This window comes from Haliotis rufescens, unplaced genomic scaffold, assembly GCF_023055435.1.
Source record: "Haliotis rufescens isolate VD_foot unplaced genomic scaffold, xgHalRufe1.0.p SCAF_52, whole genome shotgun sequence".
Taxonomy (NCBI): domain Eukaryota; kingdom Metazoa; phylum Mollusca; class Gastropoda; order Lepetellida; family Haliotidae; genus Haliotis; species Haliotis rufescens.
This window is the reverse complement of record NW_025964246.1, coordinates 766,412-998,856: the sequence shown is the minus strand read 5'-3', so window position 1 is coordinate 998,856 and position 232,445 is coordinate 766,412. Positions and strand designations below refer to the sequence as shown.

The 232,445-nt window shown below is 41.3% G+C and overlaps 5 protein-coding genes across 10 annotated transcripts; 3 read left to right on the top strand and 2 right to left on the bottom strand.

The window, feature by feature from the left end:
• Positions 1-58,432: 58,432 nt before the first annotated feature.
• LOC124144045 (general transcription factor IIF subunit 2-like) lies at positions 58,433-77,524 on the bottom strand. 3 transcript variants are annotated; one of them, XR_007218525.1, is made up of 9 exons: positions 77,393-77,524; positions 72,596-72,675; positions 70,191-70,351; positions 68,374-68,406; positions 67,034-67,115; positions 65,388-65,484; positions 64,052-64,192; positions 62,878-63,094; positions 58,433-62,795 (listed from the first exon to the last, which is right to left on the bottom strand). XR_007218525.1 is itself a non-coding variant. In XM_046513267.2 (8 exons), the coding sequence occupies exons 1-8, from the start codon at positions 77,468-77,470 to the stop codon at positions 62,978-62,980; spliced, it is 789 nt and encodes a 262-aa protein (XP_046369223.1). In that variant the 5' UTR covers positions 77,471-77,524; the 3' UTR covers positions 58,433-62,977. The 3 variants fall into 3 exon arrangements, 1 of the variants encoding a protein (XP_046369223.1); XR_007218524.1 differs by having other exon boundaries at positions 58,434-62,165; positions 62,497-63,094; XM_046513267.2 differs by having other exon boundaries at positions 58,433-63,094.
• Positions 77,525-80,482: 2,958 nt separating this feature from the next.
• Positions 80,483-98,771, top strand: LOC124144044 (replication factor C subunit 4-like). 2 transcript variants are annotated; one of them, XM_048384936.1, is made up of 12 exons: positions 80,483-80,617; positions 82,694-82,845; positions 83,319-83,397; positions 84,260-84,339; positions 85,914-86,033; positions 90,089-90,158; positions 90,741-90,935; positions 91,884-92,009; positions 92,671-92,751; positions 94,491-94,607; positions 96,934-97,090; positions 97,865-98,771. In XM_048384936.1, exons 2-11 carry the CDS (start codon positions 82,727-82,729, stop codon positions 97,027-97,029), a joined length of 1,083 nt encoding a protein of 360 aa, XP_048240893.1. In that variant the 5' UTR covers positions 80,483-80,617; positions 82,694-82,726; the 3' UTR covers positions 97,030-97,090; positions 97,865-98,771. The 2 variants fall into 2 exon arrangements, with proteins under 2 accessions (XP_048240893.1, XP_048240892.1); XM_048384935.1 differs by having other exon boundaries at positions 96,934-97,124; positions 97,571-98,771.
• A 3,733-nt stretch (positions 98,772-102,504) lies between these two features.
• LOC124144043 (zinc finger HIT domain-containing protein 1-like) lies at positions 102,505-116,672 on the top strand. Its single transcript, XM_048384946.1, has 6 exons — positions 102,505-102,577; positions 107,915-108,085; positions 108,907-108,989; positions 112,045-112,133; positions 114,722-114,802; positions 115,671-116,672. The coding sequence occupies exons 1-6, from the start codon at positions 102,553-102,555 to the stop codon at positions 115,690-115,692; spliced, it is 471 nt and encodes a 156-aa protein (XP_048240903.1). The 5' UTR covers positions 102,505-102,552; the 3' UTR covers positions 115,693-116,672.
• A 945-nt stretch (positions 116,673-117,617) lies between these two features.
• Positions 117,618-167,777, bottom strand: LOC124144040 (transcriptional coactivator YAP1-like). 3 transcript variants are annotated; one of them, XM_046513257.2, is made up of 7 exons: positions 167,159-167,777; positions 127,727-127,983; positions 127,003-127,190; positions 125,931-126,114; positions 125,194-125,274; positions 122,589-122,707; positions 117,618-121,168 (listed from the first exon to the last, which is right to left on the bottom strand). In XM_046513257.2, exons 1-7 carry the CDS (start codon positions 167,587-167,589, stop codon positions 121,085-121,087), a joined length of 1,344 nt encoding a protein of 447 aa, XP_046369213.1. In that variant the 5' UTR covers positions 167,590-167,777; the 3' UTR covers positions 117,618-121,084. The 3 variants fall into 3 exon arrangements, with proteins under 3 accessions (XP_046369213.1, XP_046369214.1, XP_046369215.1); XM_046513258.2 differs by having other exon boundaries at positions 127,003-127,187; positions 167,159-167,775; XM_046513259.2 differs by having other exon boundaries at positions 167,171-167,775.
• Positions 167,778-195,123: 27,346 nt separating this feature from the next.
• LOC124144042 (pseudouridine-5'-phosphatase-like) lies at positions 195,124-202,425 on the top strand. The gene is made up of 5 exons (XM_048384947.1): positions 195,124-195,259; positions 197,009-197,134; positions 197,614-197,706; positions 199,533-199,765; positions 200,641-202,425. The coding sequence occupies exons 1-5, from the start codon at positions 195,199-195,201 to the stop codon at positions 200,821-200,823; spliced, it is 696 nt and encodes a 231-aa protein (XP_048240904.1). The 5' UTR covers positions 195,124-195,198; the 3' UTR covers positions 200,824-202,425.
• Positions 202,426-232,445: the final 30,020 nt, after the last annotated feature.

Sequence of the window (232,445 nt, the reverse complement as noted above, 5' to 3'; positions counted from 1 at the left end):
AATGCTGGGATAATAACTCCTTGCCCCAACAACAAAAACAGAATCCATCATGATAACCGGACGAAATCAGAATTCAAAGCATACACAAATAATATCCGGTATCTTCGGGCATGTCTTGTTGAGTTTCAAAGAGCATCATAATGTATAATAAATTTGTTGCAATCAATTATTGCTGAAATATATCTGTTTTGATCAAAATTGAAAGGATGGAAAATCTATAATGAAAAGGGTTTTGTCACTAACGTAAATATTCTCTTTGACCTTATACAAAGAGTATTCTAAGATCATTAAACTCGGCAATCGTTGGTGGATTGCGCCAAGCAACCTTGATACCAAATTTGGTACCTCACGTATAATGCGGTACATAATTTTCGAAACAGATAATTACGTTTTTCATAAGTTATCACTAATTTGTGACATATATACGGACAAAAGTTACCTCAGAGGATAATCTTCTCTGGGGGTTTAAGAGGATTAAAATAATTTCAGCTAACATCAAGCACTGTAATAAAATATTGAAATTATAGCATACCTTCTTAACATTCCAATGAAAAGAATAGTGACTAACTAAGAAACCAAATTATATTTATCTCCGATACTATGTCCTCATCAGTATTCAGTTTGTTACAGTGCTTGATGTGAGCCCAAATTACTTTAATCCTCTTAATCTTTCAGAGGAGGTTATGTTTTCAGGGGATTATTGTACGTATATATTTCGTATCAAGGTTTCTTGGCGCAATCCACCAACGATTGTCGAGTTTAATGATCTTCAAGTACGTTTCAAGGTCAAAGAGAAAATTTACTTTAGTGACAAACATATTTTCAATATAAATTTTCAATTCCTTTCTATTTGGATACAAGCAGATATATTTTCAGCAATAGATTGCAAGAAATTGTAGGTAATTCGTATACTCTTTCAAACTGTACAAGAGTTATCCGAAGATACCGGATGTTATTTGTGTATGCGCGGGATCTGTCAACTCATTTGTTGAATTTGAATTCTTCGTCAAAATAAAATGAATTGTATAAATATGATTAAATTCCCTCGTTTGTTTCAAGAAAAGGATCATGTACTCCTTTTCAACTCGTATAGCGTTTCCACTGCAAATCGACACACTGGCTGACCAGCCTGTGTTTGTACCCTTCGTCATCACTCGTTCAGTCGTGTCGAACTGGTCAACGTACTGTTGAAGCAAATCACGCAAAAAACATCTTGAATAGCCTTATAAGAGTATTGAACAATATATCACAATTAAGTTATTTGTCGAATATACGGTTGTGTAACCTATCATTTTGAACCCGAGGATGGATCTTTCAGTCATTTAAATTTATCGATGTTGACACCACCCTTTAATGACGATTGTACGATAAAGCCTATACCAAGCATCCCTAACTTAACAGTTTTGTACGTTTGTCATCATACACAGTATTTCTCGAATTGTACATGTGAAACGCAAGCTCAACTGACAAAGATCATTTCTAGTCAGTTGGCGTCTTGGACACTATGGTAGTAAGGTTATTACAATTTACGTAAGAATGTATTACATTTTACCGCAAGTAGAGATTATTACAATTCACGTCAATTTTTATTACAATTTGCGTATTACAATTTACGTCAAATATTATTACAACTTACGTTGTTATTACAATTTACGTCAAAATTATTACAATTGGCTGCAAGTATTACAATTTACCTTTTTATTACAATTTACGTCGTAACAGGGCTTACGTCGAATACGGTAGTCGGCTTAAAACTTGAGGATGGTATTCCAGATAACACAGCGCCATACGCTGCCATGATATGTTTATCTGTTTCACGGGTGCCAATGTTTCAATGTTGAAATACAATATTCGTCTTTGTCTCTTGCAAAAAGTGACAAAATGAGTCGAGAGTACTTCAGTTGGTCACGACCCGTGAAGATCCGGGTTAGAACAAGTCTTCAGCAACCCATGCTTGCCGTAAAAGGTGACTATGCTTGTCGTAAGAGGCGACTAACGGGATCGGGGGGTCAGGCTCGCTGACTTGGTTGAAACATGTCATCGTATCCCACTTGTGTGGATCGATGCTCATGATGTCAACCGCTGGATTGTCTGGTCCTGACCCGATTATTTACAGACCGCCGCTATAATATTGCTGAGTGCGGCGTTAGACAACAAACTGTGTAATGTACATGTAATGCATATATGACTAACGTCGTATTTGCGAGCTAGTTCGTATGACGCGAGTGTTGGTGAATATTTGATCTCATCGTGAATATTAATCGTTTTAAATTCAATTCGATATTCTAAAACTGGTGGTATGAAATTGCCCTCCGTTATACGTAAAGGTAATCGGTCATACCTATGATCTGACATCACCTGCTTTTGTTGGAGACTGAAATAGCGAAGACAATTGGAGTGATCTCCCGTTGGCGAGTAATCGTATCCTCATTAACAATATTGATTGTCATGCTGTTCTTTTAAATAAATACTTCAAATTTTAACTATACTCCTAAATTCTTCAAAATGTATTTCAGCAGAAACCAATTTACCAATGAAGCTGAAACTTCACATGCTCAAACCAATGATGGGCGTTGGGTAGCCTTGTGGTTAAAGCGTTCGCTCGTCACGTCAAAGACCCGGGTTCGATTCCCCACATGGGTACAATGTGTGAAGCTCATATCTGGCGTCCGTGATGTTGCTGGAAACCATACTCACTCACTCATACCAACCAATGATGAAAATTAAATGTATTCAAGGGGTTCAAATACGATTATTAAAGTGAAAAAATGTATTAATGACTATTACGCATTTTGAACATTGTTTTGTTTGGTTTGTTGTGGGGTGCATCTCATGTTCCTCGTGTAAGCTGTTATGACTGTGTTCATAAATTCTTTCAGAACTGTAATTGGTCACACTCCTGTAAACCTCTTCTTTGAAATTGCCAGACAGGTGACTGAGATTTGACACACACTGTATGTATCGCATTATGATGGCATCGTATTTTGTTCAAATCTTTTGAATTTAGTCGGATTGTTGTTTAACGCCGCACTCAGCAATATTCCAGCTATATGACGGCGGTCTGTAAATAATCGAGTCTGGACCAGACAATCCAATGATTGACATCATGAGCATCGATCCACGCAATTGGGATGCGATGACATGCATCAACCAAGTCAGCGAGCCTGACCACCCGACCCCGTTAGTCGCCTCTTACAACAAGCATAGTAGCCTCTTAGGACGAGCATAGTCATCTTGAACGGCAGGCTATAACTCACCCGTGTTAGCGGTGTGTGTAAAAGTGTGTGTGTGTGTGTGTGTGTGTGTGTGTGATTATAGTCCGGACTGATGCCAGTTTCAAATTGCTAGCCCACTAAGATACCATGCAGCCGTTTAACAGACACCGTACACAGTTCCGAGCCAACCACACTCTAAAAACAAGTGTTTCTTGTTTAAACACAGAAATAAACACTGAAGCTGCAACACTTTATAGACACGTCCACGTATATGTTTATAAACATACGTGTGTATGTAGATACAGGACCGCTTAAAATTGAATGCATATTAAGACGTTACTAAATAAACTTGATGTGGGTGTTACTTGGTTTAGTTTTGTCTCATTCAGTTTGAAGTTCTTTGAGGTTGACAGACTATTCTTCTTCAGAGTGAGTGAGTGAGTATGGTTTTACGCCGCTTTTAGCAATATTCCAGCAATATCACGGCGGGGGACACCAGAAATGGGCTTCACACATTGTGCCCATGTCGGGAATCGAACCCGGGTCTTCGGCGTGACGAGCGAACGCTTTACCCACTAGGCTACCCGACCGCCCCCATTTTCTTCTTCAGACAAGAGATCGTCATTAGAAATGCTCATTCTAAATCTCTTGACGGGTGTCGTTGAGGAGCAAGAACGGGGAGATCTTGGTGATTTCGATTTTTACTGTAACCTCAGTGAAAATATTATTTGATGAAACGCAATACACATACACTCCTCAAAATAAGAAACGCACAGGTAGTATGTAGTTCATTGAACCTGACTACCCAAAAAATCCGGAATATAAATTGGATATATGTTAACGGAAAATGTTGATGGCCTGGTATTCGACAAATGGTGCGTCAAAACGCAGCCATTGTCGATTTGCAATGTCTTAAACGGCATTGTTTTCACACTTGTTCAAACATGTCATGGGGGAAAGCAGTGAAGCAAAATGCACGTGCAAGTTATGGCATTCGTAACTCGTGGTAGTCCCTGTAAAGAGGCAAGCATAAGCCATTAATTTGTCTTTCAAATTTCAACATTTTTCAAGTCGGAAAATGCGGAGACTCAGCGCTGCCGATCGGAACATCGCCATTGGACGTATCGGGAATGGTTGTCTTCTGTTGCACGCCACTTCAACGTCCAACACAGCACCATTTGCCGCCTTTGTGACCTATACACACAATTCAATTCCACTGCAGACCGTCCGAGAACCGGCCGACCAAGAGTTACCATCCTGCACAGAATCGCTACATTCGACTGTTCCACCTACGTCATCGCAATGCCACAGCTACGGAGACTGCAGGACGCATCCCTGGTTTGAGGAGGATATCGGACCAGACTGTCAGGAACCATCTTCGCGAGGCTGGAATCCGACCGAGAAGACCAGTTATCGTCCCTGTTTTGCAACAGATCCGACGACAGCGACGCTTGCGTTGGTGCCACGCCTTACAGTGTGAAACTGGAGACGAGTGTGGTTCAGCGATGAATCACGATTTCTTCTTCGCCGGCGAGATGGAAGACAACGTGTTTATCGTCGTCGAAGTGAGCGTTTTGCCCCACATTGCGTTTTTCTCAACAATGTCGGTGGCGGGGGCACGGGTGTTGTCACAGTTTAATATGAACATTGATAATTCATTCCCTTAGTGTGATCACCAGGCAGGATAACAACAAGTATCATCTTTTAAAGTCTTTAGGTATGACGCGACATGGGATATGAACCACTGGCAGATGCACTACACCACGAAGGTGGTCCAATATGGGTACCGCATAGCAGAGGCTCAGGTCAACTGCACATTCCATTTACTTTTAAGGAAAGATGTCTACGAACAGTGCACGAGAACCTCCTCGGCAACAGGGGGCCCTGGTGGCCCAGTCGTCTGAGGCACCGCGATTCGCTGTGCAGAGTTGCGTCCCTTGGGCACGCCAGAAACCTATGATTGTGGGTTCGAATCCCGGTTCGCCCCGATTATGTTTCTAGGTTTGTCAGCACCATACCCTTGCTCGTGGGTTTCACCGAAGTGGTAAACGTCTGAGACCTGCATCACTTCGGGCTTCCCCCCCCCCCCACATAAAGCTGACACGCCGCGATATAACTGGAATACTGTTATTAAAAGCGGCGTCAAACCCAACTCACTCACTCACTCACTCACTCACTCACTCCTCGGCAACAGTAAGGAATATATAAATCATGGTAGCCAAAATGAAAGATGAAGTATTGGCGTGGACAGGATAAATCAGGTTCAAATATGAAAATTAAGCAAAAGCTGTGCAATATGTTTTAAGCAAAAATGTAGGCTATTAATGTACTTAAATATCACGTTCTCTTGTCTGAACAGTGTGTGGTGTTCAATGATAAGGATCCGCAAATCTGCAACTGTTTCCACAGATGCAGATATGTTACTGACTAGCATAACAATTTGAAACAGCTTTGCAATTCCAGTTTAGATCCGCTTGGGGAATCTTTGGTCCAAGAATAAAAGGCAAAATGCTAGAAAGGGTCAACATAATGTTGGCTGATGAGGTGTGTTTGAACTTAAAGTCTACAATGAAGTGTTGTTTGTGGATTGGTTCAGGTTTGTTTATTTCCAGAAAACTGTATGGAAAAGATGCTAATTTGTTATTCAACCAATGTAAGCTGAACAAATGCTTTGTTCCCATGCAGTAATGGAGGAAAAGGGCCATCTCATATGGTACAACCCCTTCATGTATCACATGCATTGGATCATGTACCATACAACGAATAATGTCAAAATGCGCCAAGCCCTTAAAGAGCCCTTAAAACCGACACCCCAAGTTTTACTCCAGTACTGGCGAGTGCCTTTCGCTAGCGTTGCGTCAGAGAGAACGTTACATTTACGATCGTTTATGATCGTCATGACTGCGCAAACGAAAATCTGAAATTTTGCATATTTCCTGCATGGCACCTTGTGTGACAAAACATGTTCGACAAGGTTTTGAAGCGAAAGCAACGCCTTCCTTGAAGCCGCCGAACCAGTTTGCACCAAGCGTGTCTGCGGGTACCATTACCAGTGCTCCTTCAATTGTACAATCCTGACCCTGAATTTTCAGCTCAATGCCACCTGAATCCAACCTATTAACGCAATCTAGAAAATTCCGTAGCAGTTTTGTGGTTCCATTCCGCTTTAGATGGATTGTTTTAGCTATGCCCACCAAAAATATTGAAGTTAGTCTTGAACGATATTCTGGAGGTATGTTACCAAGTGTGAAATAAAACACGGTGACTGTGTTTCTTTCCATGAGTGCCAAGGGGATTTGCAATTTCTAAATCGTCAGAATTTAGAATGATTTGCAATGCTTCTGTTTCTGTAAAATATAGGATGGTTTCTCAAATGGCTACCATCGCAGATATCCCTCATAACTGTAGCGTGTGAAACATGACTAGTTTTAAGGAAACGGCGAACTTCTTGAATCTGCAAAAGGCGTTCAACTGATTTGAGGAAAGGTATTATGACACCAAAATCCTAAATTTCTTTGACCCCCCCCCCCCCCCCTTTCTTGACTAATCGTTTCCCTAAATGAACTGTTTCAGGTGTTACTTACTCACATTCACGTTTGTAAAATGAATACCTCTTTTTCAGTGTTCAGGCTGTGTAGTGAGGGAGATACCTCAATTGTGTCAAGCATTTCCTCAGGGGTTTGATTGTCAAGCAATTGCTTTGCTTGACGCTTGAAATCTTTGAGCTGCTGGTGCAGTATCAATTCTGCATTTGATACCACTTTATCAATTGCACTTGTGTTTCGAGGGACAACAAGTATGATGCCGTTAGCATATTAGGGTCATTTTCTTCATTTTCATTTTCCGAATCGGATTCACGGCCAAGGATGTTGTGATTTTGTACACTTATGAGTTCAATAGCCTTATCTACACCTATATCATGCATGTGCTTGCGACTGACATGCGACTTAAAACCAGATTCAGCTTCAAGTACTGAATCCGCAGCTATCAAATTCACATATGACTCGAAATCTCGGATCATTTCGGTGTATGCGGACAGTATGGCTTGTGAACTTATGGAATGTGTTCGTTTGGAATGAACACATGTTGCACGACATAAGAACTCCTTCCATGATTAGAGACAGGGCCAACCAAACGTAAACAGACAGAAGTATACATGTCTAAGAATCATTCAATCCCATTCTTATTTTGAACTTGTGTGCATGTGTTGGTAGTGAAATAGTGAACAAATCGAAATGCTGATTTAAGAATCCTTTACTCCTTACGTTGAATAGCCTACGATGTTACATGGTTTAGATCTATTCTGCAGTATCCCAGTAAAGTGATATGAAAGCCAGTTGAACGCACCTGTTGAATAATAACCATTGGTGTCTTTACATAGCGAATGTCACGCCATGGTGTCGTGATTTGTCTTAACACGAACAAGCGACGAAACCACAGTTTAAGACATAATTAAAGTTTTAAAACTTCTCTGTATCGGAAATATTGTGTGAAGGGAGACATACCCACATGACAGTAGACCTGCCTACACTGAAGACGGAAGGTGAACCTGCAGTTGTTAAGAATATTAAGAATAACAATCTAGGTAGGCCTATATAACAATCTCGGTTCAAACAATACTTGCGTACACTCTGATATTGTATTTTCCACTACTTAATATAATGAAATTTCACTTCAGTTTTGCAATACTACTTACCCAAATTTAAGTTATCTTGTGCAAGAACACTTAGTAAAAAAATGTCGACAACCACTCAGTATAATGACGTCATCTGGTGACGTCATATATTTTACAAAGACTGCTGATAGTATATAAACACTACTGTTATTTTTCTTGTACTTTTTCATCATGAAAAGTATTTACTTAGAAGTTTCAGAGGCAAAACAATTAAATTATCACAAGTATCTAATTTATTTTATTCATTAAATCTGTTCATATTTTTCACATTTACCAAGAGTTCTATTTCCATAATAAACACATCATGGCTTATGCCCCTTGCAATTTGACGTCATTGGTGCCAATGGATAAAGGAATGACGTCATAAGATTGTATTACACCCGTTTCACGTGGAGTGTAATTCTATCTTCTCAAATGCGCAGCCTATTGTTTTGCTCAGTGCCGCGCTGTTCAAAATACAACGCTAAGCACAATTACTCTAAAATTATTTCGTTTTCCAAAATCGCGACTGAGAAGACAACAATGCATGGATAACGAACTGTAAGATTCGCGATGATGACTGGAAGGGTCCGTTGTATGAAATGCAATTCGTTAATTTGTGTTGCGCATATTGACTCTTGCTGGGTTGCTGTCGTGTTCCGCGAGAGATTATACCTGCTGGTTCTGAAACTGATCTGAAGCGGATGGTGTACGATCCTCATATGGAAACGGGTTAAAGGGACAGCACTCTCACGAGGACCCCGCTGACTGTACTGTTTTTGTAATCAAACAAAGCGCTTCATGGTAAAATTGATCACGTGAGGCACTGTCAAATACAACTTCAATCCCCTATATTGAGAGATACATCAATCATAACAAACTAATCCATTTCCCAATGAATTTCCAAAATGATTTTAATGGGTTTTTTAGACATTGAGGAATCCCCCTGAAGTAGTTCTGTATGTCTCCGCTCGATTGACAACGTAATCACGTGACATACTGACGTTCATCGGGAAATGATTGGTTGGTTGGTTTGTTGTTTAACGCCGCACTCAGCAGTATTCAAGCTATGTGACGGAGGTCTGTAAATAATCGAGTCTGGACCAGACAATCCAGTGATTAACATCATGAGCATCGATCCACGCAATTAGGATACGATGACATGCATCAAACCAAGTCAGCGAGCCTGCCAATATGGGTAATAAAATATGATTGGTTTATATCATTTTGACGATTTACGCCAGTTAGTACGCACAAGCGTCCTATTTCATTTCCAAAGTGACATTTTACTTTCCAGAGTTGGACAATGCAGAGGAAAGAGAAGGTAAATTGATACAATTCATTTCTAACATGTTGACATGCATGTACCTAACACATATGCATGCAGCGTGATTTAGCATACATTCCGTGCCATGTCTAAGTTAGAAGACAGGAAATACAAAAGGTTCTTGTGGTAGTAGTTTAGTAGTATAGTAGTATATTTGAATTTTTACAATGGCATGTTTATCTCTGTTGTTTTCCAGTGATCCATTCATATAAATTTAGTACTTGTCTTCAGCAACCCATGCTTGTAGTCAGGCGACTAACGGGATGCATGTCATCGTATCCCATTTGCGAGATCGATGCTCACGATGTCAATCACAGAATTATCTGGTGCAGACAGATGTAAGAAATCGAACTCGGCCATTTCGGCGTGACGTGCCAAAACTTGATTGAGACACTGGGCTACCTTACTGCTATTATGGACATATTTCCTTCACTCATAAAATATTACCGTGCACAGTGGAATCTGTCGAGACAGGACTTTGACTAATCAGCATTTGTAATGCAAGGCGATATACTATAATTCATAATAATACTTCTTTGAATCTTGTTTCTATTTACATTTGTTATCCCCTGTTATGATATTCCTAATACAGGCCTTTGTAAAAATCAGATTCACTTTCAGCCCCACAACAAGTAAGACGTTCATTTCGCCTGGATGTCAAGACAATGACGCAATGAAGTCCTAAGCAGATATCCACTGTACTACACTGTACACATTGAATGTCAAAAGCCCCTTGCATGAATGCGTGATGCGGATGCGACGGGGTAATTCTCTCAAATGTTGGAGGAATTCCAAAGCTTTTTACACATGGGCTCAGTACCCCAGTTAATGGTTCTGCGCTGGCTCTTACGCTTGACGGACTAGCAACGACACCAAATGCATGGTGACAAATGAGATTAATGATCAATATTTGTTTCTTTGTTGTTTAACGCCGCACTCAGCAATATTATAGCTATATGAGACTTGCCGCCAGTCTATGTAACCAAACTGTCCGCTGGGGTCACGCTGACTGGCACTGTCTTGTGGCTCCCGGCACACGGCACATAGGAGCCTTCCCCTACCCCTCTCCAACAGCCCCTTTTGACTAGGACTTGGGTGTACCAAGTTGTTGAGAATATCTCCTTAAAATATAAAGGCTGTACAGAATGATAAGCCTATGGATGTATAGAAATTCTATCCTTATTAGAGAGCAACTTATTATATGAAGCGGCGCATCACAACCAGAACTGAATCATTAGATACCAACTCATCATACGAAGTGGTTCGTCACAACTGGAGCTGAAACATTAGAGACCAACTCATTATATGAAGTGGTGCGTCACAACTGGAGCTAAAACATTAGAGATCAACTCATTATATGAAGTGGCGCGTCACAACTGGAGCTGAAACATTAGAGATCAACTCATTATATGAAGTGGTGCGTCACAACCTGAGCTGAAACATTAGAGACCAACTCATTATATGAAGTGTTGCGTCACAACTGGAGCTGAAATATTGGAGACCAACTCATTATATGAAGTGGTGCGTCACAACTGGAGCTGAAACATTAGAGACCAACTCATTATATGAAGTGGTGCGTCACAACTGGAGCTGAAACATTGGAGACCAACTCATTATATGAAGTGTTGCTCAAAACTGGATCTGAAACATTAGAGACCAACTTATATGAAGTGGCTCGTCACAACTGGACCTGAAACATTAGAGACCAACTCATTATATGAAGTGATGCGTCAGAACTAGAGCTGAAACACTAGAGACCAACTCATTATATGAAGTGGTGCGTCAAAACTGGAGCTGAAACATTAGAGACCAATTAATTATATGAAGCGATGTGTCATAACTGGACCTGAAACAATAGAGACCAACTCTTTATATGAAGTGGTGCTCATAACTGGATCTGAAACATTGGAGGCCAACTAATATGAATTGGCGTGTCACATCTGGAGCTGAAACATTAGAGACCAACTCATTAAAATAGGATTTTGCACGCCTGAACTGGATCTAAAGCATTAAAAGACTAAATCATCGTTACTGGAGGTGGTACATTTCAATATGGACTATAGAGTCTTGATTTAATTTTTTACAGTGATCCTTTGGTAGTGATACGCAAATCGTTATGAACCTCTTCAAAAGTTACCTCCCGGAACGGTTACACACCACAGAGGTCCAGATTTCCAAATCTTTGCACTTACTATTAGGCTAAATTATTGGTCAAACGGTTGGTCTTCATATTAACCTGAAGCTCAGCACTTTTTAATATCTGTCAGTTTTTGTGCTCTAGACGTCAGACTTCCAGACGACCTCAGCTGACACTACAACTGCCTTTCTACGGTAACTGGGGTATCATTGGGTGTGGACAGCACCCGCAACTCATTCTTACACTTCACCATGAATGCGGAAGGTTATACTTTCCCTGCTACTCGGAACATTCGGACTAGCAAAATACACCCCTATATCTACTGACCACATTCTTCACAGGGAAAGTCCAACATAACATGGCTTTCTCAGAATGGAGCCCACGTGACCACGGACAGTTGCAATGTGTAACCCATGTCCAGGCACCTTGGTCGTCTAGGTATAACCTACAATTGTAGAAGAACATATGTACATTCAGTCAAAGTCACTGTGACTATAGAAACTATTTGGAGTTAAGTTGCGCCGAGTTTTAACCATAATATTGAAAAGAATGAGTGTGTCTGGAAAAATAATCTGCTTCGTCTATGTGATGCGTCTCAACTGGATATGAATCTTAAAAATCAACTCATAATAGTAGAAAGTGGTGCATCACAACTGGAGCTACATCACTAGAGACCAACTCATTTTTCATATCTAAAGGTGCTTCACAACTGGAGGTGAAACATTAGAGATCAACTCATTATATGAAGTGGTGCGCCACAAGTGGAGCAGAAACATTGGAGACCAACTCATTATATGAAGTGGTGCGCCACAACTGGAGCTGAAACATTGGAGACCAACTCATTATATGAAGTGCTGCATCACAACTGGAGCTGAAACATTGGAGACCAACTCATTATATGAAGTGGTGCTCACAACCGGAGCTGAAACATTAGAGACCAACTCATTATATGAAGTGGTGCGCCACAACCGGAGCTGAAACATTGGAGACCAACTCATTATGTGAAGTGGTGCGTCACAACCGGAGCTGAAACATTGGAGACCAACTCATTATATGAAGTGGTGCGCCACAAGTGGAGCTGAAACATTGGAGACCAACTCATTATGTGAAGTGGTGCGTCACAACCGGAGCTGAAACATTTGAGACCAACTCATTATATGAAGTGTTGCGTCACAACCGGAGCTGAAACATTGGAGACCAACTCATTATATGAAGTGGTGCGCCACAACCGGAGCTGAAACATTGGAGACCAACTCATTATATGAAGTGGTGCGTCACAACCGGAGCTGAAACATTGGAGACCAACTCATTATATGAAGTGGTGCGCCACAAGTGGAGCTGAAACATTGGAGACCAACTCATTATATGAAGTGGTGCGCCACAAGTGGAGCTGAAACATTGGAGACCAACTCATTATATGAAGTGGTGCGTCACAACTGGAGCTGAAACATTGGAGACCAACTCATTATATGAAGTGGTGCGTCACAACTGGAGCTGAAACATTGGAGACCAACTCATTATATGAAGTGGTGCGCCACAAGTGGAGCTGAAACATTGGAGACCAACTCATTATATGAAGTGGTGCATCACAACTGGAGCTGAAACATCGGAGACCAACTCATTATATGAAGTGGTGCTCACAACCGGAGCTGAAACATTAGAGACCAACTCATTATATGAAGTGGTGCGCCACAAGTGGAGCTGAAACATTGGAGACCAACTCATTATATGAAGTGGTGCGTCACAACTGGAGCTGAAACATTGGAGACCAACTCATTATATGAAGTGGTGCGTCACAAGTGGAGCTGAAACATTGGAGACCAACTCATTATATGAAGTGGTGCGCCACAACTGGAGCTGAAACATTGGAGACCAACTCATTATATGAAGTGGTGCGTCACAAGTGGAGCTGAAACATTGGAGACCAACTCATTATATGAAGTGGTGCGTCACAACTGGAGCTGAAACATTGGAGACCAACTCATTATATGAAGTGGTGCGTCACAAGTGGAGCTGAAACATTGGAGACCAACTCATTATATGAAGTGGTGCATCACAACTGGAGCTGAAACATTGGAGACCAACTCATTATATGAAGTGGTGCGCCACAAGTGGAGCAGAAACATTGGAGACCAACTCATTATGTGAAGTGGTGCGTCAAAACTGGACCTGAAACATTAGAGACCAATTCATTATATGAAGTGGTGCGCCACAACTGGATCTGAAACATTAGAGACCAACTTATATGAAGTGGCTTGTCACAACTGGACCTGAAACATTAGAGACCAATTCATTATATGAAGTGGTGCGCAACAAGTGGAGCAGAAACATTGGAGACCAACTCATTATATGAAGTGGTGCATCACAACTGGAGCTGAAACATTGGAAACCAACTCATTATATGAAGTGTTGCTCATAACTGGATCTGAAACATTAGAGACCAATTATTAAATGAAGTGTTGCTCATAACTGGATCTGAAACATTAGAGACCAACTTATATGAAGTGGCTTCTCACAACTGGAGCTGAAACATTGGAGACCAACTCATTATATGAAGTGGCTTGTCACAACTGGAGCTGAAACATTGGAGACCAACTCATTATATGAAGTGATGCGTCAGAACTAGAGCTGAAACATTAGAGACCAACTCATTATGTGAAGTGGTGCGTCAAAACTGGACCTGAAACATTAGATACCAATTAACTATATGAAGTGGTGCTCATAACTGCATCTGAAACATTGGAGGCCAAATTATATGAATTGGCCTGTCACATCTGGAGCTGAAACATTTGAGACCAACTCATTAAAATAGGATTTTGCACGCCTGAACTGGATCTAAAACATTAAAAGACTAAATCATCGTTACTGGAGGTGGTACATTTCAATATGGACTATAGAGTCTTGATTTAATCTTTTTTTACAGTGATCCTTTGGTAGTGATACGCAAATCGTTATGAACCTCTTCAAAAGTTACCTCCCGGAACGGTTACACACCACAGAGGTCCAGAACTCCAAATCTTTGCACTGACTATTGGGCTAAATTATTGGTCAAACGGTTGGTCTTCATATTAACCTGAAGCTCAGCACTTTTTAATATCTGTCAGTTTTTGTGCTCTAGACGTCAGACTTCCAGACGACCTCAGCTGACACTACAACTGCCTTTCTACGGTAACTGGGGTATCATTGGGTGTGGACAGCACCCGCAACTCATTCTTACACTTCACCATGAATGCGGAAGGTTATACTTTCCCTGCTACTCGGAACATTCGGACTAGCAAAATACACCCCTATATCTACTGACCACATTCTTCACAGGGAAAGTCCAGCATAACATGGCTTTCTCAGAATGGAGCCCACGTGACCACGGACAGTTGCAATGTGTAACCCATGTCCAGGCACCTTGGTCGTCTAGGTATTACCTACAATTGTAGAAGAACATATGTACATTCAGTCAAAGTCACTGTGACTATAGAAACTATTTGGAGTTAAGTTGCGCCGAGTTTTAACCATAATATTGAAAATAATGAGTCTGTCTGGAAAAATAATCTGCTTCGTCTATGTGATGCGTCTCAACTGGATATGAATCTTAAAAATCAACTCATAATAGTAGAAAGTGGTTCATCACAACTGGAGCTACATCACTAGAGACCAACTCATTTTTCATATCTAAAGGTGCTTCACAACTGGAGGTGAAACATTAGAGATCAACTCATTATATAAAGTGGTGCGCCACAACTGGAGCTGAAACATTAGAGATCAACTCATTATATGAAGTGGTGCGCCACAACTGGAGCTGAAACATTAGAGACCAACTCATTATGTGAAGTGGTGCGCCACAAGTGGAGCTGAAACATTGGAGACCAACTCATTATATGAAGTGGTGCGCCACAACTGGATCTGAAACATTAGAGACCAACTCATTATGTGAAGTGGTGCGCCACAAGTGGAGCTGAAACATTGGAGACCAACTCATTATATGAAGTGGTGCATCACAACTGGACCTGAAACATTGGAGACCAACTCATTATATGAAGTGGTGCGTCACAACTGGACCTGAAACACTGGAGACCAACTCATTATATGAAGTGGTGCGCCACAAGTGGAGCTGAAACATTGGAGACCAACTCATTATATGAAGTGGTGCGCCACAACTGGATCTGAAACATTAGAGACCAACTTATATGAAGTGGCTTGTCACAACTGGACCTGAAACATTAGAGACCAACTCATTATGTGAAGTGGTGCGCCACAAGTGGAGCAGAAACATTGGAGACCAACTCATTATATGAAGTGGTGCATCACAACTGGAGCTGAAACATTGGAGACCAACTCATTATATGAAGTGTTGCTCATAACTGGATCTGAAACATTAGAGACCAATTATTATATGAAGTGTTGCTCATAACTGGATCTGAAACATTAGAGACCAACTTATATGAAGTGGCTTGTCACAACTGGACCTGAAACATTGGAGACCAACTCATTATATGAAGTGGCTTGTCACAACTGGAGCTGAAACATTGGAGACCGACTCATTATATGAAGTGTTGCGCCACAACTGGATCTGAAACATTAGAGACCAACTTATATGAAGTGGCTTGTCACAACTGGACCTGAAACATTGGAGACCAACTCATTATATGAAGTGATGCGTCAGAACTAGAGCTGAAACATTAGAGACCAACTCATTATGTGAAGTGGTGCGTCAAAACTGGACCTGAAACATTAGAGACCAATTAACTATATGAAGTGTTGCTCATAACTGGATCTGAAACATTGGAGGCCAACTAATATGAATTGGCCTGTCACATCTGGAGCTGAAACATTTGAGACCAAATCATTAAAATAGGATTTTGCACGCCTGAACTGGATCTAAAACATTAAAAGACTAAATCATCGTTACTGGAGGTGGTACATTTCAATATGGACTATAGAGTCTTGATTTAATCTTTTTTTACAATGATCCTTTGGTAGTGATACGCAAATCGTTATGAACCTCTTCAAAAGTTACCTCCCGGAACGGTTACACACCACAGAGGTCCAGAACTCCAAATCTTTGCACTGACTATTGGGCTAAATTATTGGTCAAACGGTTGGTCTTCATATTAACCTGAAGCTCAGCACTTTTTAATATCTGTCAGTTTTTGTGCTCTAGACGTCAGACTTCCAGACGACCTCAGCTGACACTACAACTGCCTTTCTACGGTAACTGGGGTATCATTGGGTGTGGACAGCACCCGCAACTCATTCTTACACTTCACCATGAATGCGGAAGGTTATACTTTCCCTGCTACTCGGAACATTCGGACTAGCAAAATACACCCCTATATCTACCGACCACATTCTTCACAGGGAAAGTCCAGCATAACATGGCTTTCTCAGAATGGAGCCCACGTGACCACGGACAGTTGCAATGTGTAACCCATGTCCAGGCACCTTGGTCGTCTAGGTATTACCTACAATTGTAGAAGAACATATGTACATTCAGTCAAAGTCACTGTGACTATAGAAACTATTTGGAGTTAAGTTGCGCCGAGTTTTAACCATAATATTGAAAATAATGAGTCTGTCTGGAAAAATAATCTGCTTCGTCTATGTGATGCGTCTCAACTGGATATGAATCTTAAAAATCAACTCATAATAGTAGAAAGTGGTTCATCACAACTGGAGCTACATCACTAGAGACCAACTCATTTTTCATATCTAAAGGTGCTTCACAACTGGAGGTGAAACATTAGAGATCAACTCATTATATAAAGTGGTGCGCCACAACTGGAGCTGAAACATTAGAGATCAACTCATTATATGAAGTGGTGCGCCACAACTGGAGCTGAAACATTAGAGACCAACTCATTATGTGAAGTGGTGCGCCACAAGTGGAGCTGAAACATTGGAGACCAACTCATTATATGAAGTGGTGCGCCACAACTGGATCTGAAACATTAGAGACCAACTCATTATGTGAAGTGGTGCGCCACAAGTGGAGCTGAAACATTGGAGACCAACTCATTATATGAAGTGGTGCATCACAACTGGACCTGAAACATTGGAGACCAACTCATTATATGAAGTGGTGCGTCACAACTGGACCTGAAACACTGGAGACCAACTCATTATATGAAGTGGTGCGCCACAAGTGGAGCTGAAACATTGGAGACCAACTCATTATATGAAGTGGTGCGCCACAACTGGATCTGAAACATTAGAGACCAACTTATATGAAGTGGCTTGTCACAACTGGACCTGAAACATTAGAGACCAACTCATTATGTGAAGTGGTGCGCCACAAGTGGAGCAGAAACATTGGAGACCAACTCATTATATGAAGTGGTGCATCACAACTGGAGCTGAAACATTGGAGACCAACTCATTATATGAAGTGTTGCTCATAACTGGATCTGAAACATTAGAGACCAATTATTATATGAAGTGTTGCTCATAACTGGATCTGAAACATTAGAGACCAACTTATATGAAGTGGCTTGTCACAACTGGACCTGAAACATTGGAGACCAACTCATTATATGAAGTGGCTTGTCACAACTGGAGCTGAAACATTGGAGACCAACTCATTATATGAAGTGTTGCGCCACAACTGGATCTGAAACATTAGAGACCAACTTATATGAAGTGGCTTGTCACAACTGGACCTGAAACATTGGAGACCAACTCATTATATGAAGTGATGCGTCAGAACTAGAGCTGAAACATTAGAGACCAACTCATTATGTGAAGTGGTGCGTCAAAACTGGACCTGAAACATTAGAGACCAATTAACTATATGAAGTGTTGCTCATAACTGGATCTGAAACATTGGAGGCCAACTAATATGAATTGGCCTGTCACATCTGGAGCTGAAACATTTGAGACCAAATCATTAAAATAGGATTTTGCACGCCTGAACTGGATCTAAAACATTAAAAGACTAAATCATCGTTACTGGAGGTGGTACATTTCAATATGGACTATAGAGTCTTGATTTAATCTTTTTTTACAATGATCCTTTGGTAGTGATACGCAAATCGTTATGAACCTCTTCAAAAGTTACCTCCCGGAACGGTTACACACCACAGAGGTCCAGAACTCCAAATCTTTGCACTGACTATTGGGCTAAATTATTGGTCAAACGGTTGGTCTTCATATTAACCTGAAGCTCAGCACTTTTTAATATCTGTCAGTTTTTGTGCTCTAGACGTCAGACTTCCAGACGACCTCAGCTGACACTACAACTGCCTTTCTACGGTAACTGGGGTATCATTGGGTGTGGACAGCACCCGCAACTCATTCTTACACTTCACCATGAATGCGGAAGGTTATACTTTCCCTGCTACTCGGAACATTCGGACTAGCAAAATACACCCCTATATCTACCGACCACATTCTTCACAGGGAAAGTCCAGCATAACATGGCTTTCTCAGAATGGAGCCCACGTGACCACGGACAGTTGCAATGTGTAACCCATGTCCAGGCACCTTGGTCGTCTAGGTATTACCTACAATTGTAGAAGAACATATGTACATTCAGTCAAAGTCACTGTGACTATAGAAACTATTTGGAGTTAATTTGCGCCGAGTTTTAACCATAATATTGAAAATAATGAGTCTGTCTGGAAAAATAATCTGCTTCGTCTATGTGATGCGTCTCAACTGGATATGAATCTTAAAAATCAACTCATAATAGTAGAAAGTGGTTCATCACAACTGGAGCTACATCACTAGAGACCAACTCATTTTTCATATCTAAAGGTGCTTCACAACTGGAGGTGAAACATTAGAGATCAACTCATTATATAAAGTGGTGCGCCACAACTGGAGCTGAAACATTAGAGATCAACTCATTATATGAAGTGGTGCGCCACAACTGGAGCTGAAACATTAGAGACCAACTCATTATGTGAAGTGGTGTGCCACAAGTGGAGCTGAAACATTGGAGACCAACTCATTATATGAAGTGGTGCGCCACAAGTGGAGCTGAAACATTAGAGACCAACTCAATATATGAAGTGGTGCGCCACAACTGGATCTGAAACATTGGAGACCAACTCATTATGTGAAGTGGTGCGCCACAACTGGAGCTGAAACATTGGAGACCAACTCATTATATGAAGTGGTGCGCCACAAGTGGAGCTGAAACATTGGAGACCAACTCATTATATGAAGTGGTGCATCAGAACTGGACCTGAAACATTGGAGACCAACTCATTATATGAAGTGGTGCTTCACAACTGGACCTGAAACATTTGAGACCAACTCATTATATGAAGTGGTGCGCCACAAGTGGAGCTGAAACATTGGAGACCAACTCATTATATGAAGTGGTGCGCCACAACTGGATCTGAAACATTAGAGACCAACTTATATGAAGTGGCTTGTCACAACTGGACCTGAAACATTAGAGACCAACTCATTATGTGAAGTGGTGCGCCACAAGTGGAGCAGAAACATTGGAGACCAACTCATTATATGAAGTGGTGCATCACAACTGGAGCTGAAACATTGGAGACCAACTCATTATATGAAGTGTTGCTCATAACTGGATCTGAAACATTAGAGACCAATTATTATATGAAGTGTTGCTCATAACTGGATCTGAAACATTAGAGACCAACTTATATGAAGTGGCTTGTCACAACTGGACCTGAAACATTGGAGACCAACTCATTATATGAAGTGGCTTGTCACAACTGGAGCTGAAACATTGGAGACCAACTCATTATATGAAGTGTTGCTCATAACTGGATCTGAAACATTAGAGACCAACTTATATGAAGTGGCTTGTCACAACTGCACCTGAAACATTGGAGACCAACTCATTATATGAAGTGATGCGTCAGAACTAGAGCTGAAACATTAGAGACCAACTCATTATGTGAAGTGGTGCGTCAAAACTGGACCTGAAACATTAGAGACCAATTAACTATATGAAGTGGTGCTCATAACTGGGTCTGAAACATTGGTGGCCAACTAATATGAATTGGCCTGTCACATCTGGAGCTGAAACATTTGAGACCAAATCATTAAAATAGGATTTTGCACGCCTGAACTGGATCTAAAACATTAAAAGACTAAATCATCGTTACTGGAGGTGGTACATTTCAATATGGACTATAGAGTCTTGATTTAATCTTTTTTTACAATGATCCTTTGGTAGTGATACGCAAATCGTTATGAACCTCTTCAAAAGTTACCTCCCGGAACGGTTACACACCACAGAGGTCCAGAACTCCAAATCTTTGCACTGACTATTGGGCTAAATTAAGGGTCAAACGGTTGGTCTTCATATTAACCTGAAGCTCAGCACTTTTTAATATCTGTCAGTTTTTGTGCTCCAGACGTCAGACTTCCAGACGACCTCAGCTGACACTACAACTGCCTTTCTACGGTAACTGGGGTATCATTGGGTGTGGACAGCACCCGCAACTCATTCTTACACTTCACCATGAATGCGGAAGGTTATACTTTCCCTGCTACTCGGAACATTCGGACTAGCAAAATACACCCCTATATCTACCGACCACATTCTTCACAGGGAAAGTCCAGCATAACATGGCTTTCTCAGAATGGAGCCCACGTGACCACGGACAGTTGCAATGTGTAACCAATGTCCAGGCACCTTGGTCGTCTAGGTATTACCTACAATTGTAGAAGAACATATGTACATTCAGTCAAAGTCACTGTGACTATAGAAACTATTTGGAGTTAAGTTGCGCCGAGTTTTAACCATAATATTGAAAAGAATGAGTCTGTCTGGAAAAATAATCTGCTTCGTCTATGTGGTGCATCTCAACTGGATATGAATCTTAAAAAATCAGCTCATAATAGTAGAAAGTGGTGCATCACAACTGGGGCTACATCACTAGAGACCAACTCATTTTTCATATCTAAAGGTGCTTCACAACTGGAGCTGAAACATTGGAGACCAACTCATTATATGAAGTGGTGCGCCACAAGTGGAGCTGAAACACTGGAGACCAACTCATTATGTGAAGTGGTGCTTCAAAACTGGACCTGAAACATTAGAGACCAATTCATTATATGAAGTGGTGCGCCACAACTGGATCTGAAACATTAGAGACCAACTTATATGAAGTGGCTTGTCACAACTGGACCTGAAACATTAGAGACCAACTCATTATATGAAGTGTTGCTCATAACTGGATCTGAAACATTAGAGACCAACTTATATGAAGTGGCTTATCAGAACTAGAGCTGAAACATTAGAGACCAACTCATTATATGAAGTGGTGCGTCACAACTGGAGCTGAAACATTGGAGACCAACTCATTATATGAAGTGTTGCTCATAACTGGATATGAAACATTAGAGACCAACTTATATGAAATGGCTTGTCACAACTGCACCTGAAACATTGGAGACCAACTCATTATATGAAGTGATGCGTCAGAACTAGAGCTGAATTATTAGAGACCAACTCATTATGTGAAGTGGTGCGTCAAAACTGGACCTGAAACATTAGAGACCAATTAACTATATGAAGTGGTGCTCATAACTGGACCTGAAACATTGGAGGCCAACTAATATGAATTGGCCTGTCACATCTGGAGCTGAAACATTTGAGACCAACTCATTAAAATAGGATTTTGCACGCCTGAACTGGATCTAAAACATTAAAAGACTAAATCATCGTTACTGGAGGTGGTACATTTCAATATGGACTATAGAGTCTTGATTTAATCTTTTTTTACAATGATCCTTTGGTAGTGATACGCAAATCGTTATGAACCTCTTCAAAAGTTACCTCCCGGAACGGTTACACACCACAGAGGTCCAGAACTCCAAATCTTTGCACTGACTATTGGGCTAAATTATTGGTCAAACGGTTGGTCTTCATATTAACCTGAAGCTCAGCACTTTTTAATATCTGTCAGTTTTTGTGCTCTAGACGTCAGACTTCCAGACGACCTCAGCTGACACTACAACTGCCTTTCTACGGTAACTGGGGTATCATTGGGTGTGGACAGCACCCGCAACTCATTCTTACACTTCACCATGAATGCGGAAGGTTATACTTTCCCTGCTACTCGGAACATTCGGACTAGCAAAATACACCCCTATATCTACTGACCACATTCTTCACAGGGAAAGTCCAGCATAACATGGCTTTCTCAGAATGGAGCCCACGTGACCACGGACAGTTGCAATGTGTAACCCATGTCCAGGCACCTTGGTCGTCTAGGTATTACCTACAATTGTAGAAGAACATATGTACATTCAGTCAAAGTCACTGTGACTATAGAAACTATTTGGAGTTAAGTTGCGCCGAGTTTTAACCATAATATTGAAAAGAATGAGTGTGTCTGGAAAAATAATCTGCTTCGTCTATGTGATGCGTCTCAACTGGATATGAATCTTAAAAAATCAGCTCATAATAGTAGAAAGTGGTGCATCACAACTGGAGCTACATCACTAGAGACCAACTCATTTTTCATATCTAAAGGTGCTTCACAACTGGAGGTGAAACATTAGAGACCAACTCATTATATAAAGTGGTGCTTCACAACTGGAGGTGAAACATTAGAGACCAACTCATTATATAAGGTGTTGCGTCACAACTGGAGCTGAAACATTAGAGACCAACTAATTATATGAAGTGGTGCGCCACAAGTGGAGCTGAAACATTGGAGACCAACTCATTATATGAAGTCGTGCATGAAAACTGGAGCTGAAACATTTGAGACCAACTCATTATTTGAAGTGGTGCGCCACAAGTGGAGCAGAAACATTGGAGACCAACTCATTATATGAAGTGGTGCATCACAACTGGAGCTGAAACATTAGAGATCAACTCATTATATGAAGTGTTGCTTCACAATTGGAGCTGAAACATTGGAGACCAACTCATTATATGAAGTGGTGCATCACAACTGGAGCTGAAACATTGGAGACCAACTCATTATATGAAGTGTTGCTCATAACTGGATCTGAAACATTAGAGACCAACTTATATGAAGTGGCTTGTCACAACTGGACCTGATACATTGGAGACCAACTCATTATATGAAGTGGTGCGCCACAACTGGAGCTGAAACATTGGAGACCAACTCATTATATGAAGTGTTGCTCATAACTGGATCTGAAACATTAGAGACCAACTTATATGAAGTGGCTTGTCACAACTGGACCTGAAACATTGGAGACCAACTCATTATATGAAGTGGCTTGTCACAACTGGAGCTGAAACATTGGAGACCAATTCATTATATGAAGTGTTGCTCATAACTGGATCTGAAACATTAGAGACCAACTTATATGAAGTGGCTTGTCACAACTGCACCTGAAACATTGGAGACCAACTCATTATATGAAGTGATGCGTCAGAACTAGAGCTGTAACATTAGAGACCAACTCATTATGTGAAGTGGTGCGTCAAAACTGGACCTGAAACATTAGAGACCAATTAACTATATGAAGTGGTGCTCATAACTGGGTCTGAAACATTGGTGGCCAACTAATATGAATTGGCCTGTCACATCTGGAGCTGAAACATTTGAGACCAAATCATTAAAATAGGATTTTGCACGCCTGAACTGGATCTAAAACATTAAAAGACTAAATCATCGTTACTGGAGGTGGTACATTTCAATATGGACTATAGAGTCTTGATTTAATCTTTTTTTACAATGATCCTTTGGTAGTGATACGCAAATCGTTATGAACCTCTTCAAAAGTTACCTCCCGGAACGGTTACACACCACAGAGGTCCAGAACTCCAAATCTTTGCACTGACTATTGGGCTAAATTATTGGTCAAACGGTTGGTCTTCATATTAACCTGAAGCTCAGCACTTTTTAATATCTGTCAGTTTTTGTGCTCTAGACGTCAGACTTCCAGACGACCTCAGCTGACACTACAACTGCCTTTCTACGGTAACTGGGGTATCATTGGGTGTGGACAGCACCCGCAACTCATTCTTACACTTCACCATGAATGCGGAAGGTTATACTTTCCCTGCTACTCGGAACATTCGGACTAGCAAAATACACCCCTATATCTACCGACCACATTCTTCACAGGGAAAGTCCAGCATAACATGGCTTTCTCAGAATGGAGCCCACGTGACCACGGACAGTTGCAATGTGTAACCCATGTCCAGGCACCTTGGTCGTCTAGGTATTACCTACAATTGTAGAAGAACATATGTACATTCAGTCAAAGTCACTGTGACTATAGAAACTATTTGGAGTTAAGTTGCGCCGAGTTTTAACCATAATATTGAAAAGAATGAGTCTGTCTGGAAAAATAATCTGCTTCGTCTATGTGGTGCATCTCAACTGGATATGAATCTTAAAAAATCAGCTCATAATAGTAGAAAGTGGTGCATCACAACTGGGGCTACATCACTAGAGACCAACTCATTTTTCATATCTAAAGGTGCTTCACAACTGGAGCTGAAACATTGGAGACCAACTCATTATATGAAGTGGTGCGCCACAAGTGGAGCTGAAACACTGGAGACCAACTCATTATGTGAAGTGGTGCTTCAAAACTGGACCTGAAACATTAGAGACCAATTCATTATATGAAGTGGTGCGCCACAACTGGATCTGAAACATTAGAGACCAACTTATATGAAGTGGCTTGTCACAACTGGACCTGAAACATTAGAGACCAACTCATTATATGAAGTGTTGCTCATAACTGGATCTGAAACATTAGAGACCAACTTATATGAAGTGGCTTATCAGAACTAGAGCTGAAACATTAGAGACCAACTCATTATATGAAGTGGTGCGTCACAACTGGAGCTGAAACATTGGAGACCAACTCATTATATGAAGTGTTGCTCATAACTGGATATGAAACATTAGAGACCAACTTATATGAAATGGCTTGTCACAACTGCACCTGAAACATTGGAGACCAACTCATTATATGAAGTGATGCGTCAGAACTAGAGCTGAATTATTAGAGACCAACTCATTATGTGAAGTGGTGCGTCAAAACTGGACCTGAAACATTAGAGACCAATTAACTATATGAAGTGGTGCTCATAACTGGACCTGAAACATTGGAGGCCAACTAATATGAATTGGCCTGTCACATCTGGAGCTGAAACATTTGAGACCAACTCATTAAAATAGGATTTTGCACGCCTGAACTGGATCTAAAACATTAAAAGACTAAATCATCGTTACTGGAGGTGGTACATTTCAATATGGACTATAGAGTCTTGATTTAATCTTTTTTTACAATGATCCTTTGGTAGTGATACGCAAATCGTTATGAACCTCTTCAAAAGTTACCTCCCGGAACGGTTACACACCACAGAGGTCCAGAACTCCAAATCTTTGCACTGACTATTGGGCTAAATTATTGGTCAAACGGTTGGTCTTCATATTAACCTGAAGCTCAGCACTTTTTAATATCTGTCAGTTTTTGTGCTCTAGACGTCAGACTTCCAGACGACCTCAGCTGACACTACAACTGCCTTTCTACGGTAACTGGGGTATCATTGGGTGTGGACAGCACCCGCAACTCATTCTTACACTTCACCATGAATGCGGAAGGTTATACTTTCCCTGCTACTCGGAACATTCGGACTAGCAAAATACACCCCTATATCTACTGACCACATTCTTCACAGGGAAAGTCCAGCATAACATGGCTTTCTCAGAATGGAGCCCACGTGACCACGGACAGTTGCAATGTGTAACCCATGTCCAGGCACCTTGGTCGTCTAGGTATTACCTACAATTGTAGAAGAACATATGTACATTCAGTCAAAGTCACTGTGACTATAGAAACTATTTGGAGTTAAGTTGCGCCGAGTTTTAACCATAATATTGAAAAGAATGAGTGTGTCTGGAAAAATAATCTGCTTCGTCTATGTGATGCGTCTCAACTGGATATGAATCTTAAAAAATCAGCTCATAATAGTAGAAAGTGGTGCATCACAACTGGAGCTACATCACTAGAGACCAACTCATTTTTCATATCTAAAGGTGCTTCACAACTGGAGGTGAAACATTAGAGACCAACTCATTATATAAAGTGGTGCTTCACAACTGGAGGTGAAACATTAGAGACCAACTCATTATATAAGGTGTTGCGTCACAACTGGAGCTGAAACATTAGAGACCAACTAATTATATGAAGTGGTGCGCCACAAGTGGAGCTGAAACATTGGAGACCAACTCATTATATGAAGTCGTGCATGAAAACTGGAGCTGAAACATTTGAGACCAACTCATTATTTGAAGTGGTGCGCCACAAGTGGAGCAGAAACATTGGAGACCAACTCATTATATGAAGTGGTGCATCACAACTGGAGCTGAAACATTAGAGATCAACTCATTATATGAAGTGTTGCTTCACAATTGGAGCTGAAACATTGGAGACCAACTCATTATATGAAGTGGTGCATCACAACTGGAGCTGAAACATTGGAGACCAACTCATTATATGAAGTGTTGCTCATAACTGGATCTGAAACATTAGAGACCAACTTATATGAAGTGGCTTGTCATAACTGGACCTGATACATTGGAGACCAACTCATTAAAATAGGATTTTGCACGCCTGAACTGGATCTAAAACATTAAAAGACTAAATCATCGTTACTGGAGGTGGTACATTTCAATATGGACTATAGAGTCTTGATTTAATCTTTTTTTACAATGATCCTTTGGTAGTGATACGCAAATCGTTATGAACCTCTTCAAAAGTTACCTCCCGGAACGGTTACACACCACAGAGGTCCAGAACTCCAAATCTTTGCACTGACTATTGGGCTAAATTATTGGTCAAACGGTTGGTCTTCATATTAACCTGAAGCTCAGCACTTTTTAATATCTGTCAGTTTTTGTGCTCTAGACGTCAGACTTCCAGACGACCTCAGCTGACACTACAACTGCCTTTCTACGGTAACTGGGGTATCATTGGGTGTGGACAGCACCCGCAACTCATTCTTACACTTCACCATGAATGCGGAAGGTTATACTTTCCCTGCTACTCGGAACATTCGGACTAGCAAAATACACCCCTATATCTACCGACCACATTCTTCACAGGGAAAGTCCAGCATAACATGGCTTTCTCAGAATGGAGCCCACGTGACCACGGACAGTTGCAATGTGTAACCCATGTCCAGGCACCTTGGTCGTCTAGGTATTACCTACAATTGTAGAAGAACATATGTACATTCAGTCAAAGTCACTGTGACTATAGAAACTATTTGGAGTTAAGTTGCGCCGAGTTTTAACCATAATATTGAAAAGAATGAGTCTGTCTGGAAAAATAATCTGCTTCGTCTATGTGGTGCATCTCAACTGGATATGAATCTTAAAAAATCAGCTCATAATAGTAGAAAGTGGTGCATCACAACTGGGGCTACATCACTAGAGACCAACTCATTTTTCATATCTAAAGGTGCTTCACAACTGGAGCTGAAACATTGGAGACCAACTCATTATATGAAGTGGTGCGCCACAAGTGGAGCTGAAACACTGGAGACCAACTCATTATGTGAAGTGGTGCTTCAAAACTGGACCTGAAACATTAGAGACCAATTCATTATATGAAGTGGTGCGCCACAACTGGATCTGAAACATTAGAGACCAACTTATATGAAGTGGCTTGTCACAACTGGACCTGAAACATTAGAGACCAACTCATTATATGAAGTGTTGCTCATAACTGGATCTGAAACATTAGAGACCAACTTATATGAAGTGGCTTATCAGAACTAGAGCTGAAACATTAGAGACCAACTCATTATATGAAGTGGTGCGTCACAACTGGAGCTGAAACATTGGAGACCAACTCATTATATGAAGTGTTGCTCATAACTGGATATGAAACATTAGAGACCAACTTATATGAAATGGCTTGTCACAACTGCACCTGAAACATTGGAGACCAACTCATTATATGAAGTGATGCGTCAGAACTAGAGCTGAATTATTAGAGACCAACTCATTATGTGAAGTGGTGCGTCAAAACTGGACCTGAAACATTAGAGACCAATTAACTATATGAAGTGGTGCTCATAACTGGACCTGAAACATTGGAGGCCAACTAATATGAATTGGCCTGTCACATCTGGAGCTGAAACATTTGAGACCAACTCATTAAAATAGGATTTTGCACGCCTGAACTGGATCTAAAACATTAAAAGACTAAATCATCGTTACTGGAGGTGGTACATTTCAATATGGACTATAGAGTCTTGATTTAATCTTTTTTTACAATGATCCTTTGGTAGTGATACGCAAATCGTTATGAACCTCTTCAAAAGTTACCTCCCGGAACGGTTACACACCACAGAGGTCCAGAACTCCAAATCTTTGCACTGACTATTGGGCTAAATTATTGGTCAAACGGTTGGTCTTCATATTAACCTGAAGCTCAGCACTTTTTAATATCTGTCAGTTTTTGTGCTCTAGACGTCAGACTTCCAGACGACCTCAGCTGACACTACAACTGCCTTTCTACGGTAACTGGGGTATCATTGGGTGTGGACAGCACCCGCAACTCATTCTTACACTTCACCATGAATGCGGAAGGTTATACTTTCCCTGCTACTCGGAACATTCGGACTAGCAAAATACACCCCTATATCTACTGACCACATTCTTCACAGGGAAAGTCCAGCATAACATGGCTTTCTCAGAATGGAGCCCACGTGACCACGGACAGTTGCAATGTGTAACCCATGTCCAGGCACCTTGGTCGTCTAGGTATTACCTACAATTGTAGAAGAACATATGTACATTCAGTCAAAGTCACTGTGACTATAGAAACTATTTGGAGTTAAGTTGCGCCGAGTTTTAACCATAATATTGAAAAGAATGAGTGTGTCTGGAAAAATAATCTGCTTCGTCTATGTGATGCGTCTCAACTGGATATGAATCTTAAAAAATCAGCTCATAATAGTAGAAAGTGGTGCATCACAACTGGAGCTACATCACTAGAGACCAACTCATTTTTCATATCTAAAGGTGCTTCACAACTGGAGGTGAAACATTAGAGACCAACTCATTATATAAAGTGGTGCTTCACAACTGGAGGTGAAACATTAGAGACCAACTCATTATATAAGGTGTTGCGTCACAACTGGAGCTGAAACATTAGAGACCAACTAATTATATGAAGTGGTGCGCCACAAGTGGAGCTGAAACATTGGAGACCAACTCATTATATGAAGTCGTGCATGAAAACTGGAGCTGAAACATTTGAGACCAACTCATTATTTGAAGTGGTGCGCCACAAGTGGAGCAGAAACATTGGAGACCAACTCATTATATGAAGTGGTGCATCACAACTGGAGCTGAAACATTAGAGATCAACTCATTATATGAAGTGTTGCTTCACAATTGGAGCTGAAACATTGGAGACCAACTCATTATATGAAGTGGTGCATCACAACTGGAGCTGAAACATTGGAGACCAACTCATTATATGAAGTGTTGCTCATAACTGGATCTGAAACATTAGAGACCAACTTATATGAAGTGGCTTGTCATAACTGGACCTGATACATTAGAGACCAACTCATTATATGAAGTGGTGCGTCACAACTGGAGCTGAAACATTGGAGACCAACTCATTATATGAAGTGTTGCTCATAACTGGATCTGAAACATTAGAGACCAACTTATATGAAGTGGCTTGTCACAACTGTACCTGAAACATTGGAGACCAACTCATTATGTGAAGTGGATCGTTAAAACTGGACCTGAAACATTAGAGACCAATTAACTATATGAAGTGGTGCGTCATAACTGGAGCTGAATCAATAGAGACCAATTCTTTATATGAAGTGGTGCTCATAACTGGATCTGAAACATTGGAGGCCAACTAATATGAATTGGCCTGTCACATCTGGAGCTGAAACATTTGAGACCAAATCATTAAAATAGGATTTTGCACGCCTGAACTGGATCTAAAACATTAAAAGACTAAATCATCGTTACTGGAGGTGGTACATTTCAATATGGACTATAGAGTCTTGATTTAATCTTTTTTTACAATGATCCTTTGGTAGTGATACGCAAATCGTTATGAACCTCTTCAAAAGTTACCTCCCGGAACGGTTACACACCACAGAGGTCCAGAACTCCAAATCTTTGCACTGACTATTGGGCTAAATTAAGGGTCAAACGGTTGGTCTTCATATTAACCTGAAGCTCAGCACTTTTTAATATCTGTCAGTTTTTGTGCTCTAGACGTCAGACTTCCAGACGACCTCAGCTGACACTACAACTGCCTTTCTACGGTAACTGGGGTATCATTGGGTGTGGACAGCACCCGCAACTCATTCTTACACTTCACCATGAATGCGGAAGGTTATACTTTCCCTGCTACTCGGAACATTCGGACTAGCAAAATACACCCCTATATCTACTGACCACATTCTTCACAGGGAAAGTCCAGCATAACATGGCTTTCTCAGAATGGAGCCCACGTGACCACGGACAGTTGCAATGTGTAACCCATGTCCAGGCACCTTGGTCGTCTAGGTATAACCTACAATTGTAGAAGAACATATGTACATTCAGTCAAAGTCACTGTGACTATAGAAACTATTTGGAGTTAAGTTGCGCCGAGTTTTAACCATAATATTGAAAAGAATGAGTCTGTCTGGAAAAATAATCTGCTTCGTCTATGTGATGCGTCTCAACTGGATATGAATCTTAAAAAATCAGCTCATAATAGTAGAAAGTGGTGCATCACAACTGGAGCTACATCACTAGAGACCAACTCATTTTTCATATCTAAAGGTGCTTCACAACTGGAGGTGAAACATTAGAGATCAACTCATTATATAAAGTCGTGCGCCACAACTGGAGGTGAAACATTAGAGACCAACTCATTATATGAAGTGTTGCATCACAACTGGAGCTGAAACATTAGAGACCAACTAATTATATGAAGTGGTGCGCCACAAGTGGAGCTGAAACATTGGAGACCAACTCATTATATGAAGTCGTGCATGAAAACTGGAGCTGAAACATTAGAGACCAACTCATTATTTGAAGTGGTGCATGAAAACTGGAGCTGAAACATTGGAGACCAACTCATTATTTGAAGTGGTGCGCCACAAGTGGAGCTGAAACATTGGAGACCAACTCATTATATGAAGTGGTGCATCACAACTGGAGCTGAAACATTGGAGACCAACTCATTATGTGAAGTGGTGCGCCACAAGTGGAGCTGAAACATTGGAGACCAACTCATTATATGAAGTGGTGCATGAAAACTGGAGCTGAAACATTGGAGACCAACTCATTATTTGAAGTGGTGCGCCACAAGTGGAGGTGAAACATTGGAGACCAACTCATTATATGAAGTGGTGCGCCACAAGTGGAGCTGAAACATTGGAGACCAACTCATTATATGAAGTGGTGCATGAAAACTGGAGCTGAAACATTGGAGACCAACTCATTATTTGAAGTGGTGCGCCACAAGTGGAGGTGAAACATTGGAGACCAACTCATTATATGAAGTGGTGCATCACAACTGGAGCTGAAACATTGGAGACCAACTCATTATATGAAGTGGTGCGCCACAAGTGGAGCTGAAACATTGGAGACCAACTCATTATATGAAGTGGTGCATCAAAAATGGAGCTGAAACATTGGAGACCAACTCATTATTTGAAGTGGTGCGCCACAAGTGGAGGTGAAACATTGGAGACCAACTCATTATATGAAGTGGTGCATCACAACTGGAGCTGAAACATTGGAGACCAACTCATTATATGAAGTGGTGCTTCACAACTGGACCTGAAACATTGGAGACCAACTCATTATATGAAGTGGTGCGCCACAAGTGGAGCAGAAACATTGGAGACCAACTCATTATATGAAGTGGTGCATCAAAAATGGAGCTGAAACATTGGAGACCAACTCATTATTTGAAGTGGTGCGCCACAAGTGGAGGTGAAACATTGGAGACCAACTCATTATATGAAGTGTTGCATCACAACTGGAGCTGAAACATTGGAGACCAACTCATTATATGAAGTGGTGCTTCACAACTGGACCTGAAACATTGGAGACCAACTCATTATATGAAGTGGTGCGCCACAAGTGGAGCAGAAACATTGGAGACCAACTCATTATGTGAAGTGGTGCATCACAACTGGAGCTGAAACATTGGAGACCAACTCATTATGTGAAGTGGTGCGCCACAAGTGGAGGTGAAACATTGGAGACCAACTCATTATATGAAGTGGTGCGTCACAACTGGAGCTGAAACATTGGAGACCAACTCATTTTATGAAGTGTTGCTCATAACTGGATCTGAAACATTAGAGACCAATTCATTATATGAAGTGTTGCTCATAACTGGATCTGAAACATTGGAGACCAACTTATATGACGTGGCTTGTCACAACTGCACCTGAAACATTGGAGACCAACTCATTATATGAAGTGATGCGTCAGAACTAGAGCTGAATCAATAGAGACCAACTCTTTATATGAAGTGGTGCTCATAACTGGATCTGAAACATTGGAGGCCAACTAATATGAATTGGCGTGTCACATCTGGAGCTGAAACATTGGAGACCAATTAACTATATGAAGTGGTGCTCATAACTGGATCTGAAACATTGGAGGCCAACTAATATGAATTGGCCTGTCACATCTGGAGCTGAAACATTTGAGACCAAATCATTAAAATAGGATTTTGCACGCCTGAACTGGATCTAAAACATTAAAAGACTAAATCATCGTTACTGGAGGTGGTACATTTCAATATGGACTATAGAGTCTTGATTTAATCTTTTTTTACAATGATCCTTTGGTAGTGATACGCAAATCGTTATGAACCTCTTCAAAAGTTACCTCCCGGAACGGTTACACACCACAGAGGTCCAGAACTCCAAATCTTTGCACTGACTATTGGGCTAAATTATTGGTCAAACGGTTGGTCTTCATATTAACCTGAAGCTCAGCACTTTTTAATATCTGTCAGTTTTTGTGCTCTAGACGTCAGACTTCCAGACGACCTCAGCTGACACTACAACTGCCTTTCTACGGTAACTGGGGTATCATTGGGTGTGGACAGCACCCGCAACTCATTCTTACACTTCACCATGAATGCGGAAGGTTATACTTTCCCTGCTACTCGGAACATTCGGACTAGCAAAATACACCCCTATATCTACTGACCACATTCTTCACAGGGAAAGTCCAGCATAACATGGCTTTCTCAGAATGGAGCCCACGTGACCACGGACAGTTGCAATGTGTAACCCATGTCCAGGCACCTTGGTCGTCTAGGTATTACCTACAATTGTAGAAGAACATATGTACATTCAGTCAAAGTCACTGTGACTATAGAAACTATTTGGAGTTAAGTTGCGCCGAGTTTTAACCATAATATTGAAAAGAATGAGTGTGTCTGGAAAAATAATCTGCTTCGTCTATGTGATGCGTCTCAACTGGATATGAATCTTAAAAAATCAGCTCATAATAGTAGAAAGTGGTGCATCACAACTGGAGCTACATCACTAGAGACCAACTCATTTTTCATATCTAAAGGTGCTTCACAACTGGAGGTGAAACATTAGAGACCAACTCATTATATAAAGTGGTGCTTCACAACTGGAGGTGAAACATTAGAGACCAACTCATTATATAAGGTGTTGCGTCACAACTGGAGCTGAAACATTAGAGACCAACTAATTATATGAAGTGGTGCGCCACAAGTGGAGCTGAAACATTGGAGACCAACTCATTATATGAAGTCGTGCATCACAACTGGAGCTGAAACATTGGAGACCAACTCATTATATGAAGTGTTGCTCATAACTGGATCTGAAACATTAGAGACCAACTTATATGAAGTGGCTTGTCACAACTGGACCTGAAACATTAGAGATCAACTCATTATATGAAGTGGTGCTCCACAAGTGGAGCAGAAACATTGAAGACCAACTCATTATATGAAGTGGTGCATCACAACTGGACCTGAAACGTTGGAGACCAACTCATTATATGAAATGGTGCATCACAACTGGAGCTGAAACATTGGAGACCAATTCATTATATGAAGTGTTGCTCATAACTGGATCTGAAACATTAGAGACCAACTTATATGAAGTGGCTTGTCACAACTGGACCTGAAACATTGGAGACCAACTCATTATATGAAGTGGTGCGTCACAACTGCACCTGAAACATTGGAGACCAACTCATTATATGAAGTGTTGCTCATAACTGGATCTGAAACATTAGAGACCAACTTATATGAAGTGGCTTGTCACAACTGGACCTGAAACATTGGAGACCAACTCATTATGTGAAGTGGTGCGTTAAAACTGGACCTGAAACATTAGAGACCAATTAACTATATGAAGTGGTGCGTCATAACTGGAGCTGAATCAATAGAGACCAACTCTTTATATGAAGTGGTGCTCATAACTGGATCTGAAACATTGGAGGCCAACTAATATGAATTGGCCTGTCACATCTGGAGCTTAAACATTTGAGACCAAATCATTAAAATAGGATTTTGCACGCCTGAACTGGATCTAAAACATTAAAAGACTAAATCATCGTTACTGGAGGTGGTACATTTCAATATGGACTATAGAGTCTTGATTTAATCTTTTTTTACAATGATCCTTTGGTAGTGATACGCAAATCGTTATGAACCTCTTCAAAAGTTACCTCCCGGAACGGTTACACACCACAGAGGTCCAGAACTCCAAATCTTTGCACTGACTATTGGGCTAAATTAAGGGTCAAACGGTTGGTCTTCATATTAACCTGAAGCTCAGCACTTTTTAATATCTGTCAGTTTTTGTGCTCTAGACGTCAGACTTCCAGACGACCTCAGCTGACACTACAACTGCCTTTCTACGGTAACTGGGGTATCATTGGGTGTGGACAGCACCCGCAACTCATTCTTACACTTCACCATGAATGCGGAAGGTTATACTTTCCCTGCTACTCGGAACATTCGGACTAGCAAAATACACCCCTATATCTACTGACCACATTCTTCACAGGGAAAGTCCAGCATAACATGGCTTTCTCAGAATGGAGCCCACGTGACCACGGACAGTTGCAATGTGTAACCCATGTCCAGGCACCTTGGTCGTCTAGGTATAACCTACAATTGTAGAAGAACATATGTACATTCAGTCAAAGTCACTGTGACTATAGAAACTATTTGGAGTTAAGTTGCGCCGAGTTTTAACCATAATATTGAAAAGAATGAGTCTGTCTGGAAAAATAATCTGCTTCGTCTATGTGATGCGTCTCAACTGGATATGAATCTTAAAAAATCAGCTCATAATAGTAGAAAGTGGTGCATCACAACTGGAGCTACATCACTAGAGACCAACTCATTTTTCATATCTAAAGGTGCTTCACAACTGGAGGTGAAACATTAGAGATCAACTCATTATATAAAGTCGTGCGCCACAACTGGAGGTGAAACATTAGAGACCAATTCATTATATGAAGTGTTGCATCACAACTGGAGCTGAAACATTAGAGACCAACTAATTATATGAAGTGGTGCGCCACAAGTGGAGCTGAAACATTGGAGACCAACTCATTATATGAAGTCGTGCATGAAAACTGGAGCTGAAACATTAGAGACCAACTCATTATTTGAAGTGGTGCGCCACAAGTGGAGGTGAAACATTGGAGACCAACTCATTATATGAAGTGGTGCATCACAACTGGAGCTGAAACATTGGAGACGAACTCATTATTTGAAGTGGTGCGCCACAAGTGGAGCTGAAACATTGGAGACCAACTCATTATATGAAGTGGTGCATCACAACTGGAGCTGAAACATTGGAGACCAACTCATTATGTGAAGTGGTGCGCCACAAGTGGAGCTGAAACATTGGAGACCAACTCATTATATGAAGTGGTGCATGAAAACTGGAGCTGAAACATTGGAGACCAACTCATTATTTGAAGTGGTGCGCCACAAGTGGAGGTGAAACATTGGAGACCAACTCATTATATGAAGTGGTGCGCCACAAGTGGAGCTGAAACATTGGAGACCAACTCATTATATGAAGTGGTGCATGAAAACTGGAGCTGAAACATTGGAGACCAACTCATTATTTGAAGTGGTGCGCCACAAGTGGAGGTGAAACATTGGAGACCAACTCATTATATGAAGTGGTGCATCACAACTGGAGCTGAAACATTGGAGACCAACTCATTATATGAAGTGGTGCGCCACAAGTGGAGCTGAAACATTGGAGACCAACTCATTATATGAAGTGGTGCATCAAAAATGGAGCTGAAACATTGGAGACCAACTCATTATTTGAAGTGGTGCGCCACAAGTGGAGGTGAAACATTGGAGACCAACTCATTATATGAAGTGGTGCATCACAACTGGAGCTGAAACATTGGAGACCAACTCATTATATGAAGTGGTGCTTCACAACTGGACCTGAAACATTGGAGACCAACTCATTATATGAAGTGGTGCGCCACAAGTGGAGCAGAAACATTGGAGACCAACTCATTATGTGAAGTGGTGCATAACAACTGGAGCTGAAACATTGGAGACCAACTCATTATGTGAAGTGGTGCGCCACAAGTGGAGGTGAAACATTGGAGACCAACTCATTATATGAAGTGGTGCGTCACAACTGGACCTGAAACATTGGAGACCAACTCATTTTATGAAGTGTTGCTCATAACTGGATCTGAAACATTGGAGACCAACTTATATGACGTGGCTTGTCACAACTGCACCTGAAACATTGGAGACCAACTCATTATATGAAGTGATGCGTCAGAACTAGAGCTTAATCAATAGAGACCAACTCTTTATATGAAGTGGTGCTCATAACTGGATCTGAAACATTGGAGGCCAACTAATATGAATTGGCGTGTCACATCTGGAGCTGAAACATTTGAGACCAATTAACTATATGAAGTGGTGCTCATAACTGGATCTGAAACATTGGAGGCCAACTAAAATGAATTGGCCTGTCACATCTGGAGCTGAAACATTTGAGACCAAATCATTAAAATAGGATTTTGCACGCCTGAACTGGATCTAAAACATTAAAAGACTAAATCATCGTTACTGGAGGTGGTACATTTCAATATGGACTATAGAGTCTTGATTTAATCTTTTTTTACAATGATCCTTTGGTAGTGATACGCAAATCGTTATGAACCTCTTCAAAAGTTACCTCCCGGAACGGTTACACACCACAGAGGTCCAGAACTCCAAATCTTTGCACTGACTATTGGGCTAAATTATTGGTCAAACGGTTGGTCTTCATATTAACCTGAAGCTCAGCACTTTTTAATATCTGTCAGTTTTTGTGCTCTAGACGTCAGACTTCCAGACGACCTCAGCTGACACTACAACTGCCTTTCTACGGTAACTGGGGTATCATTGGGTGTGGACAGCACCCGCAACTCATTCTTACACTTCACCATGAATGCGGAAGGTTATACTTTCCCTGCTACTCGGAACATTCGGACTAGCAAAATACACCCCTATATCTACTGACCACATTCTTCACAGGGAAAGTCCAGCATAACATGGCTTTCTCAGAATGGAGCCCACGTGACCACGGACAGTTGCAATGTGTAACCCATGTCCAGGCACCTTGGTCGTCTAGGTATTACCTACAATTGTAGAAGAACATATGTACATTCAGTCAAAGTCACTGTGACTATAGAAACTATTTGGAGTTAAGTTGCGCCGAGTTTTAACCATAATATTGAAAAGAATGAGTGTGTCTGGAAAAATAATCTGCTTCGTCTATGTGATGCGTCTCAACTGGATATGAATCTTAAAAAATCAGCTCATAATAGTAGAAAGTGGTGCATCACAACTGGAGCTACATCACTAGAGACCAACTCATTTTTCATATCTAAAGGTGCTTCACAACTGGAGGTGAAACATTAGAGATCAACTCATTATATAAAGTGGTGCGCCACAACTGGAGCTGAAACATTAGAGATCAACTCATTATATGAAGTGGTGCGCCACAACTGGAGCTGAAACATTAGAGACCAACTAATTATATGAAGTGGTGCGCCACAAGTGGAGCAGAAACATTGGAGACCAACTCATTATATGAAGTGGTGCTTCACAACTGGACCTGAAACATTGGAGACCAACTCATTATGTGAAGTGGTGCGCCACAAGTGGAGCTGAAACATTGGAGACCAACTCATTATGTGAAGTGGTGCGTCAAAACTGGATCTGAAACATTGGAGACCAACTCATTATGTGAAGTGGTGCGCCACAACTGGACCTGAAACATTGGAGACCAACTCATTATGTGAAGTGGTGCGCCACAAGTGGAGCTGAAACATTGGAGACCAACTCATTATGTGAAGTGGTGCGTCAAAACTGGATCTGAAACATTGGAGACCAACTCATTATATGAAGTGGTGCGCCACAAGTGGAGGTGAAACATTGGAGACCAACTCATTATATGAAGTGGTGCGCCACAAGTGGAGCTGAAACATTGGAGACCAACTCATTATGTGAAGTGGTGCGTCAAAACTGGATCTGAAACATTGGAGACCAACTCATTATATGAAGTGGTGCGCCACAACTGCACCTGAAACATTAGAGACCAACTCATTATGTGAAGTGGTGCGTCAAAACTGGACCTGAAACATTAGAGACCAATTCATTATATGAAGTGGTGCGCCACAACTGGATCTGAAACATTAGAGACCAACTTATATGAAGTGGCTTGTCACAACTGGACCTGAAACATTGGAGACCAACTCATTATATGAAGTGGTGCGCCACAAGTGGAGCAGAAACATTGGAGACCAACTCATTATATGAAGTGGTGCATCACAACTGGAGCTGAAACATTGGAGACCAACTCATTATATGAAGTGTTGCTCATAACTGGATCTGAAACATTAGAGACCAACTTATATGAAGTGGCTTGTCACAACTGGACCTGAAACATTGGAGACCAACTCATTATGTGAAGTGGTGCGTTAAAACTGGACCTGAAACATTAGAGACCAATTAACTATATGAAGTGGTGCGTCATAACTGGAGCTCAATCAATAGAGACCAACTCTTTATATGAAGTGGTGCTCATAACTGGATCTGAAACATTGGAGGCCAACTAATATGAATTGGCCTGTCACATCTGGAGCTGAAACATTTGAGACCAACTCATTAAAATAGGATTTTGCACGCCTGAACTGGATCTAAAACATTAAAAGACTAAATCATCGTTACTGGAGGTGGTACATTTCAATATGGACTATAGAGTCTTGATTTAATCTTTTTTTACAATGATCCTTTGGTAGTGATACGCAAATCGTTATGAACCTCTTCAAAAGTTACCTCCCGGAACGGTTACACACCACAGAGGTCCAGAACTCCAAATCTTTGCACTGACTATTGGGCTAAATTAAGGGTCAAACGGTTGGTCTTCATATTAACCTGAAGCTCAGCACTTTTTAATATCTGTCAGTTTTTGTGCTCCAGACGTCAGACTTCCAGACGACCTCAGCTGACACTACAACTGCCTTTCTACGGTAACTGGGGTATCATTGGGTGTGGACAGCACCCGCAACTCATTCTTACACTTCACCATGAATGCGGAAGGTTATACTTTCCCTGCTACTCGGAACATTCGGACTAGCAAAATACACCCCTATATCTACTGACCACATTCTTCACAGGGAAAGTCCAGCATAACATGGCTTTCTCAGAATGGAGCCCACGTGACCACGGACAGTTGCAATGTGTAACCCATGTCCAGGCACCTTGGTCGTCTAGGTATTACCTACAATTGTAGAAGAACATATGTACATTCAGTCAAAGTCACTGTGACTATAGAAACTATTTGGAGTTAAGTTGCGCCGAGTTTAAACTATAATATTGAAAAGAATGATTCTGTCTGGAAAAAATAATCTGCTTCGTCTATGTGATGCGTCTCAACTGGATATGAATCTTAAAAAATCAGCTCATAATAGTAGGAAGTGTTGCGTCACAACTGGAGCTACATCACTAGAGACAAACTCATTTTTTCATATGTAAAGGTGCTTCACAACTGGAGGTGAAACATTAGAGACCAACTTATTATATGAAGTGGTGCGTCCCAACTGGAGCTGAAACATTGGAGGCAAACTAATATGAAGTGGTGCTCACAACCGGAGCTGAAACATTCTCGACCAGCTCATTATATGAAGTGTTGCGTCGCAACTGGACCTGAAACATTGGAGACCAACTCATTATATGAAGTGGTGCGCCACAACTGGAGCTGAAACATTGGAGACCAACTTATATATAGTGGCGTGTCACAAGTGGAGATGAAACATTTGAAACCAACTCATTATATGAAGTGGTGCACACAACTGGACCTGAAACATTAGAGACCAACTCATTATATGAAGTGGTGCTCACAACTGGATCTGAAACATTGGAGACCAACTGATACGAAGTGGTGCTCATAACTGGAGCGGAAACATTGGAGACCAACTGATACGAAGTGGTGCTCATAACTGGAGCTGAAACATTAGAGACCAACTGATACGAAGTGGTGCTCATAACTGACCTGAAACATTAGAGACCAACTCATTATATGAAGTAGTGCATAGGAACTGGAGATGAAACAAAAGAGAACAACTCATTATATGAAGTGGCTTTTCACAATCAGAGCTGTAACATTTGAGACCAACACATTATATGAAGTGTTTGTTTGTTTGTTTGTGTGTTGTTTGACGCCGCACTCAGCAATATTCAAGCTATATGACGGCGGTTTGTAAATAATAGAGTCTGGACCAGACAATCCAGTGACTGACATCATGAGCATCGATCCACATAATTGGGATACGATCAACCAAGTCAGCGAGCCTGACCACCCGATTCGGTAAGTCGCCTCTTACGACAAGCATAGTCACCTTTTACGGCAAGCATGGGTTGCTGAAATCCTTTGCTACTCCGGATCTTCACGGCTTCTAAAATGATGACAGCAACACCTCTTTTGCATTTGGGTTAACCGCTTATGGATACGATGTGCTGTAAAGTTCGATTTCGATTTGTTTTTCCTTTCATTGAAACTGTGATAACGGGGCTATGATTGGTTTGCTGAAATAGTATTTCCCGTGAGTCATGGTACATGCTGTGATTGTACAAGATAATTGATAATCAATTTTGTATGTAAATACATCATCAAATACACATTATAAATCTCCTCGGAAAATGTAATATATCGTCATAGGACGACTGCTCGTTTTTCAAACATTCTGCTAATCACGACCACTTCCAATTTTGTTTTGATGTAAAAAAAAAACACATCAGATTTTACCGGGATTATATATGGGTACTGGCCAGTCATCGCTGAGGACCAATCATCGCCAGCTCCCCGTTATAGCGCGCACGTGATCGCATCTCATTTTACTTTCGCTCGTTTTCATTAGAAGAGAGAAATATTTACCCGAAAATGATGAATAAAATGGACTCTTGTGAAGAAATAGAAGAAAAAAACACCATAATCACCTTGCTGAAATACGTTTTTAGAAAAGACCCGTGGGCTGTGTCACGTGAGTATTTCATGCGCAAATCAAACAACAGATATGCATTTGCAGTTCTGTCATTTCTTCCCCCAAATACAATACTGAAACCTATTTGGGTACACATGCATTGTACGGGACACCAATCCGCCATGTTTGTTTGATGCTACTAATAAAGTAGGAATTTGGGGAATATTTGTTTTTGTCAGTTTGCAGACGACAAATTGATAATAGCATGTCTTATTCATTTTGATGAAAACCTAATTCTGTGCGATACCCGAGATACTAAAAAATGCAATTTGTATAACTAAAGCGGTGCGCGTGATCACGTGTCACGTGCTGTTAAGACGAGGGCGATAACTTGTACAGTCAGTCGACGGGAAAGTTCCATTTCCACTGTTTTGATTCCTTATCGAAGCGTTATAACAGAAATCAACCGAATCTTACTCCACGGACAGAAATGAGCGCATTTGCTCATAGTTTCACAAAAATAAAAGTTATTGGTACAGTCAACTTTGTACACGGATATGTCAAAAACAACATGAAAAAAATAACTGGTCGGTGACCAGTAAACGTTAACCACTGAAAATACTCAGTGGATGTGTACTGCGACATAAATGTCATACGTCTATCACAGTCAGGGTATGTACTTTCCAATGATATAAATTATATAAATTATTGGGCAGTCAGATTTCAAACAAGAGCGCTTACTTTACTTTACTTGCCACATTCGGGTGCTTCCATATTACGATTAATGTAGAAAAATAGGATGACTAGGCAGTGCATATAGGCCAGTAGAAATATTGAAACACCTAGACATTTTTGATAACAGGCAAATGTTATGTTAAAATGAATCATATACATATTCTGTCACACCATACCAAACCCAAACAAAATCAACCTCTGACAAATATATTTTTAACCATTTTATTTATCGGGACAAATATGGTAGAAAAAGGGGAAAATGATTTCTTCATGGAGGCTTTAATCAGAATGTCTTTAAACACATAAAGGTGATTATTTGCCATATCTGGTAAACAAATACAGATTATGATGATGGAAAATGGAATTGGGACGGCCATATGGCAAGCCGTTTTCACATTTACTACGGAATTGCTGATATCTTCAATTATTTTAAAGATATCAGTATTTTATTTAAAGATATCATTAATATTTTAAGATATCAAAAAATAATTAAAGGTATCTTGAATTCAATTCTGATATCCAAAATACAGTTACTGATATCTTGAAATGTTACTGTGATATCATCGAAATATTTCGTGATATCTCTAAATGTATTTAAGATTACCATCCTACTGTACATAATCATATTAGAAATAAATTCAAGATGTCTTAAATTCAATTCAAGATATCTTGAAATAAGTTATACATATCCAGGAATGAATTACAGACATCATTAATTCGTTTTAGATATCTTCATGTCAATTGTTGATATCTGCACATCATTTGTTTAAGTAGAGTGCGTACCGGTTGATTGAACCGGTGGTAAGCTTGATACAAGTAAGTCTGGATTAATATTTACTGTTGCATCTACACCTGCTCCTAGCGACAGCATACCTGTACTGAGTAGCTCCGAGTTGTTACTTGTTGAAGCTACTAGTGCATTTCCCCCGCTGCCGTTGTCGCTGCCGCTGCCGTTGTGGTGTTCTTGGCTGCAGGCTGCTGTCTAACTAACTTGTGAGCTAACGATGCTTTCCTTTTTGGTGGCATTGCTAGATCTGGTACTGAGCTACTACTAACTACTAGGCCTAACTGTTATGAAAGTATAATCGCGTACAAGATGGCGAAGTGAGTGTTTTTGAAATGACGTAATATATATGGCGTCACTTGAGAAACAAAACGAAGACGATAACAAGCGGAAGAATTTGTTTGACAAGGAGTCGGGTTATCGTTGTGGTTGTTGCGAATCATAAAGTGAAGTGTGTTAAATTATTACAGAGTCACAGAGTGTTTGATTAATATTATGTTTGTAACTTGGTGTGACTAGGTAAAGTTGAATGCGGGTGTGTGTATGGATGGATGGAAGTGAACACATGCTGTACATATATCTAATTGTTTATCTATTCAAAACATTATTTACTTGGTAAAATCAGTCAATTTATGTTGTGTCCAAAAAGCGTCTATTTCCGTTTTACACATCGAGATTTTCCATACTATGAACGAAAATTAGGGGAGATATATATTAATCAAATTACCAGTGTCGTCTTTCTCGGACGTAATCAAAGCCATAAAACCAGCCATGACGTCAAATAGAATGGCATTAATATTTTGGTATTTCATTACATTTGATGAAAAGGCTAGTGCTCCATTAATAATGGTGCAATATTAGTCAAATTACACTTACACAATTAGGAGAATGATGGCCTCTAAGGACTAATTTATAAGTTAGATAGGGCCATCCATTTCGCTATTACTTTCTTTTTTTATGAAATACGATTTCATCATTTCTTGTCGTTATTTTTATACCTAAAGGTGTACAGCATCAATATCGCTATTTGTGTTGAAACAGTTTGGTTTCCTGTGGACAAAACACCACGAAAAAATATTGTCCTTAGTAACAGCTAATTCTCACCAAGTGACCCGAGTTACAGTAAACTAGTGCTAAGGATAGCGGAGTTATGCCCCCTTTTCTTTGTACGTGTGTAACCTCACCGTAGCCTTTTGACCTCAAAGAGAATAATCCGTTTTCGTCAATTACGGCAGGCTATTTTATGTATTGAAAGTATAACGTTAAATCCATTATATATATATTTATGTTCTTCAGAAATTAGGCAGAATTTTGTTCGCTCACGGTTTCAGTAAGGCTGCAAAATATTAAAAAATCGTCGCACAGTACTTTTATCGGTGTACGATAAAAAGCGGCGAAATTTGCATAAATTCTTTTTTTCAAAACCGGTTTAATATTTGCAGTTAACTTTACAACATCAGATAGGAAATTTGATATTCTACTTATCTTCGTAATTTTATAGCCGGAGGTAGATCCAGTGCCGCGTGAACGCAATTCTCGCACAATGTTCACTTTTTAGATCTTAGAAAAATGTGCGGCAGAAAAAGAACTCGGCATTCGGCGGGTTAAACTAGGAGGTGGCGCTTCTCAACTGGAGCTAAAACATAAGCGAACATCACATTATACTAGGAAGTGGCGCATCTTAATTGGATCTAAAATATTAGAGACCAGCCCATTATATGAACTAGTGCCAGCAAGGCCGTAGTATCACTTGTCCCCAACTTGATTCAAATAAAACTGAAAAATGAAAAAAAGGGGATCCAGTTTCTTTTGTTATGTACATATCCAATATATTTCACGAATAAACAAAGGGCACAAATACAATATCCAGCTATTTGTATTTATATGATGCAATTATTTTTTTTTAAACAAACCCTATCTTCTAGTTTTTAGATCCATAATTCTTATACAAATTTGAAAGTGACACTTTATTTCACAAAGGGAGATAATTTAGGAATTGTCAAGTTATGATGTCTCATGGAACACTCCACAAATTAACGTAAACATACATATAATGTAGTCCTTTTCTATCCTTTTAAATTAAGTAGAGCTAATAAACTGATTTGTCTGATTTGATTTGAATCTGGCTGAGGAGCGAAATATCTACATTCCAGAACGTAGTTCGATGACGCTTGGCTTGTCGGAAAGCATTGCTGGGGGTCAATTAATAGTATTTGTCCGGTGACCCTATCCTTTACAATGATATTACTGTTTGAATGGTCTCAAGTATCTATATTTTGTGAATATAAAACGAGGAAATGTACACTTAAATTTTAAAAAGACCAACTTCAATTATTATTTTAAAATCGGTCCATTGAATGCGAAGTGCAAAGATTATTGTGGTGAAAATGTCTATTCTATATTGATCAGTAAATTTCATTCAATAAACATTTTATGCGAAAATATATTGAAAAGTGAATTTTGGACCATGTTCAAAATATGTTATTTCTTTGAGACATTTTAAACCCAAATGAGCATGGGAGCCCATTTTTTACTTGATTTTTCAAATCGACATCCTCGAAAATACGATACGAAAATATGTGCTTAACTTCTTCTCTCAAAATATCAATACATTGCTATATTTAATGGAATACATCTATGTCGTAAATCCTGAGTTATCAATGAGGTCACGGTCATTACAATATAGCCTGTCGACACCTTCCGTTTTAATCCTCCCCAAATTATCGAAAAGATATGTTGTTTCACACTTCTTCAGCATGGACTCGGATAGAAATATATTGTAAGCTATCGACTCCATAGCTATGCGGATCGCTGTCGCGATTAAGAACATTTCAAACGTGATGTCTTCAATGCGGTCTTCGTGTTTTTTTCGAAGTGTCAATTTGAATTACACAGTTTAACAAAATGAAATGTCAATCTTTGAACGTTAAGCAGATTATGTGTTAGAAAAATATCTATGGCAATGTATGCCGCAATCTTAAATGAAGATAACATAATCTTACGACAGGTATGGGCTATCTTAGGTTTATGACAATCTTACGATATTTTAGGGCTACGATAGTTTCGAAAATAGGCTACGATAGCCTACAATTTCCTTACAATAACCTTACGATATTTTAGGGTTACGATCGTTTCGCAAAAAAATCTAGCTAATTATTATAGAAGTAATGCGTCTTTGCTGGAGCTAAAAAAGATACACTCACTTTAATAAAAAAAGGGGGCGCCTCAACTGATACTGACACATTAAAAGACCAATTCATTTCAATAACCATAAAATTGAAAACGATAATGTTTGTATCTGCATCGTCTAAGAGATCTAGATTGATCTCAACTTGAGCTTAAACACTTAAAGTACAACTCATTTTAATAGGAAGTGGCGCGTCTTAAATGGAACTAATACATACAAAGACTAACTCGTTATTGTAGGAAGTCGGATGTCGCAACTAGAGCTAAAACACACGAGACGAACTGATCATGATAGGGTTTCACGCATCTGAGCTGGAGCCAAAACATTAATAGACGCACTCATTATGATTCATTCATTCACATTATTTCATGGTATAACCGGCCGTAGCAAATAAAATCAGCGACAGCAACATCCCGGCAGTAACATCAGGACAACGTCCGACTCGCCAACAGCTTTCAACCTCCACCACCAAAGTCTCCATCTAAAGCATCCGACCCTACCACAATCCAACAAAGTCCTGCCCCCATTCTTCTTCAAATAAATAAAAGCGACAATACCCTTACCACATTCAATAGAAATCTCTGCTAAAAGCAGAGTCGATTGTACGATTCCGACTATGTCATGAGCATGTGTTTATGAATCACTCGAGAATAGTGATGATACCAGGTATTCGCGAAAAGGTGAGCGTATCCTGCACCACCGGTGGCACCCGTCACAAACACAAGTAAAGGCAAGTTAATTGTTCACCTGAAACAACACAGGAACATACCCCATGCAGCCACCATGCCCGCCATCATTGCTGGCGCCAGTCGAGCCCCGACGTTCATTCAGTTGGACCACACTCTATGAAGGTTCACACTTTAATGAACTCACGCAAAGTGAAAGTCCATTCTTAAGTAATCCCTAAAGGTAGTCCTAAGGGCAAGAACTGGAACCTCCCTCAACACATTACTTATATTATCTGACCTATTATCTACCCTCGCCAACTCTAAAACTCTTAAACTTAGCAAGAGGATTAAAACATTAATATAAAATAGCATCTAATTTCAAAATTTCAAAATATATATTCCAAATTGTAAATCTATATGGACATAATTCCCTTCACACTAAAAGTATTACTAAATGGCACATTTGTTTCTAACTTGACCCATTTAGACAAAATAAGTTCAAGAATTCACAGAGCCATTGCAGATCTAAACTCTGCAACTAAACACCACAGTGATCAATGTACAAACTGCAAAACAACCGTTGACCTTGACAACTGATCTTTATATAAAAACTGTTTTTCTTTACTCTTCAGGCCATTTAATGCATCGACAGTATTCTCGGCAATTTCAAATTTCATTATAATATACAGCAAATATTTTAGATTAATCTTTGAACAAAACAAAATTCCAAACAAACCAATTGCCATATATATTGAATCTAAATTCGTTTTTAAAATCTTTGTATGCATGTAGATGGCGGTCAATGGGTGCAGGGGTTTAGCAAAGTCTCACCTTGTAAAGATTTGTTGATACAAATTCCGAAGGAAAAAGTGACACCCAACCTCACCTCTCCCTATTTAGACACTGGTACTAAGTTTGCTGTTGCTTACAGCGGACTAAACAACTACCCTCGTCGGAGTAAGAGTGCTTTATCAACTGAGTTAAAATCGTTTTGATTGCAATTAATAATAAGTTTTATTGATATTAAACCAACAGTTTGCAGGTTTTACAAAGAAAACAGCATGTATTGATGTTACTATACCTTTCATAGGGGAGCTGGACAAGATAGAGCTGCAATGAATGGTTAAAACGGTCATTTCGCAGCAAATACTCTGTATGTGTGCATATGTTGTTGGCCAATGTGTGGAGGCGTTAGACAAAATTCCCCTTGTGAAAATGTATTGAAAAAAATAATTCGGTGTGTGTATATTGTGCACGCGCGGGTTCGAATCCCGACATGGGTGCAATGTGTGAAGCCCATGTCTGGTGGTATCGCCGTGATATTGCTGGAATATTGCTAAGGGCGGCGTAAAAACATACCCATTCATTCATTATCTAAAAAATACTGATAAATGATATACCACTTGTTCGTACGGGTGGAGTTTAGAAATGGTATATTAAAACTGCATAATTGTGTTGAGGAAGCCGTTATGACGGCAACGAAACTGTTTTCTCTTGTTTACATCACTGATGTGTGGAGAAACCATGTTAAAACGTTCGTTCCTGTGACGAAAATCCGGGTCTTGTACCAAAATTGGGTAAAATGTGTGAAACCCATCGTTGGTCTTCCCGTCGTAATGCGGTTGAAATATAATTAAAAAATATAATTGCGTAACTGGTTAAGTTGAAATCACCAACGACATAGGTGTAAGAACATAAAACAGAATTTAGAATCAATGTTTTATGTACATGCTGTATTCTTACATTAAATAATATGCTTCATTCAATGACGCCTTGGGACAATCTCCCCCACCCCCCTCCACACACACGCGCGCGCACGCACACACACACACACACACACACACACAGTGACAGAGAAATGCTTTTACCGGCCTGGTGCCCTTGTGCTGTTTTGTATCGAATATAACATCAAATCATCTGCGAATCGTAACAGCCAGAGCGATTATTCGTTTACATAATTATATGTTCACAACAGATTGTTTAATTACATATTGCTGCACTTACCTTGTCGTTTTGTTCAACGTCCTCTCCAGAGTGAAAACATACGGCAGGGCAGGAAATCAAGCTGAAAAATGTTTCTTCGTGAAAAGTCTTCATAATGCACATGACATACCAAAGTTTTAAACGCAGCGTTCAAAGTAGCGCGTGAACAATATAAACATGAGAAATAGGGGTCTAAGCCCATTGTAGTCTCGATTTTAAATGAATTCTAAACAGCTTGTTGAAATTAATTTAACATGCAACGGTGCATTTGATAAAGTAAGCGTCGTCTGCTTCGATCCATTGAGTCTGGATTCTGCGCAGGAAAAACTCGTGCAACGGAAGTGTTTCCCGATTGGCTAAACTCGTAACCATGACATCACGTGACTATTCTGGTGAACACCTGCATGAAATATACAACACTTCTAACCTGATTTGACATTTGTTCATATAAATAATCTTAACCGACAAAGCCATTGGCAGTGGGGTTTGTCTAGCGAGGTTAAAGCGTTGACTCGTCATACCAATTCACCACATGGGTACACCATGTAGAGCCGATTTTGACATCCCTCTCCATAGTATGGCTTGGATTTTGGTCCAAATTTCGCAAATGATTTTATAATAATAAATGGTAAATTTTAGCGGTATTCATCATAATAGAATGGAGATGTAAAACAGTGGATTGTCGACCGTGAGCTGCCAAGCGCCTTAACATTTTAATGCATTTTAATCATAATGATGATTATGAAAAAAGAATTATGAAAGAATTATTAACAATATGTCTTAAGTAGCACACGAGCAAAAACGTATTACCAGAGGGTCAAAGGAGAGTATACCGAGTTTGTTTGTTTTTGTAATGGAAAATTACTGAAACTGTTGTTAAATTTGATTATGTCTATTTAACCATCAGTTCTTGATAAGTAATCTGTGGCTGAATAATTTTGTGTAAAAATATATTGGTTTGATGAATGAACTAGCAGCCACATGACCCCTAACATGTTTGAAATGTTATTAATTTATGCCGAAAAGAGCAAATATATTGATTTTCAAGATAAGATATCAAAGATCCCTTAGAATGTATATATTTTGTGCCAATTTTAAAGAGACCAAATTGCTGGGTTCATCAGATTCCAGTTCATTTCCAAGTATCCAATGGTTCAGAGTATAATGGGGGGGGGGGGGGGGGAAGTAGCCTTGTGGTGGTTAAAGCGTTTGGTCGTCACGCCGAATGCCTGGGTGCGATTCTCCACATGGGTATAAACCCATGCTTGCCGTAAAAGGTGACTATGCTTGTCGTAAAAAGGCGACTAACTGGATCGGGTGGGCAGGCTTGCTGACTTGGTCGGTGCATGACATCGAACCCAATTGCGTGGATCGATGCTCACGGTGTCAATCACTGGATTGTCTGGTCAACACTCGATTATTTACAGATCGCCGTCATATAGCTGGAATATTGCTGAGTGCGGCGTTAAACAACAAACCAACCAACAAACCAATTGTTTAAATCGATGCTCATGATGTTAATAACTGGGTTGTCCGGTCCAGTTTCGATCATTGACAGACGCTGTCATATAGCTGGAAACCGGGTTAGGTCTTCAGCAACCCATGCTTGTTGTAAAAGGCAACTATGCTTGTCGTAAGAGGTGACTAACGGGATCGGGCGGTCAGGCTCGCTGACTTGGTTGATGTCATCGTATCCCAATTGCGTGGATCGATGATCATGATGTCAATCACTGGATTGTCTGGTCCAGACTCGATAATTTACAGACAGCCGCTATATAGCTGGAACATTGCTGAGTGCGGCCTTAAACAACAAACAATCTTTATCACATACAGGGGCATGGATGGCCCAGTCATCTAAGGCGCAGCAATCAGCTGTACAGAGTTCCTTGGGCATGCCCATATCTGGTGTGATATTGCTGGAATATTACTAATAGCGGCGTAAAACCATACTCACTCACTCCTTTGGCATGCCGGGAACCTATGATCGTAGGTTCGAATCCCGGTTCGCCCCGATTGTGTTTCGATGTTTCTCAGCGCCCAGCTCGTGGGTTTCACCAATGTGGTAAATGTCTGATACCTGCATCACTTCGGGTTTTCATCCCCCACTAAGCTGACACGCCGTGATATGACCGTAATACTGTTCAAGCGGCGTTAAAACCAACTCACTCACTTAACTGACGTATACAATGTTGTCAGTTAGTCGACCTGAATATTGCTGAGTACAGCGTTAAAGAACAAACAAACAACCCACATGGGTATAATGTGTGAAGTCCTATTCTGCTGTCGGGCGCCGTGATATTGCTGGAATATTGCTAAAAGCGGTGTAAAACCGAACTCGCTCAGAAGATATGGCGAAAAGGGTAAACAAACTGGAGTTACGGAAAGGAGCTAGGATAAATAATCAGTTTTATAACGATACATGCAAATATACTGCGCCATGCACAAAGTTCTGTAGCTCACCTGGTTTTTTTCTGGCATATTTTCAAAATAATAAAACTATTTATAAACAATATTACCACGAAAATGCCAAACCTATTAACAGAAGTTTCAATACAACAAAACAACATGCATATTCCAGAGAATCCCATACTGGTATTATAAGCAAAAACTCTGTGGTCATGATGATGCATTAAAAAAAATAAGGAATAAAAAATCTTAATCAAGTAATAGTAAATAACGTCATGTTCTGTATGGTTTACATGGTAACGACGTTTAGAATCGGATCAGAATTCTGGTATCCAAATTTGTAGAGCCACCAGGGTTTTACTTGGGGCAAAATATTGCGCCCGGATCATGTTTCTTGGTTTGTCAGCTCCATGTTCGTGGGTTTCACCAATGTAGAAAACGTCCTGCAACGCCGGCGTGCCAAAGGGACGCTACTTTGCTCAGCGAATTGCGGCGTCTTAGACGACTGGGCTACCCGTGCCCCCTCATGAAATAGAAGAAGAAAATATATATGATGTGAATGATATACAATATATAGCAGCATATGGGAACAGTTTTTAGTTTAACTATAAAGGTGTTACAAGATATTCTGGAAAACTTGAAAAAAATGCACGAGGTGGTGATTTATATCTCCAGCGCTTGCATTTCGGTATACATGTACCTACGCTCACTGACATGCGATCCCGAGAGAGAGAGAGAGAGAGAGAGAGAGAGAGAGAGAGAGAGTGAGGGAGGGAGGATGTGATGTGTGTAAATAACATTAAAACTTTCCTCTTAAAAATAGCAATCTTGGCCACAACTGGTAGTATTTGTAATCTTCTCTAAAAAGAGCAAGAAATAAAGGAAATCAAATTATTCTCTAATTAATATTTCTTAAAACTTTTATGCCACTTCGGGATGGGGATATATTGTATTAATTCGTATAGTGTACATAAAATCTAAGGATGTTTGTGTTATGCTTTTTGCAAGAGTTAATAAAAGTAAGATATATGTCGCAATAAGGAGACACCACATATGCTGCATGTGCTTCAGAACCGAAGCCTTAGAAACTCTCAGGAACGCGGTCACCCATCCAAGGACTCTCCGCGACCGACGTTGCTTAAAGGGAAAGTTCAAACAAAATAAACCTATCTTTTTTTACTAAGAAAGTGTTATCCCAAACGGGACTCAACCCCAAAAAGATCGAGAATTTGTACTTCACAAAGAAAGTGTTTTTCCACATATAAGATTTGTTATTTTTTCTTGTACGTTTTCATGATGAAAATTATTTACCTAGTAGTTTCAGAGGCAAAGCAATACAAATATCACAAGTATCTAATTTATTTTATTCATTATATCGGTTCATATTTTTCACATTTACCGAGAGTTCTATTTCCATGATAAACACACCATGACTTCTGTAGCTGACAAAATATCCAGTCTGTATACAAAATCATGGGACACATATTTCATGTTTGATGCAATTTACACACATATACAATCTTTACAGTACATTGATACATCAAATAAATCAAGTTACCATTTTGGATTTTGTGATAGTGAGATGTAGATGACAAAAATGTTAATGTGTCTATGTTGTATCTTTCAAATATGTAGTTTTGAGCCAAGTCACACCATACACTGATGCCCAGAAAGTACAGGTCCCCAGAAGAGCCTCAGTCCATCAGGGTGTACAGTCGCTGTCCAGGGTACACCAGAAGCATGGCACACTGTGCTTCACAGTAGGAGGTACGAAGTAATATTTTGACAATAAATAATCACACAATGTAAATACTGTATGCAAATAATTTCTGTATTGAACTATTTTGTATATCTATTATATTCTATATTGTAGCAAGATTGTCTTTTGATGTAAAAGTGTAGTGTGGATGACATATGCAAGTATGTGAATGACATAAAAGTATATATCTGATACAATTTGCACACAGTGAACTCATGATATTTGTATCTAGGCACCATGTGAGGCTGAAAGTAAGCAATTTATGTTAGATATATACCATTCGTAAGAGGTCTGTGGAAAAGTATTCAGCTTTCAGATAAAAGATAGATCTAAATAGATTAGATTAATCATGTAAATTCAGTTTGTTATTAATAATTTCGAAATAATAGTCGCAATTACTCTATTATGTTGATAAAAAATGTAATATTAGCAAATGGATGTACACTTAAAAATACGTTTGTGTGTATATTGTATCTCAAACGTGTTTTACAGCAGTGACATAAAATACGCATTTGTGTTAAGGAACAAACACTTCAACATGTCTGTACTAAAGACTTGTAGACCGCCTCCGTGGTCTAGTGGTACAGTGTACGCCCGGAGAGCGTCATACCAAAAGACGTTAAAAGATGGTACTTGTTGTTACCCTGTCTGGCGCTCGGCATTAAGGGGCTAAAACAAGGACTGGTCGGCTTGGAGTCAGTATACTGTGTCGGAGTGGGGTATTCATGTTAAACTGCGGCATGGTATCTCAGTGAGCTAGCACTATAAATCGGCATTTGTCCGGACTAGTACAAGCAGCCACACACACACGTACACGCACATCGCTTTATAAACGCAATAATCTTGGACGCGACGTTAAACCCCATTTCACCTCACCTCACTAAAGACTTGTATATGGTGTGAAACAGATCGAACGGGTGTGTATTTATGAATATGCATGTGTGTTGGCTGCAAGGCAAACTGTGGTGATTATTAAGCACCAGTGATGTAAGATATACACTAGCGTTTAGGAACAAGAACTTCAACATGTCTCTACTAAACGTTTGTTTTCAGAGTGCAGTCCTTGTTTTATGCCGAGCACCAGGCAGGGTTACATACCATCTTTTAACGTTATTTGGTATAACGCGACCGGGGATCAATCTCCGGCCTTCCACTCTCAGGGCAGATGCTATATAATAGACCTGGGAAAAGGTCCTACAAAGAAGGAATGTGCAAGTAGTTTACCATCATTCAAAAACAATACAATTTGGGTTTTCAGTAGATCAAAGCTATGAATTTTCAAACATACTCCTGATAAACTTTATTGAAGTCAACCAAACTGTATATACATGTGGTCATCTGTAAAGTCATGTGTCCTCAGAAAGAAGATCTATAATCACTACCTTTTTAGTAAGTCTTCAGTTCATTCAGTTGATGGCTGTCAGCTTGATGTGGGAGGGAGTGAGTGAGTATGGTTTTAAGCAATATCACGGTGGGAGACACCAGACATGGGCTTCACACATGGGCTTCGGCGTGATGAGCGAACGCTTTAGCCACTAGGCTACCCGACCGCCCCGCTTGATGTGGGAGGAAAGCCCAAAGGGATCAGGCCTTGGAGCTATACCAGTTTGTATTGGTGAAACCCATGAACACAGGTATGGTGCTGACAAACGTAGAAACGTTATCACGGTGATTCTGCCATGCTGACATTTAAACCCAGGATCACAAGTTTCAGCATGCCAAGGGACGCAACCTCTGCACAGCGAATTACAGCACCTCATGACGTTAATGTCCCACCCATGTTAGTTTGTTTGTGTTTATTTCACTCGCTGTGGCATTGACGGTTAAATTCATGTCATGTGTGTGTATGTGTGTGTGTGTGCGTGTGTGTTTTCTTGTACTAGTCCGGTCTAAGGCCGAATTTATAGTGCTAGCCCACTGAGATACCCCACTCAGACACAGTATACTGACTTCGAGCCCACCAGACCTTGTTTTAGCCCCATAATGCCGAGCGCCAGACAGGTCTTTTGGTATTACTTGACCAGGGATCGAACCCGGGATCTTCCGCCGCACCAGGCAGGGTAACAACAAGTACTATCTTTTAACGTCTTTTGGTATTACACGGCCAGAGATCGAACCCTGGATCTTCCGCTGCACCAGGCAGGTAAACAACAAGTACTATCTTTTAACGGCTTTTGGTATTACACGGCCAGAGATCGAACCCTGGATCTTCCGCCGCACCAGGCAGGTAAACAACAAGTACTATCTTTTAACGTCTTTTGGTATTACACAGCCAGGGATCGAACCCTGGATCCGGGCAGATGTTCAACCTCCGGGCAAACGTCTCATGTGTCAGAACGGCATCACAGCCAATGTTATTTTTTCAAAATGAAACTTCATTTCAGAGGTAGATCGTATAAACATCCTCTGAGCATTTGAAAGCAGTATTTTCAGTAACTTCAAGGGAGAAGAGCTTGGTCTGAAGGCTGGATTCCACTCTGCTGTGGCGGCCATTTTGAAATTTTCAAAATGAAAAGTCAACCTGTTGGTCTTGTTCTGTTAACGTTATACTGATATGTGATATCAACTACAAAGGCTCCCGAGATCACTCTATCAATATAAGCAAAAAGTCAAGAAAACACTGTCAATTCAGGACAATGCTTTAATTTACAAAATGAAACTTAAAATTCTCTCCAATGAACCCCAAAGGGTAATTTACATACTCAAAATGAAATGGCACAATCACTTTCACATAAGCATGACGATATATGAACAAAATCTCCCTTGTGTGGAATACAACATACAGGATTGTCTCCACTATAATATGTTCATGTTACAGTTTAACCACACAATGATTATTTTGGCATCATGGCAATGGTTCTTCAGAACATTTGGATGATGTTTTACAGATTCGCTCATCAAATCCTGTGGCAGGAGGGAAAATTAAAAACATTTACAAATATTTTCAGGACTGATGTTATTTCATATCTGTAAGAAGGCAAATGAGTTAGTCTGCCTTTGAGAAGAAGATGATTATATTTTGAAATTTCGCAAATGAACAGTATCAGCAAATATAATTATACTGCACATTTTTAATCCATAAGTCAAAAGGGTAGATACCATTTAAGACAATTATCAATCATTCAGTTTGACAGGGGCAGAATGATCCCCCCTGCCTCAAGAGTGAGCGAATGAGAGTACTACTTTCAGCAATATTCCAGCAATATCACAGCAGGGGACACAAGAAATGGGCTTGACACATTGTACCCACGAGGAGAATCGAACACAGGCCTTGGTGTGACCAGTGAACGCTTTAACCACTTGGCTACCCCACGCCTCTAGTGCCTCATGCTTTGGTCAGGGTGAGTGAGTGATTTGGGTTTAACACCGCTTTTAACATTATTCCAGTTATATCACAACGTGTCAGCTTAATGTGGGAGTAAAGCCCAAAGTGATGCAGGTCTCAGATGTTTACCACTTCGGTGAAACCTATGAGCACGGGTATGGTGCTGACAAACCTAGAAACACAATCGGGGCGAACCAGGATTAGAACCCACAATCATAGGTTTCTGGCATGCCCAAGGGACGCAAGTCTGAACAGACGACTGGGCCACCCGTGGCCCCCTAGGTCAGGGTACAAAATTCCTTGTATCATGGTTAAAATCAGTATGGCACACCAAGAAATAATGTGATATTTTTGGAAAATAAATGTTGTGATGTTTATAAGAAGCAAGTCATAAGTGTTCCCACAGGTTTATGTTGTTTTTGTTGATTAACGCGCACTCAGCAATATTCCAGCTCTATGACGGCGGTCTCTAAATTATCGAGTCTGGACCAGACAATCCAGTGATTGACATCATGAGCATCGGTCCACACAATTGGGATACAATGACATGCATCAACCAAGTCAGCGAGCCTGACTACCTGATCCCGTAAGTCGCTTCTTACGACAAGCACAGTCGCCTTTTAGGGCAAGCTGAAGACCTATTCTGCCCCTGATCTTCATGGGTGTACTTACAAGTAAATCTGACAAGTAGAAATGAACATTTTAACATGCTTGGAATTCCAGAAAATGAAAAGGGTATTATCAATTTCAACTAAAAGAAAAAGGAAAAACTTTTTGTATTTCAAATGCTTCTGATCTAGGTCAGGATGAATGAGTGAGTGAGGGAATTGGATTTAATGCTGCTGTAAACGGTATTCCAGTTATATCACGGTGAGTCAGCTAGTTATGGGATGAAAGCCTGAAAGTATGCAGGTCTCAGAAGTTTTCCACATAATCAAAAGTTCAAACCATGAACATTGGTGCCTGTCACATCCAAGGGATGCAACTCTGCACAGCAATGTTTTTATTTTTGTTGCGTGGCTATTATGAACTCTGTCCCTTCCATGTCCCTAATCACCAATCAGATTCCACCTCTCATATCACTTGCATACGCTTCAAAGAAAATATGGCAACTCATTCTGAGGTGTTGCCATTCAAGATCTTTATTGAAATAAGACAGGTCTTACCACACGAAGTGCAACAAATCACTTGAGCACCTCGATTACAAACAAAAAAAGATTTGAAAAATATCTGTACAGCAGTAACCATACTGTTTATGAACTGCATGTCAATTTTGTCACACGATTTTGACTGGACAATGCATGGACACGTTAGTACAGCCAAAATATGACTCCATAATTCCAGCCTACTTCGGTAAGGATGAAACTATAGTCAGTCAACTCCCTTGCCTCGGGAAGATATAATTGTGTGTATTCATACCCTGATTCTGTGCCCAGAACAAAACAAGTTGGCCTGGCCCAGACTCAATTATGAAAAGGTTTGGAATATTACATATTATCATCCAAAACTGGCTCCCACAGGAGATATCACTTGGGTGAGATCAAGCGATATCTATACTGTAGATATCGCTGCAATGAAATTGCATCACAAGGCTTTGCAGACCATTGTGACATCATTGGTTACCATGACGTCACAATCAAATTACATCACTAATGGCTCTGCTACTGCTGCTGTTAGTAGTGCTTTTTACACTTAAGACACTGCTTATAACTTTCTACAAACTGAAAAAGTTGGAAGAATGATGTTGGATGATAAATAAAATCTCACCCTCGTGTCTTTTGATATCAAATATATCAACACTTGTTGATAAAAGTGGAAAAAATCCTCGGCAAGCCTCAGAGTTTTCCCACTTTTATCAACTGGTGTTGATATATTTGATATGAAAAAACACTTGGGTGAGATTCTCTATTTCTGTAATTGTTCACTTGTCTAATTTTATTACTTTATTTGATTTAAACTATTTGCCATAAAAACATCCTGCGGGTTGAACATGTTGAATTCATATGCTGCAACCACAATGAGATCGAGTTGAGATTCAAACCCACGATCATAGGTTCCTGTCATGTGTAAGGGAGGCAACTCTGCACATTGACCTCAGCACCTAAGATCACTTGGCCACCGAGATCAAAAGGGTAAGCAGTGGTTGACAGTCTGTACAATGATACATGCAACCAACAGTGTCAAAGCAGAAAAAGAACTTATAGCACACACATTGGGCACCTATTCTACCCTTGAATCCCCATTTGGGCAAGCATGGAAAGAATTGGCACCCCCCTAATGTACCCATGGGACAAGCATGGGCGAAGATGGCATCCCTAATGTACCCATGGGACAAGCATGGGCAGAGATGGCAGCCCTAATGTACCCATGGGACAAGCATGGGCAGAGATGGCATCCCCCTAATGTACCCATGGGACAAGCATGGGCAGAGATGGCACTCCCCTAATGTACCCATGGGACAAGCATGGGCAGAGATGGCACTCCCCTAATGTACCCATGGGACAAGCATGGGCAGAGATGGCAGCCCTAATGTAACCATGGGACAAGCATGGGCAGAGATGGCATCCCCCTAATGTACCCATGGGACAAGCATGGGCAGAGATGGCACTCCCCTAATGTACCCATGGGACAAGCATGGGCAGAGATGGCACTCCCCTAATGTACCCATGGGACAAGCATGGGCAGAGATGGCACTCCCCTAATGTACCCATGGGACAAGCATGGGCAGAGATGGCACTCCCCTAATGTACCCATGGGACAAGCATGGGCAGAGATGGCACCCCTTATGTACCCATGGGACAAGCATGGGCAGAGATGACAGCGCTTATGTACCCGTGGGACAAGCATGGGCAGAGATGGCACTCCTAATGTACCCATGGGACAAGCATGGGCAGAGATGGCACTCCTTATGTACCCATGGGACAAGCATGGGCAGAGATGGCACAACCCTAATGTACCCATGGGACAAGCATGGGCAGAGATGACAGCGCTTATGTACCCGTGGGACAAGCATGGGCAGAGATGACAGCGCTTATGTACCCGTGGGACAAGCATGGGCAGAGATGGCACTCCTAATGTACCCATGGGACAAGCATGGGCAGAGATGGCACTCCCCTAATGTACCCATGGGACAAGCATGGGCAGAGATGGCATCCCCCTAATGTACCCATGGGACAAGCATGGGCAGAGATGGCACTCCCCTAATATACCCGTGGGACAAGCATGGGCAGAGATGGCACTCCCCTAATGTACCCATGGGACAAGCATGGGCAGAGATGGCACCCCCCTAGTGTACCCATGGGACAAGCATGGGCAGAGATGGCACTCCCCTAATGTACCCATGGGACAAGCATTGGCAGAGATGGCACCCCCCTAATGTACCCATGGGACAAGCATGGGCAGAGATGGCACTCCCCTAATGTACCCATGGGACAAGCATGGGCAGAGATGGCACTCCCCTAATGTACCCATGGGACAAGCATGGGCAGAGATGGCACTCCCCTAATGTACCCATGGGACAAGCATGGGCAGAGATGGCACTCCCCTAATGTACCCATGGGACAAGCATGGGCAGAGATGGCACTCCCCTAATGTACCCATGGGACAAGCATGGGCAGAGATGGCACTCCCCTAATGTACCCATGGGACAAGCATGGGCAGAGATGGCACTCCCCTAATGTACCCATGGGACAAGCATGGGCAGAGATGGCACTCCCCTAATGTACCCATGGGACAAGCATGGGCAGAGATGGCACTCCTAATGTACCCATGGGACAAGCATGGGCGGAGATGGCACTCCTTATGTACCCATGGGACAAGCATGGGCAGAGATGGCACACCCCTAATGTACCCATGGGACAAGCATGGGCAGAGATGACAGCGCTTATGTACCCGTGGGACAAGCATGGGCAGAGATGACAGCGCTTATGTACCCGTGGGACAAGCATGGGCAGAGATGGCACTCCTAATGTACCCATGGGACAAGCATGGGCAGAGATGGCACTCCCCTAATGTACCCATGGGACAAGCATGGGCAGAGATGGCATCCCCCTAATGTACCCATGGGACAAGCATGGGCAGAGATGGCACTCCCCTAATATACCCGTGGGACAAGCATGGGCAGAGATGGCACTCCCCTAATGTACCCATGGGACAAGCATGGGCAGAGATGGCACCCCCCTAGTGTACCCATGGGACAAGCATGGGCAGAGATGGCACTCCCCTAATGTACCCATGGGACAAGCATTGGCAGAGATGGCACCCCCCTAATGTACCCATGGGACAAGCATGGGCAGAGATGGCACTCCCCTAATGTACCCATGGGACAAGCATGGGCAGAGATGGCACTCCCCTAATGTACCCATGGGACAAGCATGGGCAGAGATGGCACTCCCCTAATGTACCCATGGGACAAGCATGGGCAGAGATGGCACTCCCCTAATGTACCCATGGGACAAGCATGGGCAGAGATGGCACTCCCCTAATGTACCCATGGGACAAGCATGGGCAGAGATGGCACTCCCCTAATGTACCCATGGGACAAGCATGGGCAGAGATGGCACTCCCCTAATGTACCCATGGGACAAGCATGGGCAGAGATGGCACTCCCCTAATGTACCCATGGGACAAGCATGGGCAGAGATGGCACTCCCCTAATGTACCCATGGGACAAGCATGGGCAGAGATGGCACCCCCCTAATGTACCCATGGGACAAGCATGGGCAGAGATGGCAGCCACCTAATGTACCCATGGGACAAGCATGGGCAGAGATGACAGCGCTTATGTACCCGTGGGACAAGCATGGGCAGAGATGGCACTCCTTATGTACCCATGGGACAAGCATGGGCAGAGATGACACTCCTAATGTACCCATGGGACAAGCATGGGCAGAGATGGCAGTCCCCTAATGTACCCTTGGGACAAGCATGGGCAGAGATGGCACTCCTAATGTACCCATGGGACAAGCATGGGCAGAGATGGCACTCCTAATGTACCCATGGGACAAGCATGGGCACAGATGGCAGTCCCCTAATGTACCCATGGGACAAGCATGGGCACAGATGGCACCCCCCTAATGTACCCATGGGCAGAGATGGCACTCCCCTAATGTACCCTTGGGACAAGCATGGGCAGAGATGGCACTCCCCTAATGTACCCATTGGACAAGCATGGGCAGAGATAGCACCCCTTATGTACCCATGGGCAGAGATGGCACTCCTAATGTCCCCATGGGACAAGCATGGGCAGAGATGTCACAGCCCCTAATGTACCCATGGGACAAGCATGGGAGTTGATGGCACCCCTAATGTCCCCATGGGACAAGCATGGGCAGAGATGGCACTCCCCTAATGTACCCTTGGGACAAGCATGGGCAGAGATGGCAGCTACCTAATGTACCCTTGGGACAAGCATGGGCAGAGATGACAGCGCTTATGTACCCGTGGGACAAGCATGCGCAGAGATGGCACCCCTTATGTACCCATGGGCAGAGATGGCACTCCTAATGTACCCATGGGACAAGCATGGGCACAGATGGCACCCCTTATGTACCCATGGGCAGAGGTGGCACTCCTAATGTACCCATGGGACAAGCATGGGCACAGATGGCACCCCCCTAATGTACCCATGGGACAGCCATGGGCAGAGATGGCACTCCCCTAATGTACCCATGGGACAAGCATGGGCAGAGATGGCACTCCCCCAATGTACCCATGGGACAAGCATGGGCAGAGACGACCCCCCCCCCTAATGTACCCATGGGACAAGCATGGGCAGAGATGGCATCCCCCCCTAATGTACCCTTGGGACAAGCATGGGCAGAGATTGCACTCCCCTAATGTACCCATGGGACAAGCATGGGCGGAGATAGCACCCCTAATGTACCCATGGGACAAGCATTGGCAGAGATGGCACTCCTATAATGTACCCATGGGACAAGCATGGGCAGAGATGGCACCCCCCTAATGTACCCATGGGACAAGCATGGGCAGAGATGGCACTCCTAATGTACCCATGGGACAAGCATGGGCAGAGATGGCACTCCCCTAATGTACCCATGGGACAAGCATTGGCAGAGATGGCACTCCCCTAATGTACCCATGGGACAAGCATTGGCAGAGATGGCACCCCCCTAATGTACCCATGGGACAAGCATGGGCAGAGATGGCACCCCTAATGTACCCATGGGACAAGCATGGGCAGAGATGGCACCCCCCTAATGTACCCGTGGGACAAGCATGGGCAGAGATAACACTCCTAATGTACCCATGGGACAAGCATGGGGTCGTGCCTATACCCCCAGGATATCTCCAAGGGTCAGTTACATAAATATGGACGTTGTCCAGCAGCTAGTGCTATGAGGTGTTCTGTTCCTTGTAATGTCGGTACTCTGGTTTCAGCTCCCACATGTTGCGATGCGGCGCCTTCATGTTGTACGTGCAGATCTCCTTCAGGATCTCCTTCAGGTATGGCTGAAACGACACAAGTGGAATTCTTTAGATCTATTCCCCATTCAAAAATGTTGCAAGCTCTTGACGGGAAAGTCAATCGAAAATAATAGGTTGAACAAAGGGAGGTAACTGGGTCTAACAGTGAGTGAGTTGGGTTACAGCTTGATGTGGGAGGAAAGCCCGAAGTGATGCAGGTTCAGAGCAAAGGTATGGTGCAGCCGTGCTGACAAACCTAGTAACAAAATCAGGGCGAACTAGGGCGTGCCAAAGGGATACAATGAGTCAATGTGAGTCAATGTGAAACAGATGAGAGTCAAAGTGAAACAGATGTGAGTAAAAGTGAAACAGATGTAAGTAAAAGTGAAACAGATGTGAGTCAATGTCAAACAGATGTAAGTCAATGTCAAACAGATGTGAGTCAATGTGAGTCCAAGTGAAACAGATGTGAGTCCAAGTGAAACAGATGTGAGTCAAAGTGAAACAGATGTGAGTAAAAGTGAAACAGATGTAAGTAAAAGTGAAACAGATGTAAGTAAAAGTGAAACAGATGTAAGTCAATGTCAAACAGATGTGAGTCAATGTCAAACAGATGTGAGTCAATGTGAGTCAAATTGAAACAGATGTGAGTCAAATTGAAACAGATGTGAGTAAAAGTGAAACAGATGTAAGTCAATGTCAAACAGATGTAAGTCAATGTCAAACAGATGTGAGTCAATGTGAGTCAAATTGAAACAGATGTGAGTCAAATTGAAACAGATGTGAGTCAAAGTGAAACAGATGTGAGTAAAAGTGAAACAGATGTGAGTCAATGTGAGTCAAATTGAAACAGATGTGAGTAAAAGTGAAACAGATGTGAGTAAAAGTGAAACAGATGTGAGTCAATGTCAAACAGATGTGAGTAAATGTGACCACAAATGCAATCTTAGGGTTGTGACACAAAAGATGAACAAAGGGATGTGATCCACAGATGAGACCTACCACTGGTTGGTTGGTGATCTTGACAAGGTCCTTGACGTTGTAGTACTGATGTTTCTCGAATGCATTGAAGAGCATGTCCTGCACCTTCTCACGATCTAACCTTGACCTCTTGCTCTCCTCCTTTTTACGTTTATCGCCATCCTGTAGAAACATGACAGTACGTCACAAACATGCACACAAAGAAGCCTCAAACTACCTCAAACTACATACAGTGACCACCTAACAGACTTAATGTCTGGGTTGTTCTTATTAAATCAAAGATGGCTACCCGGCAGCCATATTGAAATTCCAGTTTTGATACCTTGAACACACTTGAACACACTTGAACCCCTTTACAGTAACAAACATCCACACAAAACTTTAGCTGAATCCATTACTTCGGAGAAGTGAAATTCTGTGGCTTGTTTTGTTTGTTTGTTTGTTGTTTAACGCCACACTCAGCAAAATGACGGTGGTCTGTAAATAATCTAGTCTGTACCAGACAATCCAGTGATTGAAATCATGAGCATCGATCCACACAATTGGGATACGATGACATGCATCAACCAAGTCACCGAGCCTGACCACCCGATCCCTTTAGTCGCTTCTTATGACAAGCATAATCTCCTTTTACGTCAAGCATAGGTTGCTGAAGACCTATTCTACCCCGGATCTTCAAGGGTCGACTTCCGTTAGTGAACACTCATGTCACTACATTATTATTACCCAGAGTGCATCAAATTCCATTCTCAGCCCCCTGGAGAGTATACAAACCAATTGCTGCATGAGGCACTCGAAGATTTACTGGCACACTACCATCTCATCCTACCAGGTACCCTTTCACTGCTGGGTGAACAGAGGCAATGCTGCATATTTCAAACAAAGTCACTTGCCTAAGGAGACACCACATGTGCTTCATGTGTTTCAGTGTGGGGGAGGACCAGAGCCCCAGAAACTCTCGGGAATCAAGCTGCCGAACACGGTCACCCATCCACCTAGTTTGATAGTTTGTTTGTTTGTTTGTTTGTTTGTTGTTTAACGCCGCACTCAGCAATATTCCAGCTATATGACGGTGGTCTGTAAATAATTGAGTCTGGACCAGACAATCCAGTGATTATTATCATGAGCATCGATCCACGCAATTGGGATAGATGACATGCATCAACCAAGTCAGCGAGCCTGACCACCCGATCCTGTTAGTCGCCTTTTACGACAAGCATGGGTTGCTGAAGACCTATTCTACCCCGGAATATTCACGGGTACCCGGGTAGGGTCGGGTAATAGGGGGTCGGTACCCAGGTAGTAAATTTGGACTCATCCCAGCCCTACAGCACAATGTAGACCTAGATTGACCTACCAGGGAAGCGTAGGCACTCCGGGGTTTGTAGGACTGGACCACTCCGCTAAGCTGGATCACCTCCCTCTTGGGTTTGTTCTGGATCTCCCAGTGAAGTCTTCACATGGAACAAGACAGAATGCTTTACTACAGTTGGTTGGTTTGTTGTTTAACGCCACACTCAGCAATATTCAAGCTATATGACGGCGGTCTGTAAATAATCGAGTCTGGACCAAACAATCCAGTGATTGATATCATCAGCATCGATTGCCGACACATGTAAGTGTACTTCTGCATAGCTGTATTTGTTTGTTTGTTGCTTATCGCCACACTCAGCAATATTCCAGCCAAACAACAGCGGTTTGTAAATAATCGAGGCTGGACCAGCAATCCAGTGATTGACAACATGAACATCAACCCATGCAATTGGGATATGATGGTTGGTTGTTGGTTTGTTGTTTAACGCCACACTCAGCAATATTCCAGCTGTACAACGGCAGTCTGTAAATAATCGAATCTGGACCAGACAATCCAGTGATTGACATCATGAGCATCGAAACATGCAGTTGGGACACGATGACATGCATCAACTGAGTCAGCGCGTCTGACCAACCAATCTGTTAGTTGCCTCTAAATACAAGCATTGGTTGCCGAAGACCAAACCTAACCCGGATCTTCACGAGTCTGCATAACAGTAATGGATGGATGAGCTAAAAGTAGGAGATAACCCAGCTGTGTTTTGAAAGTGAAGGTCCAGCTGTAGATGAGTGAGTGAGTGAGTGATAACGGTTTTACGCCGCTTTAAGCAACATTCCAGCAATATCACGGCGGGGGACACCAGAAATGGGCTTCACACATTGTACCCATGTCGGGAATCGAACCCGGGTCTTCGGCGTGACGAGCGAACGCTTTAACCCAGCTTAAGATGAGAAGCTCTTATTTTAATTTGGGGCTGACCATCTCTTCACCCTGAACTCAACATCACCGAACATGCCCTGAACATGGGTGCCAGCAAAAAGTAGTTCCCCGTGACAGTACTACTTACGAATTGCATGAACCCATGCTCCGGCGCAGTGGTGACTCAACATAACACCACTGCCACAGGCTATTACGCATATCATATCGCCCAATTATTCTTTCTTTCGTTCGTTCGTCCATCCGTCCAATCATTCGTTCGTTTCGTGAGGATAGTAGTATAGACAATGACAGTTCGGGACCACATCCACTAGAGCCAGATTTATATACCTATACTGCTACTACTGAGGGAATTTTTTATGTCAAAATGATGACATGATTCAACGATCGCCATGATTTGTATTAAAAGAATCATCAATATTAATTAATAATGGATAAAATTAACTGTAGCCTTCAACATTTTTACTAATGTAAGCATTCGTTTAAATGTGATCCAACGATAGTAAACAATCTATTTTTAATCTCCAACCAGTTCCTTGGTTTTGGCACGGAATAATTGACACGCTTGTTGTCTTCCCTGTTCTATTAACTTTTTTTTCTCGTCTTCGCTAATACCACTGGTCTTACGAGAATTTGATCGAATCTCCTGCTTCATTTCGCTGTATTTGGTGAGTTCTGACAACACTAAACGAAACTCCTCCTCAGATATCTTACAATCAGCCAGTGCTGTTTGTAAGATATCACTCACTCACCTCTTGAGTTTGTTGTAGTTGTCATCAGCGATAGGTCGACACTCTGCTCGCTGGAGCACCTTGCCTTCTACTGCCACCCTCTCTGAAACAGACACCTCAGACTAAACATGGCATACATATGGCGGTGGGGTGGGGACTTTGTTTCCTCATTATTCACAGACAAAACAACACAAAATGTAGTTTTCATCCTACTGAAAACACATAGACATTCAAAAATTGATAAATTTTATTTTAAACTTTGATGACACCAATAAGCAAGTTTATAGTGCTGAGAGGTCAATTAGAAAATCCATCTTCATCTGATTTCCTGGTACATCTAAGGGAAGCAACTCTACACAGCAAACTGAAGTGCCTTACACCCGCATCATCATAAAGTCTGCCACACGTTTCATTTTTATTTGCATTTTTTTAAAAATCAAAAAATCTAAATACTTAAAAACAATGCGATTCATATTGCACACAGTTACTTCCCTTTACATGCGCACTGCTTTACTGAGCATCTCGTGTTATGGTCATGGTGGCAATAGGAGTTTGTATGCTCCCTTATGTAAGGAGGACCTTTCCCAGGTTAATGGTACACAACTGTTTGTTTCATACTTGTTTGAACAAACAAAAAAACAAAAAAACACCGCCCACACTATATTTTCAAAAGTCACTGCCTGAGACCCAAGTGAGCAACTCAGACATTAACAGTTCCTTATAAATACAAGCGTATAGTTGACAAAGTCATCTATATCCCCCGCCCATTTTAACACATTATGGTCCCAAACCAGGTAACTGACCCAACATTTCTCTTAGCCCATGTCAAAATAGCTGCAATGGAAATTCTAAAATAAACATTTCTAAAACTCCTTAATATCAAATGGCACAAGTTCAGTATGTGCTTTACATATAGACATGCAGTGTTTGGCAAGGAAATATTTAACAGTTTATTTGTTATACTCCTTAAGTAAACCAATCCTATATTAAAACTTAAATCCAACTTGTTGTCATGGAAACATAAACAATAAAACTTTATAAAAGTGCTATATATCAAAAGGCACCAGTTCAGTATGTGCCTGGTAGACATGCAAAGTTTTGTAAGAAATTATTAAACGGTTTTTGAGTTACGCTCCGGAAACGAACAAAGTAAGAACGCTATATCCGTTGTTTCGTTATAAACGTGTTCATTATATCCATCAATTTTACATGATAAACTATACAGCAAAAACACAATTCATTATATCCGTCAGTTTGTTATAACTTATAAGTGTGTTCGTTATTAACATAGTTTACTGTCAGGTAAATGTAGGACAAACACAAAACAAGAGGTAAGCTTGTTTCCTTGTAAAGACACATACCTGCAACCTTTTCCTTTGTTGCACCATTTCCATCTGAAACAAGTCAACATAAAGTGATGAAGTAGGTGACTTCATATTTTCATCACATTGGCAACATTTTGGCCATGTAGCCATGGCAACAAGAAAATGGCTAAAATACCTGTCGACTAAGCTACTAACAGTAAGCAAAACTCACAAATACTCACCACAGTGTCAAGGTATTACGCTGCTAAGATATAAACTCACAACTTGAGAAATATTCATTTCATTGCATGTCACTGACACTAAGTGTGATAGCAAAAAGCCGAAAGTGCCACCGACGACCTCCGTGGTCTAGTGGTAGAGCGTTCGCCCGGAGAGCGGATGGTCCGGGGTTCGATCCCCGACCGCGTCATACCAAAAGACATTAAAAGATGGTACTTGTTGTTACCCTGTCTGGCGCTCGGCATTAAGGGGCTAAAGCAAGGACTGGTCGGCTCGGAGTCAGTATACTGTGTCTGAGTGGGGTATTCATGTTAAACTGCGGCATGGTATCTCAGTGGGCTAGCACTATAAATCGGCATCAGTCCGGACTAGTACAAGCAGCCACACAAACACACACACTTACATGCACGTTGCTACATAAGTGCAATAATCTTGGACGCGACGTTAAACCCCATTTCACCTCACCTCACCACCCCCAAAGTGACACCAGTGTTCTCTTTAACAATATTTACCACATTTTTACCGGTAAAATTAGGCTTGGATCGGTAATTCATGTGACTGTCAGTCCCTGTGGACCAGCAAATAAAGTACCTGATAAATCTTTGTTGTTGAATGAAACATCGGCGATATTCATATAAGTAGATTTTTCGAACGAAGGCAGCTTGTCTGTTACCATCAGGGTTTCCCTTGTCTATTTTTAGCGCAAGGAAATAACATTTCACTTTGCTTTGAGGTTAAATATATTTGTAGCGACTTGTCTCAAAATATTTTTAAAAAGAAACAAGAAAATTGTGACTGAACTTTGTGTGAATGATGTGTAGATCTAACGAAGTTACTTCAGAGATGACGTCAAATTAGGGAGGACTGGTCATTTTTAGAGTTGCTAGTCCATCAGTACAGGCAGTTTCAAAAGCCAGCAGAAACACTCAATCTCACTAAAATCAGACCTTAATTCTCGCTACCGCTAAACTAAGATCTGAAGACATCCCATTAGGGGTCACTTCAGAACGACCTTTCATCCGACTAAACAGAGCGTCGCTTACCAGATGATGATAGTGACAGTCAGAATGTGATTTCTAATCATACAACCTTGAAAACTTTAACATGGGGTATTCCGAACAATAGTTGCGGGTTTAACGACTGAATCCATACAATCTAGACCATCTATTAGCCATTCCGGGATGTTTTTTTGCTCAGGTTTCAAATTTGTAATCGAGAATTTGTCAAAATATGTTGCGAAGCGTAGTCGCCAATTTGAAATTAGTGCCGTAAAGCACGAGAAAGCTGCCTTCTGATTGATCATTCCGTTCGTCAGTCAAAGTTTGCGCAAGGTCGGGCTGACGTGACCCGTAATGGGATGTCCTCAGATCTTTGTTTAGCGGTAGCGAGAACTAAGATCTGATTTTAATGAGATTGCAGGAAATCTTCGACACAGACCAAAGACGTTTACTACTTTGGTGTAACCCACAAAAGAGGTGATGTACCTGACATACGATGGGGGATCTTGGGGGTGGAGGTCTTCAGTCTCGTGTCAGTTATATTCACAATCAGCAGATCCTGGCACAGTAAAGGGAGGACAGAGCCTACTGTACCCAAACATGTCTATATTTGAGTTTGTGAAGCTGTAAACCCACCTTTAGCAAATATGGGTGTCTGTGACATGACCACCAGATTCTGAACACCGACGCCAGTGAGAACAAACTTATGGTCTCGTGGCGCCTGTGCTTGTCCAGGTTCGACTTTCATCATTGTTTCGTGGGAGGAGAACATGACATCAGGCTTTAGGCCAGGACTTCTGTAACATCACAATACAAGTGTTTGGAATAGACAAGCCAGTGCTCAGTCCAGGATTGGATTAACAGGAGAACAATAGATTCTTTACATTTTTTATGACCCGGGTTCAATTCCCAACATGGTTACCATGGGTACAATGTGTGAAGCCCATTTCTGGTGTCCCCCGCCATGATATTGCTGGAATATTTCTAAAAGCAGTGTAAAAACATACTCACTCACTCACATTTTGTATCATTTTTTTATGATCTTGTTCAAATTTAGCTTAGTACATCTGCCAATACATAGGTGTGAAATGATCCAGCAAGGTCACTATATGATATTTGTTATGATACATAGGTCGATACTAGGGGTGACTATTGGTCTGGAAATCACTATTGCGATAACTATTGATATTGCAAGCAACTATTGCAATAAATATTGATAGTTTTCAGTGTATTATTTTAGATGAATTTTAGAGCTGAATTAAACCTTGGAACTGAAGTTTCCTTTGAATGTGATAACCATAACAACAAATAAAAAGTAAAGTTTGAGATGTGACTGATTTGGTTTTTTCTTTACCCTAATAATTTAAGAAAAAGAAACTTCCACATTACCATGTGTTAATTACTACCACTCATGATCAAAAGAAAAACAAACAGCACTGCATGTACAATCGAAACTATCGATGTTCCTAACTGAAATCAATACTATTGATCGGAAATTGATTTAACAATTGATTTATTGACTTTAAGTGCTTACCAATAGCAATATTATATATCGATATTTTGATTTATCATGACACCCCTAGTTGATACAACATGAATCGCAGTATGCATATTTACATCAAATCACGTGGAAACTTCTTGCCTATAAATATTTCAGAGCAGGTTCGAAAGGAAAAGCTAGCTGCAGACACATGTTCGAAGCAGCAATAGTGACCTTGAAACGCTAAATACAACACATTTTGTGACATTTAACGGACAAAAATACCGGGAATAATTAATGAGTAACAAATAATTTATTTTCGCAAGTGTATCGTCTTGTATCGATACAGAAAAGAATGTATCATGTATTGTATCATCACATGAAAACTCACAGTGCATCAATGTATCGTTTCACCTCAACCAATAAATGTATTTCATCATGCAATGGTATCTCAAACTTTGCTTGTTTCTGTTCCCTGGTTGTAATAATTTTACAGAATCCATTCTCAATAATCCAGGGTATAATATCTCTAGTCTTAGCATATTCGCCGCCACAGTTTCGTTTAGGAAGTGACGGCAGCATCCCCATCACCCTTCAGGGATTTGTCTCGGATTCCAAACTCAGTGCCACTGGCAAGCAAACTGGGATATTTTTAAAGTTCTTATTATCCTAAATTTCAAGTATTTTCACAAAGAATCTTAATATTGTATTCAGTGAGTGAGAATGGTTTTATGCCGCTTTTAGCAATATTCCAGCAATATCCCGGCGGGGGACACCAGAAATGGGCTTCACACATTGTACCCATGTCAGGAATCGAACCCAGGTCTTTGGCGCGACAAGCGAACGCTTTAACCACTAGGCTACCCGACTACCCCTAATATTGTATTCAATGCAATGATCTTAAACTTCATATTATATATTCATCTATATTGGTCTTGTTTGTCAGTAAAAGAAAAGCCACTTCTACAAAGCCATAACATTAGTTTTAACCATAACAGCAGGACTTGGGAGAAGTTTAATTCTAATCTAATTTGATGCAGATGAATATTGGCCTTTGAACAAGGCTAGACAAATCCCTGCTTTTCTATCTAACACAGCACTGGTTTCTTAAGAATAATTTGATTAGATGACTAGATCTAATTAATTCTAACGGTGTGCTATTCAAATTCAGCCTAAACCGAAGCTATCGTAGCAAATGGGTCCTGGGTAATTATCGCAACAGAACAGAGATAATCATGATGACAGGGGAGATAATCAATATGACAGGGGAGATAATCAATATGACAGGAGAGATAATCAATATGACGGGAGATAATCATGATGACAGGAGAGATAATCAATATGACGGGAAATAATCATGATGACAGGGGAGATAATCGTTCTGACTGTCCAGATCTAATTATGATCAATTACTCAATTATGATGGAACCACAAATTTCTGAGTTACTAAATTCAAAGACTTCACTGACAATACCACAAAAGGTCACCAACATATCGTACAACTACAAGTATGAAGTTCAACAACCAACAAACAAACAAACAAATGAAGTTCACCACTCACTTTGGTCGTGTGATCCGCAGCTTGCCCACCTCACTGCCTCCTTGCGCCTTCTGCCATCTTTCCGACAGATACTTAGGAACCTGAAGAAATCAATTTTGAACATAACACACAATATCTATATTCACATAATTAATAATCAGTAAGTGGAACAACACTGACAGCCTCCATGCAATGTAATCTCACGCCAAGTAGTTCGTAAAGTTAATCACTAGAATGTGTAAAGTATAAAGTGACATAATCAATATTGTTTCACAAGTCTGCCCTCAAATACAAACAAGTATTTGTCACAGAGTGACGAAATATCCCCCGCCATATACACCATAGTACCAAATATGAAGACAATCCAGCGATTAGTTCTTGAGATATTGTGGCAACACCGTTTTCCAACTCCAAAAACAGATTTGCCTGCTGTGACCTTGAAAATGGGGTCAAGGTCACCAAATCTGACAGGTGTATGCGGTGTCTGTATATACACTATAGTTCCAAATATGAAGACAATCCAGCGATTAGTTCTTGAGATATCGCGGCAACACCGTTTTCTAACTCCAAAAGTAGATTTGCCTGCTGTGACCTTGAAAATGGGGTCAAGGTCACCAAAACCGACTGGTGTCTGCGGTGTCTGTATATACACCATAGTTCCAAATATGAAGACAATCGAGAGGTTTAGTTCTTGAGATATCGCGGCAACACCATTTTCCAACTCTAAAAGCAGATTTGCCTGCTGTGACCTTGAAAATGGGATCAAGGTCACCAAAACCGACTGGTGTCTGCCGTGTCTGAATATACACTATAGTTCCAAATATGAAGACAATCCAGTGTTTAGTTCTTGAGATATCGCGGCAACACCGTTTTCCAACTCCAAAAGCAGATTTGCCTGCTGTGACCTTGAAAATGGGGTCAAGGTCACCAAAACCGACTGGTGTCTGCGAAGTCTGTATATACACCATAGTTCCAAATATGAAGACAATCCAGTGTTTAGTTCTTGAGATATCGCGGCAACACCGTTTTCCAACTCTAAAAGCAGATTTGTCTGCTGTGACCTTGAAAATGGGATCAAGGTCACCAAAACCGACTGGTGTCTGTGGAGTCTGTATATACACCATAGTTCCAAATATGAAGACAATCCAGTGTTTAGTTCTTGAGATATCGCGGCAACAAACAGGTGGGACGTACAGACGGACGTACGGACGTACGGACGGACGTACGGACGGTCGTGAATACTATATCCCCCGCTTCGCGCTTTCGCGCGGCAGGGGATAAATAGTAAAACACTCAAAACCGGAATGAGATTTTTCAATACTCTGTAACACAAACTAGAGTGAAATATATCAGACACCATCTTCCCGAGGCAAGAGAGTTAACTGACTTTAAAAGTCCAGTTTCCACCCTTTTCGAACTAGGCTGGAATTCCTGGGGTCGATCGTAGTGCCACCAGTGGCTATTACAAGTTATGTCTTTTCTATGCCTCTCCTATTGACCTATCAGATTCAACCTCTCGTATCACTTGCATTTGCTTCAAACAAAACGGTGGCGCCCAGTCAAGATGATCTGATTGATAATCAAGATCTATATTGTGATAAAACGAGTCTTACATCGCGAGGTGCATCAAATCACGTGATCACCTTGATTAAAAGCATGAAAAGATTTAGAAAATATCTGTTGACAACGAGTTAACGGTGCACATGCTTTGCAAATCCTGCACTCAACCGAAATCTGCATGACACTTTACGAACCGGATTTCGATTTCGGAGTGCGATTTTGATTGGACTATTCATAGACTCGTTATACCAGCCATAATACCAGCCTAGTTCGGCAAGGGTGGAAACTGGACTTTTATAGTCAGTTAACTCACTTGCCTCGGGAAGATGATCACACACATGCTATAAAATGTAGTGAGCTGGGTTTGTAGCACTAGTTTGTGTTGTGCTTTTTAGCAGTAACTGTCGCTGGATGTGACTGAAGTTTCGCTGATCTCACATGTATGTGATCCTTTGCGTTAGTCGTGTTGGGTAGGTGATGCCAACCCCAAATGAAGGCAATTAGGTGAGTGAGTGAGTTGTGTCTTAGTGATACAGGTCTTAGACGTTACCCCTTCGGTAAAACTCACGAGCACAGATATGTTGCTGACAAAACTATCAACATAATGGGGGCGAACCGGGATAAAAACCCACCATCATAGGTTACTGGCGTGCCCAAGGGATGCAACTCTGCACAGCGAACTGCAGCGCCTAGACAACTGGGCCACCTGTGCCCCTGGAGGCAAGTAGGAATATCTATGATAATTTGGGTCTAAAATTAATAATCCCCCGTAATCATTATTAGAATGACTAACTGTATGGTTCTTAATATATTATCCTTTGTAGTACAACATTTAGCTTGACAAAATCTGTAAAAGTCGAAAATCCAGGCAATGTTTTTCTACTTCATCCACTTTGCGGAATATGGTTGCAATACCATCCGTTGCTGGTGCTGAGACGTCAAGTGTATTGAATGTGAAACGTAAGTCAGGTTGAGAGAATGTTTGTGTGTTTCTTGTTTAACGCCAAACTCAGCAATATTCAAGCAATATTCAAGCAATATGACGGTGGTCTGTAAATAATTAATCCTGTGATTATGAGCATCAATCTACACAATCAGGATACGATGAAATGCTTCAAACAAGTCAGAGAGTCTGATCCCGTTAGTCACCTCTTACGACAAGCATAGTCACCTATTGCAGCAAATGTTGCTGAAGACCTATTCTACCCTGGAACTTCACGGGTTATGGCATAATGAATTCTACCACAGATGTAGATTGTAAGTTACAATGAATTATCGACCACTGGTGTAGACTGTAGGTTATATAGAGAATCTCACCCAAGTGTCTTTTGATATCAAATATATCAACACGAGTTGATAAAAGTGGAAAAATTTCGAGGCTTGCCGAGGATTTTTCCCACTTTTATCAACAAGTGTGAGATTTTATTTATCATCCAAAATCATTCTTCCAAATTTTCCAATTTGTAGACAATTAATATATATTCTCTGCCAGAGGTTATATTGTACATGTTGTACATGTTGCAGGGTAGCCTGCAACCTCGGGGTATCGCGGTACTTGTCATGTACGCTAAACGGAACTAAATGCACTCACTAACCTTTATGAGTATTCGTGTTCTCTGTATCAGATATCATTCATGTTATCAAACAATGCATATTTTACTGATAAAAGTTCATTATCAGTAGCTCCGAGTAAAAGCCGGGCCTCGCGCTCTGTTTGACAAGGGAGATAACTCCATTGTATCGCGGTACAGAGAAAAGTTGTGTATGGAGGTCCGAATTGGACAAAAAGGGGACATAATTCTACCAACCACTTGGTATGATCATGCCAGACATCAGTGATTTGTCCAGACAAGTGCAAAGACAGCACAAGTAAAATTCTAAATGTGTTATCAGCAATAGGTATTCAATGCATATTTACCGAAAAGCAAGAGAAAAATATTTTTATAGGTCAACATCAAAATATCAGTAATGATATTTTAAGATTGTTTAAATAGAATTGGATGACAATAATTTGTCACAAAATGGAAAAATGTTAAAAGTCAACAATGAATATATAAAAAGCACTCCTAGTATGCCTAAGGTATGTATTTATCTTTTGGTTACTAGTGAAGAACGTATTTCTAAGTTTGGCATTATGGCCCTTATGATCTCCTAATAGATTCTGGGCACAGAGCGGGAAAAAATGTGCGGACTACATAACTTCCGTTACCTCATTAGTCGCCATGAATATGCAGATGATCTAGTTCAGGTCGATAGAGAAAGTTTACTTGGGGAACTGCGGGTTATATCGTTGGCCATTGATAGATGGGGGTAAGGCAATATTACAACAGATGCCAGAAGTATATGTATCAACGGATTAATAACTCCTTACTTACAGCAGACGGAACATTCCGAGGAAATTGAAATTGTTTACGAAGTGAGCACTTCCTGGTTACTGATTTGCATTAATAGACAGTCGCTATGAGGCGTGTCCCGCGTGAACTATCGGAAATCACAAATGCCGCGATACGATGAATGCCGCGGTACCATGGGGTCCGAGTATATATTGTATTGTTGTGAAAGCCTAGTGATAGGGAAAAGGAATCCGATGTAACCCAATGTAGTGATTGGTGCTTCCACGCTCGTACATTGGGTTACATCGGATTGGCCACCCGATGTTACTCGTATGTTTCCGGGTGTGATCGAGGCACGTGATCAACTTACCTGCCAAATGTGACAGGTGACAATCGACAGATTGAGACAAGACAGCCGACTGAACAGACGAAACCCACTGAAGCTTACGTTCTCGATCTCCCCTTCATCAAGCTTACGCTGTAAGGTAAGCACCTTTTCCCTATCACTAGGCTTTCACAACAGCATTCTGCACTTGGATCGGGAGTACTGTACTTCACAGGCTACCAATAGAGTTAGTTGTAATCAGTTTCCTACCTTGAGCCTGACACAATTTCAGATACGGGCATATGGTCTCTGAGTGACACAACAAGCCCTTATGATTGAAGCGGTACGCGAAATCCGTGAAGCCACAGCCAATACTAAACGCTAATATAAGCTGCGCACGGTTAAGTGCAGTAGGTAAGATACTTAGCAAGTTTCTTATTTTCGGCTGTATCCTATATAAAATATACAGTGACTCCTATGTTTAGTGTTACAGTCATATTGGACCAGTGCAAGAGCCGCAAAATGATTAACCTCACAGTTCACACAATATTTTATTTGAGAGAAACTTTACTTTCAACACTGACATTTTAGTTCACTTGCCTTTACAAGCCATACACCTCTTGGGGCTGCAGACAAATCTACCTCGCGTGTTTCGTGTGCTTTATCGACACTTTGCATCGTGTTTCGCACACTCTTCTTTGAAGATGATAATGAAAAAAAACACGATCAACTTCCGTGTCTGCGCAGATATAACTTCCGTATTTTCCTTTATATTTGGATTCCGTCTCTAAACAAAATAATTGCGCAAGCTGACGCCGCGCGGAAAGAGTTGCGACCAGTTAATACTGTTTCTAGCTCAATACAGCGACACACAGCGAGAGACCGTCAGGTGGCGCTCCTCCTTATCTCAAATTACTGCTCAAAAGTACCGAATTACTCTGAAACACGCGCATTATTCTTGCGCCACATTATGTTTCATCAACTTCAAGTGAAAATAGAAATTGGCTCTGGATGATATCCGATAGATATCCAAATGATATTTATTTTTTCAATAGGTACTAGGATACGTTTTATGCAGTACAAATAAAATGCCAGAAAGTAGTGCGCGCAAGGACACTAAATAAGGTTGTGTTTCGGACCCATAGCCACAGATCCTTTCAACTTGGTGCGGTAAATTAAACTTTGAGTGACTGGAACATCCTTCAACCGTGAAATTTGACTGAAATGTCCCCAATTATATGTCCTCACCTCTGATGTACAATGTATTAAACAAATGGCATATAAATGTAAGACAGTGAAATAATACTTAGGTAAATATATTCCGTTTAAGGTTTGAAAATTTCGTCACTTTCTCGTGATGGTAATTATATTGCGGTGCATTTTTTTCGGAAGCAGATAATTTAAAACATAATTTATGATCCAATGGTCGGCCCAACCTCTGTGTGCATACACACCAAACTAAACCCTCACACGTCAATAAAGATAAATTAAGACTCTGAAAACATACAAACATGCTATTTTAAACGTTTTCTTGGTGTGGGTAAATTTGCAGCAAACTTTGCTATTCTGGGTGAAACCGGACGTCATTGTATGTTTATAAATACGCAAATATGGGTAATTAAGTACTCGATTAAGCATTCGCGAATGACTGCAAGTCGATATCCCTTCCAAAGTTATGTTAGCTTAAAGTATTAGATGAGAATGGAAACGTCAAATAGGCATCGTATGTGAGGCAAATGTTATTTTAATAGCGGTTTTGCGTATGTGTGGTTATTCCAAGATGTTGGTGATAAGAACATGTTTTATCTGCATTTAGAAGATGCTAAAGAGATATATATTTCCAATCATGGTACCACAGTTTGGAGTCCCCTACTTTTTAGTGCATTATGCAAAGATAAAATATCTTCTGCAACCCGAATTATATAAAACAGTACTCAGAGACCAACGATTAGTTAGAGCAATGTGTAAATTTCGAATATCTCTTCTCAACTTTCGAGTCAACGTTATTCGTAAAAGGTCATGGTTAAATATACCTCATACAGAATCCATATGTAAAGAATGTGATTTACATTTAGTAGAGGATAGATACCATGTCTTGTTTGTATTAAAGAAATATATTCACTTGATAAATACTTTTTGTACCTCATTACAGAAATATTATTCAGGTAATATTGCGTTTACAAATTTATTTAACTCCTGTGATATTAATGTACTACGCTTGATAGCTTTATATTTATGTAAATTGAATGAGATCGACAGAAATGTAACACTCTCGGTATGTGACCTAAAAAACAATTTATCTTACAACTGTATTATGGGCCTGAATAACGAAATAAACTTGATTGATTGATTGATTGATTGATTGATTGATTGATTGATTGATCTTTAACAGTCAAGCGAACGGGGTCTCCAAGTTTTAACTTTATATAATGTACCAAATACTGAGACCATATACCTATATAAAGTATATATGGTCTCTGCAAATACACAGTAAGTTTGCAAATATCTCAGCCAGGAGTCTTGTTGCTGCCAAAACTATGTGACTTATAATTTTTTTTATAATTAACACTGTAATGCCTGTTTAATTGGTTCAAAGATAGGAATATCGGAATGAATTCAGTACATTCCATCTGGTAGCCTTTTTTGGGCCAAGTTTCACGAGGAAAATTCTACACGCCAGAGCTCTACTGCGGAAACAAACGACCCTCCTCTTATGCGCCGAAGTCCGATGTATCCATGGAAACACACGGAAACTAAGGGAAATACACCTTGTTGATATGTGTGCAAATTTTCAATGAAGAAATAGAGAATATGAGTTCGACTCCGAAACAAACCCCACCCCACTTAAGCCATCGATCTGTCCCAACGTTTTCTATGAAATGCACAAAAAATACATAAACAAAAAAATATGTTTGTTGTTATTTGTTTGTTGTTTAAGGCCGCACTCAGCAATATTCCCGCTATATGACGGCGGTCTGTAAATAATCGAGTCTGGACCAGACAATCCAGTGATTGACATCATGAGCAGCAACCTACGCAATCGGGATACGATGACATGCATAAACCAAGTCAGCCAGCCTGACCACCCGCGACCCCGATAGTCGCCTCTTACGACAAGCATGGGTTGCTGAAGACCCCGGAATCTTCAAATCTTTTCGGGACCTAAACAATATGATAGTCCCCACATGGCACCAGTTTGATGTTGGCTGATGTTGGCTGATGTTGGCTGTAGAATTCCTGTTTAAAGTTGTCACATAGGGGGAGGTTGGGTAGCCTAGTGGTTAAAGCGTTCGCTCGTCGCGCCGAAGACCCGGGTTCGATTCCTGACATGGGTACAATGTGTGAAGCCCCTTTATGGTGTCCCCCGTCGTGATGTTGCTGGAATATTGCTAAAAGCGGCGTAAAAACATACTCACTCACTCGTTTTAGAGAAACTCCGCCATATCTACGACAAATCAGTTTTTATTCGTGTGAATGATGAGACAACACAAATCGCTGTACGTTGTGTATTTTTCATCATGTGACAACATCAACAAAACAGAGGGAATGGAAAGAAGTTCGGGGACGAGCGGGGACGTGGACGGGGCTCCTGTCTTCCTAAATTGATCGGCTAAAAAGGCTCAGTTTGCGGCGCGTAACAATAATGGAACCAGTTTAGTGGTAACGGTTGTTGGTGTTCGTGAAGCAGTTGCGCCACCTAACGGCGGTGTGAGGAACAGGATACAAGCAGTGTTGTGAGTTGATTCAAGGAATACGGCGGGAAATGGCCGCTGTGGAAAGTGATTAAAAACACAACACAACACCCGAAGGACATGCTCTTTTGAGGTACTATATTTACATCCCAAATATTTACCTTCGGTAATATCATTGAATATAATGGCATTTCTTTGGCTAATCCCACTTCGTCAATCTCACTCTCCGTTCGGCGTATAAATAGCCTAGGCTAGAGTCCGGAGTTCCCCCGAAATCTTCAACAGTTTAAGTTCTGTAGATCTAAAACGCCTAACTGATAACAACTTAAGAGCGACAACGGGTTCTAGTAATAAGGACTTATATGTAATACACTCTTAGACACGTCACCTTGTTTATAGATCGGAAAGACTTTCGCCCGTATTAGGGCTGGGACGGGTCCAAATTTACTACCCGGGTACCCACCACCCTATTACACGACCCTACCCGGATACCGCTGTAGATATTTAGAGATAGGTACAAACTGTCGGAATTGGAAACGTTTGACCGTAGCCATGGCAAAATGTATTCAGATACACGTGTAAAACGATCTGGTCATGCATACACTGAAGTTTAATGCATGAGGTTTTATCTTTATTCAAACATATAAGTAAGAAGGAATGGGTGCATTGTCAGAAAGAACTGGGAACATTAGTCTCTGATATTGTAACCAGAGTTTTAAATAATTTTTGTCATTAAACAATATATATCACGTGACTAACCACGGGTCCAGGTAGTTCTGTGGGTACCCGGGTCCTACTTGAACCCACCCGACCAGGGTACCCGATTTACCCTCCCAGCTCCCTCTCCCCGCCTCCAAAAGTGTACTTGTACACTGTTGTATGCATTGCTGCTCAATCCTTTCAATTAGTTATTAGTTTAATGCTGCACTCAGCAATATTCCAGCTATATGACGGCTGTCGGTAAATATTCGAGTCTGGACCAGACAATCCAGTGGTTGATATCATGAGCATCGATCTAGGCAATAGGGATATGATGACATGCATCAATCAAGTCAGCAAGCCTGACCGCCCGATGTGTAGATGTGATAGTGTTCATGCCTCAGGAAATACTCTGTCTCTAGTAAATGTGTCCCTCATAAACCAATTTTACCCATCACTTTTCCCTTAATGTAGAATACATTTCCTGCCCGGAATAATTTCTCAGCGGAGCTGATCATGAGATTATCATTATCATAGACAATCATACACATTGGTAGAGCTGGGTTAATTGATCAAATAATCAGTCAGATGATTGAAGATCTGGAAGTGCTAAACAATTACCATACAATCTGCTAAAATTTAACTCTGACCAGTGACCCCATTTCGTGACCTGCCTTCCAATGTCAGTGTTAGATACTAACAGTTTTAGTCCACTAGTTCTTATAATGATAACATATAGCAAAACCCATATAAATGGCAAATTTCTACTGGTCCTTATGATACCTTAACTATTGGGCAGTTTGGCAAGGACTACAGGACTAGTGCCAATTTCTAACGCTGAATGTGGTGAAGTCTCACTGGTATTAGGGCTGGGCGATACAGCAACTGTGCAATCTGATATGTATCACGATACATTGTTCATGATCCGATACATATCACGATACTTGAATGTGCACGTCTTTTCCATTTAGACAAGATGGCCAAATACCTGGCACACTGACGATTTACAGTTGGCAGTGTCAAGTATGGTGCAGTGGATGAAAATATTTACATTTTCCCAACTAATTTTTACTACTAAATCATGTTTGGTGTAACAGTTAATAAGCAAACGTCTAAGGTAAGAATCAGTATTTCGTACTTTGTGTGGTACTGTGATGAAGAAGTAAAAAAATAACGATGCACCGATTCATCCAATGTACCTCCTGGATTTACCCTCTTTTGTCATCGTATCCCAATTGCGTGGATCGATGCTCATGATGTCAATCACTTGATTGTCTGGTCCAGACTTGATTATTTACAGACTGCCGTCATATAGCTGGAATATTGCTGAGTGCGGCTTTAAACAACAAACCAAACTAAATATTAAAGGGTTTGGCCATTGATAGAGCAAGGTGTGGTAACTCACTGGTCTTGTCATAAGTATAACAAGGGAATTATTTAACTATTCCTCATATAACTTAATACTGTGCAAAGAGGGATTAAACCAATCTCTCACCCATGTGCATTCCAGACTCCAAGAACCGACGAACAGCAATAACGAAAAATGCAGGCATTTTTGAAAGGAGGGACTTCTGGCCTGTCAAAAACCAAAGACAAACCGGCTTCAGGCTCGAAACAAGACAAGGAAGCGAAGACCAAACTCATACCATGGGTCGAAAAATAGTAAGAGCCTTTGGAATATAGCTAAAGGAATTGGTCAATATTAATAATAATAATAATAAATCATAATAGGCCTATTTATGTTGCGCTACATCCACACGACTGGCATGCTCAATGTGCCACACTATTATTACTCCGTCAATGGATCAGGGTACGCTTGAATTTCATTCTCAGCTCCCTCGGGAGTATGCAACCCAAGCTGTCTGTAAACATGAGCTTTTGAAATTGCACTGAAGGAATCATGGATTTGAAGCAATAATCGCCCTAGACAAGATAGATATCTCGTGTATGTGCATGTTTGTTCCAATTTACTGTACAAACAGCGATACAAGTTGACCGGTGCTACACTGAGCAGATATATAGGATAGTGTGTAGAAATATTTAACAATGACACAAGGGTCTGTGGTGTGTGATTTTAAGTGAAAATAGATGCATAAGTCTGTTGTTCCGAGTTGACCGATGTCATCTGCTTGCAGTCGCCCCCGATGTATAAAGGATGTTGCACATCAAGATGAAGTTGTTGCTGTGTTGAACAAGTCCCTGGAGGGGGCTGATGTAAGTAGAAAGAAAATGTTGGTTTTAAACTCAGTTTACAAATGTGCCACCTCCCAAGAATTGAAATGTAAAAACTTATTTTAAAAATCCATAAAAAGCAATGGGTGTTTTTTTTATTCCGCCAACCAGAAATAAGTGAATTCTTTGAAAAGCAAACTCATTTACTGTTGCTATAAATTAGTAGAAATGCTATGATAAAAACTGTTGAAAGTTGATCTTAAAAACATCTGCACCCTACTTTTTCTTTTTAATTATTTTTTCCCTACCCTTTTAACATTTTAAGGAAATAAAAAACAACAACATTGGAAATTGTATTTCTTTTCTCTTTATTTTTTTTTAACTACCAACCTGCATTTTTAGGCCAGAAATCAGTAAAAAATAAAGAAAACAAAAACTCTGGCCTAATAAGAATAAGAAAAAACTCAGTCCTGCCCAGACGCAGATATTCAGCCCTAAGGCTCCAGGTAATATTCCCAAATTGAAATTTTAGATGTCTCAGCTTATGTTGGGGTAGCCTTGTGGTTAAAGTGTTTGCATGTCACACTGAAGACCCGGGTTCGATTCCCCACATGGGCACAATATGTGAAGCCCATTTCTGGTGTCCCTTGCCGTGATATTGCTAAAAGCGGCGTAGAACCCATCTTCCCGAGGCAAGGGTATTAGGTACTGTGCCCCCAAAAAGTATTATCTCACCCGCTCAAATACTTTTCCAAGATGTATTAAAACAGACTAACTCACTCACTCAAAATCTGTATTAAAACTGGCTAACTCACTCACTCACTCATTCGCTGCATTTAGACTGACAAATTCATTAAGTCAGTGTTGAAAGCTGCATGGGTAATACAGGTACATTGTGTTGCAGCTGCCCAACCTGTTGTTCTACGGCCCGCCCGGCACGGGGAAAACCTCCACGATCCTGGCAGCCGCCAGGGACCTGTTTGGGTGAGTTCCCGGTGTTCCAGGAACACTAGTCACGGTTTTACCTTGTCTTACAAAATTTGGGGTCCAGACGACCCCAAATAATAAATTTTAAAAGTCCTTGAAGGCAATATGAGGGTCTTGTAAAGGAACGAAAAGGTGTAGTGTACTGTACGTGTTGATAATTACTTTAGAGCCTGGAATGAATCAATTATCATGTGGACAGAGGTCACGACTGATGGGGGAAATAACAGACATCCATTACTTGATGTGCTGTTGGTACAATGAACATCATTGTGGTCCTCAAGGGGTGCAGTATATTTGTTTTCAATCTCATTAAAATCAGATCTTAGTTCTCGCTATCGCTGAACAAAGATCGGAGGACATCCCATTACGGGTCACGTCAAAACGACCTTTCATCCAACCAATCAGAGCATTGCTTACCAGATCATGAAAGTGACAGACGGAATGTGTTTTCTGATCATGCAACCTCGAAATATTTTACAGAGGGTATTCCGAACGACAGTTACGGGTTTTATGATTATATCCATACAATCTAGGCCATCTGTAAGCCATTCCAGAATGTTCTTTTTAACAGTTTTAATTTCTTTAATCGAGAATACGTCAAAATATGTTTCGAAGCATAGTCGCCAGTTTTGAAACTAGCATCGTAAAGCTCGAGAAAGCTGCCTTCTGATTGGCTAATGTCGATTTCTTGTCAGTCATTTCATTGGTCGGTCAAAGTTCGCAAAAGGTCTTTCTGATGTGACCCGTAATGGGATGTCCTCAGATCTTTGTTTAACGGTAGCGAAAACTAAGATCTGATTTTAATGAGATTGATTCGTTTTTTGCGTCCATTCTTTTCATTTGTGTGTACTGGCCACACATTTGTGTGTCTCCTAGAATCTTGATTTTCATCAAAAGCAAACATTACAAATGTCTAGGACCTGCAGCACTTCTCCCCACTTAAAGCTGACACGGTGATATAACTGGCAGAGGCGGTGGGGGAGCCTAGTGGTTAAAGCGTTAGCTCGTCACACCGCAGACCTGAGTTCGATCCCCCCACGAGGGTATGGTGAAGCCCATTTCTGGTGTCCCCCGGCCGTGATATTGATGGAAAATTGCTAAGAATGGTGTAAAAGCATACTTACTCACTAGTATAACTGAAATACTGTTGAAGAAGTTGTAAACTCATCTCACAGATTTGCAGGGGGCACAGGTGGCCCAGTCGTCTAAGACGCCGCAATTCGCTGAGCAGAGTTGCGTCCCTTGGGCACGCCAGAAACCTATGATTGTGGGTTAGAATCCCGGTTCGCCCTGATTATGTTTCTAGGTTTGTCAGCACCATTCCCGTTTCACCGAAGTGGTAAACGTCTGAGACCTGCATCACTTCGAGCTTTCCTCCCACATTAAGCTGACACACCGTGATATAACTGGAATACTGTAAAATGTGGCGTTAAACCCAACTCGCTCACTCGCAGATTTGCAAGGGCAGTAGGACAACCCAGTGAGTTGATATTGCTAAAACTGGCATAAAACAATATTCCTTCACTTTCTGACTTGCCCCAATGCATGACATGTTTCGTGTTATTTTCCAGGCCAGAAATATTCCGTAGTCGTGTGTTGGAGCTGAACGCTTCGGATGAGCGTGGAATAGATGTCGTCAGAGAGAAGGTGAAATCCTTTGCCATGTTGACGGCAGGCGGCTCCAGATCTGAGTAAGTCCGTCTGGAGTGCTAGTCTATTTGTCAGTATAATTTTACAAGGGAAATATATGACAAAAGGAATTACTTTCAGTCTGGGCGATGTATAGATAACCCTCCAACAAACTAGCCCAAACGGGGTATCATCACCTAAGAACTCATCTTCCTGAGGCAAGGGAGTAAACTGACTGTAAAGCTCCAGTTTCCACCCTTGCTGAACTAGGCTGCAATGTCGTGGTTTGATTGCTGTCCCTTCTATATCCCTCCTATTGACCAATCAGATTAAACCTTATTACATTACTTGCATTTGATTCAAACAAAATGACGGTGCGAAGTCAAGACAATCTGATCGATTATCAAGATTTTTTTCCCCACGGCATATAATGCGGGGGATATAGCTGTGGGCATGTCTGTCCGTCCGTCGGTCCATCCGTCCGTCTGTCTGAATCTTTTCCGGAGCAGAACTCCAAAACCGCTAAATATTTCTTCATCAAACTTTGCATTTATATCACTCAAGTGGTGAAGTTGTGCCTTTTGCTATTTAGGAATTTTAGAAATCTTTATTTTTTACGTTTTCATGGCAACAAGTTGGACTTAGGTTCTATAAAGGGTGGTGTTCATTTCCGGAGCGTAACTCAAAAACAGTTGAATATTTTCTTGGTCGGTTACCTACCGTATATCGCTGTGTATAAGGCGACCCCACGTATAAGACGACCCCCCTGTACACGCCTTCAAAATCAACCCAAAATCCTATACTCCTTGTATAAGGCGACCTGGAATGAAGCACATCACAAGTGTGCACACAAACCTTATATATGCAATAAAGATATGTTTATCTTGCGTTGTTTTTTCTACAATGATAGGTCGCGTGTGTAACTCCAGCACACGTCGCCATTTTGTGTTTACACGGTACGACACCAAATTGGTGCCCGTAAAATAAAATTCATTTATGAAGTAATAACTAATAAGAGACAATGGTGAGTAATTTAATCGCCAATTAACTATGTTGTAACTAACTAGGCTTATGTTTGCTTCACATTCATCGTGTTTATTTCACAATCACTTGTACACACCGTCTCCAACACTTGTTAATACAACTGTAAAAACAGCGGGAATTGATTTCAGCTTCACCGGTTATCACATGTTAGGTCACATGTGCAATATGCAAATGCTTACCGGTACTTCCGGCTCTCTACTCACGGATGTTGATTGTTTTACCGTGTCAGGTAGTTTGACAATCTGCATCGAGGCGAGGGTCATTTCAACTTTATTTGCAGAAATTATTAAACTTTGTTCAAGGAAAAGAGATACAAATCATGTTTATGTATGGAAATAGTTATTGGAACAGTTATTTAGGACAAAATCCGAAGTTTTATTGTCAAATGCTGGGCTGGCTATCGGATGCCGTTTGTCATCGCCAGTGGAAAAAAATGTGAGATCTTCGACTCCATGTATAAGACAACCCCCCTTCTTAACCCCCTCATTTTAGGTACGAAAAACTCGCCTCATACACTAGAGGTGTAACGATACGGGAGGGTCGCGATACGATACGTATCACGATACAGTGTTTACTGGTACAAGCTAAGCCAAGTTGATGTCTTTCTGCTCTCTAAAAGATGTGACAAGTACAGTTGAAGATTTAATGTGTTTATTTACTGTTATAGCAAATTGTCAGCAATACAGTATGTTTTACTGAAACAACAAACTGGCTTTGAAACTGTTAAACGTATTTCATGTATTTTCTTGAGTATAGTGCGCACCAATGTATAATGTGCACCCCCCTCTAGCGGGTTCAATATTTTGGAGAAAAAAAATAATTGAATATTATGCGCAGAAAAAATTACACTGTACTCCTTCAGCGAAGTCCGGCAAACGAACGGGTGATGAGAAACTTCGTCAGTACAAATTCGAAATTTGAGATAAAAAATCACCAGACATGTTGATTTACCGTTTAAATTGTATTTTTTGTTCAGCTAGGCATTGTTTTATATCCAGGGACTAAGATTACCTTGTGTATTTTCTCGTAAACTAAGCCGGACACATCAATCAGCTGTACACACTTTTTCTTGGAATCTACTAGTGATTCGGTCAAGACACACCCAATGATATAACTTTACAGGATTTTAATGCAAGGATCGGCAAAAGTTGTATCTGAAACTATTTTTTTTTATCAGGAATAATATATTCCAATATCTTGTTAATTTAGATGCAGCTTTTACTAAACATATTTAAAATAATAATAACCCTAAGCGAAGCAGCTGATCGCTATTGCCGGGTATTATTTTTTTACATGCAACCAGTCTGACCAGTCACCGTCAAGGCTCCCGTGCACGTGATCGCTTGATCGCAAGAATTACGTGTTGACATAGAATCGTCCAACAAAAACAAATATGACTTTTAACGAATTAAAGTATGGCATTTATGACATATGTATCCATTCTCTGTCAACTAAAGTTCGCTTCAAGGCGTCAATGGCGGTAATCTGACCGTGGTTGCTGTTAATAACGGTGAGTTGTGCGATCTTCCGATCGCTTCACACACGATTTCGCCGAAATTAATTAAAACAATATTAAAAGTAATTTTGAATAAAATTAATGAAATAAGTTACAAACATAAGTCCAGATATACAAAGAACACTTTTTATAGCCAGACAGTGTAATTACATGAATAATTTGCGAACTTCAGTATGGATTTGTTGACATGGTATTTCCGGGGCGGTCGGGTAGCCTAATGGTTAAAGCGTTCGATCGTCACGCCGAAGACCCGGGGTCGATTCCCGACATGGGTACAATGTGTGAAGCCCATTTCTGGTGTCCCCCGCCGTGATATTGCTGGAATATTGCTAAAAGCGGCGTAAAACCTTACTCACTCACTGACATGGTATTTCCAGTGTTACGTGCTCACGGTAATGTCTTTCCATATCGTATGTATCGCGATACATGCTTTCCAAATCGATGCATCGTATCGTGGGCTGTGCATCGGGATACAATACTGTATCGCCGTATCGTTACACCACTATTATACACAGCGATATACGGTAGTTTGGGACCATAACGTGTTAAAATGGGCGGGGGATATAGATGACTTCGTTGACTATACGCTTGTTTAGTTATTGTTTCTTGTGATTTGTCATTTGTTTGCATAAAAAAACCCACAGAAATACACGTGTTTTACTTTCCATTTCATATGGATGCGACCATGGTGGATCTTTTGTGGGTAAACAATGTATGCTTCTTAAAGAACATTCAACTCTTGACTCATTACATACAGGATTGCACATTTACTTGTGGTTACTTGACAGACCGCTGCCGGGGGCATATGTCATCTTTCTGATGACTCTTGTTTGTAATAAAATGGGTCTTACCTCGGATCAAATCACTTGCACCTTGATTAAATAGATGAAAAGATTTGTAGAACATCTGTTGACATCCATTTGACAGTACTGCACATCCTGGAATCGACATGAGATGTTGGTTTCGTTCCTTCATAATTCCAGCCTAGTTCGGCTTTATTTCGTGACAAGTATCATGAGGATACCTTTTTGCCATCTCAGTGGCATATATAAACATCCACAGAGAGAGCGGACAGTCGGTTGTTCAATTCCTGGCCACATCAAACCAAAAGGTGTTAAAAGATGGTACTTGTTGTTACCCTGCCTGGAGCTAGGCAGTCATCAGGACTAGTTTGGTTTGGTTTGTTGTTTAACGCCGCACTCAGCAATATTCCAGCTATATGAAGGCGGTCTGTAAATAATCGAGTCTGGACCAGACAATCCAGTGATTGATATCATGAGCATCGATCCACGCAATTGGGATCGATGACATGCATCAACCAAGTCAGCGAGCCTGACCATCCGATCCTGTTAGTCGCCTTTTACGACAAGCGTAGTCACCTTTTACGGCAAGCATGGGTTGCTGAAGACCTATTCTCCCCCGGAATCTTCACGGGTCCGTCCGGACTAGTACATGCACATGCACACTTGCTATATAAGTGCAATAATCTTTACCGCTCATTTCACCTCACCTCACCTCAAACATTAATGTTAAATATCATTCCTTCTGTTTTTTCAGTGGGAAGCCATGTCCACCATTTAAGATTATTATTCTTGACGAAGCGGACTCCATGACAACAGCTGCACAGGTGAGAACAGCTGCAGTCAGGATAGGGTGTCAGTGTTACGTAGGCTGACTGGTGGAATTGTAGCTCGCTATGCTCGCTAAAGACAAAGCTTATTCCTAATACAGGATATTTACCATCTAAAACACACTCGCATGAGCTGTTTTGTGATATATCCCTGTGTTGTGAGTTTCAGACGCTTAAAGGGCGGTCGGGTAGCCTTGTGGTTAAAGCGTTTGCTCGTCACGCCGAAGACCCAGGTTCGATTCCCGACATGGGTACAATGAGTGAAGCCCATTTCTGGTGTCCTCCGCCGTGATATTGCTGGAATATTGCCAAAAGCGGCGTAAAACCTCACTCACTCAGACACTTAAAAAACAGAGTTTTCAAGCTAATCACAAGAACAACTGTAAAACAACTCTTCACTGTAACTTAAAAAAAAGACATCATCTGGGTATTTACAATGTATGTGTGACGCCACAACCCTTGTTACAGCGCGAATAATCGCGATTAACATAGCCGTCCAAAAACGTATGATCTTACGATACGGAAATGATACTTTTCATTGCAAGGAAAGACACCTCATTGTGATTATTTTCTTTGAAGGCTGCGTTGCGGCGTACAATGGAGAAAGAATCGAGGACCACACGTTTCTGCCTCATCTGTAACTACGTCAGTCGAATTATCGAACCCATCACGTCAAGATGCGCCAAGTTCCGCTTTAAGCCACTCTCTGAGGAGGTCTTGACAAGGAGAATTAAACTCATCTGTGAGAAAGAAAACGTGGATTGTGATGAGAAGGTATGTTGTGATGTACTGTTTTATATGCACACAGGGTTTCTCCAAGCAGGGACTGTGAAGAGTTGTGTCCCTTGGTAGTGCCAGGGTCTGCCATTCATTGAATTAGAGCTGGACAGGTAACTCGGGTACTTGGGTCGGGTGGGTACTGAGTAGGATCCGTGTACCCACAGGACTAGCCGGACCCGTAGTTAGTCACGTGATTTATTGTTTAATGACAAAAAGTATCTAAAACTCTATGTTTAAACTACAAGTCACTAATGTTCGCAGTTCATCCTGACTACTATGTCCATTCCTTCTGACTTTTATATGTTTGAATAAAAATATAACTTCAGTCAACTTCAGTGTATCCACCAGATCGTTTCATACCTGTATCTAAACACATTTTACCAGAGCTACGGTCAAACTTTCCCCAATCGGACAGTTTGTACCTACCTCTTGAGACCTACAGCGGGTACCTGGGTAGTAAATTTGGACTTGTCCCAGCCCTAATAGGGGGTTGGGTACCCGGGTAGTAAATTTGGACTCGTCCCAGCCCTAGTTTGAATCCCAGATTTGCTCTTGATTATCATCGATGGCATCTCACCGGTGTATCTCCACTCATAGGTCTCGTCTGAAATGTGTGTAACATAAACTATAGCTAGCGAATGTTTGCCATTGTACAAAAAGAATAGGAAAACCTGTTTTGAGGAGTTTCACAAATATAACATTTGTTAATGTATTGTGGTCAGCTCGTCTCTTTAAATGACTTGTTGATCCCTGCGTTTCCCATGTACGGGAAGGGCCCTAGACCCAATTGCTTGGTGTAAGAAGATTAAAGTGGTGCGTTGATCAGGCTCGGTCCAAGGTTGATTGATTGTCGCCATACCCCAACAATGATGTTCATAGTATCAACCACTGGTTGTCTGGCTGTGTTGATAACCTGACAATAATCATGTCTTGTGTGTGTAGGCCATCAAAGCCCTGATGGAGACTTCGGAGGGGGACCTGCGGAAAGCCATCACGTATCTACAGAGTTCGTCTCGGTTGAAGGCGGAGGAGACCATTACTGAGGACGTTGTGTGGGAGATAGCAGGGGTAAGTTGGTTGCCAATGTTCCTGAAGCTGACACATCCACTGTAAAATCATGTTTGTTTGTTTTGTTTGTTTCTTGTTTGACGCCGCACTAAGCACTGTTGAAGCTATATGACCGCAGTCTGTAAATAATCGATTCTGGACCAGACAGTCCAGTGATTAACATCATGAGCATCGATCCTCGCAAATGGGATACAATGACAAGTCATCGAGCCTGACCACCCGTTCCCGTTAGACGCCTCTTACAACAAGCATTGTCGCCTTTAAAGACAAGCATGGGTTGCTGAAGTCCCATTCTAACCCGGATGTTCACGAGTCCTGTATAATCATGATAATAGAATTTTAATTTGATATAACTCTCATGTTTTAACTCCCTGCACCCATCTCGGGTGTCCGGGTCAGATTTGGTCCCAAACCACCTGTGTTTGTTGTATGAGGCGATTTGATGGATTGGGTGTCCAGGCTCGCTGACTTGGTTGATTGTGTGTCATCATACCCCAATGCCGTGAATCATTGCTCATAATATTAATCACTGGATTGTCTGGACCAGACTCGATTATTTACAGACCGCTGTCAAATAGCCGGAATATTGCATCAAACAACGAACACTCAAACACTAACACCCTGTCACTGGTTCAGAGTTTTAATCTTACTGCTTCTTCAGGTCTGTCCAGAGAAGATGGTAGAGAGAGTATTGAAGACATGTCATTCCGACTCCTACGACAAGCTGGATAAAACTGTCAAGGTAAGTTCTGTAGAATCTGCAGCCCCATCAACACATTGACGTGTGTATGAGAGGCACGAGGTTGCACAAGGGCCTAAGGCTCTGTCCTTTCCAAAAATACTACGACCCCCTCCGTGGTCTAGTGGTAGAGCGGAAGGTCCGGGATTTGATCCCCGGCCGCGTCATACCAAAAGACGTTAAAAGATGGTACTTGTTCTTACCATGTTTGGCGCTCGGCATTAAGGGCCTAAAACAAGGACTGGTTGGCTCGGAGTCAGTATACTGTGTCTGATTGGGGTATTCAGTGGGCTAGCACTATAAATCGGCATCAGTCCGGACTAGTACAAGCAGCCACACACACACACGTGCATGCACGTCGCTATATAAGTGCAATAATCTTGGACGCGACGTCTTTCCCAAAATACTGCAAATATTGCTAACTTTATTCTTGAAACAACATTCATTCGCTCTGACATATGTAGAGGATATTATATGAGTGTTCATGTCATACTATGTTTACGACACGAGCGTCTAAATTCCGGTATTTAGGCACGAGTGTCGTAAACATAGTATGACATAAACACGAATATTATGTTCTATTTATTACCGAAGAAGATGTCCACATACAGAGACAAATTTTAGTGTTTACCTACAAGGACAGAAAGTCGCAACAGCAGCGGAACCACAATTTGTCGAATGACGTAAACTATCTTCAGCTATGATGACGTTTCTAGTGTGACGTCATTCGGACATTAAGTCACAATAAGATTTGAATGACGTCAACAATGCCGTCCAGATGACGGAAACAATACACAATTGTCTTGTGACGTGATTGACCCTAGGACACGTGATTTTTATGAACCCCGATATGTTTGCCCTCGTAGGTAATAAATCCAGATATTCTGACAGCATTTATGCCCTTCCATGCCAACCAATGAAAGCTTATGTCAAATAACTCACACTTAAAAGCTATATTAACCAAATGAATTGTTAGTTTAACACCACTTGGCGATGACGGAACTTCTTTTCTCCTATCATTTTCCTTGATGAAGTAACAATTGAAATGGAAAACATAAGTCGCCAGCGGGATTCGAACCCATGAAGTCTGCACAGAAGGCTAAAGTATGTAGTCTTCTGCCACATCAACATGGAAGAAATAATATGAAATTAACAATTAACAACTAGATATTTATTTACGTCAGAAACTGACTGAATGAGTTGTTGTGCCCTTCTCATGTAGAACACTGAAAGCTTTAAGATTTAAGACCCGTGAAGATCCGGGGTAGAATAGGTCTTCAGCAACCCATGCATGCCGTAAAAGGTGACTATGCTTGTCGTGAAAGGCGACTAACGGGATTTGGTGGTCAGGCTCGCTGACTTGGTTGATGCATGTCATCGATCCCAATTTCGTGGATCGATGCTCATGATATTAATCACTGGATTGTCTGGTCCAGACTCGATTATTTTACAGACCGCCGTCATATAGCTGGAATACTGCTGAGTGCAAAACAAAACAAAACAAACAAACTGGTGATTTAAACTCATAGGGGATCCAGAGGGGGGTGCCAAGGGGTCAGTACCCCCCTTCCTTTTTTTTAACCGTTGTAGGCAGTAAAATTATCTGTGAGAGGATTTTGATATTTTGGACCCCTCCCTTTTACAAATGCTGGATCTGCCCTTGTAACTGCTGCATATTAAAAGTACAGCTGTGCTATTTGTTATTATACAGCTGTTTGATGAGTTGACGGTTCTGTTTGCAGCACATCATCAGTGAAGGGTACTCCGCGACGCAGGTGCTGACACAGCTCCACGACGAGATTGTCTCTCTGGGGGAACTCAGCGATCATCAGAAGTCGGCCATCTGTGAAAAAATGGCGGTATGTGCTTGAAACATGACAGAATGGTGCTTATTTGTAAAAATATACATGGGGCCGACCATTTGAGGTTCTGGGACTTTGTTTCACAACATGTTACTGAAAATAATAGGGAGAAAATAACTAGTCCTCAGAAAATAAAAAAATGAATAACTTGTTCATTGCACATGCTGTGTCTTTGAGTAAAAAAGAATTGTTTGGTTCTTGAAGAGAAAAAAATTATGTCTTGAAGAGCTGTCCAATCTCATTAAAATCAGACCTTAGTTCCCGCTACCACTAAACAAAGATCTGAGGACATCCCATTAGGGGTCAGGTCAGAACGACCTTTCATCCGACTAATCAGAGCTTTGCTTACCAGATTATGAAAATGACTGTCGGAATGTGATTTCTAATCATTCAACCTCGAAAACATTAACACGGGGTTATCTGAACGATAGTTACGGGTAAAACAACAGAATCCATACAATCTAGACCATCTATAAGCCATTCCAGAATGTTCTTTTTTTCAGGTTTCAAATTTGTAATCGAGAATTTGTCAAAATATGTTTCGAAGCGTAGTCGCCAATTTGAAATTAGTGCCGTAAAGCACAAGAAAGCTCCCTTGTGATTGGTCATTCCATTGGTTGGTCAAAGTTCGCGCAAGGTCGGTCTGACGTGACCTGTAATGGGATGTCCTCAGATCTTTGTTTAGCGGAAGCGAGAACTAAGATTTGATTTTATTGAGATTGAGAGCTGTCTGAAAATGTATTTTATCACAAACAAAAATAGGGTGGGGTGGGATGGGGTAGGGTAGGGTAGGTGCCATGTCCAGTTCAGATTAGATCCTCATTACCTTGTGCAAGAGCTAACTGTAATGTTGAATCAGGCTGTCTGAGTGAGTGAGTGAGTATGTTTTACAACTGTTTTAGCAATATTCCAGCAATATCACAGCTGGAGACTCCGGAAATGGGCTTCACATATTGTATCCATGTGGGGAATCGAACCTAGGTCTTCGGCATGACGAGCGAACGCTTTAACCTCTAGGCTACCCGACCCTCCGGTCAGGCCCCCTGCCTTGGTTGTGTCAGTGTTCCCTGGTGATGTAGGTTGTCATCAGACTAGACTGGGGGATGGAGACCATCAGAATGTGTTGCATCTCAGTTTAGATTGTTTCTTTATTTTAATTCACATCTGATTACAGTGGTTCATTTCGAGCCTCGAAGACAATTAGGGACTAGTCATACATTTATTTTGCTAATTAATCATCGCAATATTTTGTGATTCTATGTCAAGTGGCAAGGACTTTTTCACTGTAATTTTTTCATGACCCTCCCCCACTTAATCTCATAACAACCACCCCACCCTCCACCCCCTATAATAAATTACCCTCCCCCACTTAATCCCATCTTAACAACCACCCCACCCTCCACCCCCTATTAATAATTACCCTTCCCCCACTTAATCCCATCTTAACAACCACCCCACCCTCCACCCCTGTAATAAATGACCCTCCCCAACTTAATCTCATCTTAACAACCACCCCACCCTCCATCCCCTAAAATAAATGACCTTCCCCAACTTAATCTCATCTTAACAACCACCCCACCCTCCACACCTGTAATAAATGACCCTCCCCAACTTAATCTCATCTTAACAACCCCACCCTCCACCCCTATAATAAATGACCCTCCCCCACTTAATCTCATCTTAACAACCACCCCACCCTCCACCCCCTATAATAAATGACCTTCCCCAACTTAATCTCATCTTAACAACCACCCCACCCTCCACCCCCTATAATAAATGACCCTCCTCCACTTAATCCTATCTTAACAACCACCCCACCCTCCACCCCCTATTAATAATTACCCTTCCCCCACTTAATCCCATCTTAACAACCACCCCACCCTCCACCCCTGTAATAAATGACCCTCCCCAACTTAATCCCATCTTAACAACCACCCCACCCTCCATCCCCTAAAATAAATGACCTTCCCCAACTTAATCTCATCTTAACAACCACCCCACCCTCCACACCTGTAATAAATGACCCTCCCCAACTTAATCTCATCTTAACAACCCCACCCTCCACCCCTATAATAAATGACCCTCCCCCACTTAATCTCATCTTAACAACCACCCCACCCTCCACCCCCTATAATAAATGACCTTCCCCAACTTAATCTCATCTTAACAACCACCCCACCCTCCACCCCCTATAATAAATGACCCTCCTCCACTTAATCCTATCTTAACAACCACCCCACCCTCCACCCCCATAATTAATGACCAGCCCCTCCACAGATAAGGATATACACTCCATTGCTGACTTGTTGTTTTGTCTATTCAGATTGTTGACAAGTGTTTAATGGATGGCGCCGATGAGTATCTTCAACTGATGGCGTTGTTCAGTACTGTCATGGAGCAGATCTGCCACCACAAGTAGCCTGAACAACGCATGACAATGTCGCACACATCACAACACCACAATGCAAGGTGCAGACCAGGCACAACACATTAGAGGGGACACTGCACAACAAGGCACAACACAGTGTGGACACTGCACAACAAGGCACAACACAGTGTGGACACTGCACAACAAGGCACAACACAGTGTGGACACTACACAACAAGGCACAACACAGTGGGGACACTGCACAACAAGGCACAACACAGTGTGGACACTGCACAACAAGGCACAACACAGTGTGGACACTGCACAACAAGGCACAACACATTAGAGGGGACACTGCACAACAAGGCACAACACAGTGTGGACACTGCACAACAAGGCACAACACATTAGAGGGGACACTGCACAACAAGGCACAACACAGTGTGGACACTGCACAACAAGGCACAACACATTATAGGGGACACTGCACAACAAGGCACAACACAGTGGGGACACTGCACAACAAGGCACAACACATTAGAGGGGACACTGCACAACAAGGCACAACACAGTGGGGACACTGCACAACAAGGCACAACACATTCATGGGGACACTGCACAACAAGGCACAACACAGTGGGGACACTGCACAACAAGGCACAACACATTCATGGGGACACTGCACAACAAGGCACAACACAGTGGGGACACTGCACAACAAGGCACAACACATTCATGGGGACACTGCACAACAAGGCACAACACATTAGAGGGGACACTGCACAACAAGGCACAACACAGTGGGGACACTGCACAACAAGGCACAACACATTCATGGGGACACTGCACAACAAGGCACAACACAGTGGGGACACTGCACAACAAGGCACAACACATTCATGGGGACACTGCACAACAAGGCACAACACATTCATGGGGACACTGCACAACAAGGCAATGTACAGACCAGGCAAATCTGGTTTGCAAATTCTACATGATTGTTTATTTGCCAACACAAATCATTTTCCTGAGCCAAGGGCATTAACTGACTATAAAAGTCCAGTTTCCACCCTTGCCAACCAAGGCTTCAATTTCATGGCTCGATCATAGAGCGTCCAGTGACTATTAAGAGTCCGTTCTTTGCCCCTCCTATTGACCAATCAGATTCCACCTCCTTGTGTTACTTGGATTTGATTCAAACAAAAGGGCGGCGCTAGTCAAGACGACCTGATCGATAATTCAAGGTCTATATTGGAATATGAGGGTCTTACTGCGCAAAGTGCATCAAATCACTTGAGCACCTTGATTAAAAACATTAAAAGATTTGGAAAACATCTGTCAATGCCAAGTTGATGGTAGACATGTTTGCAAATCCTGCAGTTGACCGAAATTTGCATGGTGTAATCCATGTTGTTTACAAACCAGATGTCTAGTTCGTTACGCGATTTTTATTAGACAATGCAAAGACATGTAAGTTCAGCCAAACTGTAACTCCAGAATTCCAGCCTAGTTCAGCAAGGGCGGAAACTGGACTTTTATAGTGAGTTAACTCCCTTGCCTCGAGTTTGAGCCTTGTTTTCGTCAAAGTGTGTACATATGCAAGTCACATGACATTGAATATCACGTGATCATTGAGTACGAGGATATTAGTGCAGACTATTCATGAGACGTCAGTCTTTAGACATCGACTTCTTCCTCCAGACTCCTCCAACATGGAGATGTCCTTATATTCTGTGATCTTCACCCTGAAATAATATTGTCTCATCATGGAATAAATGTGTACTTATACTCTATGCAATCGTTTTTCTTTGGATTATGTTTTGGTATGGATATTGTAGAAACAAAAAGATCTTGTGTGAATTGAAGAAATATGTATGGTACCTTATATGTCTAAAGTCGTGGTGATAGTATAACTTTAATTGAAAATTGGTAGCAGTTATACTATTCCACTTTTGAAAGGGATATATTTTATCTTGATGTATTTTTAGATATATGTGACAGACCGTATTCGACGTAATAAGCGCCCCGCTCTAATAAGCGCCCATGGAGATATTTGCTAATATACTGGCTAGTGGACAATCCCAATTAGCACCCCTTCCGACTGATCAATGTACACAAGACTTATTTATACCTGTGTGTTATATGCAGCTTTAATTATGGGCAATTAAATTCTGGAATAATATATCTGTCGTGTATAATACGCAGACTTTTCTTTTGTATCATTTCAGGCTGTCCGCATAAACCACGAAATTTACGATCTTTAAGCTCTTGGTTTTTTTCCAAAAAAAATATATATCTAATTAGAGGCTTCTATTTCTAATTTTGAGAATGCCCTGGTCGCCTATTACATTGAATACGGTATCTTGTTATCTCCATCAAAAGTTGAATAGTATATTATATGAGTCCGGTACAATTTAAGGCGCATCAGCATTATTTCAGCCATATAGCAACGAGACCAAGTTTATATATTCACAAGTGAGTCATCAATGCAAATTTATATTCAAAACACATTTTATCAAACATACATAACACAATCATTAATACAGTGAACACGGGCTATAGGCCACCAGTAACCAAAGCTAGGCCACCTCACTGGGTATCATGGTATATTACGTGAACTACATGACATACAAATCACAGCACAGTCACAGCACACCACGTACGCTTTTGGCCAAGTAAATACCAGTTTTACTTGTGTTCTTAGGCAAAGGTTGGTTCTAGTAAATAACAGGATCACAGTCGTGCAAGTGTGACCTGAACCACCATGAGTACCAAAAGACCTGGAATGTTGCTCATGCTATCAACCACTGGTTTGTCTGACCTAGACTGACACTGTGGGAATTCCATTTTTGAATTGGTTTCAAGCAAAGACCTCGATTCACTTGGCCTACTGGTATGTCGCCAGAGGCTGTCACTGCAGCCTTCCCATCCTATCTTTCTAGTCTTTGAGACCGCATCCGTGGTCTAGTGCTAGAGCGTCCGCCCGGAGAGCGGAAGGTCCGGGGTTCGATCCCCGGCAGCTTCATACCAAAAGACGTAAAAAGATGGTACTCAGAAGGGGCTAAAACAAGGACTGGTCAGCTCGGAGTCAGTATACTGTGTCTGAGTGGGGTATTCATGTTAAACGTCGGCATGGTATCTCAGTGAGCTAGCACTATAAATCGGCATCAGTCCGGACTAGTACAAGCAGACACACACACACACACACACACACACACACACACACATAAGTGCAATAATCTTGGACGCGACGTTAAACCCAATTTCACCTCACCACCTCTAGTCTTTCTTCCAAGCAAACTAGGGGCGGTGAGGTCCCTAGTGGTTAAAGCGTTCGCTCGTCACGCCAAAGACCTGGGTTCGATTCCCGACATGGGTACAATGTGTGAAGCCCATTTCTGGTGTCCCCCGCTGTGATATTGCTGGAATATTGCTAAAAGCGGCACAAAACCTTACTCACTCCAAGCAATCTTTGCTGTTGTCAGAGGAAATTTATTGGATCGGGTGGTCAGGTTCAGTGCCTTGGTTGAGTGGGTCATTGTACCTTAAGGGTGTGGATCGTTTATCACAATATGAAACACTGGATTGTAGACACCAAAGGCAGGCGCTGCTGGAATATTGGCTTGAGATGAAGAGGAAGCTGAATTCATCCCTCTTGTCATAGTCTTGTGGCTAGTTTTTATCACACTGATACATGAAGTGGTTCCAGATGATAATTTTCATCCAAACAATCATTTCTCTCCATCTATTGTAGACAGACATTACCATGATAATAAAACTAGATCTTCCCCTACAATATATTTGAATATACTCTGAGAAAAAAGAAATGCATAAGCAGATTTTGGGTGTGGGTGGTAACGCACATTGACTGCAACTGTGGACAGTTGATGACGTTACAGACAGGGCAACAGTGGACACGAGTCTAATAGGAAGGTATTACCAGAACAAGGTCAAAGAAACTCCGTACATCATGTGTTCCATTAGTATCATTTGTTTGTTGTTTAACGCCGCACTGGGCAATATTCCAACTATATTGCGGCAGTCTGTAAATAATCGAGTCTGGACCAGACAATCCAGTGATTGACAACATGACCCGCAACTCGCAATTTAAATACTTTTAAAAGTATTCCAGTTATACCACGGCGTGTCAGCTTTATGTGGCAGGAAAGCCCGAAGTGATGCAGGTCTCAGACGTTTACCACTTCGGTGAAACCCACGAGCACGGGTATGGTGCTGACAGACCTAGAAGTATGGTGCTGACAAACCTAGAAACATTATCGGGGCAAACAGGGATTCGAACCCACAATCATAGGTTTCTGGCGTGCCCAAGGGACGCAACTCTGCACAGCGAATCGCGGCGCCTTAGACGACTGGGCCACCCGTGCCCCCCTATGGCGTGTTGAAATCACAGGATGAAAACGGCAGCAACACCTGGGTAACGCATGTTCGTTTGTTGCTGTTAGATACCGGATTTACGTATGTTTGGATCTCACAGGAGTGTGGCAGCATATCGAATTTTATACAATGTTTTAAGCAAAGATGTAAAGGCATAGAGATTCACAATTGGCATGCAATTTCGTAAGAGGTAATTTGGATCGATGACAATCATGATATGCATCAACCAAGTCAGCAAGCCTGACCACACGATCCCATAAGTCGCCTCTTACGACAAGCATAGTCGCCTTTTACGGCAAGCATGGGTTGCTGAAGACCTATTCTACCCCGGATCTTCACGGGTCGATTTACCGAAGTGCAAGAAATGTAAGTATAATATAATTGAAGATGAATGCCACTTCCTTTCAGTTTGTCAATTTTATTTTATATTTTAAAACAGAAAGCTCTACATCCAAGCTACCATTACAAGTGTATCCATCACGAGCGAAATTTAATCAACAAGTATAGCAACAGAAAATGTGAAGCTAATTAAAAATATTGCTATATATTGGAAAAGAAATCTGTCTGTATAATGTATCGTAAATATTGTATTGAGATAGTTTAACAGTTGTTTATTTCATGTATTGTATTATTGGCCGTGCGGCCTTTGATACCGTTATTCATCTTCACGAGGGAAGAGCAAACTTTATTTCTTTTATAAATCGCGCGATTTCTCGCGTATCGATCTTATATTACACTATACATGGGTGTAGAGCAAAATTTAGTTCTCAAACCCAAACCACTTTCAGAACAAGGTCTCCGAAGACCCCGGTTCGATTGCCGACATGGGTACAATGTGTGAAGCCCATTTCTGGTGTACCCCGCCGTGATATTGCTAAAAGCGGCGTAAAACCATACTCACTCACTCACTCAGAAATAGGTTTGTTTAAACTTGTTCACGGGATGCTCATGAAGGGGAGGTAAATGCTGTGCGGTGGAGTCGGTTATTCATGGTTATCACAGAACGACAACACGAATTATTTTTAACTTTAGTTTGTAACTTATTGTAATGGCTTGTTGATTAGTTATCACATAGAATATAAATATGAATCATTCTAAACACTATATCTGACTGAAATATATCCCGTTTACTGTGGCGATATGTCGTAAACAGTGACCGGAAATAAGATCGTTAGCAAGATGGCGGGAGAAAAGCGTGAATCAGGTTTGATAACATTAGATGAACTCGTATATTTATATATTAGCAGTATCTTACTTCATGGGTAAACTGTATATAATATCACGACAAAGCAGAACACCCCAGACAGACAATCGAATGCAACTCAAGTTCTGAATTGGTCTTCAGTTACCCATGTTTGTCGTAAGAGGCGACTAACCGGATCAGGTGGTCATTGGTCAGGTTCACTGACTTGGTCGATGCATGTCATCGTATCCGAATTACGTAGAACGAGGGATCATGTCAATCGCTGGATGGAGTTGCACCCGACTCGCCTAAAAAAATCTGACCCGACTCGCCTAAAAAATATACATAATATTTTGGTATGCGTTTGGCAAATATAACATTGGTTAGGCCTAATGATCACAATGACTAGTAGCCTGCAACCTCGGGGTATCGCGGTACTTGTCATGTACGCTAAACGGAACAAAATGCACTCACTAACCTTTATGAGTATTCGTGTTCTCTATATCAGATGTCATTTATTTGATCTAACAATGCATATTTTACTGATAAAAGTTCATTATTTATATTAGTAGCTCCGAGTAAAAGCCGGGCCTCGCGCTCAGTTTGACAAGGGAGATAACTCCATCGTATCGCGGTACAGAGAAAAGTTGTGTATGGAGGTCCAAATTGGACAAAAAGAGGACAGAATTCTACCAACCACTTAGTATGATCATGCCAGACATCGGTGATTTGTCCAGACAAAAGCAAAGACAGCACAAGTAAAATTCTAAATGTGTTATCAGTAATAGGTATTCAATGCATATTTACCGAAAAGTAAGAGAAGAATATTTAAAAAATCAACAACAAAATATCAGAAATCATAGTCTAAGATTGTTTTAAAAAAAAATTTGATGACAATAATTTGTCACAAAATGGAATTTTTTTAAAAGTCAACAATAAATATATTAAAAGCACTCCTAGTATGCACAAAGTATGTATTTATCTTTTGGCTACTAGTGAAGAACCTATTTCTAAGTTTTGCATTATGGCCCTTATGATCTCCCAATAGATTCTGGGCACAGAGCGGGAAAAAATGTGCGGACTCCGTAACTTCCGTTACCTTATTAGTCGCCATGAATATGCAGATGATCTAGTTCAGGTCAATAGACAAAGTTTACTTGAGAAACTGCGGGTTATATCGTTGTCCATTGATAGATAGGGGTAAGGCAATATTAAAAAAGATGCCAGAAGTAAGTATCATCGCATTAATAACTTCTTACTTACAGTAGACGGAAAATTCCGATGAAATTGAAATTGTTTACGAAATGAGCACTTCCTGGTTACTGATTTGCATTAATAGACAGCCGCTAAGAGGCGTGTCCCGCGTGAACTACCGGAAATCACAAATGCCGCGATACGATGAATGCCGCGGTACCACGGGGTCCGAGTATATATTCATACACAAGTATGGAAATAATAAAAACAAACAAACGTATCATCCATAGAATTGTCTTCTGTCATATTTACATCCTAAAAACATACATTAAAAGATCACTTAAGTCTTTACATACCTCATGGGTTCGTTATATCCATCAAATAATAAATCCATAAATCATATCCTGAAGATAACACAACGTACCCTGCAGTTGCACCTCCACATGTTCACTAAACTGGCATTTGTATTTTTTCCCGGAGTTTCGAAGAATTCTCGCCTTTGATTGGTCAACGCAGATATAATGGTAAAGTGACAACTATTTGTTATCATAGTACAGTAATCCCTTGATGAACTCTGTTGAGTTTTCTCAGGTAATCCGCTCAACTTGAAACAACAACGTTAATAGATTGGTATTTATTTTTTATCGCCCAAACTAATCAATCAGTGATGTGATGTGATGTCACCGAGAGTGACACCAATTGTATCAAAACAACGCCATGACGTCATTCTCTCAATCTAGAAATGTTCCCAAAGCAATATAAAAAACCATAGACAACACCTGCAAATCCCAGAAATAAGCTTAAACTTACCAATCTCAAAATCAGAATTTAAAAGTGTAAACAAGCAAAAAATCACAAAAAAATGGCATAACCTATATCTAAACTCAAATAGCCAAATCCAAAAAGTGCTCAGCAAACCACTAACCAAACCAAAAATTCTCCACCCATCAAACAAAATCGACAGAGTAATCACTAAACTCCAAACAGGACACACCAACCTAAATAACCACATTAAAAAAAATAAAAAAACACACTACAGGTAACTGCCCACACTGCAAACAACTAGAAACCCCAGAACACGCACTCATCCACTGCACACACTACCTAACACATCGAACCGCATAACAAACAACCCTCAATCTAAACAAGGCTCTCACTCTAGAAGCAATACTAAACCCACAAAATAAACTAGAAAACTACAAGGCCTTAGGCGTATTCTTAATCAAAACGGAACTAATAAAACGCATCTAAAAACACAATAACCTACCAAATCAAAATCACATAAACAAACAAACATCCACCATACCCAGCTCCCTTAGTTCTCCTCCCCAACCCCATCCGCATCTATTCCAAATCTAAAAATTCCCAAATTCTATATAAGCAACCCCTAAAGCCCCCTCTTGGGTTGCACACACCACTTTCGCCCCTTTCGGAAACACATTAAATGGCCTGGCCGGGCCCGTGTGCGAAATACGCATCAGTCGGAAAGCGCACGTTAAATCTCCAAAGTAAGTAAGTAAGTAAGTAAGTACCTGCAAATCATTCAATCTCTGAAAATGTCAGATAACTGCTTGTACTGCTCTGAGCCTTGCTGTTGGAGACGACAGTGTCTTCAGTGTGACTTTTGTCAGAAATGGCAGCACAGGACCTGCAGTGGCCAAACTGCTGTAACAGTGAAGCGTGTCACATCTGAAAAAAGGTAGAAATTGAAAAAATAAAATATAAAAATACAGAAACCAGTCTCTGTGAATACAATATTGATATGAAACAAGTCTCTGTTGTTCTTTTACTGTCATGTGTTGTTAGGAGAACAGTATCCATAGAACGGCTGGTTACTATGCTAAACACGCTGCGCTTCATGTTGAGTCTGTGAGTCGGAGCCCGGTCGGTTACGCTATTGGGACCGAGAATACAACAATAACATTTAGGTACATTATGTGTATAAAATGCATTACTATGTATTTCTGATATTTACATACTTTTTCCAAAATACAAAAAAACGAGTAGTTCCCGACAGGTTCACTGACTTGGTTGATGCATGTCATCGTATCCGAATTCGTAGAACGAGGATCATGTCAATCACTGGATTGTCTGGTCCAGACTCCATTGTTTATAGACCGCCGTCATATAGCCTAGCTGGAAGTGGAACATTGCTGAGAGCGGCGTTAAACAAACAAAAAACACCACAAAACAAAACAAGTTCAATTATCAGGGTTCAAATATAAGTTTACTGATTTGACTTCCGCGAAAAAAGTAAAGAGTAGAAAGATAAACCATATGCTTTTTTGTTCTGCCAAAAGTATGAAAAGTGAACGATCGTTTGCAAAAACAAATTGTTCAACGTGCCAAACATAATGTGGCCCAAGTCATAATGTTTTGAAGAACAAATGTGCCCCAAACTCATTTGTAATATTGTCTGCTGCCTACCTGTCAGGATCTTCTCGGTGTCAGAGCTTTACCAAAGCTGTGAAATCGTAGCTGTGCATTACTTCCTTTTACTATCCAACATGCACTGGTCGCTATAGACTTCTATGACATATAGCTAGGAATCACGCCTTCATTTGACTAAATTCTGATTTTGCACCACCTTAACAAGCTCTGTTATAACTCAGGTTACACAATATCAGGGAATCTTTTGCAATAACATGTTCCCAAACCAAACCAAACATTGTTAATAAAAGACAAACCTTACTTGTGAGACTTTAAACATGTAAAACACAATGGGGTCAAATTTGCTTCCTCGGACAATGTTTATTGTTAGTAAATATACTTTATACATACTCTGGCCGAGGCAGGGAACTTGATCCCTTTGTTCATTACTCCTGCCAAAGTCTTTTTCCATCGAGATAATTGGTGTCCTTAGGGATGAATGATTTGGGAAAATGAGGATATTAAAATGTCCATGATATTAAATAATATGAACCGTGACAGACCTTTTGAAGGCTGGTGGAACATCAGAATCAGACGCTGACAACACTATGAAGTCATGAATTGTGATATTTATAAGCGACCATGTCGGCTAGTAAAGTTGAACAGTACATAGTAGGGCTGCAACAAGTACACTATGAGGCGAATACGATTTGTATCATGAATATAGGGTAACGAATACGAATAATAATTCATGAATACAATAACAAGTCAGCAGTTGATGTATCATTTGTCATATTCAGCATGTTCAGTGAGGCAACAACAACATGAATTATTTGACATGGTTTGTTAATTTTTACTATATTATTAAATATATTATTCATTTATCTACTGCATTTATCCAGGTACTAGTATATGCTCAAATGCAACAATGACCAGTGACCACAATACTGTCAAATTAAATAGTAGAAGAGTGTTGTCTTATAAAGAAATCTATGCATAAAATATATGTTCTCATGGGTATTTGTTTTATGTAAATGCATGTGCTGCATATTCATAAATATTCGATTCTAGTGAATAACAAATTCAATTCATGAATGGATAAGGTTTGATTTACCGAATACAAAGTGTATCATAACAGGCCTAGTACATAGCTACTATTCACAGCAACTGTTACCAGTGAAATATATTGTTGGACATTGGAGTTCTTGCAGTCTTCAACTGGTCCAGGTCTAGTTGAATTTCCTTTGGTCTTGTAAGCTAAGTGGATGACAGTCTAGCTGATGAGGTCATGCTTACAGATATGGCTGTAATGTAAATGAGTAAAAAAATATCCCCTTACACATCCTTACCACCGACTACTGTATTCGAAGTAATAAGCGCCCAGGGCGCTCTTAAAATTAGGAATAGGGGGCTCTTATTAGAATATAATGTTGGTGAAAAAAAAACAGAGTTGAAAGATCGTAAATTTCGTTGATTATGCTGACAGCCTGAATGATATAAAAAAAATGTCTATGCGTTTTATACACGACAAACATATTTTTCCAGAATTTAATTGCCCATAATTAAGGGTGCATATAACACACGAGTGTGTATTATACATGAATAAATAAGTCTTGTGCACATTGATCAATACGAAGGGGTGCAAATTGGGATTGTTCACCAGCCAATATATTAGCAAATATCGCCGTGGGCGCTTATTACGTCGAATACGGTAATAATCTGCTCTTTCATTCGCATTCTCAGTTCCTACTCGCATCAACAGATAATACATCCTTAGCTGTGTACATGTTGCAGGTCGTATCAAGGATGTTCAGCAAAGGAGAGTGCTGGACGAGGCAGCCCGGCGCCGTAGACAGAGGAAGGCACTCGAGGCACTTGAACAAGATAACTTTTCTGAAGATCCTCATGCTGATTTGAAGATGAGCAAGAAGGCGCCAAAGTTTGAGGAAGCAATGGATGCTAATGGTTAGTAATAAAAGGACATTGAAATTATTTTGTGTTTATGGTATTTTTTGCAGGACTTGATAGGTCAGTGTTTTGCTGATTTCTCAATCCCCGCTTCGATTGATGGCTTGTTTGACTGATTAAAAATATGAATATCTGTTGCCATGTATGCTTAACTTAATATTGTTTGTGTAGATACTTTGACTCGTTAAAAGTCATGTTTGTCGTAGTTTGACGATTCTATGTCAACATGTAGTTCTCACAATCACGTGCGCGGGAGCCTAGCAGAACAAAAATACAATTTAAACGGTAAATCAACAGTCTGGTGATTTTATTATCTGAAATTTCAAATTTGTGCTGACCAAGTTTCTTATCACCCGTTCGTTTATCGCAATTCAGTGAAGGGGTACGGTGTAATTGTTTTCTGGGCATAATATTCGCTATTTTTTTTTCTCAAATACTGAATCCGCTAAGGGGGTCACGCATTATACTTGGGCGCACACTTTACTCAAGAAAAAACAGTATCTGTGTGCGAGCAGTCAGGGTAACTCTGTAAGAATTCAATTTCGGACTGTTCTAATTTTGCACATTTTATCCCTTTTTGTTTTCAAAGAAGTATAAACTCAGATGAAGAAAGACTTAAATAGCACATGCATTCGTTGTTTTGTGAGAACATCAATTTTAATATTACAGTACAAATGATAATACATTTATCAAGAAATGACTATCAAACTGAAACTCAGTGTTGTATCTTCATTTGTTATGGACGAGAAAGACTTCATAAATATGTGAAGATTACAGAAACATGATAAACAATACTACTTGATTGTTGTCTTTGTCAGCTACCAAGAGGAAGAGAAAATCCAAAGGTGGTGATTTCAAACAACGATACCGAAAAAACTTTGCTGCTCTACTGGAAGAAGAGGTATAGTATTGGATGAGATCATCAGATTCTCCATAGATAGCTGGGTGATACTGGTCTAGTTATTACAGCGTTCACTGGTACACCCAGCAGAGCACCACATAACTTTTTGAGCATAGAGTTTTTACTCGAAGATTTCTATTTTAATTGGGTTACCGTACTTGACGTAATAAGCGCCCCGCTCTAATAAGCGCCCATTCGAGATTTGCTAATATATTGGCTATTGAACAATCCCAGTTAGCACTCCTTCCGACCCCTATTCGCATATAATACGCACCGCATCCTTCCCCTATTTGCGTATTCAATTGGCAATTCAATTTTGGAAAAATATATCTGTCGTACGTAAACATTTCAGGCTGTCAGCATAAACCACGAAATTTATCTTTCAACTCTGTTTTTTTCACCAAAATAATATTCTAATAAGAGCCCCCTATTTCTAATTTTGAGAGCGCCCTGGGCGCTTATTTCGTCAAATACAGTGTTACATTTTTCATTGGGTAACCAAACTTTTTTCACTCCCAGTTTTTCCCAAAATGAGTAAGCATTTTGAGATTTAAAAAAATGAAATAATGTTTTAGATGTATATAACGGTTCTAATTATAGGTTTGACTCAGAAAGTAAATTAGCTCGTAATTGTGTTTCGGAAATTTTGTTGAACGCATGCTGAAAAAGCTTCATTGGGTATTTACTCGTGCTGTTTTCGAACAATTGAGTTTTTCATTTAATGCATGCTTTTCTGTACACAAGTTAATTGATTGTAATTGGGTTTTGAATAGTTTTTTCGGGTATTTTATGGAAATACATGGATTATCTGTAGCTCTGACCCAAGTGTTATTCTTTCTTACATTTATGTATTGAAAACTTTAACAAAGAAAACCAAAAGAACAAAACAGGTTTAAATGAAGGGATGGTTATTAAATGTAACAGTTAGTTGGTGAGTCTCAGCTACCACGTCCCTGTGTTCTGCCATGCTTACAGGTGGCGCTGTGCTACTTCTGGCCCTATGGGAGGCAACTCTATTAGTTCCTGTTCTATTTATAGCATATCGCAATCTCCCAAACTGACGATTCAAGTATCGTGTGTACCTAAGTGTCGATGATATCAGAGTATATATCTCTGTTGAAATTCCATCTTAGTATTTGTCGCAAGAGAAACAGATCAGGTTGTCAGGCTTGGTGGCTTGTTTGATAGTGTGTCAACATGACCTGACTGCAGGGGTGTGTTGCTCATTACATCAATCACTGGTCTGTGTTAAAGATTTGGTTATTTACAGACCCCAAGCTGGAATATTGCTGACTGCAGTGTAAGCCAACAAACACATTTTTAAATATTTCTCACCCATGAAGATCCGGGTTAGAATTGGTTTTCGGCAACGAATGCTTGGCCTAAGAGGCAACTAACGAGATCAGGTGATTCAGGCTGGCTGACTTGGTTGATGCACATCATAGTATCCCTATTGCGTGGAACGATGCTCATGATATCAATAACTGGATTGTCTGGTCCAAACTCGATTATTTACAAATTGCTGGAATACTGCTGAGTGCGGTGTTCCGTTCACATACATGTTGTGCCAAATACAAGACTCATTGATTGAGTGTGCATAAAAATAATAAATGTTTTTTATGTTTGACAGTAATTGAGGTCTCTCTTATCAGAAAGAAAAATCATGGTAGTGACAAGTGATTCACCGTGGATTTTTTTATTAACAACATTATTATTCCGCGCCACATATAAGAATGGAGATCGTCTGACCGTCCATCTGTCTGTCAGTCCGCTTCTCGAAGGGGACAAATTTTCTCAAAAACTGTTTTTCAGAGAAATGAAATTTTACACACTGATGTTACTGGTCATGATTCCAAATGAGTTTGAAAATTGGTGTCATAAATTCATTTTTTTACAGAGTTATGTCCCTTGCTCTGTGCTTTTCCCTACTGAGCTACTAAAGTTGTGAGTGAAAGAGATACTTGTCAAGACTGAGTTCGAAAATTGGTCCCGTCACTTATGTCTTCAGAGAGTTATGTCCCTTGCTCCGTGCTTTTCAATTTAGTGCATACTGCGTGCAATGGGGACAAGTTTTCTCAGAAACAATTGACTGAATGAAAGTTTGCATGCTTATCTAAGAGATACTTGTCAAGACTGAGTTCGAAAATAGGTCCCATGCAATTTTTTTTACAGTTACTGCCTTTGATCCATGTTATTTTACTTAGTGCATAGTGTGTGCAGTGTTTTCTCTGAAACTACTGAAGTTACCTTATCTAAGAGATACTTAGATAAGTGCCTATCTCTTTTTAGTGCCTATCTCTTTTTATTCCCCGCCCAACAAAGTTGGCGGGGGATATAGAAATGGGCTCCGTAAGTCCGTCCGGTTTTGTTTCCGAAGCATAACTCAGACACCGTTCAATATTTTTTCATCAAACTTTGCAGATCTGTCAAGTACATGCTGAACTGGTGCCTTTTGCTATTTAGAATTTTTTTTTTTTTTTACGTTTCCATGGCAACAAGATGGGCTTAGGTTCTGTGAGGGTAGGGTTCATTTCCGGAGCATAACTCATAAACCATTCAATATGTTTTCATCAAACTTTGCAGGTCTGTCAGGTACATGCTGAACTGGTGCCTTTTGCTATTAAGAAATTTTAGAAATTTTTATTTTTTTACAATTTCCAAAACAAGTTCCACCTCGGTTAAAAAAGGTTAGGGTTTGTTTAGATTTAATTATGTCATAAATTCTGCAACAGGGGCGGGGGATATAGCCACGTTAGTGGCAAACTCTTGTTAAAGCTTCAGAGGACTACTTCATCAACTGTCAATTCTCTACTGTATGAACAAACAAAATTCTAACGTGCCCCATGGCGGGGGATACCCTGGTGTACCCAGGTAGGGTCGAATAATGGGGTGGGGGGGTTACCCGGGTAGTAAATTTGGACTTGTCCCAGCCCTAGTGGAAATATAAGAACAGGGTGTTATTTTCTGATATTTGTTAAATGTTCTGGATCTGAATTTAAGTGATGAAGTGTCGATAATGGCTGATTGACCTCCATGTTTGTGTGTCATGTTTCAGCAAATGCTGAACAAGGATGAAGCCTCGTACTTCAGCGCTGGTGTGCCCGCCTCCAAGATGCCGCCAAGACACTTCTGTGCTGTGTGTGGATATCCTTTAACACCTCAACTCACTTCTCTGGCAACTGTTAACATCTTGTTACAGATATTTCACTTTAACTTTTACAGTAAACCATTATCGGGGCATGGGGGGCCAATCATATGGGACGCTGAAAGTTGTATCCGATTAACTGCCAGGGTTGTTTGTAATCCTAGATTCTTTCAGATTATGAGAGTGAGTTTGTTGCTTAACGCCACACTCAACAATATTCCAGCTGTACTTCCTACGGGCAATGCAAAGTGTTTTCAGTTCAAATGTTTATCCAATGGAAGTAAGCGATCGATAGACAATGATTTTGATTGATTAAGCCAATAACTGTCGTGCTGAATCCATGTGTTACATTTTTCGAGGTTGCATGATTAGAAAACACATTCCGGCTGTCACTTTCCTGATCTGGTAAGCGACGCACTAATAAGTCAGAGGATAGGTCGTACTGACCTGACCTGTTATGGGATGTCCTCAGACCTTGGTTTTACGGTAGTGAGGTTGGTTGAATGTCAGAACCACATCTATGCTGGTGAGTTTCCCCAAAGTGCTACACGCCTGTGTCACTTGTCTTCCCAGCCTGTGAAGACCCGGGGTAGAGTAGTCTTCAGCAACCCATGCTTGCCGTAAAAGACGACTATGCTTGTCGTAAGAGGCGACTAACGGGATCGGGTGGTCAGGCTCAGTGACTTGGTTGATGCATAAGTTGTATCCCAATTGCGTGGATCGATGCTCATGATGTCAATCACTGGATTGTCTAGTCCAGACTCGATTATTAACAGACCACCGTCATAGAGCTGGAAATATTGCTGAGTACGGCGATAAACAACAAACAACAAGCCAACAAAAATACTTGTCTTCCCACAGTGATGTAACTGAAATCAACGTTACCACAATTCTACCATGGATTTAGTAATTTCTCGATTCTGATTGGTCACTCAGAGGTTTCAAATTACAATAACAACCTTCGATTGAAACAGTTGTTTTGATAGCTGCATCACGACTGAAAGTAAGATTAATTGGAATATACTTCTCTGAGTTTTGGTTAGTAATTTTCAAACTATTATATTAAGAAATTTAGGTCACAAAATTCGGAATTGCGGTTCCTACAATTTTCGTGGAAATTGACTCAGAGATTGAAATTTGATGCTTTATCTGCGACTGTGACGTCAAATTTGTTTGTGTCATAATAAATTTGATGAAGTCACTGCAGTTCAGAACTAAAATACTGATTAAAATAGAAATATACGTCATGAGAAAAATATGCCATGACAGATTAGCTATGGTCATGGGGGCGGTCGGGTAGCCTAGTGGTTAAAGCGTTTGCTCGTCACGCCGAAAACCCGGGTTCGATTCCCGACATGGGTACAATGTGTGAAGCCCATTTCTGGTGTCCCCCGCCGTTATATTGCTTGAATATTGCTAAAAGCGGCGTAAAACCATACTCACTCACTCACTCACTAGCTATAGTCGTGTGAAAAAATCGTGTGTTCTTAAACTTCTTTTGAGTGGTGTACAGACAAGTCCCGTTAATCCAACATGGTTGGTTGCATATGATTATGTTGGATTGACGAGTATGTCGGATAAAGAAAATTAAGTAGTATCAACATTCATGATGGAAAATCGGACAACTACACAATATTTTCCGAAATGTTGTTCTGGCGTGACCTGTAATGGGATGTCCTCAGCAATAGCGAGAACTTGTATCTGATTTTAATGAGATTGAGGTAATCTAAGCATGTGATTCATCCTGTTTTCTTTGTTTAAAGCATTAATTGTTTATTGTTAAGCAAGTTTATGTCTACAGCCGTTGTAAAATGCATCTACCAGCCGACTTGCCTTGCATTAAAACACGGGCTGTGTACTGGCGGGCAGATGACCGCTGATCACTGTGTCGGATTAATGAGTGAGTGAGTGAGTTGGGTTTAACATCGCTTTTAACAGTATTACAGTTATATCACGGCGTGTCAGCTTAATGTGGGAGGAAAGCCCGAAGTGATGCAGGTCTCAGACGTTTATCACTTCGGTGAAACCCACGAGCACGGGTATGGTGCTGACAAACCTAGAAACATAATCGGGGTGAACCGGGATTCGAACCCACAATCATAGGTTTCTGGCGTGCCCAAGGGACGCAACTCTGCACAGCGAATCGCGGCGCCTTAGACGACTGGGCCACTCGTGCCCCCTGGATAAATGAGACTGATTAATGACTGATTTCAGCATTTCGTTGCAAATTAGGTGTGTTGGAGTCGGAGTGCGAGACTGTCGGACTAACGGGTCTAAATAGCATTGATTTAATCGGTTCCCATCCTTAGTGTCGGATAAAGCTGATTGACAGATTAACGAGTGTTGGATTAACAAGACTTGACTGTATATTGAACTTTATTTTTGTATTTCGTTTTGTTTTTAGTCAAAAACATGCAAATGATAAAAAAGTTATATTCTTGTTTAACTTGAACACAACTGATTACTCCTTTATATAGTGATGTCACGGAACCTATGTTCTTCAAAGAAACGACGACCAAGGAAACCAAATATTTGCATCAGTGCACATCTGTTACCAAGTTTTCCCCTATTTTCCTTGACGCAGCACGTTCCCCTCCAGTTACACCTGTGTTCAGTGTGGAGCTCGTTACTGCACCGTGCGATGTCTGGGTACACACCATGACACCAGGTAAGTTCGGCAAACGGATTTAACTGTGTTCTTGGATGTTTGAAGAACTGGTGAAAGTGGTTCGACAGTGGCTTTTGAAACTAGTGGACTGGCAGCTCTAACAATTACCAGTCCCCCCTCTAATCTTTGCCAGTCTCAACTTTCAACCCCCCCAAAATGTATGAAAGTTACCTGGTTTTCATTCTTTCAACATCGTATTCAGTGCAAAGACGTCATCTCTGAAGTAACTTATTTAGATATATACATCATTCAAACTAACTTCAGTCACAATTTTCTCCTTTTTTTAATGTTTCAAGACAAAGTCACTACAAATGGATAATTAACCTCGAAGCAAAGCAAAATGTTATTTCCTTGCAATAAAAATAGACAAGGGGAAACCCTGATGGTAACAGACGTTTGTCGTAATAGGTGATTAAGTTAGATTAGGCGGCTTATTGCGATAGAAGCTCATTATATCAACCACTAGTTTATCTAGTCTGGAATTGATTATTTACAGGCAGCAGTGATAAAGGTAGAACTTGGCCGACCGCTGTCAAAGTAAAATCAATTGTTTTGTCATACAATGGAAACAGTATAGGTTTCTTCAGGCTATATTCCTTCATGTGAGGCTGATTATGCTTTTGTACAGGGCACATTCCTGTGTGTGTGCAGGTCATATTCCTGTTTGTGTACAGGTCACATTCCTGTGTGTGTACAGGTCATATTCCTGTTTGTGTACAGGTCACATTCCTGTGTGTGTACAGGTCACATTCCTGTGTGTGTACAGGTCATATTCCTGTGTGTGTACAGGTCACATTCCTGTGCATACAGGGCCTATTCCTGTGTGTAAAGCTTATCATGCTTATAGTTCTGCCTCTCTTTCTTGCAGATGTCTAAAATGGACAGCTTGAAATCGAGTTCCCATCCAGTACTTGGTGCCATATGCTGCCTGGATATGCTTGCCAGAGATGAAGACCAACCAAGTTGCGGCTGCTGCTGACAGTTTGACAGGCGCATGGGCGGATGAAATGATCCAATGATCACGGCTGCCATTTGACACTCAGAGCTATGGACATAAGATGGAGGCAGAAAATATGTGATGACATCTCACATTTTCCAAGCTGGGAGATGTAGAGACTTAAGAGGCAGGGGAGGCAATCCCTTTGGAGAGAATCAAGTTCAGGAGAGGCAACCCCTTTGGAAAGAATCGTATTCAGGGGAGGCAACTCCACAGAGCTTTGTGGCAAACATTTGCTTCATGAGGAGATCTTTGAAGTAGATGCTCAGACAAATCTATTCAGTCATTTTCTTGACGGGTCTACACATAACGACCTTTAATGGAGGCTGGCAATTTCTAAATTTTAAAGCACAGTTATAATTCTACCAGGTCTGGATTCAAGATTGGCTTTGATGATTGCCTTCAATCCACGTTTTGTTTAATGCCTTGCCTCTTTCATGTCAGTAAAATATTTCTGTCCTTGTCACTGCAGGTCAGTTTAAGACAGAAGTGATGCAAGTGTGGTACAGACAAACCAAGAGTCATACCATTATTTGAAGGGAATTGAACCCATGATGTTAGGTTTTTGGCTTACTGTGCGGCCTAGCCGTCCTTTTGGTGGTTACGTCAACCAAAGCCTCATCCTTATGAACTGTTGAACATGAACGGTTTCTCTCATGATGTAAACAGGACTGTTGCGGTGTTCCTAGGAGGGCTGTAATGATGGTGGCCGAAATCTGTACCAAATTATGATCACTGGTATAGGAAATGTTGCTGATGTCCAGTGTTATCATCTACGGGGACAAAGTGCCCGAAATGTATGGTTGTTGTGCCACAAAGTGCCCTAAATGTATGGTTGTTGAGCCACAATGTGCAATAAATGCGTTATTTTCATAAAATGTTGATGTTTTAATAAACATGTAATTGCCATCAGGGCAAATTGTGTTACGATTAGATTTAAAACAAAATCGTTGTCCGGCCAATTGGGGATTGTCGGATGCTGAGTGAGAAGGGAGGATCGGTGTCCTCTGAAAAGTGAGTTTGGTTTCTGATAAACGTAGGAGCACATTCAGGGCAAGATTGGGATTCACATAGGTGAACAAGATCATAGGTTTCTGGCTGGCTGAGCGACATCGGTCATTTCTTTCGGTGGTTATTGGTCAGGACAGGCAATCCTATATATTGCTGTGATATTGCTGTTCTGGCCTTTGTTCTTGTCTGAACAACACAGGTATTTTGTACAAATCCATCTTGGCATACAGTACATGTCTTCGCCACATTCTGCAATATTCCAGCAATGTGATGGATGGCCTGTCAATAATCAGTCATATCAATCACTGGATTGTCTGGTCCAATGTGGTGTCATAAAAAAAGTCACTGAGCTAGACTATGTATGTACATGTGACTTCCGACCAATTCTGCCTCTGGTGTAGTGGATACAGTGTCATCTGTAGAATGAAAGGTCGGCGATTCGATTCTGTGATAAGAGTGTCTCGCCGTCTGCCAAGAGAGCAGTGTCCACACACTAATCTTGAAAGTGGCGTTAAAATCCCTGTTGTCATAAACTCATCAGGTCAGTGCTTTATAGAGACCCCTGAAGATCTGGGGTAGAATAGGTCTTCAGCAACCCATTCTCTCTGTAATGGGATCGGTTGGTCAGGCTCGCATCGTACACCAATTGCGTGGATCGAAGCTCATGATTTTAATCACTGGATTGCCTGGTTCAGACTCGATTACATACAGACCGCCATCATATAGCTGGGATATTGCTGAGCGCGGCGTTAAACAAAAAAACCACTAAACTTCTTTTATAGAACACAAACAACCACTACACATGTACAGTTTTAATATTTTTATTTCATTTTATTTTTTGCACCCGATATTGGGTTACAACTGATTAGAGACAATGATAAAATTTTCATGATTATTTTTGGGCTATGAATTTTGTGATGTTTTTTCCTTATTTCAGTCACTGAGATCTATGTACAATTAACAAAACTATTTACACTTCAACTGACTTAAAATACTTGGAACCTGGGAAGGTATTCGTATCTCAAGGTATAGTAAAAAAAATAAAATAAACAATGGAAGAACAAATATGCCAAAATGAACAATGATCGATTAGTGGAGGACGCTTACTTTCAAGAAATAACAGCAAACAAAAGACCCTGACACCCCTCTCAGCCTCAATGAGCCTGCCCATCTCTTTGAGAAGGTGATGCCCATTTCAGGTTTAGGGGGTGCAGCAGTATGTTACCCTGTCAGTGATGTACTGGACAGTTTCCTTCTGCTGTAACTTCAGTGTCAGAAAACAATTTCTATGGTTGCCTAGGTGACGATATGCATGGGGAGATAGATAATGCTGCATTGGGTATCAAAGGATAAAGTTCAATGCTTTGATCAATCATGCCATTTATGTCGATAAATGCAGGAACTGTTTCTATGGCAACAAATGATATAACAAATTTTTTATTTTTTATTAAAAATTAATTTTGATGATTTTATTTTTTAACAAAACCACATAGCGAGCTCGTCTGGGTTGAAACTAAACAACTAGTTCTGGGAGACAAGGTACGTCTTCTATCTATTCAGGTTTAACTTAAGGTCAGATGAACTTTGCGAAATTAGTGGAGGTCGAGAAAAGTTCGATCTATTAAGTCAACACAATTAGTGGTGGACGTTTTGGCCAGGACGAGCTACTCTTGAAAAACCATTCAGTCAAAGATCAAGAACATCTGTCTCCGACACTGAAGACAACATTTCAGATTACAACAGCACTTCCATCCTTCTGGGGCGGCCCGTTACGACCATGCAGCTAAACCACATCGACACTTGTTGAAGATAGCATGCATATTTGTATTAAGTCAATATTTCAGTACAGGCATAATGCACTAGGGTATTTTTTTGCATATTCAATGATCAACACATTAAAAGTCAATCTAATATGTAAAAAGGAGTAACAACAGTCGAAGTAAATATTAGTTATATGGGTAATATCATCAATACACGTAAAGGCTACAGTGGGCACTTTCCCACAATGCATCATCAGCAATAATATTGAACTAATGCAGAAAGTGGTGTTTAACAGTAACCATGGTAACAGTAACAAAAAAGCATTTGCATAACTTGAAAATAAATGTTTGGTTTTCTGTCACTTGTAGAACGGAATCGTTACAGTTTGCATTTTGTCAGAAAGTACAAAGCAATTGTTTGAGTACTGGTGATGACGAATCTGGAATGTATATGTAACGCATTGCTTAAAACGTTTCAAATGATGAAGGTATCGAACATTGTGATAAAAAATTCATGTTCACAAAAAAATAATTTGTCTCTGGAGACAGAAGGCAACACGGCAGTATTGCATGACAGTACGAAAATAAAAACTCTTAAACACTTGAATAAATTTCAGTACACTAGGAACACGACATCACAATTTCACAATCACTAGCATCTTCAATCCCACGTCGACACATTTCTAGAAGAATGTACAGAGGACAGGAACTTGCTTGCCCCCCATGCAGTATTTATGAAGGCTTTACGTACAGCACTTGGGGCGCCTTCAGTTTCATCGCTTATACTGAGGGGAAGACTTGAGCTGCTTTCTTTGCAGCACTGCATTTTGGGAGTTGATGCTCTTGGTGCCTTGACAATGTCAAGGTCACAACCGCGTCGTGACAAGGTGAAGGTCACAACCGCGTCGTCGTGACAAGGTGAAGGTCACATGTGCCTCATGTTTCTAGGACAATATATAACAACCATTACCAAGGTCAAGGTCACACTTGTGACCTGACAAGGTCAAGGTCATACAGCAGATGCGGTGCTTTATCAGCAAATTATTGCTGGCTTACAGGACGGCCGTAGTCTCACCAACTCGACACTACGTAACATAACAACAACAAGGTTCTCTCATATTGACCACCAACCACAAGGAGGTGGTCTAAACACGCCAGGGGCCGAAGCGACCCCTCTGAGCTAGCTCGCAGTCTCCGGCAGCAGAATCACTTCTTCAATACTTATAAGGCAAAAAGACAGTACAGCACTCCATATTTTTGTCTTTACACAATAATACACTGATCAATCCAGTCTTAGTAATAAATACCAATTATCTCAAATATTGCATAGTAAAATGTTGGAATTTTCCATTGATAATGTACATCCATGTTTAAGGTAACTACCAATGCTTGCTAAGCTATGATCTTCCACTATAGTGAAAGATGGTCCAATTATAACACTACGGGGGAGGGAGGGATATACACAGGAGGGAGGGTGGAGAAAAGCCAAGTTCACAAGCTCCTCGGGTGGGGGTAGGGGGTAAAAAACATTATGTAAATGGAAACGACACTGTTAACAATGGAACCTAATATAAAATCTCACAAAAAGTCACTTGCAAAAAGGCGGGCAGGCCCTTAATAAAAACAGCAAATCATACCTCGTACTTAAATACGTATATTGAGGCCTAGAAACACTAATACTTCATGCATGATTGTGCCTGCACACCAGTACATGATTAAAACCTTTCAAATAAATGAAGTAATGAGAACATCACAATGCCATCGCTGAGACATCATGATGTCACAATGCAATATGACATCATGATGACATCATAATGCTGTATGTGACATGACATCACAACCAAAACTGTGACATCGTGATGACATCACAACCAAAACAATGACATCATGATGACATCACAATGCAATGTGTGGCATCATGATGACATCATGATGCAAAAGTGTGGCATCATGATGACATCACAATGCAAAAGTGTGGCATCATGATGACATCACAATGCAAAAGTGTGGCATCATGATGACATCACCATGCTAAGTGTGGCATCATTAGATGGGCTTCCTATGCAGATGGCTATTCTACTATAAATATTCGGTGACAATACATGAAGGCTGAAAGTGATTCCCTCCCGCTACCCAACCCCAGTTGTCTCCCTTTGCCCTGAAAATATAGAATCTTGGGATTGGAATAGTAATCATTAATATTGATATTTCTCCTGATCTTGTTACAAAATTAATATTTTATTTTTTTGTATTTTTCCATTGAAAATACAAAATAAACTACGAAACTAGTACTTTGAGCTTTTCCCTGATATTAAATTTTTTGAAAATACATATGTCTTAATATTTTATAAAACTACATTTTGTATAAATGTCACTTCTCCGACATTATGGAATCCATGAAAATCAAACAGCACTGCTCCGATGAAGTTCCATTTCCACAAAAACCAGACATTAACCTTGAACTGTCTGGCTTGCTCAGTTGTCATGGCAACACCATGTCCCTCTGGTCACATTTCACAACCATGTTAACAAATTATCCATTTTGTTCGAGCTTAGCACAGTTTCAACATCCTTCAACAGGTCATTGCTGATGTCCTCCTGCAACAACAAATAAAGGCCATCAGAGTGAGTGAGTGAGTGAGTGTTTTACACTGATGTTGACAATATTCCGGTGAGTGAGTTGTGTTTTACACTGGTTTTAAAAATATTCCGGTGAGTTGTGTTTTACACTGGTCTTAAAAATATTCCAGTGAGTGAGTTGTGTTTTACACTGGTACTAAAAATATTCCAGTGAGTGAGTTGTGTTTTACACTGGTTTTAAAAATATTCCAGTGAGTGAGTTGTGTTTTACACTGGTTTTAAAAATATTCCAGTGACTGAGTTGTGTTTTACACTGGTTTTAAAAATATTCCGGTGAGTTGTGTTTTACACTGGTCTTAAAAATATTCCAGTGAGTGAGTTGTGTTTTACACTGGTTTTAAAAATATTCCAGTGAGTGAGTTGTGTTTTACACTGGTTTAAAAAATATTCCAGTGAGTGAGTTGTGTTTTACACTGGTTTTAAAAATATTCCAGTGAGTGAGTTGTGTTTTACACTGGTTTTAAAAATATTCCGGTGAGTTGTGTTTTACACTGGTCTTAAAAATATTCCAGTGAGTGAGTTGTGTTTTACACTGGTTTTAAAAATATTCCAGTGAGTGAGTTGTGTTTTACACTGGTCTTAAAAATATTCCGGTGAGTGAGTTGTGTTTTACACTGGTTTTAAAAATATTCCAGTGAGTGAGTTGTGTTTTACACTGGTCTTAAAAATATTCCGGTGAGTGAGTTGTGTTTTACACTGGTTTAAAAAATATTCCAGTGAGTGAGTTGTGTTTTACACTGGTTTTAAAAATATTCCAGTGAGTGAGTTGTGTTTTACACTGGTTTTAAAAATATTCCGGTGAGTTGTGTTTTACACTGGTCTTAAAAATATTCCAGTGAGTGAGTTGTGTTTTACACTGGTTTTAAAAATATTCCAGTGAGTGAGTTGTGTTTTACACTGGTCTTAAAAATATTCCGGTGAGTGAGTTGTGTTTTACACTGGTTTTAAAAATATTCCAGTGAGTGAGTTGTGTTTTACACTGGTCTTAAAAATATTCCGGTGAGTGAGTTGTGTTTTACACTGGTACTAAAAATATTCCGGTGAGTGAGTTGTGTTTTACACTGGTTTTAAAAATATTCCGGTGAGTGAGTTGTGTTTTACACTGGTTTTAAAAATATTCCGATGAGTGAGTTGTGTTTTACACTGGTTTTAAAAATATTCCGGTGAGTGAGTTGTGTTTTACACTGGTTTTAAAAATTTTCCAGTGAGTGAGTTGTGTTTTACACTGGTCTTAAAAATATTCCAGTGAGTGAGTTGTGTTTTACTCTGGTTTTAAACATGTTCCAGCATGTATATAGTCATGCGAGTGACACAAACAGCACACAAACAAACAAACAAATCATGGTAGTTTAACGTCCGTGTGAAATAACGCGTTTACCTGTAAACTAGGCACCAAGTCGTCGCTGTCCATGTTTGTGGCATCACTACTGCCATCTACACTGCCCATTGGGGTCATATCTATACTGCCAAAATCTCCCTGTCCAGACAGTTTAGGGCCTGAAATAGATTGTTTGTGATGAGTGAGTGAGTGAGTGAGTTGGGTTCATATCACAGTGCAGAAAGCGGTGCAGGTCATAGATAGATACCTCTCTCGGAAAACCCATGAGCATGAGTATTCCGCAAACAAACCAAGGATCAAAACTAGGGCACATCTTGGGATTCTAAACCATGAAAACAAAATCCTGTCACGACTGAGATGTAATTCTGCACCAACTCTGCAATCATTTCCCTGAACGAAAAAATATTAATACTTACATTTTAGGAAAGAAATAGAGAATCTCACCAGAGTGTCTTTTGATATGAAATATATCAACATGAGTTGATCAAACTCTGATAAGCCTTGGAGGTTTTCCACTTTTATCAACGAGTGTTGATATATTTGATATCAAAAGACACGAGGGTGAGATTTTATTTATCATCCAACATCATTCTTCCAACTTTTTCAGTTTGTGGACAGTAATAAGCAGTGTCTTAGTGTAAAAAGTACTGCAAACAGCTTCAGTAGCAGAGCTATTGGTGATGTCATTTGATTGTGACATCATGGTAACCAATGATGTCACAATGGTCTGCAAAGCACTGTGATACAATTTCATTGCAGCGATATCTACAATGTAGATATCGCTTGATCTCACCCAAGCGCTATCTCCTGTGGGGGCCAGTTTTGGATGATAAATGAAAGATAATCACATGATTCATTTACATCGGCCTTCTTATTTCTATAAAACTTTAGGTAGTAAAACACCCCACTTGATAACCCTTAACACCATGCACAGAGCCAACCCATCTATGTCCATAACAAGAAAACCTGCCAACACAAGAGCTGGCAACTTCCTGCTAGAGTTGTCTCCCCTACTCCTTCCATGTCCTGAGGATGCCCAGCTCATCCCAGCTCTTTTACCTCCATCTAGTGAGTCACCTGGGTGACTGCCTCACAGTGTGCCAACGATCCAATGTAGTTTGGTTATATATAAAAGTAACATTCCTTGAATCCTCAACATCACATTAAAGTATCCCTATAGCATCAATAAACATCAACAACAAAATGGGATATACTGTTGATTGGGAAGTAAAAAAAAATCAGATTTCTAAAACATGCGCAACTATTTTCAACACAGAAAATTGAAAGCCAGTTTGAAAACAAAGAAGCCAAGTTAAATTCTTATAAACTGCCTGTGAAGCCCTACATTATTCTGTCATATCACAAGGAATGACAAATATGCCATATATCGCCTAAAGAAGTATGAAAGTTGCAAAAGATACTGTTGGTTAAGAAGGATATACACCATTTTAATATCTTCACAAAAATTACCTCTGATAGTACATGTGGATTCTTAATGCAATCACTCCCCATGAGCGGAACTCATAGCATAACCACTCGTTTCCTGTCTATTAAACAGGAGTTTGAGGTATGATACTGCCATAATGAGTGAGTGAGTGAGTTGGGTTTAACACCACTTTTAACAGTATTACAGTTATAACGCTTATCAGCTTAATGTGGGTGGAGGTCTTAGACATCATTCTTCCAACTTTTTCAGTTTGTGTCTTAGTGTAAAAAGTAGTTATTTTTTAAAAGGTTTACGACTGACCCTATTTCCCAGATGAATCTACCTTTTTGTTTGTTTGATCGGATTGGTTGGAGATTGAAGACGAATGGAAAATCACTCAAAATTCCCACTTCCATTCTTACCCAATTACATGATAGTTGAAATGAAATAGAAATTCAAACTGACAAACAAAAATAAAACAATTTAGTTAGGGTAAGAGCATTCGGCATCACGACAGTCATCGCTTGTTTGTAAACATAATGGTCCGTCGGTTGCGAGTTCAACTCCAAGCATGGTTGTGACCACTTATCACTGTGGGGAGTTTTGACTGGTGGCAGCAATAGTATAGAGAGCTCCGCTTTAGCAAGCAGCAAGCTCCTCACAGCGATAGTACGTTCCCGGAGCTCTCTATACTATCGCTGCCACCAGTCAAAACTCCCCACTGTGAATAGGTGGCCACAACCATGCTTGGAGTTGAACTCGCAACCGAATGACCGTTATGTTTACAAACAAGTGACGACTGTCGTGACGCCGAATACACTTATCGCTGCTAAATTACTTTCTTCGTTTGTCAATTTGAATTTCTGTTTCATTAAAACTATCGTGTTATTGATATAGTAAGAATGTAAGGGAGAAGTTGGTTGATTTTCCGTTAGTCTGCAATCTCGAACCAATCTGATTATCAAAACAACAAAGTAAATTCATCTGGAAAACATGGTCAGTCGTAAACCTTTTCAAATTAAAATATGATGGCATTCCCAAAGACATAAACAAAAGTATAAACGTTACTACATATGGGGTTGGAGGGCAAATTTCAAGATTCTTGAAATGGCCGCGCCCACACTGGTGGCAGCGATGTTACTGAGAGTGTAACGAAGGTGTCACGCGCTGGGAAGGAGCTTGAGCAAGCAGCTGCCAAGGGAGATAACTACTACCCACCCCCATCTTGTGTGTCCATGTCTTCCATGCTCAGGAAATCTTCAGGAGTTCTAGGTAGGCTGTAGTTTGTGCCCATCCCACCTGCAACACACAAGCCACAAGTCTCTACACAAACTCAGCAGGGTTAACACACAGAGTGGGTACTGCCTTTCCTAAGCCACTGACATTTATAAGGCTTAAACAAATAAAACAACTGGTCCTCAGTGACTTTTGAAAATATAGTGTGGATGGGTGGTTTTTTTGCTTGTTCAAACTAGTATGTAACCAAATAAACAGTTGTGTACCAATAACACGGAAAGCTCCCTACATTAACAAGCATACAATTCCTATTGCCGCCATGACCCTAACACGAGATGTGCAGTAGAGCAGTGCGCATGTAAAGGGAAGTAACCCTGTGCTATATTGGATCGCATTGTTTTTAAGTATGAGGACTTTTTAAAAAAAAAGAAGAAAAATAGAAAAGAAAAAAAAAAAAAAATTTTATTGTAAAAAAATAAAAATATAACCGAAATGTGTGGCGGACTCTATGATGATGCCAGAGAACCAGGGCTATTATTTTTTCAACCTGAGTGAGCATGATCTGTAACACGTATCATATCACGATCTTACTGTTGAAAAATGGATGGTATCATGACTTTACTGTGGTAAAATATGTCATTTCGTGATGGTATACAATATCATAACCCCTCCAGTGCGATACGTTTACTATGACTGTACGTAATGAGAGCGCTACACACCAAGGCCACTGTCAGCACTTTCTTGTCGGGAGTGAAGGTCCGACGTCCCCGTCTGGCCGAGGAAAGGGTCAGTGACCGATGTCATCTCATTTGCTTGCACCAGTTTTGGTGTCTGAGACTGTATCTGTTGCTGCTGCTGTTGAGCTTCAGGGTTACCAGCGAGGTTGGCACGAATCATCATTTCCTGTCAACGTTAAATAAATAATTCAATGGTGGTCAAAAGCTAGTGCACAGTGATTCACTGACCAGGGAGGGAGTTACCGTATTCGACATAATAAGAGCCCAGGGCGCTCTCAAAATTAGAAATGGGGGCTCTTATTAGAACATAATTTTGGTGGGGAAAAAAAACAGAGTTGAAAGATTTTGTGGTTTATGCTGACAGCCTGAAATGATACAAAAGAAAAGTATGTGCGTATCATACACAATAGATATACTTTCCAGAATTTAATTGCCCATAATTAAGGGTGCATATAACACACAAGTGCATATTATACACGAATAAATAAGTCTTGTGTACAATGATCAATCTGAAGGGGTGCTAATATGATTGTTCACTAGCTAATATATTAGCAAATCTCGCCGTGGACGCTTATTAGAGCGGGTCACTTATTACGTCAAATACGGTATCTAGGTTCCAAACGAAGCACCTATGGCGGGCACATTTGAAAACAAATTGTGCTATTGTTTCTAATTTGATTTTTTAATGTTCATAATTTTATATATACATGTAGTTTATATTGAGAATCTTAAAAATTCAGATTGGTAAGTTTGACTGTCATTTACTGCCGACTTTGGGCCACATATCAGTCTCTGAGGTGGCCTAGGTAAATCCCTGCTGGAATAATAAAGGCACACCCTTTAAGCATACGCGTGTATGGAGTTTAGTGCTATATAAGAAGCCTCATTACAATTATCATGATAAGTACTTGGGACCTATTCCCACAGGGAGACAAAAATGAGGTACTGGGACCTATTCTGCCCCAGAATCCCCACAGGGACACAAGAATGGGGTATTTGGGACTTATTTCACTCCAGAAATCCTGAAAGTGAGACGAAAAAAAGGTGGACTGACCTGACGAGCAATCTCGTCCTGCCTCTGCTTCAACCTCTCCTTTTCGCGCTGTAGATGATGTAGTTTCATCTGACGCTGCTGTTCCTCTGGTGTCATCGGTCGCTGACTGGGTGACATCGGCTGAGATGGCCGAGGATTCCCCATTTGCTGCTGTAACCTCATCCCCGGACGTTGTAGATGTGCAGCTGCTTGAAGAACCAATAGGCAGACGGTAATAGTCGGACATCAGCAACATTTGGTCTGTTTGTTTGTTTGTTTGTTAACGCCACACTCAGCAATATTCCAGCTATATGACGGTGGTTTGGAAAAAAAATGAGTCTTGACCAGACAATCCAGTGATTGATATCATGAGCATCGTTCGACATAATTGGGATACGGTGACATGCACCTACCAAGCCAAGGAGTCTGACCACCCGATCCCATCAGTCGCCTCTTATGACACACATGGGTTGCTGAAGACCTATTCTACCCCGGATCTTCATGGGTAATCAATAACAGATTACAAATGTAATATTATTAAGATTTTACTTTAATCAGTTTTGTGTTTAAGGAAGTAAAAATGAATATATTGGTGTGCATAATGCAAAAATATACTAATTCTTATGTATAAATACGTCAAAAACAACTTGACAGACTGTTTATATAAAAACAACAACTAAAGACAACACGAAATCAGTGACATCTTTCAGCCCTCACTCGCTAGTATATGTAATATTTTACATACGTATATTTGGATGGAACCAGCTCGTTGTCCGGCTGAGGTGGTTGATATAGTAGACCTCTCCCTCTGCTGTGTACGCCCTCTCCCAGCCCTGGGGGAGGGGGGTGCTATCTATGGTTTGCTGGGACTGCGAGGGGCTACTCGGTGGCTGGGGTGGCTGACCCGATTGCTGCTGCTGCTGCTGCTGTTGCTGCTTGTTGAGGTTGTTGGTGCTGACAGACTTGCGTGGGTCTTGCCATGTTGTAGTCTGAGACAAATGGCTGTAAGAGAGGAGAAGTCGTTTTGAGATTCCACCTTTGTAGGATCGGAAAATAAAAAATATTTTCGTTGTGACGTCATGCATTATTATAGTAGAACCTTTGAAGATTACACTTGAAAAAAAAGACGCATTTGAAATTAAGTGAATCATTACAAGTTATAAGTCACAATTAAAAATATTATTTCGACAATTTAATCAAATTTCTATAGATTTATAACATATTTTTCCGAATAAGAATAATTGCAGGTATTTTTCAGAGTTAATGTATTATCAATAATATTTCCAGTAATGCAGTTATTGACAATATAATGTCTACATCGAGTTAGTATATTTATATATGGGTACGGATTTAGGTCAAGTCTGTGTTACACAAGGTAGTATACATTTTAATATCTATCAGCAAACCAACTTCACCATAACACAACCATTACCAAAAGGGCAGAATGAACTCAAATTGTGTTAAATAGTTCCCAAATTCTCCAAAATATGAAGGGGTATTTAATTGATAATTGTGATTCTATTGTTTATGAAAAATAATGTTTCAATTATGGCGAACAAAATGCGAAATTGTTTCAAGATGATTGAAAACAAAGGGTAGCTATTGGGGAATGGCTCTTGTTTCATATAATGGGGTTGGTTTGCTGCTATATCTATTAACAAAGCAAATAAAATAAATCTTTGATAGATGGTACTGGGCATCCCTGACAAATGTTGACAAACTCAAAACTGGAAAAACAAGACCGGAAATGCTGCTCCAAGCTGCAGTAAGAGCTATGTCACCATTAAACTGAACAACGATGAAACAACGATGAAACAACTCGAAACAATTCGAAGCCATGACTGCAGTGCTGGAGAACACAGACAGGTATCATACAACACACAAGAGACAAGTATGCAACATTGGATAAAATTCTGAATGAACAAGAGAAGAACTTGGCTTTATTTTACTGCTACAACAGACAGACGGACAATCATTAAATCTTTTCTCTGCTACAACAGATGGACGGACAATCAGTAAATCTTTTCACTGCTAGAACAGATGGATGGAAAATCAGTAAATCTTTTCACTGCTACAACAGATGGACGGACAATCAGTAAATCTTTTCACTGCCACAACAGACGAACAGAAAATTAGATAAACCGTTCACTGCTGCAACAGATTGACAATCAGTCAATCATTCCACAACTACAAAAGGCATGTCAATCATTTCAAAGCTCCAACAAATAGACAGACAATCAGTCAATCATTTCACAACTACAAACAGTCATTCCACTGATGTAAGAGATAAACAGAAAATCAATCATTTCACTGCAACAAAAGGTGAAACATAATACATCAATCATTTTAGTTACACCAAGCTGGTCAAGACCAATAATCAATCATGAACACGCCATTTAGAGGGGCAAAGTAAAAGTCAAATTACAGCAATGAATCAAGACAAGTAAATATAAAGTCAGTTGAGTTATTTTTTTTATGCATAAGACTGACCGAGCTGTTATTTTCCCTGATGCACTTTGCAGACTGCTACTGACTCACTGACTCACAAGCCATGGTCTTGGTTATAACAATTGTTATTCCCCATTAGGTTACTGACAGACAAGGCCACTATGCTTGCCGTAAAAGCGACTATGCTTGCCATAAAAGGCGACTATGCGTGCCATAAAAGGCAACTATGCTTGTCGTAAGGGGCGACTAACGGGATCGGGTGGTCAGGCTCGCTGACTTCGTTTATGCATGTCATCATATCCCAATTGCGTGGATCGATGCTCATAGTGTCAATCACTGGATTGTCTAGTCCAGACTCGATGATTTACAGACCGCTGCATATAGTTTTAATATTGCTGAGTGTGGCATTAAACAACAAACGAAGGAACAAAGTACTGACAGACTACACAGTGATATAAACCAGATTTCCAGAACAGTGTAACCTTTACATTAATTGTAGAAATCATACAACCTCTTTCAATAATTGTAGTAATTGGTCAATTCATCATGATCAAACCAATTTGGCGCCCATTTCATTCATGAATCAATCAGTTAATTACCTCTAATTAGTCCTAATCACCCCAAGTCTGACTAATGCACTGGCATTTACAAGTGGGACACCTTGTCTACTCACTACGGCATCTGTGATGTAGTAACAATTCACTTCACTGTACTACAAAAACCATTCCATTGCTAATTATTACTCATATTGACCATACTGACCACATTGGGCAACCCATGCTTGCCGTAAAAGGCGACTATGCTTGTCGTAAGAGGCAACTTAACGGGATCAGGTGGTCAAGCTCGCTGACTTGGTTGATGCATGTCATCGATCCCAATTGCGTGGATCGATGCTAATGATATTAATCACTGGATTGTCTGGTCCAGACTTGATTTTTTACAGACCGCCATCATATAGCTGGAATGTTGCTGAGTGTGGCGTTAAACAACCAACCAACCAACCAACCAACCAACCAACATTGGGCAAACTACAACACAAAATGACGACACAATCCTTAGGTTGCAATGTTGTAGAAACCTCAAGTTGGTTGGCTATATGACGGCGGTCTGTAAATAATCGAGTCTCGACCAGACAATCCAGTGATTGATAACATGAGCATTGATCCACGAAGTTGGGAAGAAACCTCAAGATCCACAAACACATTGAAGGGTCCTGGTAACTTTTTAAAGAATTTTATCATTTCTTAAAAAAGTTTATTCCCTGCCCGACTAATAATGCCATCGATGTAACCACAGCAACATGTAATAGTTTTACATACAGAAAACATAAGGTATGAAAGAAAAAAACATCAGCAGAGAAACCAGTTTCCTCCATGTGACTTCATATATATATATTAAATCTTGAGCAGAAAATTCCTAAGCTTGGTTCCACAAAGTGATCAGGGCACTATCATTGAATGTTGAAGTTACAACAGTCGTAGTTCTACAATCGCTTTGGGGAAGAGCTACGTTTTGTTTGTTTGTTTGTTTGTTGTTTAACACTGCACCCAGCAATATTCCAGCTATATGAAGGCGGTCTGTAAATAATCTAGTCTGGACCAGACAATCTAGTGATTTACATCATGAACATCGATCCACTCAATTGGGATCGATGACATGCATCAACCAAGTCAGCGAGCCTGACCACCCGATCCTGTTTGTCGCCTTTTACGACAAGCATATTCGCCTTTTACGGCAAGCATGGGTTGCTGAAGACCTATTCTAAGCCAGATCTTCACGGAGAATAGCTACGGGATGATAGACCGTGATGCTCATGCTATCAACCACTGGTTGGCTATATTTTGGTATGATGTGGCTGGGGATCAAACCCCAGACCTTCCACTCTCCAGGCGGACGCGCTACCAATAGACTCTTCCATACTGAGTCACATACTTTCACGATGACTTTCGACCTTTGACAACTTAACAACATAGACTTGATGACTAAGCCGACGAGTTTTCAACAACAATTAATATCTTTGAGACATGACTATCGCGATAATATTTTGCAACACGTCTCTTTCACTCCATGTCCTTTAGCAGTATCAGTATATTTGTCATTAATTATTTAACTCTGCACATCTCGGGAACAGCTACATCTCAAGGCCCTATTTTCAACACTAACCCATTTGTATTGTGCTGTTTCCAAGCTGATTGTGAGGCGCTACAAGATTAACAGTTACAATACCATCTCATCCTACCGGGTACCCATTCACTGCTGGGTGAACAGAGGCACAGTTTGAACAAAGTCACTTGCCTAGGTAGACACCACATGTGCTTCACTGTGGCAGGACTGATGCCCCAGAAACACTCAAGGGGCAACTTGTTGAAAGCCATCCAAGTATCCATCCAACTACCATCCAAGTACCCGTCCGACTACCCGTACGACTACTCATCCAAGTACCCGTCCGACTACTCATCCAAGTACCTGTCCGACTACCCGTACGACTACTCATCCAAGTACCTGTCCGACTACCCGTACGACTACTCATCCAAGTACCTGTCCGACTACCCGTACGACTACTCATCCAAGTACCCGTCCGACTACCCGTACGACTACTCATCCAAGTACCTGTCCGACTACCCGTACGACTACTCATCCAAGTACCCGTCCGACTACTCATCCAAGTGCCTGTCCGACTACCCATCCAAGTACCCGTCCGACTACCCATCCGAGGACGCATCCAAGTACCCGTCTGACTACCCATCCAAGTACCCGTCCGACTACCCATCCGAGGACGCATCCAACTACCCGTCAGACTACCCATCCAAGTACCCGTCGGACTACCCATCCAAGTACCCGTCAGACTACACATCCAACTACCCGTTGGACTACCCATCCGAGGACGCATCCAACTACCTATCCAAGTACACGTCCGACTACTCATCCAAGTACCCGTCAGACTACCCATCCAAGTACCCGTCGGACTACCCATCCAAGTACCTGTCAGACTACCCATCCAAGTACCCGTCAGACTACCCATCCAAGTACCCGTCGGACTACCCATCCAAGTACCTGTCAGACTACCCATCCAAGTACCCGTCAGACTACACATCCAAGTATCGAGCCAACTACCATCCGAGACCCATCCAAGTACCCATCCAAGTACCATGTACCCATCCGACCACCCATCCAGTTACCCATCCAACTACTCCTCATGACCACCATTGCTCAACACTGCATGTATTTCCTCACCAAATGTCCCTGACAATCTAAGTGAGCCACTGCGAACTGAGCTGATCATTTCCCCAGCCGTGCCGACTCGGCAGAATAACGCCTTCCTTGTGTAGGAACATGATTTACACGCTAGCACAGCCCCCCAAAAAGTCTAGGAGCACTGAAGAGCTTTGTAAAAGGTAATACAAGCCTACAGGCATCAGCTGTTCAGTGCCACGCCCACTCACAAAGCCACTCAAGCATGACAGCTGGGACTCACGCCCCTTGAAACCTGTTCAACCAAGTCAGTATCACAAATTGTAGTTTCTATAATCTAAAGCAGGTACTTCTTACAACATGCTTGGTAGGTTTCCTTAAATTTGTGATAGAAATACTGCTGATCACACAGAGACCAAGGAACTAGAGAGTGAAGGTTCTTAGATCATTTTCTGATAAAGGCAGAAAACTCCAGTGGTATCAGGAAGAGAATATATGGATGTCAACTTCTTTATTATGAGGAGCACAACGTTTCAGAGTACATCACCTGATGAAGGAGTACGCATATACTCCCAAACGTTGTGTTCCTCATAATAAAGAAGTTGACATCCATATATTCTCTTCCTCAAAGACCAGTAGTATCTCCTCTATTGTTTTAAATGCCTAACTCAGCAATATTCCAGTTATATGATGTCAATCTGTAAAAAATAAGTCTAACATGAATACCCCACTCAGACACAGTATACTGACTCCACCAGTCCTTGTTTTAGCCCCTAAATGCCAAGCGCCAGGCAGGGTAACAACAAGTACCAACTTTTAACGTCTTTTGGTATGACACGGTCACAGGATTGAACCCTGGACCGTCCGCTCTCCAGGCTGATGCTCTACCACTAGACCACAGAGGCGGTCCTCAAGTACGGAAGACGTTTTAAAGGAGATTAAGCACCAGCAGGACACCCTTGGATTAACGTCTACAGCTGTTGCCTACTTCCTGCCACCAATTAATTAACTAATCCATTAATTACCAGATGAACAATCATTAATATTATTAAACTTAATTCAATTACACATGATCAATTTCAGGTTATCATCCTGGTTAAAAGGTAATGTGACAATATAGAATAATTCATTTTCATTATGAAATCTATATCTGGTCTTTTTCAAAGATTATGTTAAAAAAAAAACACTTTAAAGAAAAGTACAATTTTACCCCTTAAAGGCAACCATGCCTAAGTCCCTTAATAAAAGCTGAATGTGAAAGCAATCTGTTACCTAGGATACTTCTGTTTACCCAGAAGGCTGTTCAACACTACAACTGTCGTGTTTATTATCGCATCTAAAGTAAACTTGGGGAAGCAAGCGGATATGATAGGGGGCAGGGTTATTTACTCCGCCAACATCAGCTGCCACAAGTGCATTGTTCGGCCTGTGGACAAGGCAGACCAGGCCGCGCTCCAAGGGGAGAGAGGTCGACCATCTTTGCAAATGGCCTCCGCCGCTGTGGGCAGAGGAAGAACCATGTTATGACGTCCCCGTTTGTATACATATGCAAAATATGTACACGTCCCTGTAGGATGTTTCTCTGTCTAAACACGTTAACTTTGAAATATTTGCAGTTTAAGTATGGGACGTCTTCTTATTTCAAGTGGCAAAACATAGGACTTTCATCTAAACACCAACTTGTGGTTAAATTTACTGACGGGGAAAAAGTGAAATGGCCTACATGTCTATATAAACACTTCCACGCAACATTAATACTTTATTGGACACTGTTCCTAAAACTAAATAAAGGAAAAATTTAATAAAATAAAATTAATCTTTCGGTAAATGTCTTTGTGAGTGAATGAGAGTGATGTGGGGATTTAAAACCTCTGACAACAAAATATCGTGGTGTTATATTGAGTGTGTCACCTTTGTGTTTGGCAATAGCCCGAAGTGATGCAGGTCACAGACCACTTGGGTGAAGAAACCCACGAGAGTTTGCGAGCGTGCTGAATTCAGGAGCACCACAATGGGTCAAGTCAGGGTTTGAACCGACCTAGGGGAGAAAACTGTGTACAGCAAAAATGTTGCACCCTAGACCACTGGGCCACCTGTGGCCATCGAAGACATCAGCTACTTCTCAAAGTACGAACGATAGATGTGGTGGCCTCGATAGATGTGGTGGCCTTGGTAATGTTAACATTTCATTTCGGCCGCAGGAACACAGAACTAATTAGTGTGATTTGAATGCCAAGGAATTACTGTGGGTGGGACAGGGTGGAAGGGTGTAGGGTGGTTGGGGTACGGTAGGTGGGTGAAGGGTGGTTTGGTGTAGGATTTGTGGGGTATGGTGGTAGATGTTGGGTGGTTGGAAGTGTTGGGTGTAGGGTGGGTGGGTGTAGGGTGGTTTGGTGTAGGTCGGGTGGGGTAGGGTGGTTTGGTGTAGGTCGGGTGGAGTAGGGTGGTTTGGTGTAGGGTGGGTGGGTGTAGGGTGGGTGGGGTAGGGTGGTTGGGGTAGTGGGGTGGGTGTAGGGTGGTTGGGGTAGGGTGGTTGGGGTAGTGGGGTGGGTGTAGGGTGGTTGGGGTAGTGGGGTGGGTGTAGGTCGGGTGGGGTAGGGTGGTTGGGGTAGTGGGGTGGGTGTAGGTCGGGTGGGGTAGGGTGGTTGGGGTAGTGGGGTGGGTGTAGGTCGGGTGGGGTAGGGTGGTTAGGGTAGGGTGGTTGGGGTAGGGTGGGAAGGGAAATGTTGGGTGGGTGTAGGGTAGGAAGGGAAATGTTGGGTGGGTGTAGGGTAGGAAGGGAAATGCTGGGTGGGTGTAGGGTAGGAAGGGAAATGTTGGGTGGGTGTAGGGTAGGAAGGGAAATGTTGGGTGGGTGTAGGGTAGGAAGGGAAATGTTGGGTGGGTGTAGGGTAGGAAGGGAAATGTTGGGTGGGTGTAGGGTAGGAAGGGAAATGCTGGGTGGGTGTAGGGTAGGAAGGGAAATGTTGGGTGGGTGTAGGGTAGGAAGGGAAATGCTGGATGGGTGTAGGGTAGGAAGGGAAATGCTGGGTGGGTGTAGGGTAGGAAGGGAAATGCTGGGTGGGTGTAGGGTAGGAAGGGAAATGCTGGGTGGGTGTAGGGTAGGAAGGGAAATGTTGGGTGGGTGTAGGGTGGGAAGGGAAATGTTGGGTGGGTGTAGGGTGGGACGGGAAATGTCGGGTGGGGTAGGGTGGGAAGGGAAATGCTGGAAGATTATGAGAACCATGTTTATTACATGTCATGACAAAATTTGTCGGTAATCAGAGTGGGAGTAGAGAATCACTTCCTTTCTCAAACCCATAGTAAGTTGTGGCGTAAATATTTCACACATGACTCACATGTAGCGATATATTCAAACATCCACGGCCATGCAGCTTCAGGGAATGGAGGGAAGGTAGTCAAGGATTGGAGAAAATGTCAAACTTGACACATTAATATTAACGCTGTGTCATAAGTGGGCCAAGGGTTGATCCGGCTCACTCAGCTACACATTAACACCGATTCTTGCAAATGAACCTTAAACACATTTCACGTTCTTCTATTTATTGACGAGACCAGGTTTTCAACAAGATGGATAAACACTTGATCCATAAGCTGACCCGTCATCCACAAATATCATAGGAAGTATATTACATATTATAGTGGTAGAACTAGTGTGGATATTTATTTATTCAGCAGTAGTGGTATACGGAGAATATTAATTCTGTTTCCACATTTTTAATATCACACAACTATTGAATCTTGTAGTCAGCGTGTGAAATTGTTTCAGAATATTGCTTGACACAGGGGCTAGCTAGCCTTAAAAGTTAGAAGTTGCAAACTTCACTAGCATAAAATAAGCAACAGTTTATTTCTCCAGTTATCTAGTAACTTGATTCTGTGAAGGCATCAATACAGTATACCGAAATGGCAAATGATGAATATTTTGAAGGGGGTAAATCTGATCATGCAACCGATTCATTGAGGACAATAATTTGATTTTTGATGATTGATCATCAGAAATTGGAGGACTTTTTTTATATTGGCCAGTTCCAATCACACAATCTACAATGTTTCCCAGGATTACAACTGGTAGATGTCAGTGCGATATAGGTTTATCATCCAAAACTGACTTCTTCAGAACATATTCCTCCAATGAAACAATCACAATGCCTTCGAGAACATTTAGAAATCATTGGTTACCAGGACAACACGTTCACCACTGAAGCTTTCAGCTGTACCTTTAACACACAAAACACTATTTACAAACCAAAAAGGTAGGAAGAATGATTTGGGGATGATAAATAGAATCTCACCCTCATGTCTTTTGACATCAAATATCTCAACACTCCAAGATAAAGGTTAAGCCTTGGTGTTTTAAACTTTAAACTCATGTTGATATATTTGTATCAAAAGCCACTCAGGAAGATTCTCTATACATCGTCAACAATGACCAAGTATAACTCGCTTTTTGTCCAAACGCCCCTGGCCATTACAGTATGAACTAAGGATGAAAGTTCACGCAAATATTGGACGGTGAAAATCCCTCCCTTGGGCTTCTGAAATTCCTCAAACACTTCGAAATAAAAATGTGTAAAGTTATGAAAGGAATTTTGAATTTCTTCCCCTCTCTGTAATGTATGAGAGGGTGCATCTATTCGTCAGTGTCACCGTGTAGATATTTCAAATGTTTACCCTAGAGGAAGGTAGCTTGTAATAGCACTTGATAGGTGGCGCTGTTTCTTGTCAAAGACTCTTTGTGCAATATGAATTGCAGTCAGCAATATATAACCCAATCTCTAGCAGACCCCTAACATAACAATATAGGAGATTCTAGCTAAACAAAAATAACATGCAATATGACATCGAGTGAAGCGTGATACGTAATATATAGATAGCACGGGCCAACACCATGGGATAAATCCACATGTCCATGATAAATTTTGGATGTGTTGCTTGTCTCATAACTAGGGAAATATAAGAAATATTCACTGGGAATAATAGTCCTCAATGACTAGTAACATTGGAGAGCTGAAATACCAGATGCTTATTTTGCTATAAGCAGGTTTGAGAATGGATATTTTCCTTTTCAGCTGAAACTTCTTTTTAATGAAGTTAATTTAATTCACAACTAGGGGTGTTTATGTGCATACCTGAAGCCAACAGATTTTAACAAATTTGTGGTCACTAATATTCGCAGAAGATTCTCACCCCTGTACGTCAGTCGAGCAGAACTAGCTACAAACTCTTAGGACAAGTGACTTTTGAATTAGTCCTCTGGACTCGTCCTTTGCAAGAAAATTAATAAAAAGTCGAAGAATATAAGTTTGCCTGATTGCTTCATGTGTCCAAAAATATGGTGAGTGAGTGAGTTATGTTTTACATCGCTTTTAGCAATATTCCAGCAATATTACGGCAGGGGCCACCAGAAATGGGCTTCACACATTGCACCCGTGAGGGGAATCTAACCGGGCCTTCGGCAAGACAACACATGTAATAATTAATGTACTGTGGCCTAAATAAATATAATATTCAACTACTGTTGGCAGACCCTGGAGCTAACGGGGAGTGAGGACAAAGACAGACAGTTTCAGTTTCTCATCGAGCCTGTTTCTTCTTGTACAGTCAACAAAACATCTCCTATCTCCAGGAGTATAGTAACCAACAAATTCAACCATAGAAACCAGCCATCAAATAATTACATAACTCATTACCGTCTATCAAAAGATTTCTATGGCAGTATTGACGATAAACATCTTTCTAAACCCAGAATAGCTTTCAGAAACCGGCAAGAGATATTTTGAGAGCATTTACGAGCCATGTCTATTCAGAAGCATGAAAAAGTTCAGGATCCAGCGACAGATATATCGAGAGAATATTTCAGTTGCGGCAAATCATCTAATCTTGTCTGCAACAGGAGCCTGCTTGATGAGATGCAATACCTTCGCATGTCTCCGGGGCTAGCAGTTACCTCCCTTTATTCTGACACGGGTTAGCAACATCTTCATAAATATTGGCTATTTTAAGTCGTCAGGCCTTGCAACCTCCTCAATGTTTCTAAAAACAGGCACTTTATCTGGCTGCAGTGCTTGAAATACAGGAGCCTCTCTCAGGAGATGACACGGACATCTTCTGGGAGGAACGAACCTTGAAGCGTGGCATTCTTCATGTACACAGACTTCCATGGAGCAGCGCCAGCAGCTCAGTCGGAGGGTGGGGCAGGCGGGGTGGACATGAACCTTGAACCTGGAGGGGAGGGTGGTGGCACGAGGAGTGGGGTAGAATACATGTCGGGTGGGGCAGGCGGGGTAGACATGAACCTTGAGCCTGGAGGGGTGGGTGGAACGAGGAGTGGGGTAGAATACATGTCGGGTGGGGCAGGCGGGGTAGATATGAACCTTGAACCTGGAGGGGTGGTGGCACGAGGAGTGGGGAAGAATACATGTCGGGTGGGGCAGGCGGGTAGATATGAACCTTGGACCTGGAGGGGAGGGTGGTACGAGGAGTGGGGTAGAATACATGTCGGGTGGGGCAGGCGGGGTAGACATGAACCTTGGACCTGGAGGGGTGGGTGGTACGAGGAGTGGGGTAGAATACATGTCGGGTGGGGCAGGCGGGTAGATATGAACCTTGGACCTGGAGGGGTGGTGGAACGAGGAGTGGGGTAGAATACATGTCGGGTAGGGCAGGCGGGTAGATATGAACCTTGGACCTGGAGGGGAGGGTGGTACGAGGAGTGGGGTAGAATACATGTCAGGTAGGGCAGGCGGGTAGATATGAACCTTGAGCCTGGAGGGGTGGGTGGCACGAGGAGTGGGGTAGAATTACATGTCGGGTGGGGCAGGCGGGGTAGATATGAACCTTGAACCTGGAGGGGTGGGGTAGAATTACATGTCGGGTGGGGCAGGCGGGGTAGATATGAACCTTGAACCTGGAGGGGTGGGGTAGAATTACATGTCGGGTGGGGCAGTCGGGGTAGATATGAACCTTGGACCTGGAGGGGTGGGGTAGAATTACATGTCGGGTGGGGCAGTCGGGGTAGATATGTACCTTGGACCTGGAGGGGTGGGTGGCACGAGGAGTGGGGTAGAATACATGTCGGGTGGGGCAGGCGGGGTAGATATGTACCTTGGACCTGGAGGGGTGGTGGCACGAGGAGTGGGGTAGAATACATGTCGGGTGGGGCAGGCGGGGTAGATATGAACCTTGGACCTGGAGGGGTGGGTGGAACGAGGAGTGGGGTAGAAATACATGTCGGGTGGGGCAGGCGGGGTAGATATGAACCTTGGACCTGGAGGGGTGGGTGGAACGAGGAGTGGGGTAGAAATACATGTCGGGTGGGGCAGGGGGGGTAGACATGAACCTTGGACCTGGAGGGGTGGTGGCACGAGGAGTGGGGTAGAAATACATGTCGGGTTGGGCAGGCGGGGTAGATATGAACCTTGGACATGGAGGGGTGGTGGCACGAGGAGTGGGGTAGAATACATGTCGGGTTGGGCAGGCGGGGTAGATATGAACCTTGGACATGGAGGGGTGGGTGGAATGAGGAGGGGTGGGTGGAATGAGGAGTGGGGTAGAATACATGTCAGGTGGGGCAGGTGGGGTAGATATAGTCTTGAAGCATGGCATCTTCGTTAACACACCTTCCTTCTGAAGAAGTGCCTGCAGTTCACAGTAATATTTCAGGGGTGGATGGAAAAGTTGGGAGGGGTTGGATGATAGGAGGGTAGATATGAACCATGGGTAGTGTGAGATGAAGGGTGCAGAAAGAAGAGAACTGATTTATAATATGCTTTCAGTTCGTCATTGTCCGAACATGTCACACCGATCACTCGCACTCTCCAGCAGGCACAATAGTGAAAACTCTGTTTCTTGTCATGGAGAAACATGACGCCATCATTGTTTAATCCTAGCCTATGTAACTGATCTACATTACAAACACAACTTATGTTTGTTCTGAATACTGCTCGCCTGACAACTTACAATAACTGTCTAGTTGCCGCGGCTAGTTATAAAATCTGTAAAAAATCCTCATAAAGAATATAATTTGATCCAGAATTGAAGTACTTCTGAACTTCAAAACGTGCAGTGAAATGCCATTAGAGCTAAAGTTTGACAAAGCCATGAAAACATTATATTGCATACACAACTTGCTGGCGTAAATGTCCACAAACCTACTTCCACCTCACTCTACCACTAAAACACATACTGCTTTCTTCATGACTAATGTTTTCTACCCAACTGATTTTACACACATTTTAGGATTTGAATGTTTTAAATCACAAAATGCATCATATGCTGTCTGTTCTTTGTAAGGGCATCAAACGTATGGTACTCTTTGACATTCTTTTCTGTAGTTTTATTACCAAGGATAGTTATACTACTCAAAAGAAGTCAAGCACCACCTGATTCTTTCATATTACTATAGTTAATCTAGGATAAAAAAATATTGACATCTGGCATGGCATGACAGATACATCATAATAATATGAATATTGTAATATAGTAATGCAAGCTTTATTGAAGTAGTATATTTAGATATGGTCAGATGAAGTCAGTCTGGATAATGTTTTGAACAGTAGTGTTGTACCCACCATTATGTATTTATCTGCCAGCGCCTTTAACCAAAACCATGGCAACCAGACAGACAAACAAACAATAACAGCATTGTGCAGCTGCCAAGCACCAGTGACATACATGCCTAATGGTCATAGAGATATCCCTGTCAGAAAACGGTGGCATTCGTGGCAACACTTCCAAGCTTTACCACCTTAACATGAATGAGAGAATTGTGTAGAGCTGTACCTTGATTTACCAAACTGGGCATCATGGGGACCCCTTACTGAAAATGAGGGTTCTGTAATGCAATGCTGTGGCCTACTGTACTGTAAGATTTGAGAATTATCTTAATCACAGGACCTCTTGATATCTCTTGTCAAGAATTGGATAAAATATTTTTGGTGAATGTCATGTTTGTGTGTCAGCTCATACTTTTTTGTGTGTGGTTTAACGCCGCTCTCAGCAATATTCCAGCTATATGACGGTGGTCTGTAAATAATCGAGTCTGGACAAGACAATCCAGTGATTGACATCATGAACATCGATCCACGCAATTGGGATCGATGACATGCATCAACCAAGTCAGCTAGCCTGACCACCGGTGAAACCCACGACCGTGGACATGCTGTCTACACAACTGATCATGTGAACAGAGGATTCAGGCTTAGATCTATGGTGGAAAAGCTTTCTTGACAACTAATCAAAACTGACTTCAATAATTTTTGTGTTTATGGATATATAAAAATACAAATTTCCGTGCAACCATAGTCCCGCCCACCCTATTAGCCAATCAGGAAACAGAAGACCAGTAGTGGGTGTGGCCTATTTTTTCCTTCGGTTTATGGGAACAAACACAAAACATTTCTTGTTTGTCATTAAATCCCATGGAATTAATTTATTAAGCTTTAACCTCTCATATCCAAATGCTGTAACCTTATCTTAATGAACTGATTGAGGGGAGCAGCATGGTGACGAGTCATCACAGTATAACTCAACACTAAGTCCATTATTGTTACCCTTAACCACAAGTCGTCGCAATCCTCCGATTGGATCCCTGCACGACAAACCGCGACCTACATCCTCAACATCAAACATGTTTACGTCTCGAGCCGGCCCCCTGGTGTCTACAGCCTGAACTACAATCCTCCCCACAATAGCAAACAAGTACTTCTGAAGGTGGAGGCTGTTTGGCAGGCAGTGCACAGGAGTCTACCACCAACACAAGTCTTTATGGCGGAGACAATAGCACTACCAGTGTGCAATCAAGGGCAACATGGCCTGTAGCAATACACAACAGTCAGAGCCTGCAGGGAAGTCGTGGGTACCTTGCAGAGGTCACGGCTGTCCGAGGGTCTTAACAAACTCCCAACACTGAAGCTACGGAAACATTATTAAATGGTGCTTTTGTGAAGTAACTACTTATCAAACTTGGGCCGGTTGCACAAAGCTCTTTTAGCATTAAGGTGATCGTAGTTCCCATAACATAGGCTTACGATAGTCGTAGTGCTAAGATCGGTTTGTGCAACAGGGCTCAGAAAATTAATTAATATTAGCTTTGTGAGTGAATATCTTTGGACACTTAATAATAACAACACATGAGTGTATTAAACTGGATAAAACTGGGACTTAGTGAGTACCTTAACTAAGTGTCTTTAACAAGAAAACTCTGAGAAACTTATTATCGTCCAATACTGTGCCCATGTCTTATTTTCGTAAATTGTTTCAAATCCTGTTTTCTTAAAATTGCTTGAGCTCAAGTCATATTTTTTTAAATTGTCTCAAATCTTTTTTTCTTAAAATCATCTCAAGTCCTATTTTCTTAAATTATCTCAAGTCCTGCTTCCTTAAAGGAGACATTTCAACATGTTGAACTATGAACCAAATTTGTTTTTCACCTTTATAGGTTTTGCTAACAGTGAATCGAACTCATTTAAAAAACATCCAACAGTAGATATAACCAGAATGTTTTTGTGTTTCAAGCCTACTTTCAGTCCTATGTTTAATGAAGTTTAGAAAATCACTTGATGTATCACTTTCATCATGCGTCCCCTCCAGACGTGACAGTGAAATACCTACACATTTACAAGGTCACTCGTCATTTCAACAAGATGCAATCTTGCTTTTCAATTAATTCGTCATCAAGCAGAATTTTCCAGTTTATCAGCCGAGGCCAAGTTTTGATTGATAGTGAGTAGAGAAGGCCACAGCCTGGGGCTAGAGAAACCAGAGCCCCGGCTACACCTGTAGATCACCCAGTAGACGATCTGGACTGGCAGGCACAGGCTCCTTGACCATCTCGGCTTCCCAGCAGGGTCAAAAGTTGGCCATCTATCTGATCTGGGTCTTCCGAGGTTGAACCCTCTATTGTTCCTGCCACCTCTGAGATCCCAACCACACCCTTTCCTTAAACCTTGCTGACTGCCATGCCTAATCCTGTGGTCTGAACCAACCTTTCCTCCCCCTCCCTTCAGTCTGAACCCTCCCTCAGTCTGAACCCCCCCCTCCCCCAGTCTGAACCCCTTCCCCTAGTCTGAACCTTCTTCCCTCCCTTCAGTCTGAACCAACCTTTCCTCCCCCTCAGTTCAGTATGAACCCCCATCCCCAGTCTGAACCCCTTCCCCCTCCCTTCAGCCTGAACCCCCCTTTCCTGCTTCCTCCAGCCTGAACCCCCTTTCCCCTTTAGTCTGAACCCCCCTTTCCCCCTCCCTTCAGTCTGAACCCCCATCCCCCAGTCTGAACCACCCTTCCCTCCCCCTCCCCTCAGACTAAAGCCCCATCCCCAGTCTGAAATACCCAAAGTGGTAAAATCTGAGACCTGCATCTTTTCAGGCTTTCCTACCACAGTAAGTGCCTTGATATAACTGGAATACTGTTCAACGCAGCTTTAAAGTCAACTCACCGACGCACTCAGTCTGATATACAAGTCACCTGTTAGGAGCCATAACATTAGTTATTACAGTACAACATTAATTTGGAAATTTCCTATTCCAATTTTTTAGTATTCACTGACATTTGCAGGGACTTGGGGTCGGAGATCAGCCTCTCAGCAGGCCCAGATAAATCCCTGTCTTTGGACACTGGTATTGTCAATGTCTAATTGTGCATTAAGGAGTAATGTAGTGCAGAGTAATGTCCCTTGAGTGAACTCTTCTTCACCACCCATCAATCACAATCTCCAATCGCTTGTCCCCTTATAACCACTTGACCACCAACACCCCGCGCTACGGCGACAAAACAATACGCTGGTGCTATTATAGATAATATCCAATTATTCTTTGGCAGGTAAGCCCATAGAGTGTGGATCAAAAGCTTCATCAACAGTAAGGAAGACATGTGACTTTTCAGGCAATTTTTTATAATGAGGGGCCTAATATTATAAATATAAAGACTTTGGACAGAATTTTTAACAACTTCTATTTTTGTGAATGAATTATTTATTGTCCCTGCATATCAGGCTATCAAATCACTTATTAGGGTTGACCTAATTTTAAGTATTGTTTTAAAAAACATTTTTGGGGCTTGGCTATCATTTTACAGGGAAAAAAACTGATGATGAAATGGTCTGTCCTTTATTACCAGGATATCACTCGGCTTGTCATGTGAGGCGGCTGACTGGATAATCAGGTTTCTGTGTGTGTTTGTTGTTTAACGCCACACTCAGCAATATTCCAGCTATATGACGGCGGTCTGTAAATAATCGAGTCTGGTCCAGACAATCCAGTGATTGATATCATGAGCATCGATCCATGCAACTGGGATACGATGACATGCATCAACCAAGTCAGCGAGCCTGACCACCCGATCCGTTAGTCGCCTCTTACGACAAGCAGAGTTGCCTTTTACGGCAAGCATGGGCTGCTGAAGACCTGATGAGGTTTCTGTATAGGCTGATGTGTGTCATCCTATTCCAACAGTGTGGCTCGGTGTTGATGTTGTCAACTTCCAGACTGATTATTTACAGACCATTGTCATAATGCTGGAGTACTTACAGCTGAGTGAGTCATAATCAACGAACTTCCCACAAAGAAAAAAATAGAGGGCCCCATTTTCAGCCCTCCCTGTAAACATGCTAAATCAGTGTAAACGATACGTCATTTTGTCCGACCAATCCCCTTGTAGGACTTCACACTCACCAAGTTTCATGCCATGGACCTAATTCAATCTCTCATACATAAACTTCTTAAAAACCGTTCCCATGCCATGTAACATCATTTTACAGACACTTTATTGCAAATAGACCCTCAAAACAGCTGTGGTACTTTTTTTCTACCTATCTAAGAAATCCCACTGCACGAAGGATCATCCCTAGTTAATTACTTGTAAGAATCTTCTGCCATCCTTAATATGTCCGTAAACAAGATCCTGATTTTGCAATTATTGGCAACAGAGTAGAACACATGTAAACACAGTCTACCTTGCCAAACTCTTGCACCGAGTGTACTCACTGCTACCTGAAGGGAACTACACAGGAATAGGTGAGGTGAGGTGAAATGGGGTTTAACGTCGCGTCCAAGATTATTGCACTTATATAGCGACGTGCATGTACGTGTGTGTGTTTGTGTGGCTGCTTGTACTAGTCTGGACTGATGCCGATTTATAGTACTAGCTCACTGAGATACCATGCCGCAGTTTAACATGAATACCCCACTCAGACACAGTATACCACCTCCGAGCCGACCAGTCCTTGTTTTAGCCCCTTAATGCCGAGCGCCAGACAGGGTAACAACAAGCACCATCTTTTAACGTCTTTTGGTATGATGCGGTCGGGGATCAAACCCTGGACCTTCCGCTCTCCGGGCGGACGCTCTACCACTAGACCACGGAGGCGGTCTATACAGGAATAGGATATAGAACCACAATGAGGCTCCATAAAAAGACAGCGCCACCTGTTGCTGGTTAAGTTCAAAACTATTGGCAGTCAGATCATTTCTCTTTTCATCGTATTCAAAACTTTAAATGCTTGTGTGTAACATAACCACACAGAGAATTCTGCATATCTACCCTACCATATTTGCCCTATATAAAGAAAAGCGCTCCTAAAACAACTAGACCAATCTGGAAGTAATTTTTATAAGGGCCCCATACTAAGCCAGTACAGTGTTACATGGTATGGCATCCCCGTGGCGTTGTTGTGTTCCTTGTGTACAATTAAGACATCCTGTTTTGGAAAGAATATTATTTGAACTAAAGATACTTGCTCTTAAACACACAGAAGAAAAAAACAACAAACAAATATTATTTCTAATATTCCCTCAAAAAACAAAGTGATCAATTTTTCGCAGTTACCCAACTCCCTAATTTACAGATACAGTGTCAGGGGAGAAATTTCGAAGCCCTGACTGAAAATAGAACAATGGAGCATAAATCCATTAAAATAATGACAAGGTCCCCCCTAATTTCATGATTTAAAACATTTTGGTTTCTTTGCTTGATCCACAGTACAAACACATCGTAAAACTTCACAGAACAGTCGTGGTAAAAAAATTGTTATAACATACACAGCGTGGTATAACACTGATTTATACCATACACAAGCGTGTTGACTGAGCTGGTTCAAGGCAACAGACCCTCCAAGGTGGTCTCACTTATGACAAGCACACCTGGGAGAAGTGGGGGGTCTCCAGGTGTTTCACGGATTAATGAGATCACATCGACCAGGAACTACATGTGACCTGGCTGAGGGACTGTGTCAGGGGCATCCGACATCATCGTCGTCAACACCACCACCCAGGACTGTGTACAGGGACATCCTGATAGTGAAAAGGATTTAGGTGTGGACCCTACCCCAGATGCAAATTGTGCTTCCTAATTAATGGGGAGATTCATCCTTAATAAACAACCCCATGATGCACTCATGCAGTTTATTGCACTTTGCGTGTGTGGGATCATATTAAGTACACGTAAATTGCAATTCAGTGTTCCTAAATATGCATCAAATTCAAGGGGCCCCTATCATAAGTCTGTTGAATGTTATTAAGTAAGTCTGTTGAATGTTATTAAGTAAGTCTGTTGAATGTTATTAAGGGGTTTCTACAGTCCAATGATATTAGTACAAACCCAATCCAAGGACCCTCCTTAATTTCTAACAAAAATTAACTAGTAATTACAAATTATTTAAATCTAAACCTTTTTAAACAATACCAGTATTTTAAGGAAGGTAATTCTATAAGTCATTGTGGACTTCACCTTGATTAAAAATGTTCTCCTACATGGTCGATTTTTTGCAGGAATAACAAAAATAGATATTATTGTTCGAAATGGATAGTGGCTCCATCACTGATCATTCGTTCTGGATAAATTTTATTATCGTTTTTTATTAATTTGTTCCAATCAATCATTGATTATAATTAGTTACTAATATTTAAGGTTTTATAAGAATTGTAATGTGCAATTACCTATGACAGTAAGATTATTTGAATCTAAAAAATTTGTTTCAATAAATCTTAATGCTATTATTACAATACAGAATGAGTCCGATTTAAAAATATTTGAAGAAATGTAGAACATAGCAAAAAGTTTTCATATTTGGTAATAGTCTTCCAATAATTTGACAACAGTTTTTGAAAAATATCCTTTAGATCAGCCACAAACTGATGATAGTCTTAACCCATTGCTAAGTTCCAACTACATCATCAGTAGGTGATGACTGTTCAACATAGTGACTACAGAAATAGCATAGGACACACGTGGTCCGATGACCCCCTAAGGTCATGACGCTCAGATCTGACTAATTGAGTACTTCCTAGCTATATACTTAGTATCCCACCCTCCGTTGCTGTTACGGACCGAGGAAGCCACAGATTTATTCTAAACAGTTATATTTCACAAAAACAATGTTTTACTTCTTTTCATAACCTGGAAAGATGGAGATACACAGAGGTGGGATACAACTGCCGTATCCCATAGAGAGGAAACTGCTTCCCAAACAACTAGAGTACAGTTCCTGTAACGCATGCTGCTTTCTCTCGACTAACAAAAGGACCGGTTCACCTCAATAGCATGAGATAAATGTAATTAAGCTTATTTTTTGAAATGTCAAATCTAATTCCAGATTTTAAATGAGAAATTCTAGAATTCAGCCCTGGGTAAGAGCAGTGTCATGATGAGATGGAGGTCAATATATATTTTCCTACACTTATGAGAAAAAAAACCCAAAAACATCACTATCATCATCCGTATCAGTAATAATGTTTTCTCTTTATTAAATATTAACCAGGATGGTACATAATTATTATAATGTAAACAAACTATGGCTTGGTAAACATAAATTTAATTTGAAAGAGTCCCTTTTAAAACTGCTCATCTTAATAGCAGTTTAAGCTATATGGAATCATAAATCCAATATCCTGCCTGCACTACTGGCTGGGATAGCCAAGTGGAGAATAACACAGTTTATTCACAACAACAATCACTTGTTTATCCCGCGCCAACCCAGTACACTATGTCATTTATAAAACACTCCTGCCTGATTCACCGCTGCACTAATCCAGCGCTGGGAACACGTTCCAGTCCATGAGAGACCAGCGCCATAACACACGTCTAGTGTTTTGTATATTACCTACCCACATGACCAGTAGGGGGCGCTGTATCTACAAGTTGGCCCGCTGCCAGACAAGAGTAACCTCTGCAAAGTCGGTCACTGCCAACTCAACTTGGTCTGGCAATAACCCACACATAAAGTGATACCCCTAATTTCTCCAGCACAGCTCTGGTTTGTGGGTCTCTGATATTTACTTCCCGTGTATGCTGAGGCGGTCTTCTAACTTGAAATGTTACGCTTAATCAAGCATTTCATGAAGGTTTCTCTCCCAGGCAACTAACTTTGTTTATTATACAGGCTCTGGAGGCAAGTCTGTTAAGAGGATGTAATGGTAGAGTTCTCAAACTGAGCACTTAAAAAGTGGAATAAACTTAAAAAGTTCAGTTTGAGAACCACCATTACATCTCCTAAACAGAGACACAGTAATAAAGTGGCTCAAATAGTAGTTTTCAAATGGTCATACACAAATTTATGACTTCAGCTCAAGGAGACCAATTTAACTTTTACATTTTCTGACATTTTACTGCATAATTCCAAATTAAGTTTGTTGGGATGCTTTAAGTATAGAGATTTTTTCCCTAATAGACAAAATAGCACTTTGCGGGGATTATGGTTATGGATATAGGTCCCTAGCAACCTTTGCTTGTCACTATCACACGTCATCACATCCCTGCGTGGATTGATGGTCATGATGTCAACCACTGGATTGCTTGGTCCAGACTTGACTACTTCAAGGACCGCTGTCACATGTCATGTTGTTTGTTTGTTTGTTTGTTTGTTTGTTGTTTAACGCAGCACTCAGCAATATTCCAGCTTTATGTCGCGATCTGTAAATAATCGAGTCTGGACCTGACAATCCAGTGAGTGATTGGGATCGAAGACATGCATCAACCAAGTCAGAGAGCCTGACCACCCAATAGTGTTAGTCACCTCTTACGACAAGCATAGTCGCCTTTTACGGCAAGCATGTAATTGCACTGCTAAACAATAAACAAATGAATTTGTCTTCTTATCTATAAAGCTCTAAGACCTGACATGGACAATACACAACACACAGTTTAAACTTTAAACCGAAAAAAATGTCATTGGTTGGCTAAACCACAAATAGATACTTTATACACATTGTATTTTCTAGTTCAAGTTTGCAAAATAATTGCATCTTTCCTCAGTGCAAGCTGTATAGTCGTTTCAATGAGACCCAAAAAAAACTTGCGAGTAAAAAAACTTGTAAAGATTTGCAAAGTAATTGAACACTGAATGCTGCAAAGCCTTGAACTACATCCTTTGTAAGCGGCGCAAGTCAAGCATTGTGAAGGCGGCCCATCTACCTGTAATTGATTGCTAGCCCATTGGCTGGTTCCCCAAGAACTCAGGGTTACCCAGTCGGTTCTTTGTCTAGACTTGATCTGGCAGGACAGCCCCCGATCACAAACAACTTCAACTGTTGCAATTCCGTTGCAGTAAACACCAGTTTGTACTCACATAGGTCTCATAGGCTAAAAGTACTTCTACAGCCTGGGCGAGTAGTCTGGTGTTTAGAAGAAGGGGGTTGTATGTAGTTATGGCATGGTGGGTTGGTTATGTGGGGTTTATAGCACAGGAGGTTGTATGAAAGTTATTGCATGGGAGGTTGTATGGGAGGTTTTTAGAATAAGAGGTTGTATGGGAGTTTTTTAGGATGAGAGGTTGTATTGGAGTTTTAGCATGGAAGGGTGTATGGGAGTTATTGCATGGGAGGTTGTATGGGAGTTTTAGCATGGGAGGTTGTAAGGGAGTCTTAGCATGGGAGGTTGTATGGGAGTCTTAGCATGGGAGGTTGAAGGGGAGTTATTGCATGGGAGGTTGTATGGGAGTTTTAGCATGGGAGGTTGTATGGGAGTTATTGCATGGGAGGTTGTATGAGAGTTTTAGCATGGGAGGTTGTATGGGAATTATTGCATGGGAGGTTGTATGGGAGGTTGTATGGAAGTTTTTGCATGAGAGGTTGTATGGGAGTTTTAGCATGGGAGGTTGTATGAGAGTAATAGCATGGGAGGTTGTATGAGAGTTTTACCATGGGTTGGTTGTATGGGAGGTTGTATGGGAGTTTTTGCTTCGGAGGTTGTATGGGAGTTTTAGCATGGGAGGTTGTATGAGAGGTTGTATGAGAGTTTTAGCATGGGAGGATGTATGGGGGTTATTGCATGGGAGGTTGTATGGGAGTTTTAGCATGGGAGGTTGTATGGGAGTTATTGCATGGGAGGTTGTAAGGGAGTCTCAGCATGGGAGGTTGTATGGGAGTTATTGCATGGGAGGTTGTATGAGAGTTTTAGCATGGGAGGTTGTAAGGGAGTCTTAGCATGGGAGGTTGTATGGGAGTCTTAGCATGGGAGGTTGAAGGGGAGTCTTAGCATGGGAGGTTGTAGGGGAGTTTTAGCATAGGAGTGAGTGAGTGAGTGAGTATGGTTTTACGCCACTTTTAGCAATATTCCAGCAATATTACAGCGAGGGACACCAGAAATGGGCTTCAGACACTGTTCCCATGTCAGGAATCGAACCCGGGTCTTCGGCGCGGCGAGCGAACACTTTAACCACTAGGCTACCCGACCGCCCCTTTTAGCATAGGAGGGGTAGCAGGACTTCAAAATATAACTTCAGGTGCTTAGCGAAAGGAACCAAAACATGTGAACATGTTCACCCTTCAGTGGATTTTATTAAATAACGAATGCTGGTGTTCCTTGGTTGGGGCATGGAACCCAATCTCCTGGGCAGTGCATGAATGCACTACCCACTAGACTACCCAAATGAATCTTGTATGCATATGTATCAAGCTACATCAGGCCGGTTTTTTTTATAAAAAGTAATTACATCTGACATATAAAATTTCATTTCAACAAAATGAAGTTTCCTGAAAAAAAAAAAATCAACATAGACATATGAAACAAAACCATGATAAAATGACACATAGACGTTACCATGGTTACAATCAAGATCATGCTGTTCCAATCCATATGTAACACATCGACACAATGTTCAATCCACTCAACACAAAACCATGCTGACATGAACAAGTGGGACACTGACTGATAGGAAGGCAAGCTAACTACCCATAACTTTCAAAACTAATTTCAAGCATGCTTCATTTCTTGCACTTGCAGGCTTGACAAAATCTCCTTACACTGTTCTGGAACTCAAAACTATCATGCATTTGTTACTAGTTAACAAAGACCAACACTGCACCTGAGTTTTGACATATCAAAACCATCTCGGGCGACTAGGATAATTCTCTAATTATGGCAGGGAAGCGTTCATGCACGGACGCAGACAGTAGCTGCTGATGATGCGGCCTACGATGATGCTGTTGTGAGAAAACCATGCTGTAGCTATCCATCACAGAGGAACACACACTCGACTACTCAAATGCATGCCTATATTTAGCAAACAAGATCAGAGAAAGTTGGATCGAGTAGCTCGCGATATCAAACTTTATGTTGGCATCACAAGTGGAAGTAATTCTGAACTGACAAAAAGTTTGTCTTGGAAAGAAAAGGAATTTTTCCAACTGCTGTCAATGGCTGCATTTTTATATCTAATTTTGGTAAACTTCCACAGACTATTAAATAGAACACAGCTTTCCAGAGATTAACTAAACCAGAACTTTCAATGGAATAATCTACATAAAACTTTCAACAAATGAAACTTTTCAAATAAGACTCTGAAGTATTTTACCACTGACTTAACACACTGTTATCACAAAGAACATCGGAATTAACATTTAAAGAATCACCAAATCTAAAATAAATGATCCAAATATATTCAGAAAACATGAATGTGACCAATATATACACAGAAATCATATTTATCACTTAAATTCCAAACTTTCAAGAACAAATATCCCCGACTTTTCAAACAAGACTCTCTCAGGTCGTTCTTCATTGACCAGTTGAACAGCCCCGCCCTCCCCCGTGATCATCTTCCCGAGGCTAGGGAGTTAACTGACTATAAAAGTCCAGTTTCCACCCTTGCCTAACTAGGCTGGTATTATGGAGTTACATTTTGGCTGGACTAACGAGTCTATGCATAGTCCAATCAAAATCGCGCAACGAAATCGAAATCCGGTTAGCAAACTGTTATGCAGATTTCGGCCGATTGCAGGATTTGCAAAGCATGTGCACCGCAAACTCGTTGTCAACAGATATTTTCCAAGTCTTTTCATGTTTTTAATCAAGAAGCTCAAGTGATTTGATGCACTTTGCGATGTAAGACCCGTTTTATCACAATATAGATCTTAATTATCGATCAGATCGTCTTGACTGGGTGCCGCCATTTTGTTTGAAACAAAAGCAAGTGATACAAAAGGTGGCTTCTGATTGGTCCATAAGAGAGGTTTATTAGGGACATAACTCGTTAACCACAGGTGTCGCTACGATCGAGCCCAGGAATTCCTGCCTAGTTCGGCAAGGGTTGAAACTGGACTTTTTAAAGTCAGTTAACTCCCTTGCCTCGGGAAGATGCCATTATCCTGTTGAAACTAATTCTGACTACTCTTGACTATATCAGAGCTCCAGATAAGCTTTTGGTGTTGTGGGTATTTTACCCATGCATTTTAAAATCATTGGGTATCAGTAATTCTATCTGCGTATTCAAATTTCTGTTACCCACTAGTTTTTACACATGTGGGTATTTAAGTTAAATATTTAAAAACACTATTCATCTAGTCCCTGCAAACTGGTGTCGTGTGGGTTTGAGAGCTTTATAGGACCCAAAAATACCACGATATTTCCACACGAAAGTGTGATGGCAAATGATCATGATGTGACTGTCATCGTGGAGTTTGGCAAGGTTGACGGAACGCCCGTTTATAATTTCAAAATAAGTTTGATTTGCTAATCGAATACGAAGGGTTACTTCACAATATTTTGATGATACGCACCAATGTTTGTTGCGTATTTGATACGCTTGGATTATATTTTACTGCGTATTTCTGCATTTCTGATGCGTATTTCACGCAGATAGGCAGCTTATCTGGAGCTCTGCTATATTCTACACTGTTTAGACACATCTGCATGTCTCACACTGAGGTCAAGTATAGCAGTACTTCTGTGCTGGTATTTTACACAGCACCTACGTGAACTCCATCAAGTAACAGCTGTCACAACCGAGGTTTCGTCACTAGGGCAGCGTATGATTCACAATCAAGTAACAAAGCTCATGACTAGAGCCCTACTGCCCTTTCCTGCCAACTGAATCTCTCACAACTGATTAGGCTGACCTACTTCTTTGTCAATATAGATGGAAATCACACGATTACAAATGCTGTGACTACGAGGTTGTGATCGAACACAGCTGAGTCCTTTAACCAGTCTCAACTCATGGGAGAAATCAGTGACAAGTTGACAATGGGACAATGTCCTGCCTCAACCCACATTATAACGAAAAAATTTTTTTTTAGAAGAATTTGAAGATACGAAGTTTTTAGCCACTTTAATTATGTCAAAGTAAAGCTGACACAACAGGCGTGAAGCCCTCAAGATATGCTGTCATCAAGATCTGGGTGTCTTTCCTCCAGTAAATATGAAATGTCAATGACAAGAGAAGAATCAGAGAATCATCTGAGAATAATCAGAGAACAATCTGAGAATAACCTGAGAATAACCTGAGAATAATCAGAGAATCATCTGAGAATAATCAGAGAATAATCACAGAATTATCAGAGAATAATTTGAAAATAATCTGAGAATCATCTGAGAATCATCAGAGAATAATGAGAATAATCAGAGAATCATCTGAGAATAATCGGAGAATAACTTGAGAATAATCAGAGAATAATCAGCAAATAATCTGAAAATAACCTGAGAATAATCGGAGAATAACTTGAGAATAATCTGAGAATAATCAGCAAATAATCTGAAAATAATCAGAGAATAATCTGCGAATAATCAGAAAATCTGCGAATATTCAGAGAATCTGGAAATAACCTGAGAATAACCTGAGAATGATCTGAAAATCCCAAATTATCTGCAGACACAGATTCCATTAAACGCCAAACGATATGAATGACCATTCAAAATAATGGTGACATCAAAGGGTGCCTACCAGCTTAATGTACATATCAACATGTGACAAAACCACACACACAAGAACCAGCTCCTTACAGGGCCTTCTCCAGCATATAGTTGAAACATGTTGTACAATGTTGTAGTGTGTATGCATGAGTATCTGTAGGTACTGTTGTACAATGTTGCAGGTTGTATAGTGGATGTCTGGTACTGTTGTACAATGTTGTTTGCATGTGGGTACTGTTACACAATGCTGCAGGTTGTACACAGGAGTAAGTGGGTACTGTTATACCATGTTGCAGGTTGTATAGAGGAGTATGTGGGTACTGTTATACCATGTTGCAGGTTGTATAGAGGAGTATGTGGGTACTGTTATACCATGTTGCAGGTTGTATAGAGGAGTATGTGGGTACTGTTATACCATGTTGCAGGTTGTATAGGAGTATGTGGGTACTGTTATACCATGTTGCAGGTTGTATAAAGGAGTATATGGGTACTGTTATACCATGTTGCAGGTTGTATAGGGAAGTATATGGGTACTGTTATACCATGTTGCAGGTTGTATAGGAGTATGTGGGTACTGTTATACCATGTTGCAGGTTGTATAGAGGAGTATGTGGGTACTGTTATACCATGTTGCAGGTTGTATAGGGGAGTATATGGGTTCTGTTATACCATGTTGCAGGTTGTATAGGAGTATGTGGGTACTGTTATACCATGTTGCAGGTTGTATAGAGGAGTAAGTGGGTACTGTTATACCATGTTGCAGGTTGTATAGGGGAGTATATGGGTACTGTTATACCATGTTGCAGGTTGTATAGAGGAGTATGTGGGTACTGTTATACCATGTTGCAGGTTGTATAGAGGAGTATGTGGGTACTGTTATACCATGTTGCAGGTTGTATAGGGGAGTATATGGGTACTGTAATAGCATGTTGGAGGTTGTATACCGGAGTGTATGTGAAAACTGCTGTGTCAGCCGGCAGACAAGGTCACCCAGAGCTCCAATCCCTATCCCACACAGTCTCTATAGAGAAAAGATTACCCCGGTGTGTGGAGAGTGGGTCCAACCCAGCTTCATTAATATTCAGCCTACAACACACATCCACATGTGACAATCTATGTTTGTATGGGAACAAACAGTCCCCCGTCTGTCCTGAGAGCCTAGCCACTTCACAGGGAGCTAAATATACCTGGCAAGAAGCACTAAACTCACGTGAAGCGTGAAGACATATTGTTTGCGACAGCAGGCGTACCAGGTACAGGGAGCTCCACACTCCTGGGACAGCCGGGTGAACAGCCTCAGTGTCAACAGTCACTCCATGTAGGTCCTTCCAATAATACCACCATACCAGTCAATCAGGCAATATACCATCATACTATACCAGTCCACCAGGCAATATACCACAACACTATACCAGTCCACCAGGCAACCAGGCAATATACCATCACACCATACCAGTCAACCAGGCAATATACCATCATACTATACCAGTCAACCAGGCAATATACCATCATACTATACCAGTCAACCAGGCAATATACCATCACACCATACCAGTCAACCAGGCAATTACCATCATACTATACCAGTCAACCAGGCAATATACCATCATACTATACCAGTCAACCAGGCAATATACCATCACACCATACCAGTCAACCAGGCAATATACCATCATACTATACATTCCAGTTATATCACGGCATGTCAGCTACATGTGGACAGAAATCCCGAAGTGATGCAGGTCTCAGATGTTTTGGTGAAACCCACAGGACAGGTATGTACTGACAATCCTAGAAACATAACTGGGGCGAACCGGGATTCGAACCCACGATCATAGGTTTCCGGTGTGCCAAGTGGACGCAACTCTGCACAGCAAATTGCTGGCGCCTAAGACGGCCAACCATGTCCCCTTTTATATCGAGATGTACCTAGGATACACATGAAGGTCCCCCCTAACAATACATTAACCTGAATTGTAAAATATAGAAATCCAATTTGGGCATTATAACTAATATTTAACATAGGCTTGGGTTGAATAGCAGCCTATGAGATCACCAAGATGAATCCTTTTTTCGACACCCACTACCCTTGTAAACCGTTGTGTTATCCCCCCTCGCACACACCTCGTCAATTTATGCACACGACAGAACACTGCATAATGGAGAAGGGTGTGTAGTAATCTGTCACAACCACTTCACCTTTAGGTGAGGCCTCTCATAGACAGCGATGCAGCTGACAACGGCGGTCCCATCTGTCCTTGTGCCACATTAACGTGTCAACACTTCAAAGACTAACTGACATGGTGGAGGAAATGCCCTTGATATATGTTAAACCCATTATTACCCTGCCTTGTGCAGCACCTTGAAGACATTGACAGATTTCCGCTAATTTCATACTGACATCTTAGCGTTCGCAAAGCTTTTGTACAGGGTTGGAGAATTGAGAATAAGTGAGCGAGTGTTTGTGTGTTTGTGTGTGTGGGTGTGTGTGTGTGTGTGTGTGTGTGTGTGTGTGTGTGTGTGTGTGTGTGGGTGGGTGGGTGAGTGAGTGAGTGAGTGAGTGAGTTGGGTAAAAAGCTGGTTTGAACAGGGTGCCGTTGTAACCCTTACCGCTACGACTGTCGGAAGTCCATGTTAAGGTATGGCAGTTTCGATCACCTTAGCGCTAAGATCACTTTCAACAACGGCACCCTGTATTCCAGTTCTGTCACGGCATGTTAGTGTCATGTATGAGGAAAGCCCGGAGGAAAGCCCAAAGGAAGGCAAGTTTGAGACAATTATCACTTGAAGACACTTTGATGCAGTTGTTAACCCTACACAGGTATGAACGAGCCAAAAACGGCCATTGTTTCTCAATTCCTAATGTATCATTTTCCATCACATCGTTTTCATAGAACTGAACCTGGGCCACCAATTTAATGACTAATTAAGCAATGATCACACTTTCAAAGGCCATGAAACCTGTGTGTGCTGTAGTATGACATTCTTATCATATCTAAATTGTCAGAAATGATCCGTTGGTTCATCCAGATACACTCCATGTTTAATGTTCCAAGTCATACACCAGCATGTCGTTGTTATTTGTGGATCAAGTTATGAACCAATCTTTGCTGCATGATGTCATAACACATTATTAGAAAGAAAAATAATTGCAGTGTTCCCGTTGGGTTTTGACCAAAAACTGCCAGTCCTGGTTGCCTGGAGACTCTAAAAATTACCAGTCCCCTCTAATTTTTGTAAGTCACAACTTTCAACAAATAAATGCAATTAGATCTATGTGTCATTCACACAAAGTTCAGTCACAATTTTCTCGTGTTTTTTTTTTATTTCGAGACTAAGTCACTACAAATACATATTTAACCTCAAAGCAATGCGAAATGTTATTTCCTTGCACAAAAATTAGACAACAGGAAACCCTGATGGTAACAGACAAGTAGACTTTTTTCGAAAAATATACTTATCTGAATATCACCAATTTTGTTCAACAACAAAGATTTATAAGGTACTCTGCCGGTCCACAGGGACTGGCAGTCACATGAATTACCAGTCCAAGCCTAATTTTACCAGTTAAAACTGGTAATTACCGGTAAACAGGAACACAGTAATTGTATTATATATATTTCACAGCAGAGTTAACACCAGTTGCAAAATTCAAGGCCTTCCCAAAGCCTTTACAAAGCCTGTTTAATAAACGATATGGTCTTTCAAGGACTTTATCAACTTAAGCCAAATTCAAGGCCTTTTTCATTCATCACCTGATGCAGTCGTTGGTAGGACTTAGGAAGCATGGATGTCAGTTTTTTGTCACATTGGCAACTTTTTACCCATCTTGAGATTTAATTTTTTCAAACCTTCATTGAACTTAGTCCTCAAATAGTATTGAGTGAGTGAGTATGGTTTTACGCCACTTATTGCAATATCACGGCTTCACACATTGTGCCCATGTTGGGAATCAAACCCAGGTCTTTTTACATGACAAGCGAACGCTTTAACCCTAGGCTACCCCACATCCCCTCGAGTCTGTTTCTTATGAACGAGACAGAAGCCCTTACTATGTTTAAATTTTCGGTCCGTTTTATTCAGTTCCAATTTGCAGCAAAACTGAAGCATTGAGAACTGGTTCAGAATTACAGCCCTCAAATGCTACTAGTCAACGTGGACTACCATCATCGGCTTTTTACTAGTCCTCGGCACAGTTTAGTAGTCACAGGCTAGCGGACTAGCATGAAGTGTGGAGGCTGACCAACACACTCCCCACTGACCTTAAACAGTTGAGAAAAGTCGCACTAGACAACCCCGACACCTGGTAATGAAGTTATCGCACTGCTTTAGAACAAGACTTGTACTATTGTCCTACAACTGATTAAGACAACAACATTATCAACTGTGTATCGCTATGACAACTGGCTGGTGAATACAAGTCATTATATCCCACATGGCATCGCATGTTGTATCAAGCATTCTGTCTTTAATTACACAGTAACAGAAGCCAATATATTTTCAACAAGATAAACTACTTTTTCCCAGGGATAACCGTCATGTGCTTCTAGCCATAGACTCTTTCTTTGTTCTGGAGTAGATTAGGTTTATGATCATAAACTAAGAGCATTTAGGGTCAAGAACATTGGGAACTGATAAATGGAGCAAGCAGTATAACTGACAATCTCTACATTTAAACATTTTCACTAATTATTGCCCGATTTTCACAGCTGCTGAGAAAAACAGTCTAATTTTCTTGCTATCAAAACCAAAGGGAGATATCCTCATCTTCAGTCTTTATCTTTAAGTACTCCTTCAACTGTGTCGATATCATAATAAACCTCTTACAGAAATAGTTCACTTCAACGCAGACATAATTATCGTCCAATCAGAATGATGGGATATCTTCACTGCGTAACCAGATCCTACCACAACTGCGTTCTGCACTAGAAGCTCCCTGTTTCTGCAGTCGAGTTGATGGCAAAAAACTCTTGAGTGGAGTGCATAACTTTGCACATGTGCAGGACATCCATAGGCCAACTTGCATGGTAATAAAGCCCTTAAACATCGCCAATACCAACCCAAATGTTACATTCTTCAAAAAACACAAAAAGGACAGGAGACAATTTCAGTCACAGTAATTAAGTAACAATAATACTCTTCTACAACCCAAACCAGTTCCTCTCAAAATATTTCACGTTCTAAAATAATTCCATATCAAGGAATATTTTTGGTAAGATATAACCCTGGTGAAAGAATTACTATAAGACTGATGTCAGGCGAAAAAAAAAGGTTGCACAGGTAAATGTTGTAAACTCGTAAAAAAATAAATATAATTTTTCCCTTTCACACAAAACATGTTTTCTCATATTTGTTCAACAAGATGCACAGGTAATGTTTTGTACACATAAATCCCTTTTCATCCCCAAAATTAAATCCTGGGTTGCTATGGTAATCTGAAGTTCCAGCTGCATTTAAAAGAAGAAATAGCCTCCTTGAATTACCCAGACCCCATCCAGGTCTAGGGAAAACCTATTACTGGAACGAACGGAAAAATGACGAGTCTTTCAAAATATCCCGCAGCTGATTTAAGATTCAAATAGCAGCAAATCAACAAATGTAATGTAACAAAAACAAACTGATATTACAGACCATGGTGTCATCCCACTTTCAAAAACACCCCCATTAAAACCCCTTTGAGGGGCTGCTGTCAAACAGGGGTTACAGCACACCATACGAAGGCGGCAAGGAAAGGGTCAAGGTCGGTAAACAATAAGGGGCCAGGAACGAAGCCTTCATGGGTGGCCTTGATTCTCCGGGATTTCCGGCCATGTGAGAGGGGTCCCTTACCAGGGGGTGCCTGGCAGGGTATTGATGATTAATGGGTGCCACGGAGTGCAGTAGGTGTGGCAGAGGAAATGGAACTTGTGGGAGGATTGGCATGGCGGGTACTTGCATTTAGCGGGGTGGACGAGATGAAAGGCGATATGACCACAGGGATGGAATTATGGGTTGGGTGTATTTAGGTGTGGTTGTTGTGGGTAGATGATAGATTGTAAAGATGAGATGGATGGGTTTAATGGGTGGTTAAATTTAGGCAGGGTACATGATAGCTCTAGGAGTCCGACAGAATTATGGGGTGGTGTTGACGATACAGGGGTAGACACCAGTGTCAAAATCCAAATAGTCTGCAGCTCATATCAGACAATTGGTGTGTGTAATATCAGCGATAAAAACTAACATTTTTCGTCCCTTAGTCCTTATAATGATAACATATAGCAAATCCCTTAAAATAGCAAATTTCTACAAGTCCTTATCCAACCTAACTCTCTGGCAAGAGCTAAAGAACTAGTACCAATTTTGATCGCTGAAAATAAGTAGAATTGGTAAAAAAACCACTTAACCTGGGTTTTCACAAAAAGGATTACTACTGGCCATGTCTATCCATGTGTCCGCAGCGAGGGTAAGCTTCAGGGTAGATAAGGGTGGGTGGTTCATGAAGAGGTAATACAAACCATTTCAGGAACGACCATATTGATAGTATGGTGCTTATCTCAATCAAGCCTAGCTGGACCTCAATGATACCAAACTACAAACATTTACTCTACGATTCAAAAGTAATATTTGAAATCTTCATGCCTGCATTTCACCCTTCAGATATCAGGAAGAACAAGTTTCATGAAAACTTACAGTTGACCCTCTATCCTACGAATGGTGGTATTAATTCCCATCAATTAACCCAGGTTATCTCGTAGGTTCCTTTTGATGTGGATCCACCAGAGATATCGTGCAGGCTGAGAATCCATCTCTTGGCCTGTAGCCTGAACCAAAACGTTAATTCTCTCTGCCACTTAGAAATAACAAAACTCTGCAAGCCTGACCTCTCAACACTTCACCAGAGATCTTAATCAGTAAGTATCTACTTATTTTAGGTATCTATTTCAGACCATGTTCAAGGCTTCCAAAAGTGGATAAAAGTAGAAAAAGAAAAACAAAAATTAATATTTCAAACAATTTATTCTATCTAAGTCTGAGCCTTCCTCAAGTTTAAAAAAAAATAAAAAAAATATTTTGAACATTTCGTACATATTTATTATAAAAAAAAATTTAATCTCAACTTAAACCTAACAATTATGATTTTAATTTTGCCATTAAACGCATATTGTTGAAGAAAAAGGAAATGGAAAAACCCAAATTGACAGGCTTGTAAATATATTAACAGCTGTAAATGGTAGGATCACCTGTGGCCCTATACTGGGTCAAGTAGGGAGTGAACAACCGCAGGTAAAAACACAGGTAGACATGAATCTGACCTATATTTGTATGTACACACAAACATCGTAAACACCGGAGAGCCTGGCATCAACCAATCAAAACAACCTAGCTGGGTGAAAACTCTCAAATACAACGCCATTATTTCTAGCAAAGTATTAACCTTGCCAGTCCATTAAGAAACTGCCTTATAAACATGGTAAATGGAACATGATTTATTTTTATAGTTTAAAAAAAGAAAATCACTTGATTGTTATATTATTTATTTGTTTGAATGACGACCTTCCATAACAAATATCTCAACTAAAACATTGATTGTTACCATGGTTACAGAATGCATTAAACTTTTAAATTATTACTTATCTCTTGTCCCACCCTCCCACTTAATCCTGCACTAACTCACACATGCTAATAATTACCCACAACACTCAATCCCCGCCCCTAGGGGCAGACCTGACCCCCCACAGTTCAAACCCTCCCCACAACAGTGATCCCCAGGGCTATCCTAATTGACTTGTTTACAGGAGGGAGAAAAACACACGGAGAAGGTATTAAGGGGGGATAGGTACCCCCAATTCCTCAAGGTTTGTGAAACTGCATCCCAGAAACAAAGGTTAAATAAGATCAAAGTGGATTAATTTTTTCCCCACCTGGGAGTGGCCACTATCGAGTGCAATGGCCTGCACTGCAACTAACTGCTCAATGTATTCATGGGCAGCTGGAACTACTTTCGGAGTAACAGTAAACCCTGAGCTTAGACTATGGGAATTTCTGGTCGAACAACTAGAAATGGAAGGTCTGACTTAGAACACGTTTGATCCTTGTTCACTCATAAAATATTTCTTTTAATCCCCAGTATGCACATAAATATACATACTTATATTATTTTTTTAAAGAATATTTAATGAAGCTGAACTGTTTGTGAAATCAAATCAAGCTATTGTGGATCTTAATTGCAACTTACATTTTTCATCAAAATGCCATGTGTATTTTGATATGAAAATATATATTTTCCTTTCAGATAAAAACAGATCTGTCAGTTTCATTAATTTGTGACTCAAGTCATGTTCATGAGGATGAAAAGTGTGCAAAGTTGTACTTGAACCAGAATTAAATCAAAACATTATAGAGTTGTTAGCAACGCGAGATTAGTGATTTCTTTCTCCGTAATGGAGGCCTCGTGTATATCCTTATTGAACATGAATAACGAATGGTGCCAGTGAGGCAAGAAAGACTCAGCCAATCAAAGACAAGATGAGCATATAAATGATTCATTCTGTTGATAAGCCGGGACATTTCACAGATTAAGTTTCAAAAACCAAATATATCCCCAGGTCCCCTACATCACCCGTCATCTTATGTCTCACATTTAGACGACAGCACAAATATGCCTTGAAAGCAAATTTCAAAATGGCTCTCATGCTACTAGGATCCTTCTGTAAAGTTAAACTTCTCGATTCAATGACAAAGAAAGTCCTTCTTCTGACAGAGTATGTGTTTTTATCGGGGATATAAATTATTCACTAACAGAGCTGATAAGGTTACTCGGGCCTGGCTCTTCCTTTCATTACAAAATCCCAAGATTTGCAGTGTGGTTTCCATGGTTACACAATGTTTGAGATCTAAACACATGTTGCAGCCTGTACCTGAACTGTATCACGTTTTACAAAAAAACACAATTCTCTATTTCGTCCTAGGATTCTGGTTTTAGGAAACTTGGATTTTTCATTATAGAGATAAATTTGAAGGAAGTTGTGTGTTGGTGTTTAACATACAAATCAGTTAAAAATTTATGATTTCTCCATCTAAACATATTTCAGTACTATTGATTCTGGGGTTTGGCGACAAGTTGCATTTACACAAAAAAGAAGTATCGATTATTTCAGGTTTTTTTTGTACTTCTGCAGAAATAAATCATTAAAAAAAGAAAGATCTTACCAGGACTACAAGTTGTTCATGATCATAGGTGTTGTGTATTATGCACAAGACACAAAATCATCTATTTCAAACATAATGAACTTCTATTTAATTCCAATTTTAAGTTTGAACAAATTAACATCACAAAAGAGCCAGAGAAAAATGAAGCCTGAAGATATAACAGGGTTTCACCTGATGCAGAAATGTGCATCCAGTTACAAATATATAGAATTGACGCAGAGAAAATATATATTGCATCTTGGGACAGTAATATTCTTTGTACCAAATTCTTGAGAAGGGAGTGAGTCTGGTTTTATGCCGCTTTAAGCAATATTCCAGCAAACTCCCGTCAAGGGACACCAGAAATGGGTTTCACGCATTGTACCCATGTGGGTAATTGAATCCGGGCTTTCTGTGTGTCGAGCGAATGCTTTAACCACTAGGCTACCCCACCGCCCCAAACCTTGAGAAGAAATATAGAGGTCCTGTAAAAAAAATTGGCAAAATCTTCCATGACACTACACAATTTCTTTACAGGATCCTCATATTTACTTTAAGGACCCTTGAAATTAATGATTGGTGGACCCTGGACCCTAAGTTTTGGAAGTCAAGGTACAACCAAGGTCTTGAACTCAGCTCAACTGAGTGAGTGAGTATGGTTTTACGCCGCTTTTACCAATATTCCAGCAATATGACGGTGGGGAACACCAGAAATGGGCTTCACACATTGTACCCATGCCGGGAATCGAACCTGGGTTTTTGGCGTGACAAGCGAACGCTTTAACCACTTGGCTACCCAACCGCCCTGTCAACTTGTAGAGAGAGCACCGCGTTCTTGAATCCTTTCCCTTGTGTACACTATCAAACATCATCCCACACAAACTGACACAGATCAATCGTCCCACTGACCAGAAACAATCCTTGGACCAACTATTTCCACATTTCGAAATACAAATAAGCGAACACATGCCACGATTCCCTGCCCCCACAGGAAGTGCTCAACAATCTACTTCCACTCATCAAGCAGTAAAACAATTGGGACAATCATCCAACACTTCCTCAATGACCCATTGTCATTATTACCCACCACTGAAATACGGATCCTTAGTTACCATTTGATATTGACATCATATCAACATTATTCTAAAATACCCCACATGGCTATTTTTACCAATAGAAACTAGCTGACGACAATAATTATGAAGTATCCTGCATCACCTTTACTTTGAATCTTTCTTAGGCCTTTTATTGGTTAGTTTACAAATTGACATCAAATATTTTAAAAAAATAATGACATTAACAATTATTTGTATTTTCACCTGTTTTCCTATCTGGTATCTTTCCAACAAGTAAAGGATATAAATTAAATTTGTTTGGTGAATAAATCTACCACCATTTACAAACTGATATGCTCCTGAAAATGGTTGTTGTTTAACACCACATTCAGCAATGTTCCAGCTATATGATGGTGGGGCTTGAATATAATTGAATCTGGACCAGACAATCTGGTGATTGATAATGTGAGCAGCGATCCACGTCATCGGTGTACGATGACATGCAATCAAGCAAGTCACCCAATCTGACCACCCAATCCATTTGGTCGCCTTTTACGACCAGCATAGGTTGCTGGGGAGCATCACTTACCCAGAATCCCCAAGGATGCTGACAACAAAGACAACGATGGACAGATTAAAGATGATGTTCTCCTCGACTTACACTCTAAATATGAACGGGCGTATACAAAGATGCCAAAATCGGCATCTACTGACACATTAATGTTACTTTGGTAGTTGTTTTTAAAAATATATTTCCCTGACTACTTATGACGATTTTTTCCCCAAAACATTTTGTAAAAAAAAACGTTGGTAAGAAATTCGCAATATTACTCTACAGTAATGTCTTGCTGACCGTATAATAGTGTATATGTCATAATACTCATATAGTATGACATTTTAACCTTTTTGAAAAGAATACACATGTCGCATACATGTTCATGTATTGAACCAAGACAATCAGTCACCTTGTTGAATGATAAATGACAGTTGCTTCTTTTCAATTATTCATAAATATCCTTGATATCTACAGATGCTGGTGCTACAGGTATGACTCAGCATGAAGCCTTACACAATACAACCTTTGTTGCACAATATTGCCCTGATTACCACCCCTCTCCACACACACAGGATGCTATAGCTACATACTGGACAATATTCCATATTTTTATCAACAAAGTTGATGTATACACAATGTTGACACTTCTGTCATCTTTCCCTATGTAATAACACTTTTATCCAATTTTTGATACTAAATAACAACTTCTTTCAAGTCTTAAAATATATCAACAAATTGTTCAACATTTGGAACAAAGTACTCGTTCTTCAACAGTAACTGTTCTTATTGACTCATAATACAATCAAGTTACCCAATACAGAATATCAAAGGTTAGTTTTTCTCAATAATCCCTGAAAGTGTATTGTATGTATGACATCAAAAATCTAACTGGTATTTTCAACGATCATTTATGAAAGTACAAATTTCAGTATGACACCAAAACCTATGACTATGATATTTCCTTCTCATGATCGGTGTATTAACAGACTAGGAAATAAAACAGGATATACAAGCTATATCACAACTGTTGATCTCATCATGTCCGTACACTTACAAACGTAAGTACTTTATCTGCGTCCTCATTGTGACCATTTAATCACACACTCTTGTTCAGTCATATATGATTGCGTTTGATTTGGGCATCTCTTGAAAACACTGTTATCTTACTTCGAAACTTCACGATTTTTAACTTTTGATAAATTGTCATATATGCATATATACCAGCTGATGTGAAACCAAACCACGTTCTATGAAGTAACTGATCAACAATATCAAAGCTACATCAGAATCATCACAATGTCGAATATAATTAAAACTTGTATTACACTCGAGTAGTCATAACAGTGCATCGTAAACTTAAGTTGGTTGAATGACAGTTGAATAAACAAACTTTCAACACAAAGTAAACAACTTTGGAAAACGGACCAATACGACATATCTACGACACTCATTCATCCACGAATCACCGAACAACGAATCAGTAATGGAAGAAATAAATAAACTGTTACCCCATAACCACCCTAAAACAGAACATTTCTCGACATCACCTGTCAACTTCACAATAATGTGCACAGCCAAATCCAACATGGCGGCCAAAATTCGCCGAGCCCCGAGTTACCAACTTTCGCCGACTTACTTCAAAAAGTACCTTTGTCCGATCGATGTTTTAGCAATGTCCCAGCCAGGGGGTAAGGGTTGATCATCTGTCACTAGGTCGTAACTGTGCTGTCGCATGTGTTGAGGGGGTAGAGGTGGAGCCGCGCTAAGCGTCTGCTGCAAACTTGCAGGGGAGGAATGGGCCCGACTGTGAGCTATGGCCATTCCTGCGACTGAGTTCGGAGGGGACGGGTACCCTGAAATGTCTCCATCGACAATGTTCTTCTGACTATCTGGTTGTTGGAAGAAAGAAGCGGGCAAGTTTCTCATCCGAAGAGGGACTGGCGATGGTTTTGTGGGATCTTCTGGAGGGTTTATCACAACTTTAAACAATTCCTCGAATGCTTGGTCACTTCCGTCCCGAACATGCACTACCTGAGAACCCTTGCGTTCTGTCCTTTCGAGCGACATTTTGGGTGAAAATTTCACTCAAATCACACAAAACAGAGTCTGATTAATGCTCCCAGTCGAGACTTCCTCCCCTTTCACGAAAATAATAGCAGTAAATCCCGAAGTTTTCCTGGCAAGAAATGAGGTGAGTCGAGTCACCATTGGAGTGGGCACGAAATTGAGTTTACCCACACCGCATCACTACTCGTGTAACAGGTACGAGCATCCGAGGTCGAAAATAGTCCGGGAGAAAATGAACGCTCACTCTCCGCTTGGTGGAGCTATTGCAATTCTGAACAATTGGTAGAAAGTGATGAGTAACAATTGTTTGTCACAATAACTTATGCAAACGCGTTACGGAAATTAAACAAGCGAGTTAAACGGACTATATAGAGCGGATATGAACAAGGTCACTTGAACAGCTGACGTCATGAGTGCTCTCCCGTTTGGGACGTTCACCAACCCCGAGTTTCAGCGAAATGAGACGAGAGGCAAGGCGAGTTGGTCAATAAATAGGCCGCCACGGTTGAGTAGCTGATTAAAGAAAACACCTTTGAGTGACCTAATCAAACTGTCATTGCAAAGGTGTTGTCAATTAACTGGGGGCGGGCCGAGGTTAAGAGAACTGACCAATTCCCGAGAATGACACGACAGGGGGGCTTTGCCCGTTTCCAAATAAGGAATTTTGCGTGATCGAATTGAAACGACTTAACCTGTCAGTCAAATGTTTCTCTCATTTGACATAACGTTGAAGCGGGGGCGTGAATTTACAGTTTTATTTTCCTAAATGTGAAAACTTTGTCTTTAAAACATCTTTTTGTAAATACGTAACAATGAATCACTCCGCTTGGGTGAATGGGCGAATCATGAATGAGGCTGGCGACCTACGTGCTTCATAGTAAGTGTGTACTACGGGTAAATAGCAAATGACCCGAATATACAACAGTGTGTTATTGCACCCGCTGCGCACGTGAGGACAAGATAAATTACCGCCGTCCGTATAGCACGAGATCACTGTGCGTGAAACAACCGGTGATTATCACGTTTATTTCCCGAGGTACCAAGAAGATGAACATGATCGATTTTTACAATTTTGAATAATTGATTGAGTCTATTGATTTTGAACTGCTTTGCCGAATATTTTGGTTTCCTTTGTTCTGGGTAATTCATTTTACATCACCTTAACCGATTGAGTTTTATAATTCATAAAACTTGCAATGTGGACTTAGAAATGATTTTTTATTTTACATTGGCTAACATTTTAAGGAAAGAATTTTGCAATTATTTTTAAATGTATAAATATTTTATCAATATGAGTTATTTCAAATGTACAAATGTTGTCTAATAGAACACTGCAATGTTTTAAAATTTTAATTTATACAAAAGTTTAGCTTTGAAGGATATCCATCAATCAGATGTGAACAAACTCGTAAGCTCTGGACGCAAATATTACTAACCAGTAATAATATCTAAATATTCCCCATATGTTTCATATTTTCATTGTTGTCTTAATAATCTTAGAGAGCAAATAATTAAGAATGTGTGCGCATGAGTAAGTAAGTAAGTGGTCATTGATTGACACTACTTTGTAAAAATAAAATTTTGTTGTTGTAAAAAGACGATTAAAAAAAGAGACGCCAAAATGCATATCCAGCTTCAATTTTTAACATTAAAATTGTATAATTTCAGTTAAATATTTTGTAATCTTTTGTGCATTTGGTTATAGATCATAGGGGATGAGACAAGACAGTGTAGCTTTATCATAATAACAGGTGTTTGTTTGTTTGTGTGTGTGTGTGTGTGTGTGTGTGTGTGTGTGTGTGTGTGAGAGAGAGAGAGAGAGAGAGAGAGAGAGAGAGAGAGTTAGTTTATACAAATCATTTGCTTTGTTGTTTTACGCCGCACTCAGCAATATTCCAGCTATATGACGGCAGTCTGTAAATAATCGAGTCTGGACCAGACAATCCAGTGATTGACATCATGAACATCGATTCTCGCAATTGGGATCGAAGACATGCAAATGTCAAATCAAACTCACCTAAAGAATTGATGCATTGCAAACGATTAACAAAGAACAAAAAACTCCCGTGAGACAAAAATATTTCAGTTCTAATACCAACCTTTATACTAGTAGGTGTTTGTCCATCAGTCAGGGCGGACAAACATGCCCTTCCCACGTGGACGGGATGACCCTCTGATTGTCAGATATACCGTTATATCTGAAGGGGAGTATAGCAGATATAGCCCCGGTACATACACACACTTGTATAAGAGACGCGATATAGTGTTGTTATGCTTGAACATTTATTTCAGCTGTCTAACTATGTAGCCATGCTTTATTCTTGATTCAATACTATCTGTAGTTTATATATTATATATATGTATATGTATATAGGTGCACGAATTAATATTATCATCTCATTAACATATAGCGCCTCGTTTATAAGTATTGATGACGTCTCAAATCATATAGGCGGAAGGTATGTATACGTTTTTGATAAAATAATACTGTAAGACGACAATAAATTAATTATTCAATTGTCATCCATATTTGTCATAACGGGAGACGAGGGAATGTTTTTTTTAAATATTTTCTCTTGCCGACGGATATGATTCACACGAAGAAAGGCTGTTTGGTAGGACAGTGTATATGTTGTATTTTCAGGAAGTAAAGCAAGAAGAACCCACGCTTCTGTAGGAACTTGGGACAATACAATGACGTGAGGCGGGAGAGGATGAGTGTGTGAGTGAGTATGGTTTTACGCCGCTTTTAGCAATATTCCAGCAATATCACAGCGGGGGACACCAGAAATGGGCTTCACACATTGTACCCATGTCGGGAATCGAACCCGGGTCTTCGGCGTGAAGAGCGAACGCTTTAACCATTAGGCTACCCGACCGCCCCGGGAGGGGATGAAATTCATGTATTATGGCCTAAAGGAACCCAAGAGCGTCTTAAATCCAGGGGCTAATTTTGGATGAAAATGGGATTTTTTATGATTTATAAAATGTCCATAGAGACTCAATACTCTAGGGTTTGTAAACGAGGCTATATAGACCGCACTGTTTGGCAATATATGCCTGATATATGGCATCGCGTATCATCGTACCCGACGGGCTGGATTGTTGTTCACAACATCAATCACTGGATTGTCTGGACCAGACTGAAATATTACAAGCCGCCGTCATAATTATGGTTGTAATATTGCTGGGGGCGGTCGGGTAGCCTAGTGGTTAAAGCGTTCGCTCGCCACGCCGAAGACCCGGGTTCGATTCCCGACATGGGTACAATGTGTGAAGCCCATTTCTGGTGTCCCCCGCCGTGATATTGCTGGAATATTGCTAAAAGCGGCGTCAAACCATACTCACTCACTCACTGTAATATTGCCGAGCGGGCGTCAGTGACAAGCAAGCAGTTCGTTATATGGCATCAATACTTTAAGTGACCACAACCATGAACCCGAATGAAATCTAACTATCAGGAAGGTAAATTACACCCACTCTTGTGTTTATAAAGATAAAGTGTCCTGGTGGATATGAAAAAATATTTGTATAATAGATAGATGCACGAGACTCGTAGCCTTGACCGCAGTCATTATCAGCGAACAGATGTATGTGTGTCTGTTACCGGCAGATCGTAGGTGACGCACATTTCGTGATAAAAATATACACATAAAAGTACACAATAAGGCCACGTCAAATAGTTATAACATGCCTTAAATTGATGCCAATATGGTATTGAAAAGGCAGTCTGATCTTCTAGAACATGTATAAATGTATTTGTTCTATATGTTTTTAGTCGACCAACGCGTAGGTTTGTTAGTTGTTTAACGCCGCACTCAGCAATATTCCAGCTATCTGACGTCGGTCTGTAAATAATCGAGTCAGGACCAGACAATCCAGTGAGCATCGATCTACGCAACTGGGATACGATGACATGTACCAACCAAGTCAGCGAGCCTGATCACCCGATCCCGTTAGTCGTCTTTTACGACAAGCATAGTCGCCTTTTACGGCAAGTATGGGTTGCTGAAGACCTATTCTACCCCGGAATCTTCACGGGTCGTCGCGTGTTCAGTCTCAGTGACTTGGATGTGATCGTATTCTGATGGCGGGGATCGTTCTTCATGCTTAAATCACTGGTTCGCCTGGTCCAGACCGTTTTGACATGGTTGGAATATTGTGACGTTGATTTCCTCAAATGGGACGAACACGTCTTTGAATAGCACGTCAGTGATATCTCTGGGCCTCTTATTGTCGGAAAACCGTGCGGCTATTCCGAGGTAGAATCGGTCCACCGCAACCAGTGCTGGTCCCAAGAGGATCGGGCGGTCAGGCGTGGTATCCCAATGGCGCGGATCGTTGCTGTTCACAATATCAATCACTGGATCTGATCCAGACTCGATTATTTTACACACTACCGTCATATAGCTGGAATATTGCTGGGTTTTACGTTAAACAACAAACAAACAAAACCGTACGTCTTCAGTAAACCCACGGGCACGGGTATTGAGCTCACATACCAAATTCACATAATCGGGGCGAATTTGGATTGTGGGATTCGACCCGTAGTCCTGTGGATCTTTACTTTAGAGAGAGTCCCCTTTAAAGGTGGACGTGGACTACAGCTACAGACAGGTGAATGTGTACGTGGACAACAGCTACAGACAGGTCAATGTGGACGTGGACAACAGCTACAGACAGGTCAATGTTGGTGTGGACTACAGCTACAGACAGGTCAATGTGGGCGTGGACAACAGCTACAGACAGGTCAATGTGGACGTGGACAACAGCTACAGACAGGTCAATGTAGGCGTGGACAACAGCTACAGACAGGTCAATGTGGACGTGGACAACAGCTACAGACAGGTCAATGTTGGTGTGGACTACAGCTACAGACAGGTCAATGTGGGCGTGGACAACAGCTACAGACAGGTCAATGTGGACGTGGACAACAGCTACAGACAGGTCAATGTAGGCGTGGACAACAGCTACAGACAGGTCAATGTGGACGTGGACAACAGCTACAGACAGGTCAATGTGTACGTGGACTACAGCTACAGACAGGTCAATGTGGGCGTGGACTACAGCTACAGACAGGTCAATGTTGGTGTGGACTACAGCTACAGACAGGTCAATGTGGGCGTGGACAACAGCTACAGACAGGTCAATGTGGACGTGGACAACAGCTACAGACAGGTCAATGTAGGCGTGGACAACAGCTACAGACAGGTCAATGTGGACGTGGACAACAGCTACAGACAGGTCAATGTGGGCGTGGACTACAGCTACAGACAGGTCAATGTGGGCGTGGACTACAGCTACAGACAGGTCAATGTGGACGTGGACAACAGCTACAGACAGGTCAATGTAGGCGTGGACAACAGCTACAGACAGGTCAATGTGGACGTGGACAACAGCTACAGACAGGTCAATGTGGGCGTGGACAACAGCTACAGACAGGTCAATGTGGGCGTGGACTACAGCTACAGACAGGTCAATGTGGGCGTGGACAACAGCTACAGACAGGTCAATGTGGACGTGGACAACAGCTACAGACAGGTCAATGTAGGCGTGGACAACAGCTACAGACAGGTCAATGTGGACGTGGACAACAGCTACAGACAGGTCAATGTGGGCGTGGACTACAGCTACAGACAGGTCAATGTGGGCGTGGACTACAGCTACAGACAGGTCAATGTAGGTGTGGACAACAGCTACAGACAGGTCAATGTGGACGTGGACAACAGCTACAGACAGGTCAATGTGGGCGTGGACTACAGCTACAGACAGGTCAATGTGGGCGTGGACTACAGCTACAGACAGGTCAATGTGGGCGTGGACTACATCTACAGACAGGTCACTGTGGGCGTGGACTACAGCTACAGACAGGTCAATGTGGGCGTGGACTACAGCTACAGACAGGTCAATGTGGGCGTGGACAACAGCTACAGACAGGTCAATGTGTACGTGGACTACAGCTACAGACAGGTCAATGTGGGCGTGGACTACAGCGACAGACAGGTCAATGTGGACGTGGACTACAGCTACAGACAGGTCAATGTGGGCGTGGACTACAGCTACAGACAGGTCAATGTGGGCGTGGACTATAGACAGGTCAATGTGGACGTGGACTACAGCTACAGACAGGTCACTGTGGGCGTGGACAACAGCTACAGACAGGTCAATGTGGGCGTGGACTACAGCTACAGACAGGTCAATGTGGGCGTGGACAACAGCTACAGACAGGTCAATGTGGGCGTGGACTACAGCTACAGACAGGTCAATGTGGGCGTGGACTATAGACAGGTCAATGTGGACGTGGACTACAGCTACAGACAGGTCACTGTGGGCGTGGACAACAGCTACAGACAGGTCAATGTGGGCGTGGACTACAGCTACAGACAGGTCAATGTGGGCGTGGACAACAGCTACAGACAGGTCAATGTGGGTGTGGACTACAGCTACAGACAGGTCACTGTGGGCGTGGACTACAGCCACAGACAGGTCACTGTGGGCGTGGACAACAGCTACAGACAGGTCAATGTGGGCGTGGACAACAGCTACAGACAGGTCACTGTGGGCGTGGACAACAGCTACAGACAGGTCAATGTGGGCGTGGACTACAGCTACAGACAGGTCACTGTGGGCGTGGACAACAGCTACAGACAGGTCAATGTGGGCGTGGACAACAGCTACAGACAGGTCAATGTGGGCGTGGACTACAGCTACAGACAGGTCAATGTGGGTGTGGACTACAGCTACAGACAGGTCAATGTGGACGTGGACTACAGCTACAGACAGGTCAATGTGGGCGTGGACTACAGCTACAGACAGGTCAATGTGGGCGTGGACTACAGCTACAGACAGGTCAATGTGGGCGTGGATTACATCTACAGACAGGTCAATGTGGGTGTGGACTACAGCTACAGACAGGTCAATGTGGGCGTGGACTACAGCTACAGACAGGTCAATGTGGGTGTGGACTACAGCTACAGACAGGTCAATGTGGGCGTGGACTACAGCTACAGACAGGTCAATGTGGGCGTGGACTACAGCTACAGACAGGTCAATGTGGACGTGGACTACAGCTACAGACAGGTCAATGTGGGCGTGGACTACAGCTACAGACAGGTCAATGTGGGCGTGGACTACAGCTACAGACAGGTCAATGTGGGTGTGGACTACAGCTACAGACAGGTCAATGTGGGCGTGGACTACAGCTACAGACAGGTCAATGTGTACGTGGACTACAGCTACAGACAGGTCAATGTGGGCGTGGACTACAGCTACAGACAGGTCAATGTGGGCGTGGACAACAGCTACAGACAGGTCAATGTGGGCGTGGACAACAGCTACAGACAGGTCAATGTGGGCGTGGACTACAGCTACAGAGAGGTCAATGTGGGCGTGGACTACAGCCACAGACAGGTCAATGTGGGCGTGGACTACAGCTACAGACAGGTCAATGTGTACGTGGACTATAGACAGGTCAATGTGGGCGTGGACAACAGCTACAGACAGGTCAATGTGTACGTGGACTATAGACAGGTCAATGTGGGCGTGGACTACAGCCACAGACAGGTCAATGTGGGCGTGGACTACAGCTACAGACAGGTCAATGTGTACGTGGACTATAGACAGGTCAATGTGGGCGTGGACAACAGCTACAGACAGGTCAATGTGTACGTGGACTATAGACAGGTCAATGTGGGCGTGGACAACAGCTACAGACAGGTCAATGTGTACGTGGACTATAGACAGGTCAATGTGGGCGTGGACTACAGCTACAGACAGGTCAATGTGGGCGTGGACAACAGCTACGGACAGGTGAATGTGGGCATGGACTACAAACACCGACAGGTCAGTTTGGATGTGAACTATAGACAGGTCAATGTGGGCGTGGACTATAGACAGGTCAATGTGGGTGTGGACTACAGACAGGTCAATGTGGGTGTGGACTACAGACAGGTCAATGTGGGTGTGGACTACAGACAGGTCAATGTTGGTGCGGACTACAGACAGGTCAATGTGGGTGTGGACTACAGCCACAGACAGGTCAATGTGGGCGTGGACTATAGACAGGTCAACGTTGGTGTGGACTACAGACAGGTCAATGTGGGCGTGGACTACAGACAGGTCAATGTGGGCGTGGACTACAGACAGGTCAATGTGGGTGTGGACTACAGCCACAGACAGGTCAATGTTGGCGTGGACTACAGACATGTCAATGTGGGTGTGGACTACAGACAGGTCAATGTGGGCGTGGACTACAGACAGGTCAATGTGGGTGTGGACTACAGCCACAGACAGATCAATGTTGGTGCGGACTACAGACAGGTCAATGTTGGTGTGGACTACAGACAGGTCAATGTGGGTGTGGACTACAGCCACAGACAGGTCAATGTGGGTGTGGACTACAGACAGGTCAATGTGGGTGTGGACTACAGACACGTCAATGTGGGCGTGGACCACAGACAGGTCAATGTGGGTGTGGACTACAGACACGTCAATGTGGGCGTGGACCACAGACAGGTCAATGTGGGTGTGGACTACAGACAGGTCAATGTGGGTGTGGACTACAGACACGTCAATGTGGGCGTGGACCACAGACAGGTCAATGTTGGTGCGGACTACAGCCACAGACAGGTCAATGTGGGCGTGGACTACAGCTACAGACATGTCACTGTGGGCGTGGACTACAGCTACAGACAGGTCACTGTGGGCGTGGACTACAGCTACAGACAGGTCAATGTGGGCGTGGACTACAGCGACAGACAGGTCAATGTGGGCGTGGACTACAGCTACAGACAGGTCAATGTGGACGTGGACTACAGCGACAGACAGGTCAATGTGGGCGTGGACTACAGCTACAGACAGGTCAATGTGGGCGTGGACTACAGCCACAGACAGGTCACTGTGGGCGTGGACTACAGCTACAGACAGGTCAGTGTGGGCGTGGACTACAGCTACAGACAGGTCAGTGTGGGCGTGGACTACAGCTACAGACATGTCAATGTGGGTGTGGACTACAGCTACAGACAGGTCAATGTGGGCGTGGACAACAGCTACAGACAGGTCAATGTGGGCGTGGACTACAGCTACAGACAGGTCAATGTGGGCGTGGATTACATCTACAGACAGGTCAATGTGGGCGTGGACTACAGCTACAGACAGGTCAATGTAGGCGTGGACAACAGCTACAGACAGGTCAATGTGGGTGTGGACTACATCTACAGACAGGTCAATGTAGGCGTGGACTACAGCTACAGACAGGTCAATGTGGGCGTGGACTACAGCTACAGACAGGTCAATGTGGGTGTGGACTACATCTACAGACAGGTCAATGTAGGCGTGGACTACAGCTACAGACAGGTCAATGTGGACGTGGACTACAGCTACAGACAGGTCAATGTTGGTGTGGACTACAGCTACAGACAGGTCAATGTGGGCGTGGACAACAGCTACAGACAGGTCAATGTGGGCGTGGACTACAGCTACAGACAGGTCACTGTGGGTGTGGACTACAGCTACAGACAGGTCAATGTAGGCGTGGACTACAGCTACAGACAGGTCAATGTAGGCGTGGACTACATCTACAGACAGGTCAATGTGGGCGTGGACTACAGCTACAGACAGGTCAATGTGGGCGTGGACTACAGCTACAGACAGGTCACTGTGGGCGTGGACTACAGCTACAGACAGGTCAATGTGGGTGTGGACTACAGCTACAGACAGGTCAATGTGGGTGTGGACTACATCTACAGACAGGTCAATGTGGGCGTGGACTACAGCTACAGACAGGTCACTGTGGGCGTGGACTACAGCTACAGACAGGTCAATGTGGGCGTGGACTACAGCTACAGACAGGTCACTGTGGGCGTGGACTACAGCTACAGACAGGTCAATGTGGGCGTGGACTACAGCTACAGACAGGTCACTGTGGGCGTGGACTACAGCTACAGAGAGGTCAATGTGGGCGTGGACTACAGCTACAGACAGGTCAATGTGGGTGTGGACTACAGCGACAGACAGGTCAACGTAGGTCCAAGATAAACACCAAGTTTCCTCATCAGGAAACTTACAAGAAATAGGTGATGCGAGAGAAGACGTGCCTCCAGGGTTTATATTTTGTGTATATGGGTCATGTTAATTACAGTAGAACGAAACAACCAGGTCAGTTTGAGAAGACCAAGAGTTCACGAGGCGAGGTGACCTAGATACTGTATGTATATTTAATCACGTGGTATGATTAAACACAATAAAGTGTTTATTGCCGATCGGGTTCTAATCCACGGTGTTTATTACGATTTCATTCAAGATACGGTTCTGTGTCAACAGGTCATAGTTCGCGTTGTGGCACGCTGGACTTCTGCTGGTGTCAACAACAATTGCCCTCATCTCAGTGTGATGGACAAAATGGATATACTGATGGATAAAACTAAGGGAACAGCAGAAATATGTTTATGTTTACTATAAAACTGAGTTGAAATACTGTCCCTGGTGTGTTTACTGCATATATTCATCTACAAATGCCAAATAAGGTCATCTCCAGGGTAGCAAGGCGTCCCGTTATTTCACGCGGTCAGTATATACAGGCATCTACGGCCGGGCGAAAGAAAGTATACCCAGGTTTGATGGAGGCAAAAAATGAAACAAACATGAAATAGTTATTCGATGGTGCTGTATTTCATACAGGTATCGTGGTTGTGTTTTGGATCTTAAGTTTGCAGTGATTCGGCGACTGTTTTCATCCCAGTAACGTTTTGTAATGTTGGGGTCAAATCTAAGTTACAAGTGCATACTTTCTTTTCCCCGGAAGGTGATTATTTAGAAAACAACGGTATATGATTTTTTGCTAGACTAACATCTAGTCTCTAAAATGAACATATTTTACAAAATAAAACAGTTAAATTATCTGAATAAAATATAATAAAAAGGATCCCAGAGACTCTCTTCATTTTCAGACCCTGAAACTGCAGTAATCTAGACTTGCCCACTATTATAGACACCCACGGGCTGCAATTGATATGTTTGTTTCAGGGTCTGTATGACAGACTAGCGTTTTGCATTCTGAGTGAATGAATGAGTATGGTTTTACGCCGCTTTAGCAATATTCAAACAAAATTACAGCAGAATACACCAGAAATGGGCTTCCCACAATGTACCCACGTGGTCAATCGAACCCAGGTCTTCGGCATGACGAGCGAACACTTTAACCACTATGCTACCCCGCCACCCCTTGCGTTGTGTATAACTTGGATACTATAGAACCAGGTCAGAATATCGCAATAGAAATACATGTGACTACATTGAGAATCGGGTGGCAAACATGGCTGGGTGGTTGTGTATTACATGGACACGGGTATACCGTTAGGGTATACTAGTTGAAATAATCCCGAACAACAGGTTTTCTCACATAAGCGAAGACGTCAGCGTTAGATCGATTTTACAGTGCACGTATGACATCGTATCTCCTTAATGATAATATTCATCGAGTAAAATATTGCAGAACGGTTATGTTTTATTTTCTATAAAATAGGGTAATTATGTGTTATTAGAATGAATGAAAGGGTTCACCGGGTATTTTTTATGATTGGCAATAACAAAGGTTAATACCGGTTAAGACAGTGCTATCCCGTATATGTCTCATAGCGATATTGACTACCGAGATAACGCTGTACAATGACAAAGGAAGTTTGTAGATGAACAATTAACCGCTGTTCAACATAGATAGCAACAATCACCGCAGTATAAGATGTCATGCTCTTTATAATATAATGGATATTTTAGTTCTCAGTTGCTGTGTCGGGCCGGTTAAATCTTGTATAATTGATGATCTAAACCTGCGTCTTAAGAAACCTGATACCCCTATAACTTGACTTTTCTCTGCGGATGACTTTACCAGACGCGACATCATCTTGGCTCGAGGCGTCCCCTGGTGTCTGGTTACCTGTTGGGGGCGCGGATCAGAAGATTGATCAGGTGTGTGAAACAGTCGTCATGCACAGGTACTGTATTCCTCCGCGCATTCATTCACGAGAACAGTGCCGTTATTGTTTCGGCCAAACACACCCACGCCTGATCAAACATGGCTTCAAAAAATAGACATTACGTTTGTGAACGGATGTTGAAAGTGTTGTCTATATCGAAAACAGCCGCTCGTTCACTGGGGTAATTTTACAAGGCAATAAGACTCAATTTGTCATCAATAAGTAGGCCTGATTATTTATTTAACCACGACTTTTCATATTCACGTTTCAATGAACAGCGACAATATGTGGCTAATTGCTTGAGAGAGACACGGCTGTGTATCCTTTAACACCTGTGATATTGACCACCTTGGGATGTATACGAGAATGCTGCATTCAGTGGCCAAGTACAACAGTGTTGTATTAATGAATTGTAGCTCTGTGCGACAGTGAAGCGTTACTGTAGTGGAAATAATGAAGTTAATCGTTAGTGCTTCGGCCACAACAACAAACACGCACCGCACAAAGCGGTTTAACAAACACAACTTCGGATCTCATTATAAAATTAAGTGTATAAATTTAGGATAACGTGTTTGACAATAGCTCAAGTAAACTTGTTTTTGTAAGTTAAATGTTTGGCTGTGGTTGAGTTAAATTAGGCTTTACTCTATGAATATTAATGGATAATCAGTGCAAGGGTCCACACGAAAGGCGGATCCTATGCAAGGGTCCACACCAAAGGCGGATCCTATGGAAGGGTCCACACCATAGGATGACACTGTGCTAGATCCGCTTTTGCCCACAAATTTAAAACTTCTGTATTTAGCAGTGTGAAAAACGGACATAATTACTTTTTACCATCTTGAAAACACACAGTCTGCTTGGATGTGAAAAAAACTGTTCATCAAGTGATTTTTTTACGATTCCGGCTAATTTTCATTAAGCTAACTAAATATAAATAGTATTTTATGATAGATTATGTCCAGTGGGGATTTAACGCACGTATGTTACATATTAACATACAGACGGCGCCATAGAAGACTTTAATACAGTCTAAGTATGTAATATCCCGTATTATACAGTGGTCCAGCTAATTATACACAGAGAGGGCTGAGAGGGCATGGACGGTTGGGATGTTGGGAGGGTCTGCGGGTTTAATTGAGGGAATAATTAGAGGTATTTGTCGCAAAATCGTAAAGTTCAAAGGGGAACCTTTGTGTGCCCCTCCCGCCTACACATCAGGTCGGCAACAATGGTGGACCTGCACGGTTAGGTCGCCGCGTTACGTAACACTCCCCCTCCCCTTCACCTACCACCAAAACCGCCTCAACCAGCCAGTCTGGTTTGTGATGGGGGAAAGGTTCCCAGGTCCATTAATCTCCGGCCACCAGGGGGCAGATTGGCGTTGGTCATTAATGATGAGGATGGAGATAAACCCATGTGTGGGTGTTTCATCTACCCGGGTCTACCCGTTTGTACAACGCTGACAAGGCGGCGGTGGCGGGCTTTTATAACCACGGGTAGACGTTCCCACACATTAATGTTAGCTGTCGATGCACGCTCTTATTAATTTCGGCTACCGTGCTGTTTTATGGTAGAATTGATACCCACTGACAGATATGGAAACATCGAGCAATCGTTTTGCGAATATATTTCTAACAACTGATCGTATATAACTTATAGTTTGATATCAAATTCTTAATGCTACTTTCCCTAATAAGTTATGTACTAAAATTATGCTACAAATTTTGTTGAGTTATATCTGCAGGGCCCACTTGCACAAAACCATCTTAGCTCTACGACTATCATAAGCCTATGTTAAAGCATGGGAATTACAATCATCTTAGCGCTAAGATCGCTTTGTGCAAGTCGGCCCAGTTAAGTTCATCTTGGATTGAACACAGAAATGAAAATTAAACTGACAGTTATCATAAACAAGAAATTAATAATTCTTAATTGTTTGTTTAAATGTATATATACATCTCAACACGTAACTGTTATTTTCTTCACTGTATGTACGTCCATGCAATCCAAGAAAAATACCGTTACTGTAAAAAAATGTCATCAAAACTTTCCGGGGACAGCATTTAGTCGTCACACAGCTACCCAAATCCCCCTCGTGCACAGTTATGCCCTTTTTGACCCGTTTCTGTTGAATATGGTGCACATATTATAACCTGTCCTTTTAAAGCATGGTAATCATTTTTTTAAATATTTTTAACGGAATTTAAATAAATATGTTTTCTATGAATAACTGTGCAGTGTTTCTAAACGTGTACTGGTATGTTGTATTATATCTATGGATAAGGGACAAGTTCAAAAGTTCGATGTCGGCTAAAAATAATACTTCCTTAAGTTTCGAGACATACGCCCCCCCCCCCCCCCCCCCCCTCCCACAACACTTAATTAATTGTTGAATTTCCGAGTTTAGTGGCCTCTTTTTGTCACGCATTGTCGTGTTTTGCCCTGTTTTACGGATCATTTGTCGAATGAAGTTTATTTCCCACAGGTGTTGACGATCATTTGTAGGGTTATTTATAGTGATATCTAATCCGTCATAGTATACGCACTGCACGAGATGTCGATGATAAAACCCTACCCTGTGCAACGACTGGATATAATTCATGACAACTCCCAACAGCATGTGAATGAAACAGGATAGGATTAGTTCAATTCATATATGAAACATTGAGAAAATCAGGGAGGTTGATTTTGTTGGATGGAAGACTGGCAGGGCCATCAACACCCCCACCCTCACCCCCTCACACACACACCACCCCTAAACTTAAGCAATTAAGATTCCTTTTCCGACATCGAACTTTTGAACTAGTCCAACGTGTGATTTTATCAAAGAATATTTTTAGATATTCTTGTATACTTGTGTCATTGAGGGACATTCATGGCTGTGTTTTGTGGGTTGTATTGATAATCAATATGATTTCTTTGTGTGCGTAATATGTGACTGTCTAATAAAACTACAGTAAACTACGCTTGAGTAAACTCAAAGGGACTACTAATTTTAGTTCGTTATAACCGTAGCTCGTTATAAGTATATATACAGTATAACTACAGCAAATAGTCGGGGCCAAAAAAAGTAAGTTCGTTATATCCGTCAGTTCGTTATAAGCGTGTTCGTTATAACCGTAGTTTACTGTACTCCGGGTATAAGTTGAAGTGGGGGTGTATCACATGGTATACGTTCTTCAGTAATATGTGGATGGATTTCTACAGATGGGGCTATGTGGTCCAAGTGATGCTGGACAACGGTGAAGCATCTTCGTGTAAGTGGTTGCTTGTGAGCTGGGTTTATTACGCTGTTTATCCTCCCACACACAATGATAAACATACGCGTAATGCAAGAGCTACATCGTCCCACTTACTCATAGCCTTAATGCTAAGACGCAGTTTGACCTTTGACTTTCGCCCACGCGAGTATTGCAACTCGTGACCACACCCTTTTTCATAATCTTTACAGGTGGTAAGACTGGAACAGTTATCTCCCTTGACGAGAGGAACACAGCCACGAAAACAATACGTTGATGATCTATGTTTTAACTTGATAGAGTTTAGATAGCCAGAAATGAAGTTATAAATAAGTAACACTTATATAAAACTCGCCCCTGGGCAAACCTGTCGACAGCGCGAGGCCGCACGGTGGGCGTGGCCATATCTGACTGACCAATGAGAGAGTAGTGATCTACTACGGGATGTCAATCCACAAGTTAACCCCGTCGACCAATGATGTATGTTCCTTCACCGTGTGATATATGGATTCGAGTGTGTTTATACGGTGTAATGTTACATGGGGCCACTTATTGTAACACGACATAAAAGAAAACAGATTAGTTTGGCGTGCTCTTTACTATGTCCAACGTTGATACGTTTAAATAAATCAAAATATCCATAAATAATGATTAACAAAATCAATGAAAAAACGTATCTTTATTGTAGAGTATCCTGTTTCATTGAACAGTGATTTGAATTGACAATCGATGCATTTAATGGTTTACATATCGGGAATAAATTTATCAATGATACTCAATTATGAATTATAGTGGTGACGATGGTTCGGGTATATTTGGGTGAGGTGGCGGTGCTCTGTCTGTCTGTCTGTCTGTCTGTCTGTCTCTCTCTCTCTCTCTGTGTATATATTCTGTTGTATATCTCCCTTCCTACAATTGGTTAGCAGAACGTTATCTTCCTCGTGACGTATGTAATCTACATGCGGTGTAAAACAACCAACCAACCAAATGTATAATTATTTGGGGTGGAATGAAAGATGCACCCTCTCTCTCTCAGATTCAATTGAGCCCCATCGGAGAGAGAGAGAGAGAGAGAGAGAGAGAGAGAGAGAGAGAGAGAGAGAGAGAGAGAGAGAGAGCACATTATCCCATCATGATTAAATATCTATACATATTAAAATTTATCGCACCAATCCTCTGGTCATAACTGGTCATACAGCTGGAATATTGCTGAGTGCGGCGTAAAACAACCAACCAAATGATTTGTATAATTATTTGCGGTGGAATGACAGATGCTCTCTCTCTCTCTCTCTCTCTCTCTCTCTCTCTCTCTCTCTCTCTCTCTCTCTCTCTCTCTCTGTATATATATTCTGTTGTATATCTCCCTTCCTACAATTGGTTAGCAGAACGTTATCTTCCCGGTGACGTATGTAATCTACATGTATATTTCCTGGCGATATCACGGAGCATAACATAAATATGACAATAAAAGTGTGGCATTTATGTAACAAGAATTCAAATCAAATAACAGACTTAATAAGTTTTAACATTATTCTGGCCATAGACTACATATCACAAGAGTGGCACATATGTGGTGGACGTGCACAGAAGCAAAGACTCTGCCCTATATACATATAAGATAGTAGGTGATTATTAAAACGAGTTTCTTGAAGATTTTATACCATGAATCATCTCAAGCAACGGACCCGCGAAGATCCGGGGTAGAATAGCTCTTCAGCAACCCATGCTTGCCGTAAAAGGCGACTATGCTTGTCGTAAGAGGCGACTAACGGGTGGTCAGGCTCGCTGACTCGGTTGATGCATGTCATCGTATCCCGATTGCGTAGGTCGATGTTCATGATATTAGTCACTGAATTGTCTGGTCCAGACTCCTTTATATACAGACCGCCGTCATACAGCTGTAATTTTGCTGAGTGCGGTGTTAAACTAACAAACAAACTCAAGCAACGTGTGGCATTTATTGCGAAAAAAACTAAACAATGTAAAATCGGCCTTATAATGTATTTCTACATAGGTCGTGACAGCGGCATATATATAAGAATTATTTGAATATTGGAAGTATATCGTGTCATTTAGTAGAAATAATTAAATCAAATTATAATGCGATAAAAGCACTCGTTTCCTGAGGTTGTGTTTTCCAACAGATGACGCAAAATGAGGCCTTTCTGCAATGAAATACAGTTAAGTACGGTTATAACGAACTCAAAGGGACTACTAATTTTAGTTCGTTATAACCGTAGTTCGTTATAAGCATATCTACAGCATAACTACAGCAAATAGTCGGGACCAAAATAGTAAGTTCGTTATATCCGTCAGTTCGTTATAAGCGTGTTCGTTATAACCGGAGTTTACTGTATGTAAAAGCTGCGGTAAAACTACCAATCTTGACGCAACGTAGCACTACACAGACATCGCAGGCGATGATGGTATTTGTGTTGATGGTGATGGTGGTGGTGATTGCAGACGATGATGTTAATGCCGATGAAGCTGATGGTGTTTGTGTTGATGATGACGACGACAACGACGACGATGATGATGAAGATAATGATGCTTGTGCTGAAGACCCTGATACTAACCTTCGATACATAAATTATCTCCTGTGAATATGAGAAAATACTTAAAGAGACAACCACTTGCTCTCTGTATAATGGTGTTCAGTTGAATCAGAGAGAGAGAGAGAGAGAGAGAGAGAGAGAGAGAGAGAGAGAGAGAGAGAGGTGGGGTGGTGGTGGTGGTGGTTGGTATAAACTTCGAAATTTCGATGCGCCATATGATAAATTCCAAAATATAAAAAAACGATCTAATATAAGTATAATATCTACAATACAGCCCGGTCTAATCTGCGTCGTCTTGTGTTATGGGACTCCCAAACACTCGACTGAAGTAGAAGCCACTCAAACTACTCTCGTAGTTTCCGAATCAACTCGGGTTGAGGTATGGTCGGATGCGCCACACGATTAGAGCGCGCTCGGCTACTACAACTGTAGCAGCGCACGGACACGCGCAGGTGGGGGCCGGTGACGTAGGTACCCCGTTATTATCGCTGCACGGAGCTTTGCACTGGATCCTGTTTATGTCCAAGTTTTCCGATACTTCATGAGATCTCCAGAGACAGAGGTTACGGCAAAATATTCACCACATTCAGATTTGTGTATTCATACGCGAAGTTTCGTAAATATACGCTTTAACCTAATTATATATACTTATATAGAGTTAAAGTCCATTCTGTTTACTGTTTAAGCACACTCAGCAATATTCCAGCTATATGACGACGGCCTGTAAATAATCAAGCGACTGGCGAGCATATATACATGAACCACTATTATATAAAATATATACTGGTACATTTTCAATACTATATTGTCACCAACAATTTAAGGCTAGTCTTTAATATGAGACGTGACTTTTGTAATATACACTTTATTGTGTATAATTTTGTTATTATACTCCTAAATGTGTTTCATTCAATATCTGCCAATAACAGCCGTATAGAGTGCCGAGCAAAATGAGAGCCTACACTTGAAAGTTGGATTTGACCAATAAAATAACAAACGTTTAACAAACAGTAACGAGGCTGAAACAGTCGCCGAAATACTGCAAACTTATAGTCCTTGCCACTTGAAATAGAATCTCAAAATATCGCGATCAATAATCAACGAAGATAGCTTATATAAAATATTATATTACATAATACATAATTAGATGTACATTTTTTGAAAACCAAGTACCACAATTGTATTGACAAGACTTGTATATATAAATGCTGTACCTGTTGATATGAATAAAGAGGGTAAATAATATGAAAAAATAAAATAATACTTATTAAGAGAAAAAAAAGCTATTCAACCGATAAGGAATATTACTTACAACAATGACAAAAAATACAAAGTGCCCTTTTTAAGAAATGTCATTTTTCTTAGCCCAAACCGGCATTGAGTTTTGATCACGTGGTTACAATAACACTCTGTGATATATATGGAGTGAGTGAGTGAGTTGGGTTTAACGCCGTTTTTAACAGTATTCCACTTATATCACGGCGTGTCAGCTTAATGTGGGAAGAAAGCCTGAAGTGATGCAGGTCTTAGACGTTTACCACTTCGGTGAAACCCACGAGCACGGGTATGGCGCTGACAGATAAAAATGGAATACTGTTAGAACGGCGTAAAACACAGCTCACTCACTCGCTCAGTTTTCGCCACCATCAAACGTAGGTGTATACTTCATTTTGCTCGCCAGTTTATGTAGGTCTGTTTTCTGATAATGACTGCGGTCAAGGCTACGAGTCCCGTGCATCTACCTAGCATAGAAATAGTCACCAGAACCGTGTTTGTTTGTTTGTTTGCTGGTCGTGAGGGGCGACGTTATGGATTGGATGGTGTGACTCGGCTGATTGCGTATCATCGCACCCGACGGCGTGGATCGTTGTTTACAACATCAATCACTGGATTGTCTGGTCCAGACTGAAATATTTCCAAGCCGCCGTCATATAGCTATAATATTGATAAGCGGACGTCACACAACAAGCAAGCAGCTCGTTATATGGCATCCATAATTTAAGTGACCACAAAAATGAACCCGAATGAAATCTAACTATCAGGAAGGTAAATTACACCCACACTTGTGTTTATAAAGATAAACTGTCCCGGTGGATATGAAAAAAATATTTGTATAATAGATAGATGCACGAGACTCGTAGCCTTGACCGCAGTCATTATCAGCGAACAGTTGTTATGTGTCTGTACCGGCAGATCGTAAGTGACACATATTTCGTGATAAAAATATACACATAAAAGTACACAATATTAAGGCCACGTCAAGTAGTTAAAGACATGTCTAAAATGATGTTGTCAATATAGTATTGAAAAAGCAGTCCGTTCTTAAAGAACATGTTAACCAACGTGGAGGTTTGTTTGTTTGTTTGTTGTTTAAAGCCGTTCTCAGCAATATTCCAACTATCTGACGGCGGTCTGTACTCAACTGAGATATGATGACATGCATCAACCAAGTCAGCGAGCCTGACCACCCGATCCCGTTAGTCGCCTCGACAAGCATAGAGGTCGCGTGTTCAGTTGGTTGGTTGATTTGTTGTTTAACGCCGCACTCAGCAATATTCCAGCTATATGATGGCGGTCTGTAAAAATTCGAGTCTGGACCAGACAATCAAGTGATTGACATCGTGAGCATTGATCTCCGCAATTGAGATACGATGACATGCATCAACCAAGTCAACGAGCCTGACCACCCGATCCCGTTAGTCACCTCTTACGAGAAGCACCGTCGCCATTCACGGCAAGCATGGGTTGCTGAAGACTTTTTCTAACCCGGATCTTCACCGATAACAAAATAATCTTTATCAACACAAAGTTGGGTGCAGCTGTCTGAAGTCGATGTAAACTAATGACGTCATACCCTACGTGTTTGTCGTTTAACGCACTCAACACTACTCCAGCTATGTGACGATGGCCAGTAAATATTCGAGTCTGGATCAAACAATCCAGTGATTGATATAATTAGCAGCAATCCACGCCATCGGAATACGATGACATGCATCAACCAAGTCACCGAGCCTGACCACCCGATCCCGTTAGTCGCCTCTTACAACAATCATTCGGACCTTCAGAAAACTAATTTAATTATTTGCGTGGCAATACCGTGTGGGTTTAAGTTCTCCAGCCATTTCATCGTGTTGGTTAGAAGATAAGTATATTATGTTTCAATATAGAGCTATGCCCTGTCTTACTTATGATGGCAATCGAAAACTCTATACTACATAGTAGAGTAACTCGCAACTTGCACGTCAGTGTGCTACGATGATATTTTCGACTTGACACCTGCCTCGCACCCCCCCCCCCCCCCACCCCCCACCCCCCCCCCCCCACCCCCCCACCACACACACACACACACACACACACACACACACACACACACACACACACACGCACCCCGAGTGCTGAGGATGGGGATCAATAAAACCAATAAAATCAAATATCAGCAACTAACGAGTCATGATTGCATTTATGGTTGGTTGGTTGGTTGTTTTAAGCCGCACTCAGCAATATTCCAGCTATATGATGGCGGTCTGTAAATAATCGAGTCTGGACCAGACAATCCAGTGATTGATATTATGAGCATTGGTCCACGCAATTGGGATCGATGACTTGCATCAACCAAGTCAGCGAGCCTGACCACCCGATCCCGTTCATTGCCTCTTACGACAAGCATGGTCGCCTTTTACGACAAGCATTGCTTGCTGAAGACCTACTCTACCCCGGATCATTACGGGTCGATTGCATTTATGACCCCGGCTACATTAATATCAATAAGGCATTAATATAATTACATCCTGATGTTTATTTTACAACCATATATACGGCTTTTTCGTGACATAGTTGTCTATATCCTCACGGTAGCTAATGGACACTGTTTAATACCTGTTATACAATAGAACCCCGATGTACCCATATCCCCAGGAAAACAACCTAATCTCATTACTGCATTAGTCAAGGAAGGGTTATTAACGGTTACAGGACTGTATGACGTAAACTGTCAGTTAGAATTATGACAGCCACGTGGGCCCGGGGGCGTGACGTATGGAGTGTCAAGGGTCACGGGCGTGCGCACGAGATAAGATAGATGTTGGTATAGCTCTGTCCTCCATGGAAGTGGACACGGGAAACGATTTCACCAGAATAAAGAAATATAACTGTCAGTCGGATAAGTCGCTTAGTAACTATATTTAATATTATATTTTTTTTTTTATAAAACGCGGTTGTGATTTTAGTGTAGATATGGACTACACAACCGAAGTTCTGCCAAAGGAAAGCTGGACCCTTGAATACTAAATCCTTGTGTGTTGTTAATTCGGGTATATGCAAGGATTGCAACGTGGCTTTGGGTCCCTCCCACACACCTCTCCTTAATAATGCTAAGTTTAAGCAGCGTCAAAATATTTACAACACTGTATGCGGCTATATGTGCAACTATAGGCAAATACGAATCACTACATGATATCACCATTTCACCGTATCGCAATATCACCATATCATATCACTGTTTCATCATTTCACAATATCACCATATCATATCATTATTTCACCGTATCACCATGTTATATCACCGTATCACAATATCACCATATCATATTACTAGTTCACCGTAGCACCGTGTTATATCACCGCATCACAATATCACCATATCATATCACTATTTCATCATTTCACAATATCACCACATCATATCATCATTTCACCGTATCATCATGTTATATCACCGCATCACAACATGACCATATCATATCACTATTTCATCATTTCACAATATCACCATTTGATATCACTATTTCACCGTATCACCAGATCATATTACAGTATCCCTGTATCACAATATCACCATATCATATCACTATTTCATCACTGCACAATATCACCATACACCCGTATCACCGTATCAATGTATCCATCGTACCACCGTATAATCATATCACCTTTCCAAGTTTCCGCGTATCACCCGCGATACAGATGTAATACTGTTAGCATATATGTTAAAACCTGCTCCCTCACTCACTCACGAGAATATATAGCCATGCAGATGAATTATTAACAAGGGGACCGCCTCCGTGGTGTAGTGGCTAGGGCGTCTGCCAGGAGAGAGGAAGGTCGGTTGTTCGATCCCCGACTGTCATACCAAAAGATGTTAAAAGATGGTACTTGTTGCTCTCCTACCAGGCGTGCGACATTTAAAGGGGTAAAACAAGGACTGGTCGGCTCCGAGAAAGTATATTATATCTCAGTCAGCTAGCACTAGAAAACAGGCCTTGTACTTGTACATGCACACGCACACACTAACACTAACACTAACACTAACACTAACACTAACACTAAACACTGACACTAACATGCTAACATGCTAACACAATATGAACGAAATGATAAAACCCATTTCTCGGCCATTCATTGTTTCATTAAGGCGAGAAGAGTTACGCCCCTTTGTAAATGACATTTTCTTTTTTCAACTCAGATACGCTACAGTTTATCATTAAAGATCCAATATATACTTGGATGTCGCAAGGAACTTAGTGGAGGACTAAATCAACAGTTAATAAATCAATTGTTATTATAATTCCAGTTTGGAAACAAATGTTTCGTCAGGAAGTTATATTATAATTGTAAAAGAAAACACATCAACCGATTACAAAATCTCCCCACGAATAATTGCCACAGAAAAAAATCAACACAATCACTCAAAATTACCCCGTTATGCAAAGTATTACATTTTAATTGACACACGCTACTAACGATTTTCAACGTTGACGTATTATCCAGTAATAAAATAATTAAATAATTATAAGTATTCCAACTATTTATCACGCATATTGAGGAAGTTAATTTACTGTCAGGTAACTTGAGGCAACATGCTTGTAGCAAAGACATATATTCGTCATGTTTTCATAGGTCATTAACACCTGGGGATAATTAACTGCACGTGACGCACGAGCTGTCTCGAAGAAAGTGTCACATGGTTAGGGCATAAATCTTAATTGCAGCTGGCACGCTCTTGCTCCAGGCTAATGGGTGTTGGTGTAGGTTTTGTATTAACATATTATTTTTTCTTTCGCGTCTTAAGCCGAAAAACCTGTTTTTAAACATTACAAAACAAATGCAGCTGTACTTCTCCGTGTGTTATTTCTGGTTTGAATGAACGCAACGGTACCTTTGTACCCTGGATAAAAAAAACGTGTCTTGTTGAAAAAAAATAATGTCAAATATAGATGTACATGTATTTACTGTTAGGTACGTGGATTCTCAAGTTTACATATCTATTACGAAGGAAATCAAATCCAAGTCGGTATTCTTGGTCAAAATACGGACCAGCGATTTAAAAATAGGGCGACGAAATATTGAACAAATGGCATTGTGTATTCATGACGAAATATTAAATGGGCCTCCGAAAATCTGACTCGAATGGTGCCGATGAAAGTGACATGGGATGGACCAACACCTCTTTGAAACTATGGGGAAGTATGATGCGAGTCGAGACCATAGCTTCGACAGAGATTCACATCTCTAGTCTGACTCTTAAAAAAATAAATTGAATCCAACGCTCTGAATGATTTGGCAAGTCTAGATTGCTTCAGCTCTAAAATTAAAAAATGGCTTGGCCTCAATTCTGATTTTACTTTTTATTTTGTGGATATATGTATTTAAATTTGACAACTTCATTTCTAGACTAGGGAGGCAATAAGTACGGAAGCCTTTTAGGGCCATGTGTTTTTTAATTATTTTCGATACTAAGTTGAAATTTCAAGATACAGAAATTGAAATGTCAAGATACAGAAGTTGAAATTTCAAGATATTAAGTTGAAATGTCAAGATATAGAAGTTGAAATTTCAAGATAGTATCTTGCAATTTCAACTTAGTTTCTTGCAATTTCAACTTAGTATCTTGAAATTTCTATATAGTATCGAAAAACCCTAAAAAACCCAAATGGCCCTAAAAGGCTTCCGTAAATAAGCTCCGGCTTAATCGCACATTTAAGATAGATTTTGGAGCTGAGCACTACATTTAACGTATAATATTCCACAGGAGAGGCCTGTCTATGTTTCCACGTTGAGTAGCCCCATACACACGTAGATACAGGCCGATATTGAAATAAGCCACTTGCAGAAGTAGTCCGTTTAATTATAAGAATGATGCAGAAGATGAGATGCTTTTTACAGACAGACAGATAATTTATTTGGGTCTCACCTCGTTACATTTATAATACATTGCAAATAAACTCTTTAAAAATATCCTAGTAAAAACAGCATATAAAGTAACGTGCCACTTCCTACGGAGTTATGAGAGACTATATAACATTGGTAAAAAATGTATGCATTTTCACATATATTACACACGATACAAATGACTGTACCAGGGTATTCACAAAAGACAATAATCTATGATACTACATGGTGTAGAGCAACCTATCCGGTTGTTAAAATATTCTTGCAGGTCTTGGCAGTTGTAAAAATCAATTCTGGGCTGGACAGTATACAAGCTACTTTCCGTAAATCACTGAAACTATCAACATCAGAACATACGAACGACATTTGGATATAAGACAAAATCTAAGATCTTCATAGTGTGGACAATGTAATAAAACATGCCTTTCATCTTCTATTTCATCCATACAAAACGGGCAGGTTGTCCCCGCAAGAGGTGTATAGGGGTAGCGTCCGGTCTTAACTCTAAGCGGTGCTAAACCACATCTAAACCTTGACAGGGCGCTTCGTAGAGTTCTAGGAAGGCTTTGCGTACATATGCTACAACACTGTAATTATCTTTAAAGGTGCAGTAAGTTCTTAATTTATTGCCACCTGTCCCACGTTTGCTGTTCGTTAATTCCACTGCTGTCCTCCACTCTTCTTTAAATTCTTAAATTACATTGTCATATGCCAAACAACTGACGGGACTAAACCCACGATAATTACAAGGTTCTTCACCATCCCCTTATATAAACACCGGAAAATTACAGGTGCAGTCCAACTATTACGGCATTAACCGTTGATAAAACACTATTAAATATTCTATACAATATAGGAACCAAATATGTATTATATTCTATAAAATACACATTTATTATATAATCTTGACCGTGAGACATTTCACGTTTTCGGAAACTAATTATCAATTAAGCCCCCCATATTAGTTCATTCTATTATTTTATACACTACACTAAATTGGCACGTGGTTGTGGATTGCGATTGTTTCCATTATGTCGCGTAGGGTTTATATGTGAGCCATGTATATTGCATGTTCTCTCATATTTAGAGTGAGTGAGTGAGTTGGGTTTAACGCCGCTTTTAACAGTATTCCAGTTATATCACGGTGTGTCAGCTTAATGTGGGAGGAAAGCCCGAAGTGATGCAGGTCTCAGACATTTACCACTTCGCTGAGCGAGGGTAATACATGAATTCTTACACAAGTTTCATAAACTCAGTATGACACACATGTGAGTGTAATAATTTCTATATTACCAATTATTTCTTAATCCTTTTGAGCTCCCCCTTAGATGTGACCTTTTCTGGATCAAAACATGTTTTCAACCGATTAATATTAACTACAAGAGCTGCTTTGATTTTTCTTCCCGGAAATCTGCACACCAACTATGAACTAAATAACAATGTCGTATGACAATGTTGTCGATTTCAGGTGTAGAAAGTCATCGTGATGACATTTCAACATGGATGGGGGCGTGATAGTTGAGTGTCTACGGGATATGTTGGGACCGGCCATTTGACATTCTGGGAGAATCGACACGCACACACGCACGCACGCACGCACGCACGCACGCACGCACGCACGGGGTACGATGACAAACATTCTCTCCTGTCACAGCTTACCAAGCTCTTTTAAAGTTGGCTGGTTTGTTGTTTAACGCCGCACTCAGCAATATTCCAGCTATATGACGGCAGTCTGTAAATAATCGAGTCTGGATCAGACAATCCAGTGATTGATATCATGAGCATCGATCCACGCAATTGGGATACGATGACATGCATCGACCTCTTTTAATGACTGAAAAAACTCAATGTGAGGTGAAATTGGGTATAACGTCGCGTCCAAGATTATTGCACTTATATAGCGACGTGCATGCACGTGCGTGTGTGTGTGGCTGCTTGTACTAGTCCGGACTGATGCCGATTTATAGTGCTAGCTCACTGAGATACCATGCCGCAGTTTAACATGAATACCCCACTCAGACACAGTATACTGACTCCGAGCCGACCAGTCCTTGTTTTAGCCCCTTGTGCTGAGCGCAGGCAGGGTAACAACAAGTCTTTTGGTATGACGCGGCCGGGGATCGAACCCCGGACCTTCCGCTCTCCGGGCGGACGCTCTACCACTAGACCACGGAGGAGGTCCCAGCATCAATGTGTCGGTCTTGGAAAGGGTCATTTTACCGCAACATGTATAAATGTGTGTGCTTTCATAGTAATACACGACTTTGGCAATCAATGTCACGGATAGATATTTAAAAAACTTTCAAGCAGTTTTGGATGAGGCTCGAAAACGTGTGACGTGGGGACATAAACTATACGTCTAAATATAAATAAATACGCAAAATGGTTTAGCACTCGGTGACAAGTTTGTCAAGACATCCCACATGAAAAGATGACGTACGGAAAATTTTACGGGAGCTTTCGGCATATAATTCAAACTCCTCACAGCAATATAGCCCATTCGCGGAGCTCCTGGACTCAAGCTCCTCACAGCGAGAGCGTAACGAAGGTGTCACGCGTTGGGAAGGAGCTTGCTCCTGAACTATGTCAAGGACAGACAACTCTAAATTACTTCTACAGTAAACCGCATGCTGCACAGAAGTGTTGACTTAGTAAAAACTTGAGATTGTCATCATGTCAACAGCATTCAAGCCGGTCACACACGTTATATTCGACATGGATGGATTGTTATTAGGTACGGTGAATGTGTCGTGAATTTGATCTTTGTAAATACAGTTAGGTCAGTGACAGTGTATCTCACTATCTCAGAGAGTTCAATGTGCCGCGAGGCAGAAATAGACCAATAGTATCTGCATCGCAGCACAGTGAACATATTTTGTAGTGGTACATTGACACGCTACGCTGATCGTAGATTTTTGGCAGATAGAGTCAGTGAATTATTATTTATTTATCGTGAAGGCTGATATTTCTAATCATCACTTGTTGATATACTGGTAGGAAATGTCCTGGTGCAAGAAATGACGGGATTTCATCACTTCACAGAGCTCCAGATAAGCTTTTGGTGTTGTGGGTATTTTACCCATGCATTTTAAAATCATTGGGTATCAGTAATTCTATCTGGGTATTCAAATTTCTGTTACCCACTATTTTTACACATGTGGGTATTTTAGTTAAATATTTAAAAGCACTCTTCATCTAGTCGACCCCTGCAAACTGGTGTCGTGTGGGTTCGAGAGCTTATAGGACTCTAAAATACCACGATACTTTCACAAGAAAGTGTGATGGCAAATGATCATGATGTAACTGTCATCGTGGAGTTTGGCAAGGTTGATGGAATGCCCGTTTATAATTTCAAAATAAGTTGCTGATTTGCTGATGGAATATGCAGGGTTACTTCACAATATTTTGATGATACGCACAAGTTTTATTTTTGTAGCGTATCTGTAATGTTCGTTGCGTATTTGATACGCTTTGATTATATTTTACTGCGTATTTCTGCATTTCTGATGCGTATTTTACGCAGATACGCAGCTTCATATTTAGCATGAAATACACGTTAAATAATTAAACAAAGGCATGATGATGACTTGTTAACAACTACAGCTTCCACTTCTACTACGACGTACAACTACTACTACTACTACTACTGCTACTACAAGTAGTCGTATGGTTCAGGTGGTCAGGCTCTGTGACATGGTTGATTGTGTGTCACCAGCAACCTATGCTTGTCGTAAGAGGCGACTAACGGGATCGGGTGGTCAGGCACGCTGACTTGGTTGATGCATGTCATCGTATCCCAATAGTGTAGATCGATGCTCATGATGTCAGTCACTGGATTGTCTGGTTCAGACTTGATTATTTACAGACCACTATCATATAGCTGGAATATTGCTGAGTGTGGCGTTAAACAACAAACAAACAACCAAATGTTGTAAGAGGTGGCTAAAGGATCTGACGGTCAGGCTCGGTGACTTGGTGGATTAACGGCATCATACCCCTATCAACCACCATTGAACATTGCTCATAATATCAAGCACTGGTTGGTTGAAGACATGACACTTTTATGAAGAACAACTTCTTCCTTATTTGTAAGGAGACCCGTGAAGATTCTGGGGTAGAATAGGTCTTCAGCAACCCGTGCTTGCCGTAAAAGGTGACTATGCTTGTCGTAAAAGGCGACTAACGGGATCGGGTGGTCAGGCTCGCTGACTTGGTTAATGCATGTCATCGTATCCCAATTGCTTGGATCGATGCTCATGATATTAATCACTGGATTGTCTGGTCCAGACTCGATTATTTTACAGACCGCCTTCATATAGCTGGAATATTGCTGAGTGCGGCGTTAAACAACCAACAAACAAACAAAAAATTTGTTAGGACATTTCAGTGCTTCTTCTTGCCTCGATTATTTACAGGGCGTAGTTATCGAGCAAACCATCACTACGCATCTACCATCATCACATGACTTGTACTTGTGTTCCAGATACAGAGCGCCTGTACACCGTGGCCACTCAAAATGTCCTGGACGAATACGGCAAAGTATTCACATGGGAGATAAAATCAAAGCAGATGGGTCGGAAACAGAATGAGAGCGCTCAGTTAATGATTGGTGAGTATTGAAAAGCTTGGCATCTGTCTCTCAGGACATCTGTCAATGGTAAAGTTTCACATCTTTGGGTAAGGGGTATGCAACAGAGCCATGTTAATGTATTTATCTGACAGGCACCTAACATTCAGATAAGCTATTGGGCCCTGTTGATGTATTTATCTGACAGTAAACTTTCATTAAGGTGAGCTATGGAGCCCTGTTGATGCATTTATCAGGTACCTTACATTCAGGTGAGCTACAGGCCCTGTTGATGTATTTATCTGACACCTAATATTCAGGTGAGCTACAGGCCCTGTTGATGCATAAATCTGACAGCCACCTTTCATTCAGGTGAGCTATGGTGTCCTGTTGATGTATATATCTGACAGCCACCTTTCATTCAGGTGAGCTATAGGACCCCGTTGATGTATTTATCTGACACTTTACATTCAGGTGAACTACAGGCCCTGTTGATGCATTGATCTGATGCTGTGTTGTAGATGAGCTACAACTGCCATTGACTGTGAGTGAGCTGAATCAGAAGCTGGGCAAAGAACATGAAAAGGTGTTTCCCACGGTGGACTTTCTCCCAGGTGAGAAGCTTGGACGGTAGGGGGGATGGGGAAGGAGGGGGGATGGGGAAGGACGTCAATTTGTGAAAGTCATTTAAGGGTTATACTGAGGGTGACACTGGTCACTTAGGAAGGGTTTTTAAGGATTGGTACTGGTCATTTTAGCTGGGTCATAAAAGGGGTTTCAGTGGTCATTGAGGTTAAGTCATTTAGGGAATTGCATTGGTCATTGGGTAGGGCAATTTATGTGGTTGAATTGATCATTTAGGTAGGGTCATTTATGGGGTTGAATTGATTATTTAGGTAGGGTCATTTATGTGGTTGAATTGATCATTTAGGTAGGGTCATTTATGGGGTGGCATTGGTCATTTAGGAAGGATCATTTATGGGGTGGCATTGGTCATTTAGGTAGGGTCATTTTAGGGCGTGGCATTGGTCATTTAGGTAGGGTCATTTATGGGGTGGCAGTGGTCATTTAGGTAGGGCCATTTATGTGGAGACAGTGGTCATTTAGGTAGGGTCATTTATCGGGGTGGTAGTGGTCATTTAGGTAGGGCCATTTTTTGGGTTGCATTGATCATTTATGTAGGGTCATTTATGGGGTGGCATTGGTCATTTAGGTAGGGTCATATATTGGGTGACAGTGGTCATTTAGGTAGGGTCATTTATGGGGTGGCAGTGGTCATTTAGGTAGGGTCATTTATGGGGTGGCATTGGTCATTTAGGTAGGGTCATTGATGGGTGGCAGTGGTCATTTAGGTAGGGTCATTTTTTGGGTGGCAGTGGTCATTTAGGTAGGGTCATTTATGGGGTGGCATTGGTCATTTAGGTAGGATTATTTATTGGGTGACAGTGGTCATTTAGGAAGGGTCATTTATGGGTGGCATTGGTCATTTAGGTAGGGTCGTTTTTTGGGTGGCATTGGTCATTTAGGTAGGGTCATTTATGGGGTGGCATTAGTCATTTAGGTAGGGTCATTTATGGGGTGACAGTGGTCATTTAGGTAGGGTCATTTATTGGGTGGCAGTGGTCATTTAGGTAGGGTCATTTATGGGGTGGCATTGGTAAAACTAGGTACGGTCATTTATTGGGTGGCAGTGGTCATTTAGTCATTTAGGTAGGGTCATTTATTGGGTGACAGTGGTCATTTAGGTAGGGTCATTTATTGGGTGGCAGTGGTCATTTAGGTAGGGTCATTTATTGGGTGGCAGTGGTCATTTAGGTAGGGTCATTTATGGGGTGGCATTGGTAAAACTAGGTAGGGTCATTTATTGGGTGGCAGTGGTCATTTAGGTAGGGTCATTTATGGGGTGGCATTAGTCATTTAGGTAGGGTCATTTATTGGGTGACAGTGGTCATTTAGGTAGGGTCATTTATGGGGTGGCATTGATCATTTAGATAGGGTCATTTATGGGGTGGCATTGGTCATTTAGGAAGGGGCATTTATGGGGTGGCATTGGTCATTAAGGTAGGGTCATTTATGGGGCATCAGGCAAGAGCGACTCACACAGCATAAATACAGTCTACAAAAAGTACTGGTTTATTTTTCAATTATTTTTCACAAAAGAATGTTTTGTCAAAGTGTAGAAGTAGGGATGTATTTTATGTAGGTCTTGCCATTTGTTTAAGGAATGATTTTGGTGGTTTGGTTTGTTGTTTAACGCCGCACTCAGCAATATTCCAGCTATATGACGGCTGTCTGTAAATAATCGATCTGGACCAGACAATCCAGTGATTGATATCATGAGCATGGAGAGTTACTGGGACATTCCCCTCTGCGTAATTTGTATTCCGCATGACTGAAGATCAATGTTCATTATGGTAAGACGTCTTAATACAATTCTCAGGTGCCGAGAGACTAGTGCGACATCTTCACAAACACAACATTCCAATTGCCGTGGCAACAGGATCTACTGGCTACAACTACGAGCTGAAAGTGACCAATCACAAGCAGTTTTTCAGTCTCTTCAGCCACATCGTGTTAAGCAGTGATGACCCTGAGGTCAAGAATGGTAAACCAGCGCCAGACTGTTTCATCATCGCCGCCAAAAGGTTCAGCGGCAGCCCAGCCCCAGAGAAGGTGAATAGTACATACCGTATTTTCTTCAGTATAGTGCACACTTTTTTAAAAAACAAAAAACAAACGGTAAATTAACATGTCTGGTGATTTTTTATCTCAAATTTCAAATTTGTACTGACCAATTTTCTTATCACCTGGGAATTCGCTTTCGAAGGGGTATAGTGTAAATTTTTTCGAAATACGTATATGTCCAAAAAACCGCTAGATGGGGGTACGCATTATACTTGGGTGTGCACAATACTAAAGAAAATAGTGTATGGTAATTGCTTTGTTCCTCTTTCATGCTGAACCATGGATGGTTGGAAAACCTTTCTTATTGTTAAGACACTGGTTAATACTGTTTACAAAGTGGAAAAGCTGGTAGAATGATTTTGGATATTTGGTTGCTTGCTTTACAAGTTGACTTGTGAAGATTCCGGGGTAGAATAGGTCTTCAGCATCCCATGCTTGCCGTAAAAGGTGACTAAGCTTGTCGTAAAAGGCGACTAACGGGATCGGGTGGTCAGGCTCGCTGACTTGGTTGATACATGTCATCGATCCCAATTAGCGTGGATCGATGCTCATGATATTTATCACTGGATTGTCTGGTTCAGACTCGATTATTTACAGACCGCCGTCATATAGCTGGAATATTGCTGTGTGCGGCCTTAAACAACAAACCAACCAACCAAAGCTTTACAAAAACTGTTCCTAGTGATGTTAAAACCAAACTCACTCACTCAACAAGGGGTCTGGGCGTCAGGCTTGGGGATTTGGTTGATTGCGTGGATCTAGTTCAAGCAGTGTCACACAAATGCATGCACGTTCTTATATAAATGAAATAATCTTGTACTGGCACTCACTCACTCTCACACTCTTGTCATATGTCGTTCTAGTGCCTTGTATTTGAGGATGCTGCTAACGGTCTGATCGCTGCCCACGCCGCCGGGATGCAGGTCGTCTGGGTGCCGGACCCTCGAGCTGACCAAACTCCATTCAAGGACACAGCTCACCAAATCCTGACCTCCTTGGAAGAATTCAAACCGGAGGACTTTGGCCTTCCCCCTTACGATAGTTGATGATTGATCCCACCATGAGGACTTTAGGACTTAGAGATTTAGGTCACATATCGGGACAAATATCGGTACACATATCAGGACATTTTTACTAGTAAAGTCACGTGTTTTATATATTAGCTCACCTGCACCAACAGTACAAGTGAGATATTTGTCTGATTGTCCGTCGTTGTTTGTAAGAACCATCTCAGACACATTTTGGCAGCAATTGTAGCCGGGCGTGGAGTCATCCCACAGACGACATCCTTACCTTGTCAGCTTGCTGACGGGGTTAACCTCTTAGGTCATGTGGACAAGGCGTCAACCCCTGATCAGAAGGTCTGTGGTTTGAATCCCATCACGGGACTCAAAAATTTTATGGCCGCTTCACAGTGTATAATCACCTTTCCTAGGCAAGGGAGATAACTGACTATAAAAGCCTACTTTCCACCCCTCACACTCCAACTAGGTTGGCATGATGGAGTTATATTTTGGCTGGACTAACGAGTCTATGCTGAGGCAAATCAAAATCGTGTAAATTAACATCAGGTTTGTAAACTGCCATACAGATTTCAGCTGCTTGCAGGATTTGAAAGGCATATTATACTGCCAACTTGGCGTCAACAGATATTTTCCAAAACATTTCATGATTTTAATGAAGATGCTCACGTGATTTGATGCATTTCTCGAAGTAAGACCCATTTAATTACAGTATACATTTTGATTATCGATAAGATCGTCTTGACTGGGCGAAGCCATTTTGTTTCAAGCAAATGTAAGTGATATGAGAGGTGGAATCTGATTGGTCAATAGGAGGGACATAGAAGGGACATAACTCGTAATAGCTACTGGTGGCGCTATGAGCGAGTCTAGAAATTTCAGCCTAGTACGACAAGGGTGGAAACTGGACTTTTAGAGTTAGTTCATGAACTTGCCTCGGAAAGATGGTGTATGATTTTCCATTCCATTTGAAAAACAGTTTTTGCCATTCACTGTCCTAGTCTTCAGCTCAAGTTGTTTGTCTGTGGATTTCCTTGTCCATGAAAGTAGTTCCGTGAAAAACATAGAACCAGGCAGACAACCACTAAAATTGAGTCCTTAGCTTGAGACAGCAGAAGTAGAAAAAGGAAAATGATTGTGTCAGCACATCGAGGACTTTGTAAATCATAAATTGACTCGCTATCATAATCACAAGTCTCCCATCACAGAATAAAACAGTTTTTTGATGTCCTCAACAAAGTTCTGTTAGAGTACCTTCACAGCTTCAAGTGGAAGGAAGCCTCTGTGGTCTAGTGGATTGAGTGTCTGCCAAGACAGAGTGGACGTTAAAATATGGTACTTGTTGTTACCCTGCCTGGTGCTTGGCATTAAGGGGATATAGACTAGTCAAATCAGAGTCTGCATACTGTTTCTGAGTGGGGTATCCATGCTAAAATACAGTGTAGTATATTGGAGACTAGCACTTTAAGACGGATACAGTTTGCACACAAAGTCCACACAGTCGAAAGACAATCAATGGAGAACAGCATCAAAACAAAGTTCATTGGACCTGTCAATCAAGGCAAAAGGCGAGAAGAACTGCAACAGTCAGACTGTAACGGACCGGAACAAATATGTCCGGGAAAAGGCGGCTGTTTCAAATGACATGGTCAGTTACAGCCAGGTTCAAACATTAGTTCCCTGAGAACGGGAAGACACAGTTGGAAAAATGCTGGTTAGAAATGAAACCCAAAGACATGACATTTTCGGAAACCTGGGAAGCAGAAAAAAACTGGCGAGCCAGCCTGCACATTTTCTGTTTCATTCCTTCTCGGACTTAGGTCTCAAAGGGTAGTTCGGACAATGAATATGCATGACTTTCGCTAAGTGTCCTGCGCATGACGATACACGTGAGCAGAAAGGGAATTCCCCCCTCGACTGTAATATTGAGATTCCTGCCATTCATAGTAATAAAAGTAGCCTCAGTGGCCATGGTTGAATTTTTTACATTATTAGGAAATGAATGCAATAACACGTGACCAATTCAGCTAATCAGAATGCAGGGATTACAATGAACACAACGTAAATTTGGCTATTCTTTGTTGCACCCTCCTGCCAAGCTGGAACAATCCCAGAACACTCCTATGACCAGTTTCCGTGTCAGTGTAAGTGTAACCTCAGATCCCACCCACTTGGTGCTCGCCTTCCTACACACACATACTGTATTCGACGTAATAAGCGCCCAGGGTGCTCTCAAAATTAGAAATAAGAGGCTCTTATTGGAATATTATTTTGGTGAAAAAAGTTCGTAAATTTTGTGGTTTATGCTGACAGCCTGAAATGTTTATATATGACAGATATATTTTTCCAGGATTTAATTGCCCATAATTAATTGTGCATATGACACACGAGTGCCTATTATACACGAATAAATAAGTCTTGTGTACATTGATCAATCGGAAGGGGTGCTAATTGAGATTGCTCACTAGCCTATATATTAGCAAATATCGCCGTGGGCGCTTATTAGAGCGGGGCTCTTATTACGTCGAATACGGTACATGACATTTGAGTGGCTCCAGGGGTATGTGAGTCACGAATACTGCTTATTTGACTATAAATTTTAACTCACTCACTCACCCAGGATCATGTGTTGCACCTAAGGCAGGCAAATGTGTTATGTTTATGTATCCAAAAGGCTAATGTGGATGACACGGCTTGCTTGTTTGATTTAAGTTGAGAAAATATAACTAGTCCACCTCCCTCTTTATATTTCTTCTCAATAAAATGGTAATCTTTTCTTTCCTCCCACATTGCTTTGAATTTGTTTTTGTTTTCTGTCGGCTTTGGGGTATCTAAATTCAGCTTCCTTTGCCGCAGTTATTTCTTTGAATATATACGTCAGGTGAGCTACAGGTGAGCTACAGTGCTGGTTTTTGAGTGTATTCAGGTACATGTAGGTTTTAACGCTGATTTTTTTAACAGCTACTTATTCAATTTGATACCCAGATGAAGATGAGTCTGGGTGATTTTTAGTCCCAAATGGCAATACATGTCCTTTCGAAATGGTATAAGCGAGGTTCCAACCTATCGTTTCGGTTTTGGAATATTTTGAGTCAATTTTTATTTATTGATTTATGGATTTGATTTCTTAAAGCCTTTCCGCAAAGGTTAGATAAAAAAACGCTTCACAATCAATGCATTTGTGTTTTTGTGATTTCACATCCTCTGTTGGTTAATTGTCATTTTGAAAATATAACATGACGGTTAAAAATTGTATGTATACAATTTCCCCACTCCTCAAATATGTCTCCCAGTCAATGGTTTACAATTATAAACTTGTTTTACAATGATATTGACATTTATTTTTATATCAATAAATCTACAATATACCAGACAAAGTGTTTCGTATGTTATATTTTTTCAAAGCTTTCAATGCTGAGTTTTGTTACAATTTGCTATGTAACACAAATATTACAAAGACCTGTTATTAAAAGACAAAAATGTGGCATATTTCTAAATTTGGATTCGAACATGAAACAAAATACGAAAGCACGAGAGAATATCATGTCGAGGTATAACACTTTAGAGTTACCCCCCTTAGATTGTTTCTTGTTATTCATAGAACTGTTTTCGAACGCTTGACAGTGATTGAACTAAGGGACGCTTTGTTTCCATACCGAATTATAAGATCAGGGGTCTTCCGTCTTTCAGTGAACAGGATCTATTCATTTCAGGTTCCTGTTGACTTAAAGAAATATGGGTTTAAAAATGAGAGATGTCTTTAGAAGCAACAGCAAAAAAAACGCTTCTCAATAAATATTCACCTTAGATAAATTGCCTATCGCCTTTTCTCATCAGTCTCCGGTGTACTGGCACATTTGAAATTTAAATTGATATTTCTAGGTTCTAAATTTAAAGCGAGGAGATTAAAATATTTTTTCTTGCTAGTAAACTGTTTCCTAGGTGTCGTGGCCATGGTTCTCGCGTCTTTCCCAGAAGTGCTCGGCACGTGCATGGAGTGTTCTTGCCTCAACAACCGTTTACTATTATAATAAATTTGAAACAACGATATAAAGTTAGACTTAACGTCGAAAACAGATATACGGTAACAAAAAAATCAATTGGTGTTTTGAGAAAGATTTTTTTTTTGTGGATTGTGGCTTATTTTTAATCCCTCCCTTCTCTCAGTCGTAAATCCATCCGCGTTATAACGAGGGAATGACGGGATGGTAGAACGGGATTTCCTTGACATACCGAGGTCAGAGGTTCTTCTCCATACATATAGCTGTCCAAAGAGTCGACTGAAATGCAAAGAATAGACAGCCCTGGTAATCAAACCTCAGGAGAAAATGTTTGGTTATTTCAAAGGCTGTTGGAATAAGATTGATTTTTCTACATGGTAAAGTAATGTTGTTAAGTGAAAAAACTCTCTTTGCTTCACCTCGCAAAAAAAGAGTATTTGAAAAACAACTTGGTCTTGCTTTCGATCACTGTTGCCATGTACGCCATTGTTTGGATCGTCAACACAGAATTTCTATCCTAGTTTGTGGAAAAGACGACGGGTGGCCCAGTCGTCTAACGCGCCGCGATTCGCTGTGCAGAGTTGCGTCCCTTGGGTACACCAGAAACCTATAATTGCGGGTTCGAATCCCGGTTCGCCCTGATTATGTTTCTAGGTTTGTCAGCACCATACCCGTGCTCGTGGGTTTCACCGAAGTGGTAAAGGTCTGAGACCGCCATCACTTCGGGCTTTCCTCCCACATTAAGCTGACACGCCGTGATATAACTGGAATACTGTTAAAAGCCGCGTTAAACCCAACTCACTCACTCACCCAATGAGATGGGAGATTCAGAACCTGTGGAAAGTCTAGACTTGCATCATTTGGGTATGTACATTTACAGTAAGGACGAGAGGAAGGGAAAATAATATAATTCAGGGACTGTAAGACCGAGTACAGATATTGTGTTTGTTAGGGGAAATGTTTCACTATTACGACATCACATACCTGTTACGGCATCTCAGACGTATTATGACATCATAAACGTGTTACGACATCTCAAACGTGATACATCAGAACTTACGTGTTACGACATCTGAGACGTGTTATGACATCACAAATCTGTTACATCACAAACGTGTTAATCTCAGTCGTGTTACGAGTTCTTAAACGTGTTACGACATCGCAGACGTGTCACAACATCTCAAACGTGTTGCATCACAAACGTGTTGCGACATCACAAGCGTGTTACGTCATGTTAGAGGTGTTACGACATCTCAAACCTGATACATCACAAATTTAAGTGTTACGACATCTGAGACGTGTCACAACATCTCAAACGTGTTACGACATCACAGACATGTTTAGTCATCTCAGACATGTTACGACATCTCAAACCTGATACATCACCAACTTAGGTGTTACGACATCTGAGACGTGTTACGACTTCTGAGACGTGTTACGACATCACAGACGTGTAATGACATCTGAGACGTGTTACGACATCTGAGACGTGTTACGTCATCACAAACGTGTAACGACATCACAAACGTGTTACGACATCTGAGACGTGTTACGTCATCTAACGTGTAACGACATCACAAACGTGTTACGACATCACAAACGTGTTACGACATCACAAACGTGTTACGACATCTGAGACGTGTTACGACATCACAAACGTGTTACGACATCACAAACGTGTTACGACATCACAAACGTGTTACGACATCTGAGACGTGTTACGACATCACAAACGTGTTATGGCATCACAAACGTGTTACGACATCACAAACATGTTATGACATCACAAACGTGTTGCGACATCACAAACATGTTACGACATCACAAACGTGTTGCGACATCACAAACATGTTACGACATCACAAACGTGTTACGACATCACAAACGTGTTACGACATCACAAACGTGTTATGGCATCACAAACGTGTTACGACATCACAAACGTGTTACGACATCACGAACCTGTTTCGGCATCATGAACGTGTTGCGACATCACCTCGATTCGGGTTAGAAATGGTCCCCGGTAACACATGCTGGTTGTAAGAGGCGACTCAGTGAATCGGATGGTCTAGGTCCTTGATTTGGTTGATTGCATGTCATCGTCCCCGACACCGCCGGACCTTGCTCATGACATCAATCACTGCTTTGTCTGGTATAGGTTATTTACAGTCTGCCGTCATATTGCAGGAATAGTGAGTTAAGCAACAAACACAACAATGTTACGACATCGTTATATTAACACACCTACTTTATTTGTAAAAGCGTTCGCGATTGAAGAGGGCATGAAATATGGAGATTTTGAAACACAATAGTGCTTATATATACCGCTCAACCTGACAATGTTTCAGGTTAGATTAAACACAACCGGTCAGTGAAAAAAGTAAACCTTTTCTCGAGAAAACAGATCGCCTCCGAGAACAAGGATTGGTCGGTTCGGAGTCAGTATCTCAGTGGGCTAGTGCTGGAAGACAGGCACTTGTCAGGATTAGCACAAGCAGCTACACACAAACACACACACACGCACACGCGCACGCGCATGCGCACACGCACTCTCACACAGACACGCACGCACGCACGCACGCACGCACTCTCTCTCTCTCTTTCTCTCACACACACACACGCGCGCGTACACGTGTATTTGTGCCGCTATATAAGTGCAATAATTAAACTGAATTTCACCTCACCTCACCTTCGTGAAAACATTCAGGTTGGTTGGCGATGGGAAAAGACGGTTGGTCTTGCAGTAAAACGTTTTCTGTGCACATTTATTTATCAACACGTAAATCATTATTAAAATTATTTAACTAAAATAATGCCCTCCGTGTTCTTCAACTTTAATCCTTTTTAGGGTCTGCGGATCCGCAAATCAATCAGAATATTTATACTTAAATTTCCTAAATGATAGACTTGAATGCCTCTTATATTTTACAAATGTCACCCTATTGAAAATATTTCGTGACGTTCGTGCATGGATGCCAACCAGAGGTTTTGAGCCCATGTAAAAAACATATTTCAGAAGATCATGGCCCGTCCACAACGTGCTGTTTTGGCGCGAAATTGTGCTCAAACTATCGATCATTGTTTTTTTTTGGCGGTTCTTGTCGTAAAAGGCGACTACGTGGTGGGGCTTCTTCGTCCCCTAACGGCGTTGGATTGATTTGTCTAGACAAGACTCGATTATTTACAGGCCGCCCGCATATGGCGTCACACTTTGCAGACTGAGACATCAGATAACATTCACTTATTGCGCGTTTGGGTAGCCTAATGGTTAAAGCGTTTGCTCGTCAAGTTGAAGTTCAGGGTTCGATTCCCCTATTGGTACAATGTGTGAAACTCGACCTTGGTGTCATCTACCATGAAATTGGTGGAAGGTGTCTTCTAGGAGTGTACGAAGAAGGTGTCTCCGCACTGACACAGGTTTGTTTGGTCCAGGCTTGAACACACTCGCAGGCAACATAGAGCTACAGTCATTTCCTGTCACCTAATGGATTGTTCCCTCAAACTGCTGACTGCCTCCGTGGTCTAGCGGATAGAGCGTCCGCCGGGAGAGCGGAAGGTCGTGGGTTCGATCCGCGACATACCAAAAACCGTTGAAAGATGGTACTTGTTGTTACGCTGCCTGGCGCTCGGCATTAAGGGGCTAAAACACGGACTGGTCGGCTCGGAGTCAGTATACTGTGTCTGAGTGGGGTATTCATGTTACACCGCGTCATTGTATCTCAGTGGGCTAGCACTATAAACTCGGCATTAGTAAAAGCAGCCACGCGCACGCACGCACGCACGCACGCACACACGCACGCACACACACACGCACGCACACACACACGCACGCACGCACACACACACATGTAATAAATGTGTCAGATGTGGAGTGCCGGAAACATTACAACATTATTTTTTTACTGTCCAACTGTCCGTCCGTTTTGGGTCAATTGTTTTAAACGGGTGAAAGTGAATATAAATGATAGGATATTTAAAAGTTACAGAGATACCGTATTATTTGGAGCGAAAAAGACTTTGTCCACTGACACAACTGTCTTCTACTTACGGCAAAATATTATGTGTATAAATGTAGATCTGTAGATTTAATAAATATGTTAATGAGCTAGAGTTTAGTGTACTAAGCCTGCACATACCACGACCCGCTAGGCCAGCCACGTGGCACCTAATGTGAAAAAAACCCAACCCAAAAACCAAAAAAACATTCACCTCGACTCACCTTAAACTGCTTGAGTTGTGAAATTTCTGGGCCTGTGTGGGGTCTATTTGGTCACTGACCTTTAAATCTGAATTTCAGAATGGCACAGAGCCAAAAGGGATATCATTTTCTAAAGCACTCTTTCGTTTGAATATATTCCCAGAAGGACGTTAAACCAATTGTTTTTAAATCGTTTGAGGTTAGAATGCTACCTCAGTGGAACGCAGTCACCTCGACATATACTCTCCCCCCAAAGAAACGCAAAAAATTATAAAGTGAGACCTGGTGTATTCAAAGAGATTGTTAAAACGCATATAGGACTAAGGAGCACGTGGCACAATTTGTCAAACACTCCCGTGGGCGAGGAAGCTCCGTCGGAGACATTACTTGCGTGATGCCATTTCCCGGGCGGGTAATGAATGACATTTATGAATTTGCTTTCTGATATGATATAAAACACATTAAAAAAACAACTAAACGATATTGCTATTTTAATTTTGCGAGAACATTAGTTGCCAGAATTAACTGCAGTTACTGAATTGTTCACGATGTCTTAATCGACGTGTAAACACTGCTGTTGGCGGCCACAGTCGCCGAAACACTAGTCCCGGAATGTGGTTCTCGATGGTCCTTGGGCTAAACATTTGCAATAATTTAATCCATTCCAGAGTTTTATGGTCGTTAGACAAAAATAGAATAACTCATTTATGAATTATACTGTTGTGTTTGCTTTGGATATGAAGCAAATAGCGTTCGATTTAGACATGGTTGGAGGTCTATTAAATCTTCAAATATGATTTGGTAGCTGGTTGACTGAACACTGAATGGCTGCACTAAATTGGACCAGATTTGGCCAAATTGTTTGAACAGTGTAGTGATCGCATGCGGCTTTTTGGGTTTTCAAGAAACACTATATGAGAGTTGATTGCCTGAGATTGATATGGTCACAGATTAAGCTAAACTGTTTAGAATGTCTTGATGTGTTTGTATAACCATTGACATAAGTCCTCGAAGAATAGTTTGTTTGTCGTTTAACGCCTCACTCAAGCAATATTTCAGCTATTTTTGGTCTGTAAGTAATCGTGTCTGGACCACACAATCCAGTGATTGATAACATGAACAACGCGAAACTGCGTCTGCGTAGGGTGCCACGCAATCTACTATAAATTTGCCACTGCTCAGGTGAGATGAAATTGGCGTTTATCTTCGCGTTCACGATTATTCCACTTCCAAACCCACGGGTTTGTATTCGTCTCGTAACGGAATACTCCAGAGGACCAGAATCATCACCGAGTACTTCAGAGGACCAGAATCATCACGGAGTACTTCAGAGAACCAGAATCATCACTGAGTACTTCAGAGGGCCAGAATCATCACGGAGTACTTCAGAGGACCAGAATCATCACGGAGTACTTCAGAGGACCAGAATCATCACGAAGTACTTCAGAGGACCAGAATCATCACGGAGTACTTCAGAGGACCAGAATCATCACGGAGTACTTCAGAGGACCAGAATCATCACGAAGTACTTCAGAGGGCCAGAATCATCACGGAGTACTTCAGAGGACCAGACTCATTGAGTACTTCAGAGGGCCAGAATCATCACGAAGTACTTCAGAGGACTAGAATCATCACGGAGTACTTCAGAGGGGCAGAATCATCACGGAGTACTTCAGAGGGGCAGAATCATCACGAAGTACTTCAGAGGGGCAGAATCATCACGGGGTACTTCAGAGGGGCAGAATCATCAAGGGGTACTTCAGAGGACCAGAATCATCACGGGGTACTTCAGAGGACTAGAATCATCATGGAGTACTTCAGAGGGGCAGAATCATCACGGAGTACTTCAGAGGGGCAGAATCATCATGGAGTACTTCAGAAGACCAGAATCATCACGGAGTACTTCAGAGGACCAGAATCATCAAGGGGTACTTCAGAGGACTAGAAGCATCACGGAGTACTTCAGAGGGGCAGAATCATCACGAAGTACTTCAGAGGGGCAGAATCATCACGGAGTACTTCAGAGGACCAGAATCATCACGGAGTACTTCAGAGGGCCAGAATCATCACAGAGTACTTCAGAGGGGCAGAATCATCACGAAGTACTTCAGAGGACCAGACTCGTCACGGAGTACTTCAGAGGACCAGACTCGTCACGCAGTACTTTAGAGGGAAACACTGCAATGTATTGATTGGCCGAATTTCCCAAACTGAATTCCCGTCGGCAACTTAGAGCTGAGAATGTGATGAGTATAGGCTGATAGAGTTGAGAAGTGGATGAGGAATGGAATGTGGGTGATTGTTTTATAACATATATACTTTGTGTTAGAGAGACTAGAGCTGCTCACAGACAGACTGCCCCAACCACGTCTCAGGATCCGGCAGATGTCCCAGAGGACCAATAGAATTTGATTTCTGGAGCAGACGTTCGTAATTTGGCGGTAATCTGGTCACGGCGTTGTCAAAGTGTCATGTTTTGAAAGGTCTTCCGTTGGTAGGTTGTCCTTTAGGTATTAGACTGCCTCCGCGGGGTGGAGCGTCTGTCCGGAGTGGAGAGCAAACTAGGAATGGTATGCTCAGAAGGGAATAAGATATGGACAGGTCGGTACCCACACCTACACACATACACCCACACCCACACCCACCCCCCCTCCCCCCACCCCCACCCCCACCTACACACCCACCCACCCACCCACACAGACACGCAGACACACCTCCACACACACTCACACAGACAGACATTCACAAACATACAGACAGACAGACACACACCCGTTGCTATAGTCTTGAACGCAACTTTAAGTCCAATTTCACCTTACCTCTGGATCTTCATGATTTCAAGCTAACTAATATTTCCACTAATGATATTTTCAAACAGTCAACCGAAAAAAACTAAGGAACGTGAGGCTGTGTCGTCCACATGATGAAGACCGTCCGTTTCATGGTCATTGTCTTCATCACGTCTTGTCAAGTGTCTACTCAACACAGGACCTGTGAAGATCCGGGGTAGAATAGGTCTCCAGCAGTCCATGCTTGTCTCCCCTCGTGGAGATCCGGGGTAGAATAGGTCTCCAGCAGTCCATGCTTGTCTCCCCCCGTGGAGATCCGGGATAGAATAGGTCTCCAGCAGTCCATGCTTGTCTCCCCCCGTTAAGATCCGGGGTAGAATAGGTCTCCAGCAGTCCATGCTTGTCTCCCCCGTGAAGATCCGGGGTAGAATAGGTCTCCAGCAGTCCATGCTTGTCTCCCCCCGTTGAGATCCGGGGTAGAATAGGTCTCCAGCAGTCCATGCTTGTCTCCCCCCGTTGAGATCCGGGGTAGAATAGGTCTCCTGCAGTCCATGCTTGTCTCCCCTCGTGGAGATCCGGGGTAGAATAGGTCTCCAGTAGTCCATGCTTGTCTCCCCTCGTGGAGATCCGGGGTAGAATAGGTCTCCAGCAGTCCATGCTTGTCTCCCCTCGTGGAGATCCGGGGTAGAATAGGTCTCCAGCAGTCCATGCTTGTCTCCCCCGTGAAGATCCGGGGTAGAATAGGTCTCCAGCAGTCCATGCTTGTCTCCCCCCGTTGAGATCCGGGGTAGAATAGGTCTCCAGCAGTCCATGCTTGTCTCCCCCCGTTGAGATCCGGGGTAGAATAGGTCTCCAGCAGTCCATGCTTGTCTCCCCTCGTGGAGATCCGGGGTAGAATAGGTCTCCAGCAGTCCATGCTTGCCTCCCCCCGTGAAGATCGGGGGTAGAATAGGTCTCCAGCAGTCCATGCTTGTCTCCCCCGTGAAGATCCGGGGTAGAATAGGTATCCAGCAGTCCATTATTTACAGACCGTCGTCTTATAGCTGGAATATAGCACTGTATGGCGTTAAAAAACAAACAAACAAATAAAATTCTGACTGAACATCCTGACGTGTGTGCGCATCTTGACGCACCAGCATCAAACAAATTACTTTCAAAAAAGAATCTTGCCCTTCCCGTGCGAATGTTTTTCTAGCTCTCAGTTAATTAATGGTAAAGAATGTTTTAGCTACAGTTCCATTGCCAATCAGTAGCCTAATGGAATCTTGAAACATACTTATCCGGGATTTTCTGATTTTTCACGAATCACTCTTTGGAGTGCACTGCGCGACCTGATTCAAACGTCAGATATCTATAGTCCCAAGTGAAATGTAGCGCTGGAGAAAAACGATCAATATTTCTCGGGCACATTTGTCTCAAAAAGAGGAGGCAGGTGCGTTTTTTTATTGAAACAAAAATGATAAAGGGTAAACACTTTTTCCCACCATTGACACAGCGGGACACACGTTAAACTCGGCTTTTTAATACAATCTCAGTGTCGTTCATGTTCATTTTAGGGATAACTGACTGCTTCAATGGCGTGGAAATTTGATAAGTAATATTTTCTATTGTTTATATTGCTGGAATATTGCTAACAGCGGCGTAAAACCAAACTCGCTCACTCACCAAAGCCCTCGTATTATAGTCGCACGCAGACACTGAGAGTGACCACCGTTTTGTTGCGTCTTACAAGCATCGGTTGCTGGGGACCTATTTTGATCCGACTTCCCCACACGGTGCTCGACGTGTCTTGCAATACACATTACACTGTCACACTCGGCATAGCAATAATACATTTGAAATACGTTTAAAACCCAACTTACGCTTTTAAGTTATACTTATATAGTTACTTATATAGCGACGTGCATGTACGTGTGTGTGTGTGTGTGTGTGTGTGTTTGTGTGGCTGCTTGTACTAGTCCGGACTGATGCCGATTTATGGTGCTAGCACACTCAGATACCATGCCGCAGTTTAACATGAATACCCCTACCCAGACACAGTATACTGACTCCGAGCCGACCAGTCCTGGTTTTAGCACCTTAATGCCGAGCGCCAGACAGGGTTACAACAAGTACCATCTTTTAACGTCTTTTGGTATGACGCGGCTTGGGATCGAACCCCGGACCTTCCGCTCTCCGGGCGGACGCTCTACCACTAGACCACGGAGGCGGTACCCGTGTGATAAGGAGCTACGGACGTTACCATGAATATTACAGTGCCGTATGAATTAGTAATCATCGAAAAAACTCATAGCGGAATGTACAGATTTTTTCAAAGCCCGCATATCATGTACCACAATGTAGTTCCAATTTACTCGACTGAATGTTGAAATCTAATTTAATAACGCTAATAATGTGTAGGTCTTCCGAACGACTTTGGTAATGGGAGTAGATCGTTTTTGTATTTGAATGCCAAACGCTTTGGTAAAATTTGTAGAACGCTGCGCAAAGACTATCCAATCAAATTACTAAATCCATCTAATGCAGTATTAGCCTACAATCGCCATTAGTGCAAGTATGTTCCATCCAATAGATTGAATCTGTTTCTTTCTTGGGCTCTCAGAATGTGTAACGATGCTTGAGATATTGAAACTGTCGATGATTGAGAGTGGACAAGTATAAGAGTTTAATAACGACTCAAAGAAGCTTGTGAGTACATATTGGTGAGCTTCTAAATCTCTGTTCGTGCTCCCGGGGGAGAAATTAAAGTCCAAGTGGATGCGGCCGACATTCAGTTGGCATCCCGCGACCCTGCTCTTACAGCAGCTCTATACAAAACGTAGAAACACTTAGGTCGTCAATGTGGGGATTCCGGGTTAGGATTGGTCCCAGCAACCGATCCTTGTCATAAGAGGCAACTAAATGGATCGGGGTTGGGCTCGGTGATTTGGTTCATTGCGTGTCAATCTACCCCAATGGCGTGGGACATCGCTCACAATAGGGATCGATCACTAGATCGTCTGGTCCAGACTCGATAATTTACAGACAGACGTGAAAGAGTTGGTTGGTAGCCTAGTGGCTAAAGCGTTAGCTCATCACGCCGAAGACCCTGGTTCAATTTCCCACATGGGTACAATGTATGAAGCCCATTTCTGGTGTCCCCTGCAGCGATATTGCTGGAATATTGAAATATCTTCGGCGTAAAACCACACTCACTCACTCACTCATCAAGATCACACGTCGCTATATAACTGAAATACTGTTCAAAGCACTGTCCAAAGCTGTCTTCAAGGTGACACGAGGCTCGAGAAAATTGGCAATCGTAGAAATCGTTCAAGAACTATTTTGTTTATCTGCTGGCCAAAAATTAAATGTATATCAGTGTTACAGTTAATAACAACGTTAAAACCAGTGAAGATCCGGGTTTGAATTTATCTTCAACAACCAATGCTTGTTGTAAGAGGCGGCTAACGGGATCGGGTGGTCAGGCTCAATGGATTGGATTATACATGTCATCTTATCTCAGTTGCGAGGATCGATGCTCATTAAGTCAATCACCGACACAGAATTAGAATATTGCTGAGTATGGCGTTAAACAAACAAACAAACAAACCTCCTTTATGATGGCGATGCCCAGTGGGTAATCGAGTACAAATCGCCAGGGTAACTTGTTTATTGGTAAATTATATTCTTCATGATTGTATATGCGACGTAAATGAGGTAGGTTGCATGGGAAAGGGCCGTTATATCTGGGTTGCCTTTAACCCATGCTTGCTGTAAACGGCGACTATGCTTGTCGTAAGAGGCGACTAACGGGGATCGGGTGGTCAGGCTCGCTGACTTGGTTGATGCATGTCATCGTATCCCAACTGCGTAGATCGATGCTCGTGATGTCAATCACTGGATTGTCTGCTCCAGACTCGATTATTTACAGACCGTCGTCATAGAGCTGGAATATTGCTGAGTGTGGCGTTAAACAACAAACAAACAAATCTGGGAATGGACTCCAGGCAGTGGAGCAATGGGTGAGTGAGTATGGTTTTACGCCGCTTTTAGCAATATTCCAGCAATATCACGGCGGGGGACACCAGAAATGGGCTTCACACATTGTACCCATGTCGGGAATGGAACCCGGGTCTTCGGCGTGACGAGCGAACGCTTTAACCACTAGGCTACCCGACCGCCCCGCCGCGGAGCAAAGTTTCCTTCGAGATGCTATATTGACAGGACATAGAGAGCTGCTTTTAGAAAACTGTGTCTTCAGACTGCGGCGTAGCACATAATTCACTCTCAATGATTTATTTATATGGCCTTATTGTGGACATGCACCATTCCACAGAATCGCTATCCTGGTGTGAGTGGCAAGGTGCCAATATCGTCTTTTAGTCCTTGAGGAATATCAATGATTTACAATCAGGACAATCTGAACACGATGCTATTACATCTTTTCGCATTTCTTCGCCAATATCTACATAGTGTTTTTCTTTGCTGATGAGTCACACAGTTATTATAAAACGCGAACGCTAATGACAAGATGTATAGCTTGTTCGATAGTTCACAGGTGCAGTTACATAAGACACACAGTCCATCGTTCACACAGATGCCGACCGGTGCACTACTTCTCCACTGGTGAGGTGAGGTGAGGTGAGGTGAGGTGAGGTGAGGTGAAATGGGGTTTAACGTCGCGTCCAAGATTATTGCACTTATATAGCGACGTGCATGTACGTGTGTGTGTTTGTGTGCCTCTTTGTACTAGTCCGGACTGATGCCGATTTGTAGTGCTAGCTCACTGAGATACCATGCCATGCAGTTTAACATGAATACCCCACTCAGACACAGTATACTGACTCCGAGCCGACCAGTCCTTGTTTTAGCCCCTTAATGCCGAGCGCCAGACAGGGTAACAACAAGTACCATCTTTTAACGTCTTTTGGTATGACGCGGTCGGGGATCGAACCCCGGACCTTCCGCTCTCCGGGTTGACGCTCTACCACTAGACCTCACTACTGGTTCCAGTAATATTAGACCCCTGGCATTCCGTGCTTGACTGAAGGGCCGACTCGGTATTTAAGGCCACGTGACCCATTGTACAGTTAACATTTTCAGTTTCATTTGATGATAGCGTCAAGCCTGAATATTGATAAAAAGTAAAAAAAATTGAGGCGATATTACTATATGTCCAATTTCCATTTTTGGTAATAATACCGCCAATTCTAATAAAATCTATAATATATTGTGTGACGATCTCACCATAATGAAATCGTTATATATTTCTGTGGCGAGTTCATTAATGAAAAAAGAAATACCTCCATTTCTTTTTATATCTCTAATATCTTGTGCGACAAATACACCATGATGGCATTCGTTATATATTTCTGTGACGAGCTCATCAATGACAAAAATAAACATAAATATAGATAAATTGTCAACCGTTGAAAAGTTTGGGCAAAAACCAGCTTGACATTCAGATAGGAGATTATTCACATATAACCAAACTCTAAGATGATTTACTATAATAATATTAAACAGCTTTCACGTTACATATAAAACAGAACACAGAAACATTCCGGTATTCATAATTTTATTGAATAATAATGTTAAATATGGTGTAAGAATTTTGCTTGATAACCTTAAAAACTTCAGGTATTTCATCTTCACTGGCAAATTTACCAGCTTTCAGATTATGTAATGCGCACTCAATCTCTTTCTCTGATATTTCATCTGATAATAAATCATCTGTAAATGGAAACGCGTTACAATCTTCGTATGACACATACAACAAAGTGAACCAGATAACTGGTGACAATGAGTAACTAGATGTATTACCTTTTTAATACCCTTTTTTTACGTATTCCAGAAACGTTTACAGTCTCTGTGTTTAGCTGTCACCTTATATCATCACGCAGTTTAGCATCGCTTGCGCTCTTCGTTTTTTACAGCACTTCTTGCACTCTGATTTCGCAATAAGATAAAGGTGTACATTTTCATCACATTTATATTTTCTAAATCTGTTCAGCAACCTTTATTTTCCCATCTTTCCGAGGCAAGGGAGTTAACTGACAATAAAAGTCTAGTTTCCACCCTTGCCGAACTAGGCTGGAAATATTAAGTTATATTTTGGCTGGACTAACGAGTCTTTGCATAGTCCAATCAAAATCGCGTAACAAAATCGACATCGGGTTCGTAACCTGCCGTGCAGATTTCGGTCGACTGCAGGATTTGCAAAGCACGTGTACCGTCAACTTGGCGTCAACAGATATTTTTCAAATCTTTTCATGTTTTTAATCAAGTTGCCCACGTTATTTGATGCACGTTAGACCCATTATATTACAATGTAGATTGATCATCGATCAGATCGTCTTTACTGGGCGCCGCCATTTTGTTTGTTTGAGTGAGTTGGGTTTAACGCCGCTATTAATATTATTCCAGTTATATCATGGCGTGTCAGCTTAATGGGGGAGGAAAGCCCGAAGTGATGCATGTCTCAGACGTTTATCACTTCGGTCAAACCGACGAGACCGGGTATGGTGCTGACAAACCTAGAAACATAATAGGGGCGAACCATGTTTCGAACCCCCAAGGGACGCAACTCTGCACAGCGAATCGCGGCGCCTTAGGTGACTGCCCCCCCCCCCCCCCCCCCCCCCCCCCCCCCACACACACACACACACACACACAATACACCCTTCCCCGCGCCCATTTTGTTTGAAGCAAATGATATGAGAGGTGGAATATGATTTATCAATAGGAGGGACATAACTCGTAACAGCCACTGGTGGCGCTACCATCGAGCCCAGACATTCCAGCCTGGTTCGACCAGTGTGGAAACTGGACTTTTACAAAAATTTCTAGATTTTTGATTATTACAGTCGATATCATATCGATGGGAAATGACCGATTATTGAAAGGTGATTAAAGATCTAGATACTAAGGTAAATTCATAAATGAATGTAGACAGTCACTGTAATTCCAGACATGGATCGAGTCGCTACTACGATTGTTTGGATGTGCATTTCTTCGTTTTGTTCACTCGGATGGGTGTAGAGAGGATATTCGTGAACGATCATGCAGTTAAACTCTCTGACGTTTCTCAATGTATACTAAAACGCTGAGTTCAAGTTTAAAGTGTCTAACTGACCAGAGAGAACGCTTCTGCATGTATTCGTGCTTGGGAATTCCCAGGGGTTTCCTCGTGAATGTGGAAGTAGTCCGTCAGTGTTTACGTCATTTCAAGAATACAATCTCGTGAAAAACGTATGAACGTCAAAATGTGTCGTTCATACACTTATGAACTTCAATTTCGCGGTCATGTGACCTAACTCTCGTCCAATGGAAAAGCCGTATATCGTGAAAAACATTACATTAAACATTTAAAAAAAATAATTTCTGTGATGAGCACAGGGATTCCTGTGCTCCGAAACGCCAAAGTCTAAAAACAAGTTGATTGATAACAGCTATGTTGAGTAACCGTTGAGTGTACTGGCGGTGCGAATGACCGGCTCTGCATAATGGCCGACGTTCAAGCGGGCTGTCGTCTCACGTTCGGCTATTTCCGTCAAGCCTGGAAAACAGACACTGGTTATGCCATTCGCCATCACGCGCCCCTTGTCCCGGAATAACACGAGTTGGTCACGAATGTGGTTTAAGCCAACGCCCTCTGTTGGCAGACTGTCAACCGGTAGGCGACCTTTGAGTTTTTACTTGTTTGGTGTTTACACATTTTACAATACAATTAGTTTACAATCTTCAAACTAAAACTGTTATTCCTTGACATTAGCTGCATTGTCAATCATGGAACAACAGGAACACTTTATCCATGTGTATGCTTAGGAATTTTAACATGTCTGTTTTGGGGCATTTCACGAACCATGCGCAAACAGAGTTCGAGCAAGCTTGGACCTGGCGTGCCAACAGTAACGAAATCGCCATTTTCTTCCATCTAAGTGTGGGTGATATATAAAATTACTACACTCGTTCTCTAAAGATTCTATTTTCACGAATGTCACGAACTTTCTATGGTGTCTATGTCCTCCTAACGGGACCGCCTCAGTGGTCTAATGGTAGAGCGTCCGCCCGGAGAGCGGAAGGTCCGGGGTTCGATCCCCAGCCGCGTCATACCAAAAGACGTTAAAAGATGGTACTTGTTGTTACCCTGTCTGGCTTCGGCATTAAGGGGCTAAAACAAGGACTGGTCGGCTCGGAGTCAGTATACTGTGTCTGAGTGGGGTATTCATGTTTAACTGCATGGCATGGTATCTCAGTGTGCTAGCGCTATAAATCGGCATCAGTCCGGACTAGTACAAGCAGCCACACACACACATACACGTGCATGCACGTCGCTATATAAGTGCAATAATCTTGGACGCGACGTTAAACCCCATTTCACCTCACCTCCTCCCAACGATATCTCCTGTGGAATCCAGTTTTGGATGATAAATCTTCATTCTATTTTGATAAATACCTCGGACCCTTCCCCAAAGAAGTTTTTTTCGGAACTGACGACATAACCTCATCACTCATATCGCTTTCTAAGCGCACTATTTCTAGCGCCCATGAGAGTAATTTGATGGACAGCCATTTGTAACAGCGGGCCATTCGTATCGGGCTTACAGCCAAGCAATGGTAGCGAATCTGCCAAGGATGTTTATTAAAATAGAACTGAGATGTAATGCACTGGGTAATCGAGTATGGTTGGTCTGTAATAGCTTAATATCTTACATGATATTCCATATCATGTACGATGTATGTAATAATAGAGTGAGCGAGCTGGGTTTCGCGCCTTGGGTTCCACAGTACCATATTATGTCCTTGCTCTTCAATGCTTTTTTGGAGTCCAATATAACTCACACTGCGTCACGCATATCAATATATTTCACATTTCAGCGGAATATTTTCTCTTCTTCGATGCAATCACAAGTCATTACACAGACAAAATCGCCATTTCTTTACATTTTACGAAATCACCATTCACAGCGTTGGTGTGTGTTGTTGCCCCTGATGCCATTGGAACATATATGTCCCTACACAAAACGCAGTAGCTGTGCCGGACGGACATTTATGTTCTTCTGAAACATCATGTTAAAAGAACTGAAATAAAAAAATAATTGTTTTTACTCCAAGCCAATATCAAACGCATCAAATATGTGTGATTTCTACAACTCTGCTGTTGACATATACTACTCAAAAGAAGTTAAGGATCACCAGATTCTTTCATATTACAATAGTTAATCTCTCATGCCATGACAGATTAACATTACCAATATGAAAGAATCGGGTGATCCTTAACTTCTTTTGAGTAGTATATAATGCAAGTGGAGTTAATCAAATTTCTCTTGTTTACACTTACGCTCAAATGCACCGCCATTGGTATTTTTTTAGGTTTAAGCATATTGCGAGGACTGGTTGAAAATCCACATTCGAAGGAATATTTAAAACCTTAAAAAATATATTGGTTAGAAGATTAAAAAGGATAAAATCTCATGTTTGTATTAATAAGATTATGAAACCTACTAAATGCTTAGTTAATCGATGGTGAAACGATTGTGAGCAATTTTACTTGTACCATATGTTCGCGTGCTTTTTCAGGTAAACAACTGATTTGCCTTTGCATGTGTTTGTGACGGGTGCCACCGTTGGACAGGATACGCCCACAGTTTCGCTAACACATGGTATCATCACTCTTTGATAGTGATTTATTTACACATACTCATGATACAGTACAAGCAACTCTACTTTTATTACAGATAACAACAATATAGAACAATACATATTAATATGTAAGTAACTTTTATATTAAATATTGTGTTTACATTTGGAATTGGTAAGATAATACATACTTAATTAAAGACTGATGTGTCATTTATATTTTACTCACCGTATTCATATTAAAATTCACAAGAGGCATGTCAGCAAGGTTATTTTTAGAAACAGTAAACTACGGTTATAACGAACTCAAAGGGACCACTAATTTTAATTCGTTATAACCGTAGTTTGTTATAACCAAATGTACGGAATACATACAGCAAATAGACATCACCCACTTAATAGTTCTTTATATCCGTCAGTTCGTTATAAGCGTGTTCGTTATAAACGTAGTTTACTGTAACTGGAGTTACACTAAATCTGTTATATGATGCCATGAATTCTTCAGTTAAAGATCTCTTTAAGTGTCATTCTATGATAGTCTTAGCCCCAATGTTGATTAAATTGCGTGGAATAGAGACCAGCTAGACTCACCTGTTTTAAACATCTAGAGTTGTAAGATTACAACAATACACATTTCGGATAGTCCAAAGTTTTGCATTGTTAACGTATAGACATAGTTGCTTTGATTTATTAAACTTCTATGTTGATTTATAATAGTCAGATATTAACTCTTAGATTTGGTAATTATTAACGTAATATAGGAATCTATTTAAAAATTGTTAGAAATCGAAAGTACATTTGTATATGCAAGAAACATTTATGACAAGTTTTTACAGTACTGATATCTTAAGACAATTAAAATAAATATACTAACAAAACTGTATATCATATATTTGATCTTGTGATGACAAATGCGTACGTGTATTGGGTCTTGAACAGCTGAGAATAATTATATTAGATTTTTATTTTCAAAAGATAATTTTAATATTGTTTGAATATGACAAATAGCTTTAATTCTTTGTAAAACAGCAACAAGCGAGCGTCACTGTAACGATAACAACAATTGGACTCAAACAGAGATAGAGTTATCGTTCTTGTGTGAGTAAGGTCTCATGTGCATACGACCATATGAAATCCTTCCAGATTCGGCTTGTACTGGAATAACACGAATGAGTACTTGGGGTCAGTTTTCTGAAAAAGTATGCGACGGGAACAGGTCAACTCATATGGCCACAACCCTTGTCAAAATGGCCACACAACTTTCGGGTTGTAGCCGTGCTGACTTTTTAGTGTGGCCGTTTTAACAAGTGGTTTGTGGCCCTTTTGACTTTGTAAGTGCCCTTTTTGTCCAATGTGTTTGTGGCCATTCGTGTGACCCTTTCGAATATACCCCAAAGGGTCTTTTGGGTAAATCATTAGAAAGTACATGCATTTCTATTTGTTTAAACAATAACTTGTATTTTGTCTACTAGTTCTTAAAATTCCCGATATGCTGTTATAATTTTATTTTCATTTAAACCCTGGAATGAATGGCATTGGTAAGAATGTTTACCACAATAATGATAGAAGATCCGGGGTAGAATAGGTCTTCAGCAACCAATGCTTGCCGTAAAAAGGCGACTTTGCTTGTCGTAAGAGGCGACTAACGGGATCGGGTGGTCAGGCTCGCTGACTTGGTTGGAGCATGTCATCGTATCCCCATTGCGTGGATCATTGCTCATGATATCAATCACTGGTTTGTCTGGTCCAGACTCGATTATTTACAGACCGACGTCATATAGCTGGAACATTGCTGAGTGTGGCGTTAAACAACAAACCAACCAAACCAATGCGATATGACCCTCCTTCGTCGGGCAGTTAATGGAAGACCTCGGGCTTCTGCAAATGATAATGCCCTGAAAAATAGCGTTACCCTTAACATATAGTTACCATTCGCCATTGGATACTTACATTAGATCTACTACAAATTAATTTCTACATATCTAATTTGACCATAAGAACGTAATAAAACGCACGCACGCACACACACTTTCAGAACATAATGATGACACTCGTCATACATTATTAACGCTAATACGAAGTTTACAGTTTTGAATACGAGAATTAATGATTTTCCGTTTGTAATTCATTTTGCGTACCCGAAACGCCTTTTTCCCCACAACCCATGGTAATTTCACTGTCAACATGCGATCTTCTATTTTTAACATACATACATTGTCATTTCAACGTTGATTCACGACCTTGATTCAAGATTGACTAAACATTGTTGTGCCTGCTTTGCAGCCATGTATCAAGGAGAGGGGCGTCAAAAAATGGCTCCGGTGGATCTGGGTGATCAGTCAACGCTTTTATCTCCTTGGACTAGCCGACCGCCACGATTATTTATATAAACAAATGTCAGATCGTGTCATAAGTGTTGTATATTTCACGCAGGTGTTCGCCAGGTTTGGCACGCGGCGTCATGGTTACGAGCTCAGCCAATCAGGACACACTTCCGGTGCATGAGGTTTTCATGCGCGTAATTCAGACTCTATGGATGGAAGCAGACGTGACTAAGTTTATCAAGTGCACCGGTACATGTCAAAATAATTCCAACAGGCTCTTTAGAATTTATTTAAAATCGTGATTACAATGAGCTTAGACCACGCTTGAGATTTAAATTTTGGTGTGTGATGTGCATTATGAAGACTACTCACGGAGAACCGTTTTTCAACATGATTTCCAGCCCTGCCGTAATTTTTAATTTGGAGAGAACGCTGAAGAAAACGACAAGGTAAGTGCAGCACTATATACATATAATTACTGTTCACTGTTGGTGAACATATAATGTTTATCATTCACTTTATGCTTGTGTGTACATTCTTTCTTCAGTTAGGTAACAAATATATTCAAAAGACGTTTAGATGATATCCAAATATCAATTTGTTCTGCAGACTCATGTCAACATGAAATGTTACATTAATACCTAATATTGCATTGTACATACAGCATGCATTGTTTGCAGTGAGTGAGTATGGTTTTACGCCGCTTTTAGCAATATTCCAGCAATATCACGGCGGGGGACACCAGAAATGGGCTTCACGCATTGTTCCCATGTCGGGAATCGAACCCGGGTCTTCGGCGTGACGAGTGAATGCTTAAACCACTCGGCTACCCGACCGCCCCTCATTGCTTGCAGAAACATTTATACCTTGTAACTATGTTGAACTTTGCGCCTATAGCCTCTCAGTTTGCCTTGAACATTCGACACAAAACAGTTTTGTTGTTGACAGACACATCGCCACAGTCACTCTTTAGATTTCTGAATCAATAACAATAATTATTTTTATTGTTCGCAAACATTCTCGAAAGGATAAAATGTGTGTGTGTGTGTGTGTGTGTGTGTGTGTGTGTGTGTGTGTGTGTGTGTGTCATATTTCACACATGATTTTAGTAATTATTTCATTGTTACAAACGAAATATTTAAAGAGATGTATAGTGATTATTTGAACTCTGTACAATGTACTTAGTTTTAAGACTTAATTCTGTTCTAGTCTTTTTCTAACTGGTGCTTTGTGTTGATGCTCACAGCCGTTAAAATGCCGTGCTGTTTTCACAAAAACCGGAATGTCAGTAAATATCATCATCATCATCATCACACCTCAGTCCCTACCTTGAACTTTGTAGTGCAAATGAGAGTTGTCTCTCTTGTATACCATGTGGACAGTCGCTAAAATCTGATCCTCATTGATGACAGCCCATTGCATCAGCTGTTCTGAATCTTTGGTGGACAATAATTGGTATTGTTTAACGGTAATTACTTTAAATTCTATTACATTCGAGCCATCTTAGGGTTGTTACGAAATAACAATTAAATAACCCACATGGCATAGCCGAATGAGTGAAATGTCTCTCGGCTCTTTCCATTCATTGAGCAAAGTTAGGTCTTGGAAAACCAGATTTCCCGTTGAATAAAGATGAGGATGGTGTATGTGATTCGGATGTTATGAACATCTTATCTTTCTATCTCGGAGAAAGTTGCACACTCACTGACAAGGTCGGCAGTCGAGAGACCAGTTTACAGTCGTATCATCAGCATGTGAATGCATTCACACGCAACCCTTATACCAGTAACACATATTTTCAATTCAATTCAAGATATCTTTAAAACAATTGAAGATTTCTGTTATTAATGTGAAAACGGCTTGCCATAATGCCGTCCGGGTGGCGGAAACAATACACTGTTGTCTCGTGACGGGATATGACCCAATGGCACATATGATATTTATGAACCCAGATATGTTTGCTCTCGTAGATAATAAAATGAGTTGTTCTTCTAATGTTTTAGCTCCAGCTGTGATGCGCCACTTCCTTGTATAATGAGTTAGCCTTTTAAAGTTTTAGCTCTAGCTGAGACGTGCCACTTCCTGGTATATTAATTTTGTCTTTTAATGTTTTAGCTCCAGTTGAGAATCGCCACTTCCTAGTATAATGAGTTACTATTTTAATGTTTTAGTTGAGAAGCGCCACTTCCTTGTATAATAATTTTGTCTTCTAATGTTTCAGCTCCAGTTGAGACGCGCCACTTCCTTGTATAATGCGTTGGTCTTTTAATGTTTTAGCTAATGCTGAGACGCGCCACTTCCTACGAAAATAAGTTTGTCTTGGAACATTTTAGCTCCAGTTGAGACGTGCCACTTTCTTGTGTAATGAATTTGTCTTTTAATGTTTTCGCTCCAGTTAAGATGTGCCAGTTCCTATTAAAATGAGTTATTCTTTTAATGTTTTAGCTCCTGCTGAGATATGCCACTTCCTTGTTAAATGAGTTGGTCTTTTAATGTTTTAGCTCCAGCTGAGACGTGCCAGTTCCTATTACAATGAGTTATTCTTTTAATGTTTTAGCTGCAGTTGAGACGCGCCAGTTCCTATTAAAATGAATTAGTCTTTCAATGTTTTAGCTTCAGCTGGGATATGCCACTTCCTTGTTAAATGAGTTTGTCTTTTAATGTTTTAGCTCCAGCTGAGACGCGCCACTTCCTTGTATAATGAGTTAGTCTTTTAATGTTTCAGCTCCAGCTGAGACGCGCCACTTCCTATTAGGATGAGTTAGTCTTTTAATGTTTTAGCTCCAGTTGAGACGTGCCACTTCCTGGTATGATAATTTGCGCTATTTGTCGGTATAATGAGTTAGTCTCTTAATGTTTTAGCTACAGTTGAGACGCGCCACTTCCTATTAAAATGGGTTAGTCTTTGAATGTTTTAGCTCCAGTTGAGATGTGCCACTTCCTTGTATAATGGGATGATCTTTTAATGTTTTAGCTCCTGCTGAGACGCACCAGTTCCTATTAAAATGAGTTAGCCTTTTAATATTTTAGCTCCAGTTGAGACGCGCCACTTTCTATTAGAATGAGTTAGTCTTTTTATGTTTTAGCTGCAGTTGAGAAGGGCCACTTCCTTGTACAATGAGTTGACCTTTTTAAGTTTTAGCTCTAGCTGAGACGTGCCACTTTCTGGGATGTTAATTTTGTCTTTCAGTGTTTTAGCTCCAGTTGAGAATCGCCACTTCCTAGTATAATGAGTTAGCCTTTTAAAGTTTTAGTTGAGAAGCGCCACTTGTCAGTATAATGAGTTTATTCTTTTCAAGTTTTGGCTCAAGCTGAGACGTGCTACTTTCTGGTATAAAGGGTTGATCTTTTAATGTTTTGGCTCAAGTTTGAACGCGTCACTAAAGCAATACAGATTCTTTTTCTAGACAGAATCTTTTTCAATGTTATTGTTTAAACTCGGCACTACCTTAACTCGATATAGTTTCGGTGACGTTGATTAAATATAAACATGTCCTCCTATATCTAACAGACTGTCTCCGTGGTCTAGTGGTAGAGCGTCCACCAAGAGAGGAACATCGGTTGTTTGATCATGCCAAAACTTCTAATGATGGTACTTGTTGTTACCCTGCTTCTTATACCCAGACGACCAAGGTGCCTGGACATGGGTTACACACTACAACTGTCCGTGGTCACGTGGGCTCCATTCTGAGAAAGTCATGCTATGCTGGACTTTCCCTGTGAAGAATGTGGTCAGTAGATATAGGGGTGTATTTTGCTGGTCAAATGTTCCGAGTAGCGGGAAAGTATAACCTTCCGCATTCATGGTGAAGTGTAAGAATGAGTTGCGGGTGCTGTCCACACCCAATGATACCCCAGTAACCGTAGAAAGTCAGTTGTGGTGTCAGCTGAGGTCGTCTGGAAGTCGGATATCCTTTGTTCATATACTGGTAGATATCGAACAGCTCTAAGCTACAGACAGGTATACAAGGAAAGATAAGCTGTCTCGGTTTGACCATCAATTTAGCGCAGTAGATTTCCTAGTATAATGAGTTTGACTTTTAATGTTATAGCTCCAGCTGAGATGCGCCACTTCCCATTATAATGAGTTTGTCTTTTAATGTTTTAGTTCCAGTTGAGACGCGCCACTTCCCATTATAATGAGTTTGTCTTTTAATGTTTTAGCTCCAGCTGAGATGCGCCACTTCCCATTATAATGAGTTTGTCTTTTAATGTTTTAGCTGCAGTTGAGACGCGCCAGTTCCTATTAAAATGAGTTAGTCTTTTAATGTTTTAGCTCCTGCTGAGATATACCACTTCCTTGTTAAATGAGTTGGTCTTTTAATGTTTTAGCTCCAGCTGAGATGCGCCACTTCCCATTATAATGAGTTTGTCTTTTAATGTTTTAGCTCCAGCTGAGACGCGCCACTTCCTATTAAAATGAGTTATTCTTTTAATGTTTTAGCTGCAGTTGAGACGCGCGAGTTCCTATTAAAATGAATTATTCTTTTAATGTTTTAGCTCCTGCTGAGATATGCCACTTCCTTGTTAAATGAGTTGGTCTTTTAATGTTTTAGCTCCAGCTGAGACGTGCCAGTTCCTATTACAATGAGTTATTCTTTTAATGTTTTATCTGCAGTTGAGACGCGCCAGTTCCTATTAAAATGAATTAGTCTTTCAATGTTTTAGCTTCAGCTGAGATATGCCAATTCCTATGAAAATGAGTTAGTCTTTTAATGTTTTAGCTCCCGCTGAGACGCGCCACTTCCTATTAGAATAAGTTGGTCTTTTAATGTTTTAGCTCCAGTTGAGACGCGCCATTTCCTTGTATAATGAGTTGGTCTTTTAATGTTTTAGCTGCAGCTGAGACGCGCCACTTCCTATTAAAATGAGTTGGTCTTTTAATGTTTTAGCTCCTTCTGAGATGTGCCATTTCCTTGTATAATGAGTTGGTCTTTTAATGTTTTAGCTCCAGCTCAGACGCGCCACTTCCTATTAGGATGAGTTAGACTTTCAATGTTTTAGCTCCAGTTGAGATGTGCCACTTCCTTGTTAAATGAGTTGGTCTTTCAATGTTTTAGCTCCAGCTGAGACGCGCCACTTCCTATTAGGATGAGTTAGTCTTTTAATGTTTTAGCTCCAGTTGAGACGTGCCACTTCATGGTATGTTAATTTGCGCTATTTGTCAGTATAATGAGTTAGTCTCTTAATGTTTTAGCTACAGTTGAGACGCACCACTTCCTATTAAAATGGGTTAGTCTTTGAATGTTTTAGCTCCAGTTGAGACGCGCCACTTCCTATTAAAATGGGTTAGTCTTTGAATGTTTTAGCTCCAGTTGAGATGTGCCACTTCCTTGTATAATGGGTTGATCTTTTCATGTTTTAGCTCCTGCTGAGACGCACCAGTTCCTATTAAAATGAGTTAGCCTTTTAATATTTTAGCTCCAGTTGAGACGCGCCACTTTCTATTAGAATGAGTTAGTCTTTTTATGTTTTAGCTGCAGTTGAGAAGGGCCACTTCCTTGTACAATGAGTTGACCTTTTTAAGTTTTAGCTCCAGCTGAGACGTGCCACTTTCTGGGATGTTAATTTTGTCTTTCAGTGTTTTAGCTCCAGTTGAGAATCGCCACTTCCTGGTATAATAAGTTAGCCTTTTAAAGTTTTAGTTGAGAAGCGCCACTTGTCAGTATAATGAGTTTATTCTTTTCAAGTTTTGGCTCAAGCTGAGACGTGCTACTTTCTGGTATAAAGGGTTGATCTTTTAATGTTTTGGCTCAAGTTTGAACGCGTCACTAAAGCAATACAGATTCTTTTTCTAGACAGAATCTTTTTCATTGTTATTGTTTAAACTCGGCACTACCTTAACTCGATATAGTTTCGGTGACGTTGATTAAATATAAACATGTCCTCCTATATCTAACAGACTGTCTCCGTGGTCTAGTGGTAGAGCGTCCACCAAGAGAGGAACATCGGTTGTTTGATCATACCAAAAGTCTTTTAATGATGGTACTTGTTGTTACCCTGCTTCTTATACCCAGACGACCAAGGTGCCTGGACATGGGTTACACACTACAACTGTCCGTGGTCATGTGGGCTCCATTCTGAGAAAGTCATGCTATGCTGGACTTTCCCTGTGAAGAATGTGGTCAGTAGATATAGGGGTGTATTTTGCTGGTCAGAATGTTCCGAGTAGCAGGAAAGTATAACCTTCCGCATTCATGGTGAAGTGTAAGAATGAGTTGCGGGTGCTGTCCACACCCAATGATACCCCAGTTACCGTAGAAAGGCAGTTGTAGTGTCAGCTGAGGTCGTCTGGAAGTCGGATATCCTTTGTTCATATACTGGTAGATATCGAACAGCTCTAAGCTACAGACAGGTATACAAGGAAAGATAAGCTGTCTCGGTTTGACCATCAATTTAGCGCAGTAGATTTCCTAGTATAATGAGTTTGACTTTTAATGTTATAGCTCCAGCTGAGATGCGCCACTTCCCATTATAATGAGTTTGTCTTTTAATGTTTTAGTTCCAGTTGAGACGCGCCACTTCCCATTATAATGAGTTTGTCTTTTAATGTTTTAGCTCCAGCTGAGATGCGCCACTTCCCATTATAATGAGTTTGTCTTTTAATGTTTTAGCTGCAGTTGAGACGCGCCAGTTCCTATTAAAATGAGTTAGTCTTTTAATGTTTTAGCTCCTGCTGAGATATACCACTTCCTTGTTAAATGAGTTGGTCTTTTAATGTTTTAGCTCCAGCTGAGATGCGCCACTTCCCATTATAATGAGTTTGTCTTTTAATGTTTTAGCTCCAGCTGAGACGCGCCACTTCCTATTAAAATGAGTTATTCTTTTAATGTTTTAGCTGCAGTTGAGACGCGCGAGTTCCTATTAAAATGAATTATTCTTTTAATGTTTTAGCTCCTGCTGAGATATGCCACTTCCTTGTTAAATGAGTTGGTCTTTTAATGTTTTAGCTCCAGCTGAGACGTGCCAGTTCCTATTACAATGAGTTATTCTTTTAATGTTTTATCTGCAGTTGAGACGCGCCAGTTCCTATTAAAATGAATTAGTCTTTCAATGTTTTAGCTTCAGCTGAGATATGCCAATTCCTATGAAAATGAGTTAGTCTTTTAATGTTTTAGCTCCCGCTGAGACGCGCCACTTCCTATTAGAATAAGTTGGTCTTTTAATGTTTTAGCTCCAGTTGAGACGCGCCATTTCCTTGTATAATGAGTTGGTCTTTTAATGTTTTAGCTGCAGCTGAGACGCGCCACTTCCTATTAAAATGAGTTGGTCTTTTAATGTTTTAGCTCCTTCTGAGATGTGCCATTTCCTTGTATAATGAGTTGGTCTTTTAATGTTTTAGCTCCAGCTCAGACGCGCCACTTCCTATTAGGATGAGTTAGACTTTCAATGTTTTAGCTCCAGTTGAGATGTGCCACTTCCTTGTTAAATGAGTTGGTCTTTCAATGTTTTAGCTCCAGCTGAGACGCGCCACTTCCTATTAGGATGAGTTAGTCTTTTAATGTTTTAGCTCCAGTTGAGACGTGCCACTTCATGGTATGTTAATTTGCGCTATTTGTCAGTATAATGAGTTAGTCTCTTAATGTTTTAGCTACAGTTGAGACGCACCACTTCCTATTAAAATGGGTTAGTCTTTGAATGTTTTAGCTCCAGTTGAGACGCGCCACTTCCTATTAAAATGGGTTAGTCTTTGAATGTTTTAGCTCCAGTTGAGATGTGCCACTTCCTTGTATAATGGGTTGATCTTTTCATGTTTTAGCTCCTGCTGAGACGCACCAGTTCCTATTAAAATGAGTTAGCCTTTTAATATTTTAGCTCCAGTTGAGACGCGCCACTTTCTATTAGAATGAGTTAGTCTTTTTATGTTTTAGCTGCAGTTGAGAAGGGCCACTTCCTTGTACAATGAGTTGACCTTTTTAAGTTTTAGCTCCAGCTGAGACGTGCCACTTTCTGGGATGTTAATTTTGTCTTTCAGTGTTTTAGCTCCAGTTGAGAATCGCCACTTCCTAGTATAATAAGTTAGCCTTTTAAAGTTTTAGTTGAGAAGCGCCACTTGTCAGTATAATGAGTTTATTCTTTTCAAGTTTTGGCTCAAGCTGAGACGTGCTACTTTCTGGTATAAAGGGTTGATCTTTTAATGTTTTGGCTCAAGTTTGAACGCGTCACTAAAGCAATACAGATTCTTTTTCTAGACAGAATCTTTTTCATTGTTATTGTTTAAACTCGGCACTACCTTAACTCGATATAGTTTCGGTGACGTTGATTAAATATAAACATGTCCTCCTATATCTAACAGACTGTCTCCGTGGTCTAGTGGTAGAGCGTCCACCAAGAGAGGAACATCGGTTGTTTGATCATACCAAAAGTCTTTTAATGATGGTACTTGTTGTTACCCTGCTTCTTATACCCAGACGACCAAGGTGCCTGGACATGGGTTACACACTACAACTGTCCGTGGTCATGTGGGCTCCATTCTGAGAAAGTCATGCTATGCTGGACTTTCCCTGTGAAGAATGTGGTCAGTAGATATAGGGGTGTATTTTGCTGGTCAGAATGTTCCGAGTAGCAGGAAAGTATAACCTTCCGCATTCATGGTGAAGTGTAAGAATGAGTTGCGGGTGCTGTCCACACCCAATGATACCCCAGTTACCGTAGAAAGGCAGTTGTAGTGTCAGCTGAGGTCGTCTGGAAGTCGGATATCCTTTGTTCA

Excerpts from the sequence above, each read along its gene's own strand:
- LOC124144045 (XM_046513267.2), bottom strand. The coding sequence starts at position 77,470 with ATGCAAAGTGTCGATAAAGCACACGAAACACGCGAGGTAGATTTGTCT. Across the intron at positions 70,352-72,595 it reads CTGCGGATCACACGACCAAA|AAGTCCTGGCCTAAAGCCTG; the intron begins GTGAGTGGTGAA and ends GTGATGTTACAG. Across the intron at positions 67,116-68,373 it reads AACAAAGGAAAAGGTTGCAG|AGAGGGTGGCAGTAGAAGGC; the intron begins GTATGTGTCTTT and ends TGTCTGTTTCAG.
- LOC124144044 (XM_048384936.1), top strand. The coding sequence starts at position 82,727 with ATGCAGGCATTTTTGAAAGGAGGGACTTCTGGCCTGTCAAAAACCAAA. Across the intron at positions 82,846-83,318 it reads ATACCATGGGTCGAAAAATA|TCGCCCCCGATGTATAAAGG; the intron begins GTAAGAGCCTTT and ends ATCTGCTTGCAG. Across the intron at positions 90,936-91,883 it reads ACGTGGATTGTGATGAGAAG|GCCATCAAAGCCCTGATGGA; the intron begins GTATGTTGTGAT and ends TTGTGTGTGTAG.
- LOC124144043 (XM_048384946.1), top strand. The coding sequence starts at position 102,553 with ATGGCGGGAGAAAAGCGTGAATCAG. Across the intron at positions 112,134-114,721 it reads CACTTCTGTGCTGTGTGTGG|GTTCCCCTCCAGTTACACCT; the intron begins ATATCCTTTAAC and ends TTGACGCAGCAC. Across the intron at positions 114,803-115,670 it reads GGTACACACCATGACACCAG|ATGTCTAAAATGGACAGCTT; the intron begins GTAAGTTCGGCA and ends TCTTTCTTGCAG.
- LOC124144040 (XM_046513257.2), bottom strand. The coding sequence starts at position 167,589 with ATGTCGCTCGAAAGGACAGAACGCAAGGGTTCTCAGGTAGTGCATGTT. Across the intron at positions 126,115-127,002 it reads AGGACGAGATTGCTCGTCAG|GAAATGATGATTCGTGCCAA; the intron begins GTCAGTCCACCT and ends TAACGTTGACAG. Across the intron at positions 122,708-125,193 it reads CATGGACACACAAGATGGGG|GCCCTAAACTGTCTGGACAG; the intron begins GTGGGTAGTAGT and ends AATCTATTTCAG.
- LOC124144042 (XM_048384947.1), top strand. The coding sequence starts at position 195,199 with ATGTCAACAGCATTCAAGCCGGTCACACACGTTATATTCGACATGGAT. Across the intron at positions 195,260-197,008 it reads CATGGATGGATTGTTATTAG|ATACAGAGCGCCTGTACACC; the intron begins GTACGGTGAATG and ends CTTGTGTTCCAG. Across the intron at positions 197,135-197,613 it reads GAGCGCTCAGTTAATGATTG|ATGAGCTACAACTGCCATTG; the intron begins GTGAGTATTGAA and ends GCTGTGTTGTAG.